The following is a 276,642-nucleotide window of genomic DNA, read 5'->3' on the forward strand; positions in this document are numbered from 1 at the left end:
TAACACGGTGGTAAAAATTATTACCGGTGTAAACATTACTACCGGTTATTATTACCGGTTTGGTAAACATTATTACCGGTGGAAGTGCATTTGCTCAGCTTTCATTACTGTGGATCTGGAACTAAATTCGGTGGTAAAGATTATTACTGGTGGAAGATGCATATGCCCGCCTATCATTACTGTGGACCTGAAACAACATTCAGCGGTAAAAATTATTACCGGTGGAAGTGCATATGCCCGGCTATCATTACTGTGGACTTGGAACTAAATTCGGCCGTAAACATTATTACCGGTTGAATTGCATATGCCGAGCTATCATTACTGTGGACCTGGAACTAAATTCAGCAGTAAAAATTTTATCAACGGTTGAAGTGCATATGCCCGGGCTATCATTACTGTGGACCTGGAACAAAATTCAGCGGTAAACATTATTACCGGTGGAAGTGCATATGCCCGGGCTATCCATTACTGTGGACCTGGAACAAAATTTGGCGGTAAAAATTATTACCGGTTGAAGTGCATATGCCCTGCTATCATTACTGTGGACCTGGAACTAAATTTGGCGGTACAAAATATTACCCGTGGATGTGCATATGCCCAGCTATCATTACTGTGGACCTAGAACTAAATTCAACCAGGGTGTCCACATTCTGGAAAGTCAGGGATAGTCATGGAAAAAAATTTTGGTCATTGAAAGTCAGGGAAATAGGCAAGAAGTCATGGAAAGTCATGGAAATTTCCAATTATGGATGGATTTGAGGGGACCATTCAATGCTCTAGTCAGCTGTAACCCGGACTGTTGTAGCATTTTTCAGGATTTTTCACAAATTTTCGACAATTCAATTTATTACAGTTGTATTATTTTATGAGTTTTCGGTTTGTTTTAGTTCATTTTTGTACCTATTGTACTCAATTGTTATCTGTTATTACATATTTCAGTATTTTCTGCAAAATAACATGTCCAGGCAGTATTATTTGTGTGTGTAGGCTATGTTATATTATAATTTGCGTGTAAAGTTTGTGAGTCATGGAAATCAATGGTAAATGGTCATGGATATAGTCATGGAAAGTCATGGAAATTAATGACAAATCTTTTGTAGACACCCTGATTCAACGGTAAAAATTATTACCGGTTGAAGTGCATATGCCCGGGCTATCCATTACTGTGGACCTGGAACAAAATTCGGCGGTAAAAATTATTACCGGTTGAAGCGCATATGCCCGGCTATCATTACTGTGGATCTGGAACTAAATTCGGCAGTAAACATTATTACCAGTGGAAGTGCATTTGCCCAGCTATCATTACTGTGGACCTGGAACTAAATTCGGCAATAAAAATTATTTCGGTTGAAGTGCATATGCCCGGCTATCCATTACTGTGGACCTGGAACAAAATTCGGCGGTACAAATTATTACCGGTTGAAGTGCATATGCCGGCTATCCATTACTGTGAACCTGGAACATAATTGAAAAAACTGCAATATACAGTACTGTGTATTTGCTCGACTCGCGATAGTCCAGATTTTTTGTAATCCGGACTGGACGTCCGCCACTTTAGTCCGGATGAGCGTGTAAAGTTCTTTAACCTTTATTTGGTAAATAAATGTCCAAGGTGATGAATACATATAAACCTTTTATTAGTCAAATGGTACAAATAAGTAGGGTTATAAATTTAGATGAAACTCTTAATCTCAGGGTTCTAGGAATGTGCCGGCTTAAAGTAGGCTTATGTGATGTTGGATAGGCATAAGCCTAATGTTCATCACAAGTTATGTACAGTTCAATTTACACTTTTGAATAGAAGAAAGTTCAAATTTTGAATTTAGTAAAATTATAATTTAGGTAAAAGTTCAAAACGGCAAAAGCCAATAGAAATTTTGGAATGTGACTATTTAGCAAAGTACAAGTTCAGTTTGATCTCACCCAAAAGTTTAAGGTAGTCTTCTCCACAAATATATTTCTTGAGGTAAAATGATATGTATTAAATAATTGAGAAAAATCTTGATATTTTAAATACTGTAAAGTTAAATCACCAATTAAAAGTTTTAAATAATCTTCCTGTCTTGCTTCTTCATTACTTATTCTCAATTGAATTAATCTTGATTCCTGATGTTCAATTTCATACATCTGTTTCAACAATTAGTTCACTGGTTTCTTGATGTCACTATTCACTGTTACTTTTATGATTGGTTGGTATTATATGAAGAGTATTTTAATTACATTTTTGAAAGTGAAAGAGAAGAATAATTTTGTAAAATAATTCAAACTGTATAAATAACTTCCAGTGATTATAAATTTAGCTTATTAAATAAATGACAGTGTTTGATGAGAATGTGAAATATGGAAATTTACAATAGGTGGAACCTTTTGCCCTTTTACTGCATATAAACACATGTGATAATTTAGAGGTATGAATTTAGCTAATAGTAGGCCTAGGAATATACAAATTCAAAAGTAAACAATGAGGATAATTTTGGAACATCTCAAATATCCCCTCAGAAATCTGGTATTTGAGTATCCAATACTAGATTTCGAACAATGTGAACAAAATTATCATAGAAAACATTAATATTTGAACAGGAGAATACTTAAAATTAACAAGTTGTATCTTCTGAATAAGAGAAAACATAGTAATGAACAAGGTGAAACAAAGAAAAGTTGATAAGTCATTGGGAGATTAATGAGATATAAAAATTCACTTGAATAGATCAATGTGAAAAGAATGATATTATATACAATATTTACAATTAGGTCATGAGTAAACTTGACAGGTTTGTGGTGATTAGATCTCTTCATTGATCGGAGGTAGGTAATGCTTGAGTGCAGAAACATGGTATGGTCCAAGTTCTTGTTCTTCATTTGGAAGACAAACTATGTATGTTGAATCTCCTAGTGCTCGGTGAATCCTGAACGGTCCTTCATAAACATTGAATAATTTTGCAGTCTCTCCTAATATAGCATGTGATAGAGGATGTGCTTTTATCAAAACTAAGTCGTTCAGTTGAAAGGTGGTGGCTTTATGTTGTCTATTGAATTTTGCTGCTCTCTTCCTTCTCTTTTCTCTAATTCGTTGAGAAGCTAGAAAGACTTTTCTTTCCATTGGTATATCTGTAATGAAAGGGTTAGTGATGTACCTCTCCCAGAAGCGTGGATCTCTTCGGCCTAAGTGTAGCTCGTTCGGAGTGAATCCGGTCGTCTCATGGTGTACTTCATTTAAAAACTTGTTAATGTCAGGAATAAAGCGTGCCCAATTTCTATGTTGATGGGAGCAATAGGTTCTTAAGCATCTTTTAACCTCTTTAATAGGTCGTTCAGCCATATTGTAACAAGGGTGATATACAGGGCTAAAGATAGGAATGATGTTATTCTCCTCAAGTTTTCTCATCCAAGCTCGGCTTTTGAATTGAGAGCCGTTATCGCTTTGTATCTTTTTGGGTTTTCCGAATTGTATGAAATGTATACCGAAGAGTTTATTTATGATGGTCTTGGTGTTAGCGCTTCTGATTGGATAAAGTTTTATAAATTTAGTGAATATATCAATTGTTATAAGGATGAATTTAGTGTTGCCTACACTAGTGGGTAGCGGTCCAATTAAGTCTATGGCAAGATGATAATTTTTTGCAGTGCAGTGAATTCCTTTGGCTAATCCATGGTGTGGATGTGGGTTTACTTTGCAACGTTGGCATGAGTCGCAGGTCGCTAATGTGGTTCTGATTCGTCTCCCCATATTTTTGAATATAAAGCACTCTTGCAGGATGGTAAGACACCTTTTCGCCCCGCAATGAAGGTAGTGGTGATGACATTCCCAAATGAGTTTGTTGATGATGTTCTCTGGTGTAGCTATCAGCCAGTTGTCTCGATGCTTCCGGTAAAGTACTTCTTGGTCCAATTTATAGGTCCGTGATATCTGTTCATACAAGGGTGAATCAGGTCCAAGTCTAAGAGTAGCATATGGTATCCTGAGGATGGGATCTTCTGCTTGAAGTCTGGGCAAATTCAAAAAGTCATTACGCAGCTGAGGGTTGATGATTCTCTTAATGTAAGAGACGATGAGCTCAGGTGAGGAATGAGGTTGAGAATCGGAGGTTGATGGATGGATTATCCGGCTCAAGGTGTCAGCTGTCTGGTTGTCCGTTCCTTTGCAGTGTTCGATCTCGAAGTTGTATTCTTGAATAGCCAAAATCCATCTGGTGAGTCGGTTATTTAACAGTCTGCAGGTTTTCAAGAATGTGAGGGCATGATTATCAGTTAAGATCTTCAATTTGGAGCCTAATATTAAATAGCGGGTTTTTTGTAGGCAGTAAACAATTGCTAAAAGTTCTTTCTCCGTGGTAGTAAAGCGCTGTTCAGCTGGTTGTAATACACGTGATAAAAATACAATAGCTGCTTTACTTCCATCATCCTTTAATTGATAGAGATGGCCTCCGATTGCGTAGTCACTCGCATCGGTTTGTAGGATGAAAGTTTTAGTGATATCAGGGTGATGAAGTATGTTAGTTTGAAGGAAAAGCGATTTAATTTTGTTAAAAGTGGTATCATCTTCAGGAGTCCAAATAAATTTATTTTTCTTTGAAGTAAGCCGAAATAATGGTTTAATAGTTTCAGAGTAGTGATCAATAAATTTATTATAATAGTTGATACAACCTAAAAATGATTTTAGCTGTTTTTGACTAGTTGGAGTAGGAAAATCAAGTATCGGTTGGACTTTGCTTTGATCCATTTGTAGGCCAGATTCGGTTAGAGTGTAGCCTAGGAAAGGTATGGAACTTTGACAGAAAGTAGACTTGGAGAATTTCACTGTCATATTAGCCTCGGTTAATTTCTTGAGAATAGTTTCAATATGAATTAAATGATCGGAAAAGTCAGAACTGATGATGCAGATATCATCCACATAAATAAGAGTAAAGTCTTCGATTTCATTAGCAAAAACTCTGTATAATGCATGTACAAGAGCGGCTTGTGAAGTTGATACACCAAAAGGGGACTACTTTATAGTGATAAGTGTTACCGCGGAATTGAAATCCGGTATAAGGTCGAGATTCAATATCTAAAGGTATCTGCCAGTAAGAAGCGGTTAAGTCGATACTAGTTAACCATTTAGCATTACAGGCTTTTGCTAGAAGTTCATTCACGCTTCTATTACATTCATAATCAGGCACTAGGATTTGATTTATTTTACGAGCATCCAGACATAAACGTATTTCTCCGGATTTCTTTATGATTGGGATTATAGGATTTATGTATGTACTGTTGCTTCTTTCAATTATTCCTAAAGTTTCCATACGGTTTATTTCCTGCATGACAGCGTCTTGATGTGCGAGTGGCACAGGATAAGATTGACATTTGAATGTAGTTGGTTGCTTTACTTCAAGATGATGCTGGTATTTGTTACATAATCCTGGAGCGTCCGAAAATGTATCTTGATATTTGAGGAGTAAATTGACAAGTTGACTGTTCTGTTCGGTGTCTAGTAGTTGGTTTTGTTCAATAGTATCAGCTATAGTGTCAGAATCAATTGTGAGTTTTGGTGTATTGGAGTGGTGTAATGTACCATAATTATCATATTTATTTAGTATATGATTTTCATGTGAATTTTCATCATAATCATATATATCATCATAATCATCATCGTTGTTGTTCATTAAGTAGCACAAAATTCCTTCATAATAATTCCCGTCAAACTTCAATAACATGTCATTGTTATTTATATTCAAGCTTATTATATTGTCATTAAAGTTTATTGCCATTTTCCATAATTTAATCGTATCCATTCCTAATATAAGATTGTGTACTAAGTTAGGTACCATGATTAATTGTAAAGTACTTTTTACACCATTAATACTGACATTCATAAGTAGTATTTTCGAAACTCGTTTAGATTTTTCGCCAACTGCGGTCTTTATATGAACACCTGTCAGGGGTAACTCTTCAAATTGTCCTAGTTTCGTTTTATTTTCTAATATCCATTGTTCAGATATACAAGTTATATTTGCTCCTGTATCTAAAAGAGCTGTGGTTGGTACATTATTTACAAATAGACTAATTTCAGGACATTTGTAAGTATTATTAGAATTTTCAAGAAAATTATTTGTGTCCTTTAAGTCATCTTGGAGTAAGAAATTCCGATCACACATAATATTGCTAATGTTGGTTAAATTTTCAAATTTGTTCTCAAAGTTATATACAGGTTTAGGCCGTAAAATTCCGATTTTTTGAATAAGCACTGAAGAATCGTTTGATGGTGAAAGAGGTGTAAACAATGAGGAAAGTTGATTCTGGGCCTTTGGTTCATCAGTGCTTCCTAGTTTAAAGCCTGATGATTTGGATTTATATAATTGGTAGTTCCGGTAGGGTTGCTTTTGTCTATAATTGCAGAACATACTTGGGACTGTTCTTGAGACGGGTACTGACGTTCTTCACGGTGTGGTGGGTTGGTGTTGGGTCTCTGGGAGTTGTAGTTTCCTCTTCCTCTGGAATTATAATCTTTCCTGTAGATGTTCTGTTGTCCACTGCTGTAGTTCTGTGGTTGACTGTATCCCCTCGAAGACTGGTTGTAAGAGCCATGGTTGTACTGCTGGTTCGGGCGAGGTGGACTGTTTGGCTGTCTGTTTGGCTGGTAGTGGTTACGATTACCCTGTTGGTTACTGTAATTGTGAGTACGTGGGTGTGATGGTTCATAGCGGTTGGACTTTGAAGTCATGGTCCGTTGGTGAGCGTCTTTGAGGTCCTCTCGTTGTAATAGCAGCTCAAACTCGTGTACCGTGGTGACATTCTGGACTCGTCTGGCATCTTGTACTAATTCCGAAAAATGGTCGGACAGGATTACAACGATTTCTTCATCGGTCAAAGGAGGTGTTATCGATCTTAGTGTCAAGACCTTTTCTATAAAATATTCGGCTCTTGATAGTCTGCCATCCTGTCGATACTTTTCAACATCGATTCTTTGCTTGATACCACGTTGAACCTCGTGACTCCAAAATTTGTTCAAAAACATTGCCTCGAAATCGGTCCAATTTTTTATTTGATATTTGACCAACTCAAACCATTTAGATGCGTGGTGGTCAAGACATTGTTCAATGACATCCAATAAATGTTCAGACTCATCGTTTGATTTCTGATTGTCAACATTCCGTTCGTAAAAACGTTTAAGTTTACTCAAAAATTCTTTTGGATTTTGTGTCTTTCCGTGAAATTTAGGTGGGTTAATGTCTAGATAATTTCTGTTAGTTCCCGGACAAGTAACATAAAGAGGCGTTATTGTACTAGTTGATTTGGAAATCTGTTGTTCCATGTTATTAATTCGATAACTATGGTTGTCTGTTATTGAATTTAGTTTGACCAAGTTCTCGTTCTGTCCTTCGATTTTAGTAACTAAATCGTCATTTTGTTGTTTTAGGTTACTTTGGCATATATTTATCTGTTGTTGCAATTTAGAATCAAAATTTCGGGTTAGGTTATTGCTCAAAGTAGCAATATTTTGATCAATAGTGATCTGATTAGTCTCAATTTTTGTATTTAATTCATTACGGATTTCTTGAGATTTAATTTCGATCTTTTTGTCAACATTCATTTCAATAGTATTTATTTTGAGTGAGTGTTCAGATAAGGTATTGTGGATAGCTTCAATTTCAGACTTTACGGTTTGAACATCTGATTTGAGATTAGTTATTTCGTGAGAAATAGCATTTACGTTATTTTCTATGGATTTAATATCCTTTTGAAGGTCATCTCGCATCAAACTAATATTTTGGTTGAGTTCATTTTTGAGATCATTTAAGCGTATATCACTGTCTTGTTTGATTGTGTTCATATTTTGGTTTACTAGATTTATATCTTGTTTCAGTTCACGAAACAAATATGTAATTTGTGTTAGGATGTTGGAATCATTAGTCTTGCCGATCGGCTGGTGTGACTCATTCATTGCATTGGTCAGTGAGCCAGTTTTGTTTGGTTCATTCAACTGCAGATCAGCTGTTTCGTCGTTCTGGTCGCTTGGAGTAGTACACATTTTGTCACGTGACGTCATACTGCCTTTTTCTGTCTGACGATCCAGATCCGCCATCTTGATCTTAGGATTAGAAGTAGAACCTACACTGTCGTTAACCTCAATAACGTCTGTTTCTAATGGATTTCTATCGCTTTCCAGACCATGAAAAATAATTGATTCTGGGATTCCTCCTAATAAAATATGATGATAATTGTTACTTGTTTCAACATTATTTGTAGTGTCTATAGTTAGTAGTGTATTTGAATGTGTTTCGTTGGTTAGAGTTGCTTGACTAGAATGTACGGTGTTGCTTACGGCATCTTGGTTGCTAGTATCATTGTTGGTTGTAGTAGACCTATTTCTTAAATTATATGCTTTATCTTCCATAATATCATATAATAGTGATCAATAATAATAGTTCAATATATGGATGAGGTGTTGTGAATGATATCTGGTTATGGATGTGCACACAAGGTTAGTTATTCTTATGCTTAGAATTTAGGTTGTCATAACTTAGGCCTATTACATCGAGATAGGTTTGGAAGTTATTTTGTATTGGATAATATCACATAAGCTACTTTTTTGCCACACGTTGCAGGCGCCAATGTAAAGTTCTTTAACCTTTATTTGGTAAATAAATGTCCAAGGTGATGAATACATATAAACCTTTTATTAGTCAAATGGTACAAATAAGTAGGGTTATAAATTTAGATGAAACTCTTAATCTCAGGGTTCTAGGAATGTGCCGGCTTAAAGTAGGCTTATGTGATGTTGGATAGGCATAAGCCTAATGTTCATCACAAGTTATGTACAGTTCAATTTACACTTTTGAATAGAAGAAAGTTCAAATTTTGAATTTAGTAAAATTATAATTTAGGTAAAAGTTCAAAACGGCAAAAGCCAATAGAAATTTTGGAATGTGACTATTTAGCAAAGTACAAGTTCAGTTTGATCTCACCCAAAAGTTTATGGTAGTCTTCTCCACAAATATATTTCTTGAGGTAAAATGATGAGAAAAATCTTGATATTTTAAATACTGTAAAGTTAAATCACCAATTACAAGTTTTAAATAATCTTCCTGTCTTGCTTCTTCATTACTTATTCTCAACTGAATTAATCTTGATTCCTGATGTTCAATTTCATACATCTGTTTCAACAATTAGTTCACTGGTTTCTTGATGTCACTATTCACTGTTACTTTTATGATTGGTTGGTATTATATGAAGAGTATTTTAATTACATTTTTGAAAGTGAAAGAGAAGAATAATTTTGTAAAATAATTCAAACTGTATAAATAACTTCCAGTGATTATAAATTTAGCTTATTAAATAAATGACAGTGTTTGATGAGAATGTGAAATATGGAAATTTACAATAGGTGGAACCTTTTGCCCTTTTACTGAATATAAACACATGTGATAATTTAGAGGTATGAATTTAGCTAATAGTAGGCCTAGGAATATACAAATTCAAAAGTAAACAATGAGGATAATTTTGGAACATCTCAAGCGTACATGGATACAGACAGCTTTGTGTTAGTAAAAAATCGGGGAAAAACTGGTCTTGTACATGGATACAGACAGCTTTATGTTAGCTAAAAATCGGGAAAAAATGGGATCCATCAAAACCTGATCCAACCCAAGATCCGGAATTTTTTGGATCCGATCCCGTGCTGGTTTTAGCTGGGATCCGGCGGATCCGGTTGTCCGATATCCGGATCCGACCATCACTATTAGAGAGCATTTAAAAAATTAGGATAGACTTAGAGCCTACTGTACCACTGCTTTGAGTACCGTAACTCTAAGAAATAAGAATTTCTATTTGTTTAATGCAACTATTTGTCACAGAGGCTCGTTCAATGAAAGAGATGATAGTGTCATTTTTACTGTTGACAAGAGTGCTGATTCGGAACTAACTAAGCATCCAATAAGCAAGAAAGCTAAGGCTGCACTTCCACCTCGATGTTTGGATATCCTTCAACCTTGGACTCAAGTACCCGACCCAATCAAGAAAAGGTAGGTGATAATACGTTAAAACCTCTACATCCTGTATAATCGGAACCACCATCAAAAATTCAAATCAATTAATTGAGCTAGCCATTATGTGGTTGGTATCAAAATGATCAGTAAATTAAAATACACCCATTCAAACCATCAGATTTGTATATTTTCTTCAATAAAAAAATATTTCTCAGATATAGTGGAGTTAGAAGTATGACTGACTGGCCCTAGCAGCTCCAAGCACGCACAATGGACTCAAGGGATAAGACTATTAGTTGGTTGGACTATTGACTGGTTCACCCCTGGTTCTGCCTCACTCTGGACTGCAACTCTTTATAGATTGTTACTGTTTTAACACTGAGTTAAATTTAATACTTAACTACTCACTTAAAATGTAGGCCCACTTATTAATATTAGAGGCCTCCATCCTTTTTAACACGTTGAGTGCGGCCGTTCTTGATCGGTAATTATAAAAAAATAAAAAAAGTTATTATAAAAAATAACATAAATTTAAAACACAACTATGGAATCAAAACCTCACACGAATTGGTAAACAAGATAAAAAACATACAAATTTCACAAAATTCAATATTTATTTCCTTTGATATTGTAAACATGTATTCAAATATCCCAATCTAAGAAACAATTAATATCATAAAAGAAGAGTTACTAAGAAACAAATCTCTTAAACAAAATGAAATAAAAGACATCATCAATCTCACAAATATTGCTCTGGAACAAAATGATTTAGAATACAATAACAAATATTACAAACAAAATGATGGTCTTGCTAAGGGTATCCCCCTTTATTTTATGTTTATTAGCAGATTTATTTATGAATTATTTAGAAACAAACCAAATTAAAACAATTCAAACCCCGTGAAAAATAAGATCATATATTGGCACAGGTACGTTGATGATGTTATTTGCTTATTTGAAGTATCCGAAACTGAGAGTGACACACTTCTAACATACATAAATTCTATATCTAAAAATATAAAGTTTACCAAAGATGCCCAACAAGAAAAATCAATTATCTGGACTAACAATCTCAAAAATTGACAAAAAACACTATTTGATTATTTAGAAAAACAACTACTACTAAATTTGTAGTACCAAAATCATCTTACCACCCTTGGCAACAAAAAATAGCAGCATTTCATTCTATGATTTACAGACTAATTACATTGCCACTAAACAAAACAAATTTTGAAAAAAGAAACGAAGATAATAAAAAATATTGCAGCCAAAAATGGATAAATATGATAAAGAACAAAATTAAGAAACAAAAGAAAAAAGAAGAAAAATTGAAAAAAGAATACATGACTCCCTCAAAACTCTAAAAGCAACAAGATAAACCTTATCTAAAACAAATTACAGATCTAATTATATATAATTAATTTAATTAATTTTAAAATATATTTATGGTGCTAATCTTTGTGCGTTGAATAAGAAAGATGGTGGATTAAGACCAATTGCTGTTGGATGTGTATTTAGAAGACTTATAGCTAAAATATGTTGTCAAGCTGTTCAAGAAAAGTGTAAAAACTATTTTCAACCTTATCAATAAAGTTTTGCAACTAAGCAAGGTTGTGAGACCATTATTCATGCAACACAAACATTTCTTGAGTATGAAAAAGAGTCCAACAAGGTTTTGGTTAAAATTGACTATAAAAACGCGTTCAATTCTGTTGAAAGAGACATTTTACTAAAAGAGATTAAAGAAAATGTTGCCGAACTATACCCATTTTTTTGGCAATGTTGCAGTTCATCATCTACATTATTTTTTTGAAACAAAATTATTGAATCACGTGTTGGTTGTCAACAAGGCGATCCAACAAGCTCACTCACCTATAGTCTAGCCATTCATCCAATTTTGCTCAAACTCAAATCGAAACTAAAATTGTTTTATTTAGACGATGGTACATTGGCTGGTGATCCGGAAACTGTATGGAAGGACATCAACATACTGATAAGTGAATCAAGAAAAATAGGGTTAACAATTAATCCTAAAAAGTGTGAGTTATTTTTCACATCAAACATCATTGTCCCTAACATAGAAACACATTTCAGAACTGTTCTTCCAGACATTCAAACAGTAAATTCCTCAGAATTATATCTTTTAGGTTCTCCTTTGTGTTTTGAAGGATTTCAAAATCCATTGAACAAACATTTAGAATCTTTAAAGATCATGGTCGAAAGGCTTAAATCACTACCAAAACACATTGCCTATTTTTTTTTTTTTAATTGTCTTGGTATATACCTAATATGCTTTACACACTTAGAAGTGTACCAACGTTTCTATTTCAACAAGCTTTAAGTACTCTGGACAATACGATCATTTCATACTCGCGTGAAGCTGGCCCCACCATACTGAGCACAAATTATAAAAACATATCCATAATTTAGTGCCTAATTTGTGCTGCTCAAAGGTGTATATAAAAAAATTTATGCTCAACAATAACACACAAAATAAAAAAAAAAAACTGTTGGTGGGGCTAACTTCACCTTCAGCCCGCCACTAAAGGATATAACCATGTATTGTACATAGAAATTTAGTCCTCATTTTGTGCTACAACAATATATTAGATTTATATTGTGATCTAAAAACACCCGAGTAAATGAGGAAAAACTGCCGCCGGTGATGACGTCATCCGCCCCGCCACATTGAGCAAATCAGTTGAAAATGGTGTCACGATTTTGTGCCACGACAATATGTAGTTTTTAAAATTTGTGCTATAAATCCACCTGAGAATAAATGCGGAAAACTGCCGCCGTTGATGACATCATCCGCCCCACCACATTGAGCAAACCTGTTGAAAATGGTGTCATGATTGAGTGCTCATTTTGTGCTACATTAATAAATAGTTTTTAAAATTTGTGCCCTAAAACCACCTGAGTAAATGTGGTTTTAACTGCCGCCAGTCATGACGTCATCCGCCCCACCACATTGAGCAAACCGGTTGAAAATGGTTTCACGATTTAGTGCTCATTTTGTGCCACAACAATATACAATTTGTATAATTTGTGCTCTAAAAACACCTGAGTAAATGATGTAAATGAGTAAATGACATCATGCAACTTCATTGCCAGTCACGTTGCAGATCACACAAAAAAACTATGTACACCACAAGATCGAGGCCTATAGGTACTGGATGACTTAGACACTGGGACTGGCGTATTTTTTAGAAAAACTCAAAAGACTACGATGAGTACAAGTAATCTCATTTCGATCATGATTTGTTCATAATGAACAACTCCAAACTAGATACGTTTTTTACTAGGTTTGAGAACATGAATCATATCCCGATCATGAATGACAAAACGACAGCACTAACTGTCACTCATTCATAGGCGTGCTAGATACTTGGCATCTGATAGGATGGCTAGACTGAAGAACTAAACCCCCATATATTAGAGGCATTTTAAAATATGTAGCCCCCACTCAACTAATAATTGGACCACCCAAAAGTTTTTGAGCCACTGTCTTTCATCGTTGTGAATACTTGAAATCTTTAACAGTTATTAGTCTTCTGTTATAGTCAAGTTCAAGGAAAGCCTACGAAAGGTATACTAAATTCAACCCCCCCCCCTTCAGAATTGGAAAAAACTAGAAATGATTGTAGCACAAAATGGGCACTAAATAGTGACACCATTTTCAACCGGTTTGCTCAATGTGGTGGGGCGGATGACGTCATGACTGGCGGCAGTTTTACCACATTTACTCAGTTGGTTTTAGGGCACAAATTTTAATAACTATATATTGTTGTAGCACAAAATGAGCACTAAATTGTGACACCATATTCAATGGTTTGCTCAATGTGGTGGGGCGGATGACGTCATCACCGGCGGCAGTTTTTCGCCATTTACTCAGGTGTTTTAGAGCACAAATTATACAAATTGTATATTGTTGTGGCACAAAATGAGCACTAAATCGTGACACCATTTTCAACAGGTTTGCTCAATGTGGTGGGGCGGATGACGTCATCAACGGCGGCAGTTTTTCCTCATTTACTCGGGTGTTTTTAGAGCACAAATTATAAATGTAATATATTGTTGTAGCACAAAATGAGCACTAAATTTCTATATACAATACATAGTTATATCCTTTAGTGGCGGGCTGAACGTGAAGTTAGCCCCACCAACAGGTTTTTTTTATTTTTTTTGTGTTATTGTTGAGCACAAATTTTTATATATACACCTTTGAGCAGCACAAATTAGGCACTAAATTATGGATATGTTTTTATAATTTGTGCTCATTATGGTGGGGCCAGCTTCACGCGAGTTCATTTCATCCCTGAAGGATATTTTAAACCTAAATATTACACCCAAGCAAATGGAACAAGCAAGTCTCCCCATAAGCCGTGGTGGCATTGGTATACGAAGTCTCATTGATTTGAGTTTGCCCACTTTTCTTTCATCATGTGCAGGAGTAACACCACTCGTCTCCAACATACTTGATATACCAGTTGACAAATTGGCGTTATCTTTCTGTAGTAATGGAATCGAAGAGTTAAAAAAAAATTACAATGAACTGCCTTCAAGCCCAATCTTACAGCATAAATGGGACAACATAGTAATGAAGAAGAAAGAAGAAAATTTAAAATTCGAAACCGTTCAAGATTTAGCAAGAATGAATGCCATCAAAGAAAAAGAGTCTGGAGCATGGTTACATGCCTTTCCATAAAAAAACATGGTATGTTTATGGATAACAAAAGCTTCCAAATTAGTATTGTAATTTCTGCCGAGAATTTCAGTGTGTCTGTGGTGAAATCGTAGACAAGAGAGGTTTACGTTATTCTGTATCAAAAGTTCTGGAAGATTTTTCCGACACGCTGAGGTTAACAATCTGATAAAAAAAGCTTTGGTGTGTGCCGACATCCCAGCCCAACTGGAACCCTAAGGTCTTGACCGAAACGATGGGAAGCGGCCAGATGCAAACCGGAGCAGCAGTTGAAATGGCCACCCAGAGAAAACATACGAAATACTCAAATATTACGTCAAAAGGATACCAGTTAATCGTCCTGGGTGTGGAAACAGCTGGGCCATGGTGCAAGGAAGGCAAGAACTGGGTAAATGAAATAGGTCCCAAGCTAATTGAAAAAAACAGGGGACTATAAAGCGAGGAGCTACCTAGTTCAACGAATTGCCATGGCCATACAAAAAGGAAATGTCGCCAGCATCATTGGTTCCTCACCCGCAGACCTACCTTTCTTCAATATTTTATTTTTTAAATTATTGTGAAAATTGGTATATTAAAACATTTCAATTAATTACAAAGCAACATATAGAACAAAAACAACGTCTTTAAGATTATAAATTCAAAAGTTTCCAAACATCAACAAATAACTGAAGAATCATCAAAATTTAACAAAAGCAGCATTTACAAAATTTCCTGTACAGAATGTAACAAGTATTATATTGGCCAAACCAGAAGAAACTTCAAATGTAGATTCCAAGAACATATACAGACATTTAAATCTAAAAATTCCACAAGTATGAAATCAAACTACGCAGAACACTTACTAAAAACTAATCATAAATATCAAAAATATAGAAAATAATTTACCAGTAATTGAATTTGAACCAAACAAAGGCAAATTATTCATTAAAGAAGAATTCTACATATATATATAGAAACCATAAAAACGATTTTCAAATTAAAAACATAACAAAGAGTTTTAAAAAATGAAACAGCCTACCAATTTCAATTAAAAATCGAATAACCTCTGGCAATTTTAAAAATGTTTTAAAATATTTTCTAATTGAAGGTGCATTTGATAGTTTTAATGAATTCCATATAAAAGCTAAGCAACACCATGTTAGTCATTAAGTTTAGTAATAGTTTTATATTGACACCATTTATGTATACATATTGTATATAAAAATGAATAAAGATTAATTTGATTTGATCTTGGGTTGGTCTTTTTCAGTGGCGGGTCCAGAGAGGGGCTATTGCCCCCCCCCCCCCTTGGGTATCAAATTTACACTAGATAAAATAGGTAATTTGTTTTGTTCTATTTGCCGAACATGAGAGGCGAAGGCCATTCACTGGATTGCACTGGCTATCCATAAGTAAAGGATTATTGGTATTCATAAGGAAAGGGAAATTGATGTAGATAAAGTCTTACATAATTTTAGTTGGGGAGTGAGCTGGTGTAGTGGTTAGAGCGTGGGACTTCGGTTCCTGAGGTCCCGGGTTCAAATCCCACCAAATCACCAATAGATTTTACCTAAGTGATAATGCCGCAACCCCTAGGTCTAGCCTGAAGTGATGTTAAAAACAATCTCCGGCTCGTGTCTAGCGTCCTGGGACAAAAAAAAAAAACATTTTGGTCTGTCAAAACCAAGACAAATGTGTTTGTCAAATTGCACCATCAAATAACTTATTCATAGCATCGTACTACTAAAAAAAGTTGTAACATTCAAGTTTCTTTTGAATACGTTTTTTACATTATTACCAAACACTGTCCCTTGAACTTATTTCTTTGTTTTGAACTGTTATCTTTTGAATTAAGGATAAGAGTAAACCAGCTAAAACTTATAAAATACTTCTTCTTTAGACCTTTTATAATAAGTAATGCATTAATGCATTATTGAAACCTATTATAAGATAGAATAACTAAAAATGTAGCCTACATGCAGTTTTATTTTAAAAACTGAATCATTTGAAAAATAGTAATATCAGTACTAAAAGTAATTCCGTACTTGAAATAAAAAGGTAATAGCTTTCAACGTTCAAATTCTTATGGTCAGAGGGTCAGATATGATATGTTAATGCAAAACCATTAGGTATAATGACTTCAAAATTCTTTTTTATAGTCAATATTCTTGAGTCAAACCATAGTTTTTGCCTCTAAACTCTGGATAATTAAGAGTTAAAAACAGCCTAAAAATGTGTCATTTTACACTTGAATTTTGAAAATTTTCTGAAGGAGAACCCCCGTACCCCCTGGTGCTCTTTCACCCCCCCCCTCCCAACACATAGCCACCCCACCCCTTTGGCTTATCCTGGATCCGCCACTGGTCTTGTTTAATCCAGCAACTAATGGTGAGATTCAAAACGTAATGAGAACTCTAAGGCCAACCTCATTAACTGGAGTGGACGATATTTGATCCGGGATGTTGATGTTTTGTGAAGACGAGCTCTGTTTACCATTGACCGATATTGTCAATAAGTCTTTGTCTCGGCCAACCTTTCCTTGCACCATGAAAATTGCAAAGGTCTATCCTCTTCATAAGAAAGGGGAAACTAATGAAGTGGGCAACTATAGACCAATTTCCTTCATCCCCACCTTTTCAAAGATGCTGGAGGGAGCTATTTTGGCTTGTCTCTAGCAGCATCTACACCAGAACAGCTTTCTGCCCAAGGGACAACATGGTTTTGTTCCTGGGAGATCCACTGTCACCGCTGTGACAGATATAATCGAACGCATCCTTGACAACTTGTAATATGGAAATACTGTCTGTGCAGCCTTCCTGGATCTCAGCAAGGCGTTTGATTGCCTGGACCATCAACGCATCATAGAAAAACTTTGAGCTTTTGGTATAGGTGGGTGGTTCAGCACTCGCCTGGTTTGGTTTCTACCTTTCCAATAGACAGCAGCTAGTTGATTACTTCAAATGGACATACTTTAAATGGAACAACTAGCGTGGTAAAATCATGACGAGTTTTACCTGTACTAAAGAGCAATCTTTGCTTGATAGCATTAATCCAAATAGTCTTCATAAATCTATTTGCAACTTTATATCAAGTAGTGATGGGCCGATTCCAAGATTTCTCGATTCCGATTCCGATTCCGATTCTTAAATTTGAGATTCGAATCTCGATTCCGGACTCGATTCCGATTCCAAATTCAATTATGTTTTATGAATGTGTTTAAAATTGTGAAATCAGTACAAGCTTACCAAGCATGTTATCTATATGTAGAATTTAGAATGTCACACATTCAATACGCATTTACAAGGTTATTGTAAAATACTAGCTATAGAATATTATAAAATAACTTTTACATGTACTATAAAAAATAATTCATTATCATTATAAAAAATCAAGTCACACGATTCACAACAAAAGTAAGTAGAAAAAGTCAAAAAGGAAAAAAAAACAGTGTTAGCAGTTGAGCAAAGTAGGCCTAGATGCTCCAAGACTACTAGGCCTACCAGGTTGATCTAGGCCTACATCTTCATCATCATAACCTAACAGCTGGTCATTTTCCTGTTTTTGCTGTTTAAGTTTAATAAATTCGAGAGCATGAAAAGTCCTAATATGTTTAAACAAGTTGGATGTGGTATGTGACTTACCACCTCTTGATAATCGTTTTTTGCATATATTGCAGGTAGCAAAAAGGCTTTCGTCATTTTCCTTTGTAAAAAAGTCCCACACGTCACTTTTCTTCCTTCTAGACATGATTTTTGTTTGTCCAAATAAGTTAAACCTAACAATAATACAAACTAACAATCACGATAACTAAAAACAAGGCAAGCTCAATAGCCTACGTTTTACTTTTGGGGTTAAAGTTGATCTTACAAATTGACAAGTTACTATTTCATAACAATACGATTTGTTGATGCCGTCGGTACTGGAGCATGGAGCATTTAAGTATTTTTCACTTTATCAGTGTTGCCACTGTTGGCAGAAAATAACGGAACCTGCAAAACTACTCTGCCTATCGGCCATTAAAATACCCAGTGTTCGAAGATTTACCCGTTGATTGCAACACTAAACGAGTTTATTTACAATATCGCGCACTTGAACATTTATAGGTTGTTAAAACCTTCCAATTCACTGTACAAAATTACAGTATATTTCCAAGCCCAAGCCCAAGTCGCTTTTAGGCTATATAAAAAGGACGCTCGCTCTAGTCTCGTTGAGTAGTGACGTTTCGGGACCGAATACGAAGTGTTTTGTTATACTTTGGTAATGAATGGTAGCTCAGCTCTGTTTAGGGATGAGCATCGATAGTAGATGTTTTCGCATCACCGATGTTTTTCTATCGATTTTCGTTGTTTTTCACATCGATGTTTTTGACCAAGTGTATTGAGATATCGATGCTTTCCGTTACTGGAGAGTACAGAGACCAGACGAAAAATTGAAGAAAAAACTCTATGTCTTAGTCCCAAAAACATCGATGTTTTCACAACGATGTTATCGGTTACTGATAACATCGTTGTAGCGATGCAATGATTCAGTTAGTAGCACCAATACTAGAAAAATACCGGTATGGATCATAAACATAAACAAATGACGTTGTTGGCCCGAATCCTCTACTAATAGCATTGAACATATGTTTTGGCAGTTCCATTTAACCAATGTGAAATAATGTGTATTTTCGGGCCAAAAATGTCATTGTTTATGTTTATGATCCATACCGGTATTTTTCTAGTATTCGTGGTTAGGAGCCTTGGTACCACTGGTTGATCTAAATCGATGCTCATCCCTTTCCTTGTATGTCTTGTGAGCTGTGACGCAATGCTTACTCGCTCCAGTCCAGTTTGCCCGAATCTCAAATTCCCATCTGTTAACTGTTTCTCATTGTACCAAGCCTCTGTATTGAGTTCGCATCTATTATTTTTGCAATACGCTCGCTCTAGTCTCGCTGAGTTAGTGACGATACGACCAGGACTTGTTGTTTGCTCAGAGTTGCAAGCAAATCATTAGCAATCTGAATTTATTTTGTTTCTTTGTTGCTTTATATGACGTTTATGGCTGATTTTAACCAATTTTATCAAAGAATCGAAGAGAGTTGGAATCGATCCCAAACCCACGGAGATTCGAATCGAATGCTCGATTCGATTCCGGCGGAATCGAGAGTATTTTGGAATCGAGAATCGGAATCGGCCCATCACTAATATCAAGTATTCCAAATTGTTGCTTGGAAAGTTAACAAAGCATGTTTAATTGTTAAACATCATGCAGCCAAAATTGCAATAGCTTCTAGTTAAGTAAAACAGCAATTGTGTTTTGTGTGTCTGTGTCTGTGGCAACATCTGTTGCAAAAATTTTTTGCAGCTAAAAAAGTTTTTATTTTGGGTTCTAGAAACCGTGTAAGGACTCAAGAAGAAAGAAAATGTACCATACGAAAATCGATTGAGGAAACCAAAAAGAAGAATGGGTTTGTAAAGAAGAAGGATGTAATTGCAAAGCAATCAAGAAAAATCACAGAAGCCATTAAGAAAAATGTTCCAAAACGAGGAGAGTTTAAGAAAAATATCTGGAAAGATGATGACAGTAAGTTTATGAATTAAAACTATTACCCATTGTGGGAAAGCTGCACGATAATTCAGTCAATTGTGTTCGTTGTTGTCAAATGTGTCGGAGCAAATTAAAGACAGGCAAAACTATCCTACCATTGGATAGTACAGAAAAAGATGTAGGCCTACATTTGACCAAAATTCCTAAAATCCCCCTCCCCCCCTTAAAGTTGGGAATTGCAAGGTTTTACTAAATCAAGCTTATATCCGATATGGTTTATTCTATTACAATAATTTTTAACTTTCTAAAATTCTTTTTTAATTTTCTAAAATAAAGTTTCATTACACTTTAGTGATAACTCCAATACTTTCTTCACAATTCTATGATGAATTATGATATTAAGCAAAGTTTTACCCCAATATTTAAGCTTTTCTGCGGTAGTTTTTTTGTTTTTTTTTTTTTTGTTTTGTTTATTAAAAAGACTTCCTCTATGTCGAATCAGGTGATTCAAACCGTGAATTCATGTACTCACCCCAAAATGTTGTTAATTAATTCATTATGATTAATGGTTAAGAAATTATGACTTCCTCTACAAGTTGTAGAGCATGTCTTACTGAACATATTCATATACATAAGTATAGGATTACGATATTACCGTGGGCAGGGGAACGGCCCAACGAGACAGGAGACTGAGCCTCGGTAGCGCTGGCACCGACGCTCCATGCCGCCTAACAGCCGCAAGTGATGTGATCGACCCAGAGTAAAGGCATGGAATGAGGTTGTTATGCAATATAAATTATCTAGTGAAGAGGTTTTAACTAACATATGGAGAGATTACATTAGACTTTGGTGTTGCATTTAGCGTATTATATTGGATCCATTACATATTAATGAATAGTTTTTTTTTTTTTTATTCATCAGTGTCTCATAGAATGATTCAACATAGGCCTACGTCAATAAAATATTTTTGGTTAATTTGTTCTGTAGAGGACGTTGAAGTAATCTTTTTCTGAGTATTCCGTCTTCTTTTTGGTTGTTGAGTAGGTTTTTTTATGATAATGTACCATTTAACTATTGCTCACCTTCCTCTTGGTCTTATACTTTCTGTAGTATGGCAACTAAGTCCGTTACAATGCTCAAACATTGATGAGCAGTGCAAGCCCAGCTTATGACATCCACAATAATTCCCATTATCAATAAAAAAAAGCTGCTAAAAAAAGCTGAGCTGAAACCACTTCTTAAAAAAGGCTCAGTAATGGATCCGGATAACTATTGTCATCGTCCTATTTCAATATTCCCATTAAATATCCAAGACATCGCCGAGATGTCTATAGGAAAAATCTTCTTATTACATGGGCTTGATAAAACAGGTTCAGTCCCAGCCGTCACACTCCTCTGTATATAACGTCTCTCATGTTAGCAGGTTCAGTCCCAGCCGTCACACTAGTCTGTATATAACGTCTCTCATCACGTGAGAATGAGTGTGTTCAGGGAGTGAGTGTGTTAACAGGTTCAGTCCCAGCCGTCACACTCCTCTGTATATTACGTCTCTTTTGTTAGCAGGTTCAGTCCCAGCCGTCACACTCCTCTGTATATAACGTCTCTCGTGTTAGCAGGTTCAGTCCCAGCCGTCACACTAGTCTGTATATAACGTCTCTCATCACGTGAGAGTGAGTGTGTTCAGGGAGTGAGTGTGTTAATAGGTTCAGTCCCAGCCAGCACACTCCTCTGTATATAACGTCTCTCACCACATGGGAGTGAGTGTGTTAGCAGGTTCAGTCCCAGCCATCACACTCCTTAGTATATAACGTCTCTCACCACACGGGAGTGAGTGTGTTAGCAGGTTCAGTCCCAGCCATGACACTCCTCTGTATATAACGTCTCTCATCACGTGAGAGTGAGTGTGTTAGCAGGTTCAGTCCCAGCCGTCACACTCCTCTGTATAAAACGTCTCTCACCCACATGGGAGTGAGTGTGTTATTATTTATTTATTTATTTATTTATTTATTTGTCATGAGAGCCGAAGCCCCCTGACTGCATACCCGGTACCTATCCGTTAGGACATACCCGGGCCCCATGATGTAGGCCGAAGCTTACGCATCAACCTTTAGCACATCATGGGCGGATGACTTAAGGTCATCAGGCTCGCCGGCTGCCGAAGCAGACCCTTCGGAAGGAGGGTTGCCCCTCAATCCTAACCAGGGATTCCGGCTGCTTGTTAAGCGTCACTCCACCTGGGTTCCACTAGGTCAGGACCTAGAGGTCCATGGTAGAGCGTCCCGACGCATTTAGTGCAAGCAACACTCGGGACCTATCTAATCCCTGACAGGCAGAACCCGCCATCGATAGCCAGGAGGAAGGGGACCGTCAGCGAACCCCAACCTCCCATTTACACTACTGCCCGATCGAGGCCTTACCCATTGCTGGGAAACCAGAGATTACCAGAGCGATAGATCCCCAGATATCCCTGGCGGGCTCGGACCCAGCACCCGATCTACTTCGTTTGCCCGTCAGACCCAACATCACTGCCAGGCCATCAGGGTTTCCCAAAAGGAGGCAGGTATAGAAGTGGGACCCACCCAGATGAACCTATCCACCAGAGGTGGCGACACCCTTGACTCAATTGAGGTTCCGGGAAGAACCCCCCACACTCAAGATAACCATACCGTCCGTGCTCAGAGACAGGGATTGGTTTGCATAAGTGCCTACAAACCGTTGCCCTCACACTGCGGAAAGTTACGTTGCCCTTGAGTGTCCCCGTGAGCTACGGGTACTTGCCCGTTTTCACCTCCAGGAAAGGTTACTTCCAAAGTCGAGGATTTGCCCACTGAATGCTGGTCGCACACAACAAGCAGGCCGAAGCCCAAAGAACCACAGACACAGGTAGGTTAGAGATTATGATGCACTTCCATCTCTCCTAGAGCTAAACACCCCTCCATCCTGGATAAAGGAATGTCACTGGGACCCAATGCCCAGTCGTCCATGTCTGTGGCCAACTTGAAAATGCCGATACCAACACGGAGCATTTACCTCCCCTCTGGGGGCTAGGTATTTCACCTCCCAGGACAAGGCTACTTCCAAAGTCGAGGATATGCCTCACAAAATGTCAGTCGTACACAACAGGTAGGACTCAGTCACAACCACAAGCTACAGGCAGGTGAAAGATCTATGAACTTAATCAACACTAGCAGAGCTGAACACCCCACCACCCTGAATGGAGGGAATGTCACTGGGTACTCTCACTTTGGGTAAACCCAAAGAGGCTGGCTTGTCCAGTCGTCCATAGCTTGTGGTCTACCTGAAGTGCCGGTTCCAACACCGGGCAATTACCTCCCCTCTGGGAGAGCTAGGGTCCGCGTGGTCGCCCAGGCCACGAACCCACGCAAGCGTGGGCCCCCTGCGGTTTCATCCCACCAAAAAAACGTCCTCACTCCTCACTCCTCTGTATATAACGTCTCTCGTGTTAGCAGGTTCAGTCCCAGCCGTCACACTAGTCTGTATATAACGTCTCTCATCACGTGAGAGTGAGTGTGTTCAGGGAGTGAGTGTGTTAATAGGTTCAGTCCCAGCCAGCACACTCCTCTGTATATAACGTCTCTCATCACGTGAGAGTGAGTGTGTTAGCAGGTTCAGTCCCAGCCGTCACACTCCTCTGTATATAACGTCTCTCATCACGTGAGAGTGAGTATGTTAGCAGGTTCAGTCCCAGCCATCACACTCCTCTGTATATAACGTCTCTCACCACATGGGAGTGAGTGTGTTAGCAGGTTCAGTCCCAGCCGTCACACTCCTCTGTATATAACGTCTCTCATCACGTGAGAGTGAGTGTGTTAGCAGGTTCAGTCCCAGCCGTCACACTCCTCTGTATATAACGTCTTTCATCACGTGAGAGTGAGTGTGTTAGCAGGTTCAGTCCCAGCCGTCACACTCCTCTGTATATAACGTCTCTCATCACGTGAGAGTGAGTGTGTTAGCAGGTTCAGTCCCAGCCGTCACACTCCTCTGTATATAACGTCTCTCATCACGTGAGAGTGAGTATGTTAGCAGGTTCAGTCCCAGCCATCACACTCCTCTGTATATAACGTCTCTCACCACATGGGAGTCAGTGTGTTAGCAGGTTCAGTCCCAGCCGTCACACTCCTCTGTATATAACGTCTCTCATCACGTGAGAGTGAGTATGTTAGCAGGTTCAGTCCCAGCCGTCACACTCCTCTGTATATAACGTCTCTCATCACGTGAGAGTGAGTATGTTAGCAGGTTCAGTCCCAGCCGTCACACTCCTCTGTATATAACGTCTTTCATCACGTGAGAGTGAGTGTGTTAGCAGGTTCAGTCCCAGCCGTCACACTCCTCTGTATATAACGTCTCTCATCACGTGAGAGTGAGTGTGTTAGCAGGTTCAGTCCCAGCCGTCACACTCCTCTGTATATAACGTCTCTCATCACGTGAGAGTGAGTATGTTAGCAGGTTCAGTCCCAGCCATCACACTCCTCTGTATATAACGTCTCTCACCACATGGGAGTCAGTGTGTTAGCAGGTTCAGTCCCAGCCGTCACACTCCTCTGTATATGACGTCTCTCATCACGTGAGAGTGAGTATGTTAGCAGGTTCAGTCCCAGCCGTCACACTCCTCTGTATATGACGTCTTTCATCACGTGAGAGTGAGTGTGTTAGCAGGTTCAGTCCCAGCCGTCACACTCCTCTGTATATGACGTCTCTCATCACGTGAGAGTGAGTATGTTAGCAGGTTCAGTCCCAGCCGTCACACTCCTCTGTATATAACGTCTCTCATCACGTGAGAGTGAGTATGTTAGCAGGTTCAGTCCTAGCCATCACACTCCTCTGTATATAACGTCTTTCATCACGTGAGAGTGAGTAATGTTAGCAGGTTTAGTCCCAGCCATCACACTCCTCTGTATATAACGTCTCTCATTACGTGAGAGTGAGTGTGTTAAGATAACAGTCTACCCACTAAGTTCAAAGAAACTGAGAGTTTTTCAAAATTTAATAATGATTTTAAACAATACCGTATAAAGAAAAATTATTTTTCACTTTCTGACTATTTAAATGATGAAGTTAATCTTTTTTTTAAGTAAACATATTTTTTTGAGATATAACAATGTTACCTGTTTCACCAGCTTCGTGGATCTGTGAAATGTTTTGTGGCAATAAAGTAGTAGACCTACAGTGTTTTATTTTGTTTTATGGCGCCCCGTCTCGTTGGGTCGTTCCCCTGCCCATGGTTCTATCATAATCCTATATTTATGTATATAGATATCAATTTTATACATACGATAATGTTTATAAAGATATGCTCTAGAACTTTTAAAGAGAGAGTTTTTCTGTGGCAGAAAAATTAAAATATTGGGGTAAAAATTTGCTTAATTTCATAATTTTATCATTAGGCTTAAGGCCCAATTCACACAGAACGGACGTCAGGCGGAGATGTGGCAAAGACGTGGCGTGTAAAATGCACACAGAAGGGGCGGCGAAGGGACAGTACAGTGGCGAGAAAACTTCTATGTAGACTAGACACTTTGGTTTTTAGCGAATTTCCCTATACCGGTAGGGAAGTAGCTATTACTGTAGGTAGCACGGTAAGACCTAGGTCCGGGACCGATTTACTTTTTCATTATGATGTCCCAAGAGGCCAAAAACACCATTCGTTCAAATTTAAATACTGTATATATATAGGGTTGTGTCTGTAAATGCGATAACTTGAGTAATTTTTGCCCGATTTTGATGCAATTTGGTTTGCAGGTGTAAGGTGGGATAAACTTGGATGAGTTCACGAACTAGCATGATCGGACCATGGCAACGGGGTCTTATGGGGGATTTATGGGGTAAAAATAGGGTTTTCTCATTTTTGACCATCAAAACCCAAAATTTGCCAAATTCTTTCTAGACCTTTTTCAAGAGCTTAAAAAAACAAATAATTCAGTATATCAAAGTGTTTTTGTAAAGTTATTAGGGAAAGTAAATAAAAGAGACGTCTTTTTACGCTTATACTGTTACTCACATGTGAGTAACAGTATAAGCGTAAATATATGTTTTAAATGTTATAAGATGTCTTTTATTTACTTTCTGTAAATTTAATAACACGTACAATGCTGATCAAGAAGTTATTTACAGTTATTAGTTATGGAGAAAATTAAAAAAAAAAAATTGTTATTTTAAAATCCCTATTATCTTGATATTGAATTCAATGTCTTCTCGCATAGTGAAAAGAACAAGAAACAACTCACTATTACTCTAAACACAAAACAACAAACAAGGTTGGTAAGTACAATATTTGCAGTCTGAACAACTGGCGCGCTACGGACATGCCACTTCCGATACGCCACGAGGGACGACGAAGCGATGTGGCGGAAACGGGAGAGCGGCCGCCCGCGCCACGTCACTTGTGTGTGCATTGACCAATTTGTTTACATGGAGAGGCGAGGAAGAGACATATGTCCAAGCCTCGTTCGTGACACGTCTCCGCCCGACGTCCATTCAATGTGAATTGGGCCTAAGTTGTGAAGAAAGTATGGGATTTATCAATTAAGTGCAAAGAAACATTATTTTAGAGAACCTAATCATAAAAAGTCAAAACCCGCACTCATCGATTTAACACTAATTATCCAACTTCCAGAATAGCTAGAAGGCTAAAAATTGGTATACTGATTCTTTAGGTATTAAATAGGAAAACTAAGTTTTTATTCTTATCTATCTTTCAGGCTCCACCCCAGTGGCTCTGAAGTTTCCCATGTTAATCTTATGAATTGAGGGATTTTTTCCTTTCCATTTTTCCATGGGTAGTATATATAAGGAACCAGCAGATACCCATGCCTTGCAACGGCGTCAGTATGCAAAATAGACAATGTTGGTTCTTTGAAAATGCTTTAAAAATTGTTTCACTCCTACCATTTAGTTTAGAAACGTAATTGAACTGTATTACTTTTATTTAGGCTACCTAGGATACGAAATCAATGTTAGATTTTAAGGTATAATCATATACCTTACGTTGTCTGGTTTGTACTGTAATCTAAAAGCTATCACAATAGTTCCAAACCTGTCAATTTTCTAACATATTTTAGTGAAATTATAATCAGGCAAATGGAAATCTGCTCAGTTTGCAGGTTTGCTGCGACAGAGGTATTTTATTACTGTTTACACACAAAAAATCTCTTGAAAATATTCTTATTAAACTCAGGATAAGAGCCTAGGTTGATACGGCAATGATTATAGAATCTTAATTATTTCCTACTATAGTCCTCGCCACCCTAAGTTGAGGCAGCCCCAGGGCCGATTTACCGAATAGGCACGGTAGGCACGTGCCTAGGGCGCGAGGCAATTGGCTTTTTTTGGGGGCGCCAAAAATTTGGAAATTTAAAAAAAATTGTGGTAAAATCGCGGTATAATTCTGATAACCCCTCGCGGCCGTGTAGGCATCGTAATCGTCTCTCGCGTTCGCGGCAAAATACTTACTATTTTCTGCAGTCAGGTCGTTTGGATATAAAATTATCGTCTTCCATGATCGAGGCAATATATGAACATATCCCGCGGTCGTGAGGACCGCGCTCATCGTCTACCGCAAATGAGGCAATATTATCCTCGTCTTGCGCGATCGCGGTCAAATTCTGACCACCCCTCGCGGTCGTGAAGACATCATATCGTCCCCCACGGTCGTGTGGACATAGTAATCACCTCCCGCGATTGTGGAAAAACGGTAAACATCTCCCTCAGTCTTGTGGAGGTCATCATCCTCTTACGCAAATTAGGCAACATTTTGACCTTTTCCCGCGATCGTGTGGCCATAATCATCGTCTTGCGCGATTGTCATAAAATTCTGATCACCCCTCGCGGCCGTGAAGACATCATTATATTGTCCCGTTGGTCAACGGACATAGTGATCGCCTCCCGCGATTGCGGCAAAATGGTAATCATCTCCCGCGGACATATGGAGATAATCGTCTTTGGCGAATGAGGCAAAATTCTGATCTTTTACCACGGTCATGTGGACATTATCATCGTCTTGAGCGATCGCGGCATTATTGTGATCATCCCTCGTGACCGTGTAGAAATCATTATTGTATTCCGCGGTTCTGTAGACATCGTAATCGTTTCCCGCAGTTGTGAAGACATCGTAATCGTCTCCCGCGATTGCGGTAAAATGTTAATAATGTCCTCCAGTCGTGTGGAGATCATCATCGTCTTCTACGATCGCGGCAGAATTCTTGCTGTTTCCCGCGGTCGTGTGGACATTATCATCGTCTTCCGTGATTGCGGCAATACTCTGATTATCCGTTGCGGCTCTGTAGATACCATCATTGTCTTCTGCGATCACGGAAAATTCTGATCATCCCTTGCGTCCGTGTGTAGACATATTATCGTCTCCCGCGATCACGGAAACGTCACTTTTATCATGCGCGATCAGCCGATCACGGTAAATTGATAACTCCAGGTAGAAAAACAAAATTCATGGTTCAAAAATCTCCCGCATGATTCCCGGATTTCCCGGTCGGTGGACACCCTGTTATATATATATATTGCATAGGGGCGCTACTATTAGATGTGCCTAAGGCGCTGACAGGGTCAAAAACGGGCCTGGGCAGCCCAAGGACGCACGTCGTATATCTAGTGTGGCCTTTGGCTGCCTCAACTTAGGGTGGCGAGGACTATAGCTGTGTGCATTCTACGGACAGGGATCTTGTAGTAATTTGAAACCTTTTTATATTCAAAACAGCATTTGGTTTGTATATTTCCAGATATCCTGGCAAAACTATTATAGGACATATAAACCTACACAACTACAATTAGAATTTCAAGCCAAAACAAATGATTCGCAATTAAATGTCACCCGGAGCGTGATGGTCCATATGTTATATCCAATGATTAAACTAAAAAAAAAGTGCTTTATGAGACATAGCCCTAAGGTAGGCCTATAGTTGAAAGTAACTTTCCACACTGGTTAAAAGTAGTTAAAATACTACCTCAACCTCATTATTGAACACTTTATTTCGGTTGGCATTTTTATTAACAAAGGTGCTCTCTTTTCCCTGAAACACTAATGAGGAACACTAATAAGGAAATTAATGTGTTACCAACAGACATACACAAAAAAATACAGAATATAATTAGGGCACTTGCTACACTTTAACCATAGCAAAGTACAAATACAATTTGTATTTGAAATCTTTGTTAGTGTCATAAAATTTTATCATAATCGTATTTATTCATCGTGCAGTCAGTGTTAATGATGTCTGTAATAACAATTTATATTTGCTTAACTGAAGATGACCCGAAATGGTGTAGAAATGACGGCATACTATATGAAATGAAGTACTAAAGACTTAATCTCAGTTAACTTTAATCGGTGGGTTAAACTTAGGATTATTGTGTGATGTTCTTGTTATTAACATTGAAGCAAGTGGGACTTAATTAAAACTTCACAATTTGTTTATAAAATTAATTTATTGGGAACTCGCTGGTGTTCTTTTTTAGTCTTAGGATCAGGGAGATTTTGTATGCACTCTACGTGCTTATCATCTATGCTTACACCACTAACCGAAAACACATGACCAAGGAAATTAACCTTGTCTAGCCTATACTGAAACTTTTTCGGATTAAACTTTATTCCATTAGCTCTGGCCTTTTCGTTAACCTGCACAAGAACTTTATCATGTTCTTCTTGGGATGACCTAGCTACTAACACATCGTCAAAGTTACTGTAACACCTTCGATACCAGAAAATATTTCTGAGTTAAGCTTATGGAATAATTGAGGCGCTACAAGGCCCCACTAGAAAGACAGGCCATGCTGCAGGATCCATGACGTCACACTAGTGGATAGATTTCATTGATAAATTCATTGCCATCAACCAAATGTTTTAGGTAAATAAACAAGCTTGCTGTTTGTAAGATTTTAATGGTAAGATTTTAGTACAACTATCCACCACTGTGACGTAGTGTTGCGCTGCCTGTGCTGCAGCATGGCCTGTTTTTCGGGGTAGCGGATTTCTACCCCCGGATATTTACCCCCATGAAAAAACGCCTACGTCATTTTGACGTCACGAGGGGTGGGGCCTATACACGGTTGAGAAACTGCCCGCGACTGGAAATCTACCCCCAGACATCTACCCCCGGACATCTACCCCCGGACATCTACCCCCGGAAATCTACCCCCCGTGGTCAGCTCTGCCACGTATCGGCCAATGTTCATTGTGTTAACTGATTTTATTAATTGTTTTATGTAAATCAGCGGCACTTCGGTTAGTCATTACCCTCTAATATCTAGTATTAAGCATGTGATATGTCATTGTATTGATTAACATTATCTATCTTCCTAATGAAATAAGCTGTAACAGCCCTTTTTCACCCGAACTACTTCATCGATTTTTATGCTTGAGGTGTAATTTTAAATCTTAAGATCCAGTGCAACGCAAAATGGTAATGAAAACGATATTTTGATAAAGGGCTTCAAAAGTTTGACCCTTAAGCATTTGATTTATTTCCAGACAGTGATTTAAATGGTTGACTAACTTTCACTTTCACATACAGTAACAGCTAACGGCGCATGCATGAGCGCAGATCGTGAAATTTAATACATATCATTGAAGGAGGTTATTTTCTGATTACTAGAGGTAAAAATACAATGCAATTAAATGTTGATAAAAAGCCTAGCACTGGTTGATCAATAAATTAATTAATTATTTCACTATCAATTCCCCTCTAGTAATACGAAGTAGCCTATTCCCTTGGTTGTATACACTATCTGGAGTTTTGCATTGGCCTAAAAATCTAGTTGTTTACACAAAGAATTAATTGACCAAAAATAAAACATAAACCACATTTTATGATATTTGTCAAAGCTGGTTGGGAAATAACGGATAATATGAAGGTAATGTAAAAGGATAACATGGTACACTATGGGATAGGGAAGGTATTTTTAACATCAGCTGTTCGTTACTTTTTGGTTTTACGAATCTATTTAAATAAAATTAGAGTTTAATCTGTACATTGCTCAGAATTATGATCTTTTTTGGTTATTTTTACGTTTTATACATTACAGAAGCCGAAACAAGTCTTATCTCAATTTCTGCCCGTCTGTCTGTCTGTAACGGCCCAGAAGGCATTTTACGCGAACTTATCCTAACTAGATAAGATCAATGCATCCATCGGGATTCGATTTAAATAGTCTTTTTGGATCCAATGGATTGGCAAGGATGCCTTTAGAAAATATGGCCTCACTACTTTTGAATTAAAATAACGGACGTTCAAACCCCCATTGTGTGCAATTTTGTCAAGTTTTCCCCTAATGTTTACCCCATACGTCATTTATGAAATACTAGCTGGCCCGACAGACGTCGTCCTGTCCTAGTGTGGGTTTATGTCAAATGCTCGTTCATTTTCAAGATGAGTTCGTTCGCATGGCTCAATCCTGGTTAAAGTTCGTTCGCTAAGCTCACTCACTATTTGGTTGCTAATTAGCTGTTGAAGTTCGTTCGCTACGCTCACTCACCTTTAGGTTGGAGCTCGTTCCCTGCGCTCACTTGCCTTCAGGTTAGCTCGTTCGCTACGCTAACTCGCATCCAGGTTGAAGTTCATTCGCTACGCTCACTCACCTTTTGGTTGCAAGTTAGCTGTTATCATAAATTAAAAAAATATATACAGGGTGAATTTTAAATGAGTTCCCCCCCTACTTTTTTCTACATTTCTTAAGATATCATCTCCGGACCACGTCAGATCATTGTTGAGTAGTAAGTACTTCATTTTGACTGGGTATACATTTTTGGCCGCCATCTTGGATCCGCCATATTGGATACACAATTTTATTTTCAAATGTAAAGGTAGGGTTGTGACCCATTATTTCAAACTAGAATATTACGCTGATTACAATGCCGCAATTAGTTTTTAAAAATCTTGATCCGTTCTAAATTTATGAGGACTTTTTATAACTTTATTTTTAGCGCATTTTAACATTGTGCATTTACAAACTAAGACCATAATCTCAAAATAGTGCTAGATAAAGATAAGTATACACCACCATTCATTGTCGACATATTTTCACTTGGTTATGACGGATGTAGTTTTTTCAGCCGCCATCTTGGATCCGCCATTTTGAAATTAGATCAATTAATTTAAATATGAAGGTGGTGTTGTGACCCATCATTTTGAACTACTTTTTTATGCTGAACTCAATGCCGCAATCCGTTTTTCATTTGCATCTTTGGTTTTTGAAATATTGAAATTTTAAATAAGAGTATTTTAATATTTCATCAAGACAGCTTGATAACCAAAAACGGATTGCGGCATTGAGTCCAGTATAAAAAAGTAGTTCAAAATGATGGGTCACAACACCACCTTCATATTTAAATTAATTGATCTAATTTAAAAATGGCGGATCCAAGATGGCGGCTGAAAAAACTACATCCGTCATAACCAAGTGAAAATATGTCGACAATGAATGGTGGTGTATACTTATCTTTATCTAGCACTATTTTGAGATTATGGCCTTATTTTGTAAATGCACAATGTTAAAATGCGCTAAAAATAAAGTTATAAAAAGTCCTCATAACTTTAGAACGGATCAAGATTTTTAAAAACTAATTGCGGCATTGTAATCAGCGTAAAATTTTAGTTTGAAATAATGGGTCACAACCCTACCTTTACATTTGAAAAAAAAACTTTGTATCCAATATGGCGGATCCAAGATGGCGGCCAAAAATGTATACTCAGTCAAAATGAAGTACTTACTACTCAACAATGATCTGACGTGGTCCGGAGATGATATCTTAATAAATGTAGAAAAAAGTAGGGGGGGAACTCATTTAAAATTCACCCTGTATAGTGCTGCACCCTGTTGGTAAACTTTTAATGCTAACTAACTTAACTTTTTAATTAACTTTTTAATGCTATTGAACATCACAGAATCAGATAGTTTAGTTGAACCAGCTGTTAAGATTCTTTAATTCCATTTAAATATGAGTACTCATAAGGTTAACATGGGAAACTCCAGAGCCACTGGGGCGGAGCCCTTTTGACGGATCTGCACCAAACTTCACACAAACCATCCTTGAATAATGCTTAATAATGCCTGAAAGTTTCATTACAATCTGTCGAGCGGTTTCGGAGTCCATAAAGGACAAACATACAAATATACAAACATACAAATATACAAACATACAAACATACAAACATACATTGGATTTTATATATATAGACTAATAATCTGTTTGGAGAATAAGACATATGATATAACGAACAGCTGTTTGGATGGTGATGATTTTTTTCTAGCTGCCACCGGATATGTTTACATTAAATGTTGAAAATATTTAACGTATGGGTTGCCTTATGAGTTGCCATGTTGGTTACAAAAAATAGCAAAGAAAAGGAAAAGAAAAAATCATATTAGCTGGTAAGCCATTTCATACTATTTGGCATGTTACAAATAAAGTGTAATTGAAGTTGCCTCAATTGCAATTGATTACAAATTGCTCATCACAACAATTACATAAAATTTTAAACAAATCTGTCAAACCTTCTGTTGTGTGTAATGGCTATGCTTTATTTCAAAAATCCAAACCGATAAATCTGATTTTCCCCCGAGCACCGCTCGGTCAACCAGATATTAACATATGATATAGGATGGGGCATCAATGATCAGTATGTAACATTTCTTAAACTTCTAAGCGAAATGCTGGAAGACCAAATTAAACTTTCTTACCTTTAAATTTGATTTTTTAATGTGCGCCTAAAATAAATGTACGTACTTTAAATTTCTACCGTTAAATTGACGAAATAGTTGTATTTTGTATTATATCTATAAAAATTTGTTTATTTATTGCTTTATTAAAAACCATGAAACGTGATCGCTCCACTCAACTGGCTTTCACTGCCATGAAAACAATCCTATTTATAGTTAACAAAGTTCCACCTAGCGTAAATGTTTATGATTTTGTTTACATATCATTGTTGATTGAAATGGCTTGTTGTACAATGTTAAGCTTTCCATGCAATGAGCAAAGGTTTGCAATTTATTACATGCACTATCATGGTATAAAATTTAAAGTACGTACATTTATTTTAGGCGCACGTTGGAAAATGAAATTTATTTTGATGAATATCTAAACTGTAATAGTTTTAAAATATTGCAAACAGTTACAAGTATTTTGTCGCAGAAAAGGGTTTTCTTAATATTGAAACTTCTGAGAAAACTCTTAGAAAAGGGCATTCAATAGTATGAAGAACATGTTGTGCCAATCAGACAAACCCTTAAGAATTCTTTCATAAACCCATCAACAACAGTCCGAGGAAGAAATGCTTTCAGTCCGTTTCGGAATGCCGGGGGTTGAAACCGTTGAAACTATTTAAACACCTCTGCTGCCTCCCGGGAAAGGTTACAGAGAAGCTGTTACTGTATTTGAAAGAAAAAGTTAGTCAACCATTTAAATCACTGTCTGGAAATAAATCAAATGCTTAAGGGTCAAACTTTTGAATCCCTTTATCAAAGTATCGTTTTCATTACCATTTTGCGTTGCACTGGATCTTAGGATTTAAAATAATTTATTTTTGTAAAAAAATACAACCGACTTCAAACGCTCTAAAAAGAATGAAATAATTTCAATAAAGTAAACTTTTGTATTAGGCAAGCTCACGTATTTTATGTCGGCGTGGCTCTATGATGATTTTTTTATACAAAATGGGTGTCCATATTGCAGGTGACTATCTATAACTAAAGGTGTTAATCTGCATGTATTTTTCATAGTTATGCGTTAAGTGTTATTTTATTACCGTAATCAGAGATCGGCATTATAGTGGTATTAACGAGTATCTTTAAAAAGATTATAACACATTTAAATGTTTCTAACTTGGAAAAGTAACGTTTTAATACTAAACTAGCTTCTTTTCCCTATCATAATACCAAACTAAATTATTTTCCTATTCATATAGAACATTTGTGTGTGTTATTTTCATAATGCATTTATTCTGAAGTAAACATAAAATACAAGAAAATATTTAATATATAAACAAAACAGATCAGTTTGTTTTTTTATATATTTATGTTATCCAGCTACAATTTATAGATTTTAAAAATACACACACAATATTTAATTTCAATCATATTTGCAGTTTGAGCCGCGCCGAATTGAAATACGTGAGCTTGCCTAATACAAAAGTTTACTTTATTGAAATTATTTCATTCTTTTTAGAGCGTTTGAAGTCGGTTGTATTTTTTTACAAAAATAAATTATTTCATGATTTTTAGTGACTGTATAATTTTTTATGTACTTGAGGTTTTTTGATAAGCAAAACTGTTTGAAACAATCAAAAGTTCCACAGAACAATCATTTTTTTAAAACTGCTTGAGTCACCTGTTCAGGTTACATAATCAATGGGTATGAAAATACACATTTTAGCGAATTTCCCTATAGGGAAGTAGCTATTACCGTAGGTCTCATGGCAAGACTTAGGCCCGGGACCGATTTACTTTTTCATTTTAATGTCCCCAGAGGCCAAAAACACCATTCGTTCAAATTTTTATATATGTATATATATATATATAGATATATATATATATATAGATATATATATATATAGATTTATATATATATATATGTGTCCGTGAACACGATAACTTGAGTAATTTTTATCCGATTTTGATGAAATTTGGTTTGAAGGTGTAAGGCGGGATAAACTTGAATGAGTTCACGATCCAGCATGATCGGACCATGGGAACAGGGTTTTATGGGGGGTTTTATGGGGTAAAAATTGGTTTTTCTCACTTTTTACCCTCAAAACACAAAATTTCCCAATTTTTCTCTAAACCTTCTTAAAGAGCTTAAAAAAACAAACAATTCAGTATATCAAAGTGTTTTTGTACGGTTATTGGTTACGAAGAAAACTAAAAAAATGGTAAATTTAAAATTCCCATGTTATTCTTATGGAGAATATTGTAAAATGTTGTAGTTTGCTTGTTTATGGATATATTTTGATCAAACTTGGCAAATTTATTTATTTTATAGTAAGCTATCAATATTTTACTAAAAACACACTATTTTATTAGTTTCCTTGTAGCAGCAAACCTAGGTACTCGTTAAACCTAATGTTATTTAAATAGATCAATTGAAAATCAATTCGGCCAAATGGAAATTCGCTTAGACGGCAGGTTTGCTGCGGCGGAGGTATTTAGATATTCCTTAAGAAAGAAAGAGTTGTCCATTACATTAGGCCTAATGAAAAACTAATTGTCTTTTTTAGATACATTGAAATGTCAGACATCATCGTTTCCTGCAATCGGTGTACTTCTACATTATAAAAAGAAATACAGTAACGTCCCAAGCCTTTTGGAACAATATGAAAGTTATTCCTCAGCTACCAGCACTAAAAAATCTCTCAAAAGTGGAAAATTGGTCGTTAACACGTATAGTACCTTTGAAAAATATTATATGAAAGATTGGTTCAGCTAAAAGTGGTGTAAGTCATGTAGGGGGTTTTGTTTGATCAAGATATAGCCTAGTCGAAATTGCAAATCATCTTCCTCAAGGACTTTCCGAAGCAGGCATAATAGTATTGATATGTTATAGTAACTGGGTAGAGAATATTAATAAACATTCCACATCTGCAAATGAAATATGTATATAAAAGATTGGTTCAGCTAAAAAGTGGTTTAAGCCATGTAGGTGGTTTTGTTTGATCAAGATATAGCCTAGTCGAAATTGCAAATCATCTTCCTCTAGGACTTTCCGAAGCAGGCATAATAGTATTGATATGATATAATAACTGGGTAGAGAATATCAATAAACATTCCACATTTGCAAGCAAATGCATGTTTAGTAATTAAAAAGGAATAATTGCATTTAATTTATATTTAGACATGTTTTACCAATGCTTTGGTTTTCACAATACACCTTTAATTGTCAATATCATACAGCTATTCACTGAAACATACGTGTTTTTGTAAGTCAGAATATTCAATACTAAAAACAGAATTACTGTATACACAAATCAGGTCAAACGTTAAAATACATTTTTTATAGTAACCAAAACAAAATGCATTTTTCTCAATGTAAGTCATTTAGGGTCCATGGCAAGAAATAGTTTATTGATCAATATGAAGCAACTGTTTCATGAAGAATTGTCTGTAGCTTCATTTAAATGGTTTTAACTAACAGCTGTAGGAATGTTATTACTATTTATTGCCTTCTCTGCACAAATGTAAACAATCTGCACAAATGTAAACAAACTAAATGTTGAATATTTAAGGTTTTCAGAATTTTTCACCGAAACAAATATTATACTTAAACATAATATATAAGGTACCAAATAGAAACTCTCCTGGTTATTTTGATGGTGGAACCACACTGATCGGTAAAGGAATCACAGAGAAATTGGTGAACATACATAAAAAAAAAAAAACATCGCCACAAACAAATTGAGAACCTCCTCCTTTTGTTGGTAGTGGGGAAGTCGGTTAATTACACCTCAATCATAAAAATCGGTGAAGTAGTTTGAGTGAAAAAGGGCTGTTACAGCTTATTTCATTAGGAAGATAGATAATGTTAAACAAGACAATGACATATGACATGCTTGATACTAGATATTAGAGAGTAATGATTAACCGAAGAGCCGTTGATTGACATAAAGCAATTAATAAAATCAATTCCAACAATGAATATTAGCCGATACGTGGCAGAGCTGACCACGGGGGTAGATGTCCGGGGGTAGATTTCCGGGGGTAGATGTCCGGGGGTAGATTTCCAGTCGTGGGCAGTTTCTCGACCGTGTATAGGCCCCGCCCCTCGTGACGTCAAAATGACGTAGGCGTTTTTTCATGGGGGTAAATATCCGGGGGTAGAATTCCGGCGACCCTGTTTTTCTAGTGGGGCTTTGGGCGTTACCGATAGACCAAATGGCAGCCTATTAAAAGAATATCAACCAAAAGGTGAACTGTACAAACATCTGCTGATACTAGGGATGGACGAGATTGGATTTTTAGTTCGAGACGAGACGAGACGAGATTTTTTATTTCTCATAAAATTTCGAGACGAGATCGAGACGGGATTTCCCTTCTCATACACAACGGGAAATGCACGTTCGGAATTTTTACCTGATTTTGTAACATTGTTAGATGACTGTTTAAATACAAAAATAATGATAATAGGCAAGAATATTTACAATCTTTTATTAAAAAACATCAGCATAACACTTTTTATTAATCACGCCTAAATTATTAAAAATGCCTACGATTAGGAAACATAGTGATTTTAGTTAGGATAGAGTTCAACTTATCCTAAAATAAAATAAATCATAAAATAAAATATTAATTTTTATAAAATAGTTACTTGTTTAGACTTTTTTTATAGTAATAAAACATTCCTCACACTGCTAACACTTAACAAAACTTCTCAAATTTAATTAAAATAATTAAAGTAATATTTACATTTGAAGAATTAATTAAATAAGAACGCCTTCGCAAAGGAAACACAACTACAACACGCTCCTGTATTGCGGGTATTGCATTGACTTTCTGCAGGCGTTTTTAATTTTTTTTTTTTTTTTTTTTTTTTTTTTTTTAATTTTTGTCTCGATAAAAATCTCGGCCAAAAAGAAATCTCGTCTCGTGTAACGAGATTTAAAATTTCCCGAAATTTCGAGACTTGACCATCCCTAGCTGATACAGGATCTAGTTTCACATGCCAAAACCCTGATTTCAAATCAAGTACAGAGAAACAGGTTTTGTCACTGAGATTGGTTTTGATTTTCTCCAATCTAGGTATTAAATAAGGTTCATGCTTAATATCTTGGTTAAGGGCTTGAGGATCAATACAAAGGCGGAGTGACTTATCAGGTTTTTCTACCACAACTAGGTTACTAACATAACTAGATGGTTTATCATTTTTAGTTATGATTCCTAGCTCCTCTAACTCATTAAGAGCATCTTTTAACTTCAGTAAGATTGACTTAGGTACCCTACGAGGCAGCTTCACTACTGGTGTGGTGTTTTCCCTATGCCTAATTTGGTACACTGTTGGGAAACATATCCTATTCCACCAAATACATCTGAGTTAGATTTTACAAACTCATCCTTACTTTGAACTTTTACATCATGAACTACACAGGTTTTTAAGCCTAATATAGTTATGCATTTGTCACTTTTAATAATAATAAACTCTACATACGACTCTATGTTACTTATCTGACATTTCAGTGTGGCTTTTCCTACAGTTTCTAATTTAAATCCCTCATACGACCCTAGTTTTACAGTTTCCAACAACAAATGGCTTAGGTTTACACTTGTTTAAAATATCAAGGGGTATTAAGTTAATTTCAGCCCCGTCAAGCTTGAACACAATATTAACACCATTGATGGAAATCGTTTCTAACCAACAATTTTGACCTGCAATTTCACAAACATTTTTTATATTTACGACATCAATTCGAAACTCAGAGCTCAACTCGTCTCATGAATTTCTTCTTGCGATCTGGCTTTAGGCCTATTATCTCCAACCTTAGGGTTGTGTTTGTTAAACTTATTTTTCGGCTTAAGGCAACCTACAGCAAAGTGATTTAGCTCACCGCAATTTAAACACTTTTTATTGTGTGCGGGACAAGCAGCCCTAGCATTGATTAGTATTACACTTCCTGCACAAATACGTACGGTTGAAAGTAGTAGTTTTATTTGGCCTACCTTGTTTACCTCGATAGTGTTCAACAGCATGCACCGTTTCTTCTTTTACTTCACGCTTAACCACTGGCGTGAGGGAATTTAAGTCACTTGACATAGGCATGGAATTAATTTTATCGAAATTGTTCTTTACTTTGCTCGGCCAACTGGCAATGTTTGATAGCATCAGAGAGCTTAAGATCAGGGACCCGCAAAAGTCTTTCTTGCAACCCTTCATCTGATATACATAGGCCTTGTACTAGTTTATCTCTAATGAGACTATCTTCTTGGCCTTCAAAATTACAATACGATGCAAGTTTTTTCACATCAGTCAAGAAGTTAATGAAAGATTCACCTTTTTGAACCCTTTTGAAGAATAGAAATCTTTGATAGGTAATATTATCGGGGAAAAATGTTTGTCAAACTCTTTAATGACATCCTCAAGTTTTAAACTTTTTATATCACCCAACTTAAATGTGTGATGTATGTATGCTTAAGGGTTCTCTTCCAATTACATTCAGCAATTAATTGTGAAATTTTCACTTCCTCAGATTTAGAGTCTGATTTGGTGGCGATTAAAAATAGCTTAAACTGCTCCTTAAATAGAACCCAGTACTGAGCAACATTATCAGAAATTAATAAGCAGTCTGGTTAGTCCAGGACCTGACTAGGGTTCTGTGTGCATGTCGTGTATAGAGAATTTTGCTTTTGCATTTCAATATAGGTGTCTTAGGAAGTGTTTTCCACTCGGGTGTCAAGTTCGCACCTGGTACGTTTTCGAGCTATGACGTCATCAAAATGGCGGCCATTGATTTTTTTAAATCGTATATTTCGCAAACTATTTGTCGGATCGGAATGAACTTTTTTTTGTTTGAAAGATAATTTTAAATGCTACCTGTTTTAAATTTACACATTTGTTGTATGTTTAGTACATTCTTCGTAATTTTGCAAAAACCTGTATTTTTAAATATTTTTGTGTTATTTTTGTTTGTAACGTTTTATTGATACAATTTATCAAAAACCACCAATGAAAAAAGTTGTCGAACGCTTAAAAATCTTTACAAAAATACCAAATACGATATGTTTTCCTAAAAAGATTACGTCAAGAAACTAGATAAATCTCATAAAAACACCAATTTTGGCGCAAAAACGCCTATTAGTCCGGCATCTAGGGCAGTTCGCAAGTCTTATAAAGACAGTTTTACCATTCAATGTTGATGTATGTGTCTAAATAAGCGTTTTCAACTCGGGTGTCACGTCTGCACCCACTGCAGTTTCCGGTTATGACGTCATTAAAATGGCGGAAAGGGCTATATTAAAAATAACTATATTTTACATACCATGTATCGGATCGGAATGAACATTTTTTTGATTGAGAGATAAGTTTACATGCTATCTTTCTTACGTTTACACTTTTGTTGTATGTTTAGTACATTTTTCGTAATTTTGCAAAAACATATATTTTTAAAAATTTTTGTGTTATTTTTGTCGATAACGTTTTATTGATACAATATATCAGAAATAACTTAAAGACAAAGTTGTAGCACGTTAAAAGAGCTTTACAAAAATACCAAATTCGATATGCTTTACTCAAAAGATCACGTCAAGAAACTAGAAAATCGTACAAAACAACCTAATTTTGCGCAAAAACGCATATAAATCCGACATCGATGGCTGTGTACGAGTCATATATAGACAGTTTTACCATTCAATGTTGATGTATGTGTCTAAAGAAGTGTTTTTAACTCGGGTGTCACGTCTGGACCCACTGCAGTTTCCGGTTATGATGTCTTTAAAATTGCTACATGTTACGATTTCACCAGCTATTTTACTTAAAATAAGACCATTACCCTCTTTTATGCAAATAAAAGCACAACAAATCAATGTAATTAGTCCATAGGAATGTTTCCACTATATAAATACCCCCGGTGCAGCAATCCTTTCGACTAAGCGAATTTCCATTTGCCTGGATTGATTTTCAATTAATCTATTAAATTAACATTGTTTGAGTTGTTAATTTAATGTTAATTTATTAGATTAATTGAAAATCAATCCAGGCAAATGGAAATTCGCTTAGTCGACAGGATTGCTGCACCGGGGGTATTTATATAGTGGAAACATTCCTATGGACTAATTACATTGATTTGTTGTGCTTTTATTTGCATAAAAGAGGGTAATGGTCTTATTTTAAGTAAAATAGCTGGTGAAATCGTAACATGTAGCAATTTTAAAGACATCATAACCGGAAACTGCAGTGGGTCCAGACGTGACACCCGAGTTAAAAACACTTCTTTAGACACATACATCAACATTGAATGGTAAAACTGTCTATATATGACTCGTACACAGCCATCGATGTCGGATTTATATGCGTTTTTGCGCAAAATTAGGTTGTTTTGTACGATTTTCTAGTTTCTTGACGTGATCTTTTGAGTAAAGCATATCGAATTTGGTATTTTTGTAAAGCTCTTTTAACGTGCTACAACTTTGTCTTTAAGTTATTTCTGATATATTGTATCAATAAAACGTTAACGACAAAAATAACACAAAAATGTTTAAAAATATAGGTTTTTGCAAAATTACGAAAAATGTACTAAACATAAAACAAAAGTGCAAATGTAAGAAAGATAGCATGTAAACTTATCTTTCAAACAAAAAAAAGTTTATTCCGATCCGATAAATGGTATGTAAAATATCGTTATTTTTAATATAGCCCTTTCCGCCATTTTAATGACGTCATAACCGGAAACTGCAGTGGGTGCAGACGTGACACCCGAGTTGAAAACACTTATTTAGACACATAAATCAACATTGAATGGCGAAACTGTCTTTATAAGACTTGCGAACTGCCCTAGATGCCGGACTAATAGGCGTTTTTGCGCCAAAATTGGTGTTTTTATGAGATTTATCTAGTTTCTTGACGTAATCTTTTGAGTAAAACATATCGAATTTGGTATTTTTGTAAAGATTTTTAAACGTTCTACAACTTTTTTCATTGGTGGTTTTTGATAAATTGTATCAATAAAACGTTACAAACAAAAATAACTCAAAAATATTTAAAAATACAGGTTTTTGCAAAATTACGAAGAATGTACTAAACATACAACAAATGTGTAAATGTAAAACAGGTAGCATTTAAAATTATCTTTCAAAAAAAAAAAAATTCATTCCGATCCGACAAATAGTTTGCGAAATTACGATTTAAAAAATCAATGGCCGCCATTTTGATGACGTCATAGCTCGAAAACGTACCAGGTGCGAACTTGACACCCGAGTGGAAAACACTTCCTAAGACACCTATATTGAAATGCAAAAGCAAAATTCTCTATACACGACATGCACACAGAACCCTAGTCAGGTCCTGGACTAGGTGGCTTGAAGAGCCCGGACATCGCCATTTTCCTTAACCCTTAACTACTCGCGCGGGTTTTACTAACGTTGTACTCGCGTGGGGTGTTTTTGACACCCCATTATTTTATATTTGTTATAAATTATATTAGCACTAATAATTAGTAAATAACATTTTTGTCGTTATTTAAGTTTATTTTATACTGTTTCTAATATGAAAGAGTAATTTATTTTAAACTATACAATGTAAAAAATATATTTTTTTACAACTGAAATTTGTGTGTGTATTTGGTCAAGTTTTGCATAAAAACCATTTTTTTACAAAAAAATATGTATTTTGTCATAAAATTGGATATTGAATAACTAGCAAATATACTACCCGGAAAATATAAAATTTTTAAAAGATAATATTATGTCTGTGAATGGTAAAGGTATCATTTTGCTCTAAAATTTAATACTAAAAAATGTGATTTTTTTGGGAAAATCATAATATAAACAAGTTTTGTGCAAACAAATCTATTTATATGTCAAAAACACTTGTTTATTATTGAAATAAATCTAAATAAACTAAATTTCCTAATTACTTTTAGAGTCTTTTGCAAAAAGAAAAAAATATCTTATACATCAACTTGCACTTTTTACGAAACGTAAACACTCATGTGGGGAGATGAAAACACCCCAATTTGGTAATACAAATGTATTACCAAGTAAACACTAGTGATCGCATGGGGACTTTGGAACACCCCAATATAATTGCAACTAATGCACAAGTGATCGCGCAGGGTGTCTGGATATCCCAGAAGAGTTTTGACGAGACTGTACCCCTCGGAGACCGATGGGATACTGATGAAAACCAGTTTGATAGGTAGCCTGCACCCTAGCTTGAAGGTACTGAACTACTGGTCTGTGTTGCTAACGTATGTTTGGAAATAACACCAAATTTCGAACGCTGGGGTGTTTTGTACCCCCCTGCGAGTACTTAAGGGTTAATGCAATCGCACAACAAGCCTACCTTACCTTCCACATCCAGTTACTGTATTATATTACTTTAATTTCACATTAATCTTCACCCACTTGCTTTAAATTTGACTGTGCCATATTGTGTGATGTTCTTGTTATTAATATTGAAGCAAGTGGGACTTAATTAAAACTTCACAATTCGTTTATAAAATAAATTTATTGGGAGCTATATTAAGCATTACATTTTGGTTCAGTGTCCATTTTCTAAAGCAGAGTCTCCTTCTAAAAGTGAGCTGGTGCTACCAGTGCTACCAACATAGCACTTTCAATCTACTCTAAACTAATGTTTACTATATAAAACAAAACAACTCACAACAAGGATGGCTTTCCCCACTATTTTGTCATGGAAGTTTAGTTTAACCTAGCTTTTCTTTGCAAGCTACAATGTTGGCAACACTTTTATGCTATTTTGTCTGAAATATTTGCTGTTTAGCTCCCCACTAAAACACTATCTGACATTAATTTTCTCGTGTTTTGGTTGTTTGTATTAAGTTCTGTGTCTTCGTCTCCAATTATATTGTTTTCATTAAAAAGAAACATATTTGCAGGCTACTGCTAATTTATAACCATTTCTTGTGTTTAAGCTCAAACTTGTGTAGGCCTACTGTACCCATGAAATAACTTAATTAATTACAATCATGGGAGAATAAAATGTTGGGAAAGACGCAAAATTAATGTGTGTGGATTAAAAACTGAAGCTTATCCTTTATTATGGTAGGCCTAGGGTACTCACCATTAGACTAGTTCAATCAATGTTTCTAAATTAAATTTTTATTTTAGGCCTATTACAGTAGTTGTTAATTTAAACATGATAATAAGCCAGTGGTTAGGTCCGAATGTTTACTAATATTTACTATTGTGTAATGTAAGAATCGTGTTACAATCAAATCAAATCAAAAGGCTTCTTATGAGCAAACTTTCCAACCACTGTTGCGTTGCTGTGGTGGACAAGGTAGCCTATCGCTTGTACACAACTGCGACACTACCTACCAAAAATATAATAATTTAGGCCTACTCTACGCATTTAAAAACCTTAAATCCATTATATCTGTAGACTTATCTATATAATTAATACGCTACATGAAACTTTGTCGGTTGAACTCCTCCGCCATTTCTTAACCGATTTTATCCATTGACGTCTCATTGGAATGAGCGTGTCGCATAGATTTGCAAACTGGCCTTACATTTTTGAAAAAGTCCCTTGGGCTCTGCCCCAGTGGTTTTGAAAGTTCCCATGTTATCCTTATGAAGAACATAATTGTTTACATTTTGATCAGCTGTAATTTAATTGCTGTTATTATTTTTCAATTCAATGAAATGCATTGAGTAGATTTATTTACTATTTGAGTTTGTGTAAACATAACCCCCAAGACGGATCGTGTTAGTATGGTTGTAGGCTATCTTAAATTTGTAGGGGTGGGCGAGTAGTGATTTTTCAATTCGAGTCGAGTCGAGTCAAGTATTTGAGTCAAAACTCGAGTATCGAGTCGAGTAGTTGCGCGTTAAGTTGGCCTAGGCCCAGGGTTTATGCTGCGGTAGTATTTTTAGCATCTTGCTATTCACAACTTAAAAATGCTAAGTTTACATTATTTTGCAGGCTAGGCCTATGGCAAATTTTCTACAAATAAAATTGAAAGATGTAATGTTCAAACAAATGTAATATTAGCCTACACTGGAATTTTTTGTTTTAAATGCTTACTTAAGTTATTGAATAATAATATTTTTTCTACAATTAGGCCTAACTTAGTTTTTGTCTTTGCAGAGAGTTTGCAGCATTTTGCTGAAAAAAATTTCATCCTAGCCTAAACCCTGCCTAGGCCTAAATAGGTAGTGTACTTATACCAAATTTTCTAAGTTATATGGTTACTAATTATTAGTACTTACTTGGATACTTGAATACTGCATCGTTGACCGACAAAGTCGGAATAGATTGCGTCACATATAAAAATACTACTATTTACAAAAAATTTAACTAAGATGGCGGCGGGTTGCCAAAAAGTGGTGTGTCGTCCAGCTCACTTAGTGAGTATAGAGGTCTGCCCACCAGATAGTCTCTCAGGGTGTCCTTGAAGGCCCCAATGTCCAGCTCGCGCACTTCAATTGGGAGCGTGTTATAGAGCTTACTTGTGTAGTAGGGGTAGCCCTTTTGAGTCCAGGCTAGTCGGCATCTAGGTAGGTCAATGAGATGGCCATGTCTCGTTTGATAGGAATGCTGGTCCTCACGTCGAGCAAGTTTTGCCGAATTTTCTTTAAGTAGCACCATACTATTTAGTACGTACTGGTTGTAGATGGTCAGAACCTTTAGGTCTTTGAAGATAGGCCTACAGTGGTCACGATGCCCGGCGGATGTAATCACCCTCAAAGCCATCTTCTGAAGAAGCAAGATGTTATGTGCTGCAGCTGTATGGCCCCAGAGTGCAATGCCATAGCTTACATGGCTTTGAAAGAGGGCGTGGTACACTGTGACTAAGTACGGTTTAGTGATGACCAACACAAGTTTCCTTAGGAGATAGACCACTCTGGCAAGTTTGACACATACCTGGCTGATGTGGTGTTTCCAACCTAACCTGGAGTCGATCCAGAAGCCAAGGAGTTTAACAGCTTCCTCACCCAGATGGTTTGGTTTAAGTGTGCACAGCAGTGATTGAGTCTTCTCGTCATTTATCTTTAGCAAATTCTGATTGAACCACTCCTTTGCACTAGTAAGAAGGCGTTCTGCATCAGTGCGTATTTGGTTTAGGTCCCTGCCTCTCGTGATCAGAGTGGTGTCGTCTGCAAATAGTAAGGTTTGGTTGTTTAAAGATAAATCATTTATGACGATAGTAAAGAGGAGGGGGCCAAGGACCGAGCCCTGGAGGACTCCGTGTCTTAACAGCTTCACACCAGATGTTGCACCGCCGTAGGAGACGACTTGCTTACGACCTTCAAGATAAGAGTTAATTGTCTGCAGGACCACGCCAGTTACCCCATACTTCCTGAGCTTGGACAAGATGATTTCATGGGACACCACATCAAAAGCTTTGCTTAAGTCACATATGTTAAGCAGGATTGAATCTCTGGCTTCAAAAGCATCGGTGATTAGTACCTCCTACCTTAGGCTTAATAAAAAATTTGGCCTAGACTACTTGTTGGCTGCAGCATTTGCGACAATATTTTCTGCACTGGAAAAAAAAATTAAAAGTGCAGCAGTCGCAAACGTTTGCCGAGGATAGCTCAGCCTACAATGGCTGGGTAAAGTTCCAGGGTCTGCGATAAGGTCAGGGAAACCACTAGGCCAATAGCCGGGTCTAACCGGTATAGGACTGGCTCATACACGGGCACTGTGAACAAGTCAAAAACAAGTCACCAAAACAAACGTGCAATAATCACTACCAGGCCTACGCCGATTCTCCACACTCCTAGGGGGTCGTTGCTGACTACGCAACTCGGGCTTCGTCCTAACTATCCAATAGTTAAGCCCAGAGTGCCTAAAACACGGTGAGTTACACGACGTCTTGCCAATAAAAACCACAACGCGTGTTATCACCAGGCGGGGTCTACTAGGCCACTATAATCCCATACACAACTCTAATGCCCAAGCTAAGAATCAAACAGTTCACTCAATAATCGTACCACATAATAATATACAAGTACACTATAGGTAGAGTGACTACACCACTAGTAGCTGGTCTCAATAAATACCAAGCCAAACAAGCAAAACTAAATGGCAATTGCACTATTAAAATATTGAGGTACTTAGTAGCAGATAAATAAATATTAAATACGTTCCAAACACTAGATAAATATATTATCTGATAGCCGGTACTCTGCTATCCAAGCTACCAAGCTAACGTGTTGGATTACTAAGCAAGCTGTTCAGGTTAAATTAAAATAATTAAAAATGATTAAACAATAACAACCCTACTACTGCTACTGCTACTACCAACTTTATGTTATTTAGCTGGGCTTCTGTTAATCGGCTAATAATATTAGCTAGAGGTCGTACGGAACGAGGTGAAGCTTGGAGGGGAATAGTGGTGTGGCGGGGGAAGTTTTGCTATGCGAGGCGACGATCGGCTCGTCTCCTACCCCCACCATGGATTTCCCCGCTTTAGAACGTTCCCACCGAAAATCTCAGGCTTCACCTCGATCCGCACGACCTCTACTAGCCTACTGGCCACGTGTTTCCAACTACGCACGCTAAATCGTGCAGCCTAGGTTTGTCGGGCCTCAGAGTTATTAGTTATATAACTAACTCTAGGTACAACGCAAAATAATATCTACTACAGTCAATTAAATTATATTATTTGCGCTCTAGCACCTGCCCAGAACCGTCAGGAATACACTTTAATATTATTCCTGACTAATATAAATCCTAACTGCCGTCAGGCTTTGACCAGCACGGTTACAACTCTAACCCTCGCAAATAAATCAGATATTAATATTATCAAACTACAGTGGAACTTGGATAATTCGAACCTCAAGGGACCAGCTAAAAACTTCGAATTATCCAAAAATTCGAATTAAATAAGTTCTTATAACCAGGGCCGTAAACAATAAAAACACGTTTTAAATTCAAACTATTAACTTTATTGATACTATTTGAACATTAATTTATTGAATAATGCCTATTACAGTAATAGTATACAATAAAAATAACTTGCAATCGCTCAAACGACAACGAAATTATGTACAAAACTAAAATTAACTAACCTTAAAATGTCCTCAGCAATAGCTGAACTGCACGCAAACTTCACACGATTACCAATAGTCCAAAGCAAAATATTAAGCAAAATAGGCCCTATACAGGACAACAGGACAGAAATAGAAAAATATCGGCCAAAGAGAACTAAAAGTTTGGAGACCGTATTGACTGATTGTTAAACAAAAAACATATCAAATCTAATTTATTGTTTTACAAAAAAAGAAGAGATTTTGGCTTGTTTCTTTGAGTTTAATCTCTCGGCCATGATAAATGATTCTAAAACATCTAATGATTTAAACTGTACATCACCGACATCATTTCTGCTCTCCACAAATCGCCGAATTTCTCTCAGGTAGGTCATGGCGTCGGCTGCATTCGGTACTGGCGTTTCTTCTTCATCGGCCGGTGACCCGACGATCTCGTCCCCCGATCCATCGTCATTTTGTTCCTCGGTGTCGAGGACTTCTGCTACGATGTCGGCGTCAGTTAATTCACCGCACACAGCGACATTTTCGTCTACATTAAGAAAGTCCTCGTACAAGATGGTTTGATTGGGTGCCACATCCTCCCAGCCGTCGATTGGTAGAGTTTCGTCCGTTACAGTTTCTTCGGCGCTTTCTTCGTCGGTTTTAACAAAACCTGCCTTTTTGAAGCAGTTTTTTATTGTTTCCGGCTTCACTTTGTCCCACGCTTGTTTGCACATTCGCGATGCTTCTAAAATGTCCAGCTTTATTTTGAGGGCGTTTCCTTCCCCGGACAGGATATTCTCGACCAACAAACCCCTGTAAAAGTGTTTCAAGTTTTTTATGATCCCTTGATCCATGGGCTGGACAACAGAGGTCATGTTGGCTGGGAAAAAAACCACTTTGACATTTTCCATGACAGGTATGGTGTTGTGTGCCGTGCAATTGTCAATGAAAAGGAGAACCTGTCGATTTTCTTTAACAAACCGTTTGTCCAACTTCATTAGCCACTTCGCAAAAAGGTCACTTGTCATCCAAGCCTTAGAACTGCTTACATATTCTACTGGCTTAGACTTGACATTTTTAAAGCAACGAGGATTGGCCGATTTTCCAATCATCAACAAAGGCAGCTTTTGCGAACCATCCATATTAGCACCAACCAATAGCGTGATTCTCTCCTTGCTTAATTTCCCCCCGTGGCACTTTTCGTCCTTAAATGCAAGTGTTTTATCGGGCGTGCATTTGAAAAAAAGACCGGTTTCGTCAACGTTAAAAATATTTCTCGGGTCTCTGTCCTGGATCATCTCTTCCAGATCGTTCTTCCACTGATTAGCTTCCTGCAGGTTCACCGCCCCACTTTCACCACACACTGCCTTAAACAAAATTTTATTGCGCTCCTTAAAACCATCCAGCCACCCAGTGCTAGCTTTAAAGTTTTGCTTCCCTAATTCTTTAGCAAATTGCTCAGCCTTGATTCTAATCAAAGGACCGCTCACAGGAACTTTCTTGTCTCTGGTCTGCTTGAACCATTTAAGCACACAATTGTCGACATCCGGATTTCCTGGCTCTCGCGATCGTTTCCTGTCTTTATCAAATTCCTCTGCACTGCTGAGAATTTTATGTTTATTTTTTAAGTAAGTTGATAAGGTGTTGGGTGGAATTCCAAAGTCTTTCGCGATTTCAGATTTTTTCTTGACTCCTTTTTCCACTTCTTTGATCACAGCGACTTTTTCAGCTAATGTCAAAGTTTTATAAGACCCTGGTTTTTTCGATGAGGTTGATGCCATGATCACTACACAGTTACACTCACTAAAAGTTAATGTATACAGTAGTGCAGTACGGTACGTTAAAACTACAGTACTGTACACGTAATCACTTGAAACTAAAAGTCTAAGACAACAGCAAAACTACGTTAGGTAACGGCCTTCACGCAAACCGATACAGACCACGCACAATGCGACACTGAAAAGAGGTCAGTGGTGGTGGGTGGGAGAGGAGAAAGGGGAAGGGAGTGTAGGGTACAATGACCTGTAGGGCGGTGGCGGGAGGGGAGGTATGAGTCATCAGACTAAACGCAGGCGCGCGAGGGCTGGCACTTGTTCTAACGCAAACATTTCGTCAAATGTGGCTTGGAATATGTTTTTTATTTATTATTTTTGAATATATTTAGAGTAATAATTTAATGATTTGGCACTTAAAAATTCGAATTATCCAAAATAAAATTCGAATTATCCACGTTATTTTAGCATTGTTTTAATACAAAATGCTAGGGACCACGGGAAAAATTCGAATTAAAGAAGATTTCGAATTAAAGAAGTTCGAATTATCCAGGTTCCACTGTAATAATATCAAGTCGTCCACTCACCTCAAGTGGGTCACTGACTTACTACCCAACTTGACACCAACACGCCTTGAGCACCAATATCACACCGATGTCACCAAAGCACTACACGTCTCACTCGACAATCACGAACCAGCTGTTCAATCACCGTAGGCCACGACTCGAATGTCTGTTCTCGGCTGTCCAGTAGTCCCAGGATACCCAAGCTTATCCGAACTGATAAGCCGGGTCAAAGAGCGCTAGCCAGGTTCGCCGCCGCCGCTTGCTTACCTCAACAGACGCGCGGCCCAAATAACGAAAATATACCCCCCTGGGAAAAATAACTCGTTACACCCCCCACTTACATCGGGGTAAAAAAAGAAAACGGCCAAAAAGAAAAAAAAACCTTTGAACTCCGGCCAAAACAAAATACTCCAACCCCTAACCCAATGGTGAACCCTACACCACAGGTCTCAAACTCAAAACAAAGAAAAACTCTTCTACTAGCCACTACCAGCCAACATGGTACTGAAAGATTTGGCATCAGGAACCAGACGGGGATTTACATTGCAAGGGCCTTCGGGGTCTTCGTCACCAATTTTGACACTGTCTATGTGGCAACCTTGGCCAGAACAGTCATCACCCACGACCATTCTTACTACCTCTGTCCCACATGTCACCAATCCGAGGTCTCGGATGACATCCATACCCAGAATCATGTCTGTGGTGAGAGTGGGGACATACAAGGCATCTCCCATCCACCGTCTTCCCGCAGCTTCTCCTGCTAGCCGAAACGAATACTCGGCCCTCGACCGTGACCCATCTGCCATCCTTAGAGGAGAGGGTTTCTTAAAAGGCTCTACCCCCTGGCGTTGAAGATGATCGGCGACTTCTCGCCCAACCAGGTTAACTACGGACCCAGTGTCCAATAACGCCTTAAAAACACTTCCCATCAGCACAACTTCAACAAAGGGCCTTGTCTCCGAAACCAGCCGGTTCTCGTCTACTCCACCAACCAGGCTGTTTAGTTTTCCGAGCCACTCGGACCACTCTTCTGAGGTCGTTCGTTTTGGGTGGCCTTGCCCAGTTGACCTCCTGATGTCTGAGCTGGCCTGCCGTTTCCCGCCCGACATCCACACTGACTCACCGTCAAACCAGGTTTGCCACATCCATAACAGGAGACGGTCCTCTGTTTGCCACAGCCTCTGGCAAAGTGACCAATCTCCTGACACCTAAAACAACGTACATCCTTTCCACCATCTACCACTTTCCCAGCCATTACGGGCCTATGTTCACGGACCAAGTTATCGTTAAAATGTACTCGCAGCCCAATCGACTTGGCCTCAAGGGATGGTCTCTGAAATTTATGCCTTTCAACCGCGGCCGTTTCAAAACACTTTTCAGCCTTCTTCTTTGGAACATAGGCGGTTTCCAAAACCAGCGCCACGTTTGGAGAAGGAGGAGGTCGGAAGACCGCCTTCTCTCGCAGATAGGCCTCATAGTCTTCAGCCAACTCCACCATCTCGGCCAGGTTGATGAAGTCACGCCAGCGTACCATCAGCTTGTACTCTGGACGCATATTATTGTAGATTAGGTCCAATCTACCATGCTCCGACAACGTACCGCTACGCCTAAGCAAGGTACTTATGGCAACAACGTAGTCCCGGAAGTGCTCGCCTTCACCCTGTGTCCTTTTCCGGATCTCCTCATCCAAATTCCTCTGATAACCAGGTGGAAGGAACTGGATCTAAAATTGATGCCGAAACGAAAAGCTTCGAATGAATACAGGAGCTCCTTGCAATTCCTGTACCATAGAAGCGCTGAGCCTTGCAACAGCTCCGGCAGCGCTCTAAGCAGGTCCTCTGATTTTATAGAGTACGAGACCATCAGCTCTTCGAGGCGCTCCAGGAACGACACAGGGTCTCGTCGGCCATCAAACCTCAAACCCCACTTCCGTACCGTGTTACATATTTTGGAGCAATTCTTCGGCTCCACCCTGCTGGCCTCACTCGAGAGCATACCCGATCCACGTGGCACCTCCACACTAGGTCGCTGCCATCCCTCGGGTCTACTTGCTAACCCAAAGGTAGGCATGGGAGCAGCCACAACAGGGGACATAGGGTTGGCGGGTCTTTCGAACCCATAGCCGACCTCATTACTCGGCGAGCCTCTCGCCTGTCGCACCACCGAGGCCAGATATTCTCGAAGAGTCTGGGTATCAGTCTCCAAAGACAACCCAAGAATCTCTTTGACCGCCTCTAACTCCCTGCTAATTCCCACTACCTCGGCTTGGTCAGATTCCGTATTACCCAGTACCTGAGGTACGGTTCTCGGGGGGTCAGGAAGCTCCACAGTTGTAGTAGCCGGCGGTAAATATGTCGGTGCAGCAGCCCCAGCTGTACACAGCCTATCATCGCTATACCGACGGGCATTCCGCTGCTTCCAAAACGACGAGAATCGCTGCCGTAATTCCGCAGAAGTACCAGTGGTCACCAAACCATACTGGTCCATCGTTCTCATGAGCTCCCCTTTCGAGAGGTCATAGATCCAACCCACGCGACCGTCCCGGGGCTGCGACCCCAAGGACATAGTCGCTGGCGCGGAATAGGTCAGAGACGTTGTCACCGTCGTACCCACGACCGATGAAATAGTCGGCCAAACAGGCGAAGACGCAGGCCACAATGACGACGTCGTCATCACCGACAGTTCGGAGCTAACCCCAGAACTAGTTGTAACAATAGCAGACGTGATAGGCGTACCGCCTAGCACAGACGTCGTACTCGTAGTCACAACCATATTTAAAATCCAAATACTACGACTAATCCGCAAAAATAAGAGCGAAACCAATCAAAATATATTTAACACCGTTATAATAAATCAAACCAATTATAGGTGTGAAAGTCAAACCACAAATACACAATAAGGGTTCTCACTCAAATAATATTCAATGATAAAGCTCAATTAATTAGCAAAATAATAAATCAAACCAATTATGGGTGTGAAAGTCAAACCACAAATACACAATAAGGGTTCTCACTCAAATAATATTCGATGATAAGGCTCAATTAATTAGCAAAATTAAAATTACTAACTAATATCTATGTATACAACCACTAAATAAATTAGGGTTCACAACACACCACGCTGTAACAGAAAACAGGTTAGGCCTACCCAACCGACTATAAAATCACAGCAGGTCTGCCTAAAACTCTGCTCAACAGCTCAGGTCCGCAGCCAATCTGCACAAGTCCGCAGCAAATCTGCACGAATAAAATTATTTTGTTCGGGCGCCGTTAATACGTTAGCAACTCAGCACCACTGCCAACCTCAGTCCCTGTTCGCAGGCGCCATCTTGCGACGATATTTTCTGCACTGGAAAAAAAAAATTAAAAGTGCAGCAGTCGCAAACGTTTGCCGAGGATAGCTCAGCCTACAATGGCTGGGTAAAGTTCCAGGGTCTGCGATAAGGTCAGGGAAACCACTAGGCCAATAGCCGGGTTTAACCGGTATAGGACAGGCTCATACACGGGCACTGTGAACAAGTCAAAAACAAGTCACCAAAACAAACGTGCAATAATCACTACCAGGCCTACGCCGATTCTCCACACTTCTAGGGGGTCGTTGCTGACTACGCAACTCGGGCTTCGTCCTAACTATCCAATAGTTAAGCCCAGAGTGCCTAAAACACGGTGAGTTACACGACGTCTTGCCAATAAAAACCACAACGCGTGTTATCACCAGGCGGGGTCTACTAGGCCACTATAATCCCATACACAACTCTAATGCCCAAGCTAAGAATCAAACAGTTCACTCAATAATCGTACCACATAATAATATACAAGTACACTATAGGTAGAGTGACTACACCACTAGTAGCTGGTCTCAATAAATACCAAGCCAAACAAGCAAAACTAAATGGCAATTGCACTATTAAAATATTGAGGTACTTAGTAGCAGATAAATAAATATTAAATACGTTCCAAACACTAGATAAATATATTATCTGATAGCCGGTACTCCGCTATCCAAGCTACCAAGCTAACGTGTTGGATTACTAAGCAAGCTGTTCAGGTTAAATTAAAATAATTAAAAATGATTAAACAATAACAACCCTACTACTGCTACTGCTACTACCAACTTTATGTTATTTAGCTGGGCTTCTGTTAATCGGCTAATAATATTAGCTACTAGCCTACTGGCCACGTGTTTCCAACTACGCACGCTAAATCGTGCAGCCTAGGTTTGTCGGGCCTCAGAGTTATCTTATCTTACTAATATTATAAATGTGAAAGTTTGTGTGTTTGTTTGTTTGAAGTTCAATCACCCATAAACCACTGGACGGATTGGGCTGAAATTTGGCATGATGATAGCTTACATTCCCGATTAACATATAGGCATATTCTTATATCAAAAATCCTTTCGGGCTCCGCCCCAGTGGCTCTGTAATTCCCCATGTTAACCTTATGAGTATTTATATTTAAAGGGAATTAAAGAATTTAGTCAGCTGTTTCAACTAAAAAAAGTTGGTTCTATGATATGGAAAAGCATTAAAAAGTTATAAGATTTACCAACAGGGTGCAGCACTATATTTTTTTGCATTTATGAAAACAGCTAATTTGAACTAAGCAGCAACAAAAAACTGTGATTCGCAATGAGAACTGTCAAAGTAGGATTGTTTACAGTTATGTTTATGTTTTTCATTTCATGAATAATTTGTGATATTTTGCAAATTGTTAATAGTTTATTTTTCTCTATTGTTTACGTGAAGTGGTAGAACATTATGGCTATGGTAGATGTGTAATACTATAGAATATTGTAAATTTAAAAAAGCAAATTTTATCAAACTGTGTCCTCCCTTATTGCAAACGCAAAGCTTGAGTATAACTGTAATAAGCATTTTATACTTATATTCCAACCCCGTACGAAGGACGGGTACTCTGCTAGTTAGTAATATAACTAACTCTAGGTACAACGCAAAATAATATCTACTACAGTCAATTAAATTATATTATTTGCGCTCTAGCACCTGCCCAGAACCGTCAGGAATACACTTTAATATTATTCCTGACTAATATAAATCCTAACTGCCGTCAGGCTTTGACCAGCACGGTTACAACTCTAACCCTCGCAAATAAATCAGATATTAATATTATCAAACTAATAATATCAAGTCGTCCACTCACCTCAAGTGGGTCACTGACTTACTACCCAACTTGACACCAACACGCCTTGAGGCCAAAGGTTGTTAAATTTATGTTAAATAAATGTTAAACCACCGATTGCGAACAGATGGCGCTGCAGATGGTTGTTCAATGCGTTACTAGGTAGCAGCACCAGTTAGTCACGGACTATTTAGATGCAATCTTTTAGTTTAAACACAACAGTGATCATAAATGTGTTCCTGAGACTTTGCTGCAAAACATTAGTTTCCCTAAAATGGCTATATTACGATAACCTCGTCCAACTAAATCAAGGTTAAATTCAATATTACATTGTAAACTATATGTCTTTTGATTTTATGAGATTTTGGTTTCAAATAATGCTATCAGAACATAAAAATTTATAGGAAAACCAGGAAAATTACAACAAAAACTAAGTTTTATTTAATGTTTACTACAAATAGCGGGATTTATCTTTCTTATATATTTTCTTATTGTGTTATTATTCAAAATTAGCCTAATTAATAAAATAGTGACAACATGACAGTTAAAATTCAACAACAGGTAATGGAATTAAAAGGCAAACAAAAAAGTCTTACAAAATATGAATTATTGGCCTAGCACTGAAAGGGTTAATTCCTCCTCACTAACATGATAATCAACCTAACTAACTAACTTAATAAGGTACCTAACTTTAAAAATAATTTCAATTCAAATAAGAAACAGAATTTATAAAAATAAATTTATTTATTTAACAGAAAACTTATATCAAACTACATATTGTATCACAAGTTAAAAACATCAATGAGGTATTTTAAAATAGGTAATCACTTGGATAAGCACTTCATCTGTCTGAAGTTTGAAGGTTATGGGTACTAGGGCTATCCTCATAACTCAGTACATTTATAAAAATGATCAAGTCACTCTTCTCTGACAGACTGAAAATATCAAATAAAAACATAGTAGGCATATTATCTCGAAATAAAATCCCACATTAAACACTTAATTTAAAATTAAAACACATTTCACTGTAGCCGGGTATAGCCTATTTGGCCTTTCTTTATAAACTCACATTTTCTAGGTTAAGTTACAATTCAAACTGTAGTTGTCATGTTTCTGCCACCAGATTGAAAATTGCACAATCAAAATCACAAACAGAATATGTTTATTTTACTTTCTATTAAACTTCCACTAACAAAATCAATTTTATTTTAAGTTACAAATTCACTTCAAAGTAAAAACATTCAAAACTGACGTTGACATAACCTCACTCCAATCCATTGTTTTGTTTTGTTCTTGTTGTTGCTATGCGTCACCAACTTTATCTCTCTCTCTCTCTCTCTCTCTCTCTCTCTCTCTCTCTCTCTCTCTCTCTCTCTAGTCGGTCTGCTCCTGGGATCATCTTCAAATGGTCCAAAATCGTTTGGTCCAACGGTTATATTGCCGTTCGTTTGGTCCAAAATCGTTTGGTCCAACAGTTAAAAACTCGTTCGTTTGGTCCAAAATCGTTTTATCCAATTTCATTTGGTCCAAAATCGTTTGGTCCAACAGTTAAAAACTTAATCGTTTGGTCCAACAGTTAAAAACCCGTTCGTTTGGTCCAACGGTTAAAAACTCGTTCATTTGGTCCAAAATCGTTTTATCCAAAAGTACTGGCCAAACTAGAAGTAACATTTTGCATTGTGGAGTAAACTTATGAAATATACTGTACGTTTATATTGCCGTTCATTTGATCCAAAATCGTTTGGTCCAACAGTTGTAAAACAGTTTGTTTGGTCCAAAATCGTTAACTATTGCGTCCCTCACATTGAAGGCGTTCAAATATCCGCTGTCGTATACAATAATATTATTAATACAATTTTTGCTTTAAACATGTCGACTTTCTATGTTTTAAACGTTAGACACCACATTTTGTAGTATTCAAACCACTAAAGCGTACATAAGCAAACTTAAAGCTCAATAGTATATCATACGGTTGGAAATCTTATAAATTAACAGTTTTTATCACATTTGGCAACCTTCTAATGTACAGAGTGTATAGAAATTCAGTGGACCAACGTGTTTTAAATGTTTATCATACACCTTAATTTGTATTGTTGTACCGGTACCTATTTACAAACGAGTGTTTACTATTGATCCTCCATCGTTGTCTATAATTCTTAATCAAAAGGTTAAAATAGAACATGAAAATTACATTAATTACATGATGGGTTAGCCTCTGGATCGAAAATTGCAATATAAAATGGTTTAGGTTACCTTTTGCGTCGAACGATCCTTGTGTACACAAGGATTGTTCGACGCAAAAGGTAACCTAAGCCATTTTATATTACATTAATTAGCCTACTCATATTTTCTGGACGTCCACAATTTCCTGGTCAAAATTTTGTCTTACAGAATTATATATAAGGATCTTATTTTCTTATTTTAAAATTGATGTTCTTCTGTATAATGTCATGTTTAGCAATATAACGTTCCATTACGAATAATTATATAATCTTAATATTACAGTAACCCTTTCAATCATTCCTTATTGCATTATATTATATCTATTGTAGTGGTTGGTGTCTGCCTTTTTGACTACTTTGGCCGATATTTTGTCTTATTATTCAAGACCGACAGATCATCACGAGATTATTGTTATAAATGTGTATTTAATCATTGGACAATTTCCCATTATGTAATACGATACAGAATAATAAAAGTGCAGAAGGCTTTTACAGTCTATGAAAATGAATGTTAAATAGGCAACTTTTATTTATCATAGACATATCATTAATCATCATTTGTGTAAACAAAACATTATTAACATAAACATTTACATGTGATTTAATTTGAAACCACCTTTTCACCTTTTAGAAAAAACAACATGAAACTACTTTGAACTGTTTAGTACGCAATTTACGCTTAATTTCTATAACACAGTGAAGTTAGCCTTACGTACGGTTATGGCCTCGACATCCCCTTTATATATACATATATATATATACAGTATCAGACTAGTATTTATCCGGCACGCGTTGCAGTACTAAAAACTAACTATTAAATGTATACAAAAAAATATAATAAAATTTAAAAATATAAAATATAAAAATATAAATATTTAAAAATATAATATAATTTTTATAAAGGTACAACAATTACAAACTCTTTTCTTTTCAATAATTTATTCACGGTTCTCATGGGGATTAAACATAACATTTTGGGAAGTTTTACAAATAGGATATATCTTCGATGAGAAATTAACTTTATATATTTGTATTATTAACTACATAATTGTTACAAATACCATGACAAACACAGATTGAATTTAATATATAGATAAATTAAATAAACCATCTGTTTAACATTAAATGCAAACTCAAACCAAAGTCAATATTTATCCACAAATCTAGGGAATTGAAACGCGTTGTTTTAAGATTGACTGGGGATAAAAAGTAAACATTACACAAACACATTATATATAAACTAGAGGTCGTCCAGTGGTCGAAACTCGACCAAAAATTTGTAATGTACAGACTTCTCTATTTTCACCCCACACTGTAAATAAAGCATGTGATTGGAGTTTCTTCAATTTGTTTTGATATTCTGTTTATATTTCGTTGTTATTTCGTCACCAGCATGGAAACCCATAAATCCCATGTAAATTTTTTTCAAATTTCAAATTCATTTTTTTGTGCTTATTTCTGAGCCTATTTTAATTTTTAAAGGGATTCTACACACCTACAGAAAAATATCTTTCTAACAGTATGCAAAGATTTTTCCTGCGATGCACACGAGCTGAGAAAAAAGGTTTTAAAGAAACATGCTTGCCTATTAAATATATAGATAGATAAATATATGTATATGTACGTATATATAAATGCAAACATATCAATTATTTAGAAACATAACACAAAACAACAAATAGGCCTCGGAAGGCAGGATAGGGCTCGGTTGGGTTGACGACGTGACGGCGATTATTTGAACGCCTTCTATGTGAGGGACGCAATAGTTCCTACTTTTGGACCAAACGAACTCGTATTAGAGTGTTGGATAAAACGACCCGATCGAATGGTCCACAGTGAAACGTACAGTCTATTTCATAAGTTTACTCCACAATGCACAATTGTAATTCTGGTTTTGCCTGTACTTTTGGACCAAACGAACTGTTTTACAACTGTTGGACCAAACGATTTTGGACCAAATGAAATACTCCCCAACTGGATGATAAAACGATTTTGGTCCAAACGAACTGTTTTACAAGTGTTGGACCAAACGAACTGTTTTACAACTGTTGGACCAAATGATTTTGGACCAAATGAAATACTCCCTGCTCCTGCTGTCTGCTTCTGCTTTGTTTTCCCATCAAACAGCTGTTTTGCAGGGCTGACTTTGCCATATTTATCATTACACCATTATGGTGAATGTCGGCAAAATTATCATAAAATTGTTATAGCTTTTATTTCGTAAAAAAAGTTAATAGTTTGACTAATTTAAATCATGTTTATGTAAACTCATTAGAAAATTATACTTATAGTTTGTTTACGCCAATACCACAGTTGTAAAAGTACAAAAATTATCGTCCATCTGGCAACACTGAGTTTAAAGTGGAACTGATCTTTTCTTTCTGCCATTTGCTTAGACCCAATGAGATTGCGTCATTCAGATGCATCGATGTTCCTTGCAGTAACTTATCGGTTTGTAAAACTTAACACCAATACCGATTAATTTAAAAAAATATTATGCTACAGTAGGTTATTTTTAGTTGTTGTATTTCTATATTTTGGTATAAAATATTTTTATGGCAGTTCAAACTAAATCTGATACTGTACTTTATAATAATCTTCAAGAATCGTCTGCCATTGTTAGGCCTACTAGTCACGAGACTCCCTTGTTGACTATCGACTATTGCAATTCGACAGATTCATTCAATGCTTTATTTCAACTTACTGTATCGTTATCGAGACGTATTGTTGACTGTTGTAGGAAAGTGAAAGTCTGTTGTTTAGTAGTAGTAGTCCTCTTGCTAGCTCTGCCGAATGATGATGGGTGTTTGTTGAACATTTGGTTTACGCTGGTCTAACCTAAATGAGGTTAGATAGTTGTTTTTTGTAGGAATGGGGATTAAATAAGGCATCAACACAATACAAAATATAATTTATTAAATATGGATGTAGAAAATCGTGAATTGGCACTATTTATAACTACTCGACTCAAAATTTTCGAGTAGTAATTACTACTCGACTCGAGGTCGAGTATTTGAAAAAACTCGAGTAATTACTCGAAGGTCGAGTACTCGCCCACCCCTATAAATTTGTGTATTATTGTTGTTTTGTGTCGCTATGACGGATCGTGTTAGCATGATTGTAACTAAAATTTGTGCATTTATCGTTGTTTTGTGTAGCTATAATGTGTTTATTTGTTGTTTTTTTTTCTTTTGAATGCCTCCGACGAGACGACAACGAAACATAGACAGGAGGCGTAATCGTGATAACGACCGCACTGGACAATCTCAACTATTAGGTTACAAATGCGCCCTAACACTACCTCAAAACGAAATTAGTGACCTGTGTTGTCTGCAGAGCAGGGCATGTTGAAAAGGGAAAAACCGGCCGGAATGCTTTATTTCGGTTTATCAATAACGAAGATAAACATGGTCTGAGTTACACACCGGTAATCTTTTAGTTGACTCTTTTAAACTCATTTTAAATATGACTGTTTTTCTTTATGAAATAAGTCCTGTAATACTTAGCAATTGCTCGAATTCGAGCAACATGTACACTAGTATTCCTAAATTTGAAATAGTCATGAGTTATCTACATAGGTTCTGGTTTGCTATTTCTTAATTTATTTTCAGTTCATTTATTTTAGTTTATGCTGAAAAAACGTCAAACAAGGATATTTGCCATTGCAGCCAAGAGCCATCAAAATCAAGCTATTATTCATCTCTCCTGGTTTAACCCATAGATCGCCAGTTAAACCAGCCTCACCCGGAGGGTTGACTCAAACTTAGTTTAATCCGAGAAATTATTTTCCCACAGCCACCTTTAATACAAGGCCGCGACGTTCAAACTGGCAACGCCTCAATCACACCCCTCCTGGGTCCGTCTTCACATGCGCTAGGCTATAACTTAAATGAAAGTTTTGCTGTTTTCACTGCTCTATAGAATGAATGAAAGATATTTAAATGGCATATAATAGTGATTTTTGTACTAAAATATATAAACACAAGCAGGTATACCCGTTCTTTGCAACGGGAAGAAAATGTGACCTAGAGAGCTATTAAAGTGGTGCTGATGTGTGTAAAAAAACAGCAACTCTATGATTTAGTTTTAAAATATAAACTGATTTAAAAGCGTAAACCTATTTACTTTCAAACCCCTACTTTTGATCTTAATAGATCCATAAGAATATGACAACATACCTTAGCGTAGCAATAGCATAAATTACTTCATATTGATGCTTCATAAATGACATGTTTTACCATAATTCTTCAATTTTAGTCAAGCCTCTCCACATTAATTTATATAAATAACTAATCTATATAAATACAAAAATGAAACTTTGAGCAATACTTTACAAAACGTATACAACCTCAATTTGAAACAAAACATAACCCTCCTAAATCTATATAAAGCACAAACATCTTTTTCGAGTAAATAAACAAACACCAGTCCATTGTACTGACCAGCTGTTTCATTAACTAAATTAAATTTAATCATTTAAACATTGGAAGCATGCCAGGCGTAGCACTTTGGAAATTAGCCTGTGGGGCAGAGCCCTTAGGAAATTCGTCCCTATCAATACTTTTCGGCAAATCTACACACTCTAAGCTTCATTTTGATGTGCCATATGCCTATATTTTTATTTGGTAAATGACCTTAACCGTTTACATAAAATTTGATTGTATCACTTTAATAATATAATAGACGAGCTGTAACCCGCGGGCTTTGCCCCGTTTAACTTCTTAATTTTCAAGATTATCTCGTTCGCATGGCTCAATCAGGTCCTGGTTGAAGTTTGTTCGCTACGCTCACTCACCTTTAGGCTGGAGCTCGTTCGCTGCGCTCACTTGCCTTCAGGTTAGCTCGTTCGCTACGCTAACTCGCCTCCAGGTTGAAGTTCGTTCGCTACGCTCACTCACCTTTTGGTTGCAAATTAGCTGTTGTCATAAATGTAAAAGAAATAATAGTGCTGCACCCTGTTGGTAATCCTTGTAACTTTAATGCTATTGAACATCATAGAACAGAACCAACTTGTTTAATTGAAACAGCTGTTAAGATTCAATAATTCCATTTCTCATAAGGTTAACATGGGAAACTCCAGAGCCACTGGGGCGGAGCCCGAACGGATTTTTGAAATAAGAATATGCCTATATGTTAATCGGGAATGTGAGCTATCATCATGCCAAATTTCAGCCCAATCCGACCAGTATTTTTCGCGTTCACTTGTCACAAACATACATCCATACATCCATACATCCAAACTTTCTCATTTATAATATTAGTAGGATTATGTATGTTTGCTTGTAGGCCTATATTTATCGTATTGTAATAATTGCAATGAATATGAAAATGTCCTGTAAAACTTCCAATTACAAATGAAAGAGTAAAATAAAATAAATATCTTGGATTGGTTAAATAAAATTATTTTCAATTTTAAATATTCATATTATTGTTTTAGCCTACCTGACGAACCATAAGTCTAGATAGCTACATAAAATTTTAAGTTTTCTTTTCTAGTTGAAGGCCTACTGACTGAATCATTTATTTTATTAGAATAACTATTTAGCAATACGTTTGCCATTGTGGAAACGATCCCAGAAGCTAGGCCTTCATATGGCTTTCCACATTCATTATAATGTGCAAAATGACGTTAATAAAACGTGTAAATTTATTATTATTATTTATTTATTTATTATGTGTTAATATACAGCCTTAATTTTTGCAAGATGAAGTAAAGTCCCCGACTTCGCTTACATTTGCTAGTCGAATTTCTTCATCCTGTTGCCTTTATCTTGTCTTCTTTCTTCAGGAGTCTTTCTCCTTGTCGTTTTTCGTGTATCAAGATACGAAGGTAAATTGGGAAAAAGTTTTGCTAGGTACGGCATTCTCACCTGAAACTGGCTTCTCGCGTCTATATTTGCACCAATCACCGTCTTTATTTGTGTATATTTCCATAAAACTAAGGTCATCTCCGTGAAAATGTTTCACGCAGACACTAGAATTGTTTGAAGGTGTCCAATCTGACTGAGGAATCCACTGTTGCTTACGCACCACATCACTTGGAATCTTACACTGCGTAAGTATCCTTCAGTTTTAATCGAGCTTTCGTAATTACTCTTGCACCCAGGCACAACACATCTATCTGGCATGATGCAGTAACAATTTCAATGTCATTACTAAAGATTAAGGGTAGTATAAACGTGAATATGTACGTCGATATGCGACTCCTCTATTCACTGTAATGGTAAGAAGACCGCGCACCAAGACACAGATGCGACGTTGCCACTTTTCGCTCGCCGCGGCCTTGTATTAGAGGTAGCTGTGGGTTAACCTGTGATCAGAGTTAAACTTGATTTGGGGAAAGGGGCTTTCAGACCAGACCACAAAACTAAGCACCTAGACTAATATTTTTAAATTTGTTTAAATATTTATTATAATTTCCTGCATTTTTTAAACATTCTGCAACAAATTAACGGAACAATGATTTCTTTGTGCATGAATAATTTTACAAAGAATAATAGTGTATATGTCCTCACTTGTCTTTGTAAATACAAACAACAGGTTATAATGAAGAATAAATACCCCTGCCGCAGCAAACCTGCAGAGGCTCCTAGAGATGGCTGTGTTTTGTCGTTACCAAAGATGGTCGAAGGCCGTCGTTACTTTGTCCAACTTTAAACGCAATGTTGACTTCAACTTTTAAGAGACTCCTAATTTCAGAAAATCCACTTGGAGACACAACATGGCTTGAAGAAGAGACAAACCGTCACGTTTTGAAAAACATGGGTAAGCTAAGAATAAGGCAGCCTCAATCTTATGCAAAAAATCCTTCTAAAGCAAAGCCTTCAGGCTTACCTGCAACTGAGATGCCACACCCAGGAATATCCTACAACCCAAGCTTCACAGACCATCAACAACTTCTGAGGGAGATAGCTGAGAAAGAAATGAAACTTATGAAGGAGGAAGAACACCTGAAAAGAGTTACATCAAGCATGTTCTCCAAGATTAGCCCTGAAGAAAACAGTGTAAGTATATGTTACTTTTGGTTAGCTATTGGTTTTACCATTGACTGTTGGATACTAAAGTAGACATCTCACCTATATGACCAGCTGTCAACAATTAAAAAAGAACGTAGTTGTGTGAGCCAGACACTTAATGCGCTAGTGTCTAAAATTCTATTTTCTACCTTTTTTCTTGTTGCTGACCAAGATGATGGGTCAGAATCAGCGAGCACATAATAATAATAATAATAGAGAGGATACGGCGTTTAACCAAATGCACTGAAAGTGTGGCCAAATCTGCCATCTTGGTCCGTCATACAGCCTGAATCCAAGACCCGCGAGCACAGTTCGCATTAAAAACCCCGCGACAAATACACGATCATAAACAACATTAATAGTTGACAAAAAATTTTGAAATTTTGCACACTTGTAGATATGATACTGAGGAAAACGATGGTGTTAATAAAAAATTATTAGTTATGATAGTAATTGAGTTATAATTATGTTTAATACTTATGTAGTTTAATTTTTCAGATTCAGACATGAAAAAGTTGTATTGCGAGGAAATTTTTTATTTTTTGGTCAGAGAAATTTCGTCAGCGGGAAAGTTGTGGATAAATAACCAAATTTAACTATCCGATTCACCAAAAGTTTTTATCATGTTCAGTTTTCTAAAAAATCAGGTACAAAAGGGATCCATTGTTGCTGCTCCGCGCCACGCCCGCTGCGCCGCCGGGCAGTCGTCTATACATTTAGCGTGCAGTGTTTTAATGTTTTATACTGTTGTACTGTAATATTGTATATATTAAAGAAATTTTCAAATATATTGTCTATGTAGAATTTTCAACTGTTTAGCACAACTTTTAAGGACTAATTAGCTTTCAATATCATCGAAGATAAACTAAAGATAATTCTGTAAGTTAAATTAAACTTCCCAAATATATTTGTAAAATTGCACTCAATTTATTGTCACAGAAGAATTACAGTTTTATTGAGATGTTGCCTGATTTTATTTTTGTGAAGACTTTCGTTACTTATTTTACAGTAGTAGCGAACTGTAACATTGAAATATTTTTGAGCAATAATTTTAATTAGGTACTAAACAAAAATTAATTTGTCCATATTGTTTCATATCCTGAGAAATATGTACTATTTGGAAACAAATTTACTCCTACACATTGTCCAAGTACTTTGTTCGTCAAATCCTCAATTACATTGTTTTCCTTTACACTAATATCATTAACTTTATATCTACACTATTCTCATCAAGCATAGCAGACGACTAGCGCGCTGCACACGCCGGGACTACTGTCGGGGAAATAAATATGTGCTTGAGTTTGAGCCTTAATATCTCTTGAGATTAATTATCCGATTTTGTTGAGACAAAAATTAAATATAAACTGGTTTAAATACATTTTACGTGGTAACAATTAAACAAATTTCCGTTTACCAAAAAATTTTTTATAGTTGAAAGATTCTAAAAAGTACCGGGTTTTAAGAAACTCTGCACTAACACTGAAGTTTAAAACTTAATTCTAAACAAACCACTAAGCCAATCTTTCTGAAATTTGTATGGCTTATTGGTAGATTTATTGTTAACAGTTCCATGCATTTTAAAATTTTTACTCACGACAGTTTTTATACTGATGTTTATTTTTAAAACGTATGCTATTATCGTTAATAAGACGCTAAAAATTTCGTTCAAAATATCATCGTGTTTGTCGTGACACAAGAAATAACACCAATATGACAGATTAATAATGCGAACAAAGTTGTTTTTTAAACAGATATATATTTGTAAACAAAAATTTCTCCCGCAACTGGCAGGCCGATTGGCTCAGTGGTTTGTTTACAATTAAATTTTAAACTTCAGTGTTAGTGCAGAGTTTCTTAAAACCCGGTACTTTTTAGGATCTTTCAACAATATAAATTTTTCTGGTAAACGGATTTTTTTTTACTGCTACCACGTAATATAAATTTAAACCACTAAATTTAAACTCTATTTAAACCAGCTTATATTTAATTTTTGTTTCAACAAAATTGGATTATTCATCTCTGAGATATTTCGGCTCAAACTCGAGTGCACATATTTATTTCCCCGACAGGTAGGCTAGCGCCGCCATCTTCGTCCGTTTCGCCGGTTAGTAAGACTGCCACGCTCCTGCGCTCCGAGTAGCGCTTCTATTTTGTTATGTGTTCGCTGGTCAGAATAGTCGCTACAGCTCACAATAAGTCATATTATTAGCCTAACTTAGTAAAAAGTTTGTGTATTTAACATAAATTAGTAATTTAAATCACAACAATCTTTCGGTGGCTCACATAGTCGCATCAACTACAGTAGACTCCCTCTCATACAAACTCCTCGGGACAGAGGCCAGTCCGGATAACGGTTTTTCCGGTTAAACCGACGTCCCCCAAAACTTGTTATGTAACCCAAATATTTGACTAAAATTTAGGAGAGCATTATATTTAGACATGTGATCACTGGTCTCAAATCTTTCCCACGAGAACAGTCGTTTCAGTACCGCCCACTTCCTGCCGATCTAGTCCGGTTAAACTGATGTGCTGATAAAAATTGTCCGGAACCCTTTGGGTCCCAAGCATTATGTTAATTTTGTATCAGAGGTGACCCAGACCACTAGTTGTGTTGTCACACCAGATGACCCAGTTACTCTATGCACACTATACCCCAGAATCCCAAGCCATTTTCAGCTGTTTTGTACTATCTATATAATTAATACGCTACATGAAACTTTGTCGGTTGAACTCCTCCGCCATTTCTTAACCGATTTTATCCATTGACGTCTCATTGGAAAGAGCGTGTCGCGTAGATTTGCAAACTGGCCTTACATTTTTGAAAAAGTCCCTTGGCCTCTGCCCCATTGGCTTTGAAAGTTCCCATGTTATCCTTATGGAGAACACAATTGTTTACATTTTGATCAGCTGTATAATTTAATTGCTGTTATTTATTTTATTTTTCAATCCAATGAAACGCATTGAGTACATTTATTTACTACAGTATTTGAGTTTGTGTAAACATAACCCCCAAGACGGATCGTGTTAGTATGGTTGTATCTCAAATTTGTGCATTTATCGTTGTTTTGTGTAGCTATAATGTGTTTAATTGTTGTTTTTTTCTTTTAAATGCCTACGACGTGAAGACAACGAAACATAGACAGGAGGCGTAATCGTGATAACGACCGTAGCTACAGAACAGTGGCGCGTAATAGGCTTAACTCATCAAGTCAGCACCTGACCCTGGACAATCTCAACTATTAAGTTATAAATGCACCCTAACACTACCCCAAAACGACTTTTTGTTCTCAATTGGCCCTCTATCAATGACCTGTGTTGCCTGTACAGCGAGGCATTTTGAGAAGGAGAAAACCGGCCGGAATGCTTTAGGTTTATCAATAACGAAGATAAACATGGTCTGTGTTACACACCAACCGGAAATGTTTGAGTTGACTCTTTTGAACTCATCGTAAATATGACTGTTATTCGTTTCGAAACAACTCCTGTAATACTTTGCAATTGCTCGAATTCGAGTAACGTGTACACTAGTTATCAAATAAATATTCATAACTCACCTTAGAAAGCAGCTAGAGTTATAATTTTTTTTTTATCTTTTAGCTAATAGAATCTACTTTAACAATGATAAGTAAAATTTTAAAAATATATGAATAAATATATATATATATACAATTTATATGTATGAACGGCCTAATATTTTCTCAAATTTTCATTTTGTAACCCATAAAAAGAATATTAGCTGTATTTTTTTTCCTATAAGTTTATTATTTTATTAAATACCACTAAATAAAGAACATATTGTGAAAGTTTTAGCAAAAAATAATAATAAATAAGTATTTTTATTTATAAAAATAAAAAACGTTACTTTTTTGCCGAAATCGACATATAACAAAAAAAAACACGTAAAGTAATTATAAAACCCAAGTTTATTAAATATTTACCACATACTACAGAAATACTTTTACAATAACATTTCTACATGCATTTATAAGCCTGGATCTATTTACAGTAATTAAAAATAAGTATCATGCAAGAAATAAAAAGGTAAAATGAAGTCTCTCACCTATACCACACTGAGAACACTGAGAAGCTACTGAGAAGAATAGTGAGAAGAATGTGAAAGCAGTTCATTATATGCACATCTTGCTTATGTTATAATGTTTTCTGTTAATCAATTGAAATAAAACATTTAGAAATAACACATTTAGAGCAAAATCTCTTTACATATTTTCATTTTTTATGGAACGGCTCATATATTTACATTTGTGTCGAGGAAGACAGTCCACCTATTTCATCTATTTTAGACATTTACATTTACATTTACATTTGTTGTCATGAGAGCCGAAGCCCCCTGACTGCTTACACTGAGAAGAATGTGAAAGCAGTTCATTTTATGCACATCTTTCTTATGTTATAATGTTTTCTGTTAAAAAATTGAAATAAAATAGAGCCAAAACTATTTACATATTTACATTTTTTCTGGAACGGCTCATATATTTACATTTGTGTCGAGAAAGATAGTCCACCCATTTCACCTATTTTAGACACTAAGAAGCTACTGAAAAGAATGTGAAAGCAGTTCATTTTATGCACATATCTCTTACAGGTTATAATGTTTTCTGTTAAAAAATTGAAATAAAACGTTAAGCGCTAAAACTATTTACATATTTACATTTTTTCTTGAACGGCTCATCTATTTACATTTGTGTCGAGGAAGACAGTCCAAGTGACATCCACGCCTACAATTAACACAAATTGTTTTTGACCTTCTTCTTTTACCCATGGGGTCATTTTTCCCACTGCACACACAACAATTGCTTTCCTTATTCCCTTCTAGTTTTTCTAATCCAAATTTCCTGTTGGGTGAAAATCCATCGCCGCCCCCTCTATTTTCAGCAACCAGAGCTTTTTCTAAAAACCATTCATTTGCCAACTCCTCAATGATGGATACCTGGAAGTGAAGTCTGGAGAGGGGTCTGTCTGTATTCAACTTATACAGGACATATGCATTCAAGACCATTCTACCAAAAATATTAAAAATTACCTTTTTGAAATGCTTCATACACCTACGCTCATCCAGATAGGTGTAGAGCATCTGGTCTGTCCCGTCTATACCTCCCATCCCATGATTATACTCGTAAACCATGTGAGGTTTGCACTTAATTAACATTTTTCCTCCTCTTTTCACTGTGTAACGCACACTCTTTGCTCGGGCATTGGATGATAGTAAAATGAATTGAGTTTTGTTGGTTGCCTTTTCACGGAAGGCCATGAATAAGAAAGGTCCTTTACGAACGTAAACTCTTTTGCCTACAGGGAACTTGCCTAATAGCTTTTTAGGGACTCCTTTTCTATCGGTACGAACTGTGCCAGTCAACCATGTAAAATTTTGATACAAAAATCTAGCTAATTTTTTTGAAGTGAAGAAATTATCAAGGTATAGATGGTATCCTTTGTTTAGGAAATTTCCCATCTCTAACAACTTTTTAACAACCGAGTAGCCCTGCCCTAGACGCTGAATTTCTTCTCTATTGTCTTCATATTTGGCTCCTTTATAACAGTAAAATTTTAAACAGTAGTTGGTCAAAGCATCACAAAGCACCCACAATTTTATCCCCCATCTGTGATGTTTTTTTTTTGGAAGATACTGTGTGAGAGCGACTCGCTTTTTGGTGCCAACTAGTGACTCGTCCACAGACAACTTTTGGTGAGGTATGTAGTAATGATGGAAAAGGCGGTTTGCATGATCTATCAGAGGTTGAAATCGTCCACAGGGGTTGTAATTTGGGGAATCAAGTGGTGCTAGAGCGGTTGAGTCTGTTAGATGGAAAAATTTCAAAATGGCTTGGAATCGATTTCGGCTAAGTACTTTACCAAACCAATCACATTTTTGAGAGGAAGAAGTGTACCAGTAACTTCGTATTGAGGGTTTTCTAATAATGCCCATGTTGAGTACAATAGCTATGAAAGCTTTCATTTCTCCTAGACTAACCTGGACCCAATCTTTCATGCGGTTTCTTACAGCTGGATTATTTCTGAAAAACTGCCCAGCATATCTGTTTGTTTCAGTCACTAAGGTATTTAGTAGATTTACAGTAAAAAAAAGGTTGAAGTACTCAATAGGCTTTGAATTCCTAGGTGGGCAATGTTTAGGGCCGGGCAATTCTGAGAATCCAAAGTTGTGGTTGTATTCAGGGTCATCGTCGGAGTCAAGTTCCTCCCATTCGCTGCTTTCTGGGCTTTCCGGTTGTTTTTTTGATTTTGATTTGGGATTTGTAGGCCTATTACATCTAGGGTTATTGTTTTGGCTCTTCTTCTGTCTACCGGTAGGCCTATTGCTTAGGGTCCTCGACACAACATGAGACCTCCCTGTAGAAGTGCTTGGCTCATCAATAGGTAGGCCTACAGGATCATCAGGATCTTCACTGTTTGACGTAGAACAGGTTTGGTTTACACTTACATCACATTCAGTCCTAGGCCTATCCTGCATTGGAGGGCTGTCACTGTCACTACCGGTATCAGACATCAAGTTTCTTCCATTTTGTCTAAAGTTGGATAAAAAACTATATCTGTTAGGGGTAAGTCCATCTTTACCACTAGGGTCGTAGTCGGGATCTTCGTCAGTGTCGTCTACGTCCTCACTTGAAGAAGAAGAAATATCTAATAGTGAATCATCACTCTCATTTCCATCAATAAATGTTACACCGGACTCCAGTATATTTGAAATAAGTGTTCGTTCACTTTCAGGGGAATGTTTTCTTTTTGATTTTTTCTCACTCGTTTTGATTGGCTGTAAGTTTTAACTAGGCCTGCTTTTATACTAATTTTTAGATACATACAACTTTATATCGGCATATAGGATGATTATAAGTAACTATACTTCAAAAAAAGTTAAGTTCTCTCATGATAAATGAAGGACAGAGATCTCAAGTTAGGCCTAGGCATACCCTAGTTCAAACGGTAAGATAAGCAGCCTAATTTAGTTTATTCACACTAAAAACAAGTTCATGCACATGCAAATGGAAAAGTGTTAATCAATGAAAAGTAAGGAATAGAGTATTAGTTTGGAGTAATAAGAGCTTTTAAAAAGAAATAAAACAACAGACACAGAGGACAGAGAAGTCAGGTTAGTCCTAGTTCAAACGTTCAAACAAAGCTTCTAATACTCAAGACATAATCAGTGCAAATTGAAAAACTTTCTGTACGTACACAATCTATTTTAGCAACAATAGTTTATATAGAAACTCATTTTACTTCATTTCATAATAAAATTCACTAAACAAACTCACGAATAACAACAAACAACATTTAGTACTTCACAGTGAATGTCAACAACGAACAACGTTGAGTTAATGTTTTGTTTTGATGCGCAACAGCTGTACAGACAGACCGGTCAAGGCCACGCAAATTTCGTCGTTCTTCTTACTCTCAAGCTCTATATAAAGTACGTTTTGAGCGTGTTGTTGAATTTACTTGCTTAGAGAATTTAATTTGCTCTCGTTTGATATATCTTTCAGTGGAATAGCTTTATAAATAATTTTGTAGTAGTAGATTTACGAAAAGCCGATGACATCGGCACTTGGGTTTTTTCGCATACATACATAGTGCCGATGACATCGGCACCCGGGCTTTTTCGATCGTAACGGCAGTGCCGATGTGATCGGCACTCGGGTCTTTTCAGATAAAACTGAAGTGCCGATGTGATCGGCACTCGGGTCTTTTCAGATAAAACTGAAGTGCCGATGTGATCGGCACTTGGGACCCAAAGGGTTAAAGAGATGTCATTTCCGCCGAGTGTAGTCTGGTTAAACCGATGTCCGGTTAAAAGGTGTCCGGATAAAAGGGAGTCTACTGTACGAGGATTTAAATTAAAAATCTGGGGACTAATTTAACATGTGGATGTAATGTCTAGTTTTATCAATAGACAAAGGTTTTACCTATTTTCAAAGTTTCAAATAACGCTATGCCTTAAGGCTGAGCATCTGCCGCTGAATTATTTTTATTATCAATCATTGAGATGGGGACGCCACCTAGGTGCGTATTTTAACCCAAATATGAGTGTAGAAAAGTGTGTGATGACCTGTGTAGTTTTGTTACTGACTACGATCAGCGGTTTCGTTAGTCACGATCATTTATTTAAAGCCCAATGATCAGGAACAGCTGGGTCCAGATTTGAATTTGTAATTTGTAATTCGGAATGTAATTTGTAACAAACTAAATCCGCCATGCAGCGTGCGCTGTTGCCGTTTCGAGCGTGCTGCACATGTGTGTGTATCTTCCCTCTGTTTTGCACAGTCTGACTCACCACCATCGAAGTATATAACACAACTGGAACACCGGGTAGGTAGGAGATTTGGGATAAAAAGCGCGCCGTTTCAGCAACTTTCCCCCACCACAAAGGGGGACTCGACGCAGATATGTCAGTTCCTCAAGCCGTGCACGCGGTTGTTAATACGCTCCCTGGGCGTGCATACAATAGGTTGACTGCAATTAAAGTTATATATTTGGAATCTGCATTAACTAGAGAATCTGACAGTATAAATATAATCTTATTTAAATCGTAATTTGAATTTTAACAACTAAAAATGTTAAACAAATATCACACCTTGACATGAAAAAGTTACGAGTAAGCGAGGTTTTTTTTTATTTTTTGGTCAGAAGCAAACTTCAAGTGACATAATTGTAGCTAATGAAATCATCTTCAGCATATAACCAAGCATTTTCAAATAAAACTTTCTAGTCGTGTGTAATGGAGTAATTAGTAACGCAAAGAGGTTCTTTATAAATCGCGCCGCGGGCCGTCCTCCCTGGTTCCGCTGATCTTTTTGTTTACGGTACTCCCAGAAACGTTTTAATTACAATCAATAGTTATACTAAATTCATTTTTATTACAGGTAACTAGAGATGGGCCGATACCAAAAATTGTCAATACCGATACCGATACCGATACCACCAAAGTACTCTCGATACCTATCGATACCAATACTTTCGATACCTATCCTTTTTGCACAGTTTCTTCCACTAATAATATTATAAACTGTTATACCATAAAAAAACACGATTCAACCTGAAGGCAAGTGAGCACAGCGAACGAGCTCCAACCTAAAGGTGAGTGAGCGTAGCGAACAAACTTCAACCAGGATCTTGAAAATGAACAAGCATTTGACATAAAAGCATAGGACAGGACGACGTCTGTCGGGCCAGCTAGTTCTATATATAATTCAGTTTTAAAAATATTTGTACAACTAAATCTAGAGTTCTATTGGACCGATTTTATTAATTAATGGGTCGTTGGAAAGCTTAAGTCGTGTAGATTTGCAAATAATCATGAAAGTTGGTTTTTGTTATGATTTATGGTGAAAAATTCTAAAAAACATGATTTCCATAAGAAATACATTGAAAACGGTGTTTTTCACACTTTTTATTTGGGTGCGACTTTTGGCTGCCTTTTTTGAGTATTTCTAAGAAGTGCATGGTATCAATTTGTAGGAAATTTTATTCTCTTTCAGAATATCACCTTCCACTTTGGTCGATTTCCTCACCATTTAAAAGTTATTTGCAAAAAAGCTAAACAACCTCAGAATCTATCTATATATTAATTTGAAACTGTTTTTCTTTGTCATAGCTATTTTGAGAGAACGGCTGGGCGTAGAAACTCGGTAGAGGTGTCTAAAAAAAGGTCTTGGTCTGTAGATGAGCCATCAAAAGAGAAACATGGTAAATTCCCTTGGGGCTCTGCCCCCGTGGCCTTTAAATTCCCATCCCATGTTATTCTTATGGAGGAAAACGGGGGTTTTGTCACAGCTAATTTGAGAGAACGGCTGGACGTAGAAACTTGGTAGGGGTCTCTAAAGAAAGGTCTTGGTCTGTAGATGAGCCATCAAAAGAGGAAAGAGGTAAATTCCCTTGAGGCTCTGCCCCAGAAGCCTTTAAAGTTGCCTCTTCAGATTTGTTTACATTACGACCATATGCATAATTCTACACTACTTTTTAATGCAACAGCTGTTAATATTTAAATTGTGATTTATTGAATTTGTCAAAATGAAGTACAGTATTTGCAATGGATTTTTCTGATTTTAAAATTGATTTTCTTCTGCATCGTGTCATGTTTTGCAATATGATGTTCTATTACCAAATCAGTGGAAAATCCTAATATCACAGTAACTCTTTTCTTTTGGAGTTATTGTATGGGTCGGTTTCTTCCTTTTTTACCACTTCTTGGAGATTGTACGTAGGTGATATTCGTTAGCATATTGCATCTGTAGACGAAACTTGGGTTGGTGTATAGAATGGAAAAGAGTGAGAAATCCTGGACAATTTGATATAGGCCAAAAAATAAAACTGAATTAACACTGTTCTACATTTCTTGAACAATCATTGAAATAACCGATTTGCAAACAATGGAAACATAGAAAAAGTCATAGAACACAACCAAGTAGAAGAAATGGAAATAATGTGTTTTTTTTCATTTATAATCGTTATCATAGACAACCTAATGCGACTATGAGAGGGAAAAATTTGTAGAAAACACTAAAAAAACAAGATCAGCTTTTTAAAAAAAGATAAGATATTTACAAAATATTTTGATTATATCTAACTGTTGTGTAGATTGTGAGTATTTCCATAATCTTTGAGTCGCCTGTAATGCAATTGCTCGAATTCGAGCAACAGGTACACTAGTACTTATTTAATACGCAAGCAGGTTTTTTGTGACAATTACTCCTCCAAAACTACTAAACCGATTGACATGTTTTTGGTGTCATTGGAAAGAGCGTAACGTGAAGTTGTGCAGGAAACTTTCTTTTTAGGGAAATAATTAGAGAATGAGGCCCTGGGGCCCTTTAAAGTTTGGTATTTATCCATAAGATTAACATGGGAAACAAAATTTGTTATGGAACTCCAGCTGTTGTCAGAAATTAAAAGTGAAATATTTATTGATGGTATCCATAGTAACAAAGAATAAACCCACCAAATTTAAAAATGTAAACAAGCAGAACTAACTCTCAAATTAATTTTGATTTCACAATTCCACACAGCTGGTCCAAATATATTAAATACTGCATGATTATTAGAACAGGAACGGTATGGATCATAAACATAAATAAAATATGTCACTCGCCCGAATGTAAACATTTAACATTGATTAAATGGAACTGTCAAACTATATGTTAATGTCATTAGTATTGGATTCTTTCAGTTACGTCATTTGTTGACCGAGTCTGTCCAATATTTTTGAGCTGCTGTAATAATATTTTACAGGAAATAATTGTTATATAAACTCATGGATATAAGTAATAATTTAGATTCTACAATCATTGCTGTTATTAAAATTGTGTATCCGCAGCAAACCTTCAGACTAAGCAAATTTCCATTTACCTGGCTTAATTTCTACAAAGATATTATCTGAAAATTGTCATTTTTTCCTATTTAAATAACATTAAGTTAATTTTAATATGAGTACCTAGGTTTGCTGCTATAGGGAAGGTAGGTGTGTTTTTGTTGAAATGTTGATAGCTTAGTACCTATCATTGTTATTGGTTGCAAATCCTGTAATACTTTAATACTGTAATACTACAATTGCTCGAATTCGAGCAACATGAACACTAGTCTATATATTAATTTGAAACTGTTTTTCTTTGTGACAGCTATTTTGAGAGAACGGCTGGGCGTAGAAACTCGGTAGAGGTGTCTAAAGAAAGGTCCCGGTCTGTAGATGAGCCATCAAAAGAGAAACATGAAGAATTCCCTCGGGGCTCTGTCCCAGTGGCCTTTAAATTCCCATCCCATGTTATTCTTATGGAGGAAAACGAGGGTTTTGTCACAGCTAATTTGAGAGAACGGCTGGGCGTAGAAACATGGTAGGGGTGTCTAAAGAAAGGTATTGGTCAGTAGGTGAGCCCTCAAAAGATAAACAAGGTAAATTTCCTTGGGGCTCTGCCCCAGAGGCCTTTAAAGTTCACTCTGCAATGTTGTTTACATTTCGACCATATGGATAATTTTACACTACTTTTAATGAACCAGCTGTTAATATTAAAATCAGGGTGTCTAGTAGTCGGGAAAATCGGGAAAGTCGGGAATTAGTATTGAATTTCAAAATGGTCTTGAAAAGTCGGGATTTAGTCTTAAATTTGATTTCAAAGTCGGGAATTTTCATTATTTTGCCGCGATCGTCGTCTGGCGTTTACGTAACCGCGAAAGCCAATGATGATGATGTCCACACGGCCTCGGGAAATGTTCACAATTTTGCCGCGATAGTGGACGACGACGATGACGTTTCCGAAATCGCGGGAGACGACGATGACCTTTCCGTGACCGCTGAGGACGACGATAACGTTACCGTGACCGCAGGAGACGACGATGACGTTTCTGTGATAGCGGGAGACAACGATGACGTTTCCGTGGCCACGGGAGACGACGATGACGTTTCCGTGACCACAGGAGATGACGATGCCGTTTCCGTGACCGCGGGAAACGACGATGACGTTTCCGTGGCCGTGGAAGACGACGATGACGTTTCCATGGCCGTGGAAGATGACGATGACGTTTCCGTGACCGTGGGAGTCGATGATGTCTACACGGCCGCAAGAAATTTTCATTATTTTGCCGCGATCGCAGACGACGACGATGACGTTTCCGTGACCGCGGAGGACGACGATGACGTTTCCGTGGCCGTGGAAGACGACCATGACGTTTCCGTGGCCGTGGAAGATGACGATGACGTTTCCATGACCGTGGGGGTCAATGATGATGTCTACACGGCCGCAAGAAATTTTCATTATTTTGCCGTGATCGCGGACGATTACGATGACGTTTCTGAGACCGCGGGAGACAACGATGATGTCATTGATGTCTACAAGGCCGCGGGAAATGACAATGATTTTGCCGTGATCGCGGACGACGACGATCACGTTTCTGTAACCGCTGCAGTCAATGATGATGTCTAAATTACGTTATGCGGAAGATTTCATGATAAAAATAACCAAATATTCTAGTTAGAATTTTTTATTGCTGCACTATTTCTTTACTTGAAAACACCACATTATCATAATACTACTTTATGACAATGACAGGGGTTGGTGTAGTATTATTTAGAAAATTTGGTTAAGCTATAAAAATTGCAGGGTGTCCACATTCTGGAAAGTCAGGGATAGTCATGGAAAGTCATGGAAATTTCCAATTATGGATGGATTTGAGGAGACCATTCAATGCTCTAGTCAGCCGTAACCCGGACTGTTGTAGCATTTTTCAGGATTTTTCACAAATGTTCGACAATTCAATTTATTACAGTTGCATTATTTTATGAGTTTTCGGTTTGTTTTAGTTCATTGTTGTACCTATTGTACTCCATTGTTAACTGTTATTACATATTTCAGTATTTTCTGCAAAATAACAAGTCCAGGCAGTATTATTTGTGTGTGTATGTTATATTATAATTTGCGTGTAAAGTTCGTGAGTCATGGAAATCAATGGTAAATGGTCATGGATAGTCATGGAAAGTCATGGAAATTAATGACACATTTTTTGTGGACACCCTGAATTGGTATCAGTATCAAGAATCGATACATTTTGGTATCAACACCCACTAATTGTTGAAAAAACTAGTCTTGAAAAATCTGGAATTAGTCTTGAAAAGTCTGGAATTAGTCTTGAATTTTATAATGGAAATAAACTAGACACCCTGTAAAATTGTATTCAAAGGTCTACTGAAACTGTCAAAATTAAATGTTTACATTATTATTTATGATTTTAAATGGATTCTCCACTGCATGGCAAGTTTTTTTTATGGTTTCAACAAAATGATGAATTTATGATACGTTTTAAATGTTTTGTTCAAAAATCTATGCTTTCTTGCTCTTAGAAAATTTTAAATTATGAAATAAGTGTGACATATCAATTTCCAAGGACTAACTATTCATTTTTCAAGTATAACTATTCCTTATCGGGTTAGCTTATATATATTGTAAGGTTGGCACTTGCCATTTTTTCCTACTTTCAATCATCATTTATTTTTAAATTCACGAAAGAACACCTGAGATTCATTTATTGGTATAAAAGTTTTTGATAATCGGGTTGAAAATTGTGTCATAGATGAGTACGTTGAGGATGAGAGCTGTGTTCAAGTTTTGGAATAGACTAACTACGGAGTCTATGGTTTTGGTAAAGTAGGTGAACTAATGTCAATTCAGGTATTAAAAAAAATGTGTACACAGTTTTTACTTTGATGTACACATGTAGCTAGGTCGAACAACGCATCTAAACCTCACTACATACAAAACGTTCGGAAACACAACAGTGTCATCACATCTCATCGCATTTGCATAATTTGTTACCAAGGCTGGACTAGGTTATGGATTTGGTTCCGCAAATGTTCAAGATTTGTGATAAAATTTCCTACAATTATGGTTAATTCCAATCCACGAAATACATGCACAGCTTTATGTGATCTATATGGCCAAGGCAAAACTACCCCACAAGTTAATGAATTATCAAGTAAGAACAGGATGATTAAATACATGGGTCGATGTGGCAAGAGAAGGAATTAAAATTGCTGAGATCGAAGTAAGAATCTTACTGCTTTCTAGAGAATCAGATATTTTTATCAAACAAAAAACTGATTTAATATGCTGATAGAATTCTGTATTTTTATGACCAAAGATGAAGATTACTTATAAATCAGGATACAATCTGAATGATTTTCCTAAAGCAAATGAAATTAGTGGTTAGTAATAAAATTGACTCTTTCTGTAACATGATAGACTAATTATATGAACTCATTCTCCCATATAGTGAAAGTGGCTTTGGTATGAAACAAACTCATGAACAAACAATTATAAGACTCCTAAAAAACCTTTTGGGCAACCTAAAGCCGATAAAAAGAAAGGTAGGAAATATTGTGTTAAACGAATTCATTAATCACGTTTTTTAGGGAACACAATCGTCATAGGCCTACTTATTATTGCTTATCCTCCCTTCATATAACTAAGATTTTAATGACTTCACTCTATCCATCGCAGTTAGCTGAATTTACATAAAACCTCAAGATTAACCGTCGATTTCGACGGGGTTCCACTAGTTAATAGTAATGAGAAAATATTGAGTTTGGGATATTTTTGTTAAACTTTGTACAACTAAATCTAGACTTCTACTGGACTGATTTTGTTAAGTAATGGGTCATTGGAAAGCCTAACTCATGTAGATTTGCAAATAATTATAAAATTGTGATTTTATTAAATATTTGTGGTAAAAAAGTAAAAATAACAAAAATACATTAAAAACTGCGTTTTCAAGTTTCTGTTTTTAACATTCTATTTGTAGCCAGCTTTTGGCTGTCTTTATTAAGTATTTTTAAGAAACGCATAGTAGTTATTTGTAGTAAATTTTATTCTCTTTCAGAATATCACATCCACTTTGGTCGATTTCCCCTCCATTTAAAAGATATTGGCAATAATCTAAGTGATCTCCAAATTTATAGTGGTGACAAAATACTGAATTAGATATATTTTTTTTAAACTTTGTACAACTAAATCTAGACTTCTACCTGACCGATTTTGTTACTTAATGGGTCGTTGGAAAGCCTAATTTGTGTAGATTTGCACATAATTATGAAAGTTTAATTTTATGAGATATTTGAGGTGAAAAAATAAAAATAAACAATAATACATTTAAAACTTATTTTTTTCCAAGTTCAAATTTCCAAGTTTATATTTGTAGCCAACTTTAGGCTGTCTTTAATGAGTATTTTCAAGAAATACATAATAGCAGTTTGTAGGAGATTTGATTCTCTTTCAGAATATCACCTTCCACTTCGGTCGATTTCCTCACCGTTTTAAAGTTATTTGCAAAAACGTTAAGCAACCTCCCAATTTATAGTTGTGAGAAAATACTGAATTAAAGATGTTGTTGTTAAACTTTGTACGATTCAATCTACAGTTCTACTGAACCGATTTTATTAATTAATAGGTCATTGGAAAGCCTAATTTGTGTAAATTTTGCAAATAGTTATAAAGGTTTGATTTTTTTTAAGATTTACTAGGTGAAACCCGTCAAAGTCTGACAGTTGCTGTTGAGGTTGCAAGCAAGATCGTTTGACTATAAATCGATGATAAATAACACAATTTTTTGAACAATTTGTGTTGTTTGTGATTTAGCTGTGTGCTTTAGGTACGTCTGATCTTAATAATCAATCAATCAAATGGAAACTGGTATTTCACTGAAGGTTCTTAGGTCAAAACAAATAGAATAACGTAATAAGAATTAAGTAAATATATCTACAACTAAATTCCATATCCAAGCTATAATCAAATTTGTATTTTCTGATTGAGCTATACAGTATCTTGAACTTAACTGATTAAAACTGTCAATATCTCAAGTGAAAGCCTTTGAAGTATTAAGACCAAGACATATAAAATAACTTAAATAAAAATAGAGTAGCTATACAGTATCTTGAACTTAACTGATTAAAACTATCAATATCTCAAGTGAAAGCCTTTGAAGTATTAAGACCAAGACATATAAAATAACTTAAATAAAAATAGAGTTACGTATCATTGATTGCAGATGAGTACTAAAACGATTGTAATTATTGTTGATTCGTGATTCAGCAGTGTGCTTTAGGTAGTCCAATCTTAATAATCAATAGCTCAAATGAAAGCTGGTATTTCACTAAAGATGTTTACACCAAAAAATATAGGTTAATGTAATTAGAACTGTTGGAATACATCTTTAATTGAAGTGAAAAAAATCAATTTAAAATTCTTTAATCGAGTTAATGACAAATATGTGCTTGCATAGCTTTATTTTAAAACCAAAATTATGAAAATCAGGTGGGTAGAAGAGCTTACCCGACTCGGAAAAGAAATACCAATAAGTTTTATAGATGGCAATAATGGGTTTACCAGTATGCATAATCATAGATTAAACATACTCCCAAATTAATATTTATGTTTAATCTATGGCGCATAATCTAAACATACGAAACGTGTGTTAACGTGTGTTAGCTTATTGTTATATTGTTATCTAATTGATTTTTCTTTGATTGAATGTTTTTGTTAACAATTTGCATTTGTGTTTAAAGTGTGTTCCTTATGTTAAGTGTGTTGTTCTTATTATGTTATGTGCTTAATCTGTACCATTAATATTAGTGAGTAATGTGGTGTATGGATTTCATAACCATTATTTTACTAGAGACTGTTGTATTTAACCACAACGGGCACTGTTGCTAGTTAAGCTATAAATTAAAAAAAAAAATTACGTACATCTTGGCCTACAAATACTCTGTAAGGTTTTTCCCTAAGAGAGTAAAAACGAACTTCCTATATAATGACAGTTTCTCACTAGTTGTATGAAAAACAGTTATATATCTTCAAAATTTGTTTAACTATGAAAAAGTCACCAAGTCTAGCTGAAAACACATTCATAAATGAGGATATTTTTGAAATACAGAATAACTAATCAAACAACCTTTTTATTTTTAACACTTATTTCTTAACTTTTCTTCCTTGACAATGTCAACAGTTTTTCACTTATTTTTAATAAGATTATCACTTATAATTTCTCAAAAGAAATCTACGTGTGAGCTATGAAGAGCAGACAAGAGACATACGTCACTGCCACAAAAACTATTCTCTACTGTGAATGAATGAACTGAGTGTTTATTAGTGTGAAGCCCCGCCCACCGTCTAACGGGACATGGGGTAGGAAAAGAGAAAGTTTGCTCTAATTCTAAAGCCTGGTTCACATGCCCTCCCTCACCCTCGGCAATGAATACAAACCACTATAAGAAGCGAAACCTTATGGGCCAAAAGGGGACGGCACCGAGATTAGTTTACCGAGATTCCGCTTGGAGCGCCACAAGTTGTTTTGCAGCGCTACAGCCGAATCCAGCGCAGCGGCCTCCCGCCCGCTGCCTTGCTGTTTCAACTACGCAAGCAACTCGAACCATGATTAAATAAATTTCCTGAATGTTTTATATACCAAAATAAAATACTGTTTAACGCGTTTAAATAATTATAAATCATTATTAGGCCATTAGAGAAAATGAGAATTGTTAATCGTAACATACTACTCGTATTTTTTTTTTTCATCACCAAACTCTCAATAAGGCCAATGAATACAATTGTATTAATTGATAAGGCTCAATATGATATTACAAGTTAAAACATCTAAAGGGTAAGAAAATCCATTAAATATATTTATTTCATTTACTTACAACGGCTCTGTGTGTAATAACAGGAGATGCGACTCAGAATTTTTCTAGAGTTAGCTAATTTAAATTCTCTAGCCAACACATATCTAGGCCTATATATAAAGCCCAAAGTACCCATGAACTTTTGAGAAAACTAGAAGTCACGACCCCATAAACCATATGGCCCTACTAAAAAATTCGTCATGACGAGAAACCTTTCGCAAAACTATCCATTTCTGCATGAATTTCCCTTTAAGGTCATAATTGCTTGGTATGGTATATGTATTGGTCTTAAAATACTTCTAAGGCTTTTACTTGAGATATTGATAGTTTTAATCAGTAAAGCTCAAGATACTGTATCGCTCAATCAGAAAATATATATTTGATTATATCTTGGATATGGAATTTAGTTTTGGATATATTTACTTAATTCTAATTACGTTATTCTATTTGTTTTGACCTAAGAACCTTCAGTGAAATACCAGCTACCATTTGATTTATTGATTACTAAGATCGGACGTACCTAAAGCACACAGCTAAATCACGAACAACACAAATTGTTCAAAAAATGGAGTTATTTATCATCGATTTATAGTCAAACGATCCTTGCTTGCAACCTCAACAGTAACTGTCGACTTTGACGGGTTTCACCTAGTAAATCTTAAAAAAAATCAAACTTTTATAATTATTTGCAAATATACACAAATTTGGCTTTCCAACCACTCATTAAGTAACAAAATCGGTCCGGTAGAAGTCTAGATTTAGTTGTACAAAGTTTAACAAAAATATATCTAATTCAGTATTTTCTCACCACTATAAATTTGGAGATAACTTAGCTTATTGCCAATAACTTTTAAATAAAGGAAAAATCGACCAAATTGGATGTGATATTCTGAAAGAGAATAAAATTTACTACAAATAACTACTATGCATTTCTTGCAAATACTTAATAAAGGCAGCCAAAAGTTGGCTACAAATAGAATCATAAAAACAGAAACTTGAAAAAGCAGTTTTTAATGTATTTTTGTTATTTTTTATTTTTCACCACAAATATTTAATCAAATCACAATTTTATAACTATTTGCAAACCTACATGAGTTAGGCTTTCCAATGATCCATTAGTTAACAAAATCGGTCCAGTAGAAGTCTAGATTTAGTTGTACAAAGTTTAACAAATATATCCCAAACTCAGTATTTTCTCATTACTATAAATTTGGAGGTTGCTTAGCTTTTTTGCAAATAACTTTAAAATGGTGAGGAAATCGACAAAAGTGGAAGGTGATATTCTGAAAGAGAATAAAATTTCCTACAAATTGATACCATACACTTCTTGGAAACACAAAAAAAGGCCGCAAAAAGTCTCACCCAAATAAAAAGTGTGAAAAACACCGTTTTCAATGTATTTTCTTATGGAAAACATGTTGTTTTAAATTTTTCACCATAAATCATATTAAACACAAACTTTCATAATTATTTGCAAATCTACACGAATTAAGTTTTTCAACGACCCATTAATTAATAAAATCGGTCCAGTAGAACTCTAGATTTAGTTGTAGAAAGATTTTTAAAACTGAATTATATATAGAATAGATTAAAATCTGGTGTGATTATTTGTTTGTAATGCTGCATTCAGTTTTTTTTATTTCAACTTAACTTAACCAATCAATAGTTTTATTAATACTTATGAAGTCAAACGGGTTGAAGCCCGTTGGTAACAGCTATTTTTTAAATATGGTTTTAAAATATCAATGAAAATTAATACTAATTAAATAAATTCAGAATGGTATTTTAATTTAAACAATGCACTTTTTCATTAATTCGTAAAAATGAAACATATATGTTTAAGCATGCTGGTACAATCAAAACAACACATTTGTTTTATCCTATACATAGGACAATTGTATTTCAAATATAAACAAACAACTTTGTTACAGTAATTACAAAATTCGTAACGATGAGCTGAGGAACATACATATATACATTGAGATAAGAGGAAAACAATGTCATTCAATTATTACCAAAAAAGATCATATTGAAATGTTCGAATATTTGAATGTTGACTTGTACAATGTCAAAATGGCTACGAAATTTTCATTCTAAAATGATTCTAAAAAATTTAAAGGTATAGTTAAGTATTTTGAATAAAATTTTATAACTGTTAATAATAGCTTTGAAACTATTCATGTATGTGAAGAATAATTGTATAAAGTGAATAAAGATAATTGATTTTATTAGAATGTATGAATTGAGTTTTGTAATTAAACACTTTGAATCTTCATGAGTTTAGAGTTTGGTTTGTCATTTTCTTTGAAATTCTGCCTTCGTTTTTGAGAAAGTAAGGCTGTATCACGTAGGTCTTGTGACAACCACTTTAGGTTGTAGAATATTTTTGTTTTTACAAAATGTTCAAGCATAAAAATACGATGATCTTGACATTCATTGGAGAACCATTCAGGAAAGCAGGCTTCAACATCTTTCTTCAAAGCAAGATTAATTTGCTTTCTAACATTTCTTTTTGTTTTAAGCTCATTAAAATGGATAGTAAACGATCGTGTGGTGGCTTTTACTACTTGATAAAACGAAGTAGTAGGTATTTTTAGCCCTTTGACATAGTCTGTGTCTGTGATAAACTGTTTGAATTTAATCAAGATTTCTTCATCTAAAATAATTTCATCTCTAGATTTAGTTAAAGTGGAAATGCAATTACTGCAAGCATATTTATCAATGGATTTTTTGGCAAGCCAGTCTGCTAGTGGCACACCCTAAATAGTGACACTTAACATAACTACTCATGTTTTACTAGTTAGTTAAAACACACGGTCAAAACTATCACATAACACAGGTACCATGCTTGCAAACATTGCAAATTGGGATACATCGAAGATTGGGACGTTGAAGTAGTTGACAGGTAGTTGCCACGTGGGCGCTGGTACACTCCCAACCAAGAGTAAAAATGGACAGTCTAGCGCAACCGCAGCACCAGCGCCTGCGGAGCCTAGCGGAATATCGGTGAAACAGGAATTCTCGCTGGCTCAGCCCCGTCCCTACCAAAAGCATTACGGTTTCGCTTCTTATAATAGTGGTTTGTATTCATTGCCCTCGGTCACCCTCGGCCTCAGTCGCTTGCAGATTTCCATTACACAAAAGTTTCTGAGTGTTAATTATTTTAAAACACTGTAAATGTTTGAATTTGACTATGATGAGATCTAATAAAGTTTCCTCTAATTTATAAATAAGTCATTTGACAGTTTTTGTATTTATTTTTAAAAGCAATTGCGGTTATACTTTTAAAAAAATTACATACATCTTGGCCTATAAATACATTTTTGTAAGGAGAGTCTTTTCTCTAGCGAGTAAAAACGATCGTGGTCAAGGAATGACTGTGCTAAAACCGCACAATTAAGAGTGCTTTTATAAAACATGCCATAGTTTTATTTAGTAACAAAAGTGTTTGACTATGTTCCCGATGATACCAAGAGTATAGGTTCGGCAGAGTGGATTCACTGTGAACTGGCCTGCCTGGCCCTTATGCACGACGTCACTATAACCTCCAAGTAGGGGTGTCAACAATGGATCGGAACAATCGATGTTTTGAACCTGTCTGTAACTAACCTAGTTTTTTATACTTTAATACTCATTATGTATAAAAACCAACACATGGATGGGTACAAACACGTACTACATATCGGATCACCAATCATGATAATTATTGATACCCTTCCCACCCACAATAAGCACATAAAACGATGTCTAAGCAATCGTAATTTGCTCCATTGAAACACGAAAGTCTATTGGCTGACATGACAGTGCATTATCGCCTCCTGACCAATGAGAACTGTTGTTACATACTTTTATTTTCAACATTCACCATTCGTTATAACATTACAAAATCGACATAGACTAAGGCTTATGATATTTTTCAATAAATACATTATGTCATAGAAGCACTTAAAACTTCACTAAACTCTTTAATCAGGTAGATAATACAGATAAATATGGACCTACTTTTTGGCGCAGTAATAAAAGCAAGCCTAACCATACGATGACGATGTTAAAGTTTAATGGTTGAATATAATTTTTCTATTGATGCGTATAATGCAGGGATGAAACTGAACATTTCGACGTGTTTAGGTTATTTTTGTATTAAAAATAAAAATAATACATCTAAATGTCTGACTTATTGATACAGACATTGTTTAGTATAATAAATTTCGTTTTGGCAGGACATTCGCGCGCCGGTTGTCTCATGAGTTGAGTCTGACATCTTGAAATGTAGATTGTGTTGTGCAATGACCTGCTAAACAATGTCACCGGCACCGTCGCTGTTTTGAACTAGATAGTTTCTAAATTGGCTATGAAAATTATTAACCGTGATTACAAAACTAATACTGTAGCTATAAAGTAAATCAGTGGCGTAACTACGGGGGGGGGGGGGGGGGGATGAGGAGGATAGAACCCCCCCCCCCCAAAGGCAAAAAAAAAAATAATAAAAATAACCGAATAACCTACTCCATAATGAACATTGTTCACAGAGAGTGGATCAGGAATTGTTGCGGGTAGTTTCATAATCTTTGCATATCAAATCGGGGATTTCCAGTGGCAATTACGTGGAAAGTCATCATATTAGGTTGGCAACACTGCTGCTCATGTGCTGTAAGTTCCCGCTCAGTCTGTTCTGGGTCTGGCGCGTTTCCTGTGCTTGTCGCCTGTCTGTGTTCTATGTGTTACTTGTTATTCAGTGATGATGTGTTCACAATGTCTAAGAGGAAAGCATCAGCATAGCAAAGCTTAATAACAGATTTGTTTAGAAAGTGTATGGTAACTAAAACTGAGCATACTGAAAGTGATGATAGTTCCTGATAACAAACAATAACATTCTGCCTTGCTTACTTTGCTTACTTGTAGGGGCGGGTGGGGGAGGGGTATCTGGTGCCTGGGGAGGGTCACTCTTTCCACCCGATAATTTTATCTACAGTCAGGGGCATGGCACGAAAAAAAATATTTGGAGGGAGACATTGAATTTCCCACCTATTTTACTCAAACTATATTAGGCTACACGAATTTCACAACTATATTAATATCAAGTTTTAACAGTAGCCTAAGGATATTATTTTACATTTAAATCCTCTTTACAGCTGAAATACACAAATAACAAGAAATTAAGGGCTTTCTCACAATATTGGTATTGGTGGGCTGTCAATCTTCATTGTTGATTGTGTCTTAAGTGTCTCAACAAATGTCTCAACACACTGTAGGTCTACTGATCAATAATACATTACGTTTTCAGCCTGTCAAAATCTATTTGAAATAAAAATTCAGTAGATACGGCTCTTCACGCGCAGCAGAGAAGGCAACAACAACAACTTAATGACAATTTGTTCGTTTTTTGTGTTGTGGTTTTGATTAATTAGTTACTTACTATTTCCTGATACCGACCGGCCAGAGACAGCCTCAATTGGGTAGATTTTTGGAGTTCTTTTGAACGTTCTTTACACCTCTAGAATGACTGAACAAGCGAGTTTGGAGTTCAAATTTTTCACAATTTTGGCTGGCCCGGACCCCCCCTTTTGGCTGGCCCCCCGGTATTGCGGCTCCTCAATCCCCCCCCCCCCAAAGCCATGTTCTAGTTACGCCACTAAAGTAAATAAATGTTAAAATAAAATATTTATCCCTGTCGGGTGTCGGTATCATCGGAATCGACTTTTGAATGGTGGTATCGATGACGATAATCGACACATCCCTTTTTAGAACTGCATCGTGACCAAATCGATGCATGCTGGATCGAATCGGGATTCAATGCATCAAATTGAAATTTCAATGCATCGCACTCGCTGCACACCACTACCTATCACTATCATTACGCCCAGTGTCAGCTGTCGCTGTCAGTGAAATGGTTGACGTAAGCGATGTCTAGGTTGCCGATTATTATTAGGCCTAGTATGTCAATATTGAAAGGGGTTAAGGGATTAAATAAAACTCAAACATTTTCCTTTCTTGTTATTAACTTGTCAAATATTAACAAAATCGGCTTAACCTCTACTACTCGACTCGAGTTGCGAGTATATTTAACTAAGTAGGCAAACAGCTAGGATTCGTAACGGCAACGGCAATTTACCCGCTCTAAACTGACTTAATCCGCCCGCACCGATTCGTAGCATTCAGTGGTTCAGTGTCAGTATCGGTATCGAACCCAAAACAGGCAAGTATCGAGTATCGACGATACCTCCATTTTGGTATAGAGTATCGGTATCGGCCCACCTCTACAGGTAACACATAAGTACATATGTGTTACAACTGTGAACTGTGTTACAACTAACCAAGGCCCCACAAGAAAAACAGGCCATGCTGCAGGATCCATGACGTTACACTAGTGGATAGATTTCATTGATAAATTCATTGCCATCACCATTCCCATATGTTTTAGGTAAATAAACAAGCTGGCTGTTTGTAAGATTTTAATGGTAAGAGTTTAGTACAACTATCCACCACTGTGACGCAATGTTGCGCTGCCCGTGCTGCAGCATGGCCTGTTTTTTCTAGTGGGGCCTTGCAACCAGCAAAAACAGAATAAAAACAGAAGGGCCACTCGAGACGAAAGCTGTCGCCACTTTTACACCGCTGGCTGCGCACCAAGGTTGCGCACCAAGGTGGCGTCCGCTCTGGATGAGTCACTGTAGTGGTGCGCGCACACCGTACCGTATTCATTGGCATAGTCGCACACACCCTGCTTGTTTTATGTTTTACTTTATACTGTACGTCTTGCAAATGCCTCAAAACAGGAGAGAACTGTTTTGAAATGGAATCTGAACATAGCCATATTTATATTATACTTCTTTTAATAAAATCTGTTTGTAAAAGATACTTCAATGTAAGATTGCACCGCCATTCAAATCTCAAAACTAAAAGAAGAGAGGTTTTAATCGGTTTAATAGTAAGGCTGTAAGTTTGTGTATAAAGCTAACATATTTTTCAAGCTTCTAAAATAAGCTACGCAATACAGTAATAAACCATTATTTAAAAATAAATACACGTCGGTAACGACCAAACTTTGTATTTCCATGATCTCATTTTTATGCATGAAGTTGCAATACTCCATTTACGATTCACATGCCTGTATCACATGAAAATTTATGTTTTTTTAGTTTATGTTTACTATTATAAATTTTATTTTATTTACGTATATTTAGTTTGCAGCGCTCAACACCTGGTCCTCGCCGCACCGTAGGACGGATATTACTCACTCTTCAACTTAATTTATTTTGATTACCAAAGATCGTAAAATTTCCCCAAAAACATATGTTAAGGTTTAACTCATGCTCTCAAACTTTTCCACAGACAAAACTTTCCTGACCAAAAAATAAAAAACTTCCTCACTGAGTAACTTTTTCATGTCACGATTTAAAAATTACTGCAAACGGTCAACTTCAATTAGGTAATAAGATTGCATTGAGGTTAAAATTAATACTTTTAATTACACCATTAGCATCCACAATTAATATAGTTTAATTGTGCTGAGTTTCAAAATGTCAAACAGCGGTGTTAATGAAAAGCGCGCACTACAAAATTCTCCGTTTCTAAGCGCTACTTTCAACCTGATGCCGCCCCAAAGATGGTGGAACTGGTGACAATCCTAGTAATGGTTGTATATAGCGCATGGCCCTTCTATTTTTATTCTGTGTTCGCTGCTTGCAACTAACCAACCACCTTTGTTTAGTTGTAACAAGGGATCTTTTAATATCTGCTTTGTTGGGTAATTAATGAGAAATTTCAAATATTAAAGTTCAGAGCCAGTAATTAATAAGGTCATAAATACTGAACATAGAAAGTATTTAACGTAAAGGCAATAACAACAATTGAATAGTAAATTTACAGATCAAATTGTTGGGCTCGTTCCTTTGACAATAGGAGTATTTGTATAATATTGTAAAGACACGATTAGTAAAAAAATGTTTTGAATGTTATTGCTATTCTGTATAGCCTATGTTTTAAAATTCATATCACCACACATAAGAGAAAAGGGGTTGGTTAATAATACTAAACTGAACTTCTAAGAATATGTATTAATGTTCACAATGGTGCTTAAATACATTACATGTTGTGAAAGAAAAACCAAAACCAATTTCTTAAATCTCTGTCTTACACATAACTTATTGTTATTACATTCATTCATAATGTTTAACGTAAAGGCAATAACAACAATTGAATAGTAAATTTACAGATCAAATTGTTGGGCTCGTTCCTTTGACAATAGGAGTATTTGTATAATGTTGTAAAGACACGATTAGTAAAAAAATGTTTTGAATGTTATTGCTATTCTGTATAGCCTATGTTTTAAAATTCATATCATCACACATAAGAGAAAAGGGGTTGGTTAATAATACTAAACTGAACTTCTAAGAATATGTATTAATGTTCACAATGGTGCTTAAATACATTACATGTTGTGAAAGAAAAACCAAAACCAATTTCTTAAATCTCTGTCTTACACATAACTTATTTTTATTACATTCATTGATAATGTTTCTCGCATTGGAGAAACAAACGGTTTTATAAAATAGTGTCACTATCAGTTTCATTAGTTTCAAAGCGTGACTTTCGTCAGAAATGTCATTGCTTGAAACATGGTTTGTAAGCAAATTTCCTTGAAATTTCATGCATGCTGATAAAATGCATCTACGAGAACAAAACTTAGGCGTATCTTTATTTTGCAAGAACAAAATATACAAATACTTAACAAACCTAAAAACTTCCTTGGTAACATAAATCAATTTACCATTTGATACAAAAGAAGTGAACTTTGAAAAACTTGAATTAATCGCAGAACTGTCATAGAGTAAGTTAGAACATTCTTCACAGTTAACCTCTATATCTACCTTTCGCACAACAAAGCCACAAATGTTGCGCTATAAATCACTCTACTTCAAACAAACTGCACACTTAATTGTAAATTGTTCGATCACATGTTAAAAATCATCTCTTCAACTACAACTTTGTCGCTTAAAGTTTTTTTCTGGCCCAAAAATAAAATACTTCCTCGCATACTAACTTTTTCATGTCACAATGAAGAAATTTTTACTCTTTTTATGGAAATTTTATTTCAAATCAAAAGTAAAAATTATTTATTCCATTACATTCTGAATTTGATGCAAATTACGAATATATAAACATTATTGTACTTAATCTTTGTTATTGAAGGCTAGGAGTGAGTTAACAACTTCGGGCACTATTCGATGAATTGGCTAAAATCCGTTGGGTCCCCCATGGTGGTGGAGGAAGGAGTTTAAGTTTAGAGAGAAAATACAAAGAATAAATAGGTCTTACATAAAGATGATTTAGGATAATATTGTTGTTTTTTAGCTAATTTCCCATAAAGGGAATAAGCTATTACCGTAGTACTCATGGTAAGACCTGGACGGATTTAATTTTTCATTTTGAGGTCCCTAGAGGCCAAAAACACCATCCGTTCAAACTCATATGTATATATGTGTCCGTTAGCGCGATAACTCAAGCAAAAATGATCCAATTTTGATGAAATTTGGTACAAACGTGTAAACCTATGTTTATTCAAACGAGTTTGCGATCCAGCATAATCGGACCATGGGAACAGGGGTTTCTGGGGGGTTTCATGGGGTAAAAATAGGGTTTCCCATTTTTGACCCTAAAAACAAAAAATTTTGCAATTTCTTTTTAAACCGTTTTGTAGAGCTTAAAAAAATAATAATTTAGTATATTGAAGCGCTGTTGTATGCCTAACGGTCACGGAGAAAATTCAAAAATAGTGTAATGTAAAATTCCCATCTTATTCTTGTGGAGAAAATGAAAATTGTTGTTTACTTGTTTATGGATATATATTGATAAAATTTGGCAAATTTATTAATTTCATCCTATAGGTACTATTGATGTATGGTCAAAAAACACTTTTTACCTTCCCCATAGCAGCAAACCTAATCACTCGTTAAATCTAATGTTATTTAAATAGGGAATAAATATGTCTTATTTATAGAAATATTTTAGTAAAAATGTAATCAGACAAGTTGAAATTCGCTTAGTCTGCAGGTTTGCTGCGGCGTAGGTATTTATTTTTTATAACATTGGGATTTGGTTGGCAAGGTCATCGAACTACGGTTAGTAGTATAATTGACTAATAGTCTAAAGTAGTATACACATTATACAACCAATCCAGCCCCAGAAAAACTGTAAAAGATACCGGTAACGGATTGTTCTGAAAATATAAGAGTAGGCCTACATTATAATTAAATTGTAACTTGAAAATGTATCACAATCATTTAAAAACCAATATTAAGTAAGTAAAACAAAACAATACAACGTATCCTCGCACTCACATATAATATATTATAAAAAATATGTATTGTTTCCATTTTAAATACAAATATTGTTGACTTATTTCTATGTATCCTCAGAGCTGTAGCTTTATTTTTGTCCAATTTGAGCCCAGTCGGTTCAGTAGTTTTTAAGTTTAGCTCATACAAACACACAGACACCATCTCTTCTTGATAATAGTAATATAAGGTGGATGTATAGATTTCTCCTCTGTCAATAAATTTGTTTGTTAAGATTGTATACCCTTTTGCCAAATATGCCGCTAAACCTTTAATTTGTATTTTGAATCACTGCAATTCAATATTTGTTTTAGATCAAAAGCACAATCTCATTTACTATCCTTTCAAAGATATCCACTGCTGGTAGTGATTTCAGAATGAAAAAAATAACATTTCTCTTAAAAGTTTCTCCTGTTAAGTCATTGACATTGTTGTTTCTATAATTTTAGCAAAGATGGATGACAGAAATGTCTGAAGGCCTAAATCCATCAGGTGATCTTGATAACGAAAATGGTGGAGAATACATGGCCATCAATCCTCCAACATCTTTTTCCAAGAAGAAAACTCTGAAGACCAGGCGAAAACAAAAGGAAGCCAAGAAAGAAGCTCTAGAAAAACTCAAGCAACGAATTGAAAAGAAAAAAACAGCTGATGTTTATAAGTAAGTCGCAAACAATTCAGCAACTTCCCCACATCTACATTTCAATAACATGCTGATATCTATATGCAAGGCAATCGTTTTGAATCACAGAACAGTCATACATTATACTTTAGTAGAGATATTGATGTTGTGATTTCTTCAGGTTTTAGAATGTGCCAGACTAAAAAATGTTTGTTAAGTGTCTGCTAGAATGAAACAATATACAGTATTTTTATCTCAGATTTTATTGTAGTAAAAGTTTGAGCAGTGCCAGATTTAGGGTACTTGTGGACGTAAGCTAAACCAACCCAAGTGTAGGGATTATCTTTCCCGTAATCTTGGCAAAATTATAAACATCTCCCACAAAAAAAAATTACTGCAGCCATGGATTTTATTGAACAAAATTTGTTCTTAAAATATACACTGTGACTCCCTTTTATTTGCGGCTTTTGGACACAGCCTAATCGGCCTAGTGGTAATTCTGGCACTGAATTTGTGGAAAGCCCAAAAAAAATTATCAAATTAATAAGGATTTGGGAGTAAATTACCCATAAAAAAATGTTTGTTATGTTTCCATGTAAAATAGAATAATTTATTTTGATTAAATAAAATTTTCTTTTGGTTCAACCCAGACAGCACACTTTCTCCTCAGGACATCCCACAGATATTGCGACAGGATATGCAAGATATCCCATAGTGGTCCTATGGTCAACCTGGGATATCCCAGGATATCCACAGGAATGCGTAATGTCCCCGCCCGGGGATGTCCTACGGATAAGCTCACACGTATATCCGTGGGATATCCGAGGTCATCCCAGGGTAGTCCTCAGGACATTCTCAGGACATATGGGACTACTATGGGATGTCCCTGGGATAAAGTGTGGTCTGGGCCTGAACATATAAAACACAAAATAATATAGATTTAGTATGAAAAGCTTAATTATAAGTTTAGTAAATTGATTAAATAGTTAATAAACACAAATTTTGAAGAAAAAACGAGAAAAAGGTTTTTGGCCCAGACGGGTTTTGAACCTGGTACCTTCGCCTTATGAGCCTCTTACCTTACCTCCTAAACTATATGCGCTTGATGATTATGGGTGTTTTCAAGTGGTTTAAGAAAGAGTAGCCGACAGTTGCAATGGTCGCAATACTTAAAATATTTTTGATACTACAGTATAGGCTATATATGATTCTGTTAATCTGTTTAGGCCTCAAGTAGTTGAATTGTTTTTCTGGTAGTTGGAGGGGATACTGGTATTTGAATATAGATTATTTAATCACCATTAGATTAGCACTGTTATAATTGATTGTTATATGATTAAAATTAGTTTTTGGTTGTTTTATTAATTTAAAGTTAGAATTAAATTCACATTTCACACAACTATGATAGAACTCTAGTTTTCCTGAACTCAGTGGTAGTAATATGTCAGTAAAGTAAAGTCAACCTTTGCTAGCCATAGTATTAACAAGACATATTTTCAATCTGGGAAACCTTAAACTTTTAAAATAAATTATAAAACCTCAACATCTTAATGCGTGGGAATCTTATTTTTAGAAAAAAACAGACCAAAATTATTTGTTAAATAATGAAGACGGCCCAATTATAAATTCGGAATTACTGAAAATAATTACATCAAGAACAACACTGTCACATATCCAAAGTTCAAAAGATTAATTTTTCTAATATTATTTTTTTTTTTCCAATATCCTTTAAATCATCTGTTTTAACTTTGTTTAAAATTAATTTATTAAGTAAATATTTACTTTTTGTACTAGTGTAAACACAGCCTGAAGATGGAAACCAAGTTTCTGAAAGCACTAGTGAAAAAAACAAATTATTATATATTGGCCTTGTTGAACATTTAAATTTAGATATACATTTCATCAGTGGTAGTATTTTTTTTCTTCAGTTTGTTACCGGGACATTACAGGATATCCAGTGGATTTTGTACATGTCCCGGGATGTCATGGGACATTCTGGGATATCCTATGGCATTCGTACATATCCCGGGACTTTACCGGATATCCTGAGGTTAACTTACAAATCCCGGGACATTACGGTATATTGTAGGATATCCTGTGGATTTCGTACTCGTCCCAGGATTTTGCGGGATATCCTGAGGATAGCGTACATATCCCGAGACATTCTCAGGACATATGGGACTACTATGGGATGTCCCTGGGATAAAGTGTGCTGTCTGGGAAGGTGTTTAAGAGACCTGTGCACTGGTAGAATGTATTAATTTGATTTAAATTTAAAAAAAAAATTATAGAAGCCTGTCTTCTATGATTTCATTTGTGAATGTCTTTCAGGTTGAGGAGAATGGAAAAGGAGATAACTGAGAAAGAGCAAAAGTGGGCTGCAGTTAGGGAGAAACGTGCTAAAAAGAAAGCATCTGAAGAGAACATGACGAAAAAGCTATCCAAAAGGAAATTTGAAGAACCAGATTTACCATTTAGTAGACCTCATGAAATAACTGGAAATCTCCGCGCCTTGAAACCTGAGGGAAATATACTGGTTGATCGATACTACAGCATGCAGAAGCGAAATGTCCTAGAGGTCACTGCGAAACAACTCAAGTAAGTATTTATAATATTCTTGGTATTCCTTTCTACCACATTCTACACACACCCTTAAACTTGACTGGCTTAAAGTTCATGCAAACAAAATAGAACCCGTTTTTGTTTGCACAAGCACTAGCAAATCTGGACAGATCTAAACTCAAATAACTGTTTATATGTTTTAGGTTTAACGTTCTATTCACTGCTGATATATTCAGGCCCGGATTTCCCAATAGGCCCGGTAGGCCCAGGCCTATGGGCGCGAGCTCCCAGAGGGAGCAAGAACGAGAGGAATTTTTTTTTTTAATATCTAAAAATAAATAGTCGTAGTTGATAAAAAAAACTCTGGCTAATAAAGCAATCTGATTCAGAAGTTCGAAGAAATAATTGTTAGTAGATTTAAACTAGGGATGGACGGGATTCAATTTTTAGTTCGGGACGGGACGGGACAGGATTTTTATTTCCTTCCTGATTTTCGGGACGGGACGGGACGGGATTTTTTTCTGTGTATAAAAAGAAAGTCTTGAGTATTTCACTTACCAAAAAAGACATACAAAATCCATTTTTATCGTTTGTGGCACTGATCTATAAAAAAAAAACAAAAAATGGGTAACAATTTACAGGTACCTATAGAAACTTGTGACTCGCGGTCGAAATGACTGGCAGTCACGGTGTGATCTTAAAAATGACCGCGTTCACGGGGCGATCGTCGGTATGACTCGCGGTCACGGCATGATCGTCGGTATTACTCGCGATCACGGCACGATCGTCGGCATGACTCCGCGGTCACGGCGCGATCGTCGGTAGGACTCAGTTTTGCTTTGTAAATATAACCTAGATGCAGTACCACCAGGGAAGTTTAGTTCACGTTGGTGACACTGGACGTTAGTTTTGACATACTTTTGTTTCTATTATTTTAGGGTTAGTTCTAATGATGTGTGTCTTAATTTCTTGTAATATAACCAGGAGACGACCTATTGTTAATGATTATATTATTTTATTTTGGATAAACTAAGTTTAAATAAAAATAATTGTTTCCAGCTAATTCATAATGATGACAAATCTACTAAAGGAGTATGTTTAATCTATGGTATCACGTACTGTATGAAGTTAATGTATTTGGGCCTGGTATTGGAATCAATGGCCATGTTTTTTGCAGGAATTCTCTGTGGGTTGGAGTGTTTTGTTTTAGACCCACAAGCGTGAGCATTTACTAAAAGCATTAAATGAAACTTGCTAAAAGTGTTTAAGACGGCATTTTGTTAAGGCTAAATCAGTCAATTCTTCAAAAAACCTTTCAATGATAAAATTCCGACAAGGAGTGGTATTCAAGCAATTAACTTAGGCCTATGGGCATGATAACTGTGACCAGTCTAGGGGGCGGAAAATTATTCGGGCCTAGGGGTGCCAAAATGCTAAATCCGGCCCTGGATATATTAAACCTTAAAAGGAAAAGAAATTACAGTATAGTGTTTTTAACCCTTTTTATTGCATTATTAATTTATTTTTTCTGATGTTGCGTCCTTTTATGTCTTTATCATGAATGAACGGGGGAGCAAGCTGGTCTAGTGGTTAGAGCAAGGGACTTCGGTTTCTGAGGCAAAAAAAAAATAATTTCAAATCCCACCAAATCACCAATAGATTTGATCTAAGTGATAATGCCACAACCCCTAGGTCTAGCCTGAAGTAATGTGGAAAACAACTCGTGCCTAGCATCCTAAGAATGTATGAATGAGGGTGGTTTTTAAAGTAAGGGCCGTTTCTGCGTATAGCTCCGTAGATCATGTGTACGCTGCAACGAGGCTCCTCGCCGCTTACTTGCATAATTTGTGAACAGAATGACACAATTTACTGCTCTGTAGATAACGTGTTAATCACAAGCGTGTACGCTTTGCTGTGTGTTTTAAAAGTTTTAAATTATTGAATCTTCGCTGTGAGCGAGATAAGGTCAGTGAATTTTTTAATGAAGGTCATGGCTCTAATGTGATGACTGTGGGAAGGGTAAAGTGTGTGGAAATGGGTTAGGAGTGTAAAAAGGGCTGTGAAAACATTTTTCCTTAGTGGTCTTTTGGGAGAAGTCCGGTAAAGTGAAAGGTCAGTGGATTAGTTGAAAATTGTTTGGTTTACCTACTTCACTTTAGTTTTCAGTTAATAGGTTTAACTAATGAGAGTAAATTCAGTATCCACTTTCTTTCTTCATCAAGTTTACAATCTTACTGTTACAAATGAAACTGACAAAAAATTACTCAGTGAAAGTAGGCAATAACAATAATTTATTTGAACCATTTAACCTTTTTAGTGCTACAGAGTCACTGACAGCGCCATGCTGAAAAGTGCTAGGGTATTTTGACCAAATAAGCAAGCTCTTAGAAAAAAAAAAAAATCATATCTCCCTAATTTCTTTATATATTTGAACCAAATCTTTTTTGTCTTTTAAACAAATAAATGCACTAAAAAGTAGTGATGGTGAAAACTAGAAATTTCGAATCTCGAATCCAAAACCTAAACTTAAAAAATCAAATCCCGAATCTCAAATCTCAAAACATGAACGCGAAACTATTTAGTTACCTGGTCAAGTTGATGAATACAGGTAATGATAGCATTTTCATTATGATTATGCGATCAAAACTGAAAGAGATTTGACTCCTGAACGACATATAATAACATAAATGTGACGGATAAACTTCTAACCCAAAATAACATATTTTTTTATAAACAACAAAGTTAACAATGCTAACAAATAAATGAAATTCTTGACATTGAAATAAACATGAATATTGGTAAATATTACTTTTGTTTAACAAATTTTGAAAATTGATATGAAAATGAAACTGAATTGTAAGCTGTTCCAGTATTTAAGATGCCTTTTGCAGTTCAGTTCAGAATACAATTGACTTGTTTCATTAGTATTAATGGAGATGACGTGTTTGCTCCATTGCTAACAGCTTGTGTGTAAACATGAGGGTCGTTATAAACAATAATAATTACACAAAAAATGTCAGCATTTAAAAAAATAAAAGTGCCAAAACTTCCAATTTCAAAACTTTTGAATCTCGAAACTCGCCTATCGAATCTCGAAACCAAAACTTTTCCAAAGTTTTGATGGTTTTGAGATTTGGCTTTGACACATCACTACTAAAAAGTAATGACCCAATTGTTAGATTTTAGGTAGCCTACACCAACAACATTTTTTTACAAATAAATGTTATCTTATTTTACAAATGAAATAAAAACTCGAGGATTTTTTTACAATGATTATATGGTAACCACTGTAAGTAGGATACTGTAGTGATCATTTTGATACAAAAATTATGCCATTACACGTCATACAATGTTTCTTATAATAGAAAACGTGTTATCACGATCCATTGTTTACACTCTCAAGGCTATGGAGAACATTCACCAACAATGCACTTTATATTGTATTTGTTTTGGTTTTATGAAAATGAATCACTTACAATAACTATATATGTAAAAACACTACACATACTAACTTTAGAAAACATAACTTAACTTTGTTTTAAACAAACAACAGCGCAAACGTAAAACATAATTCGTTGTCAGTCACTGCGCACAAAGAAACAAAGAATTAAAAAGTAAACAGCTGACCACTAGCGACAGTAATGGAGGGAAATGACCGACGATCGATAATTTGAAGCCTTTGGATCATACTGATGAATCAACCAGTCAATAAGTTCACGGCATCAATGCGTACTTTACGAAATAAGAATAGTCGCTCTAGTAGCACTTTAAGGTAAAAATACATCGTCGCGGTCAGCGACTTTGTAGCACTAGAAGGGTTAACATCTTCTTTAAAAGACAACACACAACTCTACTAACTTTTTCCTACAGTTACCTAACAATGTACATGTTCTCTCACTGATTTGAGAAAGCAAAGTGGCCAATTCGCTCATCAGTGAGACAATGTTAACATTGTCTCACTCTAATTACTTTGTCTCACTCCAGATTTGCAACGTGAAGGCACGAAATAGTGAGCGCGTAACATGCAGGCAACGTCGTATGCACGCAAAATACTTTGGCAGCACTGGCTATAAATCAGCTGGTCAGCTGTTGTACTGTTGTATTTGTCACTTCACATTAAATGTTATATTAAAAGTTCACTTCTGTGTAAAAATAGGTTATGTTTCTTCACAAATTTATTTGTTTTATGGTAACTGTAGGATACATCGTCGCGGTCAGCGACTTTGTAGCACTAGAAGGGTTAACATCTATATAATTAATACGCTACATGAAACTTTGTCGGTTGAACTCCTCCGCCATTTCTTAACCGATTTTAACCATTGACGTCTCATTGGAAAGAGCGTGTTGCGTAGATTTGCAAACTGGCCTTACATTTTTGAAAAAGTCCCTTGGGCTCTGCCCCAGTGGCTTTGAAAGTTCCCATGTTATCCTTATGAAGAACATAATTGTTTACATTTTGATCAGCTGTATAATTTAATAGCTGTTATTTATTTTTCAATTCAATGAAACGCATTAAGTATATTTATTTACTATTTGAGTTTGTGTTAACATAACCTTAAAGACGGATCGCGTTAGTATGGTTGTACCTTAAATTTGTGTAATTATCGTTGTTTTGTGTCGCTATGACGGATCGTGTTGGCATGATTGTAACTTAAATTTGTGCATTTATCGTTGTTTTGTGTAGTTATAATTTGTTTATTTGTTGTTTTTTTCTTTTAAATGCCTCCGACGCGACGACAACGAAACATAGCCAGGACTGACAGGAGGTGTAATCGTGATAACGACCGCAGCTACACATAGTGGCGCGTAAAATAGGCTTAACTTATCACAGTCAGCACCTGACCCTGGACAATCTCAACTATTAGGTTACAAATGCGCCCTAACACTACCCCAAAACGACTTTGCGTTCTCAATTGGCCCACTATTCGTTCTCAATTGACCTGTGTTGCCTGTACAGCGAGGCATTTTGAGAAGGAGAAAACCGGACGGAATGCTTTAGGTTTTTCAATAACGAAGATAAACATGGTCTGAGTTACACACCGCGGTAATATTTGAGTTGACTCTTTTAAACTCATTGTAAATATGACTGTTATTCATTTTGAAATAACTCCTGTAATACTTTGCAATTGCTCGAATTCGAGCAACATGTACACTCGTCTTCTTTAAAAGACAACACACAACTCTACTAACTTTTGTTTACATTTTTTCATTAAAATTAATAACAAGTGTTTTAATTATTAGTAGGCATTCTAATTCTAATTTGTTGATACAATTTGAAATGATTTAATAAAATTCAGATTTTTATCAATCTTATAGGCCTATGATCGTAAAACTGGCAAAGTATGTATGCTTAAGGCGATCGGCGGGTTTATCTGATACCTTAACTCAATATTTTCGGCACAACGACTTCATCTTTTATAGATAACATCATCAAGTGACCAATTTAGGTTTGTTCAACTGAAGAATTCGTTGGGCAATCGATTTTTTCGAGCTTCTGATGCAGAATTGTCGGATTTCTTCGACTATGTCATCGCTTGTTATTAGCCAGGTGAATGTCTTTTCAAACCAGCTTCAAGTTTCTTTATCATCAAGGAGATTTAAATTTAGTTTAATTTAGCAATAGATATAAACTATGCGAACCACAGATTGGAATTTGTGTCTTCTGTTGTGCCGTAAACCGTCGTGCTGGCGACTGGCGTCAAGCGCATGAGTCACAATAAAGGCCTACCACCGTACACCTGTTTTGCGCATGCAAAGGCCAAAGTTTCCTCCCTTGCTACAAGGGAAATAAAACTTAGTTATTTTAGCTTCAATTTGAAGTATAAAACGTTTAGTTACCTTAAAAAGTACACAAACAATTATCATTTAATAACCCGGCATTCTTTTAAAACACCCTTTAAATCAGTGGAAATAGGTTGATATTGTATGTAGTAAAAAAAACAAACCCCTTTAATACAATTAATAATTTTTTTTATTCAATCAATTATCATTGTATCCTGTTACGTAATTGACCCAATCTTATTCATCATCAGACTGAAGTTCTACTGCTTGCTAAGAGTTTCCGCGTTATTATTATTATGCTAGTTTATTATGGTAGTCTAGCAACAATGAAAATGTTCAGAACATTCTAATTTTTAAATTAAAATAATAAAATATTTTTTAAATAATTTTTTAAAAACTTTTTTATTGGAAATTAATGTTTTTTTTACGAATTTTCAAATGTATTTTCTGAATATTGCATTTTATGGCTAAACGGTTAATTGTATCGAAATATTCTAAATACGAAAGTTGTAGCTCTTTCTTTGGCGAACATGTTTCACATTTAATGTTTTTTTATACGATGAATAGTTTTTGGACGCCATTTTCCAAGATGGCGGCCGTAGCACAAGTTTTTTTTCGAGGACTTTTTAGTATTTTATTCCGGAAGTAAAACTCAATATACGTACCTAGTTTTACACGTATAAGAGTTTTTTTAGGTAATTTCTCAAATATGACTAGACTAAATATAAAAACATTGACAACAGCTGGCAATTTAAAACCAGTAAGTTTAACCAACTCAGCATATATAACATCCTCCCACCCAAGTTAATTAACTTATGGTTGATTAACTTGTACTTTAGGTCGTGTACTTCTTCTTGTAACTACTTTTCTCTCTTCATTAGAGTATATTTCCAATGGTTATAAATGTTTTACTCGGCGAATCAATTCATTGTCCGGTGTCTTCAATATTACTGTGCGTACGATTCCATCTCTTCCTTTCATTACTTCAATGATTCTGGCAATCACCCAGTTTATCCGCTTGCCAAAATCATTACCATCAGTACTATTTCCCCCACTTCAGGGTTCTCTGTAACTTTTGACATTATTATGGTGTAATAATTTACCAAGATACTCGATTCTGAATCTTGGATTCAGCCCTTCTCTTATTTTCTTTCTGTATACAGCTTTCTTCGGTAAATTAATCTCCTCAATAGCGTCTAAATCGGGTTGTGTCACATCTCTTATATCTTTAAAAAACATTGATGGAGTGATGGGACTCAATTCATTCAGATCATCCGACATGTAAGTAAGCGGTCGAGCATTGATAACACTTTCACATTCGCATAATGTAGATGACATTTCTTTATAGTTCAAACTAGTTTTCTTCAAAACTCTCATTGGAGAATGTTGATTGTTTGACTCCCACCGTTTAACATGTGCTGAAGCACCAAATACGGGTCTCACTGGTGTAGTCGCACTGTCCTTGAGAAACTGTTCTATGTGGTATGAACTGCTTGATGTGATCTACCTCGTTACGGGGAACTGATTCAGTGATTCCTTCACTCTGCCGACTTCTAAAAACTTGTTGATACTTATTAAAATAACCATTATTTGTAGTCTTATCGGTTGTTGATTGAAGTCGTTTCTTTGAAAGTTCCAAGTTATTAGGATGTATGTTACAATCCTCAACCAAAGATAACTTCATTATGACCTTCTTTGTTATCACCTCACTCTTCACCGTATTCTTAAAATGTTCTAGTGTCATCTCATGTAACTCTTCTTTTGACTCCTGTTCAACGGGATCAGTAATACCAAGTGTCTCTAATTTCCAGAACATCGAAATATCCTCAGAAGGATCACTAAAAGAAAACATAGTAACACATGATGTATTGCATTCTATCTTACTGTTATCAGTTTCCACAACACTAGATAAGCGACCTATTAATGTCCAGCCTAGAAAAGTTTCCATTGCGACAAGTCCACTATTCAGCTGAACTTTGTTACCTGTGAACAACTTACCAGCAACATCTGCACCAATTAATACTTCAATTGTTACATCGGATCTAGCCACATCAGAAAGAACAATGTTAGCATCCTCCATTTCCTTAAGTTCTGGACCTCTCCTAATACTAGGGAGATTTTAACTCAAAAGAGGTTGATCTAGAACCTTGAACCATTGACTTTATATCTACACTAGACATTCCTATTAAAATTACTGTTAAAATTACTAAGAATCAATGTATTATTTTCATTGCTGTAACCTAATATTGACCCTGCAGTATCAAACAATTAGATGTCTATATAACAACTATGATCGTATGTTACTATTTGGTCACACGTAGTTACTGTGACAAAAATTATAATGTCTTCATCATGTATGATTTATAATATATTCTTAATTTTTACAGATGCCACAGAAGGAAAGTCAAGAAGTTTGTCAAACCAAGTCACAGAATTGAAGAATCACCAACGGTTACAAAATCAAAATAAATTGTTATTATTGATTTATTTATTTATTTAACCATAGTAACATTAGCTATCCAAATTTATTTAAAAAAGTTTATAAATAAATATTACAACATGAGAATAGCCTGAACCTTATGCTTGTAATTTGAGGGTTCCAGAATTTAAAAAATAAGTGGAGTTAGGGGGTTAAATTATACACACAAGTCATATGATTAAAAGTTTAATTTTTGTTCATGCTAAAATTGCTAAGAAACAAAACCAGTTTTGTGGTGAAGCATGTATTTATGTCACATATTTACACCATTCATTTTATTTCAAATATAGCCAACTTAATTGATAACTTGTTTAGTAATGCAATTAACAGAAAATCAATTAGACTAATTATACACCAATGATATTAAATCACTGTTTTGGAATTGCTAATAATTTAGATCTTTCATTGCAAATGGTTTCAAATCTCTAGAATCTAGAATTTCAAACTATTACCAAACCTAGTTTTTCCTTCAATACAATTGAATATAATGTTACCTATTTACTCTTGGACGATGATTTTAATGTTTCTGTACTTTCCCTAGGCAACAGTTCCTCGGAATCTCCAGTCTTGCACACTAATCCTAAATCCCCAGATTTATAAGCTGTTATTGTGTCACTTAATAAAATGGTTTCTCTCCTGAAACAAAGATAAAAATCATATTATTAATCTCTCCATTGGCTCTTGTCATTAGCCTTTTGATTTTATTGAGAAGGTGAGGAAGATGACGGGAGTTGGAATTGACGAGCTTCTGTAGAGGGAGAAGCGAAGTGATATTGTGTTGGTCAGTGTCTGAGTGCCCTCAAGCTCTATACTCAATACTCATAGACTCTATCCTTTCTGTAGAGAGAGGAGCAGGAGAAGCGAAGTGATATTGTGTTGGTCAGTGTCTGAGCGCCCACAAAGCCCATTACTAATAGACCATATCCTAACTGTAGGGGGAGGAGCGGTAGAAGTTAAGTGATCTGCAATGTTACATGTCATATAGCCCATTCACTTCATTCATTCATTTTAGTTATATAATTCTACTTCTTTTATTGTACCAAAATTCGCCATATAGCCTATTTAAATAAATTGTCAGAAAATGTATAGTAAATTTAAATTATATTATCCTTTAATCACCCCTCAGAAACCATCACCACATTTTAAAATATATTGTATATATTCAACAAATATTATTGTTTATAAAAACCTGTAACCTGTAATTAAGTCCATAGTTGCAATAACACTTTTATCAAAATTATTAATATAGTATAAATTATTTCTAAAAACCCCAACATTAAATTAATATCCAAAAGCCTGATTATTAGTGCATGTGCAAGTGATAAAGGAAGAAGGACAGCTGGCTTCAACAATGAGTTTGATCATCCTGTGTGAAATGAAAAAAATTTCCTCCTTCTCTATTGGGACATGGCAGCATCAACACCTTAAATTCAGTGAGGGTATAATCCCTAACATTTAAACAGTCAAAGTGATTAAAATTATTTAACTTAACATTAACTTAACAACAGAAGAACAGTTTACCTTTTATATATACATTTTTTTTTCATTTCAAATTTTACTGCCACCTCAAGATTTATATAAATTGGACACTATTACTGAAGATCTGGTGAGAACTCTCCATTTTGTATAAGGCTTAGCCCAACTTCAAGAAATTCAACTTAATACAGACCTATTTTATTTACTTTCTGATCGAACCTAATTATTTGAATTCTAAAACTACTTTATTTTCATCAAGAATAATTCTAGAAAAACAATTTGAACAAGAGAACTAAATTCAACTTTGATAAATTTTCGCATTCTATTCATTGTTTGACTATTTAACTTACTTATCCAAGCCTAAGGGCAATATCAAAATTATCCAATTTTTCATAATGATTAACATATTTTATTTTATAAATTAAAATATTTGAAGATCTTTTTAGCCAGCCGAGTTCCCCTCCCTGAGATTTACGTAATTAAACTTAAAATATCTTATTGTAAACTCATTGTTCTGTTTTACTGAGCTAGGCTAACCAAGATGGCGACCCTGTATCTGTTCATTTAAATATCAAACCCCATTCATCATTGTAATATCCTAACTTAACTTATTCTTATTTCATTAAATTTGTATTGTAAAGAAATCCTTCCGCTTAATCATTTGTCTTTCTATAAGTATATTTAATCTAGGCTTAACTTAGCAGTAAGTAAAGGTACAAACCTGAACCAAATTTTATTAGTCCAAATTACAAGCACTACTAATAACAAATTTTGTAAAACATATTCAACCAATTGGGTAGTGGTAAATCATCATTATAAACACAGAGTGTTTTCTTTTAGATCTTGTGTTGGTCAGTGTCTCAGGACCCACAAAGCCCATTACTAATATACCATATCGTAACTGTAGGGGGAGGAGCGGTAGAAGCTAAGTGATCTTGTGTTGGTCAGTGTCTCAGCGCCCACAAAGCCCATTACTAATATACCATATCGTAACTGTAGGGGGAGGAGCGGTAGAAGCTAAGTGATCTTGTGTTGGTCAGTGTCTCAGCGCCCACAAAGCCCAGCCACTATCCTTGCCGTAGGAGGAGAAGCTAAGTGATATTGTGTTGGTCAGTGTCTGAGTGCCCAAGAAGCCTATTACTAATAGACCATATCGTAACTGTAGGGGGAGGAGCGGTAGAAGCTAAGTGATCTTGTGTTGGTCAGTGTCTCAGCGCCCACAAAGCCCAGCCACTATCCTTGCTGTAGGAGGAGAAGCTAAGTGATATTGTGTTGGTCAGTGTCTGAGCGCCCAAGAAGCCTATTACTAATAAGACCATATCGTAACTGTAGGGGGAGGAGCGGTAGAAGCTAAGTGATCTTGTGTTGGTCAGTGTCTCAGCGCCCACAAAGCCCAGCCACTATCCTTGCTGTAGGAGGAGAAGCTAAGTGATATTGTGTTGGTCAGTGTCTGAGCGCCCAAGAAGCCTATTACTAATAAGACCATATCGTAACTGTAGGGGGAGGAGCGGTAGAAGCTAAGTGATCTTGTGTTGGTCAGTGTCTCAGCGCCCACAAAGCCCAGCCACTATCCTTGCTGTAGGAGGAGAAGCAATGTGATATTGTGTTGATCAGTGTATCAGTGCCCACAAAGTCCATTACTCATACACCCTATCCTTGATGTAGGGGGAGAAGCAATGTGATATTGTGTTTGTCAGTGTATCAGTGCCCACAAAGTCCATTACTCATACACCCTATCCTTGATGTAGGGGGAGAAGCAATGTGATATTGTGTTTGTCAGTGTATCAGTGCCCACAAAGTCCATTACTCATACACCCTATCCTTGATGTAGGGGGAGAAGCAATGTGATATTGTGTTTGTCAGTGTATCAGTGCCCACAAAGTCCATTACTCATACACCCTATCCTTGCTGTAGGGGGAGAAGCAATGTGATATTGTGTTGGTCAGTGTCTCAGTGCCCACAAAGCCCAGCCACTATCCTTGCCGTAGGAGGAGAAGCTAAGTGATATTGTGTTGGTCAGTGTCTCAGTGCCCAAGAAGCCTATTACTAATAGACCATATCGAACCTGTAGGTGGAGGAGCAGTAGAAGCTAAGTGATCTTGTGTTGGTCAGTGTCTCAGCGCCCACAAAGCCCAGCCACTATCCTTGCTGTAGGAGGAGAAGCTAAGTGATATTGTGTTGGTCAGTGTCTGAGCGCCCAAGAAGCCTATTACTAATAGACCATATCGTAACTGTAGGGGGAGGAGCGGTAGAAGCTAAGTGATCTTGTGTTGGTCAGTGTCTCAGCGCCCACAAAGCCCATTACTAATATACCATATCGTAACTGTAGGGGGAGGAGCGGTAGAAGCTAAGTGATCTTGTGTTGGTCAGTGTCTCAGCGCCCACGAAGCCCAGCCACTATCCTTGCCGTAGGAGGAGAAGCTAAGTGATATTGTGTTGGTCAGTGTCTGAGCGCCCAAGAAGCCTATTACTAATAGACCATATCGTAACTGTAGGGGGAGGAGCGGTAGAAGCTAAGTGATCTTGTGTTGGTCAGTGTCTCAGCGCCCACAAAGCCCAGCCACTATCCTTGCTGTAGGAGGAGAAGCTAAGTGATATTGTGTTAGTCAGTGTCTGAGCCCCCACGAAGCCTATTACTAATAGAGCATATCGTAACTGTAGGGGGAGGAGCGGTAGAAGCTAAGTGATCTTGTGTTGGTCAGTGTCTCAGCGCCCACAAAGCCCAGCCACTATCCTTGCTGTAGGAGGAGAAGCAATGTGATATTGTGTTGGTCAGTGTATCAGTGCCCACAAAGTCCATTACTCATACACCCTATCCTTGATGTAGGGGGAGAAGCAATGTGATATTGTGTTGGTCAGTGTCTCAGTGCCCACAAAGTCCATTACTCATACACCCTATCCTTGATGTAGGTGGAGAAGCAATGTGATATTGTGTTGGTTAGTGTCTCAGTGCCCACAAAGTCCATTACTCATTCACCCTATCCTTGATGTAGGTGGAGAAGCAATGTGATATTGTGTTTGTCAGTGTATCAGTGCCCACAAAGTCCATTACTCATACACCCTATCCATGATGTAGGTGGAGAAGCAATGTGATATTGTGTTTGTTAGTGTCTCAGTGCCCACAAAGTCCACTACTCATACACCCTATCCTTGATGTAGGTGGAGAAGCAATGTGATATTGTGTTGGTCAGTGTCTCAGTGCCCACAAAGTCCATTACTCATACACCCTATCCTATCTGTAGGGGGAAGGAGGGGGAGAAACAAAGTTATATTGTGTTGGCCAGTGTCTCAGTGCCCATAAATTCTATTACTTATGGACCCTATCCTAACTGTAGGGGGTGGAGCGGGAGAAGGGAAGTGATATTGTGTTATTCTTTGTCAGCGCTCACAAAGTCAATGACTCATGCACGCCATATCAGCTGGACGGCGATGCCATCAACAGCAAAATAAAAAAAAAACACAAGGATGGATGAGCATATTCTACCTGGGGGAGCGTTGAGCAATGTTTTTGTTGCTATTTCAGAGCTTTTCGCTGGATGAGTTGATGGAGAGGCACCCCATTTATAGTATACTGAATATACATATGCATACTGAAAATAATCAGTAGCCCGAAGTGTACCACCGGTGGTACACGTCGGGATTTAGGGACTGATTAAAAATACGATACCAGATACAGTACTTAACCAAAAAGACGAAACTAAATTAACATGTAATATTAATAGGATTAAAAAAAAATCTTTTTATATTGTCTTGTTTGCACTAAAACTTTGTTATGAGTGTGAAATTACGTAGTTTTATGAGTGTACCACCGATGGTGCACGTCGACCGGTGCGTATTCGGGAGATCCTGCCAGTCGACGTGCGCCACACGCTCTACTTGCCGATGGCGCGGCAGGCGGAGAAGTGATGAATACCATACTGTTAGTTATTGGAACTGCCGCATGAGTGCAGCACTCAGCAGGTGGTTTATCAAATGTTCCCACCTTCTTTGGTCTGCCACTGTGTCAGTAAGGTGTTTTGCCTAGTTACAGTCTACAAAATGGATAGCTCTGGTATCAGGGGTGCCCAGAGAGGGGGGACCGTGGCGCGTTTGCGCCACAGGAATTTTTGGGGGGGGACTTCTTTAGGGAGAATTTAGGGGGGGGGTATTTTTTTGTTAGCTGTCATAATGAATGTAGAATTTTGTATAATCAGACTGAAAAACTTTTTCTAAGTAGCTCACTATCACTATCAACACCAACAACATTCTGCCATTCGTAATTAAGATTGCTTCCAAGAATGGTAAAACGCACCTTATCAGACAATCCTTAATTATGTACTAGTGTCGACATTTTTTCTTCTGTGTTCGCTGACTTTTACTTGCTACATATGTTTTGGTGGTTCTTTAACTCCACCATCGTCAGTCTTAGGCCTTTAAAAAGATCCACTTCTGGAGGTGTCGTCAGAGTACGTTACAAACACAAAACGATTACAGATATGCCTATCAATGCACAAGAGTACATTGGCACGGGCAGGACTGGAAGTAAACTGAATCAGTTCAGCTTATGACTTATGACTTATGACTTATGATTCATAATTGAGTGTTTTGACTCAAAAATTGTGTGCTGTCACTAGTTTTATTTATTTATATACTGGTATTCCAAACTCTTCCAAAGTATTTAATAAATTTCTTTTCACGCAGTAATGTAGAATTTCGAGACCATCATTTATATCCAGCATAAAAATTGGTTATTGTCAATAGTTTTGAATGGAAAACTCAATTGTGAATCTCATTATATTTCCAACACTCTCCTCTGTCACTACAATTAATTAGTCCTGACATCTGTTAAAAACGCGGACGACAATCCAGAGACCACGTCGGTCTGTCATAACCTGATTCAGTAGTTTACTTCAGTCCTGCCCGCAGCAATGTCCTCGCATGAATAAAATTGATAGGCCTATCTGTAATCGTTTCGTGTTTTGTGTTAAATGTTTGTAACATATTCTGACGACACATCCAGAAGTCGATCCTTTTGTAAGTCTGACGATGGTGTATGTTACATATGGAAGTCTAAATATGTTAAAGAACCGCCAAAACATATGTAGCAAGTAAAATACGACACTACCGTACATATATTATTAAGGATTGTCTGACAAGATGCGTTTCTACCACTATTAGTCATAAAAGGCAATCCTGGGGCTATCAAAATGAATTATAAGATTACTTCGTCACAAAAACCTTTTGTGCTAGGCCTAGTGGCAATTAAGGTATTTTATGTATTTTGCCCGGCGATTTTTGTAGAAGGCAGCCTGGGAGTGGCGAGCAACAAGTCTGCCCTATTTCGTGACTCTCTGCCTATAATTTTGAAACCAGATACTTTTTGTCAAAGTATTATTAATGCTCTTAAAGCTGTTTGAATTCTTAAGCCCTGTAAAAATTAACGCCACCTAATATATTGTACAGTTACAATACTGTGTTGGAGTAGAGTAATTCACCGAGTATTTTGAGCACATGTTGGCTGACAATACAGTTTCTGAATTGTAATTTGAAAAACTACAATTCAGGTTGCGCCTCTCGGTTTGGGGGGGATGGGCACCTCTGTCTGGTATTGATCGTGCTATTGATGATGTAAGTGACTTGTCCAATTTTTCAGTGTCGGGAAGTGAATATGTTCCATCTGATAATCACAGTGACAGTGACACTGATGTTACAAGTGTAGGCCTAAGTGATGAGTCTGTGGAAAGTGACATTGGACATTGGAATCATAACCAAGTTGAGGAGGAAGCAGGTAGCACGGAAAGAGAAGTCAAAGTCGATCCCGTACAAGCAGTGGTGAGTGATATTCACAATGATTTTGTGCGAAATTTGCTTGAATGGACTGAGTTCAAACAATCTTGTAGGCAATATCCATTCACTGCAGAATCAGGGTTAACACGTGATTGTCAAACTGATGAACCATTCAAACTATTTTCTCAGTTCATTGATGACGAAGTACTGAACCTCATTGTTACTGAGACCAATAGGTATGCTCACCAGTATTTAAGTAAAAAAGTCCCAAAAAGCGATCACCTATGAAAAAATGGGTGGACTGCACAACAGACGAAACCAAAAAACTTCTTGGTATTTTAATGATTATGGGCATTTGTCCAATGCCGCAACGTAAAATGTATTGGTCTAAAAATCCTATGTATGGAAACCAGGTTATAAAAAAACCATGACCAGAGATCGGTTTGATTGTCTAATGAAATGTCTTCACTTCCACAACAACGAAGCGCCCGATTCAAGTGAGCCTCGGCTAGCCAGAATAAAAAACTTGGGTACCCTACTGAACATGAAGTTCAGGGAAATCCTCGTACCAGATGAAAATCTTGTTATTGACGAATCAATGGTTCCGTGGCGAGGAAGGCTCATATTCAGGCAATATTTGCCAGGAAAATCACATGTGAAGCTGTACAAACTGTGCTCGACAAACGGTTACACTTTCAAAATTAAAGTATATGCTGGAAAGTCTGATATTCTTGCCAATGAGGGCCATGCTGGAAAATGAATTGAAAGCTGGCCATACCTTGTATGCCGATAATTTTTACAATTCTGTAAAACTTGCCAGTTTGCTGCTACAGAACAAAACCTACCTGTGCGGCAAGCTCCGTGTGGACCGAAAAGAAAACCCCAAGGTCGTCGTGAATGAGAAGTTATCTAAAGGGGAAATGATTGCCAAAGAAAACACCTCTGGAGTTAAGTGTATGAAGTGGAGGGACAAGAGAGTGGTCATGATGATTTCCACGAGACCCGAAGATACAGACACTCTTGTCAAGTCTACTAAGCGAAATAAAAAAGGAGAGATTATTATGAAACCAACGTCAGTCTTAGCCTACAATCAGGCAAAAAAGGGGGTTGACTTCTCAGACCAGATGGCGTCCTACTACACTCCCTTACGAAAATCCCTTGCTTGGTACAAAAAGGTAGCCTTGGAGATACTACTTGGCACAAGTGTTGTTAATGCCTTTGTGGTATCTAACCAGTTTGGTAGCAAGAAAAAAGACATGCTGTGGTTCAGAGAGAAGATCATTGAGGAACTGCTGACTCCTGAGTCTGCTGAAGAAGAGGGAATGGCTTCAGACGTGGGGACACCAGGAGCTGGACGGGCAAACTCTAGGAAACGTAAGCACGAGTTGACCAAGCTGGAGGGACCTGTCTGAAAAAATAGGAAAAGATGTGTATTTTGCTACAAGGACATGGCAAAAGAAAAAGGTACCGAAAAAGCTAGGAAGCTAGCAAAAAGAGTAGTAACTTTCTGCAATGAATGCGAAGGAAACCCATTTATGTGTATACAATGTTTTAATAAGAACCACTAAGGACTAATCAAATGGAAACAGTGCGCCACCGGTGGCACACGTCGGAGTTTTGGAAAGTTGGCCGTGCGCCACCGGTGGCACATGTCGGAGCTATGGTAAGTTCAAAAACTGACAACTAATTTCCGTCGGGCTGAACGTGTTAAGTACTACCTTATAAATTGCAGAGCATTCTTTTTGTGATGTCAAAAGAGCAGCAAAATCAGAGATGTAAAAACGCTCTAGTTTTTATGTTTGTAGTAATGAATGTGTAAAGGCAATCCTTTATTTTTTTATATGCCCTTATATTTTTTTATTAAGATTTAGGCCCCCTAAAATCTTATCAACCCAAGGAATATTTCCAATCCTCAAAGCAGCTCTGGCTGGAAGTTCCAATCGTATGGTTACATGGTTGGTAGATTGTTATCAGCCATAATAACTTTATTAAATTTTTACGACCTTAATTACCTCTGGCAGCTAGCTGAAAAGACCATGCAACAGGTACCTTAACTTGTTACTGGTACTAACAGTTGCAACAACACTTGATATGGACTGGAGGAGTGTATTATAGCTCCCACTTGTAACAATCACATCACTTACGAGGGTATACTTTTGGGGGAATCCAGTTTCTTGAGAGTAGTCTCGCCAAACAGCTCCAGCAGAGTTGTAAGTAGTGATTCTCTTTGTATAAGGTTGTATGATTCATCTTCGTTTGGGTCGTCTTGAACCTGAAATTGCTGAGCTATTAATTCAATGCTGTATTTAATCGAACAATTTTTACTTTAGTCTCATCCGTGGCAATTACGGTTCTTACATGACCTTTGAGTAATATTACTCTTAATCACATGGTGTTCAAAATCTATTTACTAAACTACAATTTTCAACAACCTTTTCTTTTAACACTTACAACGAAACATCAGTTAAATTGACCGATGGGTAATTTTGCGCTGTAATAGTGGCTAAATTGCTTGACCCTGAGAGCTATTGCGCCCTTACCTTCCTCCCCTACCCTATTCTGTCCCTCAAGGCCACTTACACCCAGTTTTCGCGCGTGCGTTGTATGGAACAGGCGTTTTGTGTGAATACGGTCAGTCAGGTTTACCGTGTGTTTCACTTACCGGCTGGCAACTGTCGGTCAGATCTACCGCGTGTTTTGCTTACCGGCTAGCAACGATGGGTAAAATATACCTTGTGTTTTGTCTACAGGCTAATGTGAAATTGGTTCAGTTTTGCTGTTTTTGTAAAAAACTAAACACCTAGTGATACAAAATGGCTAGATGGTGATCCAAGCCGAGGTGTAAGACCTGGTGATCCAGATTTTAGTGATCAGATACTAAGATTGATGGCAGACGACAGTGAAGATAATAGTGACTTTAGTGAAGTTGATGATTCGGATGCTGATCCGTACTATGTTTTGTCAGACGAAGGGAACCGGCAAGTTTCCAGTTTATCAGAAGATGAGGATGATGCCAGCCTGCTCGATCTTGAAAATAATGCTGAGAACATTATCAATGCAGTTGCTGAAGGTGTCGATCTTCCTGAGTATTTTTTGGAACGTCTGGGGAAGAAGGAATTCGGACCACCAAATGCATGAAAAAGTAAACCACGCCCAACAAACGTAAGAACTCCTGCTAGAAATATAATTACAACTAGATTACAAGCAATGAAACTACCAGCTAGGGCGTTGGGCAACAATCCGTATAAGCGTGAAGTTTGGAGTTTGGAGTCTTTTTTTTACGATGAAATCATTTCAAGTATAGTTAGAAGCACTAACATAAAGTTAGCCAGTATAAGGCTACGTCTGTCAGCTAATACCAATAGAAGTAACTACCGGGATACCAATATTGAAGAGATGAATGCCCTGATTGGCCTATTGTTACTATGGTAAATTCTTAAATCAAATGACGAGAAAATGAAATCCCTATTCACGAAAGATGAGTTCAGCCGACCCATATTTCGGGCATCCATGTCTTAAAAACGCTACAGAGATACTAATTGGGTCATTACGATTTGACGATGCACAGTCTCGTGAAGAAAGAAAGAAGGAAGGAAGATATCTGCTGCCAGGCATGCAGTCTATAGTCCACCTGAGTTTGTTAGGATGCATTGCACAACGTCCAATAATATTATTCAGTGCCACAACGTCCAAAACATAATTTTTGAGTTGTTGCACGACGTCCAAAAGTACACTGTAACTGCCAAAAATATAGTCTTTCTACAAGCTTTGGACGTCGTGAAACAGTGCACTATTTAATTGCAAAAAAATATCATTTGCACCACGTCCAAAGCCTCTGCCAGTTGCACGACGTCCAAGTGCCACGACATCCAAAGTGCCTGCACACTGTGAACACTGTTTGCCAACCTCAGTGCATACAATTTGCATTGCAATTATTGAAGGCAACTAGGCCTAGTCTAACAACTGTTTCAAGTTGTCAACCGCTTCATCTTCGATTAATGTTTAAATTATTCAATATTCAATGGTTCTAATTGTACTAATTATTGCATTAGCTTAAAATTTTTTCATATGTAAAATAAATTATAAGTCACCATAAAATGGAATGATGCAGTATTTCCGTTGTTATGATTGCATAATTGATTTCTACAAAATAGAGATACATCATAGAAACTAAAGAAATAAATGACTACACTATTCCATAATACAATAATTAAGTCACTAGCCCAAAAGTAAATATGGTAGGTTTAATGTGACTAGAAGTAGAATTCTAAGTACTGCAGTAAAATAGAGATTAATTGTCGTACAATATCAATTGGTAGCAAACTTACTTGTAAGATAAATTTATGCACAGTTTTATTATAGCTGTAAGACTTCGGTATCATTAAATATCATAGTATTAAAGTACCGGTATCATTGAAATTGTATAACTTCCATTAAACAGAAATGAGATAAGTAGATTTTGATACACAGATATATGAATTTTCATACACTTATAATATGACGAATTCAAAAAAAGTTTATCCGTCAAATGTGCTAAAAATTATGTGAACTATCACTCATCAACTTTGTAAGCTATAATGGTGTTACTACTATGGTTAAAATGTTTTACCTGTGATTTTTTTATCTAAAAGAAAATTTTCTTATGAAAAATAATTTCACTATTTTACGAGATCAATGTTTGACAACAAATGGTTGAAGCAGATCTTCAGAGACTGTCTCCAGCTGATGCAGTAATAAAAACGTATCTCCTACTAGCCATAGCACAGACAATGTACAATCATAGATGAAGTAAAATAAAGAAATAGGCAGCCATATGGAGTTTAGCGTGGGAAGTTTTTAGCCTAGTAGTGTGCTGCTCCTAGTGGCAATATCGAGCCCTAAAAATCTGCGTTAGGTACCAACGGAAGTGCAAACAATAGCATTGTTTCCCATTGTACATGTCCAACGCAACTTCGAGCAACGATATCATAGTTGACTTCGAGCGCCCAGTTGCCGGTTCATGGATTTACTGTGTCTGCTGCTTGATTTTTTAACCTCGCAGAGGCGAAGTGTGAGAGTTAGCGTACCTAATAAATGCAATTTAATACCTTTACTAGTGGATATTATGTGAATGAAGTATTATATTCATATTAGGCCTAATTTAACTGATTTAGTTTGCAATATTCGTAGTATGCATGATGACCTTAACACATTTATTTAGCTGATATAAAAGGTTAACTACATACAATTTAATAGATTTACTGTTATACTTCAACATTTAATTATTTATTTACTTCATTGAAACGCAAAAAAATTTGCTTACCTTTGTTTACTTTTCTAGTTAAAAATTCAGAATGCCCAGCTGTTTTATTTTCATTTCAACCTCAACACATCTAGATTTTTAGCGAATTACCCTATAGGAAAGTAGCTATTACCGTGGCACGGTAAGACCTAGGCCTGGGACCGATTTAATTTTTCATTTTGATGTCCACAGATGCTAAAAACATTATTGGTTAAAATTATTATGTATATGTGTGTCCGTGAACACGATAACGCGATTAATTTTGGTCCGATTTTCATGAAATTTGGGTTGAAGGATCAGGTCGTGAGAAACTTAAATGAGTTTCAATTCCAAAAATTGTAAATTTAGAATTCCCATGCCATTCTTATGAAAATTAAGTAAACTGTTGTAGTTTGCTTGCTTATGGATATATGTTGTCCATATATATAAATTTGGTTAATTTATTTATTTCACCCAAAACTAAACATATTTGTCCCCATAGCAGCAAACCTAATTACTGGTTAAATCATAAGTCTAATGTTATTCGAACTGGGAAATAAATTTGTTTTGTTTATGGAAATATTTTAGTAGGAATCCAATTAGGGAAATTGGAATTTTGCTTCGTCAGCAGGTTTGCTGTGCATATTTTAACACAAACATGAATTTAGAGTTAAATTAGAAACGTTTTGATTTTGAAATATATGAATCAACATGACTAAAAATCTGAGACAGTCAATTGTTTTTAAAACTGAAGGAATGTCACCACCCACCAGCCGAGACATTCCTTATCATTGAATAGGTAAACTAAAACAAAACTAATTAAACATAAGTAACATTGTGATTACGCACACTATATCGGGGTTTTAAAACTATTAACAATATGTGTTTGTACGTGGTTTTGAATTAAAGGGACACTAGGTGTATAATACAAGTGCAGAGTGTCAATAAATTTGGCACCCAGGATGGGCACATACCCTTCATCGTGGAATGGCCTCTGGATCGTTTGAATTAACAATATAGTGGTTTAAATTACCTTGTTACTGTCAAAAGTACTGTACAAAGGATCGTTTTGACAGTAACAAGGTAATTTAAACCACTATATAGCACATATCTTTGTAATCTAGGTAGGCCTACCCCTACTGGTAGTGAAGAACACAGGCAGAGTGGCAGTGAATGTGATGAAGAAGGTTTTACTCATGTTGTTCATCATCGTAGTCCTATACAATCTCGCCCTAAAATAGCGAAAGGTCCAAAGATCACTTACAGCAATAAATTGGTTGTTAGGAATGGTAATGGCAATGGTATCTTCCAAGCTGTTAGTAAAAAATCGTGGATCTATGTTACAAGATTTCAAGTAGCGACCAGTGAAAGTGATGTGAAAGGCTATGTCGAGAACAAAAGAATGTGAGTTCATAAAGATTGGGGTTCTTTGTATTTTACTCGGGTTCGGTAAATTTTACTTGAGCAACACTCTTGTCGTTCCAGAAACATTTCCCAACAACAATGTTGAAGTGTAGTGTTAAGAGTGGACTCATTGATTTAACCTCGAAAGAAATTTAGGGAGGATGGCCTTTGTTGAACCGTGATAACCCATGCCTCATCCATTATCAGTTTATTTTAAGTTTTTTTTTTTTGGTGCGATTGAAACTAGTGAAAACTGTTTTGTGGATTTCAAAAGACCTTAGAATACCCAAGCCAAGACACTCACAGTGCTCATCGTACCAAGATAAGCTAAAACAAGTTCAACACATGTAATTGCTGTATCAACAACTTAAAACATCTATATAAATAAAATTAAGAGTTTTGTCTGTACATTGCTCAGAATCATAAATTGTTAGGTTATTCTTACGTTTTATACATTAAAGAAGCCGAAACAAGTCTCATCTAAATTTCTGTCTGTCTGTCTGTCTGTCTGTCTGTCTGTAAAACTCAAGATGGCATTTTACGCAATCTTCTCCAGGAAAACGAGAGTAGGTACCTATCAAGATCCAAGTCATTTTAATTATTCACTGGATTGGCGAGAGTATCTTTAGCCATTAAAATATGGCCTCAATACTTTGTAAATAAAATTACGGACTTTCAAAAATGCAGTTTTGTGCGACTTTTGTCAAGTTTTCGTCAAATTTTTATCACAAAATCATCTATGAAATAACAAACAGCTGTTCGGATCAAGATTATTTTTTCTAGCTGTCAATGATATTTACAAATGTTGTTTACAAATACCGCAACCATTTCCGATCACGTTTTGAAGGCAAATCCCATCCAAGTGAGATTAAAAACGTTTTTCTTACATAAAGGATTTAATTAGTCGCAAGTGGAATAATATAGTGTATCCATAAATTAAATTAAATAACTAGGCATCATCCAGGTCAGGAACCAGTGATTCTTTGTGTATAAAATTGTTCTGGAGTTTTGATAACCAGAAAGAAGACATTGAATCGGTGTTGTATACGGCTGGGAAACTCCAATTTATTAATGATCGTCGCCAATAGCTTAGAAACAGGGTTCCACTCATTGACGGCGCTTCAATGGCGGTTGTGTAAAGTGTAAAGTAAAAAATCACATCTGCAGTGGGTGAGTGTAACAGAGGTTTACGGATGATGCTAAACTCGATTTTTCAATGTGTGACTTTCTGTTCCTACCATTGATTAAATATTCAATAGTTCCTACTCACCGTGTGATGCAATCGCTGGACCATACAGCCAATAGGCCCATAGCCCATCTCTTGGGTACGTACGCTTACCCAATTATTTATAACAACCTTTTTGACGACAATCCTTGATACCGGTACTTTTCCCTAGAATACACGGCCTGTCTAGGTACTTAAGAAATAAAATTACAAACTTCCAAAAACCCAATGTTGTGTGATTTTTATCACATTTCCTTCTAATGTTAATAGATATACCAATCACTGTTTAGGGAATACGTAATCTATTAAATAACTGAAAGTTGTTGTATAAGGTTGTTTTTTTTCCAAACTGACACCGATAAGTTTACATTAAGAGTTGTTTACAAATAAAGCAATTAATGGGAAATAACTTTGATTGCCGATAACTTTTTACGAGAAAATCCAAAACCAAGAGATCAATAACCTTGATTAACGCATATAATTGGTCGGATGTACCTACTATAGTTCTTAACTGTAAACGTTGGTTTTTGGTACGGTACTGGTTCTTTTCCTTTGAACCGTTGGTAGGAGCAAGAATCATTTTTACGTACCAACACATCACTGTAATTTACAAATTAGTTATCGTTGGTGTTGGTGTTGCACCTTATTTATTACAGGCGTATTCAATTTAATTGATGTCTTAACTGTACAAGTTTTGCTTTTTCTGTCTGGATTCTAAAATTATAGTTTATGCTAAGGAAACAATAACGCATTTTAGTAAAACATTTATTCAGCAAACCATCATGAATTGTTCAAACGCTTTGAACGTTGTTTATGTATCAATAGTTTGTGGCCTATTTTTGGTAATTTTTATTATAAATTACCAATCTAAATCGCATATAAATTTCTAACAACAACGAAAAATTTAACTGGGTACATATATGGCCTCGTTGTACAATACAATTGTCATTGGAAAAGGGAGTTTATCATAATCCGTAAACCTCTGTTACAATCGCCCACTGCAGTTGTGATTTTTACTTTACACAACCGCCATCGAAGCGCCATCAATGAGTGGAAACCTTGTTTGTAAGCTATTGGCGACGATCATTATTAAATTCAAGTTTCCCGGCCCTATACAACACTGATTCAAGGTCTTCTTTCTGGTTATCAAAACTCAAGAACAATTTTATACTCAAAGAATCTCTGGTTCCTGACCTGGATGATGCCTCGTTATTTAATTTTAATTAAGGTTACACTATATTATTCCACTTGCGATTAATTAAATCCGTTATGTAAGAAAAGCGTTTTTAATCTCACTTGGGTGGGATTTGCCTCCAGTGATTGGAAATGGTTGCGGTATTTGTAAACATATCAGTGACATCTAGAAAAAAAATCTTGATCCGAACAGCTGTTCGTTATTTCATAGATCATTATGTGATAAAAATTGGACGAAAACTTGACAAAAATCGCACAAAACTGCATTTTTGAACGTACGGACGTAATTTTATTTACTAAGTAGTGAGGCCATATTTTAATGACTAAAGACACTCTCACCAATCCAGTGAATACATTAAAATGACTTGGATCTTGATAGGACAAACATATCGACATTTTTAAGTCAGATTCAATAATGAACACATTCAAGGATACAATTCGAAAACAAGACATTTATAAAATCTTTTGCAGAATATCTCTTAAATAAAAAAAAAAAATACAGTAGACTCCCTCTTATCCGGACACCTTTTAACCGGACATCGGTTTAACCGGACTACACTCGATGATGTTTGTACTGTACTTCATTTCATATAGCAAACCAATTCATATAGCATTTCGACAGAATTTCGGGTCATCTTCGGTCCAAGCAAGTATAAATTGTTTTGATAAAATTGTAAGACATTAACAAAGATTTCAAATACAAATTTTATATGTACTTTGTTGACGTTAACAACGTTTACAACCATTCACCGGTTTCTTCAAAAATGTTTTGAAATGCCGCTACGTAGCAAATTGTTCGACCTTGTCAAGATCAACAAGGACAACTAGGAAGCACAATTAATTGAAGCCAAATTGACAGCTTAATATTCGTCTTCGATCACTTTCCGATTAATTATATTTAAAAAAATATCAAAAACTGTTATTACGTATAACAGATGGGTTATGGTTTAAACGCTGGAATCAATGCGAATGTGAAAGTAATATAACTTTTGTAAAATTTTTTTATTTAGAAATGTTTACATTCATTAACATATGAATTTCACTGGTAAATAAATTCAAATTACAGTTCTTTTAAGTCAATCTATATCTAAATATATTATTTGATATTGTAAAAAAAACAATTGTTTTACTGAGTATATTAAGATAGTTGGCTGGTTAGTTATGTTTTAGTAGTTGTGAAGGTCTCAGATTTGAGAGGATGCTATTATATTTTGTGTTTTCGCTTATACCATCACATGAAGACCTCTTATGCAGTTACTGAATCAGCCAAAATGGTAGAATCCGAAACTTTAAGGGTTGATTTCTAGATTATCACTAGCTGGAACTGTAACGCCCTATTTGAGAAAAAGCTAATGACCATCCCAGAGGTTTTAAACTTGAAATGTAAATGCAGGCTTCCGAAAAGGCCTAAAATGACATCTCTGTCTTTTTAATCCACTTCACTACAAAAAAATGTGTAGCCAAACTAATTACCCTATTATTTGTATTCACACAAATGTTGTCTTCACTTAAAACTGTAGGTGAAAATGATTATAATGCACGAATGGATACATGCAATCGTTTACAACCAAAATTTACAACTGAGTTGACAACAGCTGATTTTTACTCCATAGAGGCTAAAAACGATTTTTACTCCCTAAAGAGTAAAAATGCTACTCTAGACCCGCAACGCATGCATTAAAACGACTGTTTTCACTGCAGTATGACAAAAACAATATAATATGAACCCTTGATGACTCCGCTCAATTTTGTGGATGCCTCTGCGAACGCCACCTAGTAATTTTCACTTGTAAATTTTAATTTAATGCTTTTACATTTTACCTATGTTACTTTAGTTAAGATATAAGTGGATGAGTTGAACGAAGTTAAATAAGGGGTTTAGGATTTATTTGTGTAAATATTTATGATAGAACTAACTATGTAAATGTGAATAACTATGTTAAAGTAAGGCCATGACTGTTTTTGATCATTTATTGCACACTTTTAAATTAGACTAGTGTACCTGTAGCTCAAATTTGAGTAATTGTGAATTATTACAGGCGTTCTTTGAAAACGAATACCCCCGCCGCAGCAAACCTGCAGACTAAGCAAATTTCAACTTGTCTGATTACATTTTTACTAAAAAATTTCCATAAATAAGACATTAATAAGACATTATGCAATTCTTGACATATTTATTCGCAATGTAATAACATTAGTTTTAACGAGCTTAGGTTTGCTGCTACGGGGAAGGTAAAAAGTGTTTTTTGACCATATGTCAATAGTATAGGATGAAATAAATAAATTTGCCAAATTGTATCAATATATTTATCCATACACAAGTAAACTACAACAGATTTCATTTTCTTCATAAGAATAACATGGGAATTTTAAATTACACTATTTTTGAATTTTCTCCGTGACCGTTGGGCATACAACAGCGCTTCAATACTAAATTATTTTTTTTTTAAGCTTTACAAAACAGTTTAAAAAGAAATTGCAAATTTTTTTGTTTTTAGGGTCAAAAATGGGAAAACACAATTTTTATCTCATAAAACCCCCTATAGGCTAAACCCCCGTCCCCATGGTCCAATTATGGCAATTATGCTGGTTCTCAAACTCGTTTGAATAAACGTAGGTTTACACGTTAGTACAAAATTTCATCAAAATCGGTTTAATTTTTTCGAGTTATTGCGCAAACGGACACATATATATATATATATATATATATATACTAGCTGTACCCGCGGGCTTTGCCCCGTTTGACTTCATAAGTGAGCTCGTTCGCATGGCTCAACCACGTCCTGGTTGAAGTTCGTTCGCTACGCTCACTCACCTTTAGGTTGGAGCTCGTTCGCTGCGCTCACTTGCCTTCGGGTTAGCTCGTTCGCTACGCTAACTCACCTCCAGGTTAAAGTTCGTTCGCTACGCTCACTCACCTTTTGGTTGCAAATTAAGCTGTTGTCATAAATTTAAAAAAAATAATAGTGCTGCACCCTGTTGGTAATCCTTGTAACTTTAATGCTATTGCACATCATAGAACAGAACCAACTTGTTTAATTGAAACAGCTGTTAAGATTCATTAATTCCATTTAAATATGAGTACTCATAAGGTTAACATGGGAAACTCCAGAGCCACTGGGGCGGAGCCCGAGAGTCCGATCAGAATAAAAACAACTTAGTTTTCCTATTTAATGCCTAAAGAATCAGTGTACCAAATTTCAGCCTCCTAGGTAAATGGGAAGTGGGAGAATTAGTGATGAGTGAGTGAGTGAGTGAGTCAGTCAGTGAGGGCTTTGCCTTTTATATATCTATATATATATATTAATAGGCAAGCATGTTTCTTTAAAACCTTTTTTCTCAGCTCGTGTGAATCGTAGGGAAAATCTACGCATACCGTTGGAAAGCTATTTTCCTGTAGGTGTGCAGAATCCCTTTATAAATTTAAATAGGCTCAAAGATAAGCACAAAAAATGAGTTTAAAAATTTGAAAAAATTAAAATGGATCTTATGCGTTGCTATGCTGGTTACGAAATAACAACGAAATATAAACAGAAAATCAAAACAAATGGAGGAAACTCCAATCACATGTTTTATTTACAGTGTGGGGTGAAAATAGATAAGTGAGTACATTACATATTTTTGGTCGAGTTTCGACCACTGGACGACCTCTCGTATAGATTAATAAGCAAAATAATAAAAACCAGAGTACCCTGAAATTCATTTTTATTTAAACTGATACGTATTTTGGCACTAAGGCCATGATCACAGTATGAGCTATATAAAAGTATGTAAACAAATAAAATAAATAAATAGTTAATAACATATGTTTTGAATTCATATTAAATTTTGATTAAATGGTTAATGATATTAAATGATCATGGCCTTAGTGCCGAAATACGTATCAGTTTAAATAAAAATGAATTATAACTTAACTAACTTACTAATATTATAAATCTGAAAGTTTGTGTGTGTGTGTGTGTGTTGCTCAATCACGCATAAACTACTGGACGGATTTGGCTGAAATTTGGCATGATGATAGCTCACATTCCCGATTAACATTAAAGCATATTATTATCTCAAAAATCCTTTCGGGCTCCGCCCCAGTGGCTCTGTAGTTCCCCATGTTAATCTTATGATTTTTCATATTTAAAAGGAATTAATGCATCTTAACAGCTGTTTCAATCAAACAAGTTGGTTCTGTTCTATGATGTTCAATAGCATAAAAGTTACAAGGATTACCAACAGGGTGCAGCACTATAATTGTTTTTATTTATTTATGACAACAGCTAATTTCCAACCAAAAGGTGAGTGAGCGTAGCGAACAAACTTCAACCTGGAGGCGAGTTAGCGTAGCGAACGAGCTAACCTGAAGGCAAGTGAGCGCAGCGAACGAGCTCCAACTTAAGGTGAGGGAGCGTAGCAAACGAACTTCAACAAGGACGTGAATGAGCCATGCGAATACTTATGAAGTTAAACGGGCAAAGCCCGCGGGTACAGCTAGTATATATATATATCTTACTAATATTATAAACCAGCTGTAACCCGCGGGCTTTGCCCCGTTTAACTTCTTAATTTTCAAGATTATTACGTTTGCATGGCTCAATCACGTCCTGGTTGAAGTTTGTTCGCTACGCTCACTCACCTTTAGGTTGGAGCTCGTTCGCTGCGCTCACTTGCCCTCAGGTTAGCTCATTCGCTACGCTAACTCGCCTTCAGGTTGAAGTTCATTCGCTACGCTCACTCACCTTTTGGTTGCAAATTAGCTGTTGTCATAAATGCAAAAGAAATAATTGTGCTGCACCCTGTTGGTAATCCTTGTAACTTTAATGCTATTGAACATCATAGAACAGAACCAACTTGTTTAATTGAAACAGCTGTTAAGATTCAATAATTCCATTTCTCATAAGGTTAACATGGGAAACTCCAGAGCCACTGGGGCGGAGCCCGAAAGGATTTTTGAAATAAGAATATGCCTATATGTTAATCGGGAATGTGAGCTATCATCATGCCAAATTTCAGCCCAATCCGACCAGTATTTTTCGCGTTCACTTGTCACAAACATACATCCAAACTTTCTCATTTATAATATTAGTAGGATCACAAATCCTTCCATCTTCAGTTTCTTCACTCACAATAAATCTTTAGCAAAACTAAGTCAGCTGTTATAAACTTTAGAAATATTGCTGTGCCTTATCAATACAGTCTTTTTAAATATCAAAGAAACTATATCTATAGGTACTATACAAAATTTTAAACAAATAATTTAGCATTAAAGACAGCAGACAAAACTAATATGATTATCAAAGCATCAAGGACTAAAAAATGTAATAGCAAATACAGTAGCCTATATGTTTCATTGCATCTCTGATTCTACTCTACAAAAATAGCAACAAACAACTAAATATACAAACCAGTTCTTTTAATCAGTTCCATCGTCCATTGCCTTTACATTTTCTCACTTACCATTAAGGCCAGGCGCACACAGGCGATTTTGAGTCGCGCAACAGTTGCCCGACTAAAATGTTCAACATTGTTTTAAATTGGAGTGCGCACACGAAGGAAACAGTCTGGGGACAGTCGCGCAACTGTTGCAACCGATGTTCCCGGACCCAATTTGCCAGCGACTGCTCTGCGACTGAATTGTTGCGGGACTGTCGCTCCAGGTTTGGTATCCATTGAAACAAGTGTAGATGCGCACACATGCAACTAAATAGTCGCTGTGTCGCTCAGTCTCACCCCAGGAGTTCAACTACTCGTGGTCAGAACTGTCACTAGTGTTTGCTCTCTTGTTGTGTGAAGATTTTAGAAAATTACAAGTATGAGTGTGCGTGATGAGGATTTTTGAGAAGAGGCCGACTATATTTAAAGTCATTGAAACTGTCCTTTCACAAGTCACTCACTATATATATGGGATGAACCCAGTATCTTCTCTTTTTCTTTCGCGCGCGAAACTTCAGCAACAAAGCACATACTACGGCTGTACCTATCATTGAAATCCATTCGGAACGCTGTTACGAATGTATTTCCAGCACGTCTCAAGACTAGATCCGCGACTAAAAAGTTGCCTGTGTGCGCACTCCAGCTCAACTGTCGCTAGACTTCAGAGTCTCCGAGAGAGTTGCGCAACAGTCCCCCGATTAGTCGGGCAACTGTTGCGCAACTCAAAATCGCCTGTGTGCGCCTGGCCTAAGTAAACATAGTAACAGATATTTCATTGATTTTAGAAACAAAAGAACACTGTGTACCGCTTAGTTTTATGATATATTCCTTGGTTTAATTTAATCAGTGGTGTAGCAAAACAAGTAATAAATGTATTAAATAAAGTAAATGTGAACTGAAAGCTATGTCAAGATAAAATAAGAGTATTTTGTATTACCATTTGATAATTAAATATAGTTACACATACACAACAGATTTTAGAAAACAAAAATCAACGACGTACAATTTAGTCATTGATGATATTCTTTAGTTTAATTTAAGCATAGTTTTAGCAAAACCCAATAACTAAATATACCTAAATATACATCTAAAAAAAATGTGATGTGCAAGTTATGTTAAGTTAATCTACTTTAACACGTCATGTTAAGCAGTTCAAATTTATTTAAATTAGCCTCCAAATTCATATAAAACATCTATACATTGTAATTTTCATACTGTTTCCATGAAAACATATCAATAACATTATTTTCATAACTTTACACGCTTTAAAAAATCCAAAGCAGAGCCGGAGTTGATACAGCAACATTTATAGAAGCTTTTTTTCTATAATCATTGACATAGTTTTAGGATAAATAATCCATGATAAAAGGTTAGATTAAAATAAACCTACTTCATAGTTATGGAAAATATTATATTTAATTTCTTTGTATCAGCTGTCTGAGATTGTGAAATATGCAGTTTAGCAGTTCTTCTTGTTTACATTTAAATGTCAAAGCAAATGTAAACAAACATTGTTAGTGTTCTTATCGCAGCCATGGAGACCAATCAATATTTACTTTTAAAATGTTCACCTCAGAACTTTTAAAGCCAAAGGGGCAAAGCCTACGGTCAGTATCGAAATGTGAATAGTCCTATAATGGTCCTTGGTATGGTAGCTATATTTTTGTAAAATTTAAGCCAAGTTGGTTCAGTAGTTTTTGCACCTATTAGTAACACACATACAGACAGACACCATTAGATTTTTATATAATAGTATTGATGTGAAAGTTTGTGTGTTTGTTTGTTTGAAGTTCAATCACGTAACATTCCCAATTAACATATAGGCCTATTCTTATCTCAAAATTACTTTCAGGCTCCGCCCAAATGGCTCTGCAGTTCCCTATGTTAACTTTATGAGAATTCATATTTAAAAGGAATTAAAGAATTTAGTCAGCTGTTTAAACTTTACAAGTTAGTTCTACTGTATAGTATGCAACAGCATAAAAAATGTATAAGGTTTCGCAACAGAGTGCAGCACTATTATTATTATTTTTGCATATATGGCAACAGCTAATTTGAACTAAGCAGCAACAAAAAGCTGTGATAAACAATAAGAACTGTCAAAGTAGGATTGTTTACAGTTATGTTGATGTTTTTAATTTAATGAATAATTTGTGATATTGTGTGAATGTTTGATAATTCATGTCTTTCTAATGTTTAGGTGCAGTGGTAGAACATTATGGCTATTGGTAGATGTGTTTTACTATATCATACCGAAAATTTAAAAACCAAATTTTATCTAACTGTGTCCTCCCCCATTGCAAACGCAAAGCTTGAGTATAACTGCATTAAACATTTTATACTTTGCCAACCCCGTACGAAGGACGGGTAATCTGCTAGTAAATATATATAGCTGCAATTTTTGACAACCTTGTGTTACCTACAAACTAGAAAGCGTCATCTCGGCTACTCTCAGCCAGTGTCCTACCCCTTGTCTATTGTCCCTTCTAGTATTGCGGGTCTGCAGTATTCACCGTATGCAGGAGCTTGGACGTCGTGCAACAGCGCTGAGCTATATTGGACCTCGTGCAACAGTCAAATATTTATTGGACGTCGTGCAATTGGCAGCGGCTTTGGACGTCGTGCAAATGATACTTTTTTACAATTATATAGTGTGCTGTTTCACGACGTCCAAAGCTTGTAGAAAGACTATATTTTTTGCAGTTGCTTTTGGGCCTCGTGGCACTTGGACGTCGTGCAACAGTCAAATATTTTATATTGGACGTCGTGCAACAGTTTAAAAATTATTTTTTGGACGTCGTGACACTGAATAATATTATTGGACGTCGTGGCACTTGGACGTCGTGCATCACTCCCGTTTGTTACAGTGGACGAAATACTTGTCCCGTTCCGGGGGCGTTGTGGATTTTGTGTATTCATGCCAAAAAAACCAAAGAAATATAGCATAAAAGTACAGTGCTTAGCAGACTCAAGGACATATTACCTAGTAAATGCATACATTTACACCGGAAAGTAAGCTATTACCGTAATACACATGGTAAGACCTGGCTCTGGGACCAATTTATCTTTTCATTTTGATGTCCCTAGAGGCCAAAAACACTGTCCGTTTAAATTCATATAGAGTGGTGGTAAAAAGTCCCGGGACGGCTTAATATTTTTTTAACCGTTACAGATGGAGATATACAAGTTGGTACACTGTTACTGGGCATAAAACACTATTTTACTACAACTTCAATGAGCTGCTACCACTTCAGGGGAACGGCCCACAAGGAGTCGAATGAAAATCTTAAATAGAAGCATAGGTTGATATGCATATCAAACTTACATAACAAATTTGGAAATTGCATTTATTTCATACTAAACTACATACTGTATTAAAATTTCACACCAAAACACTTTTAAACCCTCCCTGTTGCAGCCAACCTAAGTACAGTAGAACCTCTTCGAACTAATTGGGACCAGGGGTAGTTCGGACTACCTACTGAATAGTTCGGATTACAGAACATATTGTTGTTTTTACATAACAATAGCTAAAATATGGCTAAAATTGATCAACATCATTTTGGGAAAAGTGAAAAAATGTTTTATGAAGTAAAATACAGTGTTTATTTAATGCAGTAGTAAACATGGTGTATAAACAGTACTGTAAATTAAATACGTATACAATAAAGAACTGCTGTACTGTGTATAGAGTACAGCGATGAGGGGTTCGGATTAGTGGACGTTCGGATTACGGGGATTCGGATTAAAGAGGTTCTACTGTACCTGTTAAACTAGTGCTATTTAAAAAGGGAATAATTTTGGGATATTTTTAAGGATATATTTTAGTGTAAATCCAATCAAGCAAATAGAAATTCAGTTAGTCTGTAGGTTTGCTGCGAAGGGGTTATTTAACTTTGCATTTGCTTGTCTATGTATCTCTTAGACTTACTCTTTCTTGTGTATTTCTACGGTATGGCTATTGTTTAGGATTCTTTATTTCTGGGAACTGGAAAAGAGTCCAAACCCAGGTTTTGTTTACAACATCCTAATTGATGGCTCAGTGGCAACTGAGACGACTTTGGATTAGAAAGTGAACATAAAAACCACTTAGCTGTCCAGCTAACCATGTTGTCAAAACATCAGTATGAACCAGCTCTGTTGTATTCAAATTCAGATCATTGATGCCATGGTTCTAAGCTGTTGCAGTTCCAAATGAACCATAGATTAAATTCTACTCCATTCTTCATATAAATGTTATGAACAGCACAGACATTGATTCCTTGTACCTTGAGAGCCAGTCTGACAGCTTGAGCCGCAGTGTTGACAGCGTGCTCCAGGTGGGAGCAGTGTTGTCGCAACTCGTACAACTCCACCTCGTGTTGGCACTCCTGTACCTGGCGTGAGTGCAGCAGTTGTCGCAACTGTTGACTCTCATGCTGCTCTGTATGCAAGGCGGCTGTAGCCCGCTCCAAGCGGTGTTCCAGCGTAGCATTGGCTCGTTGCACTTGCTCCATCTCTCTGAAAGACTCCTTAACATTGTTGTGGAGCTTAGAGATTTTATCAATAATCTGCAAAAAAAAATAAAGTTAGATCTTAATAATTGCCGTTAGTTATGTAGCAAGGACTGCCATATGTTTCTGGAATCTGCATAACAAAATTTTAGCTTCAGGACGAGATAGTGAGATCCTGTTTTATCTTGCTGTAAATAAATGATTTTATGATAGTTCAATTCAGTTAAATTATCACAGAAATTCATTATATAATGATTGGGAAAGCAAGTTGGTCTAGTGGTAGAGCGCATGGGGGACTTTGGTCCCGAGTTTGAATCCTGCCAATCACCATTGGTTTTTTCAAAGTGATAATTTTGCAACCTCTCCTGAAGTACTTTAGTGTACAACACAATCCCAGGCTAGAGTCTTGTCAAAAACAGAATAAAATGGTTGAGGTTCTGAAGTGAATTTTTGACATCGATCACATAAGACCAATAGATGGAGCACATTGGCCGTGACTTGAAGCCAGTATTTTTCACTGATCTTAACTAAGATGGCGGCTGCCGGCTGTGATGAGCCCTAATAGCGGGCGTAACTAATTAAATGTTAGTTTATATCATTGATATCCTTGACAATACGCCTTTGTATTATTACTAATACAATGACCTTCAAAATATGCTTTTAATTTGTTTTCTAGTGTTGACCGTTTCTTATAAAAAGTAAGATTACATAATTAACAACAAAAACTTTTTGGGCAAAAGAAAAATTCTGAAAAGCTACAAATTTATTTATAATATATGTATCTATATCGTCTTAAAGTTTGATAAAGTTCTGGCATTTTGTTTACAATGTATGAATTTTCAAAGTCACATGATAGTTTCTGAAACTTTTTAGACAACTCTCCTTTATATTTTGACTGTCATATTAATTTTTGTGAAAGAGCTAAAAAATATTAATTTTTAGTTGTATACAAAGAATAAAACAAAGAACATTTATATTTACTCCACTCTGTGTTTTTCTAATTAGTTTGGCCTGACAAATAATATTACATAGAATACTATACGAAATACTGAACATACCGGCCACCTTGAAGCTATTGGCTTCAACAAAGGAGAAAACACATATTAAATAATCCTACTAATATTATAAATGAGAAAGTTTGGATGGATGGATGTATGGATGTATGGATGTATGTTTGTGACAAGTGAACGCGAAAAATACTGGTCGGATTGGGCTGAAATTTGGCATGATGATAGCTCACATTCCCGATTAACATATAGGCATATTCTTATTTCAAAAATCCTTTCGGGCTCCGCCCCAGTGGCTCTGGAGTTTCCCATGTTAACCTTATGAGAAATGAAATTATTGAATCTTAACAGCTGTTTCAATTAAACAAGTTGGTTCTGTTCTGTGATGTTCAATAGCATTAAAGTTACAAAAATTACCAACAGGGTGCAGCACTATTATTTCTTTTACATTTATGACAACAGCTAATTTGCAACCAAAAGGTGAGTGAGCGTAGCGAACGAACTTCAACCTGGAGGCGAGTTAGCGTAGCGAACGAGCTAACCTGAAGGCAAGTGAGCGCAGCAAACGAGCTCCAACCTAAAGGTGAGTGAGCGTAGCGAACGAGCTCCAACCTAAAGGTGAGTGAGCGTAGCGAACAAATTTTAACCAGGACGTGATTGAGCCATGCGAACGAGATAATCTTGAAAATTAAGAAGTTAAACGGGGCAAAGCCCGCGGGTTACAGCTAGTAATAGAATAAAATAAAGCAAACACAATTTTTCCTAAAACCAAAGGTTTCATGTAAAAATGAAGTTAGTAGTCCTCTGGCATCACAGGCAGAGGGAACACCTTGAGAGCGGGCGGGGTGAAAGTTCCAGAAGCTGTCTTCACTGTGACGACTCGAACTGTTCCATCAGCGCCAGGGTGAGTGGAGACGATGCGTCCAAGAGGCCAGGTGAGTGGAGGTGAATTGGAGTGGATGAGCACCAAGTCTCCGGTCTTCAAATTCTCATGAGGGGTGGTCCACTTGGATCGCTGCTGGAGGGAGTGGAGATACTCAAGCTGCCAACGCCTCCAGATACGCTGGTGAAAAGCCTGGACAAGCTGCCACTGACGAAGACGATTGAAGGGCACTTCAGATAGGTGAGGTTCCGGCAGGGCAACTAATGGCGCTCCGATGAGGAAATGTCCAGGGGTCAGCACAGAAATTTCGGAAGGGTCTGAACTAAGAGCTGTAAGAGGGCGCGAGTTTAGCATTGCCTCTACTTGAATGGACAAAGTTTTAAATTGGGTCAAAGTTAAAATTGTTTCACCAATTACCCGTTTCAGATGGTATTTTGCACTTTTAACGGCACTTTCCCATAAGCCACCTTGATGAGGTGCAGAGGGGGAGTTGAAATGGAAGGTTATTCCTTTGGGGGTAGTGAAATGATGAATATTGTCCTGCGAATCAGGTGTAAGGGTGGTTTCCGAGTTTACACCCACAAAGTTGGTTCCGCAGTCAGAATACAGATCGGAACAGAGTCCACGTCGGGACACAAAACGTGTGAGAGCGGCAATGAAGCCTGAGGTGGTAAGATCGGTGACTACCTCTATATGAATAGCTTTGGTAGCCATACAGATAAAAATACACAAATAGACCTTAATCTGTCTAAGAGCTTTGAGACTGCAAACGCTAAATGGTCCGGCGTAGTCTACGCCTGTAGATGAGAATGGATGAGTAGGATTGACCCGATGAGCAAGCAGATCGCCCATTAGAGGGATTTTGTTTCTTGGTTTATTTTTAAAGCAAACAATACACTTAAATATGCGCGAGCGGATAACGCTCCTGGCCGATAGAATCCACACTTTTCGGGCGAGTAGTGATTGAGTTAGTTGCGGACCTGAGTGCAAGTGTACCTGGTGGTAAAAGTCTATAAGCAAATTCACTACAGTATGAGACTTGGGTAGAATAATAGGGTGACGTATGTCATGAGCAAGGGAACAATGTGACAAACGACCACCGACGCGTATGAGACCATAAGGGTCGAGGAAGGGGGTGAGTTTCTGTAATTGTGCAGAACAGGTTGAGCCTTTGTTCAATAATTTAATATCCACACTGAAATGGAGTTTTTGCACTAGTTTAAAAATTGTCACTTCCGCTAGATTTAATTCACTGAGTTTTAAGTGTCCAGAGAGTTTGTTTTTAGACCTGGAAGAGTTTATGAATCGTAGTACATAAGCTAGCACACGGGTTAGTTTCAACCAAGATGAGTATTTCGACAATAAGTCCCATTCTGAAGGTGCGACTGTTGCACTAAGTACGCTAAGAGAAGTTTCTTTAATTTCGTCCGTGGGAGTGAGTTCAGACGGAGAAAAACATGAGGGGGGCCAGTTGGCCGCAGGGAGCTGTAACCATGGTGGGCCAGTCCACCATAAGGGATGGTCAATGAGAGATGAGGCTAGGATTCCTCGTGAGGCACAATCAGCGGGGTTTTCCGTCCCTTTTATGTGTCGCCACTGATAACTGGGAATGAGTTCTTGCACTTGGGCTACACGATTGGCCACAAAGGTCTTTAGTCTATAGGGAGGGGTTTGTAGCCAAGTAAGAACTACAGATGAGTCACTCCACAATATAGTGGTATTCATAGTAAGAGAGTTAAATTGTTTTTCACAATAGTGCACTAGTTTTGATAAGAGGTGAGCTGCACACAATTCCAAGCGGGGTAAAGTTACCTTTTTTAACGGGGCAACACGAGTCTTAGACAATATTTGTTTCACAATGACTGTTTTGTCACTAAGTTCACACCGGAAATACACTACCGCGGCATAACCGCATTCCGATGCATCACAGAAACCGTGAAGCTCGATATCAGAGGAGTGGGCGAGCGGAAATGCTCGGGGGATCTTAATTTGACCGAGGTGGTCTTTAGTGTTACTAGTGAACACATGCCACTTATGTGCGAGATCAGGAGGGAGAGGTTCGTCCCAATCAAGACCTTGAGTCCATAGTAGTTGCATGAAGCATTTTGCTACCATGATTAATGGGGACAAAAATCCACAGGGGTCATATAGTTTGGCAATAAAGCTGAGCACGGAGCGCTTAGTCAGCTTTTCAGACGGGGGGTTGAAAGCGTAACAGAAACAGTCTTCGTCAGGGGACCAATGGAGGCCTAGGATGGAGTACTGGGGAAGCTGAGCGTCTTGCAGGAAACTTGGAGTCTCTAGATGTTCCGAAGGAAATTTTTCTAGAAGAGCAGAGGAGTTGGAGGCCCACTTGCGAAGTTCAAAGCCACCACGATGTAGAAGTTGGATAAGTTGGTCCTGTAGTTCAAGAGCAGCCTCAACAGAGTCAGCACCCGTGATAATGTCGTCCACGTAGGTGTGATGACGTAGAGAGTGAGAAGCCTGAGGGAAGGCATCACCTTCGTCTTCCGCTAACTGCATTAAAGTTTTGATAGCAAGGTAGGGGGAGCTGTTCATGCCGTAGGTGACGGTAGTAAGTTGAAACGTAGAGATTTCCTTTGAAGGGTCGTCACGCCACAGAATCAGTTGCAACTTTTGATCGTCAGGGTGCACTTGTATTTGGCGGTACATTTGCCGAATGTCACATGCAAACACAATTTTATGAGAGTGGAAGTTCAAAATTACGTCACAAATGTCAGTTTGTAATTTACGTCCTGTCAAAAGAATATCGTTAAAGGAGTGACCGGAACTGGTTTTGCTACTGGCGTCAAACACTGTCCTTAAATTGGTCGTGCTAGAGTCCTTCAGCACCCCATGATGAGGTAGAAAGTAGTGTGGGTGTATGTCTTTAACAAAATCTAGTTTTGTCATATGGCCGAGTTTGATATTCAGACATGAACGTCTTATACAAGTGTGAAAAATGGGGTTAAGCTTTAAATTTCTGCTCAAGAGACAACAAGCGCTTTTCAGCAATGGGCCTAGATTGGCCTAGAATGGAAGGGTCCGTCTTGAACGGAAGTTGCACAACATAACGACCTGATTGATCACGAGAGTGTGATTTTTTATAGTATTCATCACAAAGAAGCTCTTCCTGTGACTTAACCTGGAAGTGAGGGGGTTCCTCCTGTTGCCAGAAACGTTGCAGGGAAGAGTGTAGTGAATTATCACTAACAGAGAGAAGAGAGATCGCAAATCCTGACACGGGTTCCGAGTTAGTTGCACAGGGAGCTTTACCCATCAAAATAAAGCCAAGATGAGTACCTATCACATGAGGCATGTGCGTGCCGAGGGAGTAACTTTCATGAGTCCAGAGGAGGGGTAGCAGAGAACTACCTATAAGCACGTCAATGCCACCAGGCAAGTGAAAAGTAGGATCAGCTAGAACATAGGGCTTGATTTTTGTTAGCACTTCCGGTGATATAGGGGTGCGAGGTAAGTCGACGGAAATCTTATCAAGAATATGGAATTGATGGTCAGTGGCTATTACTCGACCTGAGAGAGTTTCAAGATTCAAGTAAGTTGACCCTTTAGTACAGGAAGCCGTTTGAGAAAGACCAGATATTTTGAGTTGAGAAGACTGGCGTTTTATATTCAGGAGATTGGCAGCGCGTTCTGAGAGCAGATCACACATACTGTCAGTATCTAGTAGAGCATGAAACACATGAGAGATACCCTGAGGGGAAGTCAACTTGACCAAGGCAGTGCCGAGTAATACAGTATAATTACCCGAAGTAGTACATGAGTTATTTTGGGCAGAATAATTGCTTACATCCGCGACAGTGGCGGAGATAGAGGCTTGTGAATTAACAAAGTCATTTTTCCATTTCCTGAAAACAAAATCCTGCAACAAGTGACGTCCTTGTCTTATTTGACATTTCTTTGTAGTCACTTGAAAACTCCATAAAATACTCCTCCAGCATTTCTTCAGGAATCACTTAGTTTTTGGACAATTCTTAGCTTCGGTTCAAGCAAATCTGTGTGATGACTATGAAAAACCTCAAACTTCAAGTAACTTATTAGAATAACCCCCCCCCCCCCTAAAAAAGGAGCCACAAAAAGCTTTCAACAACAAAAGATTCCTGGCAAATCTAACAGAGGACTTTGAGGACTTTTGACAAGTGACTTTGAGTTACTGCGACTCACAATCTTTCAACATTTGCTGGTGTACAAAGAGTTTTGTGGCACCCACCGATTATTTTTTAGGTTTAAGCGTTTATCCTAAATAATTTTACCCAGTTCACCATTGTTTTCCAATCTGGAACAGTGAAGGATGCAATGTGGTCCAAACAATCTCCGGGTTTTTGCACAAGAATCACTATATTAAAAATATGTTTCCACATCAAAATCTCAGTGTTAATAGCCTCAGGCATAATATTTACTAAAATGGCTTAGTTTAATTGATGTTATAAGCACAGCTATTCATTCATTGTTGCTTTACTTATAGTGTGACAACAAAAGAAAATTGGGGAGCTCTCACTGCCTCACCTTGTACATCCATTATATGTTGATAGATGTATACATGACGTGTGCGACATAACAGCTAATAGACGTTGTAAAGATGTCATCAAATAATTGTGTTTTACTTTCAATGACATCTTTACAACGTCTATTAGCTGTTATGACGCACACGTCATATATACATCTATCAACATATAATGGATGTATATACCATGTCTGCGTCTGGATGTTCATTTGACATTTTAACGCAGACATCTAATAGCCACATATATATATACGTAGACACCAGATTAACTTAGTATACTTGATCTAGACTTCAAATCGACGCCGTGTGCTGTCTGAGTATTTATAATATAAAGATAGCAAATTCATTATCACATGAGAATGCTTATTAAAAAAGCTTATTAGTTAATGTTATTTAACAAATAGTATATGAGATGACTCAAGTGGAATATTAAATATTTAAATTTTGAATAGTAAAAATACAGAGTGTTGAAATAAAAGTAAACTGTGTTGTATTAAATCAGAAGAGAAAATAAACATCATTGAATAATAAACATAACAGGTTGCTATGGTGACAATTAGCTTCATTATGTTCATAACATTCTCCCCCACTTAATTTAATACTTTTAATACATCACTGGAGAGCAAAGTCCTTAAGACAGGATGGAACCTTGTGTTGTCTGGAAGGACGAGTTGATTTATTTTCTTTTTGTTTGCCTGGTTCTGTGGTTTGAGGGTCATCTATCAAATCAAATCAAATCAAATCAAATCATTTATTCAGCCAGAATTAACAATATACAATTTGTATTGGCTAAGTCAAAATCAAACAAAAGCTGGATTCATATACTCAAGAACTATTTACAAATATACAATCTTATACAATATACAATGGTGCAGATTTATATATAAGTATTTGCATCACTATCAATGGAACTGAGTTTAGATGTGAATTCTTGGACGCTATAACAGTTAAACTTAATTAACAAAGATTTTAATTGTCTTTTAAATTTTAACAGGTTTGGTTCAAGTTTAAGAAAAAGTGGAAGTGAATTAAAAAGTGTTATGCCATTGTACAGTAAGTGTTTCTTGAAGAAGGTTGTTGAATGTTTAGGAATAGGTAATGTGTGTGAATTGCGCAATGTGTATTGGTTTTTTACAGAAAAATCAAATTTAGAAAATTCCTGTTTCACAAATGTTAAAGATTCAAGAATGTAAATGGATGGGAATGTCAAAATCTTTGAACTGAAAAAATATTGTCGGCAGGATTTGCGCTTTTTTAGAGAGAAAATTGTTCTCATAGCCATTTTTTGGAGTTTAAACAACATTTTAGTTTGCTGGCACTCACATCCCCATATAGGAACGGCGTATGCTAAGTGGGGATAAATGAGCCCATAGTATGCCGTCAACATTATCTCCAGATTCTCATTGTTCCTGAGGTTACGTAAAACGAAGATACCAGAGCTGAGTTTTTTTGAAATGTATTTAATATGGTCATGAAATTTAAGATTCTCGTCTAAGATCAATCCAAGGAACTTGACATTTGGTGTAGGGTGGACCTCAGTTTCGTCAAGAAGGAGACTAAACCCACTGTTTGATCGGTTTGAATGATTTGATAAGCGGAAGTTAATGAGCTGTGTTTTGTCTGTGTTGATTTTCAATAAACTGTCGCCAAACCATTGAATTATAGCGTTTGCATCCAAAAAACTAATTTGTTCCAGATTTAGAAAATTGGAGCTAGAAACTGAGAGAGAGGTGTCGTCGGCGAACAGGGATAACTTTGAGGAGGTTATGCAGGAAGAGAGGTTGTTAATAAAAAGAAGGAAAAGGACTGGTCCCAGGACGGAGCCCTGAGGTACCCCCCTAGCAACAGGATTCTCAGCAGAAGGGTAGGCTCTAATGCACCCAGCCTCATCAACTGCCCTTATTTCTACGTATTGCCTTCTGCCACAAAGGAATGACCTGACCCAATCTAAGGCCGCTCCTCTTACGCCCACATTACTCATCCTATCGAGCAATAAGTTATGGTCCACTGTGTCGAACGCCTTGCTCAAGTCGAAAAACAAACCAGCCGAGTAGTTTGCAGCATCTAATTCACAAACCACCTCATTTATCAGTTGAAACATGGCTGAGGTAGTAGATTTACCCTTAGTAAATCCATGCTGGTTTCCGGATATAATATTATTTATTGTCAAAAAGTCCCATAGCCTAATCACCATGATTTTTTCAAATATCTTTGAAAATACAGACACAACTGATATGGGCCTATAGCTGTTGCAGAGCTTTGGATCTCCCTTTTTATATATAGGCCTGACCACTGACACCTTCAGCGCATCAGGAAATGATCCACTGGTGAATGACATATTAATTAAATGGCATAGAGGTTTTACCAGATATGATGCAACCTTTTTTAGTAAATATGGAGATATTTCATCAGCCCCTGAAGACTTTTTGTTTTTTAAGCCTTCGATGATATTTAAAATTTCTTTTTCGGTAGTTGGATGTAGAAAGAGTGAATTAAAATATTTCTTATTTATATCTGTATTTATGGATGAAGCTGCCTATATATTCTCTTCTCTTAGAGTACCGTCTAGTTCTGTTGGATGTCTAGGTATCCGTCTTGGAACAACAGAACTATCTTGTTCGTTGTGTGTTGTAAAGGTAACTTTTTTCTTGGATACAAGAGTCGAATCAATTGATTAATGTGCCGTTTTAAACTTTGTCCAGAATCCAATTCAACAATGTTATAATATTGACCTAATTTTCTCTTGACTGTCCCAAACTGCCATATGTCTTTATTCACCAGGTGAACTCTTGCCTGAACCTCTCTTCCACTTTAAGAGAGCGGATGCGAGGAGGAGCAATTGATTTTGATGGAAGTTTTCCCTTTGGGTTAGGGAGAAGTGTGTCAAGTCTAATCTGAATCTTCCTAATAAATGCTGGAGTGTTGCCTGATGCCAAAGGTGTTGCTCGATATCAGAACATAATGTTTTGTAGCTTTGGTAATTGGGGTTGGATCATAGGCAGCAGCAATAAGTCTTTCTCTTTAGAGTTTGTATATTTTGTCCCGCCAGGCCATTTGTTGCAGGATGGATAGGAGCAGTAAATTTTTGGATAATCCCATGTTCTTTACAGTAATTGATGAATTCTTCACTTTTTAAGATAGTTGCATTGTCCGAGACCAAGAACGAGGGGTACCCATGGACCGAGAAAATGTTTTCAAGTAGTGCCATTGTTGTTGCTTAGGAAGGAGCATTTCAAAGAATGTGAACTTCTGCTCACTTTGATTTAGCATCTACACACATGAGGAAATAATTTCCATCCAATGGACCGGCATAATCAATATGCACTCTTTCCCAGCTATCATCGGGGCTATCCCACGGATGTACCGGAGCTTTTGGTGGGTTGTGACGAACTTAAGCACGAGCTTCACAGCTTTTCACTAGTCTTTCTATTTCTTTGTCCACACCTTCTGTGGTGTTATTAATTAACCATATGTTTAATGTTTAAAAGATCAGATGAATTGTTTATTTATTATTATTGTTTACCTTTTGTTTAGAGATGAGTTATTGAAATTACTAGATAAAATACTGTTCCTAAAATGTTGATTTTGATTTGATAAATAGTTTCTTCACATGGTGTCAGGTATAAATAAATATGGGAAGCAGAAATAAAAGAACATCTAAAAGAAATTTGAAGAAAAGGGATTACTTACAAAACGAATTTGATCTTGAATCAAGTGAAGATGAGTCTAGGCCTGGGAATCAGGTTTGTTCGAAGAGCGGTTACAGAGATAAAACCTCAACTGAAGCTTTGAGAGTTACTTCAGTGTCAGGTATGCAAACTCAAATTTCTCCACCTGAAGCTTTTGATTTTCAAAATCCCGCCTTGTGGCCTCGTTGGATGAAAAGGTTTGAGAGGTACAGGATTGCTTCAGAGCTCTGCTATAAGCCTGACAGTCAACAAATAAGTATGCTCTTGTACACTCTAGGCAACTAGGGTGAGGATCTTTTCCGTACCTTTGGTATTTCGGAAGAAAATAATCTTCAGTATGAAGAAGTAGTTAAAAGCTTTAATGATTTCTTAAAAGTCAAATGTAACATTGTGTATGAAGGTGCCAAGTTTCTTTAGAGAAGACAAGGGGCCGATGAAACAGTGGATTCTTTTATAAATGACCTTCATAAATTAGCTGAAACGTGTGAATTCGGAAATTTGAAGGAAGAGTTGCAGGCCCGGTCTGGCCAGGGCGGCTGGTCGGCGATCCCCGAGAGCCTCCGGCTCAAGGGGGCCTCCAAAAGCCAAAAAATCAATTCAAAAAAATTTAGTTATAATAAAAAAATATTTTGTTTAACTGTTTCACAGCGACGTAGTCTTGCAAAAACAATTTTTAATAAACAATACTCTTTTAATTGAATTTTAGTTAGGGGTAGCCCCTAATGACAGTGATAGTCACTCGGTACTAGAGGATAGTCACCGATCTCACTGCAACGCACCGTTCGAATCAGCTCAGTGCCCAGCGCTCCGCGGTAGTGACGAGATATTGCCGGGCCGGCGCGTCTGCGATATGTCTGGTGTCTGGACTCAAGCAGACAGCTTAGGGCTTGTACTAGTATAGTGATGGGACAACCGACTGGAAAAAACTATCGACTAGTCAATTTGTCAATCGGTTGTTTTTAAAACCAGTGTTTTTTTTTTCAGTCGAATGAAAAACCGAGAGAATTCCACTACAACAACAACTGGTGGCGTTCAATCGGTACAGTGATTTCAGTCATTGCAAAGAAAATTATCGAATATAATTTTACTTTAAACATTGGAGTTTTCCCGCTTGATTCCTATTGTTTGTTGTCATTTGCATTAATATTTTGTTACTTTTGTATAAAACGTAATAGAATGACAACATTTACAATTCATTAAAAATTTTTAGTTTATTACATGACTGCAAGATTTAAATTATTCAGTAGGCCTAATGTCTCTAACTCAGTATAACAAATATTCCTATTTATTTGTTGTACCTGGTTTTTAAAACAGATTTTACTACAGGCATTAAAATCTAAATCATCAGTATATAAAACACAGTGTCTTGGCAATTTTATATTTTTTTAAACAACAAAAATAAATGCAATTACATTTTATGTATCATCCCTAAAAACTGTTCCCAATTCCTATCCGTCAGTTTATCTACAACTGATTTTATTCGACCAGTAAGCCTCATCTCAACACCAAAAGGTCGAGTATGGTGTTACGACTAGTTTTAATCACCGACGACTGTTTCCAGTCATTCCTACGTAGTGGGTTATGACGTATTGTTTGAAAGATTACTAACACGTGAATCGTTCAGTTTATAAAATGAAACGTGTGCACCCAAGTGGCGCGAGTAAAATAAAAATGGATAGGAAATATTTCAAAATAAAAACAAATTAAAGTCAAACTGTTTGAACTTATGGTTAGCAGGTTAGCTGGTTTCAGTTCCGATTCTTCTAACAATGAGAAGTCGCAAACAGGCAGGCGGAAATCATCAGAAGTTTTTTGTAAGCCTTACAACGTTTAAATTAAAATACTTTTGATTATTTCTGTTTGTCATTGTTGCTGAAGTACAACTATGGAGTAAAGTGTGTGATAAACATTAAATGTGGTCCATTCATAGATGTATTCAAAATTCAAAAGTGGTACGTGATATGCTTTTTTACCATGTATGGCAAAAACTCCAAAGAACTAGGTTTTGGTCTTATTTTTAAATTGAAGACTTAAATCAATTTTAAGAAATTGGTTGATACCTTGGAATTAAACTTATAAATACAAAGATTTTAACTTAAGGAAATTTAGCAATTATTAATTTAATCAAAATTATCAAAAACTTTTAATCATTTAAAACCACCTTAGGCCCCTTTTATGCAGCAAACATATATGCTAACTAATTGTTGCCGTGAGAGCACCGCATGGTCCTTGTTTTATTTCTGGCTGGGGGCCTCAAATCAACATCTCCAATAGAGCCAGACCGGGCCTGAGGAGTTGATACGTGATTTGAATGTAATTGGAGTCAATGATTCCAAACTTTCAGAGACTCTACAAAATGGACGATTCACTAACTTTAAGCAAGGCTATTACCAAAGTTCGGAAATCCGAGTCTGTTTTCAAACAGCAAAATGTAGTAAGAGATAGAGCTAGCGACATATCAAATACAATTAGCCAAGAGGAAGTAGGAGTCGTTAGCAATAAAGTAGACTCTTTCAGAAACAAGTTAAGATGTAGTAAATGTAACCTATTTCATAAGTATAGGGAGTGCCCGGCATATAAAGTTGAGTGTCTTAGATGTGGTGTCAAGGGACATTTTGCTAGGTGTTGTATAAAAGGACAGAAAACAATACGGGAAGTTGAGGACAAAAAGGAAAATGAAACTTCAAATACTTCTCTAGGTGAAATTCAAGTTAAGAAATATGGCAAAGAATGTCCTGTAGTTGAAATAGAAATCAATGAATGTAAAGTTCTGTTTAAAATGGATACAGGGGCCGATGTATCAGTCATAGGAGAAGATCAGGCTCGATCCCTCGGTCTCCAATTGCAATGTTGCGATCGTGTATTGTATGGACCGGGCAAAAATAGGCTCAACATTCTGGGTGTAGCCAAGGTTCTTCTCAAATACAATGACCAAGTTTTTGCCAGAAGATTTGTACGTGCTAGGTAAACAAAATTCCCCGTTGCTTAGCCGAAATGCATTACTTAGTTTAGGTCTGATAACCTTTAATGTCAATTTGATTGATAAGGATGATGTTGAACAGTTATGCCCAGAGGTGTTCAATGGGATGGGCAGTCTAAACAGTAGTTACAAGATTAAACAACAGGATAATGCTCAGCCTTATGCAGTAATGTCCCCCAGAAGAGTGGCTGTATCTCTATACAAACAGTACGAGAAGAGCTAGATAAAATGATAAAAGAAGGTGTTATTGAAGCTATATCAGAACCAACAGAATGGTGTTCACCCATTGTAGTGGTGCCTCGTGTAGGAGGTAGAATAAGGCTATGTGTAGATTATACAAAATTGAATACTTACGTGCAAAGAGAACATTTACAACTACCATCAGTTGAAGAATCCTTGGCTAAGATTGAAGGAGGCAAATATTTCAGTAAACTGGACGCAGCTAATGGATTTTGGCAAATACCTCTTGATGAAAGTTTATACAATTTAACAACTTTCATTACTCCATTTGGAAGGTATTATTTCAAAAGGCTACCATTTGGAATTTGTTCTGGCCCAGAGGTGTTCCAAAAGAGGATAAGTCAGATATTAGCAGACATTCTAAAAGTGATTAACCAGGCTGACGACCTATTGGTTGTAGGGAATACAGAAGAGGAACACGACACTAGAGTAAAGCTTGTGATTGAAAGATTGTCAGAAAATGGAGTGACTCTAAATAAAAACAAGTGTTTATTTGGTCTCACAAATGTAACATTCCTTGGGCATTTGATAACTCAAGATGGTATAAGCCCAGATCCAGAAAAGATTAAGGCCATTTCTTCTATGAAGGAACCCACTTGTGTTTCAGAGTTGATACAGTTTTTGGGTATGGTGAACCAGCTAATGAAATTTGTACCAAACCTAGTAGAACTGATAGCGCCTTTACGCTGTCTATTGAAGAAACAAAGTTTGTGGGTATGGGGGAATCCCAGGACAAGGCGTTCAAATTGTTAAAAGATGCAGTGACAAAATCCCCAGTGTTGGCTCCTTACAAAAGTAATGCTGAGATTAGAATTACGGCAGATGCATCTTCATATGGCATTGGGACGGTAATGGAGCAGCTGCACGTTGAGGTTTGGAGATCAGTAGCATATGCATCCAGAAGTTTGACTGATGTTGAAACTCGCTATGCACAAATAGAAAAGGAAGCATTAGGTGTGACTTGAGCATGTGAAAAGTTTTCAATGAATGTTTTGGGAAAGCAATTCCAAGTGTACACAGACCACAAACCATTAGTAGAAATTCTAGGGTCAAAGCCTATTTCAGAGCTTTCGTCTAGGCTTCAAAGATTTAGAATGAGGCTTTTAGTCTTCGATTATAAGGCAATTTATCTACCTGGGAAAGAAAACTTCACGGCAGATTGTTTATCTCGAAGCCCTGGAAACCTCAAAGAAGACTTTGCCAAAGACAGAATCTATGAACTGACTGTAGACGATGCACTATTCATCAGGAGCATTGTAGAAACTTTTCCTTGTTCAGATAAACGACTAGAAGAAATTAAACAAGCTCAAGGTAATGATCCCGAGAGCCGTGAAATCTTATCGTCAATTTTGGAGAATAAATGGCGTAAGAACTCGATATTTTGGAAATATAAAGATGAACTTGTTTTAGAAAATGGCTTGATCGTAAAAGGAAGAAGAATGTTTATACCTAGAAGTTACGGAAGGAAATTTTAAACAAAATTCACGTTGGCCATTTAGGTGTTGTGATATGTCGTTCAAGAGCAAAATAATCCGTCTGGTGGCCGGGCTGTTCGAGAGATGTGAAGTCTGAAGTAGAAAACTGTCAAGTGAACAAAGAGCCTTTGATGCCCACAGAACTTCCAAAAGGTCCTTGGATTTATCTTTCTGCAGATCTATGTATGTGTAATAGGAAGTGGTATTTGGTGGTTCAAGACTATTATTCAAGATTTATTGAGTTAGTTGAACTCAGTGTTCTGTCCTCCAATTTGGTTATAGGAAAGTTAAGGAACATTTTTGCAAGACATGGAATTCCATTTAAGATTTGGACTGATTGTGGAACTCAATTCACATCACAAGAGTTCAAGGATTTTTGCAAAAGAGTACGGGTTTGAAGCAACGACCACTAGTCCGTACTTTCCTCAGGCAAATGGAGGTGCTGAGAACACAGTGTCAATAGCCAAAAGAATTTTGTTGAAAAATAAAGATCCAAATCTAGGGCTTTTAGTTTGCCGGACAACAAAGCTAGAATCGGGACTGTCTCCAGCAGAGTTGCTTTATGGGAGAAAATTGAGGTCAAATCTTCCATCATTGAAAGATTTTGAAAAAGTCAATACTAATGATTTGGCTGGTTTTCGACAAAGCGACAAACGCATAAAAGAGGAATTTTGACAGGAGGAGACGAGCAAGCGAACTAAAAACTCTGGAAGAAGGGGATAAGGTTTGGATTAGAGACCTGAAATGTAACGGAGAAATCTTATCAAAATCAGACATTTATCCCCGATCATATTGGGTAACACTAAATAATGGAAGACGGCTTAGAAGAAATCGATGGCATCTAACACTATTGCCATTAGAAGAAAGAGTGAATATTGAACAGCCTAATACAATCCCTCAGGTACCTGATCAGATAGCCCACGACCCTTCTCGAAGAAGTCAGAGACTCCTAAGAAGACCAAAACGATATGATTAAAAGAAGATGTGTGACAAAGAGATATGTGGTGTTATTCCAGAAAGTATAGCCGCCACTAGTGTCCAACCTCAACCTAATCTAGTTTTTGATAAATGGAGGTATACTAACCAGCAGGAAATAACTAACTAGAATTGTAAAGAACTTTCGGCACTCGCGAAGTAGTGATGCCTATGGAATGACTACAACAATATTAATTAAGATTATTGATACCATTGCACCTCCTCTTGCTACTGTAGTCAACTATTGCTTAGCCACAGGTATTTTTCCCGATGAACTCAAGATCTCCCGGACAGTACCAATCTACAAAAAGGGTGACCCGCAACTTTTAAATAGCTACAGGCCTATATCTATCACTCCCATTCTGAGCAAAGTAGTCGAAACCGAACCGTAATCAAGATCCAACTAACAGACTTTTTTGAACAAAATTTTATTTTCTTAGACAAAAAACATGGTTTCAGATCTGGAAGATCTACTTCAATAGCAGTTAAAGATGTGGTGAGCTGCGTCTATGAGGCTTTTGAAGGTGGTGAAGCGGTTGCACTCACCCTGTGCGACCTGAGTAAAGCATTTGACTGTGTTTCTCACAAAATCCTGCTAGATAAACTCCATCATTATGGCATAAGAGGCACAGTCTTTGCTACACTCAGGTCTTACCTTGAGAACAGGCAACAATTTGTCAGAGTGAAGGGAGTTAGCTCTAGTAAAAAGCTAATTGAACATGGTGTCCCACAGGGCTCAGTACTTGGCCCCAGGGCTAGAGATATACAAGGGCTGGCTCACTCCTTTGATGTTAGCGGTCGCCGCCTGATCCTACTTCCCCTCCCCCGCCCCTCCTCAGTGACGTAGCGGAGATACATCGGCGTGAGGCGCGACGGTAGCCTAGCACGGCAGTGCATATGTCGCCCGGCATCTACGCGCATATTAATAATTGTGTTTATAATAATGTAGTTTTATAGTCTGATTTTTAAAGCGGGTTTCGTTAACCCTCCAACTTGCAATGGGCAAACTCTGTAGTGGCAAGGCATTTTTGGCGATTTTGCAGTCATATTTTCGAAAATTCATATAAACTAAGCCAACAGATCAAACCTATGAACTGTATTTATTATTTCCAACTTGAAGTGTTCGTAATGAAATGAAGAATTTGAAAATGGCAACGAAATAAATATTAAAAATATTGTAGAAAATATTGTCAGTAGGTAGAAAAATTGCCGCATGAACCAAAAATGTTTCAAAAGATATACAAATTGTTTGGAATTTATTTCCCTATATGGAAATGTAAAAAGATTCCAATTACCATTCATACAAAGTTATGGCCCAAAACCAATAAAATGACAAGTTTCACGATTTTAAACAACAAATTTCAAATAAAAACCAAATAAATGTATTATCAAGAGATAAAGTAAAAGTAAACATTTTTAGGCAATAATATTGGAGATCAAATGAAGTAAGAATTGTTTATGGGTACTGATCATTTCAATAGATGTTTATGACTTTTAACAAATGTTTATATTTGTCTAGAAAAAACATTTTGTTATTCACACGTATATATTATAATATTAGTAGGATTTTTAAAACCCCACAAACCAACTATATAAAATGAAAGAAAACTTATCCCCCTACATGAATATGCATAGTTATAAAGGCAAATATACAAAAATAAATATTTTATATTTTTTTCTATAAAATGCTGCTGTGCCTTTTTCATTTGGTGATTAAATCGTTTGTTAATTATGACGAAATGTTTCAAAAACGGGCTAAATGTAATGTCCCAGACCTCAAATTAAGTAAGTATATCCACATAAAACAGTTGATAAACTAAATAAGTACAATTTTTACAACTACTAAATACGATTAAAGTGATAAAGTCAAACCCGCGATATTCATTGTTGGTAAAAAGTCAATGAAGTTCACAAAAACTGGCTAAAAAATAATGTCTCAAGTTTCTAAAAGTAATGTCACATTACAGTCAAGGCACAATAAATAATATCGTAACTAAACATTTAAAACGTATAATAACGATGTAAACTGATAAAGTAAAATCACACCAAAACTCGACTTGTTAGTTATTTGTCAACAGAGATTGAGGTTAGTTAGTCAGACAACTTAATGTATTTTTGCAGCTATATGTTATTTCAATGTATTGAAATATGTAGGGCCTATAATAAAATGTAATTGATTTGAAATTCTTTTCCTTCCTGTAAAAGTTACAAAGTACTAAGTAGGCCTATAGGTAATGTATTTTTTACAACCTCAATGTATTTTATATAACCTCAATGAATCCTAAAAGGTATGAATAAGTAATAAATAAATACAACTAAGAATCCATACATTAAGATACATTCGAGCAATACGAACACAGATATTACACAGTAACTTTAATGCATTGGATCAATAACTACAGTAATCTTAGCCATCGCTTTACATTCCACTCCCATCCTTAAATATCTACTTAAGTTAATTTTTTACTTATTAAAATTGATGTTATACGTAATCCTATTTGAAAATCAATTACTTTTATAAAACACATTAATACCTAATAAAAAATGTCCAACATACTTAATAAACGCTTAATGTGCGGTAATACCAGCGCTCACACAGGCAAAGATATACGGTGCCGGGAGCCCGAGGTATCGCCGTGACGTCACAGCGGCGGAGCGGTGGGGAGCCACCTGGCATCACTTTTTGAGCTCGCATGGCCTAGCCCTTGTATATCTCTAGCCCTGACTTGGCCCCCTGTTCTTTCTTGTCATGATAAACGACCTTGGAAATGATATTAACTGCCTTTTATTTGCTGATGACACAACAATAATTTCTCGCAACAATGACATACAAATGCTGCTCCAGGGGGCTGAAATCGACCTCAGTAAAGCCATTACATGGTTCGAGCGTAACAAACTAAGTCTAAACAAAGACAAGACTCAACAGCTCATCTGCTCCCTCGCGGGAGTTGAATTAGGAAATCAGCCAGAGAAACTGCTTGGATTCTATCTAGACAGCAAGCTCTCTTGGAATGATGGTCGGCGTTGTGTGCAAGAAACTGTCAAGAGTAATCTCCCTGATCAGAAAACTGAAAAATTTGGTCACTTTGCAGTATCTTGTCGTCATCTATCACTCCCTGTTCCATACACACATCTCCTATGGACTGCTTTTGTGGGGGCACTCTGCAGCATGTGAGAGAGTCCTCCTGTACCAGAAGATGGTTTTGAGGATTATAACAGGAGCTGAGTATAGGCAACACTGCAAACCTTTATTTCAAGAGCTTGGCATCCTGACAGTCTATGGGAACTACGTGTTGAGCTCCCTCCTCTACGTAAAAGAGAATTTAGCTGATTTTCAAATAAGAGGGCAGCTTCACGGTCACAATCTGAGAAACAACAACCTGTTCTCTATTCCCAGATGCCGCACTTCTAAAGTGAAGGACAGTTTCCCACTAATGGCTTGTAAGATGTTTAATAGACTGCCTGAGAACATTAAGTACCTGGAGCTGAAACTGTTCAAAAAGAAGTTAAAGTCGTGGTGTTGCCAACAGAGCTTTTATTCCTTGGAGGATTACTTCAAAGCTCAGTTAGTGTTTTAATATTTTTTATGCCGCATGACACTCAAGTTAATTAATAATAATTATATGTTGAAGTATTTTTTATTTGTAAGTTTTACGATATTTTTATCATTACTGACGTGACCTATCCAGAAATAGTCAACGGTCAAGAGGATGGTAATTAATTAACCATATGTTAAATGTTTAAAATATCAGATGAACTGTTTATTTATTATTATTGTTTACCTTTTGTTTAGAGATGAGCTATTGAAATTACTAGATAAAATACTGTTCCTAAAATGTTGATTTTGATTTAATAATCAATAGTTTTTTCACACCTTCCTATATTAAATTGTCAATTATCAAAGTCAAAATAAGAAAAGTCAATTTCAGTACAACATTTCAATAACTCTTTATTTACTATTCTTTAACAATATTAAAACATGTGACATTTAATCTTCACAAATGAGTTATAGCACAAAAGATTAATCAATGAACATAATATATATATATATAAAATTAGTCATTAACATCTTTCCCCCTCCTCAGTTAAAATGGCAATTTTTGTCATCGGACGCCAAAAAGTACCTTTTGGTGTTGTGATGTCAACAACTCTTACTTGTCCATCTCGACCGGGGTACAGGGCAGATATTCTTCCAAGGGGTCAGGTGTTACGTGCATTGTCTTTGTCTACAATTATTGCCAAGTCGTTAACTTCAGGTGGAAATTCCACCTGAAGTTAACGACTCGTGGAATAGTTCTTTTGTGCCATTTGCACCTCCTTGTCAAGCAGGGTAAATACTGTACTCATGAATCCATATTTTCCAAAAGTTGTCCAGTAACTCGAGTAAGTTGCCTTCTGCAAAGTTTGTCTTCATTGATATCTATTTCATTGGCTTCTCTAAGAAAATGGTTTGGAGTGAGGGGGTCTGGACCGAGTGGGTCAATTGGTACATTAGTCAGTGGTCTTGAATTGTTGATAAATTCTATTCGAACAAGAAAGGTTTGAAGTTCTTCATCCTTAGGATACTGGGAACGCATGACAAATTTTAATGCTGTTTTAACTGATCTGATGAGTCTCTCCTAGCATCCGCCCATATGTGGGGCTCGAGGAGGAATAAAGTTCCATTTGATACCTTGTCTGGATATGCCCCTCTGAATGTGGACATTGTTTAAACAATTATAGCATTCTTGAGCTCTTTGTCACTCCCAACAAAGTTTGTCCCATTGTCCGAGAACATCTCCGATGGACAAGGTCTTCGGCTGATGAAACGTTGGATTGCCATGATACAACTCTCTGTGTTCAAAGAATGTGCAACGTCCAAGTGGACAGCTCTAGTTGTCAAACATGTGAACAAAACTCCCCAACGTTTCTCGTGTCTTCTCCCTACAGTAACTTCTATCGGTCCCAAGTAATCTACTCCAGTGTAGAAGAACGGGTGGCTAGTTCTCCTTACTCTGAATTCTGGTAGAGGCGCCATTTGGGGGGAACAGGCTTCACACAATTCAATCTGCACCTCATGCATTCTTTCTTAATTTTCTTTAGAAGTGGTCGTAGATTTGTTATCCAGAATCTTTCTCTTATCTTGCACCCAACTGTCTTGAGACCTTGATGGAAACATTCATTATGATACATTTGTCCTATCAATCTCGAAGTAAAGTGTCGGCCATCTAATATTATAAAATTTTTCTGATCTTCCGTCAGTTCGGGTGAGTTTGAGGTTCTTGATGACATTCTTAAAATGTTGTTAGAATCCAAATATGGAGAGAATGAATAAATGCGGATTGACTTCGGAATAGGCTTCTTACTCATCAAATGTTTCCTTTCTTCATCAAACTTGTGCAGATTTCAAAAGAATTTCTTCAGCAACTTTCAGTTCTTTAGGTTCCAGCTCAACGATGCTGTTGTAGTCTATCGGTCCAAATCGAAGTTGAGTTTTGTCGTCTGATTTGCACCTCGATTTTAAATTATTGACGTATCTCAAAATCCAAGCAACAATTCTAGTCGGTTTCTCCCATGATGAGAACTTTGAAATGTCAATTATTTTTGCTTCGACATCTGCATGTAAGCCGGTAAACTGGCGTTTGGTTTCATGGTCTTCTTTCACTTGTAGATTCGGTGGTTGTGTGGGCCAGTGTTCACAGTTTAAAGATAGAAATTGGGGACCATAGAGTCATGTGTTTTGAATGTCAGACTTGAACCTTTTCATGCTTCTAGTCGCATAGTCGGCAGGGTTCAATTTTGTCGGGACCCATTTCCAGTCTTCTGCTGAAGAAAGTTCTTGGATTTCTCCAATTATATTAGAGACAAACTGTTTATAGTTTTTTTGGATCTGACTTTATCCAGTGTAGGACTGTTTGAGAATCAGACCAATACGTTTTCTTTTGGATTGAAACGTCCAAATCTTGTTCGGCAGCAGAAGCTACTATACATCCTAAAACGGCAGCTTGGAGTTCCAGTCTAGGTATAGTCAGGTTCTTGATGGGTGCCACTTTGGCACGTGACATGATCAATGTCGTTTTGGAAGTGTCTTTGTTCTCCTGATGCAGATGCAGTTGCAGCAAAAGCTTCTTTGCTTGCGTCAACAAATATGTGAAGTTCAACTGAGTCACTGACTCGTGTGTTGAAGTTATTACCTTTGTATTTTGAGTGTTAGAAGACTTTTGACTTCATCCATCCAAGCTTTCCACTTCAGACTAAGTTCAGGTGTCACAACATTATCCAAACCTAGTCCATATATCCTGAACCAGTAGTCTCCCTTTTACTGTGGTAGGGGCAATCAGATCTAGAGGATCGAAAATTGGCATAACTGCTTTAAGAATCTCTCGTTTCGTCGGATACTGAGATTCGAGAAATTCAAGTTTTTCGACGTTGCGATGAAACACAAAGCAGTCGGATTCAGCGTCCCACCATAATCCAAGTTCTCGTTCTGTAGGAAGTCGAGTATCGGGCATCAAGTGTTTGGCTTGGCTGGCTTTCAGGTTTTCAGGAATTTTCTAAAGTACTCGTTTTGAATTAGACATCCAGTTACAAATTTGGAATTCTCCAGCTCTATGTACTTACTTACTTACTGCCGTGGCTCTTGGTACCCAAGGTGGTACTTTGCCTCGCCAACACACTGCCTCCAGATTTTTCTATCCATTGCCTCCTCTTCCCTTCTTCCCAGTCTTCTTAGGTCTTTTCTAACCTGGTCTCGCCATCTCAACCTGGGCCTTCCTGGTCGTCTTCTGACCTCCGGATTGTTCAAAAGGATGTTCTTGACTAAGGAGTCGTCCTCTTTCCTTAGTAAATGGCCAGCCCATCTCATTCTCCTACCTCTCACCTCGGTCACTGTGGCTGGGTCCATATACAACAGAAACAAGTTTTCTAACCTTTGAAAACACACTAAACCATCTAGAAGCACGCAGACATGTATGAACAGTCTTACTTGACTACAGCAAAGCATTTGTCTGGGCCATAATCTCATCCTAAGGAAACTAACAGCCCTAGGAATAGACGGAATGGCCAAAGACTGGGTGGCAAGCTATTTAAAAAAAGTACACAAATTGTCGAAATCCAGCAAAACGCAAATGGAAGAAAATCTGTACATAGGTCCACACAACTTTCGATTAAAAGAGGAGTAACCCAGGGCTCAGTCATGGGCCCATTTTTATTCATCCTTTTCACCAATGATTTTCCAGATTTCATTAGGAGTGACAATTGTGAAACAATAATGTACACCGATGACACAACTCTTCTATTTATGCATGACTCACCACAAGAATTACACTCCAACATCTTATCCTTAACAGACAAAGCACTGCAGTACTGCCTTCAAAATGACCATTAATCCATCTAAAACAACCCAGTTAAATTTCAGCCAAAAACATTAACAAATCCAAAAAATTCCTGAAGTAACCGTTGAAAAAAACTCAAAACTGCTGGGCCTGACAATTGATGAAGACCTCTCCTGGAACGACCACATGTACAACCTGACCAAGAAACTTGCTTCTGGGGTCTAATGTAATAAAGAGGATGAAATGGATAGGAGGTCTGGAAATGGCTAAGACAGCATACTATGCTGTAATAGAATCACATATAAGGTATGGCTTAATATCTTGGGGAGGAACATCGGAAGCAAACCTCAACAAAGTCATGGTACTCCAGAAAAAAAGCCGTCAGGGCACTCTCTGGCCTTGAGTCCTTAGACAGCTGCAGGGAAGCATTTAAATCCCTTAAGCTCCTAACAGTGACAGCACTCTACATCCATGAAGTTGTCGTGTACACAAAAAAACTGAACCTTCCCAGAAATGAGAATTTTCACTCCTACCATACCAGAAGAGCAGCCAACTACAGCCTTCCAACTCTCCACCACACTACATAATACAGCAGAAAACCCTCTTATATTGGCCGCAAAATCATCAACTCTCTTCCAAACAACCTCAAGAACGCAACAGGAAACCAACTCAAACAGCAACTCTAGGACTGGCTTGTGGACCAACCGGTGTACTCCCTTAAGGAATTTTTTGACCAATTATGAACTTTTCAACACAAATAAAATGTAAACTGTTAAACAATCTAGATGTTAAACATTCTGGATTTTTGTGACGCCATTGTATTTCTTGAAGAAATCACAAATAAAGGAAATTGTCTATTGTCTAAAACAGTGATAGTTTTCGTAAAAAAATTAATACAGGGTGAAATTAAAGCAAACATGCGTACTCATCCGATTCCCAACAGATTTTGATAAAAAAAGATACAAAATCATGACAGCCGATCAGATGTCATGTTTAAATATTTACTCCTGTCAAAATAAGTTTCTATCTATTTATCTTTGTAACATCTAGCTATGTAAGCTTGGATTTAATCCTTGGTAACTGTAGTATTTCGGTAGCGTGTAGAGTGGACTGTATTTATAAGATAAGCGGAGTTTGATTCTTCAAATTAGAACACTGAGATACGATTGACAAGTAGTTTTAATAACAATTAAACTTTGAGTGATTTCACAGAACTTTACATTTTTTTTTTTTGTACAAAAGAGAGAGAGGGATCTTCATTCTTGATGTTCATGTTTTCAACTAACAAAATTACTATAAATTAGTTCATTGTTAGTTCTTTTAAAACATTAAAACAGTTAAAAATCATTGCCATCTGTATTTATTTTTAGATGAAAGAAAGCATTATTATAACAAATCACAATTACACTGAATATTGAACATACCCCCGCCCGTGAACCACTAAGAGGGGTTCACCTAATAATGAAGTATTGAGAAAAAATGTATTTTAGAAATGAACATATTTACAATAAACTCTTGGTTAACAGTCTAACTTCTTTCATTACTCATTGATTGGGAGGGGTGAGACTTTAGTTATAGATCTGGAGAGTGTCCGCAGTTGTTGAACACTCTTGAGGGTAGTACTTGTTGTGGAGGAAGATCTCCCATTTTCTGAGTGGTGGTCTTAGGATTGCATTTAAAGCATCGGATGCACTTGTAAACTCTTCTTCGAATAACACTTCGTGGAGATAGGATCCAAAACTTCTGAGATATAACGGCTTGTAAAAACTGAGGTTCAGCATGCAAGTGTTTCAAATGGAAATGATCAACGATGTGATTGGTGACATGGTTAGTTTTGGGCAAGACAATAGGGTGCTTTGCAGCGTAGGATACTTGAGCGTGCTTAAGGCGGCCTCCAACACGAATCAATCCATTTTCGTCTAAGAAGGGGGAGGAGAGCCGCAATATGGGAGGAACAAGGTTTTCCAGCTTTCAATCTAGAAATATCTTCAGAAAAAACTGTTTGTTGAATAATTTTACAGATAGTGATTGTTGCTTTATCAAGCTCGTCAAGCTTTAAACATCCAGATTCTTTAACCTGGTTTGTTAAGTTATTTTTGAAGCGTAGAATGTAAGCGATGACTCGCTGGAGGGTTGACCAAGATGAAAACCTATTAAATAAGTCTGGTTTTTGAGTTGTAACCATTATTGGTAAAGGTTCGGCCTTACGTTCTGGCAATTGCTCACCTTGGAGAGGGGTGAAGTGAGGAATAGGCCATGATTCCTGATCTAGAGATAACCAATCGGGACCGTTCCACCATAAACTGTTGTCTTTCATAGAAATGGGAAGGGTTCCTCTACTGGCAATGTCAGCTGGATTACAATGAGTTGAGACATGTTTCCATATGTAAGTATGAGTAAGTTCCTGAATTTCAGAGACTCGATTTGCAACATAAACTTTTAAGCGGTAGGGTACAGTTTTTATCCATGACAAGACTACAGATGAATCACACCAAGCATGCAATTCGTTGACAAGGTAATCTTGAGAGAGTATAGGGAGTTGCAATAGTTTAGGAGTTTGGACAAAAGATAGGCACCACACAATTCTAGTCTAGGGATGGAGATCTTCTTCTAGCAATAAACACCACAAAAACTACAACTCTGAATTTCAGTAAGAAAAAAGACATAGTCCCTCAATTAGAGGATGTAACAATAGAAAACCACACAAAATTCCTCGGTGTTATCCTTGATAACAAACTAACATGGAAAGAGCACATCAACCACTTAAGCAAAAAAATCAGTACTGGAATATATGTCGTCAGAAGAATAAACTACATAGGCGGACTCTCCGTGGCCAAAACAGCTTACTTCACACTGGTAGAGTCGCATCTTAGATATGGCTTGACAGTGTGGGGAGGAACTTCAACAAAAAATATGAATCGAATTCTTGTCCTTCAAAAGAAAGCCATAAGAGCCCTCGCCAACCTTGTCCCACCACAGACTTGCAGACTAGCATTCGCAAACCTAGGAATCCTCACAGTGGTGTCTCTCTACATACTTGAATCTATAAAGTATGTGAATGAAATAAACCCCCCAAGAAACCGAGACCTGCACCACTACAACACCCGTCATGGCTCCAAATTTGCACTACCAGTTCACCGAACAACTCTTTGGGAGAAAAAAACCTTCCTACACCGGCTGCAAGCTGAGGAACCATCTACCTGACTAGTGACTACCTGAGAGACCTGACTGGCAACAAGCTACAACAGGAGTTGAAGAAGTGGCTAATTTCAAGACCCTTCTACTCAATAAAGGAATTTTATGAAAATTAACATGTACAATTCACTATTGTATTGACACTATTGTAATTCTTGACGAATTAACAAGAATATTGTATTGTATTGTATTGTATTGTATTGTATTCTTAAGGGGAGCAACTCGAGCTTTGGCAATTAACAGATGTACGTTGATTTCTCCGGATGAACTTACACATCGCAAGTAGACACAAGCTCCGTAACCTGTTTCAGACCCATCACAAAATCCATGTAAACTGATATGAACAGCATCAGCTACGGAAACATATCGAGGTAAGCTAAGTTCACTTAAGAAAGGAAGTTGTTGGAGGAACTTAGACCATTTTTCAGTTAGATCCGGAGGTACAGGCGCATCCCATGATAAACCTAGTGCCCATAAAACTTGTATCAACGCTTTTACCCAAAGAGTGACTGGAGTCAACCAACCGTTTGGATCAAATATTCTGCTAACTGTTCCAAGTATACCTCGTTTAGTGGGAGGTGTGTCTGGGATATTCAACTGATAAGAGAAAGTGTCTGAGTTAGGTGACCATTTTATACCTAGTACCTTGAAATAAGGTTTACCTGAGGAGTTGAAATATAGAGGAGTTTCTTTGTAAGAGTCGGGAAGAGTTTCCATGATTTGAGGGCAGTTGCTAGTCCATTTCCTCAGTTCGAAACACCCTTTTAAGAGAAGTTGTTCCACCTCATTTTTTAGTACCAAAGCTTGTTCTATGCTGTTGGCACCTAAAATTAAATCATCAACATATACTTGTTTCTTTAAAGCTTCAGCTGCCAGAGGAAAGTTTGCGCCTTCATCAGTGATAAGTTGGTGAAGTGTCCTTAGTGCCAAGTAGGGTGAACAGTTGAATCCAAACACAACTGTAGCTAAACGGTAAACTGAAAGGGGATCGTCTTTGTCATCTCTCCAATACAACATTTGATAGTTTCTATCATCTGGGTGGATCATTATTTGACGAAACATTTGTTTGATGTCACATGAGAAAACAATAGGGGATTGTCTAAACTTTAACAGAATATCATTAAGATTATTATGTAGTTTTGGCCCCGTATGTAGAATATCGTTAAGGCTGACACCTGATGAGCTGCGTGCGCTTGCATCGTATACTACACGAAGCTTGGTAGTTGAGGAATCTACTTTGACAATAACATGGTGAGGTAAGTAAAATTGTTTATTATCACTGTTTGAAGGAGGGTTAACAGGTTCCATGTGACTAGATGACAATAAATCATGTATGGCTTTACTATACTCTGCTTTAACTTCAGGCTGACTTTCTAATTTTCTTTCAAGTGATAGGAATCTATTACGAGTGCAAAATGATGAGTCACCAAGGGGGGATGATTTTCTTTTATGGGTAGCCTAACAAAGTAGCGTCCATCTGAATCCCTAGAGACCGTGTTTAGAAAGTGATGTTCACAAATTTCTTGTTCAGATGTTACATGAAGTTTGATGGGAGGTTCTTCTAGAGTCCAAAATTTCTGCAGAGAATTGTGCAAATCAATATCTTGAGTACTTAATAAAGAAGAAACATTACCCTTGCATTGAGGGGCTGTTTTGTGAGGGACTACAGCAGGAAGAGTTGTGGCAGAGCCTATGATGAGATATCCAAATACAGAATTCATGGCAGCAGGAAGATCCTTGTTTATGATGATGCGTTCACCAGTGATTACTTTAGCGAATAGATCAGCACCTATGAGCACATCTATCTTACTAGGCAAATGAAAAGTTGGATCAGCCAGGACCAAATGTTTGAAGTATTCTTTAACATTAACTGGAACTTCTGAGTGTGGGAGGTTTGAGGTTATTCTGTCTAGAATAAGGACTGGGTTGTTATCAGCAATCATTTCTCCGCTAAGAGACCATATGTTAACTTTTGACACACCTTTAGATTTAACTTCTACTGATGATAGGCCATATATCTTGGAATTACTGGAAAATGTCCGTTTAAGCATAAGCAGGTTAGCAATATTTTCTGTTACGCAGCTTACCATAGATGTGGAGTCAATAACGGCTCGGGCTACAACTGTGTTACCGTTATTAGCTTTCAAGTGTACCAATGCAGTAGCTAGCAATAGAGTTGTATTAGGGTTGGAGGAGACAGCTACAAAGGGAAGTTCAGGATGATCATATGTTTTATTCATTTCCTTGGGCGCTGGAGCATTATCTTTAGGCTTTTGGTTAAGCTTATCATTAGGCCTATTATTAGTTTGATGTAAGAGGGAGTGATGTTTCAGTTTACAGTGAAAACATGTTTTATTTGACTTACAGTCTTTGACAGAATGAGCGGTACCTAAACAGTTTAAACAGAGGTGGTTTTTCCTCACAAAATTGTATCTTTCCTGTACGGACAAATCTTTAAATTCTGAGCATTGGTAAATGTTGTGATCACTTTTACTACAAAATGTGCATGTGGCGTTTGAGCCTCTGAAAGCTAGTAAAGTAGTGCGGTTTTGGTTTGGTGTAGATTTATGTAGGCCTATGTGGGAGGAGTGAGGGCTGGACCCCTTACTATTTTGAGCGAAACCTACATTGCTTGAAGTAGTTCTGGGGAACTGAGAGTTAGAGAGGTTAGCAGCTTCTAAGTAAGCACATTCATTTTCTAAAAATGTTATTACTTCACCTACGGTTGGTAGGTCTTGAGAATTAGCCCGTAAGCTTTCAAACTTTTTGCAAATGTCTTCGTGTAATTTCCTTAGTAACATGGCTGAGAGCAAGATAATATCCTTGGCTATGTCATGATTGAGTGCAATGAGTGCTTGGGCATTTTCGTTATATTGAGAAATGAACGAGCGAATGTTCTTGAGGGAGGAGTCACTTAGGTTAGGTAAGTTTATTATGTTGTTGAGGTGTATACTTATGATTTTCCTACTGTTTAGATACCGTTTTTGAAGAAGATCCCATGCTACATCATAGTTTTCAGTTGTGATTGGTAAATTCTTTATAAGATTGAAAGGTTCTCCCTGTAGAGTAGAAAGCAGATATTGAAATCACTCAACTTTAGATATGTTTTCATTATCATGAACAGATACTTGAAACAGGCTTACATAAGACAACCATTGTTCTGGTGAACCATTGAAAGTTTTGAGAGATAGAGGAGGGAGTTTTAGAGAATGGCTATCTTGGTTTGAGGAAGAGCTACTAGGCCTATGGGGTAGGCTACTTGATGGAGTATTTGGTATCGAGTCAGTGTTTAGAACAGGCCTATTACTTATAGGATCTTGAGAAAGGTGTTTCTTCGTGAGAGTTTGAATTCCTACATAAGTCAGATATAGTATCTTGTAATTGAAAGAGTGTATCTTCTTCATAATCATCGGGAAGCGTGTCACTATTAAATAGTTTCTCAAGGGAGGTTTCAAATTCTGAGTATTTTCTAAGTGTTTCTGAATCTAAAAGTGTTATCTTATTTATTTGTTCTTGGGACAATTCAGGTAATAAATCTAAAGCTTGGATGTTAGTTTTGATTTTGGCTAAACGATTCGCAATTGAGTTTAATTGCCTAGAGAGGGTGACGAATTTCATTTTTGTTGTACAACAAAACAATTATTCTGAGTATTCAGAGAGATAGAGATTAGAGATTGTCATTATTTTCTGCAATACGAGACACAGATAACAGATGGCATTGTTACATTAGCGCTATTAGTGGTTGCTATGAGCATTACAAAATACCAAAAATTGTATAGTTTGATACAACATTGAAATGGCAAATAATAAATTACAAGAAAAACAATATGCGTAAAATATAGAGGAATCAAAGTTTGAATCAAAGTCCTTTAGATATTGACCTTTTAGATCTACAGTAGTCTTGGTAGTCTTTTTACTTCTTAGTGATGAGAAAGGAGTGAGGAGTTCATTTTAAGGTTTCAAGTTGGAGTTGGAGTAGAACTAATTGTGACTTATAGTTACCAAAAGAGCTGAATTTCAGACGATCTGCGGCCGAAGGACCATGTAGTATTTCGATAGCGTGTGTAGTGGACTGTATTTATAAGATAAGCGGAGTTTGATTCTTCAAATTAGAACACTGAGATACAATTGACAAGTAGTTTGAATAACAATTAAACTTTGAGTGATTTCACAGAGCTTTAAAAGATATTAACATTACGAAGAGAGAGAGGGATCTTCATTTCTTCATGTTTTGTTTTCAACTAACAAAATTACTATAAATTAGTTCATTGTTAAATCACATGTTCTTTTAAAACATTAAAACAGTTAAAAATCAATGCCATCTGTATTTATTTTTAGATGAAAGAAAGCATTATTATAACAAATCACAATTACACTGAATATTGAACAGTAACTGTTACTGCAATGAGATAGGTTGTTAGTAACTAGGTAAAAAACATGATGATTTGGTTCTAGAGCGAGTAGTTTGAAGCTTTTGGTAGAAAGGTAGTTAATTTTTCAAATGAAGAATTTCTCCCTTAGTTTGACTGCAGTAGTCCTATATGTCTAATTAGCTTAGTTGATTAGGCTATATAAGAATGTATTTAATCCTTAAACACTGTTACTATATACGAAAAAATAATGTAAAAGGTCATGTTAGCCCATAGTGAAGTCACAACTTCAGCCGGTTCATAATAAAACTCAAAAGTATGTCAGGCGAAGCCGAAGGGCAACAACTAGTATTCATGTGAATGACCTTTTGAGGTTGGCAACTTTATTGCAACAAAGTTCATCAAATTAAGTATATGTTTAAATAAGGAATACCTTGTTCTGAACTGCATTTTTCTTGAGAAGAACTTTGTTCTCTTCTCGCTGAATTTCAGCTTCAATCTTGAACTCCTTTTCTTTACTTTTTAAGTTTTGGTTTTCATCATGAAGAAATTTCCAAGACTCCATAAGTAAGTTTATCTATAAGTTAAAATATTTATTATTATTTAATCCAACACACAATAAGTACATTTTTCACATCCAGTATTGGTATATTATTTTTAGAGGTATCTCTAAACTCATCTATCTATATATACTAGGTGAAACCCGTCGAAATCGACGGTTACTTTCAAGGTTTACGTTCTAATTCATCTAACTGCAATAAATTGGGTGAAATATACATATTTTGAGCATTTAGTATTGTTTAAAGAGTAATAAGTGTAAAAACAATAATGATATTAATTGCGTTAGTTGCCAAATTTGGTTGATCATTCAATGAATAAAATATTCCCCATACCGTACGACATATGAGTTATTATTAGTATGTTATATGGTATCTCTTCCTTTGGAAGAACCATTAAATAGTATTAAAATCGTATTGGTGGATCTTTTGTAGTTAATGAAATGTAATTTCATATGACTTTATTTCAAAAGAAAATATTTTTTGGGAAGACATATTCTAACTTCAAAGGGAGGTATATCCGTTACAGTGTAAGTTTGATTTTTCCTTCGTCATGTCGCGTCAGTTCATATCGTACTTCTGTGCCAATGAGTGAACCCTCTAGTATAGTTTTGAGAAATTGATTGTGGGGTTACTGTTAAAGCTGGAATTCCTTGACATGGGGGATGTCAGTTAGTTGTCTGAGCCTTATCAATAACATAAAGTTGTCAATATAATCTCTCTATGGAATGTTAGGTGTAGTGGAATACTTGAAGTGAAGTTGGCTTTTATTCTTGAACTGTTAGGGGCCTCCTAGTTCATATGGTCTTGCGGCTTCATTGGCAACAAATAATGCAAATCACTTAGCAAAGGGACATTTCCAAAAAGCAAAAATACTGTAAATTGGCTGTTACATATATAGGTATTGACGTTTACATATTGTTAATCAACGTATCTTATAAAGGATTATGTGATCTAGTTTAAAAGGAATATGACCTTTCTGTCATGATAGTAGCTGCTTAAATAGTATTTTCTCTTTGTACAATATTTTACATCCAAAATGTGGTGTTATTTTTTATTTTCAATAATGTTACTAAACCACTGCGCCAAAGTCCGTAATATAGGCAGGTGCAAATAATTTATCAAGATGGGTTCCATATTAGGCAAGGTTTCTATGTTTGGATTTTATTAGACACGATAAGAGCAGATATTTCTACATAAATATTTGATATGTGTAGAATAATATGATAAAATGTATTCAAAAGTGGTGAAAAAGGCATACACCAACCCGTAAGAAATAATTGTAAGAGTTATTGTGATAAAAGGATTTTCCACTGATTTCGTAATGGAACTTTATATTGCAACACATGACACGATAAAGAAGAAAATCAATTTTAAAATCAGAAATAAAAATAACATTGCAAATACTTATTTGGTAGAGTCATAGACAAATAGAGTGAATAGAATTCAGTAACTTCCAATAAATGTGTTTGGTTTGAAATACAATTTAAAAATGAACAGCTGTTTCATTAAAAAGTATTATTTACATGGCCAAAATGTAAACAACTCTGTGGAGGGATCTTTAAAGGCTTCTGGGGCAGAGTCCTAAGGGATTTTGCTTAGTTTTTCTTTTGATAACTCATCTACAGACCAAGACCTTTCTTTGGACACCTCTACCAAGTTTCTACGCCCTGCCGTTCTCTCAAATTAGTGGGGACAAAGTTTCCAATTAAATATTTAGATTCCCCCATGTTAATCTTATGGGAGAAACTCCAACTTTGATGGCCTGTGTGACAAAGCCTGAGGATTTTTATTACAGGAATTGGTGAAAGGGGGCGTCTACACAAAAAATACTTTATTTTGACACGTCGTTTGTAAAAATCCGTCCATTATTAACGGAGGAGTAGTGTTTTGTAGAAATCGCCTTCACGTATTATATACAGTATAAGGATTATTAATACGCTACATGAAACATTGTAAACAATAAGGCTTTTTTGTTTTGAGATTTAACCCCACATATTATGTACCAAAATGTTCGTCTAGGTGTGTAGATTTTCAAACTGTCCTTACATTTTTTTAAAGTCCATTGGGCTCTGCCCTAGTGGTTTTTAAAGTTCCCATGTTATCCTTATGAAGAAAATATTTGTTTACATTATGATCAGCTGGATAATTTAATTGCTGGTAATATTTTAGTTGCAATTTAAGGAAACGTGTGCTACCAGGGGTGCCCAGAGAGGAGGTACTGTGGCGTGTTTGCCCCACAGGAATTTTTGAGGGGGACTTTTTTTTAGGGAAATTTGGGGGGGATATTTTTTTGCTAGCTGTCAAATGAATGTATAATGTTGTATAAGCTGTCTGAAAAAGTGTTTTTAAGTAGCTCACTATCAACACCAACAACATTTTGCCGTTCGTAATTAAGATTGTTTCTAAGAATGGTAAAAACACACCTTGTCAGACAATCCTTAATATACCAGTGTAGAATTTTACTTGCTACATATGTTTTGGTGGTTCTTTAACTCCACCATTGTCAGGATTTAAAAAAGATCCACTTCTGGAGGTGTCGTCAGAATACGTTACAAACATTAACACAAAACAATTACAGATAGGCCTATCAATTCACGTGTGTACATTGCCGTCGGCAGGACTGGAAGTAAACTGAATCAGGTTCAGGTTATGAAGGATCGATGTGGTTTCTGGATTATCGTCTGCGTTTTCAACAGCTGATATTGGACTATTGTAGTGACTGAGAAGAGTGTTGAAAATATAATGGGATTCATAATTGAGCTTTTTCACTCAAAAAATTTGTGCTGTCCTTAGTTTTATGTATTTATATATTTCACTCTTCAAAGTATTTAATAAATTTCCTTTTGCGCAGTACTGTAGAATTTCGAGACCATCATTTATATCCAGCATATAAATTGGTTATATTGTCAATAATTATTAATGGAAAACTCAATTATGAATCCCATTATTTTTAACACTCCCCTTCGTTACTACAATTAGTCCAATATCAGCTTTTGATAACACAGACGACAATCCAGAGACCACGTCTTTCCGTCATAACCTGATTCAGTTTACTTCCAGTCCTGCCCGCGGCAATATACACACGTGAATTTATAGGCCTATCTGTTATCGTTTCGTGTTTTGTGTACAAACGGATAGTCTGACAAGATGCGTTTCTACCATTATTAGTCATAAAAGACAATCCTGGGGCTATCAAAATTAATTATAAGATTACTTCGTCACAAAAACATTTTGTACAGGTGGCAATTAAGGTATTGTGGGTATTTTGCCTGGCGATTTTTGTAGAAGGCAGCCTGGGAGTGGCGAGCAACAAGTCTGTCTTATTTCGTGACTCTGCCTATAATTTTGAAACAAGATACTTTTTGCCAAAGTAGCCTATTATTAGTGCACTTAAAGCTGTTTGAATTCTTAAGCCCTGGAAAAATTAACGCCACCTAATATATTGTACAGTTACAGTACTGTGTTGGAGTAGAGTAATTCACCGATTGCGAGTATATTGTTGTACGTTTTGAAGACGTTGTCTATTGCAATAATGAGCACATGTTGGTTAACACTACAGATTCTGAATTATAAATTGAAAAACTTCTAGTTCGTCCATTAGTTAGATATAATGATGTATTGTTAAATGACGTTTCCTATTAAACATTTAATTTTGATTATCAGCAAGTTTGTTTTTCGTACTTCAAGTTTACTAAATACTTGGAATGCTCGTTTTATGAGGTAAAGGGAAAGTTGTCAGATAAATTGGTGGGGGGAGGGTAGGTTTAAATAGACAGCAGCATAAATTGGGGGGAACTACTCCTTTGGCTTGGGGGGATTGCGCCTCTGGGTTTGGGGGGTTGGGGCACCTCTATGTGCTACAAACATTTATTGACTTGGTTGAAATTAAATATTTACTATTTGAATTTGGATTGGCGTAAATATTACAATGGAAAAAAGCAAGAAAGCCTGGACAATTTGATATACTAAAAAGAAAAAAAACTAAACTGAATTAACACTGTGCTGCATTTCTTGAGCAATAATTGAAAGAGCCGATTTGAAACTATGGAAACACAGAAAAGTCATAGAACACCACCAAGTAGAAAAAAATCACATTAACACGTTCACTGCTAAAGGAAATTATAAAATCGAATCGTATTGCTAAAAAACTTTATTGTTTTATATCATTCCTTTTTGTGTCCTTATTGAAATACAATATTATATAATACGATCGGAAGTGAATATGACGTCAAAAAGTTACGTCATAATAATGGGTCAGTACTGACCCATCAGGAGCCAGAGTCAGAAAAAAATGGAAATGTCACTGAATACATTATATATGTTACTAAAAATATATGTTCTAAATATATATGTAGTCATTATGATAAAATAACCAACATAAAATAGTATATCAATTGATTGGAATTGATTATGACTTCATAATGTGACGTCATATACATGGGTCAGTGCTGACCCATCAAGAACCGGAGTATAAAATATTTAAATATTAAACAAAAATTACAGATATAAAAGATATGAAATGTTAATATTATTGAAATAAAATAGTTTAAAAAATAATTGAAATTGAATATGACGTCATAAAGCACAAAAAATTAGCAAAGCGAGGGGCGTTCACAGTAATGTGGGTCAGTACCGACCCAGCCGCCACGGCGGGAGCGGGCCGCGGGAACCAACTCAACGGTGAACAAAGCAAGTCACACACTACACGCTAACGTGGTGTAGGTCCACCTTCAGCTGACGCCAGGCTAGCACTGAGCAACATATTGATTCACTGCAGTGTGGGTTAGTACTGACCCGGCAGCATGAGCGATTCGATCGCCGTGGGTCAGTACTGACCCACCCGCAGCGAACGTGTTAAGTATGTTTTTTTTATTATTTATAATCGTTATTTTGGACAACCTAATGCGGCTATGAGTGAGAAACATTTGTAGAAAACACTAAAAAACAAGATCAGCGTTGGAAAAATGATAAGATATTTACAATTACAAGAGTATTTTCATCATCTTTGAGTCGACTCCTTTAAAGTCATAGGAAATTATTACTGTTATTTGTTTTCAAATAACTCCTGTAATACTTCGCAATTGCTCGAATTTGAGCAACAGGTACACTAGTATTTTTTATATCTTTTCATATATTTTAAATAAATGTTTCTGAATTTGTTTTACCTAAAGACTAAGATGGTAAAACTAGGGAACAAGTTTAAAACCAAACCAAAGTTCAACTGTTCAGTTGTATTTTTGATGGCCTCGAGCTGTTTAGATAGGGGTCTATTCCGCAGTGGCGGCGATAGCGAGCCCGCGGTGCAGGGTGGAAACTAGGAAGGCCCGCGGGCGTAGACCTAAATTTTTTGGAAAATTACACTGGGACCCGGATCCGCGACGGGCCCATCCATACGGGCGTCTCTATCATAACAATAATATTTATATGAATATTGCCATTCGTTTTTAGTATGGCGAAAATTTGTTATAACCAGTAAAAGTGCTAAGACAAGTAGTTTACACTAAACCGTAGTTTTACTAAACTGTCACTAGGCCTACTTGACCGATAGAAATTCTCTACTAACCTTAGTCAAAAAATTACCAGCAGTCATGCGGGTTGTATCAACTGTCCTCGTGGCCTGCGTGAAGGCGCTATAATAGGGCCAAGAGCAAGCTTAGGTGGAATATCAGTGATAATGTGATTAAATATTATTGCGAGAGGGGTGAACAAACTTGCAGGGGGTTTCTTATCGCCGCCACCGGTCTATTCTGAATAGGTTATGGTAGCTAAAAATAGTTGCTAAATTGTAAATGTAAGTACTGATATTGGACATATGATTTCTCAACTTTTTCAATTTCATACCTCATTATTGATAGCAACATTCTCTCTGATGACACGGTGTGTAGTTGTGGCAATACGAATATCCGTTGTATTTTGGAAGTCCAGTGACAGCTGAAGAAGCTTGCTTTCCATATCCTTTTTTAACCTGCAGAAATGTATAAGACATTTCAGCTAAATGAAATTTTTCTAACAAAATAATAAATAATGTCAAGACCTATAAGAAATTACCTTAGGTTTAAATGATGAATACAACTAGTTGTTAGATTGATTTCTTCTTTGTACAAAGTTTGAACAATGATCAAATTAATTTTTAATTTTGTTTATAACCCTGCTTTCTGAAACTTTTGAACAACTTTATATACATTAATCAGACAGATTAAGAGTAGTTTCTTTGTTATTGCCCTGGCCCAACAAATTTTGTTATTTAAGACTCATTACAAGCCATGTTTACCACATTCCTTTTCCCCTATACACCTATTCTGAACACCTATATAATCTTATTGAACTGGATGGGTAGCTGAGTGGTTATAGTGCTCACCTAGTAATCAAAAGGTTGCCGGTTCAATCCTAAGAAAAGTCAGAAGCTTTTTGATGGTTCGAATCTGGGCCCAGCTGTTCCTGATCATTGGGCTTTAAATAAATCATCCTGACTAATGAAACCGCTGATCTTAGTCAGTAACAAAGCTACACAGGTCATCACACACCATTCTACACTCATCCTTCACTCATATTTGGGTTAAAATACGCACCTAGGTGGCGGCCCCATCCCAAACGATTGATTGATGATATTCGTACATATTCTGGCAACCACTACATTTTAGATTATTTCGTCAATGCAATCCTCCACCCACCTGAACTCCCTGATCCTCCTGTGACCTTTTAATATCTCCCTAACAATAAGATAGAAATACAGTATACCTGAACATTTTGGACAACGTGCATAAAATCCTGTCATCAGGTCAAAATTCATGTTTGATATTCTAATGTTCTCTTTCTCTATAACGTAAGACTAAATTACTTACGTAATTCCCGTCACAGCTCAATAAAATATGTCTATTTAGGACATGTTTCGGTGTTAAAACACCATCGTCAGCTTCAGGTACATAGTGTAGAGTTGATCAGTTGTTAACATCGTCAGAAGAACACAGTACGAACACGAATAAATACAAAAACAATTAAACATTTAAAAAACAGGCCTGTTCTGACAAAGATGACCGACCGCACAGGTAGCAAGGGACAGACTAGACCAGCTTATGCTTATCAGTTGTGTGAGAGAGAAAGAGATATTGGGCAAGTATCAGCTGTTGTAGGTTGGACGGAGTTATTGATGAGTGAATTAAAAATGGTGTGGGAACTGAACTGAACTGAACTAAAACAAAACTACTTCGTATTCGATGGTAAAATGTATCACCAAACTGACGGATTGGCTATGGGTTCCCCCTTATCAGGAATTTTATCCGACATTTATCTAAATCACATAGAAAATACATACATCATGTCAAACACAAATAAATATAGTAGCAAGATTTTATTTTATAGAAGATATGTTGATGACACTATTGTAATATTCAACGGCAATTCAAGGCAGCTACACTTACTCCTTAACTATTTAAATAGTCTGAAACCCAACTTGAAATTCACCCTTGAAATTGAAGAAAGCAACAAACTGAATTTTTTAGATTTAACCATCATTAAAGACAACAATAGATTTAACTTTGACATTTTCCGCAAACCGACGACTACTGACCAAACAATTCATGCTACATCTTATCACCCATATTCCCAAAAGATGGGTGCTTATAATAGTATGGTCCATAGACTAACGGTACTCACTGTCCCACTGAGCAGTGAACATTACCAACGTGAAGTAGCTATTATCAAACATATAGCCTTAGCAAATGGTTTTAAAAGTAATATTGTGGACAGACTAATCCAAAAACATAAAAATAAAAACAATATTACTAGGGACAACATTGCCGAAAAACCAAAGTTCATATGTGTTGATTATTCTCAGACCATACATGATTGTTTGGAAAAAGAATTCAAGAAAAATAACATAAAGTTGACCTTCAACACTAGCAACAGATTAAAAAATATATTAGCCTCAAAAACGACCGCAAAGGACATACATTGTAAAACTGGCATTTATAAACTGAAATGCGCTGAATGTCCTAGTATGTATGTTGGCCAAACAGGACGAAGTTTCAAAACAAGGTTTAAAGAGCACAGACCAGTTTCCAGCTCAACCAAACAAAAATCCACCTTCGCACAACATTTAATAGATTTCAATCATACAATGGGAAATATTGATGACAGCTTGGAAATTCTACACACTTGCAGAAAAGGGAAAAAGATGGACACTCTAGAGGAATATGAAATATACAAAAAGTTTTAACAACGTTAGCACCCGTGAGACTATATTAAACGAAAAACTGCAGTTCAGTTCCCACACCATTTTTAATTCACTCATCAATAACCATCCTCATCAACTCATCTCGTCCAACCTACAACAGCTGATACTTGCCCAATATCTCTTTCTCTCTCACACAACTGATAAGCATAAGCTGGTCTAGTCTGTCCCTTGCTACCTGTGCGGTCGGTCATCTTTGTCAGAACAGGCCTGTTTTTTAAATGTTTAATTGTTTTATGTATTTATTCGTGTTCGTACTGTGTTCTTCTGACGATGTTAACAACTGATCAACTCTACACTATGTACCTGAAGCTGACGATGGTGTTTTAACACCGAAACATGTCCTGAATAGACATATTTTATTGAGCTGTGACGGGAATTACGTAAGTAATTTAGTCTTACATTATGTCCAACAGCTCAGGGGCTACACACATGGATTTCTCTATAACCATTAAGTGCATAATCATGCTTCAATATATGAAATTAACTATTATAGTTTATAAACTGTACAAAATGGTTTAGGAAGAAATTACGGAATTCTACCAATTTTTACCCCATTAAACCATGATTCCATAGTTTGATCATGCGCTTCGCCATGTTAAGTGATAGGCCATCAAGAAGGTGTTGTCTGGTTCAAGTCTCATGTGTAGCAGCTATGTGTTGTTGAGGAGGAAGAAAGCATCATCAAAAAGACATTACAGCTCGTGGCATCTAAGCTGGCACTTGGCCTTGCGCGGGTAGTGTTGGTGGGAGGAGGGTGGGAGGAGGGTGGAGGTAGGGAAAAGACCAAACTGCAAACATTTCTGCTGCCCCATGGGGTTAACTCCCCTTGTATTATGTACTTGAGTGCCTTCATATGGGTCGCGAGGACAGTTGATGCAACCCGCATGACGGGACATAATGTTTTTGAACTAGACACTAGAAGCGATCGGCCAAGTGCCAGCTTAGATGTCACGAGCTGTACCTAATCTTGGTTCCTCACAATTAGAAGTTTTAACACAAATAGATTGCTTTAAGTCTTGGAAAACGGCCATAATACAAATAGCATTATTATAAGGTTATTATAAAGGGTTGGGAAAATGTGTGGATACCCCTAGTTAACTTTTTAATGGGTGACACCAGGAAAACTAAACTCCACATACCTTCATAAAAAATAAAACTGCACTTTTTGGACGGCATCTCAATTTTTCCCGGGACCCCAAAATGGGGTATTTTGGGGGTAGCTCCAAAATTTTAAATGTAAAGCCCCATCGAGTGACCCACTTAAATACATTTAAGTGGGTTCTCTCAGGCTGATGAAAATTTAAAATGACCGCCATGTCGTACTGGGTTGAGATAGAGACCTCTAGTTTTCACTGATATTCTTCTTTAATAAAGGCCTTTAAAATGAGGTGTCACTCGATGGGGCTTTACATTTAAAATTTTGGAGCTACCCCCAAAATACCCCATTTTGGGGTCCCAGGAAAAATTGGGATACCGTCCAAAAAGTGCAGTTTTATTTTTTATGACGGTATGTGGAGTTTAGTTTTCCAGTGAATGAAACAGTTTCCTGAAAGACTTTTTTCTAGTAAGAACCAACTTACTCATCTTTTCCTATGATAAACTTTCTCTCTACTTCATAAAGTTGAACTTTATGTCTTTTCTCTTGTTCTTCCATAGCTTCCTCTTGTTTCAAGAACTTGTTCATTAAATCTTCTCTTTCTCTTCTAAATTCTTCTAATGAGTTTAATTTACCATCTAGAAAAGATAAAATCAGTTATTTCTTTTCATTAGCAAGAATCGGAAAACTTGTTTAAATGATCTTTTTAATCAGTTTTTTGTTTAAGTTGGTCCTACAATAAATCTATTACTTTTTAACTTGGGCTGTATTCAGGATTACTGTTTTAGTGTTAGCATTTTGTCCAAAATGGTTTGAGACACCCATCATAACTTTAGTCCAATAACCTCAGTTAAGGGGCCCGTGGTCTAGTTTTAGCATTGATTGCTTTTTACCAAAGGCAGCAAAAAGCTTATTTAGAAAAAAGGATATGACCAGATTTACAAATAAAACTTATACATTTTTATGCTTTTAATAACATTAAATTTAAGTCATACTGACCCCCTGTTTACGTCTTATGCTGAATAGTAAAAGAATATATCTGATTTTCTGTAGTAAATATACTTTAAACTTATCACAGTTTTTGGTTCAAAGTATAGTCTACAATATAGTGTAAACCATCTTAAAATGTTTTACGGTTTAAGTTGTGAGACCTAACACTACAGATAAACATTTTGAGTTTTAACATACTCAGGAGTTTGATTTCAGAGTTAAGCTGTTCATGCATGCTTTTGAAATCATGTTCCATTGTTTTGATCTTCTCCAAGAACATAGCACGTTCTGTTTCTCGAGCCTGAAATGATTTCAAATTATAAGCTATATGTTTTCTCTTGAAGCCTGAAAAACTGTGACACAACATTGATTTATTTTTAATCACATATTCTTTAACTATATTTAAAACCAATTTTGCCTACTTACTTGTATAACCTGCTTTTAAAACAATTTTGAGCAAAAGTCACAATTGGCTATTTTGGTAATCCTGTTCAAACCCAGGATTTTTGCAACTAAAAAATACAGCATATTTCTTTAAAATACAGCAAATGAGTAAAATGTGTATATTAATTAGTTCATTGAATTTAAATAGTTCATCGTTAAGTTACACTCCTATCACAGCAAACCTGCACACTAAGAAAATTATTTGCGTGATTGTATCTTTAATAAAATACTTCTTTAAACATGTCATTTTTATTCCCTATTTAAATAACATTAGGTTTAACTATATATAATAAGGTTTGCTGCTACAGGGAAGGAAAATACCCCCACCGCAGCAAATCTGCCGACTAAGCGAATTTCCATTTGCCTGATTGGCTTTTTACAAAAAATTTCCTTAAAGATAAGATCTTATATAAAATATTTTCTAAAATTATTTCGATAAGATTTATTCCCCATTTACTTACATGACATTAAGTTCAACGAGTACTTGGTTTTCTGCTATAGGGAAGGAATAAATTGTCTTTTTTAGTAAAATATTAATAGCTTTGTATGAAATAAATAAATTAGACAAATTTGATCAAATTCTATAAACCAGTCAACTACAATAGTTTAGGCCTACTCATTCTCCATGGGAATAAAATTAGAATTTTTCACTAATCAAATATATCATAAGATAATAATGTAAAATATTTTTTTAGCTACTTTGACTTTGACATTTAAAGACAAAATTTTCAAAATTGTCTTTAATAAAATAAAATAAAACCACTTGATACAGTATTCTAAATTTAAGAGGCAAAAACTCTAAAATACTAAAACCCTAGAAACGTCTTTCCTATGACCTGATGGGTTGGTTTAGGAATACAACCAATTGGATGCTTAATTTACGTGTGTGATCCAAATGCTTTAAATTATATAAGTATTTATTTTAATGGCTGTTGCTTTTGGCTTCTATCATATTTAATCTATGAAAAATAGCTTATTCTGATAGCCCTGAAAAACTATTTAAATTTCATATATAACCTGCTGAAGAGCCACCAATCGTTCTTGTAGCTCTGCGATTTCATCTGCTTTGGCCTGTAGTGTGCGTTTGAGGTGTGCAATGATGTCTGCCCTGTCTTCATCGAGCTTCTGTAGATTTTTCTTGACCTCTTCATTTTCAGATTCAACTTCATTACAACGGGAGCGTAATCTGTGCAGAATGTATAAGTGAACTAGCATGACACTTCAGCACTGCAGATAGATCCAGCGATCTAGCAGCACTCTCACTGCTGTGATCTAGAGCGATCTAGCAGTGACACTACAGCACTGCAGATAGATCCAGCGATCTAGCAGCACTCTCACTGCTGTGATCTAGCAGTGACACTTCAGCACTGCAGATAGATCCAGCGATCTAGCAGCACTCTCACTGCTGTGATCTAGAGCGATCTAGCAGTGACACTACAGCACTGCAGATAGATCCAGCGATCAAGCAGCGCTCTCACTGCTGTGATCTAGCAGTGACACTTCAGCACTGCAGATAGATCCAGCGATTAAGCAGCGCTCTCACTGCTGCGATCTAGCAGTGACACTACAGCACTGCAGAATCTCCTAGAGTATATCTTTAGGGTAGACTTAGAAATAGAGAATCTGGGAACCTACCTTCATCAATAGGTCAATAGGATAATAGAAGTCCTAGATTTAACACTATCAATCAACCTTAGGAATCATAAAATTAGAGGATGGCATGTCTCAGAGGAGGCCTCACTGTCGGACCACACACATATTTGGTTCAAATTAGAGGCTAACCTGAAGAGGTGTAATAACTACGGTGTTAACACCTCTCCTACAGAGTCCCTAAACAAACCAATTGGATGGGATATAGAGAATCCCTACAAATGGAGCTGGAGGGAACAATGGTATATACCGGAACAGTAGAAGGCTTGGAAGAGTTAGCGGAGTCTGTTGAAACCGCAATACAAAAAGCCTTTGAAGATAACTGCCCCCTCAGACCCAAAAGGATGTCGAGAAACTTCAACTACCATACCTAGTTTTTTATTACAAAATGACAAGAAAGCTGCGAAAATTTTGTTTGTATTTTAAATTTTATCAACAAGCTAAGTAAACAAATAAGTAGACTATTCAAATTAATTGTACCTGGCTAATTTTTGGTTTAAGTCAGTTATTTGAATTTCATAAAATTCTTTATCAACTTCTGGTAAAACTTCTTTATCCTCCTTTGCTTGCTTCTTTTTACCAGCTCCTTTGGCCTTCTTCCCCATTAACTTTGTACTACTTAATCTGTAACAAAGACAGTCACCAGTAACTTAACACTAGTAATGCAACTTCTGCTAGATACTTGACACTTGACCTGTATCAGAGTGTTGTTGTTGTGTGAGTCGGTGGCTCAGTCGGTAGCGTCGCGGACTTCAGGCCCAAAGCAGTAGTGTCGTGGGTTCGGATCCTGGTCACTGCCACTAACTTTTATCAGTACAGTTCACCTTTGTACTGTACCGGCTCACCCCTTGCTTTGCTGGATACGTTCCACGCACAGATCTGTAGTCTATGTGGACGGACAAATGCAAGGATAAAAGAGGCCGCCAACCTCTTTAAAAAAAAAAAAAAAAAAAAAAATAGGTGCTCTTAATTGACAATCATTTTGTTGAAGATTGCAATTTAGTCACATAACTTTTTGGCATGCACTTCCACCATTTATAGTCAAAAGCCGTGTTTATAACAAAGTTTTCCACTAGTTGCGGTAATTCCTCTTATGATTCTTCAAAATATTAACTTAAAAGTACTTTAGTAGACTATAAAGCTTCCAAAGAAGGGTGATCTCTCCAACTGCAACAATTGGAGGGGTATAACGCTTCTTCCTGTTTGTAGCAAAATCCTTGCTCGAATTATTTTAAATAGAATTAAACAGCCTATAAACGATCGAATTAGAAAGGAACAAGCGGGATTCCGGCAGAACAAATCTACCGTAGATCATGTAAATACACTGAGAATAATCTTGGAGCAATTTTCAGAACACCAAGCTGCATTGTATCTGGTCTTCATTGACTTTGAAAAAGCTTTTGACTCGATCAACAGACAGAAGATGTGGAAAGCAATGAAGGTTTATGGTGTGCCTCCAAAGGTTATAAGGCTTGTAAAAGCCATGTATGAGAATTACTCCTGCCAAGTAGAGCACTGCAAGTCTTTGTCGGAGCCAATAACCTGTAACTCAGGAGTCAAACAATGATGTTTGTTGTCACCTATTCTCTTTCTCATGACTTTAGACCTAGTAATGAAGGAAGCAATGAACCGTAAAAAGGGAATCCAGTGGGGGATCAATTCAAGGCTTGAAGACCTGGATTTTGCTGATGATCTTTGCATTATGGCCCAAAGCTTCAGAGATATAGAAGCTAAACTAAATGACCTAAGAGTAGAAGCACAGCAGGTGGGCCTGAAAATAAATGCCAGAAAAACCAAGGAAATGAGGTTAAATAACCGGAACAACACTCCCCTCAGAACAGGAGGGGATGATATTGAGCGGGCCAATGAATTTTGTTATTTGGGCAGTATGGTGACTGAAGGAGGAGGTGCCGATCGGGACATGGAAAACCGCTTGAATAAAGCAAGAGCTGCATTTGCCCAGCTGAGGCCAGTTTGGAGGAGCTCTGAAATAAGAATAAAAACTAAACTCAGGATCTTTAACTCAAACGTTAAGTCTGTCCTCCTTTTTGGCTGTGAGACATGGAAGGTGACAAACACGAGCACACGCAAACTGCAGACTTGGGTTAATAAATGTTAACGAACCATTCTCAGGGTGTGGTGGCCTGAATTCATCTCTAATGAAGATTTGTGGGCCAGAACCGACCAGGAGCATATTGCTATTCAAATAAATAGGAGAAAATGGAGATGGATTGGGCATATTCTTCGGCAACCACAAGATACAGTAGCGAGACAAGCCCTGGAATGGAACCCACAGGGAAATAGAAGAAGAGGGAGACCAAGAACCACGTGGAGGCGGACTGTAGAGAAGGAGTTAAATAGTCAGGGCATGACATGGGCTAGGGCAAAAGAGCTGGCCAACCAAAGGGACCGCTGGAGAGTGTTCGTCGAGGCCCTATGCTCCCCCTAGGAGCGCAAGGAAATAAGTGAAGTAAGTAAAGTGACTTTAGTAGACTAAAATAACTTAGCCTAAAAATTTGTTATCTTAGATACCGGTACTAATAAATACCGGAGAATAGGCACTAATAAAGAGCTTCGAGAGCTATACAGAGACCCGGATAGCCCAAATCAAAAGCAGAAGACTCAGGTGGGCAGGCCAATATCGCAAGAAGAGAACAAAATGCAACAATTAAAGCTATAAATGAAGACTGTCTCCAAAGTTTTTGAGAAGGCAGTGCTGAGTAGATTGTGGATATTCCTTGAGAAACACAGCATACTATTTAAAAGTCTGCACGGGTTTGTTAAAAACAAATCGATGACAAGCACAATTCTCAGTCTCATAAACGGAATTGTAAAAGATATGGATTCTAGACTAGCAGTAGCTGGGATGTTTTTTGATTTCAGTAAGGCCTTTGACCTCGTAAACCATAGACTTCTCCTTAGCAAAATGAATGACATGGGCATTAGAGGCACAGCTCTCGACTGGTTTTCGTCCTATCTTGAAGGTAGAAGGCAGACTGTAATCATACCTGCAGTTGATAACACGGGCCATTTACGGAACCATGTCTCTTCTGACGCTGTAGTGAGGAGGGGTGTGCCACAGGGGTCCGTCCTGGGACCGATCCTCTCCCTTATGTTCATTAATGACCTGCCATCTAGCGTAAATGAGGCAAATGTATGCCTATATTCGCAGACGACACTTCCCTAACTGTGTGCAGACCGAGTATGGAGGAACTGGAACTTGTCACCTGTCTGGAATCAAACTCCCTTCTTCAGTGGTGTGAAGAAAATGACCTAATCTTGAACGCTCAAAAAACCCAAATAGTCCAATTTTCCATTTCTAACCGATCAAAACGGTCCCACTATGACTTGAACATTCTCCTCGATGATACCACTATCTCCCCTTCTTCAGAAGTAAAATTCCTCTGTCTTGTCCTTGACGAAAACCTCAAATTCCACAGCCACATCAAGCACATCAGCAAGAAAGTATCGGTGGGTATATTTATGCTGAGAGTTCTCAGCCAATCAGCCACCACTGATGTCCTATTAGCAGCCTATTATGGGCTTGTTTACCCTCATCTAACTTATGCGGTTCCTGTTTGGGGGTGCGAAAGTGAGAGGACTAGGTTTTTGTTTAGGCTTCAGAGAAGGGCAATTCGAATTGTGTTTTCTATTTCCAAACAAATATCATGCAGGGATTATTTCAGAGCATTTAAAATTTTAACTTTCCCATCTATTTACATCCTCGAAACTCTTATCTTTCCATAGCAAAAATACTTCCTTTCACTCATCTGCAACAAATTTCAGGTATCCATTGCGCAATACTTTAAATCTACCAATTCCCCGACATTCCACTTCTTTCTTTCAAAGAAACTTTCATTACAATTCCGTAAAACTATTTAATAGTCTTCCACCTCAACTGAAGGCCGAACAAGATCTAAAAAAGTTTAGAACATGTCTAAAGTTATTGTTGTTGGACAGATCATTTTACAGCGTCCGTGAATACCTACTTTAGTGGTTATTCAGAAAGTCATGTGCGCTGCGCATGTTTAGTTTATTTAGTTATATAGTTTTTTCAGTAAGGAATTTAGGTTTATTAAGATGTACTTAATTTATTTTTTCTTGTATTGACTTGGCTAATGCAAGTATTGTCAGTTTGGCCCAATAAATGACTTATTGACTTATAACTTACTTATTACTTATAAGGACTACCAAGAGGAAAGCGGCCCCTGGGATGACCACGACTTCGCTGGAAGGACCAAGTGGAAAAGGACTTGAGAAGATTTGGGACAGAGGCTTAATGGATGCAAGACAGAGATAGAGATGGTGAGGCATTGTTGGCGAGGCCAAACACCTTCTGAGGGTTGAGTGGCCTAATAAGTAAGGTAAGGTAAGATACCGGTAACGGCATAGATAAAAGATGGTAACGGCAAAACTTTAATTAGTTTCAAGAAATAACCAAAATATATTATTCCTTTAAACAGGGCACAAAATAACATGTTAACTAGGCGACACAAGTGTCACCTAGTGCTGATATTTTGTCGCCCAGTGACTATGAGTGGTGCCGGCATATTTTTTTTAATGATTCACATTTTAAATTCAAGCTAACAAAATTTAAAAGGTATTTCAAAAACTTCCTTGTGTAATTAAGTGGTATAACATGGACGATTTACAAGCAAATTCGGAAATTTAATTACAAGATACATAGAAATGTGCGATTTTCACTTTAATTCAGGCAAAGATTTTTCCCCCTTATTAATGGGGCCTCCCAGTAAGTCCGGGGCCAATTTCGCCCAGTGGAAATCCCTTAAAATATGCTCTGCCTTTAAAGCAAAGGCAATAATGCTGATACAAATCAAATACAATTGGTCTCTCTGTTTTTACCAATTTAAATTCTAATAGGGACATAAAAATCAGTTTTTAGTTACAGTAGTCCCTAGGAAAGCCCAATTCTTTACATATCTTAATTTTTGCCATTTGCAATTTTTTTACACTTAGGCCTATGTTTTGCCGAATGTGACTCTCAGTTAACCTCCTCTCAGATATATATAGGGAAATTCGCTAAAACAAATATAAATAATTATGATCAGATGACAAGATAGAGTTTAAAATAATTTAAGATTTTCAAAAAAATATGCCTACATATCATTATTTAATGAAAAGTCTAAAATTACCTTACAAACAAAATAACTCCAAACCTAGGTCTATCCTTCTAACAACATAGTTTGAAATTTGGCACCTTGGTAACCTACCAAAAATAAACAAACGATCAATAATCCATCCATGGTTACCAACACAACAAGACTACCAGAATAGAAGCAGATATTTGCTAATATATGTTTCAATTCAACACTTGCTACAACTGTTTACAAAGACAAAACTAGTTTTCAAAGGCAATTTGATAGGAAATGCTTTAGTTGGGAATTCATCTAGTCAATTTTCAAACTCATTACAAGGAATCATCATTTTTTAGCGAATTTCCCATTTAAGGAATAAGCTATATATAGCCGTATACTAATATAGCCATAGGTCTTATGGTAAGACCTGGAATCGGGACCGATTTACTTTTTTGTTTTGATGTCTCAACTGGCCAAAAACACCATTCGTTCAAATTTATATAGTATATTTATTTATATATATTATAAATAATACACAGTTTTCACTACAGTTTTCATTCTTCACTACAGTTTTCATAATTTGTATATATATATTTATACACAGTATATATAATATATACTGTCTGTATACATTATGTATTTATGGATTAAATATATGCCTATATACATTATGTATATTATACAGGGTGTCCCGAACTCTCTACCAATATTTTAGGGCATTGTTCCTGGGTAATTAACATACCTAAATATTATATTTAAATTGCCTGGATGTCCTTAGCTACTCACACAGCCGCCATTTTGTTTTTTTCGGTTATTCATTTTTTTCTAAAGAAGGGTTAAACATAAGAAATGGAAACTTTGCACAAACATTCATGACAACTAGACAAAGCTACCAAAAAATTATGACGATTTTTAAAATTCATAAAACAAAATGGCGGCCATTTTAAATTTTGTTTCTTAAATAGCTTGAAAACCGTTGATTTTACAAAAAAATTACAAGAATAACTTTTTAAGGCAATTTTATTACAAATTTGATTGACACCTAAATTTTTAAGATTGGACGAGTATTAACTGAGGTATGGCAACTTTAGTGATACGTGACCGCTTTCAGCATGCGCTGCAACTAACCTCCAGCGGTCGCGTATCACTAAAACTACCATATCTCAGTAAATACTCGTCCAATCTTATAAATTCAGGTGTCAATCGATTTGTAACGAATTTGCCTTAAAAAAGTTATTCTTATAATTCTTTTGTAAAATCAACAGTTTTCGAGCTTTTTAAGAAACAACATTTAAAATGGCCGCCATTTTGTTTTATGAATTGAAAAATCTTTTTAATGTTTTGGTAGCTTTGTCTAGTTGTCATAAATGTTTGTGCAAAGTTTCAATTTCGTATGTTTAACCCTTCTTTAGAGAAAAATTAATAACTAAAAAAAAATGGCGGCTGTGTGTGTAACTAAGGACATCCAGACAATTTAAATCTGATATTTAGGTATGTTAATTACCCAGGAACAATGCCCTAAAATATTGGTAGAGAGTTCCGGGACACCCTGTATATACTGAACTGACTGTGGGCTTTGCCCCTTTGGATTTAAAAGTTCTGAGGTGAGGATTGTAAAAGTAATAATATTGATTGGTCTCCATGGCTGCAACGAGAACAATCACAATACTCTATTACAGTATTTGCTTTGACATTTCAATGTAAACAAGAATAACTGCCAATTTGTTTATCTTACAATTTCAGACAGCTGATCCAAGGAAATCTATATCTATATTTATTTATTTACTTGCTGAGTACCCGTCCTTCGTACGGGGTTGGTATACAATGCTTATTGTAGTTAAATACTCGTGCTTTGCATTTGCAATGAGAGAGGACACGTTTTGAGAAAATTTGGTTTACTATAATCTACGGAATACTATAGTATATAGAATATCTACCATAGCCATAATGTTCTACCACTTTACCTAAACAATAGAAAGAAGTAAAGTTCTCACACTCAGGTTATTGTTGCTGCTTAGTTCAAATTAGCTGTTGTCATAAATGTATGAAGAACTAATGGTGCTGCACCCTCCCTGTTGGTAAACTGTAACCTTTTAATGCTATCGGATATCATAGAAACAAATTGTGTAGTTGAAACAGCTGGCAAAATTATTAAATTCCTTTTAAATATGAACGAGGTGTTAGCCCGTCCTACGTACGGGAGTAGTAATTTAAAACGGTGTATGCCTATAATTCAGAACAGCTAGTTTACACGTATAAAGACAAATTTTATTGCAGCCTACAGTAGAAAGAGTAATTACTAGGTGGCGTTTGCAGAGGCATCCACAAAATTGAGCGGAGTCATCAGGGGTTCATACTATATTGTTTTTGTCATACTGCAGTAAAAACAGTCGTTTTTAATGCATGCGTTGCGGGTCTAAAGTAGCATTTTTACTCTTTAGGGAGTAAAGATCGTTTTTAGCCTCTATGGAGTAAAAATCAGTTGTTGACAACTCAGTTGTAAATTTCTATTGTAAACGATTGCATGTATCGAAATATGTATCGATTTGTGCTTTGTAATCATTTTAACCTACAGTCTACAGTCTCTTCCCATAGCATTTTAGCATTGCAGATACATTAATCCATTCCCACACTCAACACTGCTCACCTTTACTACTTCCTTCATCAACCCCTACGTCGTGGACCTGTTTCCCTCTCTTCCCATAGCATTTTAGGATTGCAGATACATTAATGTAATTGCCAAAGGCAGTTCCCACACTCTGCACTGCAAGCCTTACTACTTCCTTCACCATTTCCTACGCCATAGACCTGTTTCCTTCCCTTCTCGTAGCATTTAAGTATTAGAATTGACTATATATTGGTATATTGACTATATAATGGTATTAGATACATTTATCTAACTGTCCAAACGGTTCCCCCACTCTCCACTGCCAGCCTTTAAAACTTCCTTCACCACTTCCTACGTCGTAGGGCCTGTTTCCTTCTCTTCTCTTAGCATTTTAGGATTGAAGATACATTAATCTAACTGCCACAAACGGTTCTCACATTATGCTCATACTTTACTACTTCCTAAGCTACTTCCTACATCGTGGACCTGTTTTCATCACTTTCCATAGCATTTTAGTATTTTAGATACGTTAATATAATTGCCACAAACATTGCCCACACTTCACACCGCTAGCCTTCTTCTTTCACCATTTTCTATGTCGTGGGCATGCTTCCATCCTTTCTCATAGCATTTCAGCATTGCAGATAAGTTAATCTAACTGCTACAAAGGGTTCCCAGTTCCCACACTCCACACTGCTCACCTTACTACTTCCTTCACCTCTTCTTACATCGCGGGCCTGTTTCTCTCTATTCCCATAGAATTTTAAGATTGTAGATACCGTACCTTAATCTAATCGTCATAAACAGTTCCCACACTCCGATAAGCTTGCCTTGACTACTTCCTTCACCACTTCCTACGTCTCGGACCTGTTTCCCTCCCTACCCTTAGCATTATTGGATTGTAAATACCTTAATCTATTGGTTATAAACATATCCCACACTCTGAAAAACATTTCCTTTACTACTTCCTTCGCAACTTCCTACGTCACAGACCTGTTTCCCTCCCTTTCCATAGCATTTTAGGATTGCAGATACCTTAATGTAATCGCCATAAACAGTTCCCAAACTCCGGACAACTCGCCTTCACTACTTCCTTCACCACTTCCTACGTCACGACCCGTTTCCCTCCCTTTCCATAACATTTTAGGGTTACAGATACCTTAAACTAATCGTCATAAACAGTTGCCACACTCCGAAAAACTCGCCTTTACTACTTTCTTCGTCACTTCCTACGTCACAGACCTGTTTACCTCCCTTCCCATAACATTTTAGGTTTGTAGATACCTTTATCTAATCGTCATAAACAGTTGCCACACTCCGAAAAACTCGCCCTTACTACTTCATTCGTCACTTCCTACGTCACAGACCTGTTTACCTCCCTTCCCATAACATTTTAGGTTTGTAGATACCTTTATCTAATCGTCATAAACAATTTCCACACTCCGGACAGCTCGCCTTGACTACTTCCTCCGCCACTTCATACGTCGCGGACCTGTTTTCCTCCCTTCCCATAGCATTTTTAGTTTGTAGACCTTAATCTATTGGTCATAAACAGATCCAACACGCCAGACAACTCGCCTTTACTACTTCATTCACCACTTCCTTCGTCACGGACCTGTTTTCCTCCCTTCCCATAGCATTTTAGGTTTGTAGATACCTTAATCTAATCGTCATAAACAGTTTCCACACTCCGGACAGCTTGCCTTGACTACTTCCTTCACCACTTCCTACGTGGCAGACCCCTTTTCCTCCCTTCCCATAGCATTTTAGGTTTGCAAATACCTTAATCTAATGGTCATAAACAGATTCCATACCCCGAACAGCTCGCCTTTACTACTTCCTTCACCAATTCCTACTTCTCGGACCCCTTTTCCTCCATTTCCATAGAATTTTAGGAATGCCTTTAATATTACCTTTATCTAATCGTCATAAACAGTTTCCACACTCCGGACAGCTCGCCTTGACTACTTCCTTCACCACTTCATACGTCGCGGACCTGTTTTCTCCCTTCTCATAGCATTTTAAGTTTGTAGATACCTTAATCTAATCGTCATAAACAGTTTCCACACTCCGGACAGCTCGCCTTGACTACTTCATTCATCACTTCCTACGTCGCAGACCTGTTTCCACCCTTTCCATAGCATTTTAGGATTGCAGGTACCTTTATCTAAGGGTCATAAACAGATTCCATATCCCGAACAGCTCGCCTTTACTACTTCCTTCACCACTTCCTACGTCGCGAACCTGTTTTCCTCCCTTCCCATATCATTTTAGGTTTGTAGATACCTTAATCTAATCGTCATAAACAGTTTACACACTCCGGACAGCTCGCCTTGACTACTTCATTCATCACTTCCTACGTCGCGGACCTGTTTTCCACCCTTCCCATACCATTTTAGGATTGCAAATACCTTAATCTAATCGTCATAAACAGTTTTCACACTCCGGACAGCTCGCCTTGACTACTTCATTCATCACTTCGTACGTCGCGGACCTGTTTTCCACCCTTCCCATAGCATTTTAGGATTGCAAATACCTTTATCTAAGGGTCATAAACAGATTCCATATCCCGAACAGCTCGCCTTTACTACTTCCTTCACCACTTCCTACGTCGCGAAACTGTTTCCTTCCCTTCTAATAGCATTTTAGGATTGCAGATACCTTAATATAATCGTCATAAACAGTCCACACTCCCTACAGCTCGCCTTGACTATTTCCTTCACCAATTCCTACGTCGCGGACCCCTTTTCCTCCCTTCCAATAGAATTTTAGGAATGCCTTTAATATTACCTTTATCTAATCGTTATAAACAGTCCCCACACTCTGGACAGCTCGCCTTGACTACTTCCTTTACCACTTCCTACGTCGCGGACCAGTTTTCCTCCCTTCCTATAAAATTTTAGGAATGCAGATACCTAAATCTAATCGTCATAAACAGTTTCCACACTCCAGACTGCTCTCCTTTACTACTTCCTTCACCACTTCCTACGTCACGGACCTCAAGCTAGTGTCGTCATTTGATTATATTTATGATCCATACCGTTTCTGTTCTAATATCTGTGGATTAATGCTATCAGCTATTTCTTTTCTACTGCATTCAAAAGTCAACAGCTGATCATATGTTTTTGTTTATGTGTCAAATACTGCTTCCATAAGGATTACATTGAAACTTTGAGACCCAGTGGGGCGGATTCCTGAGAGATTTTTTTAACGCCATATAGATGTTGGCACTCACCGATATGGTCTTTATCACCATGCAAAATTTGAAAACGATTGATTCAGCCGTCTAGGAGGAGTTTGCGTATTACGAAATGCATAAGAGTCGACGTATAAGAGCTTCGCTCGCTCCGCTCAATCAATTGAGAAGTGTATAGGCCTAGTCAATGATATCACCTTCCATCGCATACCTACCTCTTCCATAATCAATATCACCACAATACAATTACTCATACTATACACAATTTCCAGTAGGTCTGAATTGAAACTCCCTAAAATAAAACGAAAACATCTATTAAAAATTAACAGTACCCATAATTAACGTTGGTGTCCTGACATCATTAAACGAATCGTCCACACACATCTTTTATGTCAATTTCACTGCATCAAGCTAAATAAATAAGTGTAAACAAAGAACAGTAAACACAACCAGGGGCGGCGGAAGCAAATTTTTGTTAGGGGGTCAGAAAACTATGGTGGAGGGCCACATCCGGGGGGTCTGGGGGGTATGGAATACCCCCCAGGGCACAAGGGGGGTCCGGGGAAAATTTTGAAAAATAAAAGCCTTAAAACGTGTTTTTAGGCTACCTGAAGAACATTTTTCTTCAAGCAGTAACAAAGAAAATTTACAATTTAACAAAGACGCTACTCTGTTCATTGTAAAAACATTATAATAAATAATACACATACATCTCAAACAAACATAAAATGAAGTACTGGTGCCCAGATTTTACTAAAGCTGTCAGCAATGAGTTGCTGCAGACGACAGAGAAGAGTAAACAAGCTCTAGGCCCTAGGGATTTATGTGTTCGCGTAATTTCGGCAAGCTCTGCCCCTCCCCCTCAAAACTGAATTATTAATAAGTTAAATTAAAATTGGCTGCTTGATTATAGTTAATCACAAAAGTAAGACGGTAGGGTAGGTCTATAACCAAGTAAGTGTGTCCACTGGGGATAAAAAATGGTTTACACAAAAAACATTACAAACATTGTATTGGCACAACATAAAATTACTAAGAAATACAAAACCTTTTTGATGAATTATTGCTAAAATAAGTAAAATCCCACACGAGAATCTCAAGATATTAGCCTACTACAAGTTTACTAGATTTTTAAACTTCTGCTGATGAAACTTCAGTAGGCCGTAACTTGAACTCCAGTCTTTGAAATTCCCGAAAACCGCACAGCGACTTTCAACTCTATTGACAAACATTCTTGCAATGTGCTTATCATCAATAGATTTAGCAATGTCCCTATGGACGGATAAGATGGCAAGATGGTTCAATCTCTTCTGCGTCATCGTGGAACGTTTGTCTTTGTACTTATCTTCAGTAACTGTTATTAGGCCTACTTATACTTTTCTTCTTGGGCCGAAAAAATAAACGTATACAGTACGGAATGCTTTATATCTTTAAATTTTTTATATGAACCCCTGACCATTGACCCCCCTGACCCTTCCTAAAATTTCAGGGGGGTCAGCTGACCCCCCTGACCCCCTGGTTCCGCCGCCACTGAACACAACAACATATTAGTTTGTTTTGTAAACAGCTGAGTCAAAAATAATATTCATTTGAACAAAAGAACTGGTCACATGTTGAAGGAATTTCAAAAGTAAAAACGCTAGTAAAGCTAGTGACGTAATTTATTGTCTATGTTTTTATCCATTTCGTTATCAGTTCCAATATCCTTGATAATTAAACCAACCTCATTGAATCAATGTACATCGTAATTCCCCATATTGATTTATTTAAACTATAAAATATTCAGCGCCTCCAAACGTAACCACAACTAAACACACGCCAAACAACTTTTTTAGATTTCATAAAAGGATGGTTAGTCTAATTTCAGTATTCTTGGTCAATGATGACGTTGTGTTCAATCTATGTCATTCATCTGTATATCTTTGGATAACACCCGTCTGAGGTTGTGGTGGTAATTTAAAATCGTATTCCTGGCCTGGATTCTTGATCTCCATCTTTATGATGTAACGACCCAAAACCCGTCAAAAGGTAAAAACCCGATTTTTAAAAGTTTCATTTTAAATATTATAATTTTCTACGTTCGGGGTAAGCCGCGCCCGCGTTGTCAGCGGCATCGTAGGGGCAAGGGTCCTACGTCATCGTAGAGGGGATGACGCTAGTTACCTACCCCGCCGCCAGGGGCGATGGCGAAGAAGGACCAGAAGAGCGGACCTCATGATCAGTCGTCCACCCGCTACCGAACCGTCAGTACGCTTGCTGTTTGGAGACAATCCAACAGTCTATAACCTCCTAAAATTGTGGTCAATTAAAGATTTCCCCCGTTCCTGGTAGAATCCTAAGTCATCAGGTTAGTGTGCTACCGAATTTATTTTGTTTAATCTAATTTTTAGAGGAATTTTATTATTTTTATTTTACTGTGCCGCAGTTGCGCGCACCCCGCACGCCTTTTCACGTACGACCACACTACCTTTTGTCTTAAACCAGCTTCGGAAATCAGTTAAGTTGCCAGAACGGTTTACGTACGACTTACCCCGTTACCCCGGACCGTCCTACGTAGATTTGGTTTAAAAACCCCGTATCGACTCTGGTGATCGACCGAGTCTAATTTTCCCGACAAGTTTACTTTGGTGATTACCAAGTATAACAACCGAATCACGTTTTAGTTCAGTTTCTAATTAATTAGGCTTATTCGCATTTCGATAGGTTATTCAAAATTCTAAATTTAACTTTACATATTTTTCGAGTGGCTATGATGAGCACTTGTTGAAGGTAAGCTTAACATTGTAAGCATTATTGTTGTAATTAATATTCTGAGCCAATAAACTCGAAACGATAATTAATTAACAAACACGTTAGAGCCCTGGACTATCTCATTGTAGGCTAAGCTATCTGGACAAATTTAAGGTGTGACAGAATTTCAGGTGAGACGACAATTACGTACTTTAAAATCTAATTTTGTCTCTCAACCCGAAATTTCGTCATATCAAATGGCGCCCGAACAGGGACATTAATTGAATGTTAACGATATCTTATGGTGCCCGAAGGCATAGTTGATAATTAATTGTTTTGGCTCAGAATTTAATAAATATTACACATACGAAAATTACCATAATCAGTGTTGTGTACGAGACGTTACAGTGGAATATTGGTTTTATACCGTAGAACTAGATACGATTAAACGTCAGTACTGTTGTTTAACGTACTACGTTTGTGTAATAGAATTACAGGATATTTATTGGAATTTAATTGATTTCGAACTTAACCGTTTATACTTCGCACTTATTTACACCAGTGTTTATAGATTTCCTCTGATAATTTATTGTTATTCTTTTAAAATTATTTAAGTAGGAAATAGTTAACACTGCCTCTCGATTTAATTCAGAGTATTCTGTAAGAATTGTTCTGCATCAAGAAGGCTAGTCGACCTGTTAGTTCACTAGTGTTGCGCTTGCCTATTGTTCTCTGTATGAATGGGCAAGAGATAAGAGCGGCCCGATCAGCTGTTTGGTAACGGTTTGTTATTGGAGTTTCCCCGTAGTTCTTTCAATTCTAGTGAGCTTATTTCTGCATAATATTTACATCCATTGCATTGCATAATATTTATAACGCAACTGAAACGCGTTAAATATTTGGGATCAGAACTGTTTTAGGATCAGAACTGTTTTATAATAATATTGTTGATTAACATATTGTTATACTTCTGGTTGTCCTAATATTTAACAGCAATTAGAATACCCCAGTTTTATTGTATTGTAATACAATATTGTTACACACAGGAAATAACATTGTTTAATATAATAATACAGGATTATTATATTTTGGATTAAGCCTAATTACGACGGTTTACGTATACGTTAGTGATATAACAATATTGTTGGTTAACATATTATTGTATTGCTCAGTAACAATTAGTTCACAACGATCATTAGGCTAACGTATTATCGGAACTCTGTTACTTATTGTGATTGTAAACATTGATTGTTGGGGTATTGTATCAGTGGTTTAAATATTATACTGAGCATTTGCGATTAGCGACGAGCCTTACGACAGTTACACAGTCTTTTACGTATTTTTTCGACAACAACCATTATCGTCGACTGTGTATTTCCTAATAATAATTTAAAAATGACACCTTGGGAATTATTTTTGCGCCTTTGGACTTATCTTTTCCCAATTATGTATGTGCTGACTCCAGATGAATCAGTTAAAAGGCCCTCGCGCAAAAACAATGACCCACCGCCAACCGCTACCGCTCCCGCCGTCACAGCCACTCCCGCCGTCACAACCGCTCCCGCCGTCACAACCGCTCCCGCTGTTACTACCTCTCCCGCCGTTACCACCGCTCCCACCGTTGCCACTACAACTGCCGTCACCACTTCAACGTATGTCGCTACAGCAACCACCGCTGCCACTGCCGTTACCACTCGTGGGTCTACGGAATCGATCGTGCCGCGCACGCCGTTTGACGATCCGCGCGTCGGGTGGATTTATAGACTGAGCAAAGAGGAGCTGCAGAATGAGATGAGTAAATTCGGCCTTTCTACGGCAGGTACGGCTGAGGAACTTAGGAAGAGTTTTGTGGATTTTTGGCGATTGCCATTCTCCGCAATTACCCGTACCGAACCCTACCGGACCGTTGACCTTCCACGCACTCTTAATATCCCGCCAGCGAATTACGGGTCGGAATACGCGTCTAAGGACAAGCTAGGCTTACATCCCGCCCTCGACGAACGTGACAGTGTACGGGAGATACTTGGGTTGTCACCGAATGCGGACTCTACGCTAGTGAGACGGGTCCTAGCCTCAATGGTGAATACCTTGAGGTCCAACGACGCGACTCCCACGAGACACTACGCGACCGACACAGTTCCCGCTCACGCCGCACCCCCTACCACGAACTACGCCGATCTGTGCTACGAAGCGATACCACGTCCTAACGCCTCGGCAACTCGCGAGTTGCGCGATGCCGATCCATCGAGCCACGCTGGCCACTCAGGCCGCCAATCGCTAGACGGAGCCTCCATTTACAACGTTGTTCGTAAGTGGAACCTTCGTTTTGAACGCTTGGAACGCTTGGAGGAGTTAATGGAGGCGTATTCCTTAACTCCAGACCAGGTCTTCAGGGCTCTGCCGGAACTGTTGACCAGCAACGCCCTATTATGGTATCGTAATAACCGGGAAACGTGGGCCGATTTCCGAGATTTTCGTAGCCATTTCGAAATCCAATATCTACCACTCGGTTATCGCCGTCACTTGGACGAGGAGATTCGTAAGCGGACCCAGGGTGACCAAGAGACGTTCAGGGATTTCGTAGTTGCGTTAAACACGCTAATTCGAAGGAGAGGGTCTATTTCATCGCACGACAAGATCGACTTGATATATTCGAATATGCGTCCTGAATATAAACTTATGGTTCGACGCCAGGACTGCTTGACTCTGACCGAACTGATTAAGCGTGCCGAGGAGTACGAGTCCTACGTTAGGGATAAGAGCACGTTTCGTCCACCACCCCCTCCGGCTATCTCTCTCATTCCTGAAACCGCGTATCACGGGCGAAGGCGTTCTGAACGTCCGGTCGATAACGCCGCAGTCACTGCTGAGCCACCACGCGAACCGAGCTCCCGGACCTACCCGCAGCACCAGAGGTACGACCGCGCGCGGCAAGGACCGAGTTCGCGACCCAAGACACAAACCCTATCCGTGCCCAACTCCCACACGAATGTGAGAGGGGTGGCACTGGAGAAAACCGTCCACGTCAACAACCAGTACGTTTGCTGGAATTGTGACCGTACGGGACACTTGTTCCGCGACTGCCCCGAACCAAGAACATGGAAGTGTTTTTATTGCAAAACCAAAGGCGTCTCGACCGCAAAATGCAATTGTAAGGCGGGAAACGCACACAGGATTCAGCTAAGGAGGGGGAGGCTGAGTCCAAATCCCCGATCCGGACCACAACCCCCCAAGAATGGAGCGCGTGGCTCCAACGAATACAAGATTTCCCTGTCTCGACCAATCACGATGTTGTTTCCCTCGATACAAGACCCTTCGTAACCGTAGAAATTTTCAGTCGACCGTTTAGGGCACTCGTGGATACCGGCGCTATGGTCAGCCTCATTGGTGACCGTCTCGCAACGTTTTTACAATCCCGAGGAGTCCCGCCTATAGACAGCGATGTCGATATAAGAATGGCGAATGGCATGCTGTCTCACATCACGACTGGATACCGAGTTCGCGGATTATTCGGCGGACTCGAATACGAATGGGACGCGTTGCATGTGACGGGATTGGCTTGCGATTTAGTTTATCAATTATCAATTATCAATTATCAATCTAGTCTTAGGAATATCGCAAGTTAACGACCTCGGCTTGGTGCGATTTGAACTCACTGTAGAACGAGGTCCTGGAGAATGTTCCGGACCCACCGACGACGTAGCTGCAGTGAGTAGGCTGTCGGTTGATCAGAGCGTGCGACTAGAGACGTTTCTAGCTAACGAACCCGCGCTCTTCGATAAGGTCAGCGGCAAAACCCACCTTAGAGAGCACGTGATAACTCTTAAGGAGGGTGCCGAACCGGTGAAACAGCGATCGTACCCACGTAATCCGGCAATGCAGGATATTATTAAGAAAGAAGTCGAGATCATGCTTGAGGATGGGGTTATCGAGCCTGCGAATAGCCCCTGGAGCTCTAACATCGTGATGGTTAAGAAATCTTCCGGCGGGCTGCGACCTTGTGTAGATTTGCGACGAGTTAACGAAGCCTCGGTGCGTGACGCATATCCTTTGCCCCGAATAAATTTTATCTTGGAGAAATTAAGGACGGCAAAGTTTATCAGCACCCTCGACTTGAAGCAGGGCTATTGGCAAATTCCTCTCTCGGAGAATAGTAGGCCAATCACTGCTTTTACCGTGCCTGGACTTGGTGTTTACCAGTTCACCGTGATGCCGTTTGGCCTCCATTCCGCTGGTGCTACGTTCCAACGACTTCTAGACCGAGTGATAGGCCCGGAACTTGAGCCCTACGCGTTCGCCTACCTCGACGATTTAGTTCTGGTATCTACTACTTTCGACAAACACCTTGACCTGCTTCAGGAGGTATTCGGTAGGCTAAGAAACGCCGGATTACGACTAAACCCGGAGAATTGCAACTTCTGTAAGACGGAACTACGATACCTCGGACATATAGTGAATGATCAGGGCATAGGCACCGATCCCGAGAAGGTAGCTGCCATCAAACACTTCCCCCGACCTATCAACGTCAAAACCCTGCGGAGCTTCCTTGGTTTAGCCTCCTGGTATAGACGTTTCGTCCGTGATTTTGCCGCCACTTCTCGACCTTTGACTCAACTTTTACGCAAAGATTGTAAGTGGAATTGGGACACAGAGCAGGAGCGGGCTTTTGAATCTCTGAAAGACAAGCTCGTTACCGCACCGATACTTGCGTGCCCCGATTTCTAAAAAACATTCGTCTTGCAAGTTGACGCTTCCAATTATGGTCTAGGCGCGGCGCTCACTCAAGACAACGACGGGAAGGAAGCTGTAGTAGACGACTTTGCCATTTTACATTTACATTTGTTGTCATGAGAGCCGAAGCCCCCCTGACTGATACCCGGTACCTATCCTTCAGGACATACCCGGGCCCCATGATGTAGGCCGAAGCTTACGCATCAACCTTTAGCACATCATGGGCGGATGACTTAAGGTCATCAGGCTCGCCGGCTGCCGAAGCAGACCCTTCGGAAAGAGGGTTGCCCCTCAATCCTAACCAGGGATTCCGGCTGCTTGTTTAAGCGTCACTCCACCTGGGTTCCACTAGGTCGGAACCTAGAGGTCCATAGTAGAGCGCCCCGACGCATTTAGTGCAAGCAACACTCGGGACCTATCTAATCCCTGACAGGCAGAACCCGCCATCAATAGCCAGGAGGAAGGGGACCATCAGCACGCTGACGGGGGGAACCCCAACCTCCCATTTACACCGCTGCCCGATCGAGGCCTTACCCATTGCTGGGAAACCAGAGATAACCAGAGCGATAGATCCCCAGATACCCCTGGCGGGCTCGGACCCAGCACCCGATCTACTTCGTTTGCCCGTCAGACCCAACATCACTGCCAGGCCATCAGGGTTTCCCAAAAGGAGGCAGGTATAGAAGTGGGACCCACCCGGATGAACCTATCCACCAGAGGTGGCGACACCCTTGACTCAATTGAGGTTCCGGGAAGAACCCCCCACACTCAAGATAACCATACCGTCCGTGCTCAGAGACAGGGATAGGTTTGCATAAGTACCTACAAACCGTTGCCCTCACACTGCGGAAAGTTACGTTGCCCTTGAGTGTCCCCGTGAGCTGCGGGTAATTGCCCGTTTTCACCTCCAGGAAAGGTTACTTCCAAAGTCGAGGATTTGCCCACTGAATGCTGGTCGCACACAACAAGCAGGCCGAAGCCCAAAGAACCACAGACACAGGTAGGTTAGAGATTATGATGTACTTCCATCTCTCCTAGAGCTAAACACCCCTCCATCCTGTATAAAGGAATGTCACTGGGACCCGATGCCCAGTCGACCATGTCTGTGGCCAACTTGAAAATGCCGATACCAACACGGAGCATTTACCTCCCCTCTGGGGGCTAGGTATTTCACCTCCCAGGACGAGGCTACTTCCAAAGTCGAGGATATGCCTCACAAAATGTCAGTCGAACACAACAGGTAGGACTCAGTCACAACCACAGTTACAGGTAGATGAGGAGAGGCGGAATTAACGGCGTCACTGAGAGCTAAACACCCCCCCCCACCCTGAATGGAGGGAATGTCACTGGAGGCTCCCCCTAAGGGGCTGGCGCTTACCAGTCGTCCATAACTGTGGTCTACCTGAAGTGCCGGGTCTGACACCGGGCAGTTACCTCCCCTCTGGGAGAGCTAGGGTCCGCGTGGTCGCCCAGGCCACGAACCCACGCAAGCGTGAGCCCCCTGCGGTTAGACGACTTTGCCAGTCGTCTTCTCACTAATCAGGAGACGAACTACTCTACGACCGAGAAAGAGTGCCTGGCACTCGTATGGGCAGCGAAGAAGTTTAGGCCGTACCTCGAAGGTTACCGGTTCGTAGCCGTCACCGATCACGTGGCTCTCAAATGGTTGTTGCGACATCCCGAGCCAACCGGACGGCTAGCGCGCTGGATAATGGAGTTACAGCAACACGACTTCGAAGTTAAGTACCGCAAGGGGACCCTTAACCGTGTTGCTGATGCCTTATCCCGTCAACCGAACGTCCTGGTAACCCCCGACGTGAACGTCACGTCAGCCGAAGGTCGAGGCGGTACGGAAGCCTCTAGCGACGCCGCACCCTCTTCACGTGACGACTGGGTAGCCGTCCTGTCGAGTAAAGTTAGGGCGAACCCTACAAAGTACCGGCATTACAACGTTCGAGGGGACAAACTTTACAAAACGAAGACCAATAAGAGCAACGGGGAATTGAGCTGGAAGTTATGCGTTCCAGAGGACCTGCAGGCCGAAGTTCTGCGCGAGACCCACGACCTGGCGATAGCCGGTCATCTCGGGGTCAAGAAAACCTTGGCGCGTGTGAACGAGAGATATTTTTGGCCTGGCTGGAGGAAATCCGTCAAGGCATACGTACGTTCCTGCCGAAAGGGTCAAGCACACAAGGTCCCTCAAGATAACCCGGCCGGACAGATGTATTACCGTAACCCTAAGGGCCCGTGGCATGTTATTTCCACCGACTTGATGGGCCCGCTGCCTCGATCGAAGAGCGGAAACACTTTTATTCTGGCTTTCCAAGACGTATTTAGCAAGTGGACGGAGATGTGCCCTATCAGATCAGCTACCGCTAAGAACGTAGCGTCAAAGTTCAGGGAACGAATTATCCTGCGATACGGGTCTCCAGAAGTCTTACTTTGCGATAACGGGGTCCAGTTTGTGTCGAAAGTGTTTAGAGACTTGGCTGAGGATTGGCGCATCGAATTTCGCAACACGGCGCCTTACTCTCCTCAGTCGAACCCCATCAAGCGCCAGAATCGCGTGATCAAGACCATGGTGTCACAGTACGTGGGCGAAGACCATCGCACTTGGGACACGCATCTGTCCGAGTTTCAGTTCGCGTTAAACTCGGCGATTCATGATTCGACTGGATACTCTCCGGCGGTCCTATTACTGGGCAGACAACTGCGCCCACCGCGAGCCCTGGCGGATTCCCACCTGGGTCTAGCCGACGCGTCCGTCGACGAGTCGTTGGAGGATATCCACGACCAGCGTCAAGCGCGGTTCCGCCATATCTACGACAAATGCCGTAAGAATCTGGAGGCTGCTTTCCGGCGACAACGTAGGTGACGTGGTGCTACGCAGAATGCGCACGCTCTCCTCGGCCGCTGATTCCATCGTAGGCAAGTTGGCACCGAAATTCCGAGGACCATGCACTATCCGAGGGCGGATTGGGACAAATCTATACTCCGTCTCAGACCCCTCCAGCAGATCTTACGTGACGGTCCATGCAAAAGATATGAAGCCGTTTGTCGAGCGCTAGAGTTAAGAAGAGTTTTTAGTTTCAGTTTTGTTTTGTTTACGCTCAAGTGAGCTTCGCGGCAGACGCCGACAATACCCTAGGTTTGGGTATTCTTTTTTTCTTTTTTTCCCGTTTTTCTTTTTTTCTCTGCGAAGTAAGAAGGAGGTGTAACGACCCAAAACCCGTCAAGGGGTAAAAACCCGATTTTTAAAAGTTTCATTTTAAATATTATAATTTTCTACGTTCGGGGTAAGCCGCGCTCGCGTTGTCAGCGGCATCGTAGGGGCAAGGGTCCTACGTCATCGTAGAGGGGATGATGCTAGTTACCTACCCCGCCGCCAGGGGCGATGGCGAAGAAGGACCAGAAGAGCGGACCTCATGATCAGTCGTCCACCCGCTACCGAACCGTCAGTACGCTTGCTGTTTGGAGACAATCCAACAGTCTATAACCTCCTAAATTGTGGTCAATTAAAGATTTCCCCCGTTCCTGGTAGAATCCTAAGTCATCAGGTTAGTGTGCTACCGAATTTATTTTGTTTAATCTCATTTTTAGAGGAATTTTATTATTTTTATTTTACTGTGCCGCAGTTGCGCGCACCCCGCACGCCTTTTCACGTACGACCACACTACCTTTTGTCTTAAACCAGCTTCGGAAATCAGTTAAGTTGCCAGAACGGTTTACGTACGACTTACCCCGTTACCCCGGACCGTCCTACGTAGATTTGGTTTAAAAACCCCGTATCGACTCTGGTGATCGACCGAGTCTAATTTTCCCGACAAGTTTACTTTGGTGATTACCAAGTATAACAACCGAATCACGTTTTAGTTCAGTTTCTAATTATTAGGCTTATTCGCATTTCGATAGGTTATTCAAAATTCTAAATTTAACTTTACATATTTTTCGAGTGGCTATGATGAGCACTTGTTGAAGGTAAGCTTAACATTGTAAGCATTATTGTTGTAATTAATATTCTGAGCCAATAAACTCGAAACGATAATTAATTAACAAACACGTTAGAGCCCTGGACTATCTCATTGTAGGCTAAGCTATCTGGACAAATTTAAGGTGTGACAGAATTTCAGGTGAGACGACAATTACGTACTTTAAAATCTAATTTTGTCTCTCAACCCGAAATTTTGTCATAATGACATCAATATTTCCGGGCCTAATCCAAACAAAGTTCAAGCATCCAAAAACATTATTTGTAAACAAAAAGCTGCCAAGATGAATTAAAACATGTAAAATGTGTGATTTTCCTACCCTTTCCAAAAAAGTTGAGCAGTAAAATAATTTGCATATCTTTTTGATTTAACTCGTGTACAGAGCCTCTACTTGTACACATCGATGGTGTTACTTATCTCGGTGGTCTACTAATCTTACTTATTTAATCAATGACAAAATCAGAGTAAATAACCTCATAGTTCTATAGGGCATTTTTATAACTAACCAGCTGTTAGTTAAAACAAATTATATTGCTCTAAAACAAATCGAAGATTACAATGATTGCTTTCAAAAATAATTTGAGCATCCTAATATTTTACTATGTAAATGAAATTAATCTGTCATCCTCTTACAGAATAATTGAACGTATCAATGATTAGCATTACACATAGTATAAATAAGTCAACCCTAAGTATGTCTTTACATTTTTATCCAAATGCTGAATTTGTGACACAAAAGCTGAATGTTTACAGCTGTTATGTTAAGGAAATTATTTTATGGCAAAAGCTAGTTAGAATCTTAGCGTCGGCTGCTAGACTTTTTCAAAATTAAAAGTTAATTTCTAAAAAACTGGGACCCTAAACTAAAATTATGGCTTCGACATTCCCTATTTCTCAAAATTATCTGTCTTTCAACACAAAAATCATGAAAATCCGTCGAGTGGTTGATTCAGAATCGTGAAATAAAAAAACACTGTTTCGTTTTAATATTATAGATACTCATAAGGTTAACATCGTCCGAACATGGGAAACTCTAGAGCCGCTGGGGCGGAGCCCGAAAGGATTTTTGAGGTAAGAATATGTCTATATATGTTAATCGGGAATGTGAGCTATCATCATACCATACCAAATTTCAACACAATCCGACCAGTAGTTAATGTGTGATTGAACTTCAAACAAACAAACAAACAAACAAACAAACAAACAAATAAACAAACACACAAACTTTCACATTTATAATATTAGTATGATATACCCTTATATATAATACGTGAAGGCGATTTCTACGAAACACTACTCCTCCGTTAATAATGGACGGATTTTGACAAACGACGTGTGTCAACATAAAGTATTTTTTGTGAAGACGCCCCCTTTCGCCAATTCCTGTAATAAAAATCCTCGGGCTTTGCCCTACAGGCCATCAAAGTTGGGTGAATCTAAATATTTAAAAGGAAACTTTGTCCCCACTAATTTGAGAGAACGGCTGGGCGTAGAAACTTGGTAGAGGTGTACAAAGAAAGGTCTTAGTCTGTAGATGAGTTATCAAAAGAAAAACTAATCAAAATCCCTTAGGACTCTACCCCAGAAGCCTTTAAAGATCCCTCCACTGAGTTGTTTACATTTTGGCCGTGTGAATAATACTTTTTCACCACACTATGATGTTTTTGGCTGTATTACATACGTTAATTGGTGGCTGAAAGTTACGTTTTGCTGGCCATGCCAGCTGTCATCGTAATTTGGGGACCGAGCAGGTTTTTACAGGCCGGGGCCGCAAAATCAGCTGTCCGCATACTTACTTAAAACATGAATGCATTTTAAATACACAATCAAAATCCATAGCATTGCAATAAAATTGTGTTATTGTCACTGTCGCCTAGCAACTATTCATTATTATTTTTGCTGATTCCTCAAATTATTTCTTCACATAACCTTAAAGTTGTAGTTGTGTTGACTATCAGTGTGCATTGATTATTATAGTGGTTGTTAAGTATTTATCAGTTTTCTTTATTTCATTCATATTTAAATTATTAACTCAATCAAAATTCACTAACCAATGTTTAGGTTTACAATTTATTATTATTAGTTTAAATTACAATTCATTTCAATATTTACTAATTATCATATGTTATCAAAATATATTCACATTGTATCTAAAAATAATATTTCATTATTAAAATTGGCAACACTGTAAATGCAAGCAGTTTAACTACTAGATGTCCAACAATTAAAATTTAAAAACAAACATGTGACTGTGTGAATGAAGAAATACAAATGAAGACAAAATGAGAATGAACTAAGAGAAGATGTAGGAAGAAAGTGTCAATCAAAATTCAAGAAAATTCATTATAACATTATATTGTACTAGTGGCCTGTAGGGGCCATAGCCCCTAATTTAGACTAAAATAAAAAACCATATATAAAAAGACAAATATTCGAAATATGTTTTTAAAATTATAAATTTTATGTTACTTAAAATTAACAGTGTTTCTTGTTTTATATCTTGGTTTTCATTCCGTTGGAGTCGTATATTAGTTGCTTCTGATGCGTCAATGAAATACAATTGTAAAATAATGATTACATCAATAACACAATAAATTAACACATGGAAACGTGCACACGGTTTGGCCTGAGCCCGGAGAACGACGAATCAGAGCTGAAATCATACAGCACATCTTTTCTAGAAATTTGAAGATTTGTTTTGTAATATTACGAATTCTGATATAGTTTCCATTTTTAGAACCAAATGTAAAGGTTAAAATTATTATTAATTATTAACTCCCCATTTCGCGGTAGTAACTCAGAAATATATCTATGAATTTGTACCTTAATTTTAAACCATTAAGTCCCATTTCCCGGAATCTCTTTTTGTGTAGCGGAAAGCAACGCAAAAGCCATTGCACTGTTGTATTGTCTTATGTTTTTTATGAAGTTCGAATCATGTAAAAACGGTTCTTTTAGTTCGTCATTTACTTGTGGTTGTGGCATGTCCATTGTGGCAACATGCGTTGAAATGTGAAATGTCCATTTGTGGCCTCCTCTGGGAAGTGAAATGCGCCACAATACATGCAAGTGCTGTTAAGAGGACCTAGATTGTGAGTAACAACACTCAACTCATTTTCCAGCGTTCTACTAAAGACAGGTTGTAAAACAGCTTCTGGATTTCTTTCACAGTTAGGCCCTACATGACATTCTCTTTCAGCATTTCTTAAATCTGTTGAATTCCTGGACACTCTTCCACGTCTTGCAGGTCTTCCCCATTATTTACCAACATTGACTTTCGGAATAAATGTCAACATTGCAAATAAATAAGTAACAGCTGATAGACTGCAGACGTTTTTCAGTCCCCATTCCCCATGCATTTCTTATGGTGGATATTTTACGTTATATCTCGTTTTCTGGTAACTTTATGGGAATTCTGCTATTTTTCCCGAGTCCCTGGGGTCAAGACCTTTAATTTAAGACCTCTCCCACTTTTCTGCGACCTACCAGACATCCACAATTTTCTGGTAAAAATTTTGTCTTACAGAATTATATATATAGATTCCATTTCAAGAAGAATTGAGAAATAACAGTAAGTGATTCCTTTCATGTAAACACAACAAAATACAGTCCACTTGTTCCAATTCTATAACTATTTTTCTTCAATCTATTTTAGTCACTAAATTAATTGAGCGGAGCGAGCGAAGCTCTTATACGTCGACTCTTATGCATTTCGTAATACGCAAACTCCTCCTAGACGGCTGAATCAATCGTTTTCAAATTTTGCATGGTGATAAAGACCATATCGGTGAGTGCCAACATCTATATGGCGTTAAAAAAGTCTTTCAGGAATCCGCCCCACTGGGTCTCAAAGTTTCAATGTAATCCTTATGGAAGCAGTATTTGACACATAAACAAAGACATATGATCAGCTGTTGACTTTTGAATGCAGTAGATAAAGAAATAGCTGATAGCATTATTCCACAGATATTAGAACAGAAACGGTATGGATCATTAATATAATCAAATGACGTCACTAGCTTGGGGTCCGTGACGTATGAAGTGGTTAAGGAAGTAGTAAAGGTGAGCAGTCTGGAGTATGGAAACTGTTTATGACGATTAGATTAACAAGGTATCTGCATTCCTAAAATTCTATGGGAAGGGAGGAAAATAGGTCCGCGACGTAGGAAGTAATGAAGGAAGTAGTCAAGGCGAGCTATCCGGATTGTGGGAACTGTTTATGACGATTAGATTAAGGTATCTACAATCCTAAAATGCTATTGGAAGGGAAGGAAAAAGGTCCGCGACGTGGAAGTGGTGAAGGAAGTAGTAAAGGCGAGCTGTTTGGGGTGTGGGATCTGTTTGTGACCATTAGATTAAGGTATTTGCAATCCTATGATGCTATGGGAAGGGAGGGAAACAGGTCTGCGACGTAGAAAGTGGTGAAGGAAGTAGTTTAGGTGAGCTGTCCTGAGTGTGGGAACTGTTTATGACGATTAGATTAAGGTATCTCCATTCCTAAAATTCTATGATTAGGGAGGAAAATAGGTCCGCGACGTAGGAGTGGTGAAGGAAGTAGTAAAGGCGAGCAGTCTGGAGTGTGGAAACTGTTTATGACGATTAGATTAAGGTATCTCCATTCCTAAAATTCTATGATTAGGGAGGAAAATAGGTCCGCGATGTAGGAAGTGGTGAAGGAAGTAGTCAAGGCGAGCTATCCGGATTGAGGGAACTGTTTATGACGATTAGATTAAGGTATCTGCAATCCTAAAATGCTATTGGAAGGGAAGGAAAAAGGTCCGCGACGTGGAAGTGGTGAAAGAAGTAGTAAAGGCGAGCTGTTTGGGGTGTGGGATCTGTTTGTGGCCATTAGATTAAGGTATTTGCAATCCTATGATGCTATGGGAAGGGAGGGAAACAGGTCTGCGACGTAGGAAGTGGTGAAGGAAGTAGTTTAGGCGAGCTGTCCTGAGTGTGGGAACTGTTTATGACGATTAGATTAAGGTATCTGAAATCCTAAAATGCTAAGGAAAGGGAGGGAAACAGGTCCGCGATGTAGGAGTGGTGAAGGAAGTAGTAAAGGCGAGCTGTCTGGAGTGTGGAAACTGTTTATGGCGATTAGATTAAGGTATCTGCAATCCTAAAATGCTATTGGAAGGGAAAGAAACAGGTCCGCGACGTGGAAGTGGTGAAGGAAGTACTAAAGGCGAGCTGTTTGAGGTGTGGGATCTGTTTGTGACCATCAGATTAAGGTATTTGCAATCCTATGATGCTATGGGAAGGGAGGGAAACAGGTCTGCGACGTAGGAAGTGGTGAAGGAAGTAGTTTAGGCGAGCTGTCCGGAGTGTGGGAACTGTTTATGACGATTAGATTAAGGTATCTGAAATCCTAAAATGGTAAGGAAAGGGAGGGAAACAGGTCCGCGATGTAGGAAGTGGTGAAGGAAGTAGTAAAGGCGAGTTGTTCGGAGTGTGGGATCTATTTTTGACGATTAGATTTAGGTATCTACAATCTTAAAATGCTATGGGAAGAGAGGGAAACAGATCCGTGACGTAGGAAGAGGTGAAAGAAGTAGTAAGGTGAGCAGTGTGGCGTGTGGGAACTGGAAACCGTTTGTAGCTGTTTTAATGTATCTGCAATGCTGAAATGCTATGAGAAGGGATGGAAGCATGCCCACGACATAGGGAATGGTGAAAAAAGTAGTAAAGGCTAGCAGTACGGAGTGTGGGAATGTTTGTAGCAATTAGATTAACGTTTCTAAAATACTAAAATGCAATGGCAAGCGATGAATACAGGTCCACGACGTAGGAAGTAACAATAAAATGCTATGAGAAAGGAAGGAAACAGGTCTATGACGTAGTAAATGGTGAAGGAATTAGTAAGGCTAGCAGTGCAGAGTGTGGGAACTGTCTTTGGCAATTACATTAATGTATCCGCAAACCTAAAATGCTATGGGATGAGAGGGAAACAGGTCCACGACGTAGGGTGTGGTGAAGGAAGTAGTAAAGGTGAGCAGTGTTGAGTTTGGGAATGGATTAATGTATCTGCAATGCTAAAATGCTACAGGAAGAGACTGTAGACTGTATGTTAAAATGATTACGAAGCACGAATCGATACATATTTTCTATACATGCGATTGTTTACAATCGAAATTTACAACTGAGTTGACAACAGCTGATTTTTACTCCATAGAGGCTAAAAACTATCTTTACTCTCTAAATATTAAAAATGCTACTTTAGACCCTCAACGCATGCATTAAAAACTACTGTTTTTACTGCAGTATGACAAAAACAATATAGGGCCTAATATGAACCCTTGATGACTCCGCTCAATTTTGTGGATGCCTCTGCGACCGCCACCTAGTTAATGTTTCAATCAATTATCAAAATTTCATGACAGTGGTGAATAGTGGTAATAGGGTATAGTGTGGTGAAAAATAGCGTTCGTACCACGGACCAAAATGGTTTTGCAGCTCTCGACTTCGTCTCGAACTTAAAAACTATCTCGAGCCGGCAAAACCTCATTTTTGACCCTAGGTACGAAATATAATATTTCATGAAACAGCTGTTCATTTTTAAATTGTATTTCAAACAACACACATTTTTTGGGAGTTACTGAATTCTACAAAATAAGTATTTTTGCAATATTATTTTCTGATTTTAAAATTGATTTTCTTCTTTTATCATGTCATGTTTTGCAATATAACGTTCAATTACGAAATCAGTGTAAAATCCTTTTATCACAACAATTCTTAAATTATTTCTTATTGAACTATCTTATATTTATTGTACGGGTTGGTGTCTGCCTTTTTCACCACTTTTGCCTACATTTTATCATATTATTCTACACATATCAAATATTTATGTAGAAATATCTGCTCTTATCGTGTCTAATAAAATCCAAACATAGAAACTTTGTCTAAAATGGTACCCATCTTGACAAATTATTTGCACCTGCCTATATTACGGACTTTGACACACTGGTTTGGTAACATTATTGAAAATAACACAACATTTTATTGGCTGTAAAAGATGGTACAAAGAGAAAATACTATTTAAGCAGCTACTGTCATGACAGAAAGGTCATATTACTTTTAAACTAGATCACATAATCCTTTATAAGATACGTTGATTAACAACATGTAAACGTCAATATATACGTAACAGCCAATTTATAGTATTTTTGCTTTTTGGAAATGTCCCATTGCTATGTCATTTGCATTATTTGTTGCCTATGAAGCCGCACGACCATATAAACGAGGAGGCCCCTAACAGTACAAGAATAAAAGCCAACTTCACTTCAAGTATTCCACTACATTTAACATTCCGTAGGGTGTAGAGAGATTATATTGACAACTTTATGTTATTGATAAGACTGAGACAACTAACTGACTTCCCCCATGTCAAGGAACGCCAGCTTTAACAGTAACCCCACAAACAATAATTTCTCAAAACTATGATAGAGGGTTCATTCATTGGCACAGAAGTACGATATGAACTGACGCGACGTGACGAAGGAAAAATCAAAATTTACGCTGTAACGGATATACCTCCCTTTGAAGTTAGAATATGTCTTCCCAAAAAAATATTTTCTTTTGAAATAAAATCATATTACACTGATGAAATCACGAAAGTGTTTAACTACAAAAGATCCATCAATACGATTTTAATACTATTTCAACGTTCTTCCAAAGGAAGATATACCATATAAATATAACATACTAATAATATTTCCGATGACGTACGGTATGGGGAATATTTTATTCATTGAATGATCAACCTAATTTGCCAACTAACACAATTAATATCATTATTGTTTTTACACTTATTACTCTTTAAACAATGCTAAATGCTCGAAATATGTATATTTCATCCAATAATTTATCGCAGTTAGTTGAATTAACGTAAGCCTTGAAAGTAACCGTAGATTTCGACGGGTTTCACCCAGTACTAGCTGTGTGCCCTTTCGACCACTTCTACGCACGGGATCTTATAGTAGTCAGTTGAAACCTTCTTATATAAAGAACAGCAGTTGGTTTGCATATTTTCAGATATGCTGGCAAAACTATTATATATAAACCTTCGCAAATACAGTATCTGACAGTTTAAAGCCAAAAAAATGCTTTATAGATCTATGACCCAGACAGCACACTTTCTTCTCAGGACATCCCACGGATATTGCGACAGGATATGCAAGATATCCCATAGTGGTCCTATGGTCAACTTGGGATATCACAGGATATCCACAGGAATGCCTAATGTCCCCGCCCGGGGATGTCCTACGGATAAGCTCACACGCATATCCGTGGGACATCCGAGGTCATCCCAGGGTAGTCCTCAGGACATTCTCAGGACATATGGGACTACTATGGGATGTCCCTGGGATAAAGTGTGGTCTGGGCCTGAACATAAAAAACACAAAATAATATAGATTTAGTATGAAAAGCTTAATTATAAATTTAGTAAATTGATTAAATAGTTAATAAACACAAATTTTGAAGAAAAAAACGAGAAAAAAGTTTTTGGCCCAGACGGGTTTCGAACCTGGTACCTTCGCCTTGTGAGCCTCTTACCTTACCTCCTGAGCTATCTGCGCTTGTTGATTATGGGTGTTTTCAAGTGGTTAAAGAGTAGCCGACAGTTGCAATGGTCGCAATACTTAAAATATTTTTGATACTACAGTATAGGCTATATATGATTCTGTTAATCTGTTTAGGCCTCAAGTAGTTGAATTGTTTTTCTGGTAGTTGGAGAGGATACTGGTATTTGAATATAGATTATTTAATCACCATTAGATTAGCACTGTAATAATTGATTGTTATATGATTAAAATTAGTTTTTTGTTGTTTTATTAATTTAAAGTTAGAATTAAATTCACATTCCACACAACTATGATAGAACTCTAGTTTTCCTGAACTCAGTGGTAGTAATATGTCAGTAAAGTAAAGTCAACCCTTGCTAGCCATAGTATTAACAAGACATATTTTCAATCTGGGAAACCTTAAACTTTTAAAATAAATTATAAAACCTCAACATCTTAATGCGTGGGAATCTTATTTTTAGAAAAAAAAAAACAGACCAAAATTATTTGTTAAATAATGAAGACGGCCCAATTATAAATTCGGAATTACTGAAAATAATTACATCAAGAACAACACTGTAACATATCCAAAATTCAAAAGATTAATTTTTCTAATATTATTTTTTATTTTTCCAATATCCTTTAAATCATCTGTTTTAACTTTGTTTAAAATTAATTTATTGAGTAAATATTTCCTTTTTGTACTAGTGTAAACACAGCCTGAAGATGGAAACCAAGTTTCTGAAAGCACTAGTGAAAAAAACAAATTATTATATATTGGCCTTGTTGAACATTTAAATTTGGATATACTGTACATTTCATCAGTGGTATAGTATTTTTTTTCTTCAGTTTGTTACCGGGACATTACGGGACATTACAGGATATCCAGTGGATTTTGTACATGTCCCGGGATGTCATGGGACATTCTGGGATATCCTATGGCATTCGTACATATCCCGGGACTTTACAGGATATCCTGAGGTTAACTTACAAATCCCGGGACATTACGGTATATTGTAGGATATCCTGTGGATTTCGTACTCGTTCCGGGATTTTGCGGGATATCCTGAGGATAGCGCACATATCCCGAGACATTCTCAGGACATATGGGACTACTATGGGATGTCCCTGGGATAAAGTGTGCTGTCTGGGTGAGGCATGGCATAGCCGTAGTTAAAATACTACCTCAATCCCAACATTAAACATTCCGGTTGACGTTTTCATTATTAAAGGTGCTCTTGTCACTGAGAAATAAGGACATTTAATACGTTACTAACAGACATACATACAAAAATAAAGAATTTAATTAGGTTTTGCTACGCTTTAATAATAGCAAAGTACATATAAAATTAGTATTTGAAATCTTTGTTAGTGTCATCAAACTTTATCATAACAATATTTATATTTGCTTTCCTGAAAATGACCCAAAATGGCGGCTTACTATGAAATAAAGTACTAGGCCTAAATATGATTTAGAGTGGTAATTTACAACACACAGGCTAAATTTACTATCTACATTTGATACATAAAACATGTGAATTATTAAAAGTGTACTTGACATTTTCTCATAAAATCAGCCGTTTTTGTGTAATAATTTAAGTTTAAAAAATTAAAATGGCTGCCATTTTGAAATTTTAAATTGAATCAAGATGATTTTTTTCTAACATGGGTCTCTTCTACCTTAACATACATACCAAGTTTCATAAATATAGGTAAACAAAATACAAAGATAAAAATGTTTATGTAAAAAATACAAAATGATGGATATCTGGTTAACAAAGCGATTTTGGAAAATATGTAATTCTTGATTTTATCTTAATTTTGACCCAAGGAATCACTACGTAAATTATGTCCCCAACTTTTTTGAACACCCTTCCATTAGCACGATAACTCAAGGAAAAATCATCTGATTTTTAATTAAACTAGTAAACCCGGCAATTGAATTCAGGTTAAGAATTAAATGTAACAACTTAATTTGTTTCATAATTTTACCATGCAACTGACCCCAAAACATAAAATTTGGCAATTTCTTTCCAAACTATTATCTATAGCTTAAATACCCCCGCCGCAGCAAACCTGCAGACTAAGCGAATTTCCATTAACCTGATTAGATTTACATTAAAATGCCTCCATAAAAATAGCTCATTTATTTCCTATTTAAATAGAATAAGTTTAACGAGTACTTAGGTTTGCTGCAACAGGGAGGGTAAAAAAGTTTTTTTTTATAAATTGATAATAGTTTAGTAAGAAATAAAAGTATTTTCCAAAATCGATCAAAATATGTTCATAAACAAGCAAACTACAACAGTTGACTTATTCTCCATAAGAATAACATTAGAAATTTCAAAATTACAATTTTTTTGAATTTTCTCCGTAACAAATAGGCGCATAATAACGCTTCAATATACTAAATTATTTGTTTTTTTAAGCTCTACAAAATGGTTGAAAAAGAAATTGTGAAATTTCATGTTTTTAGGGTCAAAAATGGGAAAAACCTATTTTTACCCCATAAAACCCCCCATAAACCCCCGTTCCCATAGTCCGATCATGCTGGTTCGCGAACTCATTCAAGTTTATCCCGCCTTACACCTTCAAACCAAATTTTATCAAAATCGGACAAAAATTACTCAAGTTATCGTGCGGATGGACACATATATATATATATATATATATAGATATATAAAAATTTGAACGAATGGTGTTTTTGGCCTCTGGGGACATCAAAATGAAAAAGTAAATCGGTCCCGGGCTTAGGTCTTACCATGAGACCTACGGTAATAGCTACTTCCCTATAGGGAAATTCGCTAAAAACAAATAATTTAGTATATAGAAGCGTTGTTAAACATCTAATGGTCAAGGAGAAAAAAAAATAAACGGTATCAGCATTCTGACACATACTTTCTCCCATAAGTTTGTCAACAACCTTTATCATGTGTAAGTGGTGAGAGTAAATATACGCAAATGGGATTTGTACAATTTTGTTCAGAATTTAAAGGACTATAACATGCTAAATTTTTATCAAAATCGTTCGGGTCATTTTTGGGAAAATCCAATTTTTCTGTTATTTTATGGAGGTTTTATGGGAAAATGACATAATTACAATAACTTTTGAACCATAATATTTACGGAAATGGGATTTGTACCATTTTGTTCAGAATATAAAGGACTATAACATACAAAATGTTTATCAAAATCGTTCGAGCCATTTTTGGGAAAATCATATTTTTCCGTTATTTTATGGGGTTTTATGGGAAAATCCCCATTAAAAATAAAAATGTCTAAAAATTAAAAAAAAACTATCAAAACTGTAAGGAATATAACATACTATGTTAAATCAAAACCGGATTTTTCTAAAATCCTCTTTTTTGTTATTTTATGGGGTTTTTATGGGAAAATAACATATTTGACCATAACTTTTGAACCGTAATTTTTACAGATATGTTATTTGTACCATTTTATTTAGAATTTAAAGGGCAACAACATACTAAATTTTTATCAAAATCGTTCGGGCCATTTTTGAGAAAATCTCATTTTTCCGGTTTTTTTATGGGGTTTTATGGGAAAATCCCCATTAAAAATAAAAATTTCAAAAAAATGAAAAAAACTCCTGGAGATACCATGGATTAGAACCTACATACCAAATTTCATCAAAATCGGACCACAGGTGTGGTCTCTAGCTCTGTACACATCCAGACACACAGACACACACACACACACACACACACACACACACACACACACACACACACACACACACACGTGTATATCCACACGAATATACACCCAAAACGAATATATCCACTCAAAACTCAAACTCGAAAATTTTGACGAAAACAATACTTTCTCCCTTCTCCATTATACTATGGTATAGGGGGAGAAAGTAAAAATAAACTTAAAATTCCCATGTTATTCATATGGAAAATAAGTAAGCTGTTGTAGTTTGTTTGTTTATGAACACATTTTGATCAAATATGGAAAATTTATTTATGAACTGTTAATATTTTACTGAATGCTAAGCATGTGAATGGGGGCTTTCAAGTGGTGTGTGTGTGTGTGGGGGGGGGGGGGGGTAAACTATTTTAAGTTATCTAATTTATAAGATTAAGCTGATAATTTCATAATCATTTGTGAAGTTTATGGCATGAATGACTGGTTATATCTAGTACACAGTCAGTGAGACAGTATTATTTATGTTCAAGTATAAGACTAAATCATGTTAATATACATATGAATTATAATACACATTACATTATAATCATCAGGTAAGACATGCAGGTACATCTTATTTTGTATGTCTTGATTATTCACTAACTATTATAATAACTTATAATTATAAGTTTATTTTGTTTTTAAGTTTTTAAACTTAGCAAAACCACCCCCATTTAATATGCAAATGCTGCTATATGTGCAAGTGCAGTAGGTCAGCAGACCCAAATTTTGTAAGAACTAAATACTGTACACGTTTAATCCAAACCCCAAAAGTTGAATCTGTCCAGGGTAATAAGACTTTACAGTTACAGTAAACCTTCAATAGTTCGACACTCCTTGTAGTTCGACACCGGCTGAGGCTACCCGTCTTAACAATAGCGATCGATATTTTGTTTTGACAAGTACGCCGGACAATGACCGGGACCAGTTCTTTCCAGTTATCAGAGTAAAAAAATATCAAAGATAACAAAATATTTTGTCAAGTGATATTTAAAGGTTACTAATGTGATGTAAGTTGACTTGAACATTTAAAAGTAACTATCAATCATACAACAACAATCAATTCGATATCCTACTCGTTTTAAAAATAATTCAAAATATCCAAAAGACATTGCCTCTGTCTGTATGAAAGATCACCATTTTATATGAGTCTCAGGCTTTACAACAGTCAACCTACCAAATTCAGAGAAATTACCAATATTTCAAAATTCAAAAACGAGTTTATAATGTATCTCTCACAAAAACAGTTTTAACTATCTATCTTTTCTATATACTAGCTGTTGTACCCGTGCTTTGCAATGGGAAGAGGACACAAAATAGAAACATTTTAATCTTTACATCTGTTGCTATAATAGTTACACATCCCCGCTTTTAGAAACAAAATTCAACTTTTATGGCCAGCTAATAGAAATGTTTAAGTTATGACTTTAATCTGGTAAGCAGTGGATACCACCATTTCATCTCCCTTAGTAACATATCTTTTTATTTATTACTAGCTGACCCGGCGAACTTCGTATCACCTAAGTTATAGGTTTCCCCTAAGACAGACCGATTGAAAGAAAGTACCGTTACGTTTAATTTTCAAGATGATCTCATTCGCATCGCTCAATCACGTCCTGGTTGAAGTTCGTTCGCTACGCTCATTCACCTTTGGGTTGAAGTTCGTTCGCTACGCTCACTCACCTTTGAGTTGGAGCTCGTTCGCTGCGCTCACTTGCCTTTAGGTTGGAGCTCGTTCGCTACGCTAACTCGCCTCCAGGTTAGCTCGTTCGCTACGCTCACTCGCCTCCAGGTTGAAGTTCGTTCGCTACGCTCACTCACCTTTTGGTTGCAAATTAGCTGTTGTCATAAATGTAAAAGAAATAATAGTGCTGCACCCTGTTGGTAATCCTTGTAACTTTAATGCTATTGAACATCATAGAACAGAACCAACTTGTTTAATTGAAACAGCTGTTAAGATTCATTAATTCTATTTCTCATAAGGTTAATATGGGAAACTCCAGAGCCACTGGGGCGGAGCCCTTTTAAGAATTTCGAAACGGGAAATAGTTTACGTCCGATTCGCATACCTACAGAATTTACACACCAACAGGGCCGGTTTAACCCATACGCGAACTACGCGGCCGCATATGGCGCCACGAAAAAGTGGCGCCGTGGCGCCAACGGAAATTTTTTTTGCGTGAATAACGTAATTTTGTTTATTTTTGCTCAGAGTTCAAGTATTCAAAGCACCACAATAAAGGCATTTATTCTGTTTGTACCAACAGCACTTAAAAATGTTGTATATTTGTACAGCACTACAACTCAAGGACTCACTGCCATTTGCAGTTTCGATTTGAACTGAGCTAACGCTCGGCAGTCGGCAGCGTCAGCGCCAGCGCGGCACCTATGGCCTCTTTTATGCACGGCGTTTTCGGTCGGGCGAAATTGTCGGGCGGAATCGATGTACCTTTTATGCAGTTTCTCCGCCGAGCGGAATCCGCTGATGCCCGTGGTGGGGGTGGTCAGTGCTACCAACTTCGTTCATTTGACATCGTCAGTGACCCAAGATGGATCCTTGTGTATTGGTGTATACTTATTTGTACATGAAGAGAAATAGACGACGGCGAAAGAGATGGCAGTGTTGGCAGTACTGCAGGTTTGCCAATGTGATGCTGATTGCCTATGGTACCAAAATTACCTTATCAATCCCGGGTGATGCCATTGATACAAAAATTCCCATTTCAGTCCCGATAATACGTAAGTCGTATTATTCCTACGAAACAGTAAGTTTGTATTATTCCGCGGATTTAAATAAAAATGTAATTCTCGTGCAGTAATTTTTTCCCCTAATTACATCTCTTTATTTGTACTCTTCAATCAATTACAATGAATAATTATATTCTTTTTACAATGATTAAGGTGATTTCAATACTGTGGATGACAGAGCGTGGGGTAGGTTGGCAGCACTACATTCCGCCCGACGGAAAACGCAGTTGCATAAAAGGGTCCCATTTAAACCTATGTTAAAACAAGCTCCGGTGAAACGCCGAAACTCGGCGGAGTCTAAGTCCTCCGTTGGCCTCCGACGGAATTCTGAAACGCGACGGAGATTCCGTCGTGCATAAAAGGGTCCCATTTGATCCCATGTTAAAACACTCACCGACGGAAAGCCCGGTAGATTCTGATAGATTCCGCCCGACGGAAAACGCCGTGCATAAAAGAGGCCTATGGGTTTCATTTCATGACTCATGCTCGAGATAAGCATGCGCGCAGCGCCACTTGTCACAACAAGAAACTTCCCCTTTTTTTCACTCCTTTCTGCCTCTGATCCTATAGCAGAGCACTACGTTGTATTGCACTCTTTTAGTTGTATACGTAGTAGGCCTATACCGTATCGGTATCGTATTGGCATTGATTTGATGATTCATGATTGTTGATAAGCGAATTATTACGAGTGTTTTAAGTTTAATTTATAATTAGCGCATTAAATAAAAAGAAAGTATAAACTGAATAAATGAGTAAAACATATTGCGAGCCGAAACTATGAAAACAATGGCAGAAAAAAAGAAACTGTCTAGCACTTATCATAGAAAGCGTAAGGCGAATTTGGAAGAGGAAGAAAAAAAAGCCAAATCAATGAGTAGACTTTTGTAGAAATCATCTGGTGGCGAGTCCAGTCAGCCCAAAGAAGTCACGGTAGAAGACGGCAATGACGTAGGTATTTATTTATTAATATTTATTTATTTTCCAAGGAAAGATTAAAACAAGCAGCTGATCACAAACGACAAACATTACGTCATTGCCGTCTTCTATCGTGACGTCATGCTTGACGAGCATTAAATTACGGCCTGTTTTTTTAGTGTGTCCTTGGTTTTGCTATAGTTTATATGATGAGTAAAAGTGTATAAATGTCACATTTCTGCGAATAATAAACAGCCTTCTATTGCAAGTTAGTATTCTTCTACCTAAACTTATAAAAAAAATGTCTTCCCAAAATTATTGGGAAAAAATTCACAAATACGGTTAAGTTATGTTCATGGGTTTGGGGGGGGGGGGAATTCTAATTGGCGCTGATTCGGGTGTTCGCTTAACTCTGAAAAATTCCTAGAACCGGGCCTGCACACCAAATTTCATAACGATCGGTGAAGTCGTTCCGGAGGAGTTTGCAGACAAACACTGTGACACGAGAATTTTATATATTAGAATGACATTTTAAATTTCAATTTTGAAGTTACTACTAATTATTAAATTTATATGAACACTAGCTGTAACCCACGGGCTTTGCCCCGTTTAACTTCTTAATTTTCAAGATTATCTCGTTCGCATGGCTCAATCACGTCCTGGTTGAAGTTTGTTCGCTACGCTCACTCACCTTTAGGTTGGAGCTCGTTCGCTGCGCTCACTTGCCTTCAGATTAGCTCGTTCGCTACGCTAACTCGCCTCCAGGTTGAAGTTCGTTTGCTACGCTCACTCACCTTTTGGTTGCAAATTAACTGTTGTCATAAATGTAAAAGAAATAATAGTGCTGCACCCTGTTGGTAATCCTTGTAACTTTAATGCTATTGAACATCATAGAACAGAACCAACTTGTTTAATTGAAACAGCTGTTAAGATTCAATAATTCCATTTCTCATAAGGTTAACAAGGGAAACTCCAGAGCCACTGGGGCGGAGCCCGAAAGGATTTTTGAAATAAGAATATGCCTATATGTTAATCGGTAATGTGAGCTATCATAATGCCAAATTTCAGCCCAATCCGACCAGTATTTTTCGCGTTCACTTGTCACAAACATACATCCCAGGGCCGATTTACTGAATAGGCACGGTAGGCACGTGCCTAGGGCGCGAGGCAATTGGCTTGTTTTGGGGGCGCCAATAATTTGGAAATTAAAAAAAAAATTTGTGGTAGTATTTGCATGATATCGCGGTAAATTTCTGATAACCACTCGCGGCCGTGTAGGCATCGTAATCGTCTCCCGCGTTTGCGGCAAGATTCTTACTATTTTCTGCAGTCAGGTCGTTTGGACATAAAATTATCGTCTTCCATGATCGAGGCAATATAAGAACGTATACTGCAGTCGTGAGGAGATTATTATCATCTACCGCAAATGAGGCAAAATCGTGATATCTTCCCGCGGTCGTGAGGACATTATCCTCGTCTTGCGTGATCGCGGTCAAATTCTGACCACCCCCGCGGCCGTGAAGACAATATATCGTCCCCGTTGGTCGTTTGGACATAGTAGTCGCAGCCCGCGATTGTGGCAAAATGGTAATCATCTCCCTCGGACATATGGAGATAATCGTCTTCGGCGAATGAGGCAAAATTCTGATCTTTTCCTGCGGTCATTTGGACATTATCATCGTCTTCCGTGATCGCGGCAATATTCTGATCATCCCTCGTGGCCGTGTAGAAATAGTTATTATATCTCCCGCGGTCCTGTAGATATCGTACGTATCCCGCAGTCGTGAATCCATGGTAATCGTCTCCAGCGATTGCGGCAAAATTTTAATCATGTCCTGCAGTTTTGTGGAGATCATCATTGTCTTCCGCGATCGTGGCAAAGTTCTTGAGGTTTCCCGCGGTCGTGTGGACATCAATCGTCTTCCGTGATTGTGGTAATATTCTGATCATCCGTTGCGGCTCTGTAGATAGTAGATACCATCATCGTCTTCTGCGATCGCGGAAAATTCTGATCATCCCTCGCGGCCGTGTGTAGACATTTATTATTGTCTCCCGCGGTCACGGAAACGTCACTGTTGTCATGCGCGATCACGGAAACGTCACTGTTGTCATGAGCGATCACGGTAAATTGAAAACTCTAGGTAGAAATACAAAATTCACGGTTCAAAGATCTCCTGCATGATTCCCGGATTTCCCGGTCAGTGTACACCCTGTTATATATATATATTACAAAGGGGCGCTACTATTAGCCGTGCCTAGGACGCTGACAGGGCCAAAAACGGGCCTGATACATCCATACATCCATCCATACATCCATACATCCATCCATACATCCATACATCCAAACTTTCTCATTTATAATATTAGTAGGATTTTTTTTAAATGTCACTCTTCTTTACCCTATATTAAATCACAAATCCTTCCATCTTCAGTTTCTTCACTCACAATAAATCATTAGCACAAACTAAGTCAGCTGTTATAAACTTTAGAAATATTGCTATGCCTTTTTAATACAGTCTTTTAAATATTAAAGAAACTATATCTATAGGTACTATAAAAAATTTTAAACAAATAATTTAGCATTAAAGACAGCAGACAAAACTAATATGATTATCAAAGCATCAATGCCTAAACAATTTAACAGCAAATACAGTGTTTAAGTTTCATTGCATCTCTGATTCTACTCTACAAAAATATCAACAAACAACTTAATATACAAACCAGTTCTTTTAATCAGTTCCATCGTCCATTGGCTTTACATTTTCACACTTACCATAAAGTAAACATAGTAAAAGATATTTCATTGATTTTACAAACAAAAGAACACTTTGTACTGCTTAGTATGATATTTTCCTTGGTTTAATTTAATCAGTGGTGTGGCAAAACACAAATAATAAATGTATCAAATAAAGTAAATGTGAACTGAAAGCTATGTTAAGATAAAATACGAGTATTTTGTATTACCATTTGATAATTAGTAATTATAGTTACGCATATACAACAGATAAAAAAAAATCAACACAGTACAATTTAGTTATTGATGATATTCTTTGGTTTAATTTATGCATAGGTTTAGCAAAACACAATAACTTAATTTACCTAAATATACATAAACACCATTCGTTCAAATTTTTATATATGTATATATATATATATAGACATATATATATATACGTCCGTGAACGCGATAACTTGAGTAATTTTTGTCCGATTTTGATGAAATTTGGTTTAAAGGTGTAAAGCAAGATAAACATGAATGAGTTCGCGAACCAGCACGATCGGACCATGGGAACAGGGCTTTACGGGGGGGGGGGGGTTTATGGGGTTAAAATTGGGTTTTCTCACTTTTGACCCTCAAAACACAAAATTTCCCGATTTCTCTTTAGACCTTTTTAAAGAGCTTAAAAAAACAAATCATTTAGTATATAAAAGTATTTTTGTTCGATTATTAGTAACGGGGAAAATTAAAAAAATTGTAAATTTAAAATTCCCATGTTATTCTATGGAGAATATTGTCAAATGTTGTGGTTTGCTTGTTTAGTTTATGGATATATTTTGATCAAACTTGGCAAATTTATTTATTTTGTACTAAGCTATCAATATTTTACTCAAAACACACTTTATTAGTTTCCTTGTAGCAGCAAACCTAGGTACTCGTTAAACCTAATGTTATTAAAATATATTTAACTGAAAATCAATTCAGACAAATGGAAATTCGCTTAGTCGGCAGTTTTGCTGCGGCGGGGGTATTAAAATCTTCACCTCACATCCTTTAAAGCCAAAGGGGCAAAGCCTACGGTCAGTATCGAAATGTGAATAGTCCTATAATGGTCCTCGGTATGGTAACTATATTTTTGTAAAATTTTAGTCCAGTTAGTACAGTAGCTTTTGCATAGCATATGTAATCTTTGGTAATACACATACAGACAGACACCATTAGATTTTTATATAATAGTATAGATAATTCAGTTTTAAAAATCTTTGTACAACTAAATCTAGAGTTCTACTGGACCGATTTTATTAATTAATGTGTCGTTGGAAAGGTTAAGTCGTGTAGATTTGGAAATAATTATGAAAGTTTGTTTTTGTTATGATTTATGGTGAAAAGATTAAAAAAACATGTTTTCCATAAGAAATACATTGAAAACGGCGTTTTTCACACTTTTTATTTGGGTGAGACTTTTAGCTGCCTTTTTTGAATATTTCCATGAAGTGCATGGTATCAATTTGTAGGAAATTTTATTCTCTTTCAGAATATCACCTTCCACTTTGGTCGATTTCCTCACGATTTAAAAGTTATTTGCAAAAAATCTAAGCAACCTCCGAATTTATAGTTGAGAAAATATTGAGTTTGGGATATTTTTGTTAAACTTTGTACAACTAAATCTAGACTTCTACTGGACCGATTTTGTTAATTAACGGGTCATTAGAAAGCCTAACTCATGTAGATTTGCAAATAATTATAAAATTGTGTTTTTATTAAATATTTGTGGTAAAAAAGTAAAAATAACAAAAATACATTAAAAACTGTTTTTTTCAAGTTTCTGTTTTCAAGATTCTATTTGTAGCCAGCTTTTGGCTGCCTTTATTAAGTATTTTCAAGAAATGCATAGTAGTAAATTGTAGTAAATTTTATTCTCTTTCAGAATGTCACATGCAGTTTGGTCGATTTCCCCTCCATTTAAAAGATATTGGCAATAAACCAAGTGATCTCCAAATTTATAGTGGCGAGAGTATACTGAATTAGATATATTTTGTTAAACTTTGTACAACAAAATCTAGACTTCTACCGGACCAATTTTGTTACTTAATGGGTCGTTGGAAAGCCTAATTTGTGTAGATTTGCAAATAATTATGAAAGTTTGATTTTATTTGATATTTGAGGTGAAAAAAATAAAAATAAAAAATAATACATTTAAAACTCCTTTTTTCCAAGTTTATATTTCCAATTTTATATTTGTAGCCAACTTTAGACTGCCTTTGTTGAGTATTTTCAAGAAGTACATAATAGTAATTTGTAGGAAATTTTATTCTCTTTCAGAATATCATATTCCAATTTGGTCGATTTCCTCACCATTTCAAAGTTATTTGCAAAAACGTTAAGCAACCTCGAAATTTATAGTAGTGAGAAAATACTGAATTAAAGATGTTATTGTTAAGCTTTGTACAATTAAATCTACAGTTCTACTGAACCGATTTTATTAATTAATAGGTCATTGGATAGCCTAATTTGTGAAGATTTGCAAATAATTATGAAAGTACTGTTGAGGTTGCAAGCAAGATCGTTTGGCTATAAATCAATGATAAATAACTCCATTTTTTGAACAATTTGTGTTGGTCGTGATTTAGCTGAGTGCTTTAATTAAATGGAAGCTGGTATTTCAATGAAGGTTCTTAGGTCAAAACAAATAGAATAACGTAATTAGAATTAAGTAAACATATCTATAAAACTAAATTCCATGTTCAAGATATAATCAAATTTATATTTTCTGATTGAGTGATCCAGTATCTTGAACTTAACTGATTAAAACTATCAATATCTCAAGTGAATGCCTTTGAAGTATTTTAAGACAAAGCCATATAAAATAACTTAAATAAAAATAGAGTTACGTATCATTGATTGCAGATAGGTACTAAAACGATTGTAATTATTGTTGATTCGTGATTCAGCAGTCTGCTTTATGGAGTCCGATCTTAATAATCAATAGCTCAAATGAGAGCTGGTATTTCACTTAAGGTTTTTAGATCAAAATGTATAATGTAATTAGAACTGCTGTAATACATCGTTAATTGAAGTGAAAAACAATCTTTTGTCGAGTAATACATTAGATAAATTAATGATGATGCTTGATGACAAATATGCGCTTGCATAGCATTAAGACCAAAATTTTGAAAATCGGGAGAATAGAAGAGCCCTCCTGTAAACCATCGCCCGCCTGCGAAACATTGAACTCGGAAAAAAACCAAATTTACCTCCCATAAGAAATGTACGGGGAGGCAGTTTGTGCATAACTCCAAATATACGTCAAAATGAATGCCAATGCTTGATGGCAAATCAGCGGTACGTCCATACCTTTTTAAGGTCAAAATTATGAAAATCGGTCGGGTAGAAGAGCTAACACGACTCGGAAAAGAAAAACCATTTATTTTTATAGATGGCAATAATTAGTTTACCGTTTTTTCAGTGTGTCCTTGCCAGTATGCATAATCTAATTATACGAAACATGTGTTAATAAATCAACAGCTTCTTGATATATTGTTATCTAATTATTTTTTCTTTGATTAAATGTTGTTGTTACAATTTGCATTTGTCGTGTAGTCGTGTAGATTTACAAATAATTATGAAAGTTTGTTTTTGTTATGATTTATGGTGATAAATTAAAGAAAACGTGTTTTCCATAAGAAATACATTGAAAACGGCGTTTTTCACACTTTTTATTTGGGTGAGACTTTTAGCTGCCATTTTTGAATATTTCCATGAAGTGCATGGTATCAATTTGTAGGAAATTTTATTCTCTTTCAGAATATCACCTTCCACTTTGGTCGATTTCCTCACGATTTAAAAGTTATTTGCAAAAAATCTAAGCAACCTCCGAATTTATAGTTGAGAAAATATTGAGTTTGGGATATTTTTGTTAAACTTTGTACAACTAAATCTAGACTTCTACTGGACCGATTTTGTTAATTAATGGGCCATTAGAATGCCTAACCCATGTAGATTTGCAAATAATTATAAAATTGTGATTTTATTAAATACTAGATAACCCGTTGCTCGAAATCGAGCAAAACTGAAACTTTTATTAAAAGAATAAACAAAAAATAAACAGCAAGACCTTAATCAAAGAGTAACTCTAAAATAATTTATCTGACTGATTATAGAATATAAAAAATATGATGATGTAAAAAATATAAAAGTAATCTACAATATTTAAATTTACATTCACTCGCATACTGGTTTGGTCATCTCTTATGTATAGTAGGCGGGTGCACTCTATCAGCACCTAGATATCAACCATAGCCTAATTTGTGAAGATTTGCAAATAATTATGAAAGTACTGTTGAGATTGCAAGCAAGATCGTTTGGCTATAAATCGATCATAAATAACTCAATTTTTTGAACAATTTGTGTTGGTCGTGATTTAGCTGTGTGCTTTAATGAAATGGAAGCTGGTATTTCAATGAAGGTTCTTAGGTCAAAACAAATAGAATAACGTAATTAGAATTAAGTAAGCATATCTATAAAACTAAATTCCATGTTCAAGATATAATCAAATTTATATTTTCTGATTGAGCGATACAGTATCTTGAACTTAACTGATTAAAACTATCAATATCTCAAGTAAAAGCCTTTGAAGTATTTTTAGACCAAGACATATAAAATAACTTAAATAAAAATAGAGTTATGTAGCATTGATTGCAGATAAGTACTAAAACGATTGTATTTATTGTTGATTCTTGATTCAGCAGTGTGCTTTAGGTAGTCCGATCTTAATAATCAATAGCTCAAGTAAAAGCTGGTATTTCACGGTTTTTGACCAAAATTTATAATGTAATTAGAACTGCTGGAATACATCTTTGTGCAGTTTGTGCATAACTCAAAATATACGTCAAAATGAATGCCTATGCTTGATGGCAAATCTGCGGTACGCCCATACCTTTAGTTTAAGGCCAAAAGTATGAAAATCGGTCGGGTAGAAGAGCTAACCCGACTCGGAAAAGAAAATACCACCGCCGCAGCAAACCTGCCGACTAAGCGAATTTCCATTTGCCTGAATTGATTTTCAATTGAATGTATTTAATTAACATTAGGTTTTATGAGTACCTAGGCTTGGTGCTACAGGGAGGGTAAAAAAGTGTGTTTTTAGTTAAATATGAATACTTTGTATAAAATAAATTAATTTACCAAGTTCGATCAAAATATATCCATAAACAAGCAAACTACAACATTTTACAATATTCTCCATAAGAATAACATGGGAATTTTAAAATTACATTTTTTTGAATTTTCTCCGTAACCAATAATTGTACAAAAACACTTTGATATACTAAATTATTTCTTATTTAAGCTCTTTAAAAAGGTCCGGAGAGAAATTGGGAAATTTTGTGTTTAGGAGGTAAAAAATTAGAAAAATCAATTTTTACCTCATAAAACCCCCCGTAAAACCCTGTTCCCATGGTCTGATCATGCTGGTTCGAGAACTCATTCAAGTATATCTGCCTTACGCCTTCAAACCAAATTTCATCAAAATCGGACAAAAATTACTCAAGTTATCGTGTTCATGGACACATATATATAAATCTATATATATATATATATATATATATATACAGGGTTAGTAATAAGTGTGGAGACTCCCTGTTATTTTTTTAATGGCCCATACTAGAAAAACTAAACTCGGCACACCTTTATGGCATGTTATGAAGTACTTTTTGGGCATAACCGTCACTTGGTGTACATCCCCAAAATGGGGGATTTTGGGGGAAACTCAAAACTTTCAAATACAAAGACCTATCGAGTGACCTCATTTTGAAGTTCCTGGTAAAAGAAAACCAAAAACGCAAACTAGAGGTCTTTATCTCAATCCAGTAAGAAATGGCAGCCAATTGAAATTCTCAGAATTTGAATTTAAAAGTTTATTTGAAATTTAAAGTTTTAAAAGATAAGCCCCATCAAGTGACCCCTCATGTTGAAAGTCCTGGTAAAAGAAAACTAACAACGCAAACTAGAGGTTTCTATCTCATTCCAGTAAAAAATGGAAGCTGATTGAAATCTTTAGAAATCGGAAATAACTTGCAATTTTATATTCAATTGACTGCCATATTTTACTGTGTTAAGATAGAGACCTATAGTTTGCGTTGTTAGTTTTCTTTTATTATGACCTTCTAAATGAGGGGTCACTCGATAGGGCTTACCATTTAAAATTTTTGAGTTTCCCCCAAAATCCCCCATTTTGGGTTTGGGAACTTATGAGAATTTCAACTGGCTGCCATTTTGTACTGAACTGAGATAGAGACCTCTAGTTCGCGTTGTTGGTCATCTTTTACCAGGACCTTCAAAATGAGGGGTCACTCGATGGGTCTTTGTATTTGAAATTTTTTAGTTTCCCCCTAAATCCCCCATTTTGGGGATGAACACCAAGTGGCGGTTGTGCCCAAAAAGTACTTCATAACATGCCATAATGGTGTGCCAGGTTTAGTTTTTCTAGTATGGGCCGTTAAAAAAATAACAGGGGGTCTCCACACTTTTTACTAACCCTGTATAGATATACATATATAAAAATTTGAACGAATTGTGTTTTTGGTCTCTGGGGACATCAAAATGAAAAAGTAAATCGGTCCCGGGCCTAGGTCTTACCATGCCACGTACGGTAATAGCTACTTCCCTATAGGGAAATTCGCTAAAACCAATTATTTCTATAGATGGCAATAACTGGTTTACCAGTATGCATAATCTAATCATACGAAACATGTGTCAATAATTAAACAGCTTATTGTTATACAGTATTGTTATCTATTTAATTTTTCTTTGATTTTTTGTTGTTTTTTAACAATTTGCATTTATGTTTAAAGTGTGTTCCTTATGTTAAATGTGTGATTCTAATGTTATGTGCTTAAACTGTGCCATTAATATTAGTGAGTAAAGTGGTGTATGGATTTCATAACCATTATTTTACTAGAGACCGTTGTATTTAACCACAACGGGCACTGTTGCTAGTTTCTGAATATTTGAATAACAGTTAAACATTTTTTATTACATTTATTTAGTTTACTAGCTGTAACCTGCGGGCTTTGCCCCCTTTAACTTCTTAATTTTCAAGATGATCTCGTTCGCATGGCTCAATCATGTCCTGGTTCCTTTAAAAATACGAAAAAAATACCTAGAACCTATTTAAACCCAAATAAATGTGTGTAGTATGTTGCCCCCGTCCCAAAAAATATTAAAACACATAATAATAAACTACAAATCCAGTATCTACGAAGTAAAAGGCCAGGGACATGAAAACGTACGTTTTTAAATTTTCACTCTCATGTTCATTGTTAATATTATTAAAACCATTATTGTCTCAACGTATATATAATTCATAATCAAAATTTATTCATTGGCTTATCCAAAATTAGTATTCAGAACAATTCCTCCATTTAAAATACAGTGCATCCAGGTTCAAGATTACAAGTAAAATTCAACCATGTTTTTATTTATGTGAACCCCATATTTTAAGAAAGGATTTACAACAATGAACAGGACAGTGCAGTTAAAGCATCCAAGAAGAACATACAGTTTTTAAACTATTAGTTGTGAAATAAATTGTGAAATTATAAAATAAAGTATTGGCATAATATCCAAATCAAGTTAACTTAAGAAAGAAGAATTTAGGACTACGTTAAGAAGAAAATTATTATTATAGAAGATTGGTGAGAAAATTCCATTTATTAAGTTATTAACTCAGACTATTAATAGACTCCTCAAGCATCCATTTGGACCCAACTTACCTACATTCATTAAAATCAAAATCCTTCCTATTTATTGTTTCTAAAAGATTATTTAATTTATAACTTACCGTACTTGTTGAAAATTTAAATTAGGCATCAACGAAATCTTTTGATTCAGTCTGCACGAATCCCCACCCTTGGAGAATTTTTGTATCCTTATTTCAATCATTTTTATATACCATTAAACCTTGTACTTTAAAACCTCTGTCCTCGTAATTATTATTGTTTAAACTAAGATAAGATTAGAATAACACCATATTTAGGGGTTTATTTCATGTTATAGTTATAGTTACTGTATGTTAGTTTATTGTGTTATGTAGATGTATAGTTATGTTAGGCATGTTACTGGAAGAAGACAATTTACGTGAACCAAATGTACTATTAAGTTAAGATACTGCAAGTACACAATTCGTTTACGTGAACCAGTCGTACCATTACTTTAGAACCTGTAAATAGGCATTCCATTTCATTTAAGTGAATCAAACGTACCAATGACCACTGACTTTGGATGCTGCAAATAGGCATTTTATTGTTGCGAACCAAATGTTGACATTGGATACTGTAAGTAGACATTTAATATATGAAAACCAGATGAAACATAGTCTTTGGTTCCTGCAGTGCAAGTAGACAATTCATTAACGTGAATTAGACTTATAATTAATTGACCTTGAATACTGCAAATATGGCGAATAGTCATTCCATTTATGTGAACCAAATATACCATTGAAATTGGATACTGCAAGTATTTAACCTCATTTACGAGGAACAGATGTACCATTGACTTTAGAAAAGTATTGGATATTAATTTGCTAGCTCCGCTCAATAATGCAAGCAGACAACTGCATTATAAACTGTAATATTTCATTTCATTCATTCATTATTTAGTATTAAGTTTCTTAAAATGTTAACTTCTGTTCATACACCTTTGTTATTAATCACTCCTCAGAAAGGCTGGCCTAGTATTCATTTTCCTAATTTATACAATTTCATTAATCTGTTCAATTAATCATTATAATAATATTCATTCCATAGCCTAAATATTTTTTTTACAAATCCCACAACTTAATTATTTATTAAATATGTAAGAGAGTTGCAATACATCTAAATTTCTTATAATATCATTTCAAAATTAGTCCTTAAGGAATCAAAATTCAAGAAGCAGTGAAACAGTGATCCATGTGTTCAACAATTAATTATGTCAACATAGAGATTGGGGAGAGAAGGAAGCCAGAGTGGAAGTTGAAACTGTTAGTTAAAAGAAGGAGTCCAGATTTTATCTAAATTAAATTAATTAATATCATCAAGAAAACCACTTTATATCAAGTTATATCACAGTAAACCTCAAGAGGACTCAACTCCATCATTGTTATTTTCAAAATTAAGTATAAACTTTTCTTTTAAACTCTTTTAAATTCAGTGCACATTGGACTTACCTTTTTGGACAACATCAAAATTAGATTTTTCATTGTTGGGATTTTGTAAGATTAACACCTTAATTATTTAAACACTATTTAATTAATTAATTCTTAGCATTCAAGCCAGCACGACACCCTACCCGGAGACATAGCACATCTAAATTATTTGAACCTTTATTTCAATCTTATCTTCTATTTCATTTTAATTTCAATCCCCACACTCCATTGTCAGTCCTTTCATTATAACGCTAAGTCTTTTAAATCTCATTGCATGTTTGTTCATTTGTTTCAATAAAACACCTTTTGTAATTCGTATATCTCTGTTAACTTATGAACTTTAAACGTTTATAGAATAGGCCTAGCCTAAAATGAATATTATGAGGTGAGTTTACAACACATAGTTTAGAGAAAGAGCTCGGTAAAATTAGCTTAAGGCTCAATTCAATATTTATACTATATTAATCAAGGTTATATTGAAAAACCATTTGATTTTTACTGCTGAAATAACACATTAAAACCTAAACTCACATTTCATAACGGAAAACTGGATACAGTTTTCGTATCGTCATGAACAATCGTGTCATGAACAATCGTGGCAAAATCATGATTATCTCCCGCGGCTGTGTAGACATTATCATCGTCTCCCACGATTACAGAAACGTCATCGTCGTCATGCCCGATCACGGCAATAGCAGTTTTCCGATCACGTGATCTTCTTCGGAGACGTGTTTTAATTGCATTTTAAGTTTTTTTATTGATTACATTCCAGTAATCCGGCATTTTCACTAATCCGGCAGTATTACGGTCCTATATCTGCCGGATTACTGAGAGTCTACTGTATTCCTTAATGCTTAACTAGCTGTTACCCACGTGCTTCTCCCCGTTTTACTTCATAAGTGGTATTGATTGGTTAAGTTAAGCTGAAATAACCAAAACAGAATACAGTAATACAAACAAATAATCACACCTCATTTTAATAAGGTAATAAATTGAAAGAACAACAAACATAAGTACAGCTGAGGTATTTTTAACATTAGGTATATGGAAAGAACGTTCCCTTTAGAAAGGAATTACATGACCTTAAAGGGCAATTTATGAAATAATGGATAGTTTTGCGCAAGGTTCCTCGTCATGACGAACATTTTAAGTATATGGTTTATGGGGGTGTGACTTGTAATTTTCTCAAAAGTTCATGGGTACTTTGGGATTTATATATGGATGAATTTCCTAAATGATATTCCTTACCTTAAAGGGGTTAAAAAACCGCCATAAGATTTTTAAACAGATTTTTTTAAGTGAACTGTGTAGAGAAGAAGAAGAAGACTTTTAATATAAGGTTGTTTACAATTTAGAAACATGAATTGTGAAGCTTAAGGTGTATATATACAGAAGGCTATAAGTAAATCATAATAAAATAGCAAATGACCATTGGTAACTGGCAAAAGTACTACTATCTAACAAACATCCATCAAATAGACCAATCATGCCCTCGGTAAAGGACACAGACTGAGTAATTGCATTTCTGTCATCATGTCTTTAATTGGTTTAAAGTAGGTACTTTATTTTAAGATGAAGTTGATTCACATCCAAAAAGTTAGTAACAGAAGCTGTGAATTATCAGAATGAAATTTAGAAGACAACACAAGGCAAAAAGGAAAACCAAATATGGATGATAAACCAAGAGAAAAGCCTGAAGATTTAATAAAGAAAGCATCAAAAGTGATGCAGCGAAGTGATTGGGGAGCAAGAGATCCTACATTTGTTACAACACTCAGAGCACCGGTAGGTAGGTGTAGAAATTTAGAGTGTTATAAATAAGGACCTTAAATTGTGTGATCTACAGTAGACTCCCTTTTATCCAGACTCCTCGGGACCGAGGCCAGTCCGGATAGCGGTTTTTCCGGTTAAACCGATTTCCCCAAAAACTTGTTAAAACAGACCGTTTAAATGCACACTGTAGGCTATACATATTTGATTTAAATTTAGGAGAACATTATTAAGACGCGTGATCTTACCGATCTAGACCGGTTAAACTGATGTGCTGTTAAAAATTGTCCGGTTAAAGAGATGTCATTTCCACCGAGCGTAGTCCAGTTAAAGGTGTCCGGATAAGAGGGAGTCTACTGTACATCAATTCATCTGAAATTTATTTTTATTTTTCAAGCTAGAACAAACGGTAATAATCATGGTTTATTAAAAAAGTCATCCATAAAGGAAAAACTTAAACCAATATATTTTTTTAGATTTTACAGACCTATTTTTAACAATTAGACCAGTGGTTTCCAAACAATGTATATACCCTTAGTAGTTTATATTTTGATTTGGGTGTGAAAACTTAACACTCTCAAAGTGTTTTGTTGTAAGTTAATGATCTTTCTTTGATTTTAACTTATTACCACTAAACTTTTTATTACAAATAAAATATATGGTCACATATTTTAAAAATAAAGTAACATGTGAAGAGTGGTGTACTAATAAAGTTTGAGTCTTTTTCATTAAATTTAAACAACAACTAACTGTACTGAGAGTATTAAATTATTCAATATGGGAGTTGCAAAAAGCCCAGAATGAAGTTGGGTCTCCAGACAAAAAAGTAGGAATCGCTGAACTAGTAGTTTCTTTACATGAAATAATCATTTTCCCTTAAGAGGTTAACTGCATTGCCTTGTAGGTCGAAAAAGTGGTATTAACATGGACAGGAACAGAACAATGCTTTACTGAAAAAGAATGTGTTGCTAAAGTAAAAGAACTTCAACTTCGTCACCAGCAAGAAAAGGGGGTACCAGACATCAAGCATAAGTATGAAAACTATAGTAGAATCTTAAAACTGACCCAGTTTCTTGGCCTAAAAAAATAAGATACAAACTAAAACTTGCATGATTTTTCAGTGTAGCAGAAATTTTTAGGTACTTGCTGTCTTCGCAATCCTTGTTTGGTCATAACACTACGGCCGTATCGGAGATTACTCCATTGTCGGGTGTAGTCATACACTAAACTAAAATACTGTGGTATTAAAATTTTTCACGGGATTTCTTCATTTTCATTGTGTCAATTAATAAATAGTACATATACATTCTTTTTTTTTTATTATGTTCTTTGTCAGAAGAGCCGAAACTCCCCGACACACCCAACAAAATGACCATTGCGTCCTATTACTTAACCCGGGACCTATGATGCCGATTGGAACTGACGCACCAACCTTTGCGACACCATAGGAGGATGACTTAAGGTCATCACACTCACCGGCTGCCAAATGGCAAATAGCCCATCGGAGAGAGGGTTGCCCCTCAATCCTAACCAGGGATACCGGCTACTTTATTCCCACGCCCACCCCAAGTAAGTTCCAACAAGGCCGAAGCCCTTTGGACTAAAAGGAGTGCCCTGGACGTGCCATAGTGCAAGCAACACTCGGGACCTATCTAATCCCTGACAGGCAGAACCCGCCATCATAGCCAGAAGGAAGGGGACCGTCAGCTATTTACACCACTACCCAATAGAGGCCTTACCCAGTTGCTGGGAAACCAGAGATAACCAGAGCGATAGATCCCCGGTCATCCCTGGCGGGCTCGGACCCAGCACCCAATCTACTTCGTTTGCCCGTCAGACCCAACATCACTGCCAGGCCATCAAGGTTTCCCAAAAGGAGGCAGGTATAGAAGTGGGACCCACCCGGATGAACCTATCCACCAAAGGTGGCGACACCCTTAACTCAATTGAGGTTCCAGGGAGAACCCCCCACACTCCAGATAACCATACCTTCCGTGCTCAGAGACAGGGATTGGCTGGAGAAGTGCCTACAACCGTTACCCTCACACTGCGGAAAGTTACGTCCCCTAGAGCCCTAGAGTGTCCCCGTGAGCTACGGGTACTCGCCCGATTTCACCTCCAGGAAAGGCTACTTCCAAAGTCGAGGATTTGCCACACTGAATGCTGGTCGTACACAACAAGCGGGCCGAAACCCATAGAACCACAGACACAGGTAGGTGGGAGATTGATGGCGCACTTCCATCTCTCCGAGAGCTAAACACCCCGCCATCCTGGATGGAGGAATGTCACTGGGACCAGCCCAGTCGTCCATGACTGTGGCCTACTTGAAATGCCGATACCAACACCGAGCAGTTGCCTCCCCTTTGGGGGCTAGATTTTCACCTCCCAGGACGAGGCTACTTCCAGAGTCGAGGATATGCCTCACATAATGTCAGTCGAACACAACAGGCAGGACAAGCCCAAGAACCACAGTTACAGGTAGGTGAGGAGAGGCGGAATTAACGGCATCACTGAGAGCTAAACACCCCTCCACCCTGAATGGAGGGAATGTCACTGGGGACTCTCCCCTTATTAATTTTCAAGGTGGCTGGCCTTCCCAGTCGGCCATAACTATGGTTTACCTGAAGTGCCGGTTCTAACACCGGGCAATTGCCTCCCCACTGGAGAGAGCTGGGGTCCGCGTGGTCGCCAGGCCACGTACCCACGCAAGCGTGAGCCCCCTGAACCTTAGCCCGGTTCACATCCCGGTATTGATATGTGTGTTGATTGACATACATGTCAATTTTTCCTAAGCGATTAAGTAAGTATTATGTTTTACTTTTTGTGTCGTGGGTGCGAGGCATGGACGAGTAAAGTACATATACAACACGAGACACGACACAAAAAGATTTAAGCATGTGCACGGCTATAAAACCGACTGACTACAAAGTATATGGAATCTACAGGGGCGGCTCCAGGAATATCTTTTTTGGTAGGCCTGACAAAGGATCAAGAAGGAGTTTGATTGGGGACGAGATGTTTGATGGAGCAAATGGCTTTGTGGAGCAAAAAGGGGGTAGTTTTAAAATGTAAATGCAAAATAATGAGGTTTAACGCTTTCCCTTTGTTTACATATAATTAAATTTCTTTATTTATTTATAATTTTGAAATACCTACAAAACTCCACTCTGGAGCCGCCCCTGCCTACCTACATTCCTTAAAATTTCTTGAACAAAAAAGTTGGAGTGAAAGTCTCAACAATAACAACTAATTATTCTTATGATAACTAACTATTTAATTATTCTTTGAACAATTAATTCTTTTGTGATATTTGAAGTTAGTTTAGTTTATTTAGTACCTATACTACAGTAGGCTACTTATTAATGGATACCTAAAAACAGACATTACTATACATTAATATTGTGAGGTTAAAATTACCGGGATGTCGAAAAACGCACCTTACAAATAAATTTTGCCGGATAAAACAGTCTAAGCGCGGGTAATTTCGTCCAAGGTTCGATTTAACGTTATTACTAAGTCTAAGCTCAGAAATGAGTATGAGTCAAGCAAAAGCTTACTCCAATATAACTCTTTTCATCACAGCTATCACAGACCTAGTAATCGAACGGAAATAAATTTGGATAATGCCTCGATGGCCGAAAGTCGACGTTAGGTAAAAGTAAACGTGGGCCGAAATCCCTAACGCCTATTCTAACCCCGAGCGGTGCAATATACGTCTATTGCACACGCTTCCTAAGCGTTTAATTTTTATCACGTACGGTGCAATATATAACTATTGCACGCGTTTCCCTTCCCCCCACGCTCATAAAAATCATATTATATCATATTATAAATCATATCATATTATATAGGGTTAAAATCATATTTATATTTACAAAAATAAAACTATCTTTCTAAGTAAAATAACATTCCCTCAAAATAAAATAAAATCGTCTTTCGAATTGAAATACAATCCTTTTAAAAAATAAGACCCTTACAATATACTTGATGATAGTTCAATTGAAAAGCCCATCTTTCTTTTCAAGGCAGTTTGAGAGGATGATATGTTACAATATGAATTAACTTTTGTTTACATATAGTTTCCTTTTGGGTGGTGATGGAGCCCTGTATGAGGGTCGTGGATTTCAAAGATTGGGGCCAAAGTATTCCCCACTTGTGGATGAAAAACATTCCTTGTCTGAGGAAAGTATAGAAATCGCTTTCATAGACAAATATAGTAAGTACCATGATGTGTATAGCTAAGAGGTAAATAAAACATGTCAAGGTCAAAGTTAAAAATACCCCCGCCGCAGAAAACCTGCAGACTAAGCGAATTTCCACTTGTCTGATTACATTATAACTAAAATATTTCCATAAATAAGACATATTTATTCCCAATTTAATTAGCATTAGATTTAACGAGTGCTTAGGTTTGCTGCTACGGGGAAGGTAAAAAGTGTTTTTTTACCAAATGTCAATAGTAGGCTATAGTATAAAATAGATAAATTTGCCAAATTTTATCAATATATATCCATAAACAAGTAAACTACAACAGTTTTCATTTTCTCCATAAGAATAACATGGGAATTTTAAATTTACACTTTTTTGAATTTTCTTCGTAACCATTGGGCACACAACAATGCTTCAATATACTAAATTATTTCTTTTTTAAGCTCTACAAAATGGTTGGGAAAGATATTCCAAAATTTTATGTTTTTTAGGTTCAAAAATGAGAAAAAAAACCCATTTTTAACTCATAAAACCCCCGTTCCCATGGCCCGATCATGCCGGTTCGCGAACTCGTTCGAATAAATATAGGTTTACACGTTTATGCCAAATTTCATCAAAATCGGATCATTTTTGTTTAAGTTATCGTGCTAACGGACACACATATATATAGTACTAGCTGTTGTACCCGTGCTTTGCAACGGGAAGAGGACACAAAATAGAAACATTTTAATCTTTACATCTGTTGCATATAATAGTTACACATCCTCCAATGCTTTTAGAAACAAAAATCAACTTTTATAGCCTTAATAGAAACGTTTAAGTTATGACTTTTAAATCTGGTAAGTAGTGGATACCACCATTTTGGTTTATGCTTAATTTTAAATCTTGTGTAGGCTGATATGAGATGAGAAAAACTGACCAAATCTTCGAATAAAACTTTGACATGCATGATTTACATTCATCTCCCTTAATTATATATCTTTTAATTTATTATTGACATTTTAAATTTCAATTTTGAAGTTGCAAAAATACTAATTAATTATTAAATTTAAATGAACATTTTTTTTAAATTTCACTCTTTTTTATATTAAATCACAAATCCTTCCATCTTCAGTTTCTTCACTCACAAAAAATCATTAGCAAAACTAAGTCAGCTGTTATAAACTTTAGAAATATTGCTGTGCCTTATCAATACAGTCTTTTGAAATATTAAAGAAACTATATCCATAGGTACTATAAAAAATTTTAAACAAATAATTTAGCATTAAAGACAGCAGATAAAACTAATATGATTATCAAAGCATCAAGGACTAAAAAATGTAATAGCAAATACAGTATATGTTTCATTGCATCTCTGATTCTACTCTACAAAAATACCAACAAACAACCTAATATACAAACCAGTTCTTTTAATCAGTTGCATCGTCCATTGCCTTTATATTTTCACACTTACCATTAAGTAAACATAGTAACAGATATTTCATTGATTTTAGAAACAAAAAAGAACACTGTGTACTGCTTAATGGTTTTATGATATTTTCCTTGGTTAAATTTAATCAGTGGTGTGGCAAAACACAAATAATAAATGTATCAAATAAAGTAAATGTGAACTGAAAGCTATGTTAAGATAAAATAAGAGTATGTATTATTACAATTTGATAATTAAATATACAGGGTGGTAAAAAAGTCCCTGGACAGTTAAATATTTTAAAAAATAATGCAGATAGAGCTACAATACTTGGTACAAAGTTACAGGGCATAAAACTCTATTTTAACACATATTCAGTGATCCAATAACTCTTCAGGGGGACGGCCCACAAGGAGTCGGAAGAAAATCTTAAATGGAAGCATAGGTCAATATGCACGTAAAAATTAAAGGTCTTTTTTAGTAGAATACAATGCCGCAAACCGCACTTCAAAAGGTTGATCCTGCGCAAAATTACAGTTGTTCAAAGATTCATTTAATTTACATTGCTATTATACGCTTACTCCTCAGGGGGCACAGCCCTAGGAATCGGAAGAAAATTGTTAACGTAAGCATAGGTCGATATGCACATCAAATTAAAGGTCTTCACCAGTAGATTATGATGCCGTAAATTCAAGCTCAAAAGAATACCTGAGTAAAAAATGGCAGTCGTTCAAAGATTCAAAATGGCGGATTCAAGAAATCTTTGAACATCTGCCATTTTGCGCAGGATCAACCTTTGAAGTGCGGTTTGCGGCATTGTATTCTACTAAAAAAGACCTTTAATTTTATGTGCATATTGACCTATGCTTCCATTTAAGATTTTCTTCTGACTCCTTGTGGGCCGTCCCCCTGAAGAGTTATTGGATCACTGAATATGTGTTAAAATAGAGTTTTATGCCCTGTAACTTTGTACCAAGTATTGTAGCTCTATCTGCATTATTTTTTTAAATATTTAACTGTCCAGGGACTTTTTTACCACCCTGTAGTTACACATATACAACAAATTTTAGAAAACAAAAATCAACAACGTACAATTTAGTTATTGATGATATTCTTTAGTTTAATTTAAGCATAGGTTTAGCAAAACACAATCACTTAATTTACCTAAATATACATATAAAAAACAATGTGATTTGCAAGTTATGTTAAGTTAATCGAACACATGTTAAGCAGTTAGAATTTTTAAGTAGCCTCCAAATTCATACAAAACATCTATACATTGTAATTTTCATACTGTTTCCATGAAAACATACCAATAACATTATTTTCATAACTTAAGCGGCCCACACACTAGCGCGCATGTGCCTTGCGTGGCTCGTGATGAGGTGACTGCGAGCGGCTCGTGGCACATGTGCGATTCAATTGGTAACCACACACTAAAGACACATGCGCGCAAACCACCGTCTTTGACGATTCAAATAGGGGGCTATAACAGCAAATTCAACATATATTATATGTTATATTGAAATCATTCTAATAAACTCCTTTGCATCGCCCCCTTGTAATTATTACCTACTATTTGTTTTTCATTTTGGGGTTTTTTTTAACAAAGGAAATTTTTTAAAGTTGCAAGCAAAGTCACTAAAGAATCAAATTTCCCTTCAAAAATACATCAGACGTGATTATACTTCAATTGATAGGGCGAGTTATTAGTTGTATGTAGGTACTAAAAGTTTACACATTTCACGTCCTAATAACACGTTTGTGATCTATACAGCTCTATAACCTTAGACCAAAACTTTCTTATGTCATTACAGGACATCTTAACCGCACAACAAAGAAGTTTATAACCTAAAAACAAGGACAAATAAAATACAACACGTGGGACAGTTAATGTTACACTGTGCCACTCAGGCGCAGACCTTGTATTTGTCGATTTACAGTATATCCAGCTATGGTTAGTACTGCTAGCTTGCGAACATGTGCCTTTGTTTCCCACAGACTGGCGCGCATCATAACAAGCTCGCGCACTTGTGACGATGCTCGAAGGTCCGGCGGCAGGCACCAGGCACCTCGCATGCGCGTCGCGAGCATGGGCACATTTACCCACACATTGAGGCGCATGTGCGTAGAGCTGTTCGCGCGTCACATGTGCGCGCACAAGCGCCCCAGTGTGTGGGCCGCTTTAGACACTTTAAAAAATCCAAAGCAGAGCCGGAGTTAATACAGCAACGGTTATAGAATCTTTTTTTATAATCATTGACATACAGTAGTTTTAGAATAAATAATCCATGATAAAAGGTTAGATTAAAATAAACCTACCTTATGGGAAATATTATACAGGGTTAGTAAAAAGTGTGGAGACCCCCTGTTATTTTTTTAACAGCCCATACTAGAAAAACTAAACTCGGCACACCTTTATGGCATGTTATGAAGTACTTTTTGGGCATAACCGTCACTTGGTGTACATCCCCAAAATGGGGGATTTTGGGGGAAACTAAAAGATTTCAAATACAAAGACCTATCGAGTGACCCCTCATTTTGAAGGTCCAGGTAAAAGAAAACCAAAAACGCAAACTAGAGGTCTTTATCTCAATCCAGTAAAAAATGGCAGCCAATTGAAATTCTCAGAAGTTGAATTTAACTTGCAGCTTTCCAAGTCTTGAGACCCCCTGTAAATTTTGTAGCGGCTCACACTAGGAAAACTAAACTCTACACACCTTTTTGGCATGTTATGAAGTACTTTTTAAGCCTAATAGCCACTTGCTTACCAAACCCAAAATGGGGGATTTTGGGGGAAACTCAAAAGTTTTTAATGATAAGCCCCATCAAGTGACCCCTCATTTTGAAGGTCCTGGTAAAAGAAAACTAACAACGCAAACTAGAGGTTTCTATCTCAATTCAGTAAAAAATGGAAGGTGATTGAAATCTTTAAAATCGGAAATAACTTGCAATTTTATATTCAATTGACTGGCTGCCATATTTTACTGTGTTAAGATAGAGACCTATAATTTGTTTTGTTAGTTTTCTTTTATTATAACCTTCAAAATGAGGGGTCACTCAATGGGGCTTATCATTAAAAAATTTTGAGTTTCCCCCAAAATCCCCCATTTTGGGTTTGGGAACTTATGAGAATTTCAATCGGCTGCCATTTTGTACTGAACTGAGATAGAGACCTCTAGTTTGCGTTGTTGGTTTTCTTTTACCAGGACCTTCAAAATGAGGGGTCACTCGATGGGTCTTTGTATTTGAAATTTTTTAGTTTTCCCCAAAATCCCCCATTTTGGGGATGAACACCAAGTGGTGGTTATGCCCAAAAAGTACTTCATAACATGCCATAATAGTGTGCCGAGTTTAGTTTTTCTAGTATGGGACGTTAAAAAAATAACAGGGGGTCTCCACACTTTTTACTAACCCTGTATTTAATTTCATTGTATCAGCTGTCTGAAATTGTGAAATATGCAGTATGCAGTTTAGCAGATCTTCTTGTTTACGTTTAAATGTCAAAGCAAATGTAAACAAACATTTTTAGTGTTCTCATCGCAGCCATGGAGACAAATCAATATTTACTTTTAAAATGTTCACCTCAGAACTTTTAAAGCCAAAGGGGCAAAGCCTATGGTCAGTATCGAAATGTGAATAATCCTATAATGGTCCTTGGTATGGTAACTATATTTTTGTAAAATTTAAGCCCAGTTGGTTCAGTAGTTTTTGCACCTATTAGTAATACACATACAGACAGACACCATCAGAGTTTTATATAATAGTATAGAAGTATAGATATATATATCTTACTAATATTATAAATGTGAAAGTTTGTGTGTTTGTTTGTTTAAAGTTCAATCACTCATTTACTACTGGACGGATTGGGCTGAAATTTGGCATGATTATAGCTCACATTCCCGATTAACATATAGGCATATTCTTATCTCAAAAATCCCTTCGAGCTCCGCCGCCCCAGTGGCTCTGTGGTTCCCCATGTTAACCTTATGAGTATTCATATAGGGAATAAAATAATTTAGTCAGCTGTTTCAACTTAAAAAGTTGGTTCTATGGTATGCAAAAGCATTAAAAGTTATAAGATTTACCAACAGGGTGTAGCACTATTACTTTTTTTGCATTTATGGAAACAGCTAATTTGAACTAAGCAACAACAAAAAACTATGATACCTATGCAATGAGAACTGTCAAAGTAGGATTGTTTACAGTTACTTTTATGTTTTTAATTTCATGAATCATTTGTGATATATTGTGAATCTTTAACAATTTATTTTTCTCTATTGTTTAGGTGAAGTAGTAGAATATTATGGCTATGGTAGATAGGATACTATAGTATACCGTAAATTTAAAAAAGAAAATTTTATCAAATTGTGTCCTCCCCCATTGCAAACACAAAGCTTGAGGATAACTGCAATAAGCATTTCATACTTAAACGCCAATCCCGTACGAAGGACAGGTACTCTGCTAGTATATATATATATATATGAATTTGAACGGATGGTGTTTTTGGCCTCCAGGGACCTCAAAAGGAAAAAGTAAGTCGGTCCCGGGTCCACGTCTTACCATGAGACCTAAGGTAATAGCTTATTCCCTATATGGGAAATTCGCTAAAACCAATAATTGTTTTTTTTTTATATGTGTAAAAGTTGAATAGGTAAGATATAGAAATAATAAAACACAGGAGATCAAAACTATCTTGAACTAAAACTTATTAGATACTTGTATAAGTTTGTGATATAACCTCTAGAGATAGATGAATATTTTTGCATGATCAAGTTTATTAATGTTGCTTATATCGTCTTACTATGAAGATGACAATGTCAATTACAATACTGTATAGTTCAAATATAATTTATTGACTATTTCACTAACTTACAGTTGAAAGCAAATGGCCAGTTTCAAAATGTAAGTACATCAAAAGACTTAGTAAACGTTATTGTTTTTCATTAACTTTTACCCATTTTATGAAGAACAGCTCCCCAGTTCCACCCTAGAGCAATTTAACTGTGCATAATTTTCGGCAGCTTCCTTTACAAATGGTTAAATTAAGCGGTGAAGTCGTAATTTTCTAGTGTGGGAACAATCACTATCGTCTTGAAAAAAACACAGGTCCCCTACTAAACGATAGGATTGTTGGATAAAACATAGTGGGAACGCCTTTCCCACACGTTCCTGCTCCACTACACCAATGGTTAAATTACAAATTAACTGCTCGAAACTCATCATAAGATGTATAGGTATCTACACCTTACTTTAAATACACTAATATCCAATGTATCTCAATAGATAATCATCCGTCACCTATTCTTCTCAAAGTGTTATCGGAATGCTTAGCCTTTGGAGTTGAAGGGAACTTCATTCAATCAAAGTTTCATTTATACTGGATGACAGAAAAAGATGTGGTTCTCATTCAGCCTGCTATGCTGTCAAGTAAATCAGAAGCAAAGATGGAATTACAACACCAATAGCAACAGTTATGGGAGTATGTAATATCAGGTGAAAATAATAATACACTGATTAAAGATATCCTTATATATAATATGTGAAGGCGTTTTCTACAATACACTACTCCTCTGTTAATAATGGACGAATTTATACAAACAATGTGTCAAAATTAATTATTTTTTGTGCAGTCCCCCCCTTTTACAAATTCCTGTCATAAAAGTCCTCGGGCTTTGCCCCACAGGCCATCAAAATCCCAATGTATTTCTTATGATGAAAAGATTTTGTTTACTTAAACAGATGATTCATTTGTATTAATTACAGCTGTTTATAGTACACACAAGAGCGTTCGTTTTCAGAGTGAGTTCGTTTTCAGTTTCGATAACTGGAGTGGAGTGATTGATTACATTATCTTTGAGTTGATTCTTTTAAGTCATTGGATATTTATGACTGTTATTCGTTTTGAAATAACGCCAGTAATACTTTGCGCTCGAATTCGAGCAACAGGTGCACTAGTGGTATTAAAATTTGGTTGCTGTTGTATATTTTGTATTAACTGCTGCAATGATTGGAACTAGGAAACCCTAGGGCTCATTGTGCCGCATAGTAAGAACAACAACATTGAGGAAAACTTGGTGCTTGAATTTTAGTAATTTTAGCAAAGTTCTTAAAGCTATTAAATAACTTAATAGAAATTGATTTTAAATATATCTTATTCACCTAAATTTTTGCTCTCAGTTGCCATTAATTACTTCTAATAAATGCTAAACATTCCTTCAATTCCAGTGAACATGTCCGTAATATGTTGCAACAAAGTATGATAACTGAAGGGATTTTTGCCTTACTGATAATGTGTGTGAAGCAAATTGAAGTTTGATAACTTAATCCTCTTTGAACAGTAGTAATTTCTTCGATTCGAGGCGTCCCTCTAAACCTCTTCTCTACATTATCTCTGTCAACAAAGAAATTTTGAGTGCTCTATCTGAAAATTTGCGCTCAGTATTAATTTTTTTAGATCTCAAAAAAGCTTTTGATAGTGTAGACATAAAGCATCTAATTTCAAAATTATCTGCTATAGGTGTAAGGGGGAACGCTCTCTCATGGCTCGAAAGCTACCTCAGAGATAGGCGACAATTCGTATACATAGATGGAGTCAATAGCGATGAGGTGCCTGTTGACTATGGGGTGATCCAGGGGAGTACCCTTGGGCCTATTTTATTCCTAATATATATAAATAACATTTCTAAATTACCAATTTTCGGAAAAATGTTTCTTTTTGCAGATGACACATTGATTTATGTTAAGGATAAGACATGGGAAGGTGTGAAGAGTAAAGCTCAGTCAGATCTCAAATTAGTAAAAAAATGGCTCGACCAAAGTGTACTATCTCTTAATGTTTCCAAAACAAAATTCATGCCTATTTCTCTCGCGTCAACAGCTGACTATAACCTAACCAATTTGATCTTGCACAGTTGTCTCAACCAATTCAATAACAGTTGTTCGTGCGATACCTTAGAGAGAGTTAACTCATATAAATATTTAGGAATAATTTTTGACTCACATATGAAATGGATAGAGCATATTAATTTCTTGCAAAATAAAACTAGAAAACTTATACTTGCATTTAGACAGTTAAGTGATGTTCTCAGTTTTAAAGAAATTAAATCAACATATTTTGCATATGTACAGTCGGTTTTGTCTTACGGAATATTAGCTTGGGGAGGGGCGTACAGTTCACATCTCACAGGTCTGATTCTGGTTCAAAAGTCTATCCTAAAAGCTATATTTAAAAACTTCAATTCAATTTTTACTTCCATAACCCACACTCATAATACAAGATATGCAAATAGAATTATTGGAATTTCTACTATTCAGCAGCACAAATCCTTTTCAAAAACAAATTGTTTCTACATAGCACATATTTTGTTCTGGAATTATTCCACTATGTATAAAGCAACTCAGTTATTTAATTCTCCTACATTAGGTGTATTCAAAAATCGAGTTAATAGATGGTTATTGGATATCAGCGATGAAGAGGCCAAGGCTCTTATCACTACTGATAACAGGAGACCTGCCACTGTCTGACAGCACTTAACGGACAGGGCCTCTGCAAACTCTTGCAACCAACAAAATTCTTTTCCAAAAAAAATCCTTTTCCATTTTATTTATTGGCTTCCCCTTTAAACAATTCTGTTAATAAAAATTTAAATTAATATTTACTCCAATTTTTTATATAATCTTTAAACTTATCTTTATCTTTACACGTTCCCATAGCACATAGTACATTTTTATTTAATTTAAAACTTTTTCTTCAATTGCAATTTAGCTCAAAAAATATATATAATTTTTAACAACTCGAGTCTACGCACAGACCACTGAGGTCTATGTAGACTCATTTCCATTATATATTACATTAGTTATTATTCAAGCCGGAGCAAACATTCAACTAGTATTTAAGTTTTTACTATTATAACTTTATAAATTAATTTTACTAGAATTAATTTACGTAAACAATGTACTCATAATGCTTCATGGCTATATATATTTGTATTTTATTTTTTTGAAAAATTGTAAATTTTTTATATATTGTGGAAATAAAACTGATTTGATTTGATTTGATTTGACATAATCTCTGTAGGGAAAAAGTAAATGATGGCCATGAGATCCAATCCTGAAGAGTGGGGTCTTTGGGATGCTATCATAACCTCTATTTTTAATTTCTCCCCCTATGGAGAAAGTATTATGTTTTCGTCAAAGTTTTCGAGTTTGAGTTTTGAGTGGATATATCCGTTTTGGGTCCCCCTGAATAGAACCCAAAAAGTTGTTTTCGAAGTGATGTTTGTGTGTGTGTGTGTGGATGTGTACAGAGCTACAGACCACACCTGTAGTCCGATTTTGATGAAATTTTGTATTTGGGTAGGGGTTATTTTTAGTTTTTATGAAATTTTTATTTTTAATGGTAATTTTATCATAAAAACCCATAGATAGCGGAAAAATTGATTTTCTCAAAAAGAGTCCGAACGATTTTGATAAAATTTGAGTATATTATAGTCTTTTAAATTCTGAACAAAACGGTACAAAATTCATTTCCGTAAAATTATGGTTCCTAAGTTATTGTAATTTATGTTATTTTCCCATAAAACACCGTAAAATAACAAAAAAATCCGAATTTAGAAAAAAACCGGGTTTCGATTAATACTAGTATGTTATGGTCTTCTACATTTTTAATAAAATGGTACAAATCCCATTTTCATAAAAGTTACGGTTCAAAAGTTTTAATCAATTTATTCAACTAATAATTATACTTTTCATACTAAATCTTTATTATTTTGTGTGAAATAAAACGGTAGGTTGGATATCAGTTGTGTTATGGTTAGTTGGCCATCAGTACTTTTGGATGGTTGGGCCATTGTTGGACAATGGTTGGTTGGAAAATAGTTTAAAGAGGTGACATTTCTACCGTTGGCCAACTGTGCGGCTCCACAATTTACCAACGTTGGCCCACATCTGTGCTACATGGGCTAGGACTGCCTCTCTGCAGCAGGCGCAACAAGGTAACACTCTGCTCGCCTTCCCACACCAAACTCACCCTCTTCTCCCCTTCCAAGACGGTCGCCTCCAATGCTCTACCTTTAGACAGAAGGCAACTCAGACAGATCACAGGAATGGTCACAGGCCATGGTTTCCTGAAATTTCACCTGCATCGCTTGAGGATCCACAATGGAGCGCAACAAGGTAACACGCTGTTGGGTTCCTGGGCACTCAGGGATAGAAGGGAACGAGGTGGCTGACAGGCTAGCAAATGTCGCATCAGCCTCAGACTTTGTGGGATCACAGTCTTTCTGTGGAATCTCTCGTGGGTATGCATGTCACTCTGTCATGTCATGGGCTCAGGAGGAACACAGGAAAAGATGATTTAGGCTTCAGCACCACAGGGTAAGTAAGCTCACCCTCTTCTCCCCTTTCAAGACGGTCACCTCCACCTCCAATGCTCTACGTTTAGACAGGAGGCAACTCAGACAGATCACAGGAATGGTCACTGACCATGATTTCCTGAAATTGCACCTGCATCGCTTGAGGATCTACAATGGAGACACTGCGTGTAGGAAATGTGGGTAGTCAGAGGAGACTGCAGACCACCTACTCTATAACTGTACAGCTCTGAACAAGGTGAGGGACAGTACTCTTGGAGCAATGACAAGGGACAGACACCTTCCTCAGGAGGAGCTCATAGATAGGATGCTGAAGTTCATTAAGCAACTCAGGTTTGACAGACTCTGATGCACCATGTGGTGAGTGCACCAGAATACCATGAGTACTGTGCCCATGATACCATGAGTGAAAAGTGGCTGAGGTGCAAAAGGACAAGGTCTGCCCCTACAGAATCAATCAATCAATAGATTAATAACTTTTTTGTAAATCTATCTATATATTAATAGGCAAGTATGTTTCTTTAAAACCTTTTTTCAGCTCGTGAGCATAACAGGGAAAATCTACCTATACTGTTAGAAAGATATTTTTCTGTAGATGTGCAGAATATAGGCTAAGAAAATAGGCTAAAAATAAGCACAAAAAATGAATTTTCAATTTGAAAAGAATTAACTGGACGGAATTTCGGCAGAGGCTTTCTCGTTGTTTGTTTTGGCATTGTTCAGAGATCTCTTTGGTTCTCAATGGAGGGTGCAGATTGTTTTTGATCTCTCTGTATACGGAACAGCCTTTATAATTTGAAGGATGATCCTTCATATAAGGCGCATTTTGGTGGTTCAGAAATAGGTTTTTTACATGTTAGCGTATTGTGATTTTGACCGCATTTTACACATCGATATATAACATACAGTAAGATAATTTCTCTTAAAGAACAACCACTGTTCCTTTGCAATAAATTCACTGAATTGCCACGAAAAGGAATATTATTGCTGACCTTCATATTTAACGCTATATTATGGCTAGAATATTTTCCAGTTCAATTGAAGATAGCTCAACTTGTGGTAATTCCAAAACCAGGCAAACCACCAAATGAGGTCTCGTCCTACAGACCCATAAGTTTGCTTCCGGTTGTATCCAAATTATTTGAAAAACTAATCCTAAGAAGATTGAACCCAATTATAGAAGACTTAAATTTGATTCCTGAGCATCAGTTTGGCTTTCGGAAAGGACACTCTACAGTTGAACAAACCCACAGACTAGTAGACATAATTAAAAATTCATTTAAAACAAAATAAACGGTATCAGCATTCTGACACATACTTTCTCCCATAAGTTTGTCAACAACCTTTATCATGTGTAAGCGGTGAAAGTAAATATACGGAAATGTAATTTTGTACGATTTTGTTCAGAATTCAAAGGACTACATACTAATTTTTTTCAAAACCGTTCGGGCCATTTTTGTGAAAATCTGATTTTTCCGTTATTTTATGGGGTTTTTATGGGGAAATAACATAATTTACAATAACTTTTGAACCATAATTTTTACAGAAATGGGATTTGTACCATTTTGTTCAGAATATAAAGGACTATAACATACAAATTTTTTATCAAAATCGTTCGGGCCGTTTTTGGGAAAATCCTATTTTTCTGTTATTTTATGGGGGTTTATGGGAAAATTCCCATTAAAAATTAAATTTTTTTAAAATGAAAAAACTATCAAAACTTTAAGGACCATAACATACTATGTTAAAATAAAACCGGATTTTTTTCTAAAATCCTATTTTTCGTTATTTTATTGGGTTTTTATGGGAAAATAACATAATTTACCATAACTTTTGAACCGTAATTTTTACAGAAATGGGATTTGTACCATTTTGTTCAGAATTTAAAGGGCTACAACATACTAAATTTTTATCAAAATCGTTCGGGCTATTTTTGAGAAAATCCGATTTTTCAGGTTTTTTATGGGTTTTTATGGGAAAATCCCCATTAAAAATCAAAATTTCAAAAAAATGAAAAAAAAACGCCTGGAGATACCATGGATTAGAACCTACATACCAAATTTCATCGAAATCGGACCACAGGTGTAGTCCCTAGCTCTGTACACATCCAGACACACACACACACACACACACACACACACACACACACACACACACACACATACACGCCATCCCTATACTTGTGTGGACATGGGTTATTAACCAAACTATGTGGACATCAAGGCACACGGCTGAAAAAAATATCCTAGGTTCTTTCTAACCTCAAATTGAAGATGAATAAAAGAACACTCCTAGTTTATTGGTCTAAATGTAGTAAAAAAAATCATAAAAATTGTGTGGACGTCCCCACAGTTAATGCACGAGTCGGTAATGTCCCCACAAGTAATGTAAAAGCTAGTACACATGTCCACACAGATAATGCAAATGTTGACACAATCGAGTGTTTTTTCGCTTAAAGGTGTTAATGTCCACACAGTTTGGGAATTTCACTGGTTGCATTTTGACAGTATATTTAGGTTATGTCTCCACTCTTCTTTATAAACAAATCGTTGTATATTAATCACATCCGAATTGCTATGTAGCATATGAAATAACAATATTCATGTATTAATTAATTGTAAAAAATATTTAATAAGTAAGAAATACAGTTTCTCGTCTGATTAAAATATTAGGCAAAAATACCAATGTCTTCATAAAGATATTGCTGGAGAACTATCGATATTTTTTTCAGTGATACAATCGATTTGGTTCCATATTACTAATATAATTTAATATTATACAGGGTGTTTTTTTAAAAACTTGCATCTTTATTTATGTAAAAACCGCAATAGATATAAATATGCAGTTTGCGGGAATCATCTATTGACGTAGGGGGACCAATTGTTTTGAATTCAACGTTACATTCACATTCCCCCCCTTTCCCCCCTGCCCCCAACTTAATTTTTTTAAATAGCAAGGTACCCCTTGTGACATATCAAATAAAAGAGCATGAAAAAAGAAAATGTTTGATGAAAAAAAATTGAAAATCGGTTCATAAATTTGTGAGATATTCCCCCCCTTACCCCCCCCCGGAACTTAATTTTTTTTTAATAGCAAAGTACCCCTTGTGACATATCAAATGAAAGAGCATAAAAAAAGAAAAATTTTGGTGAAATTTATTTTTCATTTCATATGTCACAAGGGCGGGTATCTTGCTATTAAAAAACAAGTTATGGGTAGGGGAAAAGGGGGGTGATTATCTCACAAATTCATGAGCCGATTTTAAATTTTTTTTCACCAAAAATTTTCTTTTTTCATGCTCTTTCATTTGATATGTCACAAGGGGTACTTTGCTATTAAAAAAAAATAAGTTCCGGGGGGGTGAGGGGGGGAATATCTCACAAATTTATGAACCGATTTTCAATTTTTTTTCATCAAACATTTTCTTTTTTTATGCTCTTTTATTTGATATGTCACAAGGGGTACCTTGCTATTTAAAAAAATTAAGTTGGGGGCAGGGGGGGAAAGGGGGGGAATGTGAATGTAACGTTGTATTCAAAACAATTGGTCCCCCTACGTCAATAGATGATTCCCGCAAACTGCATATTTCTATCTATTGCGGTTTTTACATAAATAAAGATGCAAGTTTTTAAAAAAACACCCTGTATATTAATATTGTATAATTTGATATAAATATTTTATAGTATTAATTTCATATTAAAATTTTACAATATTGATTTATTAATTAATATCAATTGAATATTTTTGATATTAATAATATATAAATTAAATACTTTGCTGTATTTGGTTTTGACTTAAACTATGACACCAACTGACTTTGTCTCTGAACAGAAAGCCCTTTCAGATGAGGTACTCAATTCAATTTCAAATTCGACTATAGCTTGACTATGTTGAACTGTAGCTCTAGTTAGCGCCTATAATCGACGATAGTGTAAATGGATTAATGCAGGTAGGAAAAAGATGGTTCTGTACAGTAAGTAATCAGCGACCGATAGTACAAAAAAAATTATCATATGAATCACGTCTCCCCCTTTATATATGATACATTACTTGTACTTGTAGTTAGTTAGCGTCCATAATCAACGGCAGGACAAAAGGTTTTATGAGAAGAAATAAAGCATATTCCCGTATTAAAATTACTGGCGGACGTAAGGAAAATGTACTATATATTTTAATTAATGACTATACTGTCGGTACGGCACTTAAATTGCAACCTACAAGTCAACCCAACACTTCGGTCATCTAGATGGTGGCGTTTTGTTGGGGTAGCATCTTGACAACAACCCCTTACTATTAGAGGAGAGTTAAACATTTTGTCTTCTTAGTTTTTTAATTGTAATTCACTTTATTATTGAATTCTTTCTATTTTTTTTCAAATGAATTATGTCCGTACGAATGGATTTTAGGAAAACGGAATCTATCGGGAAAATGCAGCCGTTCGGTTCTAAAGAAACTGTTAGGATTATGTAGATATCGAAACGCTTTGTCAACCAGGGCCGTTCCTAGGGTTGTCAGCGCCCGGGGAAAATGTAGTCGCGGTGCCCCCTCCCCCCCCCCCCCCACCAGTACTAGTCGCATTCGCATATGTTAGCTTCATACTACATTACGTTTACATGTTTTGTTACAAATTATTGTTAACTACAGCCTCATTTTTCAGATTCGTATTTATTAACGCCATAATCTGATAACCTTTACGATTCATGCAAACCTACAAGACCACAAACAAAATTTGCTGCGGCGCCCGGGTCAACTTGCCCCGGTTGCCCCCCCCCCTTCGGACGGCCCTGTGTCAAGCTGTGGTACATAATTATTGATTAAGCTCTTTTTTATGTCACAGGTGAGACAACGTTAGATAAACATTAAACCTTATAAATATTAATTTAACAAGATTCATTGCCCATAAGGATTCAATTTTCATTAAATTTATTATATTTCTATTCTAGAATGGTTTATTTCACCTTCCCAATATTTATGTCGTGATATTATGTCGTGGCTCCTAGATCACAAGATTTTAGCGTGTGTAAATTTCTTCTGTGAGGCGTTCCTAAACTTAGCATCCACACTCACAAACCCCGTACCTAAGGACGCAATTAACCAGTAAGTAAAGACAATTAATGATGGCCATTTAATTAATGATGGGACTTGTAATGGAAGAATGTAATATGACAGGGATAAAAACTGTACTGACTAATTTTGTCACAACTGAAATCTAACTTAGTGCATTTAATCAATCAGACAAAGACCGAAAACTCGTTCAATCTCGGGGGTTCGTGCACACTATCCTGTTGCGTTGTGCGGTTGTTTAGAATCTACTAGAAATGTTTGATGTTGATAAGTTTATCGAAAATTTTCACGGCCAGCTATCACTGTGGGACAAACAGGCATAATAATATTCTGATAGCATAGAATACTATTCCCAAAATGCGTGTTTATTTTTGTTATCTGAGGCCTCATGATCTGAAGAAGTTCATCGAATGACTGGACTGACATAGGTACGATAGTATAAAAAAAAACGTTGTCTCATGTTTCCTGATGTTTTGTAAAACGTACGAAAACGTTCACCTGCATCACGTTCACGACAAAAAGGATGAATCCAATGACTTCTGTTATTTGTTCTTAGTAAACCACTTGCTTCCATTACACACACAAGTTTTATCAATAATATAAAAGGATTACCTCATCCAACCACAGTTGCTGGTATGACGACTAGTTTCGTTCCTTAGAGCTTCGTCAGGTCATTGTATGCAACCACATAATCAAAGTATTAACATTGTGGTATGTCAAAAGATTCTTTAAAACACTGTCAAAATAACAATAGTCAAAACTAGTCATGTTGATCAAATTAAAAAAAGCGATAAAACTGGTTAAAACTGTAAAGTCTGGCCAGCACTGTCTATTCACTTGCAAATTGTTGCAAATGGATCTTTATCTTTATCTTTATTATATCACACACTCATTATATTTATTATGAATGAATGAATTATATATTTATTCCGACAAAGTATTTACAAAAATTGTACACAAATATTTAATGGAGAAGAAAAACATAAATGTGAAATGAACTGAATAAATTAAATTAACCTTTTAATCTAATTCTATTTGATCAAATAAAAAAAATAAATAAATGAAAGAAGATGGGTGAAAATATGAGCTAAATGGAATCACAAGAACAAATAGTGAAATAAATAACTATGAAAAAAATATTAGGTGGCATAAAAAGTTATAACATTTTTATTTATATAAATAAATATATATAAATGATAATTATGCTATGTTTAACCAAACTGTAAGGATTATTTAAATAGTTGATTGGATTATTCATTTATTATGAAAAGTTGTACAAGGAGTGTTCTATATCAGGAGATTTGGAAGCCAAACACTCAAATCCCATTGCTAGTAGCCGCCAGCAGCTTTCCTTGTTCACCAAAAAGTCTGTAGGAGCGCCACTAGTCAGACATCACTAAGTCCACAAAGTTAATGTATTTCCTGTGAAAATTGTGTGGACGTGTGTGATGTCCACATAAGCGACCAGGTCCACACAGTCTGGTCACATTCACACCCATGTCCCCACAGCTTATGCAGCACGAAAGCACACACACACACGCACACACACACACACACACAGACATCACTTCGAAAACCACTTTTTTGGGTCCAGGGGGACCCAAAACGAATATATCCACTCAAAACTCAAACTCGAAAATTTTGACGAAAACAATACTTTCTCCATATACTATGGTATAGGGGGAGAAAGTAAAAAGTACTGTTCTGCTGCATTTCTGGATGTACAACAGGCATTCGATAAAGTGTGGCACACTGGACTTCTTTATAAACTTAAATCCTTGCTCCCCCATTCTTTTTACAGTTTGTTAAAATCTTACTTAAATGAACGATTCTTCCAGATTAAATTTCAGGAAATTTTATCCGACTTGAAGCCTATTCAATCTGGAGTACCCCAAGGCAGTGTTCTTGGACCTGTTTTATATTTACTATATACCTCCGACATCCCCGTGGGCCAAAATATTACGGTTGCTACGTTTGCGGATGATACTGCATTTCTCTCCATTCACGAAAATCCTCAAGATGCTTCAAATCAATTGCAAGTTACATTAAATGATTTCGAACTGTGGCTAAAAAAATGGAGAACTAAAGTTAATGAAACAAAATCTTTACATATTACATTCACGCTGAGACAAAAAAACTGCCCTCCAGTTACTTTGAACAACATAGCGTTGACAGAAGTGGACAGTGTTAAGTATTTAGGATTCCACATCGATAAAAGATTAACCTGGAAAACACATATTTGGTGTAAAAGACAACAAATGGACTTGAAGGTTCGTAAACTCAACTGGCTTCTAGGCAAAAAATCAAAGCTTTCGTTGACCAATAAACTCACACTTTACAAAGTTATGATCAAACCTATTTGGACGTACGGGATACAGCTTTGGGGAACGGCAAGCAAATCCAACTTAGCAATTATTCAAAGATTTCAGTCAAAGGCGCTGCGAAGAATAGTTGATGCTCCGTGGTTTGTCTCGAATCAAACAATCCATGAAGATTTAAAAATACCTACAGTGATTGAAGAAATAACAAGAATTAGCAAGAAATATCAAGAAAAACTCGAAACCCACCAGAACAATTTAGCCGTTAACTTGCTGGACACTAGTGAATTTCCCAACAGACTAAAAATTGTGAAAGTTCTTGAACTCCCATACCGATTTGCATAGTTTTAGTTACATGATATGACTATTTATTTTTCCAAGATCTTTCTCTGGGGAGATTCTTGGTCAAGTCATTTACTTATATTATGCCTTTTACTAATTGTTCACAGTTGTACTGAACAGATTGTAAAATAAAATAAAGTTAACAAAAAATTAACATATGGGCCTTATGGGTTGAAATGCTGGTGACAAAATAACAACAAAATATAAACAGAAAATCAAAGCAAATGGAAGAAATTCCAATCACATGTTTTATTTACAGTGTGGGGTGAAAATAGAGAAGTTTGCACAATAGTATATTTTTGTATTATCCTGTACGTTACATATTTTGGTCGAGTTTTCGACCACGGGATGACCTCTATCTATAAAAGAGGAACTGTGTATGTATGTATGTACGTTATGGACTTTAAATATGACCAACAAAAGGAGGAGGTTCTTAATTTGTTTGTGGCGATGTTTTTTTTTTCTATGTATGTTCACCAATTTCTCTGTGATTCTTTTACCGATCAGTGTGGTTCCACCACCAAAATAACCAGGAGAGTTTCTATTTGGTACCTTAAATATTATGTTTAAGTATAATATTTGTTTCGGTGAAAAATTCTGAAAACCTTAAATATTCAACATTTATTTTGTTTACATTTGTGCAGAGAAGGCAATAAATAATGACTAGTGGTCGTCCTGTGGTCGAAACTCGACCAAAAATAATTAATGTACAGACTACTATATTTTCTCCCCACACTGTAAATAAAACATGTGATTGGGATTTCCTCCAATTGTTTTGATTTTCTGTTTACATTTTGTTGTTATTTCGTCACCATCATGGCAACCCAGTTGGTCCATGTTAATTTTTTGAAGTTTTCAAATTCGTTTTTTGTGCTTATTTTTTAGCCTATTTTAATTTATAAAGGGATTCTGCACATCTACAGGCAAATATCTTTCTAACAGTATGCGTAGATTTTCCCTGCGATGCACATGAGCTGAGAAAAAAGGTTTTAAAGAAACATGCTTGCCTATTAATATATAGATAGAAGATAACATTCCTACAGCTGTTAGTTGAAACCATTTAAATGAAGCTAGAGACAATTCTTCATGAAACAGTTGCTTCATATTGATCAATAAACTATTTCTTGCCATGCTTTTTGTTTTGGTTACTATAAAAAATGCATTTTAACGTTTGATCTGATTTGTGTATACAGTAATTCTGTTTTTAGTATTGAATATTCTGACTTAAAAAACATAGGTATATGTTTCCATGGTGGAAGGAAAAAACATAGGTGTGCTATTCCCACATATTCTGACGTCACTCGGATTGCAAACAAAAGATCACCTGATTGTAACTGTCAAATTAGTATATGTATTTGTTTTGATTTGGTTGTTATTGTTTTCATAATAATAAAAACAAAAACAATAAAATCAAAACAAATACATACTAATTTGACAGTTACAATCAGGTGATATTTTGTTTGCAATCCGAGTGACGTCAGAATACGTGGGAATAGCACACCTATGTTTTTTCCTTCCACCATGATATGTTTCAGTGAATAGCTGTATGATATTGACAAATAAAGGTGTATTGTGAAAACCAAAGCATTTGTAAAACAGGTCTAAATATAAATTAAATGCAATTATTCCTTACACGACCTAAGAAGTGTTACAGTGCATAATCGTCAATTGTCTTAAAAGTGTTAAATATTTTAATTACTAAACATGCATTTGCAGATGTGGAATGTTTATTGATATTCTCTACCCAGTTACTATATCATATCTATATATATAATAGGCTAAGCCGTTTTTTGTTAATCAAACTCCTCTGTTATTATTCGCCCGATTTTGACGTTTGAGGTCTCAAAATAAAGGTTAAAACGTGTAGTTGTGCCCAACGATATTAGATTTTTTATAAAGTTGTTGGTAAGGGCGTCAGAGGCCCTTAAAGTCAGTTTTTCTCCATAAGGATAACATGGGAGATAATTTTTATTTATAAAAACATATGTTTTTGGTTGAAAATAGTCAAAGTCTACTACATAAGAAATCGGTGTGTATTATACCTGTAAATGTATATTAAGTTTAATCATGTTTTGGATACCTTAAAGTGTACTCATAATGGATCATACTACTTTATTTTAATGTGAAGAATAGTAAAATTTAGTTGAGAATAAGTTACCATGATTTACAAAACTGTACTGTAACATTCAAAATCACAAATCTTTGACAATCATTAATTTGACATGAAACAGCTGATCTACCAGACAATTTATTTATAAATCAAAACAAAACAAATCCTCTACTTCAAGTTTGTTTCTATACAAAAATATGTTTTTTTATTAATTGTTGTGTATCCTAAAAGTGGAACCTTAGAAGATTTCGCTGTACACTCTTCAGGTCTTGATCCAATAGCCTTACACACTGATTGATCAGGCAACTACACACTGGAACACTGTTACACATTTGCAGTTCGCGGCCCACAGGCTATCTGTTAGACTTCAGTATTCTGCTGTTGTGGTAAGGTTACACTTCAATATATAGTTGAAATTTTTATGAGAATTGAAGGTGAACGTCTCGGTTTAGGGAACAGCCAAAACTTCGAGCAGAGCTATATGAACCTTCATGACGCAATACATGCATAAGTAGAAAATAAAAGAGTCAAAATAGGCTAAAGCTAATTAATTCCTTATTTTGCCAGCAAGATTGCTTGGAGTTGGATGCCCTGTTGATTTCATCTACCCAAACGTCGTTGAAAGTATACAAAATGGTCAAATAAAAGACAAAGCTATTTTAGCTCCAAAAACAGTGTCTGTGGTTTGATCAACAACAAAGTTTTGGATAAATTGCCAGGTGAGCCCAAGGTGTACGAAAGCATTGATAGTTTGCTTGCAGATAATTTAAACACACATCTAGAATGTCCAACAGAGTTTTTAAACAATATAGAGGTCAGTGGATTGCCAAGGCACAGATTGATTTTAAACAAGGGGGCAGTGTGGTTTTATTGATGAGGAATATCAATACACCAAAGAGCCTCATTAATGGAACAAGGCTCCAAGTGACCAAAATGGTTACCGGTAACAATTTAATAGAATGTGTGTGTTTGAAAGTCCTAACTAGAACAAGTGCGGGGGGACATATTTTGATTCCGAGAATAAAAATGTGCCCGTCGGAAACAAACTTAACATTTAAAATGGGAAGATGCCAATTTCCATAAGCTTCGTTATTTGCAATGACAATCAATAAAGCACAAGGGCAATCACTTAAAAGAGTAGTACTGTTCTTGCCCAGACCAGTTTTCAGTCATGGGCAACTATGTGTTGCTTTAAGTAGGGCTACATATTTGATGGTGTACACATATTCATCACGGAAAATTCTGACCAGGGTAATCTTCCTGAAGGTGATTTCACACATAAAAACTTAGTAAGTTAATTCAAGGAAGTACTGTTGTCAATAAAATAGGTTTTTTTGTTTTTATTTTTAAAAGGGGTTTCTTCAAGAAGCATTTTTATGTTCTTCAAATATGCTACATATTGGTTTTATTAAAATGTTTTATTAAATGTGTTATAAAATCTTAAAATAACTATGAAATACTTGATAGCTTATTAATTTACTAAATATAAGACATATGGAGCTAGAAAATTGATGGACTGCTTTCCTTCTAAGGCTTCATTCATTACTGTATTTTATTTTCGACTCAGAGTCAATATATGACAGTATGAATTTGTTTTCTAAATTCATGTATGTATTTTTGTGGCGCGTTGAGCCGCACGGGTTCACTAGTCAATACTATTATGCCTGCTTCGGAAAGTCCTAGAGGAAGATGATTTGCAATTTCGACTAGGCTATATCTTGATCAAACAAAACCACCTACATGGCTTGCACCACTTTTAGCTGAACCAATCTTTTATATACATATTTCATTTGCAGATGTGGAATGTTCTCTACCCAGTTACTATAACATATCAATACTATTATGCCCGCTTCGGAAAGTCCTAGAGGAAGATGATTTGCAATTTCGACTAGGCTATATCTTGAGCAAACAAAACCCCCTACATGACTTACACCACTTTTAGCTGAACCAATCTTTCATATAATATTTTCCAAAGGTACTATACATGTTATCGACCAATTTTCCACTTTTGAGAGATTTTTTTAGTGCTGGTAGCTGAGGAATAACTTTCATATTGTTCCAAAAGGCTTGAGACGTTACTGTATTTCTTTTTATAATGTAGAAGTACACCGATTGCAGGAAACGATGATGCCTGACATTTCAATGTATCAAGAAAAGACAATTAGTTTTTCATTAGGCCTAATGTAAAGGACAACTCTTTCTTTCGGAATATCTAAAAATGTTTATTTTCATACCCATTGATTATGTAACCTGAACAGGTGACTCAAGCAGTTTTAAAATTATGATTGTTCTGTGGAACTTTTGATTGTTTAAAAACAGTTTTGCTTATCAAAAAACCTCAAGTAATTAATATATAAAAAAATTATACAGTCACTAAAAATCATGAAATAATTTATTTTTGTAAAAAAATACAACCGACTTCAAACGCTCTAAAAAGACTTTTGTATTAGGCAAGCTCACGTATTTCAAGTCGGCGCGGCTCACTGCAAATGATTGAAATTAAATATTGTGTGTGTATTTTGAAAATCAATAAATTGTAGCTGGATAACATAAATATATAAAAAACATACTGAACTGTTTTGTTTATATATTAAAGGAAATATTTTTTTGTATTTTATGTTTACTTCAGAATAAATGCATTATGAAAATAACACACACAAACGTTCTATATGAATAGGAAAAAATTTAGTTTGATATTATGATAGGGAAAAGACCATGTTAGAAACATTTAAATGCGTTATAATCTTTTTTAAAGATGCTCGTTAATACCACTATAATGCCGATCTCTGTTTACGGTAATAAAATAACACTTAACGCATAACTATGAAAAAGACATAAAGATTAACAATTTTAGTTATAGTCACCTGCAATATGGACACCCTCTTTCAATTTTGTATCAAAAATCATCATAGAGCCGCGCCGACTTAGAGACGCTCAAGAATAAAGACGATTTTCATTTCATTTCATTTCATCTATCAAAATCAGCTGTTTTCTTGCTTGGAGGAATTAATGATGTGTTACAAAGTAACATTGATAGCATTGTTAGTAAATTAGAAGAGGAACTAAAATCATTCAACAAGGAAGTTCCAATATTTTTAGCAACCATACCATACAGTCTACACATGGAACCTGACAGCTACGTAAAACTAGAGCTAGTAAATAACTTCATTAAAACACTGGAAGGCAGACTAAAAAACTTTCATATAATTAAACTTGATACTTTGAAACAAAAGAATTTCACTAGGCACGGCCTGCACTTGAACAAAAAAGGAAAATACCAAGTGGCAGACTGGCTAATAAATGCAATAAATAAGACTCTGAAAACCTCCAAGCCAGTAAAAAATGCATATTTAATACAATCCCGACAATGTCAACTGCTCAACCTGATAAGCCAGGAGCAGCCAGTACCAAGCATACGACGTCAAACAACGTCGAGAAATTCATCAGGGTGGTTGAAATGAATATGACAGATGCTATGATTAAGTATCAAAGTGACAAGGGCGTAGGTTTTGCTCATACCATATCCACAGACCTGGATAGCTCAAGAAACATGAGTGGCGGTGTTGCTGTGTCATTTAGGAAAATGTTGGGACGACCAAAGGCCAAAGATCGTATAAACAACCACCTGGCATGCTAAAAGACGACAGGAGGAGCAGTTATTTACAGCCTGATTACTAAGGCAACATATAATGGCAAACCTACAATCATAGACTACGACACAGCATTTACAAAGCTAAAGGAGGATTTCAAAGCTAAAGGGTTGAAAATGCTAGTCTGTTCGGCAATGGGTTGTGTCAGGGACCGGATATCACCCCACCACTTTGTTGAAAAGTTATATGACTTCCACACCTTTACTGGAGCAACAGTGGACATAGTTAGCTGCAATCAAACATCATTAAGAATATTGTGGAATGGTATGACACACAAATATTTTGTCAAACTATTACACCTAATAATTGCCAACCAACATCAATAAAAAACATCATTTATCAATTCTCTGGACTTTTTAAAATCTAAAAACGGCATAGAAAAGGCAACCCAACCAAAATCAGGCATTACAAATTCAACACAGCATATTCCGTCATCAGCTACTCATCATGGCCCTTCATCACCAGGTGCTTCGGTGGAGACAAGCCTCAACACATCACATCAGACCTGCCCCAGCCCCAGCCAACCTAGAGTCACACCTGGACACCACTCCTACGCAGAAGCCGCTGCCGTGTCATGTGACAAGGGGGGTTTGAAAGCAGAGCAAAGTGCAGTTAGTGGGGGTGTAAGTGATGTGAGTGCCCGGTTGTCATCTCTTGCTGAGCATACTATTACAAGTAAAAATGCTGTTGTAAATGGTGCTGTTAATAATCTTGTAAATAGTTTTATAAATACCAATGTCCATCATGTAGATAGCAGTGTACATTCCAACACTTTTAACTCCCATTCCGCCAAAATCACAAACCCAGGATAGTTTGTAATGCACCCAAGAAATACATAACAGTATTAAATCAAAATATAAGAGGTTTGATACATAAAATTGAGTCATTGGAAATAATACTTGAAGAAATTGATCCAGCATTTTAGTATTAACAGAGCATAACTTAAAACATGACGAATTTGATAAAATAAATGTTGAATATTCCGAGAATCTACAAATTATCACTAACTAGAAAACTATAAAAAGTTTTTTTGTTAAAATAACTTTTTATAGTTTTCTAGTTAGTGATAATTTGTAGATTCTCGGAATATTCAACATGGTAGCAGAAGCCCGTGGTTCGAATTCACTAACTAATTTCATGTTTGTCTTGTGTCAATGTTAATTTATTTTGCAAAAGTCAAAATTAAATATTTGTTTTGTTTGTAAACCTCTTCAAGATTATTTGTTAGGAAATATAATGGAGTTTACCAAACTGCAAGTAGGACTTTTTGATGGCAAAAATTGGTCAACTTGGAAATATAAAATATGCATACTTCTAAGAAGCATACCAAAAGCGTTGGACGTTGTGGAGGGGAATCTGCAAATGCCCAAGGAGCTGAATCCAGGAGCAACAGAACAGGAGATAAGGCTAAGTATGATTTAGATGTAGCTAATTTTACCAAGGCTGACAGCATGGCACTGGTAGTTATGACAACAAACATGACTGAGGAAACTTTACAAAAAGTTATGCGTTTTTCAAAGGCTAGGGAAGTATGGCTAGAACTTCATAAGCTGTACGATGGTCTCTCAGAGGACAAAGCTTATAATATTTGTTTGGAATTCTTTAGCTACAAAAGAGATTCCACTGATGACATATCCAGCCATTTGTCAAAGCTCAAAAACCTATGGAATGACTTAAAGCTAGACATTAGTAAAGACACTCAAAGTAACTGTGACTTACCTGAATTATTTCTAATTTGCAAAATTCTAGACACTTTACCGGAGGAGTTTTTCTCATTTAAGTCTAGTTGGATGTTAATGGGGAAATCTGAGAGAACCATTGACACTTTTACTACACAGCTTTGTGCATATGAAAAAGCATTGAATGCCAGAAATGTGCAAAACTGTAGTGAGGCTTTAGTGGTAAAATCTGGAAGAAAGATTAATGACCATGCCTTGAGTAAAAATTCAGGAGTAAAGGACAGTAAACAAAAGAAAAGCTTAGTTTGCCATTATTGTAAGCAATCAGGTCATAAAGTTAGGCAATGTAATAAGTGGAAAGCTGATGGAAGGCCAGCCAAACCTTCCAATCAGATATCTAACTTTAGCAAATCAGAGGAAGGAGATTCTGGGAAGAACATGGGTCTCATGCTAGGAGGATTAAACATTAAGGAGAGGACACGCTGTAGTTTCGTTGAAGCTAGCGTACTGGGGAGGGGGGGAGGCAGCGCTACTCTCCCGCCCCCCTCTCATACTGCGTTGTATGCGTTACTGGAAGATTTGGTAACAGAAATATCAATTGACTATTTAAAAATTAGACTTCATCATGCTACGAAAATTAAAAAGTTAAATTCTAACCGTAATATTAGGAACCTATTAAGAGGAAAGTCATATTTATTTACCAATAGTACGTTCAAAGGTGGTTAATTTACACAAGGACGACTTGTATTTTAGAATTCGTTTGTCCTTGTTTTTATTTTTTGCCATACTTGTATTGTGTATTATTTATAATACTCTAACCAGAGCGCGGGACTCCGGTTCATGGGGCCCGGGTTCAAATCCCGCCATATCACCAATGGATTTTACTGTTCATAAATTAAAACTCAAATCATGAGTAGTACTGTATGTGTATTTGAACATTTTCTTAAAGAGAAATAAAATAAGTTTTAATCCTTTAAAAGAATGATAAACACACTTTGGCGTCAGAAGACGCGATGATTGTTGAACATTTACCCTTTTTACTCGAAGTTTCTTTGGGCAAACAGATGAAATATAGTTCAATATGATATTAAAAAATCAAGAATTTGATTGCCAAGAAATTGTTTTACTTTTTATGATTGTAATTTAATTGTAACGGCTGTTGGTGTAAAAAAAGTTAGAGCGGCTTTGCATTTTTCCTTAACTTTGGCTATTTAAAATCACCTGCCTAGCACATAAATGACTTAAAACTAGTAAAATATGATATTAACAAATCGAGAAAACTATGAAAAATGCAAATTTAAAATGTATTTCACCACCCGAATTAAAATTTTCATTTTAACACATTCGCTACTGAGCGTCGCATATATGCGACGCCGCGGTCATTGCCACAGACCGAGGTATACATTTGAATCTTACACACAGACCGGCTGTCACTTGGATAACAGTACACACGGACCACGGGCGAAAACCTGTAAAACAGTGATCATTTACATTGTAATAAGCTACAATCGTGTTTGTAAATCATGTATTCTTGTTTTTTTGTATTATTAATAACCTTTTTTAATGTTGTTCAAAGGTTTATTGCGGACATTTTCCATCACGTATGTAAAAAACAATACACAACGTTTCGGGATCTGGAATCTGATCCCGTCCTCAGGTGAAAAAAACTTAACTAACACATTACAACTAACAATACACAAACGCCCAACCTAAGTTGGAATACACTACAGAAGGTAGCAGTCAAAAAATATGCACTGTTAAGCAGTCAAGTCATGATATAACATGCAAATAATAACCAAACACAAAACACTATAATCTATAAAAGGTGTAACATAAAAAGCTCACACAATGGAACACTAATAGCACCGTTCGCAACGACTCCACCAATTAGACTGAAGCAACATGGCCGACCAATCGGCTTCCGGTCCCTGGAAAATTAAAACCAACAAAATGGCGGAGCGATGTACGATGCCGCAAGATGGGAGTTAATTCTGTTTATTCCTATCACGAGTTTTACTACGAGTTAACATAACGTGCGAATTTTGAGGAGAACTCGTTATTTCCCTATTTATTGAACAATTAAGTTCCCTATCCTTTAGTTCCTTGTTCAAAATGGGTAGCCAAAGTGGCCTGATTTCAACCGATGACTGACTGATTGGTTGGTCTGCTAATTTAATGTATGAGGCTTCAATGAGTTTACGTTTGAAAAAATGAGATTCCCTATGGACAATTTTTGCCTCTTCAAAATTCATACGATGATTTTCGGACCAGCAATGATGAGCGATCTTAGATTTTTCCACTAAACCTTTTTTGGTGTTTTACCTGTGTTCTTTGATTCGAACGTTCAACGGTCTTTTTGTCTCCCCATAGTAAGGCCTGGAACAATCATTGCAATTTATTCTGTAAACACAGTTTTTAGTATCCTGAGTGTCATTTTTGGGTTTTGTTTTGACGAGACTCTGCCTAAGTGTGTTCTGTGTCCTAAACGCTGTTTGCACATTAAATTTCCTAGCAACCCTTCTGATTTTTTCCGACAGCCCTGACACATACGGGATTGACATGTGGACGAGCTTTTCCTTGTGATTTTGTAAAGGTTCACGCGTAGCCCTATCTTTCTTGCATTTGTTTATAATGGATCGAGGGTATCCGTTACTAGCCAAATCCTGTTCTACTTTCTTTATTAACTTACTTTCTTTTTTAATGTCGCATATTTGCGACGCCCGGTCTACAGCGAAGACAATAGTGAAAATTATCATAATTTTCTTGAAATATACCAAACGTCGCATATATGCGACAGTTCATTTTTTGTGTTTTGAGGTGAAAGTAAGTAAAATAAAAAACAGATTGATCAAGAACAGTTTATAACTGAACAAATATAAAAGCTACATAGGATAATTCAGCGTACATACTGCATACATACAAACAGTGATGCAGAAAAGTAAAGACCAGTTTTTCCAACTATCATATGACGTCACCAATCATCATATCCACAGACCAAGCGACGCAGTTGTGCGTCAGACATCTCTGTAGACCACTGCAGGGAATTCAGTGCCTTCAAATAGACCGTTACAAAGATATAAGTATTTTAATAACATTAGAACCCCGACGCAAATATGCGACGGCAGTCTATTTTAATGTGACTAGCCGACGCATATATGCGACGGCAGTCTATGGGTGGAACCCGGCCGACGCATATGTGCGTCGCTGGTCCACGTGAATGAAAAATTTCGTACTATTGCAGTAGCGAACGTGTTAACCTATTATTAGTAAGATTGTTTTATAAACTGGAAAAATAAAAATAAAACTTTATTGTAATTATTTTTCTAAATACCACTTTTAAATATAGGTAAATATATATTTTTTATTTCGAGAAACTCTTAAGGAACACGAATAAATTGTTAATTTGTGTAGATACATCATATTTTTTTCAAAAACGTAATTATAGTAATCATATGTTTAAAGTCCAGGTCAATTCTTTCAACTTTGATCTTCAATAATAAATAATAAATAATAGTTTTTATAGGAATGATTGACACCGTTCGATAGGAAATTTAATTTACTTTAAGAATGCCATCGCTGAATAACACAGGTGTTTTAGTTTAGCAGCAATTTTAATTCGAAACAGCATGCGTCGCGTTTTTCCCTATCTCTCCCATGTTATAGCCGAGGCTTTTTGCCACTCTACGGCTCCGCGTGCCCCTCTAGTGTTCTGCTAAAGCTGGCTTCACCGCAACACGTGTATTCCTATTTGCGTGCCCTCTCCTTAATGTTTAATCCTCCTAGGTCTCATGACATTCAGTGAAGTAAATTTTACTGAAGGCTCTGATGAAAATTGCTGGTATGTAGATAACGGAGCAACTAATCACGTAACTTTTAAAGAAGATTTATTTCATACCTTTGAGCCCTTTGTAGACAGTCGAGTGATGAAGACAGCAAATGGAGAGTCAATCTGTGCTCTGGGGAAAGGTACTGTAGAGGTAGAAGCAGCAGTAAATGGAAAGTGGATGAAACATAAACTTCTTGATGTCTGGTATGTACCTAGTATTAAGAAAAACCTATTTTCTGTGCTTGCCACTCAAGATTTGCATCTCAAGAGTGAGTTCATTTCAAGAACTGAAAGTTGTTTTTTGAAAGTTGATGGTGAGGTAAAACTGTTTGGTTCACGCACCAGGAGAGGAGGTTTGTACAAGCTAGCATTGAGAGCAATCAAACCACTGAACTCCATTCAAGTCAACAAACTAACTTCAGATGAGAACTTGTTGCAGATCTATCATGAACGTTTAGGACACCAAAATAAACGTCATGTGAAAGCTACAATTGAACGAGAACTTGGAGTAAAGCTGAAACTGGACAGTGAGTTGTGTGAAGGATGTATTTTTGGTAAAAGTCACAGGTTGAAGTTTGGTACTCGAGAACGAGCGACCAAGCCTGGTGAGCTGATTCACACAGATGTCTGTGGTCCATTTGTAAGTTCAGTATCAGGTTATCGATACTTTGTTCTGTTTAAAGATGATTTCTCTAGATACAGACAGGTGTATTTTATGAAGCAGAAGTCAGAAGTACCAGAGAAACTTAAGCAGTTTTTGGCTGAAAGTAAGACTACAGGAGTGATTGTAAAGGAAATATTAAGTGACAACGGCGGTGAGTTTGATAGTGGTATTGTGAGACAAATATTACAGCATCATGGGATTAAGCATAGGTTAACAATGCCATACACGCCTGAGCAAAACAGCTGTAGTGAGCGAGACAACCGGACATTGGTCGAGACTGCACGAGCAATGATGCACGCCCATGAGACAATACCAGAAATGTTATGGGCTGAAATGGTCAACACAGCGGCCTACATTTTAAACCGAACTGGTCCATCAAGTGTACAAGAGATATCTCCTATTGAGCTGTGGTCAAGAAAGAAGCCAGTTATAAAGAATCTAAGGATCATAGGATGCAATTGTTATGCACATGTTCCTAAACCTAAACGGAAAAAGATGGAAAGGAAGTCAGTAAAAGGGATCTTAATTGGTTATGATGACAACGATGGATATCGAATTTGGTGTAAGCAAAATAACTCTTTGATTAGATCAAGAGATGTAATTTTTCATGAAGAACCGTTGTTTCAGAGACCCTTTACCAAACCATGAACCATCAAAACCTCAAGAAGAAAATACTTCAGAAGAAGTAGGAACTGGGGAAAATATCGTTAGACTGGATTCAGAGGAAGAATCATAAAGAGAAGAAATTCCAAAATACGAATTGCGAAAGCGTGAAGGCATCAAAGCTCCAAAGAGACTGGAAGACTATGTAATGTTTGCGATGTGTCATATGAGTGACATACATGAACCGCAAAATTACTATGAGGCAATACAATCTCAAGAAAATGAAAATTGGAAAGGAGCAATGGATGATGAAATGGATTCGCTAAGCACTAATAAAACTTGGGTATTGGAAAAGTTACCTGATGGTAAGAAATGTATACCTTGCAAGTGGGTATATAAGGTTAAAACTAATCCTGATGGTTCAGTCGATAGGTTCAAAGCAAGGCTGGTGATCAAGGGGTACTCACAACAGAAAGGAGTGGACTATTTTGAGACATTTAGTCCTGTGGCTAGACTGGGAACAGTAAGAGCACTGTTAAGTACTGCAGCTAATGAGAAAATGTCACTGAAACAGTTTGATGTTTCTACAGCCTTCCTTTATGGATACCTAGAAGAGACAGTATATATGAAGCAGCCGGAGGGATACGATGATCTTTCAGGAAGAGTATGCCATTTAATAAGGAGTTTGTATGGTCTCAAACAAGCTCCTCGGTGTTGGAACAAAAGAATTGGCAACTTCCTGATTCAACTTGGCTTAAATAAGAGTGAAGCAGATCCCTGTTTGTTCATCAAGAAAGAGGGTGTAAAGAAGCTTCTGCTTGCACTCTATGTGGACGATGGGCTGGTTGCATCAACGGATCCTGAAATGCTCGAAGACTTCATGAAAGACTTGAAACAAGAGTTTAAAATAGTATAAAAACCGGCATCTTACTTTCTTGGGCTAGAAATAAAGCAAGAAGAATATGGATCTATAAGAATTAACCAGGAGGGATATACCAAAAGAATTCTGAAACGTTTTGGCATGGAAGACTGTAAACCGGCAAAGACCCCTATCATAAAGGACACAACAGTTGGGAAAGTAGACCTTGAAGAAAAAGTGAAATCTAAAGAATTCCCCTACAGAGAATGTGTTGGAGCATGTATGTATCTGGTGACCGGAACTCGTCCAGATATTGCTTTTGCTGTGGGGAAAGCATCACAGTCATTAGAGAACCCTTCATATGAAGACTGGATTAAAGTTAAAAGGATACTAAGATATTTGAAAGGTACAATGAATTGGTCTTTGGAATATAAATCAAATCATAAATCAGGACTGCTAGAATGTTACAGTGATGCTGATCATGCTGGGGACAATAGCAGTGGACGTTCGACAACTGGGGTTGTTTGCATGTATAGTGGAGGAGCTATAACATGGTTCAGTCAGAAACAATCATCTGTAGCTATTTCAAGTACAGAAGCTGAAATTGTTGCTGCAAGTGAAGCTTGTAGGGAAATAATTTGGCTTGTTAGATTGCTAAAGGATATGATAAATCTAAAGCAGTTGCCGATCCTAAATATAGACAACATAGCAGCAATACGCCTAGCTGAAAACCCAGAAAATCATAGAAGATCGAAACATATTCAGACAAGACACTTCTTTGTGAGAGAAATGGTTTCAGAAGGCAGCCTGGCCGTTAAGCATATGCCAGCAGAATTTCAGTTAGCAGACTGTTTGACCAAACCACAGCACAGACCACGACTGAAGACAGTGTGTGAAGCTATGGGGTTGAAATAAACTTTATTGAAGCAGTTATAAACATGAGGGAAAGTGTTGAGATTTAGTAATATCTCTAATCATGCTTATAACAGTGTTTAATATTAACTAGTGTACATGTTGCTCGAAATCGAGCAATTGCAAAGAAGTACAGGAGTTATTTATGAACAAATAACTTAACATGGGAAACAAAAATTGTTTTGAAACTCCAGCTGTTGTCAGAAATTAAATATTAATAATTGGTCTCCATGGAAGCATGAGAAAATTATGTTAAACTAATAACAGTCATAATTTCCGATGATTTTAAAATAGTCGACTAAAAGATTATTAACTAATGGAAATACTCACAATTGATATAACAGCCCTATTCCAGTTTAAAGGGTTAATTTTTAACTATCAAACTGCCCATGGACGGGAAAAGGTAAGCTTACAATTTAAGTCAACGTAAAAAGGCTGTCAGCGTTTATAATGTACCGTACCTAAGTTATTTAGCCAATTTGTAGACAATAAGGTGTACTCTACAGAACCGAGTTAGGCAAAAACTGGCAGAACTCTGAAATGGTCTTATTTATCATAGGCATACTCATATGCCAAATCCTTAAAAAATTCAATAATTAATAACTTATATCATTAAACACAAACCAACATCAAAAACTAAACATATGTTTAATACAACATACATAATTTACACATTGAGTGTTTACAATTAACATATGTGCTTCTCACTTTTAATTTTTGCTTCGCAACGGGAAAAATCTGTTTCATAATCATTGAAATAAATAATCCATCATAAAGTTTAAGATTAAATAAACCCAAGGCCCTAATACATAGTTGTTTTATTTTTTTGGATCAGCTGTCTGGAGTTCCAAAACAATTTTTGTTTCCCATGTTAATCTTATGGAGAAATACGAAACTTTAAAGGGCTCCAGGGCCTCACTCTCTAATTATTTACCAAAAAAGAAAGTTTCCTGCACAACTTCACGTTAAGCTCTTTCCAATGACACCAAAAACATGTCAATCGGTTCAGTAGTTTCGGAGGAGTAATTGTCACAAAAATCGTGCTTGCGTATTAAATAAGTATAGATTTATTGTTTATTAACAGATGATTTGTTAGTGTTAAAGTTGAATTTGATTAAACAACATCATTCAGGTTTTTTGTTAAAATAACTTTTTATAGTTTTCTAGTTAGTGATAATTTGTAGATTCTCGGAATATTCAACAATAAATGTCAATGGATATAAAATGTGTTCTTTTTACTCTAGATATACATCCAATGGTGATGTGGTGATAATGGCGAATGGCAGTGTGAAGTGGGAAAACCAATATACCAAGCATAACAGACTTATGTATAGATATATAGTTTATTTTTGTAAAAAATACAACCTACTTCAAAACGCTCTAAAAAGAATGAAACAATTTCTATAAAGTAAACTTTTGTATTAGGCAAGCTCACGTATTTTAAGTCATGGCTCTATGATGATTTTTGATACAAAATTGAAAGAGTAGGATGTTAGCTGTGGTCCATTATCGCTTACAATTACCCTTGGATAGCCAAATCTTGAAAATAACTCTTCTAAAGCTTTGATCGTTGACTTTGTTGAAGTTGACGACATCGGGAATACTTCAAGCCATTTTGACCGAGCATCTACTACAATCAACCACATTTTCCCCATGAAGGGTCCGGCAAAATCGATGTGGATCCGTGACCAAACTTCTCCAGGAACAGGCCATGAGAATAACGGCATTTCAGGATCTTTGCTTCTGTTTTCTTGACATCCATTGCAATGTCTAGTGTGTTCTTCCAAGTCCTTGTCCAGTTTAGGCCACCAGACTTGAAAACGTGCCTTCCCTTTCATAGCTACAATACCTGGATGTCCCTCATGTAGTATTTCCATCACTCTTGATCTAAGTTTCGCAGGTATGACCAATCTCCCAAACCAAAGTAGAATTCCATTCTCAAAGGAAAGTTCTTCACGTTTGCTGTAGTACGGTTGTAGGTTAGTGTCTTCATTATTTTCCAAAGGCCAACAACCCCTTTTTAAATAGTTTACTACTTTTGAAAGTATTGGATCAGTTTTTGTCGCTTCTTGCAAACACTTTGTCGATATTGGTAGATCCTGTGAACGCAAATGGAAAAGGTGTGCTTTGTTACTGCCACCCTGGTCTTCCTCTGTAGATTTTATCGTATTTTGCAAGGGAAATCTTGATAATAGATCGGCTGTTTTGTTATCTTTGCCCTATTGATAGTTGATCGAGTAGTCATATTCACTCAGTGTTAATGCCCATCTAGCGATTCGATTTGAAACTACCTTCGGAATTGAATCATGTTCACCGAAGACTTTAACCAATGCTTTATGGTCCGTTCGAACTTCGAAATGTCTACCATAAAGGTACTGTTCAAAACGAGTTACTCCAAAAACCAAACCTAACGCCTCCTTTTCTATCACGCTGTATCGGCACTCAGCATGATCAAGGCGCCTTGACGCAAAAGCTAAAGGTTTTTCAGTCCCATCAGGATACTTTTGGAAAAGAGCAGCTCCAACACCAATATCACTCGCATCAGTTGCGAGGATGAGAGGTAGGGATTCGTCATAGTGAGCCAACGTGTCTGTTGTAGTAAGAAGATGCCTCAATTTTGCTGCTACCTGTTCATGGTTTTCGTTCCAATGCCATTTCACGCCTTTCTTTAGCAGTTTGTGTAATGGAACACACAAGGACTGTAAATGGGGAATAAATTTACTGTAGTAATTGATCGACCCAAGAAATGATCTTAACTCTTTCACATTTTTCGGTGATTGCATGTTTTTCACTGCTTCCAGATGTTCTGTCGTTGGATGTATACCAGCTCTATCAATTCTGTGACCCAAATAGTTAACGGAATCTTAAAACCATTTACATTTTGATGTCTGGACACGAATTCCAGATTCTTGAAAACGTCTTAACACTTCTTTGACACGTTCGATATGTTCCTCTCTCGTTGGGGCTGTGACTATGACGTCGTCAAGGAGACAAGCGACTCCATGTAAGCCTGCCAGTACTTGATCCATCTTGCATTGAAAAACCCCGGTGGCAATTTTGATTCCGAAGGGTAAGCGTTTGTACTTGAAAAATCCTTTGTGAGTAGAAATAATCAGGTACTGTTGTGCCGATGGTTCGACCTCCATCTGCAGATATGCATCTTTGAGATCTATGACGGAGATGGTTTTACCACTATTACTATGGGCGAAGCCCAAATGATAGGTTCATTCCTGGCATCGACTGGTTCTAAAACTCCACTGTCTACTAATCGTTGAATTTCATTTTCCACAGGTTCCCGTAAAGCAAAAGGAACTGGCCGTGGTTTTGAAACTACAGGAGCTGCATTTGAAGCCATGTGAAAAGATACCTTGTGATTTTTAATCGTACCTAAAGAGGGACTGAAAACTTCTGGAAAACCGTTAACAATGTCATTAACAATCTGTTCACTTACTTGTTCTGTTTGCTGTTTGGACAATGTACATATTTGAGCCCCAGGTGGCAGTTGGTAAGTTAAAATCAAGAACCCAGTCTAGGCCGAACAAAGGTATATCGTTTTTCTTAACAAGAATTACCGGTAACTTACGTTTGGAACCAAAAGCTTCAACTGAAACATACGTTTTACCCATAGTTTCAATTAGAACTCCTGTATATGCATTAAGATTTTCTGTGGGAAATAGTTTAGGAGTTCCTAGATCTCGCCATATGTTTCTGCTAATGATACTGAACGCTGCACCTGGGTCATACAACATTGAAATTGTATAATTGTTTAACTTGACTGAAAGCATTACTTTCGACCCTTTATTAATCGCTTGGATTTGATCTGTATCAGAAAAAGATTTAACACTAGAGTTACAAGACGAGTTTTTTGCCTCTAACATGTTAAGTCGCTTACCTTTGATAATGACTGCATTACCCACTTTAAGACAAGTGCGTGCAAAATGATTCAGTCCTCCACAGGCGTTGCAAGTGGCATCGACAGCGGGACAGCTCGTTCCTTGTGTATGTTTCTTGTAACCACACCGAATGCAGTCAGTTCTCTTGTTAAGATGTAAGATGTTTTGTTTCGAAGTGTTTCCTTTTGTTTCTTGTTTCAACGGTATCGTTTCGAAAGCATTCTTCTTGTTCCTGTTGCTTATTCTGTTGACTGAACGTGTATTACGGAATTGTGACTGTTGATTGTCAACATTTTCCAATAAAGTAGCGGTGTTTGTGACTTGTTCAAATGTAGTATCTGTCGTAGCATGTAAGCGCAAAAGTTCAAGTTGCCAGAGATCATTGTTGATGCCCAGAACAAACTGATCTCTCAGCCGTTCGTCTAAGTTGTCACTAAAGTCACAGAGACCTGCAATTTCGCACAAAGCAAATTCGAAATGACTAACAGATTCACCTTCTTGTCTGAAACGGCGACTAAAGATAACCCGCTGTGATAGTGGTGCGGATTTTTGTGTGTAGTATTTCTTAAGTACATCAATAACTCCTGTAAAGTGAAGATTACTGACGGGATCAGGTCGTGCGTGGTCAAATACTAGCTTGAAGGGTTGAGGTCCAAGGTTCCCTAGCAACAAGTCTCGTTTTGTATCCTCATTCTTGATTCCTCTGTTTCGTAATGCAATCTTGAAACGTTCGAGCCAGTAAGTCCATTCTTCAGAATGACCATCAAAAGCATCTATACGTAAATCGTCGGTCCGTTTAGTCGACTGCGCCATTTGTAGTATTGTGAGTTAATTATGTAAAGTAACAAGACATTTTCGTAAGAAAAGTTATATTTGAAACACCAAGTAACTCTGTTGTTATGTCAAACGTAAACAAAACAACAACGTAAACAAAGTATTGAAAACACATTTAAATTGTATCAGCTGATTCAGTACACTACAATGGCTCTATGATGATTTTTGATACAAAATTGAAAGAGGGTGTCCATATTGCAGGTGACTATCTATCTATAACTAAAGGTGTTAATCTGCATTTCTTTTTCATAGTTATGCGTTAAGTGTTATTTTATTACCGTAATCAGAGATCGGCATTATAGTGGTATTAACGAGTATCTTTAAAAAGATTATAACGCATTTAAATGTTTCTAACTTGGAAAAGTAACGTTTTAATACTAAACTAGCTTCTTTTCCCTATCATAATATCAAACTAAATTATTTTCCTATTCATATAGAACATTTGTGTGTGTTATTTTCATAATGCATCTATTCTGAAGTAAACATAAAATACAAGAAAATATTTCCTTTAATATATAAACAAAACAGTTCAGTATGTTTTTTATATATTTATGTTATCCAGCTACAATTTATTGATTTTCAAAATACACACACAATATTTAATTTCAATCATATTTGCAGTTTGAGCCGCGCCGACTTGAAATACGTGAGCTTGCCTAATTCAAAATTTTACTTTATTAAAATTATTTCATTCTTTTTAGAGCGTTTTGAAGTCGGTTGTATTTTTTACAAAAATAAATTATTTCATGATTTTTAGTGACTGTATAATTTTTTATACATATTAATTACCTGAGGTTTTTTGATAAGCAAAACTGTTTGAAACAATCAAAAGTTCCACAGAACAATCATTATTTTAAAACTGCTTGAGTCACCTGTTCAGGTTACATAATCAATGGGTATGAAAATAAACATTTTTAGATATTCCTTAAGAAAGAAAGAGTTGTCCTTTACATTACATTAGGCCTAATGAAAAACTAATTGTCTTTTCTAGATACATTAAAATGTCAGACATCATCGTTTCCTGCAATCGGTGTACTTCTACATTATAAAAAGAAATACAGTAACGTCTCAAGCCTTTTGAAACAATATGAAAGTTATTCCTCAGCCACCAGCACTAAAAAATCTCTCAAAAGTGGAAAATTGGTCGTTAACACGTATAGTACCTTTGGAAAATATTATATGAAAGATTGGTTCAGCTAAAAGTGGTGTAAGTCATGTAGGGGGTTTTGTTTGCTCAAGATATAGCCTAGTCGAAATTGCAAATCATCTTCCTCTAGGACTTTCCGAAGCAGGCATAATAGTATTGATATGATATAGTAACTGGGTAGAGAATATCAATAAACATTCCACATCTGCAAATGCATGTTTAGTAATTAAAATATTTAACACTTTTAAGACAATTGACGATTATGCACTGTCACACTTCTTAGGTCGTGTAAGGAATAATTGCATTTAATTTATATTTAGACCTGTTTTACGAATGCTTTGGTTTTCACAATACACCTTTATTTATTGCCTTCTCTGCACAAATGTAAACAATCTGCACAAATGTAAACAAAATAAATGTTGAATATTTAAGGTTTTCAGAATTTTTCACCCAAACAAATATTATACTTAAACATAATATATAAGGTACCAAATAGAAACTCTCCTGGTTATTTTGGTGGTGGAACCACACTGATCGGTAAAAGAATCACAGAGAAATTGGTGAACATACAGAGAAAAAAAAACATCACCGCAAACAAATTGAGAACCTCCTCCTTTTGTTGGTAGTGGGGAAGTCGGTCAAAAATATTTGATTTTTGCTTTGTATCAATTAAAAACGGGAAAGATAAAATTGCACTGATGGGGATCTACAGATCACCTGCAGCTAGTGATAAGGTGTTTTTGGAAAAACTCAATAATGCTCTAGAAATTATTACTGGGATTTGTCCTTACATAATTGTAGCAGGAGATTTTAACATGTCTTAGAGGATGCTAAAAAGATCAGTTAATGAGAAATGAAGTTTTTAATTTACTAAAAAGATTTGGTTGCAAATATTATGCTAATTTTCCCACTAGAGTTACTGAGTCAACAGCTACAGCAATTGATAATTTTGTTTCCAATATTGACAAAAGTAAAATTCATGTTGAAGGTATTATTTACAAGTCTCTCAGATCATGACGCCCAATTGTTAATGTTGTCTCGTTTAAGCAATACCGATCACAGTAATGTTAAAAAAATTACAATAAGTAAAAGAGCATACACAGATGAAAATATGGCATATTATTTAAAAATCATTTGTGCCTAGAAAACTGGTATTCGGTGTACGCAGCTCCAGTTGAGTTAAAATATGACTGTTTTTTCAATCTTTTTACATATTATTTTAAAACGTTTTTATTAGCTCGCTTTCTTGTCCGGTACAAATTTTGCAATCAATTTTATACTAGCTTCCCGATGAGCTAGAGACTTGAAACTTGAAACATAGCTCACAAATGGAAGACAATGCAATATTATATCATTTAATTTTCATATTTCCCTTGGGCTACGCCCCACGGGCTTGTTTTTATTAACTCGCTTTCTTGAAAATTTTGATACTTCCCGATGAGCTAGAGACTTGAAACTTGAAACATAGCTCACAAATGGATAACAATACAATATTATATCATTTAATTTTCATATTTCCCTTGGGCTAGGCCCCATGGGCTTGTTTTTATTAGCTCACTTTCCTACAAATTTTGATATCAATTTTAAACGAAGTTCCCGATGAGCTAGAGACTTGAAATTTGAAACATAGCTCACAAGTGGATGACAATGCAATATTATAGCATTTAATTTTCATATTTCCCTTGGGCTACGCCCCACTGGCTTCCAAATTTTCCATGTTTACATTTTGAAAGAATGTAAATATATCAATTATTTAAAGTCAGCTGTAAATACTTAAATTTGACAGTTCAAAAAGCAGAGGTTAAGAGGTACAGGTTCTGCTCCCAAGAGATTCTTTATACAAACAAACATTTCAAAATAAAGATAAACAATCTGATTGCAGATATAAAGGTGTTTGTTAATACTGTAATGTCATTTGTTATTTATTTAGTACTAGCATTTACCCGGCGCGCGTTGCTGCGCTAACAAAATACATCTGTCTGTGTGAAATAGTATATTTCGTACCAAGGGCCGAAAATGAGGTTTTGCCGGCTCGAGATAGTTTTTAAGTTCGAGACGAAGTCGAGAACTTAAATCGATCGAGAGCTGCAAAACCATTTCGGTCCGTGGTACGAACGCTATTTTTCACCACACTATACCCTATTACCACTATTCACCACTATAATAATGAACACTGATCGTCGACACAACTACAACTTTAAGGTTAAGAAATAATTTGAGGAATCAGCAAAAATATAAATAAACAGTTGCTAGGCAACGGTGACAATAACACAATTCTATATTGCAATGCTATGGATTTTGATTGTGTATTTAAAACGCATTTATGTTCTAAGTAAGTAAGCGGACAGCTGATTTTGCGGCCCCGGCCTGTAAAAACCTGCTCGGTCCCCAAATTGGCGACAGCTGGCATGGCCAGCAAAACGTAACTTTCAGCCACCAATTAACGTATGTAATACAGCCAAAAACATCATAGTGTGGTGAAAAGTATGTTTTTTTCTACATTTAAATCGACGATAGTCAGGGATTGCCCTAGTGCCTTATAATTCAAGTTAGTTAATTCAGTTAATTAGTTAATTCAACTAACTGAAACACAGCTTCGGTGGAATAAAGTTTTGCATTAGTATTATTGGAGTTTTTTCTTTTAATGACAGTAATGTGGTGGGTTAATGACAAATTGAGAGGCATTTGAATACCCGTGATAGCACGCACGATTATTATTCACTTAATAATTTATGTTAGATTGTGTGGGTATAGAACGAAAGATAAAAATATTAAGGCATTGTCATCCCTTTTATTGTTTATAATGCATGATAAAGGTTTTTAGGGTTTTAATATTTAACATTGGAGAATTTAAACGTTGTTGAGTGCACAGGTGTGCTGTGATTGGGGTTTAATACATTTGGACTTATTAAAAAGTAAAATAGTTTTCTGTGCTGCACTCTGTAGAAACACTGTGGCACTATTTCAAATCATGACTAATGCAATGCTAATACAGAATGTTGTGATTATTCAAACCTACAAAACAGTTGGTGAAAATAAACATCTAAGGTAAACGCACCAGTAGCTGACAGTATAAGAAACTATACGCACTTAATAATCCGTGGTTTTGAATAAATAGGAACTAAAGAGATATTACGGATTTTATGTTATTCTAAATTTAGTGTAGTTTTCAAATTTGTCATACAAAAAGGGTTTTTTTAATATATTTTATAACATTTTTAAACTTAATTCAACCTTTGTACGTGTTCCAGTGCCTGACAGTGAAAAAAGTGCTTGTACCAGTAGCTGACAGTCAGTTGTCCCAGTAGCTGACACTGGAACTATACATGTACTAGCTGCTAAACCTAAGGGTTTTATAATTTATAAGACGAATAAAATCTAACTTAATAATGAAATTATAAAATCATGTAAAACGTTATTAAGAAAATTTATTTTACATATTTTAAAATAAAAAATATTTACATTAAAAAAATATATATATTTTTTATTTATATTAAAAACATATATACATTTTTTTAGATAATTTGGCTTATTAATTAAAAAATTAAAATCATTTTATAAAAATGTGAGATCACATAAATTATAAATAGCATGCAAATTTCGATGGGTAAAACCAATTTAATATTGTGCAAGTAGCAAATATCCCCTGTCAGCTATTGGAACTTGTATGGCTTTTGTGTACCAAAGCCTGACATTGATATAATTTTTAATCCAAAACCCCTAACACCCCAATTTTATCATGAAATTGTCAACAAAGGTATAATTGATAAAAATAATGAGCCTAATCATTAATACTATTTAAGAAATTTAGCGAAATGACTAAAAACCAAACTTACCTTCTTAACAATTTCATTAAGGGAATCGACTAAATGTGATGTGTACAGACAGGGTCGCTTTCAAACCACCACCATTCAGCGAGTATGGGCTAAATTTCACTGATTTTTTTGTAAACAAATCAAGAATAAACATATGTTCTTCTAACAATGCAATCATGTGTAAATATTTTTAAGAGACCACATTATAATGTAAAGAAACTCAAACTGTCAGCTTCTGGAGCACTGTCAGCTACTGGTGCATTTACCTTACTTTTAAATTATATTTATTTGTAAATATTGTAGATCAAAAAGTCTGACATTGGCCCACTTAAAACCCTCTAGGGCAGAGCCCTTTTGACGGATCTGCACCAAACTTCACTCGAACCATTCTTGAAAGATGCTTAACAATGCCTGAAAGTTTTATTACAATCTGTCGAGCGGTTTCGGAGTCCATAACGTATATACACACACACACATAGTTCCTCTTTTATAGATATCCTACTAATATTATAAATGAGAAAGTTTGGATGTATGGATGTATGGATGTATGGATGTATGGATGTATGTTTGTGACAAGTGAACGCGAAAAATACTGGTCGGATTGGGCTGAAATTTGGCATGATGATAGCTCACATTCCCGATTAACATATAGGCATATTCTTATTTCAAAAGTCCTTTCGGGCTCCGCCCCAGTGGCTCTGGAGTTTCCCATGTTAACCTTATGAGAAATGGAATTATTGAATCTTAACAGCTGTTTCAACTAAACAAGTTGGTTCTGTTCTATGATGTTCAATAGCATTAAAGTTACAAGGATTACCAACAGGGTGCAGCACTATTATTTCTTTTACATTTATGACAACCGCTAATTTGCAACCAAAAGGTGAGTGAGCGTAGCGAACGAACTTCAACCTGGAGGCGAGTTAGCGTAGCGAACGAGCTAACCTGAAGGCAAGTGAGCGCAGCGAACGAGCTCCAACCTAAAGGTGAGTGAGCGTAGCGAACAAACTTCAACCAGGACGTGATTGAGCCATGCGAACGAGATAATCTTGAAAATTAAGAAGTTAAAAGGGGCAAAGCCCGCGGGTTACAGCTAGTCCTACTAATATTATAAATGAGAAAGTTTGGATGTATGGATGTATGGATGTATGGATGTATGTTTGTGACAAGTGAACGCGAAAAATACTGGTCGGATTGGGCTGAAATTTGGCATGATGATAGCTCACATTCCCGATTAACATATAGGCATATTCTTATTTCAAAAGTCCTTTCGGGCTCCGCCCCAGTGGCTCTGGAGTTTCCCATGTTAACCTTATGAGAAATGGAATTATTGAATCTTAACAGCTGTTTCAACTAAACAAGTTGGTTCTGTTCTATGATGTTCAATAGCATTAAAGTTACAAGGATTACCAACAGGGTGCAGCACTATTATTTCTTTTACATTTATGACAACCGCTAATTTGCAACCAAAAGGTGAGTGAGCGTAGCGAACGAACTTCAACCTGGAGGCGAGTTAGCGTAGCGAACGAGCTAACCTGAAGGCAAGTGAGCGCAGCGAACGAGCTCCAACCTAAAGGTGAGTGAGCGTAGCGAACAAACTTCAACCAGGACGTGATTGAGCCATGCGAACGAGATAATCTTGAAAATTAAGAAGTTAAAAGGGGCAAAGCCCGCGGGTTACAGCTAGTAGATTCTATAAAGTAAACAATAAATTAAATAAATTGATATACAGTATTTATATTTAGTAGGTAGGCCATACATTCAATCTAATACATAATTATATGAAAAGAAACTCAAATAAACCTTAGATTTCCCACATGCCTCTGTCTTAATCTGATATAGATGCATGAAATAGATTTAACATTCACACACATTAAAAACTAAAAAGTAGAAAATAATTCATAAATAAAAAACTTTTTTAAACAAAACGTTTTTTAAATGCACTAAAAAGTAGAAAATATTTTATAAATATGTGGAGAGTATAAATACTTGTAAGATTTAAAACGAAAAACGTTGGGTGCATGCAATTGATAATAATACATTAGTTCAATAGGTGAAAGGTAATTGTAAATTATCTATTGTATGCACCCCAAGTTTTTAGTTTTAATCTTACAAGTATTTATACTCTCCACATATTTATAAATTATTTTCAACTTTTTAGTGCATTTAAAAACGTTTTTTTTTTAAGTTTTTAATTTATAAATTATTAATATATCATTTTCAAAAATTAAAACTAGAAAGTATAAGGCTAGAAACATGTGGATATGTAATTCACTAATAGAAGAAAAGAAAGAAATATCAGAGCTGGCACTAACTTATAGATCAAACAAAAATAGCCCCAAGGGAGTTTACCTTATTTCTCTTTTGATGGCTTATCTATATACAGACCAAGACCTTTCTTTAGACACCTCTACCAAGTTTATACGCCCAGCCGTTCTCTCAAATTAGTTGCCACATGAAAAAAACGTAGTATATTAAATATAGTAAAAATTCTATATCAATTATTTAAGATGGGGACGCCCCTATGTGGTATTTTAACCCAAATATGAGTGAAAGATGAGTGTAGGATGAGTGGCGCGATCGTGTAGTCT

The 276,642-nt window shown here is 36.6% G+C and overlaps 4 protein-coding genes across 4 annotated transcripts; 3 read left to right on the plus strand and 1 right to left on the minus strand.

Moving 5' to 3' along the window:
- The first annotated feature begins 8,444 nt into the window (after positions 1 to 8,444).
- LOC128999772 (ribosome biogenesis protein NOP53-like) lies at positions 8,445 to 105,532 on the plus strand. The gene is made up of 7 exons (XM_054426447.1): positions 8,445 to 8,461; positions 9,834 to 10,001; positions 20,027 to 20,217; positions 65,247 to 65,551; positions 94,534 to 94,745; positions 97,038 to 97,304; positions 105,437 to 105,532. The coding sequence occupies exons 1-7, from the start codon at positions 8,445 to 8,447 to the stop codon at positions 105,516 to 105,518; spliced, it is 1,242 nt and encodes a 413-aa protein (XP_054282422.1). The 3' UTR covers positions 105,519 to 105,532.
- Positions 105,533 to 105,841: 309 nt separating this feature from the next.
- LOC128983076 (cilia- and flagella-associated protein 157-like) lies at positions 105,842 to 180,628 on the minus strand. Its single transcript, XM_054402233.1, has 10 exons — positions 180,546 to 180,628; positions 175,873 to 176,016; positions 174,760 to 174,928; positions 173,497 to 173,599; positions 172,793 to 172,946; positions 168,821 to 168,944; positions 162,853 to 162,996; positions 131,543 to 131,824; positions 114,915 to 115,042; positions 105,842 to 106,164 (listed from the first exon to the last, which is right to left on the minus strand). Exons 2-10 carry the CDS (start codon positions 175,995 to 175,997, stop codon positions 106,023 to 106,025), a joined length of 1,371 nt encoding a protein of 456 aa, XP_054258208.1. The 5' UTR covers positions 175,998 to 176,016; positions 180,546 to 180,628; the 3' UTR covers positions 105,842 to 106,022.
- Positions 177,005 to 178,655, plus strand: LOC128999782 (uncharacterized). Its single transcript, XM_054426459.1, has 3 exons — positions 177,005 to 177,360; positions 177,526 to 177,813; positions 178,565 to 178,655. Exons 1-3 carry the CDS (start codon positions 177,005 to 177,007, stop codon positions 178,653 to 178,655), a joined length of 735 nt encoding a protein of 244 aa, XP_054282434.1.
- Positions 180,629 to 227,165: 46,537 nt separating the features above from the next.
- LOC128983152 (peptidoglycan-recognition protein SC2-like) lies at positions 227,166 to 238,506 on the plus strand. Its single transcript, XM_054402331.1, has 4 exons — positions 227,166 to 227,362; positions 228,252 to 228,379; positions 231,427 to 231,563; positions 238,251 to 238,506. The coding sequence occupies exons 1-4, from the start codon at positions 227,246 to 227,248 to the stop codon at positions 238,430 to 238,432; spliced, it is 564 nt and encodes a 187-aa protein (XP_054258306.1). The 5' UTR covers positions 227,166 to 227,245; the 3' UTR covers positions 238,433 to 238,506.
- The last annotated feature ends 38,136 nt before the right edge of the window (positions 238,507 to 276,642 follow it).

Source organism: Macrosteles quadrilineatus, unplaced genomic scaffold (assembly GCF_028750875.1).
Source record: "Macrosteles quadrilineatus isolate MER2022 unplaced genomic scaffold, UCM_ALF_1.0 Scaffold_1__1_contigs__length_201487025, whole genome shotgun sequence".
Taxonomy (NCBI): domain Eukaryota; kingdom Metazoa; phylum Arthropoda; class Insecta; order Hemiptera; family Cicadellidae; genus Macrosteles; species Macrosteles quadrilineatus.

Bases quoted from the DNA above. Each gene is read 5' to 3' on its own strand.
- LOC128999772 (XM_054426447.1), top strand. The intron at 10,002-20,026 runs GTAGGTGATAAT...TTTGGGTTCTAG, and splicing joins CCCGACCCAATCAAGAAAAG to AAACCGTGTAAGGACTCAAG. The intron at 97,305-105,436 runs GTAAGTATTTAT...TAATTTTTACAG, and splicing joins GTCACTGCGAAACAACTCAA to ATGCCACAGAAGGAAAGTCA.
- LOC128983076 (XM_054402233.1), bottom strand. From the start codon at position 175,997: ATGGGGAAGAAGGCCAAAGGAGCTGGTAAAAAGAAGCAAGCAAAGGAG. The intron at 115,043-131,542 runs GTACAAGGAATC...CAGCAATTTCAG, and splicing joins CTGTCAGACTGGCTCTCAAG to GTTCAAGACGACCCAAACGA. The intron at 106,165-114,914 runs GTAAGTGATGTG...TCTTTGTTTCAG, and splicing joins TCCCCCAAAAGTATACCCTC to GAGAGAAACCATTTTATTAA.
- LOC128999782 (XM_054426459.1), top strand. From the start codon at position 177,005: ATGAAGGAAGCAATGAACCGTAAAAAGGGAATCCAGTGGGGGATCAAT. The intron at 177,361-177,525 runs GCCAGTTTGGAG...AACCATTCTCAG, and splicing joins GCTGCATTTGCCCAGCTGAG to GGTGTGGTGGCCTGAATTCA. The intron at 177,814-178,564 runs GTTCGTCGAGGC...CTATATTCGCAG, and splicing joins CAAAGGGACCGCTGGAGAGT to ACGACACTTCCCTAACTGTG.
- LOC128983152 (XM_054402331.1), top strand. From the start codon at position 227,246: ATGGATGATAAACCAAGAGAAAAGCCTGAAGATTTAATAAAGAAAGCA. The intron at 228,380-231,426 runs GTATGAAAACTA...GTTTACATATAG, and splicing joins GTACCAGACATCAAGCATAA to TTTCCTTTTGGGTGGTGATG. The intron at 231,564-238,250 runs GTAAGTACCATG...GTATCTCAATAG, and splicing joins CGCTTTCATAGACAAATATA to ATAATCATCCGTCACCTATT.